The sequence below is a fragment of the Stegostoma tigrinum genome, chromosome 5 (assembly GCF_030684315.1).
Source record: "Stegostoma tigrinum isolate sSteTig4 chromosome 5, sSteTig4.hap1, whole genome shotgun sequence".
NCBI lineage: Eukaryota > Metazoa > Chordata > Chondrichthyes > Orectolobiformes > Stegostomatidae > Stegostoma > Stegostoma tigrinum.
This window is the reverse complement of record NC_081358.1, coordinates 51,642,101-51,885,893: the sequence shown is the minus strand read 5'-3', so window position 1 is coordinate 51,885,893 and position 243,793 is coordinate 51,642,101. Positions and strand designations below refer to the sequence as shown.

Sequence of the window (243,793 nt, the reverse complement as noted above, 5' to 3'; positions counted from 1 at the left end):
CCCATAACATTTACAGGCGAGGAAGGTGCTGCCAGGCACATTTGTTGAGGCTGGTTAACATGGCAATGGGCAGGAGCATCTTGAGTATGTTATTGCAATCATCTATCCATCATTTTTAACCACCCACCAGTTGACTGGGGTGAATTGGCCCTGATAGGTTGTGAATTTTTAATATTCAGATCAGCTCAGAAATTGATATTTCTCTGCGTCCCATGTTTTTGTGCAAACACTGTGGAAACTGAGGCGTGAGACGCTCCCTGGCATGACTGCAGAGATTTAGTTTAATGCCACAGATGATGCTGCAAGTCAACCAAAATATGTTGGCTTAAAAGCTGAGATTTTCTTCATGATTTGTGTCAGAGACATTCTGAGAAGGAAATCGTGTCGCCTGCTAACCCTTGGCTTCTGCACACATTCAGATGAAGAGAAGGACTGGGTACTTAGCAGGGTCTGCATATGGGGCTAAATAACCAGAGCCTGAATCTGATCTCATTTAGATAAGGTCAGACACTGCGTGGTGAGCCCAGGTCAGGGGCCAGTATTTGGACAAGGCTCAGATCAGGACCCAATGGTGGGACAAACCCCACCCCAATCCATGGTGCAACACGGGACTACTTACATAATAAACAGTGGAAGCGGAATGCAACAGACAAATCTAAGCGATCTCACAGCCAAAAGATCAGTGTTCTGCAGTCCTGCCACATCCAGTCATGAATGGTGCAGGACAATTAAATAACTCAGTGGAGGAGGAGGCTCCACAAATATCCCTATCCTCAATGATGGAAGAGCCCAGCACATCAGTGCAAAAAATAAGGCTGAAGCATTTGCAGTAATGTTCAGCCAGAAGTGCGGAGTGAATGATCTATCTTAGCCTCTTCTAATGATACACAGCGTTACAGATACCAGTCTTCAGTCAATTCAATTCACTCCACATGATATCAAGAAATGGCTGGAGACTCTGGATACTGCAAAGGTTACGAGCCATGACAACATTCCGGCAATAGTACTGAAGACTTGTGTTCTAGAATGTGCCACACCACTAGCCAAGCTGTTCTAGTACAGTTCCAACATGGCATCCACCTGACAATGTGGAAAATTTCCCAGATATGTGCTTTACATAACAAGCAGGACAAATCCAACCTGGCCAATTACTCCCCCCTCAGCCTACTGTCGATCATCAGTAAATTGTGGAAGGTGTCATCAACAGTGCCTGCTCAGCAATAACATGCTCAGTGACGCTCAGTTTGGGTTCCGCCAGGGCATCTCAGCTCCTGACCTCATTTACAGTCTTGGTTCAAATATGGACAAAAGAGCTGAATTCCAAAGGTGACGAGAGACTCACTGCACATTACATTGACATAGCTTTTGACCAAGTGTGCATCAAGGAGCTCTAACAAATCTGCAGTGAATAGGCATTTGGGTGGAGTGTAGTTTTGGTGGGTGTGGGGATCATAGTCATACCTGGCACATAGGAAGGTGGTTGTGGTTGTTGGAGGTCAGTCATCTCAGGTTCAGGACATCTCTGCAAGACTTCCTCATGGTAGTATCCTAGACCGAGCCATCTTCTGCTGCTTTATCAATTACCTTCCCTCCAATGTGAGGTGAGATGTGAGAATATTCATTAATGAGTGCACAATGTTCAATGCTGTTTACTACTCTCAAATACTGAAGTAGTCCATGTTCAAATGCAGCAAGAACTGGACAATATCCAGGCTTCAATCACTTAAATGCCAGGCAATAATCATCTCCAACAAAAGAGAATCGAACAATCCCCTAACTAATCTTTTGAAGTTAAAAGGCATTAACTTCATGGAATCTTTTACCGTCAATACCTTGAGAATTACCATTGATCAGAAATTGAACTGCGTCAGCCACATAAACACAGTGGCTACAAGAGCAGGTCAGAGGCTAGGAATCCTATAACTCACCTTCTGACACCCTCAAACCTTGTCCACCATCTAGATGGCACAAGTCAGAAAACCCCATTTGCCTGGATGAGTGTAGCTCCAACAACACTTAAGGAGCTCAAAACCATGCAAGAGTATAAGACCATAAAACACAGGATCAGATGTGGTTCATTCAGTCCATTGAGTCTATGCCACCAAGTGCACTTTTCTTCTTTTCCCTTCAAGCCCTTGTTTCGCTCACTGATTAAAAACCTGTCTTTCCCAGCCTTGAACATACTTACCGTCCCAGACTCAAAAGCCTTCTGTGGTAAGAAATTCCTCAGCATCTCTGTTTTTAAAAAGACAACTGCTTACTCCAAGATTATGCCTTCTGGTTTCAGATTCTTCCACAACAGAAAACAACCTTTCCTCAGATACCCTGTTACATCCCCTGTTTCATAAAAAGAGAGAAAATAAGAGCAGCCATTCAGCTCTTCAAGCCTACTCTACCGTTCAGTGTGATCATGGCTGATCGTCCAACTCAGCAACCTGTTCCCACTTTCTCCCCAATAGTCTTTGATCCTCTTAGCCATCAGAACCGGATCAAACGCCTTCTCGAAAATATTCAATGTTTTATATTCCAGCACTTTTCTGTGCCAGAGGATTTCACAGACTCAGCACACTCTGAATGAAAAAATTCCTCCTCGTCTCAGTCCTAAATGGCTCTACCTATATATTTAGACTACAGCCCCTGATTCTGGACTCCCTGGCCATTGGGAATATTCTTCCTGTGTTTACCATGTCTAGTAATGTTAGAACTTTATATGTTTCTATGAGATTCCCCCCTCATTCTTCTAAACTGCAATGAAAGTAGTCCTAACCGAACCAGTCTCCCTTCACATGATTTCACATCATGCCCTTTGGCCATGATGTGTGAAGAGAAAGAGAATCAGCAGCACAACCTATTTGAGCTCATTGATCAACCTTCAGCTGAGATTCTTCAGGCATCGACACCGCCCGATAAACAAAGAATAACAGCAGGTTCGAATTTAATGCCAGAGAATGACACAATGCAAACTCAAAAAGGGTATTCCAACTTGCCGTCTTCCAGGAAGAATTATCAGTGCCAGTGACAGGGCTAAGTCAGTAGCAATCCTCAAGTTGTATGTTGAGGTCACTGGTAAAATAAATGTAAGAGGTTGAATGAAGACAATAAACTGTATTCACAAATTGAAATGAAGTTATATACTCTTCAATGCAGACGTTTCAGCAGATTGAGAATGAAGTTTTGTATAAACAGATTGAAGATGGGCAGCATACAATTCCAAGTGAACCAATACTGAAATGGGACAACTAATCACAGGTTCAGGAACAGCCAACTTCCACGAAGGGAGTTCAAGAGATTAAAGGTCTCCCTTATGGTGTTATGCAGCAACAACCGGATTCATTAGGGAAGAGTTCCACTGCAAAAGAAATGAAGGATGTTTGGATCGTCAAGGTACAGTAAAATATCAACAACCCTGGTTCAATCAAAACAGCATCCTTAGTGAAAAACATTCAAGAGATAAAAAATCTCCTAGTAAATCACATAGGGTCAAGAAGAAAGAATTAATATTAGTGAGATGCATTATAATTAGCTTTTCTTGCAGTAACACAATTAACTGATAAATAAAGGAATGACAATGCTGCTCATCCTCAAGAGTACACTCTTGCGCAATGTGGGAACTCCAGGGCATTTCCTGTGTCCTGGAAAACATTTGTGCAAGACGTGTTGTCAGCTGGAGGAACTTGATTTCCAAATTTAGGAGCTTGAGCAGCAGTTGGCAACACTGTGATGGAATGAGCACCCATGAGGCTCAGAGCTCGGTGGTAGTATGTTTACAGATATGGGCATTTGCCAAGTGAAGCCCATGTGGCAAAGAAGGAGTGGCTGACCATTATACAATCAAAAGGAACAGGCGAGATGGAAAGCCATTATGGCAGGTGAGTCAATTGTTAGGGGAACAGATGGGTGCTCCTGCAGCAGCAAAAGTGACTCCAGGATGCCAGATTGCTTCTCTAATATCCCTAAGTGACGCAGAGCATCATGACGTTGGAGGTTGCGGTACCAACAGCATGGATAAATACAGGATGATGTCCAGCCATCTGCATTTAGGGAGTTGGGGTAAAAAGTTAGAAAGCAACACTTCAAAAGTAGGAATCTCTGGACTACTTCCAGTGCTGTGCTCAAGTGAGTGTAGGAATAGGAGCATAAGACAAATAAATATGTGGCTGGAAAATTGGTTCTGATTTTGGGGTAGCAAGGTGTGAAGCTGGAGGAACACAGCAGGCTAGGCAGCATCAGAGGTAGCAGGAAAGGCTGATGTTTCAGGCCTGGACCCTTCTTCAGAAATGGTGAAGGGGAAGGGGGCTCTGAAATAAATAGAGATGGGGGAGCGGCGATAGAAGCTGAATAGTGGAGCAGACAGGTGGGAGAGAAGACAGACAGGTCAAGCAGGCAGGGATGAAGCCAGTAAAAGTGAGTGTAGGTAGGAGGTTGGTCTAAACCAGAAACGTCAACTTTTCTGCTCCTCTGATGCTGCTTGGCCTGCTGAGTTCCTCCAGCTCCACATCTTGTTATCTCAGACTCCAGCATCAGTAGTTCCTACTATTTCCGACTTTGGGAGCCTGGGACTGTCTGTGGGTGAGTCAGGAGCTCTGCAAGTCGGACAGGTTGTGTCCTAACAGAGCAGGGATTGAGATTCTTATAGGTCTCTTTCTAGTGCTGCTGGGGATTGTTTAAACTAAATGGCTCAACTTACGGTGGGAAGCCAAGAGTACATTCAGTTGAGACAAAACCAGAAATAAAAATAGAAGGCAGAAAAACTAGTGGATGGATGTGAAAGCAAGGGAAACAAAGTTTAGATAATTAAAAACAAGAGATTTTAAGTGTTCAAAGCTATTTACTTCTCTTCAAGGAGTATAGCAAATAAAGCAGATGAGGTAAGGGCCCAGAGGGAAATATGGTGCTCCTCTATTGTCCCTGTCAAAGTGCATAACCTTGCATTTTCTCACATTATATCTGACTGTCAAGTTTGCCCTCGCGCTTAACCTTGCAATATGCCTCTGCAGACTCTTAGCATTACCCTTACCATTTGCCTTCCCAACCTAATTTTGTGTCAGCTGCAAACTTGGCAATAGCACATTCACTTTCCTCATCCAAGATATTAATATATACTACAATAATACATTAATATATACTGGAGGAACACAGCAGGCTAAGCACTCCACTAGATACAGGTTGCCATTCTGAAAATGGTCCTTGTCCCACATCTCAGTCTTTTAATAGTTAGCCAATCCTTAATCCACACTTACATACTATCATGGGTTCTTATCTTATTAAGTAGTCTAATGTATGGTATCTTATCAAGATAACAAAGTGTGAAGCTGGATGAACACAGCAGGCCAAGCAGCATCTCAGGAGCACAAAAGCTGACCTTTTGGGCCTAGACCCTTCATCAGAGAGCTCTGATGAAGGGTCTAGGCCCGAAACATCAGCTTTTGTGCTCCTGAGATGCTGCTTGGCCTGCTGTGTTCATCCAGCTCCACACTTTGTTATCTTGGATTCTCCAGCATCTGCAGTTCCCAATATCTGTGGTATCTTATCAAATGCCTGCTGAGAATCCAAATATATCACATCAACTGCTTTCCCTTTATCTATTTTGAGTGTTACCTCCTCAAAGAATTTTAATAAATTTGTCAGGCCTGATTTACCCTTCATGAGGCCATGCTGATGTTGCTTGATTATATTACATATTTCAAAACACTCTGCTATCATATCTTTTAACATTTTCCTAAGGATGGATGTTATACTAACTGACTTACTTTTTGTCACCTTCCCTTTTAAAATAAAAGTAGTACATTGACAGTTTTTGAATCATCTGGGACTTCTCTAGAATCTATGGGTTCCTGAAAGAGTTCTTTCTACCAGTGCATCCATTATCTCTATAAGTACTTCCTTGCATACACCCCATCAGCATCAGGAGACCTATTGGTCTTTAACCTCATTAGTTCCCTTTATCTTTTCTGTCGTGATAGTTCCTCTTTTTCTGATCATTGATTGTTTAGTAATTTTGGAATGCTATCAATGTCTTCAATTGTGAACACTGACACAAAGTATTTATTCAAATCCTCTTTTCCTGGTTAACCGGTCCAGTTCTCTAAAGGACCTGTGTTTTCACTTGCTCTCTTCCTTTTAAAGTATTTAAAGAAGCTCTTGCTGTCCATATTGATATTACTTCCAATGTTATCTTCAAAGTTGATCTTCTCCATTTTATTTTTCTCATCTTTTTGAACTTTTCCAACCCTGGTTTACCACTAATCTTTTTAAAATTCAATTTAATACTATTCTTAACTTTGCTGATAAACCATGTCCAAAACTGTCATAGTGACCTATCAATGAAACAAATGCAAGATTGTTATCTTTGCCTTTACCGATGTTTGAAACCATGGTTCCTTCCAAGAATATATAGCACACTGCATCTTCAAAGGGAGACACTGACCTTTGGCATAGTGACCTTGTCTATATAAGATGACACATTTTGCTTGAAGGAAGATTCATTTGTACAGAATGTTTTTGCCCTTCAAACAATGTCTCTGCATTTCATTTTTTTTCCTTCCTATTAAATTTGACAACTTTGCAAGTATATCCAAACTATTTCTCTAGAATCTTTTAAAGAAATTGCTCAATTGCTTCCATTTTAAGATTAATCTGTTTCTAAAATCTTTGATCCCTTGTAAGTGAATGGGTATATTCTATGTTCTTCTGGAGCCTTGACTCTTCCCGTTTCAGTAACTTAATATATTCTATTAATGCTGTGAGTAGGTCTATCTGCGGCTTCAATACTTAGAAGTGACAAGTGGTTTGATTCGTGCTTAGTAACAAAGTAGATTTCTATCTTTATTATTTCCAGCTTTGGAACCAAATCTGGTCTATTGCAAATGATTGTGTTTTTTAAAGAACACAGATAAAAAGTCACATTTTTAAATTATTCATTTTAAATTCTTGGTATCACCAGCATTTTTGATTGAACTTGCATGGGAAATTCTGGAAATCACAGAATGAGGGTGATGTTGGCTAGACAGCATTTGTTTCCCATCCTTGATTGCCCAGAGGGCAATTGAGAGTCAACCATATTGCTATGGGTTTCAGGTCACATGGGATATAAGTAAAGAGAGAGGAAATAGCTGGGGCCTGAACAGATATCTTTGCAGCATCTTTGAACATGGGTGAGGTCCCGGAGGACTGGAGAATTGCTAATGCTGTCTCCTTGTATAAGAAGTGTCGCGAGGATAATCCAGGAAATTATAGACCGGTAAGCCTGGCATCAGTGGTGGGGAAGCTGCGGGAGAAGATACTGAGGGATAGGATCTATTTACAGTTGGAAGAAAATGGTAGGCAGCATGGTTTTGTGTAGGGAAGGTCATGTCTTACCAACTTGATAGAATTCTTTGAGGACGTGACAAAGTTGATAAATGAGGGAAGGGCTGTGGATGTCATATACATGGACTTCAGTAGGGCGCTTGATAAGGTTCCCCATGGTAGGCTGATGGAGAAAGTGAAGTCGCACGAGGTCCAGGGTGTGCTAGCTAGATGGATAGAGAACTGGCTAGGCAACAGGAAATAGAGAATTGTAGTGGAAGGGAGTTTCTCAAAATGGAGAACTGTGGCCACTGGTGTTCCACAGGGATCCGTATTGGAACCACTGTTGTTTGTGATATACCTAAATGATCTGGAGGAAGATATAGATGGCCTGATTAGCAAGTTTGCAGACGACACTAAGATTGGTGGAGTAGCAGGTTGTGAAGGGGACTGTCGGAGAATGCAGCAGAATATAGATAGGTTGGAGAGTTGGGCGGAGAAGTGGCAGATGGAGTTCAATCCAGGCAAATGTGAGGTGATGCATTTTGGAAGATCCAATTCAAGAACGAACTATACAGTAAATGGAAAAGCCCTGGGGAAAATTGATGCGCACAGAGATCTGGGTGTTCAGGTCCATTATACCCTGAATGTGGCAACATAAGACATGCTTTCATTCATCGGACGGGGTATTGAGTACAAGAGTTGGCAGGTCATGCTGCAGTTGTATAGGACTTTGGTTCGGCCACATTTGGAGTACTGTGTGCAGTTCTGGTAGCCACATTACCAAAAGGATATGGATACTTTGGAGACGGTGCAGAGGAGGTTCACCAGAATGTTGTCAGGTATGGAGGGTGCTAGCTATGAAGAGAGATTGAGTAGATTAGGATTATTTACATTAGAAAGACGGAGATTGAGGGGGGACCTGATTGAAGTCTATAAAATCATGAGAGCTGTAGACAGGATGGATAGCAAGAAACTTTTTCCCAAAGTGGGGAACTCAATTACTAGGGGTCACGATTTCAAGGTAAGATGGGAAAAGTTTAAGGGAGGTATGTGTGGAAAGTTCTTTATGCAGAGGGTAGTGGGTGCCTGGAATGTGTTGCGAGCAGAGGTGGTAGAGGCGGGCACAATAGCGTGATTTAAGATATATCCAGACAGATACATGAATGGGCGGGGAGCAGAAGGATACATATCCTTGGAAAATAGGCGACAGGTTTAGATAGAGGATCTGGATTGATGCAGGCTTGGAGGGCCGAAGGGCCTGTTCATGTGCTGTAATTTTCTTTGTTCTTTGTTCTAACTAGGTGGGCTTTTCCTTACAATTGACAATGGTTTCTTGGGTCATCATCAAACTTTTAATTACAAATGTTTCTTTTAATGGGATTCAAATTCGCCCATCAGCTAAGGAGTGATTCAAATGCAGGTTCCTAGAACATTACATGAATCTCCAGGTTAATTGTCTAGCAATAATACCACTAGGCCATTGCTTCCGCTGGACAACTTGCAACTTATTTTATTTTATTCACATTTTAGGATACTTAAAAATGAGAAGCATTTCAGATTGTACAACATTTTAGGTGTTGTTTTAAACGAATATGGAGAAATTTACAGAAACCATCAGCAACAGCCACAAGTTGTAAAGAATCTTTTTACTCAGTTTGTTCAGGGATGGTATAGTATATCTCTGGAGAGGGGGGGACTTGAACCCAGACCTTCTGGCTCAGAAGTAGTGACACTACTACTGCACGCAAAACATTTTTTAAAGCAAAAATATCTTTCAGACTAACGCTTTGCAGATCAATGATCTCATCTATTTTTACCTTTTTTACAACACTTTCCCACCCATTGCATCATTTGAGAACTGGTGATGTGATCTTCAAATTAATAACCCCATACATTAAAAAGAGATCTTTGTTTTTCTGGCAAGCCCACTGATGAATCAGGAATGTGGGAACACTGTCACCTTCAAGTCACAGACCACCCTGACTTGGAAAATGTATTGCCATTGCTTCTGAGTAACTGGATCAAAATTCTGGTCCTTCCTCCCTCAGGGCACTGTAGATATACCTACACATGTTCATTGTACTCATGACTACTTCAAGGAAAATTATGGACAGACTGTAAATGCTCTCCTAGTTGGCAATGCAACATCACAAAAACAAATTAGAAACGAATCAGCAGTCAATGTTGCAATTTTCTCTGGCTGAGAGAACAGAATAATAATGGAGATGGACTGAGTAGGTGCAACTCAGAGTCAGAAGTGTGCGGTAAGATCTCTGTGGGACTATTGTTTTATTTGAAAGATTCTGAGGGTGGTGAGGGTTTGTGGGGTGTGTCCCAGTGACAGGGGAGGAAGGTTCAGATACAAAATGGAGATGAGTCTGACAGTGAAGGAAAGGTGCAGAGGGAAGGAGTGCAGGAGGTTTCAGGTCTGGTGACTGTGTAAGCCAGTTTAATGAGTAATATCTGGCTGTCATATGTTCAAAACTGTCTTTCGAAAGGTTAAAGAGAACATGCAGATGTCATTCAGATCAAGAAGATTCTATTCTTACACCCAGGGTGTGTAATTTACGTTAAACCTTGCATAGATACTGAACACTGGACACATGAATCTCTTCTGTTCAGTTTCACTGCTTCCAATATACCTTACATCCAAAATAAACATTGCCTATTACATGGATGGTAACAGGAATGTTTATCTCACCATTCAATTTATTCAATGACTTAATTTAGCAGGATTCTGTATTTTTGAGAAGGCTTCTTCCAAACCTTTTCCAAGCTTTCGAATTGACCCTGTAAGCTTTGCTTATTCTAGAATGTGACTGAGAATTAGTTTTAGGTCTCAGTTAGAATGAATAAGATAGTTCCTGTCCAAGCAAGTCTGTTACTGCTTATATTATTTACTGATTCTGTAGAATTCTTGCCATGATCCAGTATTGATGATATCAGGGCTTTTCATGCATGTTGTATGGCCTGATTGTCTCACACAGATGTACAGGGCCTTGGTGAAACCACACTTTAAGAGCTTTGTATGCAGTTTTGAGTACTTTATCTGAGTAATGATATTCTGATCATGGAGGGAGTGCAACAAATGTTTTCAAACTGATTCCTGGGATGGCAGGACTGAGCTAATGAGAGTAACAGGATCAGTTAGGTATCATAAATTAATTTTCTTTTCTTTTGGTTCAGTCATAAAAGTAAAATGTAACTGCTGGATCACAATTGCTGGATCAATGCTACCAACTTTCTGCCACTGGAGGGTATGAGCATAATAAGCAATTATACAATGAACATGAAGGCATGCTGGCAATCTGAAATAATTATGGGTGAAGATTTTGAATGTTTATTGATGTGGGGTTTTGAAGAACTGTGTTCTCATAAGAGGCAGCACACAAAACGTTAAGATGAAAAGATGGGAATGCACTCCATTATTCAGTATTTTGTTTTTCCTGCCGTGTATAGTCCACTGATGCCACCTAGTGGTAGAATACAACGGAAACCATCCAAGCGTTACAGGTAACTATTTGTCCAGTTTTAAAATAATTGAGTTGGTGCCAGATCTTTTTTATAAAAAGAAACGCTAATTTAATTGAAGTCATGTGTAATTATCAATATAAGATTTTATATGGTGGTGTGAAACTGTAAATTTATTACCTTTCTTTGTATTGAAAACGGTTTTGCACCCAAAGAACATTGCTCGCTTTTGGGAACTAGGTGGTGGAACATTGTTATCTAATCTTGCTCAGATTCCAAACACCATTGACAGCATCACATTTCTGTTTGTGTGGTTCTGAGGTTAAATATTACTTTAAAACATTAGAAAGCAAAGTTCTGTTTTTATCACAATGTCCTTGTTGCAATCATTGATCCTTGAGTACTGCTGAGAAATCAAGATGTGCTTCTGAGGTTTTCACCTTGCACTCATCAGGATAGAATCAAAAGAATACCAAATATCATAGGAACCAACAATTTATACAATGTGACTAGACAGTGCTGATTGGTTTGCAAGTGGACCCTGGTGATCGATTGACTCTGATTTATGGAGGTATTACCATGGAGAATGCACCATGGGATGGATATTAATTGCCAGATCTTTGTTTAAATTCAAACCTTGCTGTTCGAATATAACTGGCCAAGGCATTGCCATGGGAAAAGTACCAGGGCTACACTCCTTGCAAATGAAAAAGAAGTCCATAAATTGTGCCTGTATCAACCAAACTAAAGCTGGGGAGACAACCATTTTCTTATGCATTCCCTGTGGCAATGTCTTAGAATCAACTTGAATCTAAGCAAAACCTTAGCATCTTTCAGTCAAGGGTTTACTTATAGGGTGGCATGGTGGCTCACAGCACTAGGGACCCAGGTTCAATTCCACCCTTGGGCAACTGTCTGTGTGGAGTTTGCATGTTCTCCTTCTGTCTGTGTGGGGTTGCTCTGGTTTCCTCCCACAGCCCAAAGATGTGCAGGCTAGGTGGATTGTCCATGCTAAATTTCCTGTAGCGTTCAGGGATGTGTAGATTAGGTGGGTGACAGAGGGATGGGTCTGGGTGGGATGCTGTGATGCTTAGTGTGGACTTTGGCTGAAGGGCCTGTTTCCACAATGTAGAGGTTCTATGAAACTAATCAACATCCTGTTTTCATGGATTCTAGGTAATTAAAGATGGAGGACAGGAAAAAGATTTGCTATGAGAGGTGCTCCTTTTTTGAGGTATTTTACTAAGCCAGCTTGGGGCAGTATTTTTAGAGCAGTAAGACTATGCTATTTTTTGGGTCTATTGATTGTTAAGGTACAAAAACGGTCTTTAGTAGAGAGATGTGCTCTTCCTGTTGGCGTTGGAGATTAGGGAAGAATTTTGATGCTACTGATGACTGTCTACAGGAAGTGTGTTTGGATGTGAATCCTATCGCATCACATGATCGGTTGGAGTAGCAGTTAGACGGAATGAGGAATTTACAGGAGCTAGGGGGTGTGATGGATGGAAATTGCAGGAAGGGAGATAAACCAAAGATATTGTCAGGTGAGGTAGGAGAGGGAGGCAGGTCGTGTGGGAATCTCCTGTGACTATCCCCATCTCAAACAAGTACACTGTTTGAGTAAACGTAGGGGGCAATGCCCTCTCAGGGGAACATAGCGCTGACCCAGCCAGGGTTCTGGTACCAAGACTGGCTCTAATGTAATGTAGGGTACACCACATTCCAAGCAATCGATTGTGAGAGGGGACTCTAGTCAGAGGCACAGACAGACATTTCTGCGGCCAACAGTAGTGTGTTGCCTCCCTGAGCCAGGATCAAGGATAACTTGGAGAGAAAAGGAGGATAGAGCAGATGAACGAGTGGCTGAGGAGCTGGTGCAGGGGAGAAGGATTCACATTTTTGGATCATTGGAATCTCTTCTGGGGTAGATGTGACCTGTTCAAGAAGGACGGATTGCACCTGAATTGGAAGTGGACTAATATACTGGCAGGGAGATTTGCTAGAGCTGCTTCAGAGGATTTAAACAAGTAAGGCGGGACCCAGGAAGATCAATCTGAGACCATTGCAGCTGGGAAAAGGAGCAAGTCAAACAGTAGGGGAGGCAGGAACAAAGCAGAAATCAAGTAAGGACTGATATATTAAATGGGATTTATTTCAATGCAAGGGACCAAACAGGTAAGGCAGATGACCCCACGGTATGGTTGGGAAAATGGGACTGGGATATCATAGCAATTACAGAGACATGGCTCAGGAATAGACCGGACTGACAACTTAAGGTTTCAGGGTACAGATGTTATAGCAGGATAGAAATTGGGCCGAGGGACGGCATTTTTGATCAGGGATAACATTACAGCTGTACACAGGGAGGACATTCATGGGAATATGTCCCAGGGAACTTCTTTGGATGGAACTGAGAAATAAGAAAGGGGTGACCTCCCTACTGGGATTGTACTGTAAACCCCCTTGTAGTCAGCAGAAAATTGAGAAACAAGATTGTAAGGAGATCTCAGTTATCTGTAAGAACAGGATGCTTATGGTAGGGGATTTTATCTTTCTAAACATAGACTAGGACTGCCATTGTGTTAAGGGCTTGGATGGAGAGCTTAAGAAAAAGGCGGCATGTGCCAGGTGTAGACAGCAGAGATCGAGTGAATCCCTGGAAGAATATAATGGCAGTAGAAGTATACTTAAAGGGACATGAGATAGCTTTGGCAAATAGGGTTAAAAAGAATCCAGGGATTGGACAAATACATTAAGGGCAAAAAAAAGAGTAAGTAAGGAATGAAGAGGGCCCCTTAAATATCAGCAAGGTGTGTGGAACTGCGGGAGATGGGGGTGATACTAAATGAGTATTTTGTATTAGTGTTTACTGTGGAGTAGGATATGAAAGACAGAATGTCAGGAAACCAATGGCAACATCTTCAAAAATGTCGATATTACAGAGGTGGTGCTGCTGGATGCCTTAAAACACATAAAGATGGATAAATGGGCGGCATGGTGGCTCAGTGGTTAGCACTGCAGCCTCACATCGCCATGGACCCGGGTTCGATTCCAGCCTCGGGTAACTGTCTGTGCGGAGTTTGCACGTTCTCCCTGTGTCTGCGGGTGCTCCGGTTTCCTCCCACGGTCCAAAGATGTGCAGGCTAGGTGGATCAGCTATGCTAAATTGCTTGTAGTGTTCATGGGTGTGTGGGTTATGGGGAATGGGTCAGCGTGGACTTGCTGGGCCGAAGGGCCTGTTTCCACACTGTAGGGAATCTAATGTAATCTAATCAAATGCCCAGGACCTGATCAGGTGTACCCAAAAACTCTGTGGGAAGCGATTGCTGGGCCTCTTGTTGAGATATTTGTATCATGGATAGCCACAGGCGAGCTGCTGGAATACTGGAGGTTGGCTAACATGGTGTCACTATTTGAGAAAGGTGGTAAAGAAAATCCAGGGAACAATCAACTAGTGAAACTTACATCATTACTGGGCAAGCTATTGGAAGAATCCTGAGGGACAGGATTTACATGTATTTCAAAAGGCAAGGACTGATTAGGGATTGTCAGCACAACCTTTTGCGTAATTAAAAGGATTGACGAGGGCAGAGCAGTGCATGTGATCTACATGAACAAGGTTCCTCATGGAAGGCTGATTCCATCACATGGAATATAGGGAGAACTAGCTCAAAAGGTAGAAGACAAGGTGGTGAGGAGAGTTGCTTTTCAGACTGGAGGCCTGTGATCAACGGTGTGCCACAAGGATCAGTGGTAGCTCCACTGTTTTTCATTGTTAAAATAAATGATTTGGATGAGAACATAAGAGGTACAGTTAGTAAATTTGCAGGTGAGTTTGAGGGTGTAGTGGACAACAAAAGGTTACCTCAGAGTATAATAAGATCTTGATTGGCTGGGCCAAAAGGCCGAGGAGTGGCAAATGGAATTGCTTCTGGGGAGTGTTGCTGAATAGAGACCTTGGAGTGCAGGTTCATAGTTACTTGAAATGTAGATAGGATGGTGAAGGAGGAATTTGGTACGCTCGCCTTTATTGGTCAGTGCATTGACTATAAGAGTTGGGAGGTCATGTTGCAGCCGAGAGAACATTGGCCACGATTGGTAATTCTGGTCTCCCTGCTACAAGGAAGGATGTTGCAAAACTTGAAAGGGTTCAGAAAAGATTTACATGGATGTTGCCAGGGTTGGAGGATTTGAACAACAGGGGAGAGGTTGAATAGGCTGGGGCTTTTTTCCCTGGAGAGTTGGACGCTGACAGGTGACCTTATAGAGGTTTATAAAATCGAGATATGAATAGGGTAAATAGAGGTCTTTCCCCCCCCCCCCCCCCCCCAGAGTGGGGAACTACAAAACTCGAGGCTGTAGGTTTAAGGTGAAAGGGGAAACATGTAAAAGGGACCCAAGGGTCAACTTTTTCATGCAAAGAGTGGTGAGTGTATGGATTAAGCTGCCAGAAGTCATCATGGAGCCTGGTACAATTACAACATTTAAACAGCATCTGGATGGGTATATGAATCGTAGGGATTTACAGAGATATGGGACATATGCAGGCAAAGTTGACGAGATTATTTTAGGATATTTGGCCGGCATATACGAGTTGGACCGAAGGGTCTGTTTCTGTGCTGTATATCTCTATACTCTCTATTCATGAGCTTAAAATGAAAGGGAATCTCAGAAACTTATAAAATACAAACAGGATAAATGCAGGAAGGACATTCCCAACGATCAGGGAATCCACAACCAGGGGGTCACAGTTTAAGGATATCGATCAGGCCATTTAAGACCGAAACGTGGAGAAATTTCTTCACCCATAGTGGTGAACCTATGGGATCCTCTGTTGCATAAAAACAGCTGAATGTTTTGGAGGAGAAAATTTATATAGTTTTTGTAGCTAAAGGAATCAAAAGTTGTGGGGAGAAGGCAGGAATGGAGTACTGGGTTAGATGATTAGCTGCAATCATACCAATTAGCATAGCAGGCTTGAAGGGCCAAATGACTTATGCCTGCTCCTATTTCCAAATTTTTTTTTAAAAAAAACAATCAACCCATTCAGACATGTAACTACAAACCTCTGGAGCAGGTCAGACTTGAACCCAGTCCTTCAGGTCTCCCATTTTCTATGGGCAAGTACAAAGCTGCAACGTTTTATCGTTAACAACAATCTGCTCAGAGTACATGCAACCAAACATTGAGCAATGTTTCTCACTATGCATGGACCATTTAAAATGGAAAGAAAAAGTATCATGGATCATGTCAGAAAATGCTTAGCTTAAATGTCATTTTCAAAACTTTGGATGCAGTTCAAAAACACTGCTGCTGTCCAGCCAAAGATCCAGAAGCAGCCTAAGTTATGCTTTAATGTTGGCATACTCCTGCTTCAGCTTAGTCAGGTGGTACACTTTCTCCCTCATTTGACAATTACTGCATTCATGAATAAGCCTTGGATCAGCCACATTCTAAATAAAATTAAATGCAGAAGAAACACGAGATTTTAGCACACAAAGTCCACAAAATCACCTGAAACTGAGCAACCACTTTCCTACTTCAGCATTAACAAGAGAAACTCAACACTGTTTTGGTTGAGTTTCCTGTGAACGCGTGGAAAAGGTCCATCAGCATATGCAGAACAATCCTGCAGCTTGCCCCATCAGTCACTGGCTGTATCTGTGCTTGCTGTGTCATATCGATCTTGTGTTATTGACAATCCTCTACTTCCTCACTCCTCAAAAGGGCCATCACGCCACTGCTGGACAATAATATTTGCTGAGTCATTAGCCACATTGGGAATTCACTCGAGCATCAGACCTTTTGGGTCATTTTAAATACCTTTGGTGTCAGAGGCCTTTACACAGGCAAAAGGATAACTTTGTCCAAGTAATTGCCCCCCCACCACCTCATTTTGGGAAGGCTAACAAACAAAGGGAATACACACAAGAGGGGGAAGAGAAAGAGGGGTTAAGAAAATGAAAGTGATGTTATGTTGGAAATGCAAAAGACACTAGTTAGAATATAGCTGAAGTTGTGTAAAGTTCAGGTCACCACATTTGGGCAATGATGTCTTTCTCATTGAGAGTGCAGGGATTTATAAGAACATTGCCCAGACTTAAAAACCTCAGGTATGAGGAAAAACTGGATGGGCTAGGTTTATTGCATTTAGAAGAGGAGGTCGGAGAGGTGACTTAAACATGGTAAGAAATAATGAGGGGCTTGGATAGGAGTGGACAAATCACTCCAAATCTAAAAGAATTCAGGATGAAAATAAAAGCAACTGTGTCTTTGGGCACAGAGAATTCTGCTATTAGTGTATGGATGATTTTAGATTAGACCTCAGTATTGTTTTAGTATTGCAACGTGTGAAGAGGGGTTGGTCCATTAGTACGCTTTGGTGTTTGGTTAATGCTACCTGGGAGGTACCCGAGACACCATTTTATCGTTCGGAACTCAAAACATGGGTGTACGAAGTAAGGCAACAATCAGCAAATCCCAAAATCTGCATATTTAGATTAACTTTGAATGGACCGAATAACATTTCTGTAAGTGCAAGGTTGGAGATAGGATAAAAACTTCATCTACAAAAGGACAAAACCAATGATGTTGCCATTCTTTTTCTATTACATAAGAGCCATGTATTATTTAAAGATTTTGCAGATACAAGTATAGCAGCATAGAAACCCCACAGCGTGAAAACAGGGTTCACACCGACCCCCCGAGCATCTCACCCACAACTTTTCATTTCCCATGACTAATCCACTTACCCTGCATATCCCTAGATACTATGGGTAATTTAGCATAGCCAATCGACCTAGCCTGCACATTTTTAGACTGTGGGCAGAAACTGAAGCAGCTGGAGGAAACCCTGGCAGAAACAGGAAGAACATGCAAACTCTAGAGCAAACAGGTGCCCGAGGGTGGAATTGAATCTGGGTCCCTGACATGGAGGGGCAACAGTAATAGCCACTGAGCCATTGTGCAGTTTGTGTTCCTATTATGTAGATTACAGAAAAGGTTGGATTACTTCTTTTTTGATTCTCGTAGAGTGCAGAGTGTAGTAAACACTACAACTCTAATAAGATGTTGGCTGTCACAAAGTAGGGGAATAAGTTTTGCAATTCCAAACATACTAATGAAGGAAGCAACAGGAGCATACGGACTGCAGCAAGTACAATGAACGCAAATTTCTTTTATTTTAATACAAAAATGCTTTTTTCCACATGTGCACTGGTTTGCCAACTCTTTGGTACAGTACACTTTGATATTTGGAATCTCAATTTAATAAACCATATTTGTTAAACTGAACACGATTACCCAAACCAAACCAATGATTTTCATGAGCAGTTTGGATAAACAGAAGCATACTGTACAACCTGCTCAATAGCAGGCTCAGTTTTACATTTTGTGACTGAAATTTACTGTGAATACAAACTAAATATTCTTATAAATTAAATGAGAAGATCTATGTACCAATTTTAGATCAGTTTAACAATGGCTTGGCAGAATGAGGGAGAGAATATATTTCACCTCTATTAAAATTAATAAATCATAACATTTAATTTAAAATTTACCCAATGATGAATGGATGAGGCAAATGAAAGGGCTTTTCCCATCAGGTTTAATAGTCACACACAAAATGTAAAGCATTCTCTTGTTTTATTCGGAATTTCCCTACTTCCCTCTATACAAGAACCTTTGATGAAACTTTTGACAAAGGCAGCAGTGAAATTTCAGAAACATTTTTCAGTTCTCCTAGGCCAAATGACCATAATCACAGTGTAACAATACATGATCTGCTGTCATCTTTGGCTGGGGTTAGGCTAACAGGGTACTGACTAGCCAAAGCCTAGGAGGTTACAGTCAAAGCTACTACAGCCTGTGGTTTGGACTTCCAGTTACAAGCCAAATACAGGAATGTTTACCACCACTGAACCTCCAGGTGTGTGACAGCATTACCTTCCATAAATTTTATAGACAAATGAAAAAATTAATCTACAAAACCTGGACCTAGTTATATTATTACACACAATACACACATTTTATTATACTCTACACAAAACCAAAGTTCTTCGTCTTAATGGCTAGTAACAGTTTTTGTTTGAGAATCTGTTTGGAGGAATAAAGCGGGACGTATAGACGCGAGATGCAAGTGTTTGCCGTTGGAAGATGTTGATCATCTGGTGGTCGAATGGTGATTGATGGCATCGGTTGGAAACCTTCCTCGCTGGCAGGCAGCGATGGGCTCGATGTCCAGAAGTACACCTAAAATCCGGAAAGAAAATCTATCACATCTGTCAGCAAATTACTCCCATAAGAAGTCACTCCTCAGTGCTATTATTATCCTATTTACCAAGATTAAATGTACTTTTCCTTGTTAAACTCCACATCAATCTTCCAAACCCAATTAAAAAATCACTTTAGAATCATACCAGATCCTGTCTTTCTGTCATGCTCATCTTCTCCACAATGGACCAGAACCACCGTTTGAACTGCAGCAATTTCTCAGCGTTTTCCCCTGTCACAACAAATGTTAAAACATTATATTCACATCTCTGGGACTAACCTGGAAATACTAACACCATGTCTTAATTGTTTAATGATGCCTCTACTGAAAACTGCTGACCTTAAGGAGTCACAAACAAAGACGTACCAATCTAATTTCTCTGTCAGGGCAGAATATTTTAGCTATCCCGTGGGCCGGGGAGGGAGACGGTGAGGTAAGAGATCTACAATACAACTTACCAGTGAGTTTGACAATGGTGAGTAAGTTATTGGAGGGGGATGTTGAAGATCGGATTTATGTGCATTTGGACTGGCAAGAACTGATTAGGAACGGTCACCATGGATTTGTGCATGGTAATCATGTCTCTCAAACTTGGAGGTTTTTTTTGAGGACGTAATCAAAGACTGATGAGTGCTGACTGGTGTGTTGACTACATGGACTTTGGTAAAGCCTTTGACAAGGTTCCACATCATAGACTAATTCGGTAAGGTGGATCACACAGGAATCAGGGAGAGCTTGCCAACTGGATACAAAATTGGCACAATTGTAAGGGCCAGAGGATTGTGTAGGGCATTTTTCGGACTGGAAGCCTGTGACCATCAGTGTTCTGCTGGGATCAGTGGTGGGTCCGCTTTTGTTGGTGATTTACGTAAACAATTTGGATGAGAATTTAGGAGGCATGGTTTGCACATGATGCTAAAATTGGTGGTACAGTCATCAGTGAAAAAGATCATCCAAGATTACAGAAGGATCCCAGTGGTGCCTGTGCTTTCGGGTGGCACAGTAGGTCAGTGGTTAGCACTGCTGTCTCACAGCACCAGGAACCTGGGTTCGATTCCACCTTCAGGGGACTGCGTGAAGTATGCAAATTCTCCCTGTGTCTGTGTGGGTTTCCTCCAGGAGCTCTGTTTTCCTCCCACAGTCCAAAGATGCTGCAGGTGAGGTGGACTGGCCATGCTAAATTGCCCAGAGTGTTCAGGAATGTGTAGGTTAGGTGGGCTATAAGGTCACAGGTCTGGGTGGGATGCTTCAAGGGTCAGTGTGGCTTTGTTGGACTGAAGGGCCTGTTCCGCACAGCAGTAGGGATTCTATAATCTTGATCAACTGGGCCAATGGGCTGAGGAGTGGCAGATGGGAGTTTAATTTAGATAAATGCAAGGTATTGCATTTTGGTAAAACAAATAAGGGCAGGACTTGTATAGCTAATGGTATGGTCCTGGGTAGTGTTGCCGAACAGAGAGACCTATCCTTTGAAATTTGCACAGGTAGACAAGGTGGTTAAGGCAGCATTTAACATGCTTGCTTTTACTGCTCAGGCCACCGAGTAATGAAGTTGGGATGTCATGTTGAGGTTGTACAGGTCGCCCATGAGGCTACTTCTGGAGTACTGTGTACAATTCTGCTTGCCCTGCTAAAGATATTATTAAATTGTAGAGGGTTCAGAAATGAACTACCAGGATGTTGCTAAGACTGGAAGGTGTGCATTATAAGGACAGGCAGGAACTTTTTCCACTGGAACATAGGAGGTTGAGGGGTGACCTTCTAGAGGTTTTTAAAATCTTGAGGGACATAAATAAGGTGAAAAGTAAAGGTCTTTTTTCCAGGGCGGTGGAGTTCAAACCTATCGGGCACACGTTTAAAGGTGAGAAACAAGTTTAAAAGGGACCTGAGGAGCAGCTTTTTCCACAAACAAGGGTGGTTCGTGTGTGGAATGAACTGCCAGAGTAGGTGGTGGATTCAGGTATAGTTACAACATTTAAAAGACATTTGGTTGGGTAGATGATCAAGAAAGGTGTACAGGGATATGCAGGCAAGTGGGACTAGTGTTGTTCGGGAAGACGGTTGGTATGCATGAGGTGGACTACGTGCCTGTCGGTATGACTCTATGGAGGCACAGCAGTACATGACAGAAAGTGAAGCTGTGCACGCGCGCGTGTGCAGAAGGGAGAAGAGGTGGAGAAGAGAGAAATCTTCCCCTCACCAATCTAATGGTCAGATCCTTCCCATTAGGAAGGAGGAAGAAGTCCAGTTGCTATTTTCTGGCGGGCCAGAAAGCTGTACTAGCAACGGCTTGACCGACTACTGAGGCTTGATGCACCCTTAGGGATGAACAGAAAACACCATTCGTTTACAAAGATTTACTAAATATGAGTTTAGAAAACCTTCTCACTAATTAATGACATTAGAAAGTTTATATGAAATTATAAAAAAGCTTGATTAATTTGCTTCATACAGGATGCATACGAACAAATAAATTAGGAGTAGACGATCTGTCCTCTCAAGGCTGCTCCATCTTTTGGAGAGCTCATGTCTGATCTAACTGTGGCCTCAACTCCACTTTCTGCCTACTCGTCAGTCAATAAAATATCTAATCTGCCTAAAGATTTTCCAATGAATTTACTTCCACTGTCTGGGAATGAAAGTCCCACATACACATGTGCCTGAGTGTAAAAAAAAATTTCATGTGTCTTAAATGGGAGACCCTTTATTAAGATTCCAGTTATATTCGCTTAAGAGAAATCTCCACTGAATCTTACATGTTGCAAAGATCACTTGCCATTCTTCTAAACATCAAGGAATACAAAGTCAATGTGTCCAGCCTTCCTCAAAAGATAATTCCTTCACACAAGCCTTCTTCAAACAGCTTCTACTGCAATTCTGCTTCTCCTTAAATTTGGAGATGAAAACAGTACAAAAGAACACAAGATACTGTCTCACCAAATACCCTATACGGCTGCAGAAAGACATCCACCCTACTTGTGTATTGCATTCTCTTTGCAACAAAAGATATTCCATTTGTCTTCCTAATTTAATTTGCCGTTCTTACAAAAAGTGATGCATGTCCCAGAACATCCAAATCCCTCCGTACCTCAAGTTCTTCAATTCCTCTCCATATGAATAATATGCTGCTTTGAGACTTCCTGCCGAAGTGGACTAGTTCACATTTACCCACATTATATGCTGTCTGCCGACTTGTGTAACCTGGCCAGATCACATTCCAATCTTTGGTCATCAGCAAATACTGCAATCAGAGTTTAGGGCTTGTGGTGCAGTGGTGGTGTTATCTTGGACAAGGAGGGCCTAGTTTCAAGTTCCATCTGCTGCAAAGATGTGTCAGACATGTCTGAACACTGAAAATAGCTACATTCTGTTCCTTCGTCTACATTATTGACAGAGACGGTAAATAGTTGAGGCCCCAGCACATGTCCCTGTGGCACTTCATTCGCTATATTTTACCAACTTAAAAATGGCCCAAGTATGTCCACAGCTTCCGGAGATAGCCAAGACTCTATTCATGACACAGTCACTGTAGTTTAGATGAACTATGTTTGACTTGACTGAAGATTCCGAATTGTCTTGGCAAGGTGGACACAAGAAAAAAATCAGCCTTTGTTGGTGAGTCAAGATTGGGGAAGGTGAAATGTTAAATTTTAGGTTGTTCCTTTCAGTCGGAACTGGGAAATCATTTTTTCCTCTCAGAAGAGGGGCTACTTTGGAACAATGCCTCCACTACCTTCCGAGACAGTCATTATATTTTTGTTGGGCAAAGGAAGCAATTTACGTCTGCCTTAAAATATTTAATGTACAAAAACAGAAATTGCTGGCAAAACTCAGCAGGTCTGGCAGCATTTACAGAAAGAAAACAGAGTTAGCATTTTGAGTCCAGTGACTCTTCATTAGAACTGCTAAGTTTCACCAGCAATTTCTATTCTTGTTTCAGATGCCCAGCAGCCGTAGTTCTTTGTTTGAAAGATATGAAGTGACCTAGAGTAACTGACTTTTGAGTATGAGCAGATCAATGATTTATTGAAGAGTGGAGCAGACTCAAATACGCAAATAGCCTGCTTCTGCTTCTTATGTTTGTATGGTACCCCCCTACACGGTGAGCTCATGTAGAAACTTTTGATATGGCACCTAGTCAAAAATCTGTGTGAAATCAAAAGGATACTACACCCACAAATTCTCCTTTATCCACTTCATACATACTTGCTTAAAAGAACTGCAAAAAAATTAGTCTAACACAATTTCCCTTTCATAAGTCATGCTGACTCTACCTAATTGCAGAGATTTTCTAATGGTTAATTAACATTTTCTCCATTACAGATGTGCAGGTCAGTTGGCTTAGCAGCAAGTTCGTCCTTAGAATGTCACACCTTCTCAATTAATTATTTTCCAATGTGATTATTATTTCCCTCATTGCTACCTTGCTCTCTTGCCTTGATCTTCCTTTAACTTATTAAATCTTCCCTCACGTTTAATTTAAAGCCCTCTCTAAAGCACTGAAAAACAGGACTGATAACGTTGTTAAGTAAGTTTCCTTGCTTGCATTCATTGCTCTGTATAAAAGACTGGTATCCCATTGTTAGAACATTTACCAACATTTCATCATAATTTCCCTACTTGGCACAAAGTAGGCAGTTATTCCTTACCAGACTCATCATTGAAAGATGTGTAACTAATCAACATTTGAACATTCACTTCTCCACATCCATTGACTAAGAGCCTAAAATCTTCTGCTGTCAGATCTTCTAGTGAATTCTTGGGAAGTACATCCAACAGTCCTTTTCGCATTGCCTGTAAATCAAATATCATTACACACTAAACAGAGCAAATCGCTAAAACTGTACAAATAGAAAAAAATCTGAAAACTCATCTATAATTTAACCCAGAAACAGATGGTTTTAGACAGGCCTTTACAGGAGATGGAACTTTGATTTAACAGCTCATTTGTCAACAGATAAGATTCTTGAGTTTGATGTACCCTAACTTATTGGTAAAACATTTACAGTTTCAGAGGGAGAAATTTACAAAGGCAGTTTCCATTTTAGGTGTAGAACAGAGGTGGATAACAGAATGCATGACCTTAAAGTGGAGATAAAATGTGTGTGTGTTGTGGTACAATTACCCCTGCATGTTCTCAAAATCAATTTGCACAAGGAATGGGTGAAAACCAAAAATAAACCACTTTTCTGCAGATTACTTCGTTCCTATTGTCTTTTCATCTACGTAAGCAAAGGACATAAAATTATGCTGTATTCAAGTGCTCAAATGAGAGTTCAGCGGAACCAGGTCATGGGCATATAGCGCTACTCAACTGAAGGGATAGATTGAAGGTAAGTGGTAGAAGAATCTCAACAAAATGAAGGTAGACATTTTCACCCAAAAAGCGGTGGTTGTCTGGGATTCACTACCCAGTTTGGTGGTCAAGGCAGAAACTCTCATACCCACTTAAAAAGGAATGTGGATCTGGACCTGAAGCGCTGCAACCTGCAAGCCTAGTGACCAGATGCTGATAAACTAGCCATCCATTTTAATTCTACATATTTAGCAAATGCAGCCACTATGGGCTGAATGGACTCTCTGCATTTCTACGGTTCAGCATGGACTGAAGTACAGCCTATTTCACGAGTCTTCACAGCAGACAATTGTGAATTACTAATAGTATATTGTACATTAGAGTAAAAAGTGTCAACACATTGGCCTGCTTGTCCTACTGTATTCACTGGAGAAAGCTAAAAGAAATGGGAGCTGTGTTCAGTGAGCACAATACTTGTATTTAATAGCTTGCTGATGGTGAGGATTGTTTCCACATGGTACAGATACAGAAAAATGAAAATGAGTCAGGACAGAAGTTTTCCATCTTTTTAAAAAAAAATTCATTGATGGGATATAGATGGCACTGTCTTTGACCAGATGGTTGTGAACCAATTACCTTAATTTGGTAAACAGGCAAATTGCTATGAGATTGTTAGTCTCTGACAGCAAACTATGTACAAATATAAACAGATCACAGATAACTGTGACAGAAAGTATTGTGATACTGTCAATGCGGTTTTTGAATATTTTGAAGAAATGACTGAACTAATGGATGGCAAGCTGCCATGCACTGGCTAATTAACAAACATGAATACTATGGGATTAGAGGGCAGATTTTGGTTAAAGTTTGGTTGCATGTTTCAGTAGAAAGATGCCATTAATCATAGTAGTTTTGCTTATTCTAACTAACAATTAGGGCAATTACATTCCATAATCTTTATTAAATGACTTGATTGAAACTTTTCATAAAAATAAATTATGCAAAAAATTTTCACTGTCGCCTCAAAATTATATATCAGACTGCCTGTTTATAACTGTTAAAAACCATTGTGTTGCTTTTTTTTGAAAGTGTTAAATCTAGTGCAAAAGAAATTCTTCATTTCTTTAATGTATATTACGTTGACTGCATTCTGCTTCAGTTGTAGGTCCTTCAAAAAGAGTCAGGAGAATTAATTATGGAGAATTGAGAAATGGCAGAGAGACTAAATGATTACTTTTAAATTACTGATACAGGAAATCTCAGAATTAGAGGCTGAAGTGACTAGAGAAAATGAAGGAAAGTATAGTTCTGGTCACCTCAATATAAGAAGGATGTGGAAGCTTTGGAAAGGGTGCAGAGGAGATTTATAGGATGTTGCCTGGTATTGAGGGAAGGTCTTACGAGGAAAGGCTGAGGGACTTGAGGCTGTTTGCATTAGAGAGAAGGTGGTTGAGAGGTGACTTAATTGAAACCTATAAAATAAACAGAGGGTTAGATAGGGTGGATAGGGATAGCCTTTTTCCTAGGATGGTGACAGCGAGCACGAGGGGGCATAGCTTTAAATTGAGGGATGAAAGATATAGGACAGATGTCAGAGGTAGTTTCTTTACTCAGAGTAGTAAGGGAATGGAACGCTTTGCCTGCAACAGTAGTAGATTTGCCAACTTTAGGTACATTTAAGTCGTCATTGGATAAGCATATGGACGTACATGGAATAGTGTAGGTTAGATGGGCTTGAGATCGGTATGACAGGTCGGCACAACGTCAAGGGCCGAAGGGCCTGTACTGTGCTGTAATGTTCTATGTTCTTAAAAAATGTCATGTGGACAGGCAAATAGATATCAAACCTAAAATTAAAGAGTTTTGACAAAACAAATTTGGAGAAGCTATTTACACAAGATATCAGACCATTGTCAATAGCCACCTTCCTACAAGAATGCAACTAATTCCTTATTGATTCCAAAATCTGTCCACCTAACTCTGTATAACCCGTTGTCTAAGGATGATCTCCCATCTGACTCACATCATTTAATTTAATGAATTCTTGTGATATGCCAGTAAATAGGGCTCAGTTGTGTGCCATAAAGAGTGGAGAAAGATATCCTCATAGTCCAGAAATATCTGAAGTTTCACCATCAATCCCATGAGGCTATAACAATATCAAATCTTAGGTGATCTTCCTCGCAGTACTTTATTGCGAACAGAAATACTCAGCTACTTTTCAAGACCTCATCTGAAACACGGTTCAGTTTTGGTCCTCTCAGTTTAGGGAAGGGCTGGGTGCAAATCTCGGTAAAGATTCAAAAGGAAGCTCACGAGATTGAAACCAGGTACTAAGACCTTAGTTAACACAGGTTGAGATCTATGCTTGTCTAGAGTTTGATGCAAACAGATTTAAAATAAATCTTCATAGAACTACAAGCATTCTCTTTTGTCCAAATGATGCAGAGTTAGATGGCTGAGGAAATACCAGATAGCACAAGAAAATCCAAGTTAGATGTCAGAGCGGATATTTTCTTCCCGGAATCATTGACTTATGCAAATATTGCTGGCTTGTGTGGATTTGTTACAACCATTCAAGATCTTTGAACAGTCACTACCATCACAGAATAAAAATTTTGCTGGAATATCTTTCAGATCATTGCAGTCTCCTGGAATGTGTTTGATTGGAGAGGCAAAGTATTCTGTACTCCAATTTACACTATTTAGTACTGTTTAAGCTTTTACATGCATCTTGCAGAGCTTGGTTTGAGTATGGCAGGCAAAAAAATGGAACACTGTGCACATGAGCTACAGCACAACACTACTGTCTGTGTTTCTTGGCCCAGTATTGTCCATTCTTTCTGCACCTCTGTTCAACAGAAGAACAACATTTAAAGTCAGCATATCTACACAAGTTCCTTGCCACTTAAACTAAAGAATAATGCCTTGAGATTGCTTTCAGTCATCAGAAGAAATGCTTCAGTTTTTTGGAAGAGACTTCTTTTGAAAAGCATCAGCTAGGAGATTGTGTAAAGGTGCGGTGAAGGTAGGGGAAGGTGCAGGTAGCCACACTTGACTTTTCCATTCTCACTGCAGTAACTGAAGCCTACACATGACCAAACAATTATGTTGCATCATCTTTTGTTTAAAAAACTGCACCTGTTATAAGTATTGTTCTTATTGACTGCAACCCCAATGGATATCACGTCATTGAGCAAATTCCATTATTAAGAATCCCTAAAACACATTCGGTGCAATAGCAAGTGTTTCCATAGCATCATGGCCAATATACTGTTCATTGTAGTCTCAATAACGACTTCATTCTTTTCAAAGGTAACAAATGTGCATTAGAAATAGAGGGACTCACATGTAGGGGCTGCTCAGCAACCACCAACATTCGATATTCTGCATATTTCCTAACATATTCGTAAACATTCAAAGGAGTGACTGGAATATTGGCTCCACCAGGAACAAGTTCAACCTGTAAAGAAAACAAATCTCTTAAACTGAGCTACAGTTACAGTAAAAAAAAACTAGATAGCTTTTAAGCTAAGGTAATACTGGATTAGAATGCCTTTTTTTCAAACAACTGCTGCATGAAAGTGCAAAATTAGGAAGGGGGCCTCGAACCATTCGAAGCACTGCTTGCACTGAAGTGCCTAACTTTTACTCTTGCACAGGATGGTTGGCTCTTTCACAAATTCTGTAGTCAACAGAAAATATTTAATTTATGTGTCACGTGCCAAGTCATATTTGTCTTGAAATGTTTAGAGCATTCCATAATTCACTACTGTTCCCTCCTGTCGAATACACTGTAGACAGCTCATTTGGATATTGTTAAGCTCAAAGGATGAGAAAAAAACACATCCTTATAGTGTTACTAACTACATAGACTGTAGACTCAGTAAGCAGTGTAAAGGGTGTCACATCATATGATCTTGTCGATTTGACTATTTTGAGTGTGTGATGTGGTCAAAAGGCTTTAACTTGATAATTTTTTTCAATCCTTTTAATTAAACCTTTAGAATTTATTTGCTTAGGATGATTCACAACCCCTATCAAATCGTGATACTGTGCAAAGAAGAATCAAGTTTTTTTTTCAAAAACATCCAAGTAGGTTTATCTTGCACACTATGACAAGGTAACAATGAAGGACAGGAAAGGCAGCATGATGCTCGCATGCGGCAATGAACTTCCTCAGTCTACAGAATCAGAATGTTATGCCATAAGGATGAACCATTTGGATTATCTAGCACACAACTGGTGAACATACAGAGAACATATTCCAATGATGTCTTTACAAAATTGTGCCAAATTAACTGAAAGAGCTTTAAGACAAGATTTTTTTAAAAAGTGACATTTGACAAACTTAATATTTGCATGCAATATTCACAATTGGAATTGCAGCTGGGAGGAAAAAAAGTTTTGTTCTATTCATTTGCTGAAAACCAGAAGTTTACTAAGTCTGAAGAGTCACTGAAAAACCATCATACCTGCCCTCCACCTTCTTCCTTACATAGATCGATAGCAAAAGCTAGGTCCATTGCTGCAAAGACTGCATACGCATCCTGGCTCTGGGAGGCGAGGATGAGTTGGCGTAAACTTTCATACATCACATGATCAAAGAAAGCAAAATCATGCCAATTCACCTGGAAAGTTAAGAAATTATTTCCAAATTAAGTGAAGTCCTATTATATACAAATAGAAAAAGGTCAAACTATGAATTCAACAGAAGCACATTCTTACTTTTCTTCCTAGTAGAATTTTAATAACATGTCTATTTAGGGTTATAGGACAGAGTTCATTTTGTAGTAGACATAGGCCCAATATCCTGAAAAGGGATGCAAGAATATATCAAATGTCATTAAAGTTCAAATTAACAATATCCAACAGGCACAATACATTCACAAATGATGTCACAAAAATGTCATGATTACATTACGCCTGATTTTACCTGCCAATATTACGGAAACAATTGAGACGTGCTTCTGTATTTTTGCCTGGCCTTGGTGAATAGAAGCCTCTCTTTCCAGGCTGATAGAAGAGTGGAGCATTGTCATCACCATCATCTGGCTCATCCAATTCCATATCAACCACACTTCGACTCGAGCCATGTCGTTTTCTAGTGTCCTGCTGCACAGCAATATAAAAAAAACCTACAACTTTTAGAATCATTAATTGTAGCAGGACTAGATTTTTTCTGACCAAACTTTTGCTTTTTCTGAAACAGAACTATAAAATATCACAGTTCAGGAATGTGCAAAGTGTGCACAGACTGTTACTTATTACAGGCAGGCATGTACATGTACGGACAGGCAACTTAGATATTAGAATTTCATGGCACATTCAGACTTGGAACAGTAGACAGTAAGGATATGTTTCAACTATAAACATGTAAAATTCAAAAATTCAAATTAGGGCTGCAAGACTACAAATCAGGGACGCTGTACTCCCTGCTCAGAGTTTAGACCCAGGGAAGGGTGTGTCTCTGGATATGGGATAGACTATTTAGGATTTATAGGACGCAGGAATTTCACACTCAAAAGGGTAGTGAACCTGTGGAATTCTCTCCAAAAGACGGCTGTAGAGGCCATGTCTCAATATATTCAAGAAAGAGACGGATTTTTTTTATTTTAAAGGCAAAAATGTATGCTGCCATTATGTAAAAAGGAAATTGGATTATCAGTGGGCAGAATAAACCTGAAGGGCTTTCAGGGCTAGACTGGGGGAAACAGGACTGTTTGGATTTGTCTGCAAAAGGCCAGCATGAGCTAGATGGACCAAGAAGATTGAATAAAACTGAAAAGACCAGCACTTAAGTGTGTAAGTCAAGAATCTAGTTTGCTGCTCATAGCTGCTGTTATTAGCTATAACAGCATGTAAAAACAAACATGAACACGGAAGTCATACTAAAAATATCACCAGGTAATATTACTCTAAATTATGGACCGCTTTCCTTTATTGCAATCCCATTCCATAATCTCAAATCCAAATGATTAGATTTATTCAAACAGTGCATTATTCTTTTACCTGAGATTTATCTGTTGAATCGAGCAAGCCCAAATCCAATATACTATCAGCACCATTTTCCCTGCAGAAAAATTGAACTCTTTAGTGGGACAGATTTTTAACAGACAAATATGATTAGACAGGATCATAATTTTTTTGGAAGTATTTTACCTTCCATGTGCAATTATGAGTTCCATGGCCTCATCAACTCTTGCTCTCAGTGAGTCTTCACTAGCTAGAAGGAGCAAAAGCTGTGCAGGAGATAATTCTAGTAACATTCCTGTAATTTTACTGGCAAATGCCTGAAATTTTAGAAAAAAAATTAATACAACTTTTAATTCCAAGTTCAAACTTTTTTGCTAAAATAAACCTAAACTTGAATAAGATTCTACAGGTAGAGATTATTTGTATACTTTACAGCATACTTACTGGTTGCATTGCTTGAACCCGCGGATATAATCGTTCTCCAAGTGCTTGTCGATGGGCTGGCAGTGGATCTGGATCATCACTAGGATTTCCTTCTGATGCTGGCCGGAATGGTCTAGTATCTATGGAAAGTTGCCTTCTTGATTCCCTAAAAATTGAAAACAAATACTAACTTTATGCTCTAATTGTTGCTGCATTATATGTGAACAATCAGCCACAGAATCGTTAACATTATTTCTTCAATGCATGATTAACACTAAACTGGAAATCTAGGTGGTGCCATCCTTGACTTTATTTAAATAGTGTGGAAATATATTTAAGCAGCAAAATTAACACCTATGTTTATAATACTGCACATTATTTGTCAGTTCTTTCAAACAAAACTAAGCTGGTAACAGGGTATTAAATTCACCACTTGTCTTTCAGAGTCTACTAATTATTTAGTACAGCAAGAGAAGAACGTGCTAACTTTTTAGTATTTTCTTGATGTTTGTAAGTTCGTTCTACAGTGCTAGCACTTTATTGATTCAGGTGCTTGACAGCAATTCCACAATTAAAATTAATGAAACTGGCCTTTGAAGCAGCACTTTATGCTTAATGTGACAATGTGAAAGCTGATTAAATGTGTTGGCTTTGTGAGAATAAGTCTCAATTTGATATGAATGCATTGGAAGAAAAAACTGAGCCAATTTGATCACTGCAGCACTTGTAACAATATGAAATATCAAAACGGTTCCATACTTTAAATTTTTCAAACTCTGGGCACAGCAACAGAAATGAAGCAGCATAACTGAAAAAATATTTCAGAATAAGCTTGCAATGTTTTACAGATGCAATTCCAGGGAACATATTATTTCACAAAGAAATCTGAAATAACAGATGATCACTTGTCAAATCCAAGCACAATAAACTTCAGGTAGTAGTTCCAAAAATACTGAAGATAGTTTGAAGACAACATCCAGGATATGTTGAAGACACAGGCTGGATAGCAAACAAATTTTTTTTGGTTTAGTTGACAAGGTGACAGCACATAAAAAACTGTCACAAACATTAAGCTGAAACTGGATTTTACTAATCTGGTTTATATCACTGATACAAAATTTTACCTTTGTTAGTTTCCTCAAAGCTGCAATTTGCAGATAAACACAAGAAATCTTCTGTTCATGCACTAAAGTGTTCTATTGATTTAACTGAATTTGAACTGAATCAAAATGTAACTTCACAAAACTGTTTAGGGTAGAACTGTAGGTCATGACATAGTTCTCCTGCCTTCAATCAGAGATACACATCAGAGTAAGACCTGGTTCATTAGGCAAGTTTTTTTTAAAAAAGGACAGAAGGTGGTACAGTATGAAAGTGAATCATGCCTTTTCCCTTTGTGTACACACGAAGGTGTACACATAACTGTAGCTTCATAATAGCTGTTATAACAGTTCACTCACCGATCTCTATCGCGACGAGAACCTGCTCTCATTCCACCACTTCTCCTCATTTCCCTCTCTCTTTCTCTTTCTCGCTCCCTCTCTCTGTTTCTCAACCGTTGCATTAAACCTGAGGCAAAAACGAGTTTAAAAACTTGGAATTTTGGTATTCAATTTTATTAGTTCCATTGAGATAGAGGGAAAACAGCTGGCACCACTGATTGATTTTAAGAAGCAAGACATGGTAAATTTTAATGCTCTGAAAATCTCATAAGGTAATGAATATATTTTGGATCTATTTGTAATATTTAATGATACTTCCAACACGATCAGGACTCATCTCTCTGCATATGTACATACAATCAAGTTATAACAGGATAGGCTTATGTTTAGTATATAAAAAGTACACAAAAGACTAACTCTACGGTTAAAGTAGTACAATAGAAATATATAACTGTTTAGCACATTGCCGAATATTTCATAGAAAATAATACCAATGAACTTGAAAAATAGCCTAGTTATGAGGAAGATCAGCAGCTTGCCATCACATGCTTTAAGAAAAAGACAGCTTCAAAAACAATTCTCTCAAATACACAGATATTTATCCTTTTATTTCCACTCTTTTGCGTTTAGATAATTTGTTCCTTTGATTTAATAATGATGAGTGAGGTTACAGGCTGTGTGACATGGAAAAGACATGCATCCTAGGTTTAATCATGATTACATAAGTCTGCTTGATCTGCAAATAACAGTTTGAAGTTATGTCACTGAATTTATCCTTTATCTTAATTAATTTGAGGTGTTGATGGCTTTAAATACTACTGTTTTGATTCCTTCAGTTTTTTTCAAACAAGTAAACTGGTCAAGATTTAGGAACTGCATGCATAAATTAGTTTCTTGTGGAATATTTAAATATGACATACTGGTTTGTAATCCCTTGCTAGCATTCTGTATACAGTCCAGGTTTGGCAATTTTTCACTAGATAGAAATGCTTGTGCAATTGCAGTGTAAAAACTTCGTGCCACTCCACTGCCCTCGCCCGGCTCATCTTTGAATGTAACCTTCACCCTGTGTACGGTCATTGGAGTTGTAGTGCATCGACGGCCAAAGTGATTATTTAGCTGCCTCATTGTCTGTTGAATCAAGAGGTCACGATCTCGATCAACCTGAAACAACATAGAAATTAAATGTGAACAGCCTTTAGTAAGTCTTCTCATCAACATTTTAAAATGGCTGAGACATGTGAACTTATAGACAGAGCAAATACTTTTCAAATAAAATAACAGCAAGTTGCCATTTTAAAAAAAATAGTAAAATAAAGTACGACTACCTAATGAAGACATTGCAACTAAAACTAGTTTAAGCTATGGGCTGGCTAAACTACATAACCCAGAAGTTTCCAGGTTTAATGCTTATACTATACGAATAAATGATTGTAGCCAGTCAAGATGTGGACATTCTAATTGGTCATAACATTTTGAAGGAAAGAGGAGAACAAACAATCCAGGTCCTCAGCATTGACTGCTACCCATTGTTGGAAAGTGCACACATGGAAACTTGGGTCACATGAAATTAGATCACCTGTAAGGTTCCCGATAATCAAAGAAATCAGTGTCCAGGCTCACGTACGCTAATGTCTACCTGAATATGGACTGAGAGATAAAGTCACCATCATCCCAATGGACCGTAGGGCTGCTCCCTAATCAGACACACACAACTGGTGGCGAGTTTATCCTGAGAGCAACCACACCTCAGGCTAGGGGAAGAGGTTGAGAAGGCAGGAGTTCTGAGGTAACACTGGCCAGGTGAGGAACTGAATCCACACTGTTCGCATCACTCCGCAATGCAAATCAGCCACTCAGTCAACTGAATTGACTGACTCTCATCTCGAGAAAGGGCTACAGAACTACCAGGCCTCATACAAAATTGTCCAGTTTCTTGAGAGTTTTCATAAGAATACAAGTTCAAACAGGACTTATTTTTACTACAACAAAATGCAATTTTGATTTTAAAAACTAAAAATGACAATGTCAGCTACCAAGAAAAAAAATACACTGTCTTGCAAAGCTGAGAATGGGACCAAAGGATGTCTACGCACAAAAGCAATATCTAAGTAATAGCAAACTAACAAATGAAAATTTAAACATTCCCTCTAAGCTGCACTTGCACACATACAGCCGCCCACTGTTCCGTGGCAGTAAGCTGTGGTTCCAGAAGTCACTGATCCCCCTCAAGGCCTCAGAGGCCTGGACAGCCGGAAAGAAAGTTAGAAGGAGCTCTGCTTATACCTCTAAAGTTAGGTCTCTAGACTGAGCATTTCTTAGTTTCTCCATTTCTCGTCGGAATTTCGACTCCTTAACTTCAAACCCACCGAGTTCAGTTAAAATCTGTTGGAAGAAAAGTTCACTCTACATTACTTGAATTGAAATTATGTTCAGCTTGTAAACAAAACCATCATAATAGCCTAGTTTTTTGTTCTGAATGTTGTACATTAAATATCTTTACCGATCCAGGTTCAGCTCCTACATCTTCCATAAACACTCTTCCAAAGAGTTCCAAAGATAGGCGCCAACGTCCCAATAACATGTCATGAGAAACCACCATGCCCATGAAACTACACTGTGGCCTGGTCACAAATGAAAACAAAGAATTAATGATACAGTTCTTAAAAAAAAGCAGTAATAACAAAACATGACAAAATGTATTTAGTACAGTTTTGGACAATTTTTCACTATTTTGAAAGACGATTAGAATTTAATAAAGATACCAAGATTATAAAGAAACGTGAATAGTTACCGAAATGAAGTAAGTGGTGGTCCTTCACTTTCAGTAAGCCCGATCTCAGCCAGTAAACTGCTTTTCAGTTGTGCTGCAAGGTCCTGAGCAGATGGTCCTACTCGTGAATTTTCAGATTCGTCTTCTGGTAAAACTTGCTCATCGGCTACCTTCCTCTGACGATTCTGCATACTCATAACATTCTTCAGGTTAGAGCAGTAAGACATTTTTGTGGGAAGCACCTAAAGAATAGAACCACAACATTCCTGCAGATGAGTAATGCTTAGTTTAAAAATATTTATGCAACTCAGCTCATTTAAATTGGACATGAACTGTTTGTAGTAGTCTTGGTTTTCTAAAGGCAAGTGAAATGTTAGCTTAACTAAAAGCATAAAACAAAAACACTCATGAATTTTCATAGCATGTAGAGGAAAGCTAAGTGCGAAGCAAGTGAATGACGCATTTTACCGTTGACACCGAATACCGTAAGATCAATGCTGTATACCAACTACTTTTTCTGCCTTCAGTTGGCTTAGTCTACAGAACTGGAATTTTCTCCCTAAACCTCTACGGCTCTTTAAGCTCCACTATGATTCTCATCAAAATCGGCTTCCTTGACCAAGCAGTCCTAACATTTTGTTTCAGAGCAATTTGGGAAGCTTTATTACATTGTAGCACCATGTAAAAAAAGTTGCTGTTTTCCTCCACTAGCCTAAAAACAAAGCAAAAGTGCTAGCAAGTCAGGAGAAGAATTTGGTCATACAAAAACTTTTTACTTCCCTGGTGTCTTCTGGAAAGAAATTCCATCGAGATTGAATGTTGCAACAGTATATAACAGTACTGAAGGCATATTAAAACATTCCTACACATAGTCCCATACCATACTTTTAAATGGAAAACACTATCTACACTGATCTTACCTCTAGGCAGTTTCTATCCACAGTTACTTCAGTTATGCCTTTCCCAAGACCTGAAAACGATGAATATAAGCCTTGGCTTGGACGACCAAATAAATCTTCTTTTCTAGCATTGGGCTGAAGAGAGAGAAAGACCCAAAACAATTTAAAACAATTGTCCTTGAAGAATTAGTAAATCACTAATTTAAATCTTCCCTCAAAACTTGAGCACAGAACATAATTTACATGAATAGTCACTGCAACATGATTAACAGTAGGTCTCCTCTCTCATGAGACAGAGCTGACTGGCAGTCGTTTAAACTGAAAGACACCAGACGCTCAAGCAAAAGGAGAGATTGAAAAGGAGAATCCTTCAGTGGTAACCCCAGCTGATTTAGAATTTGATGAATCCACACCATTGGTGTCACTCTGCATCACCAACTAGCCATCCAAGCAACTGAGCTAACTGACGACCCAGTACCACAGTAAGAAACTTACTAATAAAATGCTGGAATAGACCATTCAGTGCTCCTGTGATTACCTGTAAAAGATGAGGTTGGTCTGCTAGGGGAATTGCTTCAGCCAGAGAAACTTCAAATGGATTTGGTGGAATACAGCCAAGGAAGGTCATGGAATCAGAACGCCGAAAGAATGGATGATTTTGACCTGCTTCTGTGGACAGTGTTTCATCATCCTTGTCATGAAGGCCAGAACCTAAATGGGGAAAAAAATCTCATTTTTTGGTCACAGCACACGTGCTGCTATAGCCGCTATGAGCGAACCAAATAGTTCAGTAAAGAAACGCAAGAGAAGTGAACTTGCCTAGCAGGATTTTAAAAACAAACTATGAATAAAGCACCTAAACTGTTCATTAAATTATGCAATTAAAATGACCTAATATTGGTTGTGTAATGTTCCAGTCTCAGTAATTGACATCACTGGTTTCAAAGTGACACGGGACACAAACAGCTGCTGCGTTTAATGCTCAGCACTCCTAGAATTAATCAATCTGGGGTCCTCTGGGTGCACTTATTGTGATCTTACTTTGGGCCAAAACATCTGGGAATAAGTCCCAGCTACCACAGTGTTGTGTCATAACATATCCAAAGACTAATTGATAAATTAATCAATCAATAACCTCATCCTTGTCAATCCAAACACTTATCAAACACAACAAGGTATTTAAACAAAACAGGATTGGTGGTATAGGAAAAATCTCAGTTATAACCATCATAATCAAGCATACTGAGTTGATTTCCAAGTCAGGATCACTGGCGTGTCGATTTTCTGATTAGAACATGAAGTGAATGAATAGAACTGTTGGGTACAGCCCTGTAAATCTAACAGATCTACCTTCCATAAAAGGTGAAGGGAGTAACACTTCCCTTAAACTAAAAAGGCCTAAAGATAGCTTGAAGAAAGGTCTATAAAATTGCAATCATGTTGAACAGAAAACTAGAACAATGCTGAACCAAAAATAATGTTCTAAAGGATCTCCAGGATAAGTAATCAAACTGGATTTTAAAAAGACAATTTATGACAACAGATAAGACCCAAAAACATAACTAACAGGTACGACAGGTTCAATAAATGACTGAAAGCTCATTATGCAGAAAGTAAATAGGGAAACAGGCGGTGTCAATAAAAGATACAACCGAGTGGAATCTAGAAATAATAGTGACTTTATGCAGCTGCCAGTGTGCACTGTAAATAGTACACTTATAGAACAAACAATATAAATGTGCCCAAAACTATTTCTACATTCAGGCATGGAACTGTGCAAATCTAGTGTGTGTCACAACTGGGTGCCAGACAGTTGCCCAAAACTGGATCTTGATTCTCATGCAAATAACAAGGGCAAGGTAGCTATTGGCAACTTTTCCCAGTTTAGATTGACTAATTTGAAGTGGTTTACTTCACTAGCAGCAGCTTTCTTGCAAGCATTGAAGGAGAAAGTGAAAACGGAAGAAAGGAACACAGAGGGGTTTTAGGGGAAATTAGAAATTGTGAAGAGCATTGCAAAGCTCGAGTTACCATGTCAATATTCACTTAAAGTCACATAAAAGGTATTCGGTTGTTACTTGAATTTACAAGGACTGTACACTTCTTGATTGAAAAAGGGAGCCACCCTGCACACCTGTAAAACATCCAAATTTGAGTAGAACAGATTCAGGTGTTCTTTGAACACATTCCATGAAGATGATCTTCATGCTACCCGAGACTTCTCTAAACCAAGCAAGGGGGAAGCTCAATTTCTTTCCCAGGAAATCTACATTTTTTTCATTATGCCATCATTTTTTAAAAGTGCAGAAGCAAAGTTGAGTAATTCTTACTACCGTAATGTATTGCGGAAGTGGAGTCACAGGTAGATAGGATGGACAAGGCAGTGTTGTATATGCTTGCCTATGTTGGCGAGTTGGAGGTCATGTTATGGCTGTACAGGACAATGATTAGGCCACTTCTGGAATACTGCATGCAATTCAGGTCTTCCTGCTGTAGGAAGGATTGTGTGAAATTTGAAAGGCTTCAGGAAAAGATTTAAAGATGTTGCTAGGATTGGAGGGAGAGGCTGAATCAACTGAGACTATTTTCCCTGGAGCGTTGGAGGCTGAGGGGTGGCCTTATGGAGGTTTATAAAATCATGAGGGGCATGGATAGGGTAAATAGACATGGGGTGGGGGGTGGGGGGGGGAAAGAGTCCAAAACTAGATGGCATAGGTTTAGGGAGAGACAGGGGTAGATTTAAAAAAGGGATCTAAAGGGACAACATTTTCCATGCAGAGGGTGGTGCATGTATGGAATGAGCTTCCAGAGGATGAGGAGACTGGTACAATTACAACATTAAATACCCATCCAAAAGCTTTTTTAAACAGCAAGTGGTTAGAGGGATATGGGCCAAATACTGGCAAATGGGATGACATCTATTTAGGATGTCTGGTCAGCATAGATAAGTTGGACCGAAGGGTCTGTTTCTGTACTGTATGTCTCTATGACTAAGTAAATTTTCATACTAATTACCAAAAATCCATAGTAAAAGACATAATTAAATAGTCTGTTCAAGAATGCAGTCGTTAAACACAAAAAGACTCACTCTGATTTGTATCATCATCATTTTCATGCTCCGAATCCTCATTGTCAAGACCCAACTCCAATAACTCTCGAGTCCTACGAAGATTGGCACATTACAGATTTAGTTCCAAAATAAAAAAGTTCGAATCACTTATTTTCTTGTAAAATGAACTCAAAATTAGCATTAACAAGTTAAACATGAGATTCAATTGCTTTTAAAGTAATGACAGATACCGAATGACAGATTTCAAATACTATTCAACCCATGAAGCCAAGCAGAATTAGATTTTATGCTAAACTGCCTCCTACAGTTGGAATCCTCTTTTGGGGAAAAAATGGTAGTGCCCATTTCACCCATAGAATTCCCTCCCCACCTCAGAACTTATTCCAGAAATATTTACGTTAAATACTAAGTAGCTCATCAATTTGCATTAGATTTTGTATTTGTAGTTTAAAACAGCAACACAAGGTGACTGGAGACAGTAGGAACTGCAGATGCTGGAGAATCTGAGATAACAAGGTGTACACAGCTGGATGAACACAGCAGGCAAAGCAACAGAGCAACAGGAAAGCTGGCGTTTGAGGTCTGGACCCTTCTTCAGAAATGGGAAGAAGGGTCTAGACCAAAAACGTCATTTTTCCTTACTCCTCTGATGCTGCTTGGCCTGCTGTGTTCATCCAGCTGTACACCTTGCAATCACAAGGTAACTGGACATGTTTAAGGCATTGTTTATCCATTCCCACCATTTACACTACCTAATTTCAAACACAAATAACATCATCTAGTTCAGAGGAGTACAATTCCATCTCAGAGTAGCAAAGTGACTATTTTCTTATATATGAAGGAAAAGAACTCGATCTCTGCAACAAAAGTTGCATTACGTATGAACACTCAGAAGCATTTAAACTAAATAAGGTAAAATCTTGCAAATAAGTGTCAGTCTTTTTCAAGTCATAAAGCCTAAGAACAGGCCTGTTGGCCCATCATCTCTATGCTGACCAATAAAAGCCAAACTACACTGATCCCATTTACCTGCAGTTGGTCCATCAAGCAGTCTAACCTGGCATTTTAATACTCATCCAGATGTTTCGTAAACATTGCAAAAATACTTGCCTCCACCACCCTCACAGGCAACACATCCCACTTTTCTACGACTCTTTGGGTGAAACAAGGTTTCATCAGATCTGCTCTAAATCACTTAGAGTCCTCACCTTAAACTTATGCCCTCTGACTTAAGACAGGTTGCTGCAGGGAACGGATTCTCACAATCTGCTAATTTTGCTCACCTCAATCAGACACCCCTTTTCAGTCTACTCTGCTTCAAGGAAAACAAATAAGCCAGCCTATCTACTCAATCCTCATAATGGAAACTTTTCATCCTAGACAATGCCCTGGTGAATATCCTCTGCATCCTCTCCAGTGCAATCACATCCTTCTGATCGTGGGGTCACCGGAACTACACACAGTCTCCTATCTATGACTTAAGAGATGTCGTACAAAGTTGTAACAAGATTTCCTTGTGCCAAAATTCTACACTACCTTGTTTATGCGAGCTGACACCTTCAGGGATCTATGAACTGGGAACTAAGGGATCTTGGTGTACCAAGTATTCCTGAAGGACCCACGTATTATCCTTCCCTTATTAAAATATATCACCTTGCATTTATTCAGGATTAAGTTCTACACCAGTGCTCTGTCCAGTTTACCAGCTGACCTGATACCATCCTCATTATAAAGGCAACACTAATTTGTGTCACCTGCAAACTTATTAATTATACCTTATACATTCATATCTAAATCGTTAATGCACATAAATGGCAAAGATCGCAGCACTGAAGCCTGTGGTACATCACTGGTCACAGGCTTCTAAGTACAAGAACAACTCTCCATAACCACCCTCTGTCTCCTATTCATAAGACAATTTTGGATCCCGTTTGCCAACTTGTCTTGGATTCCACTGACTCTTACCTCATGGATCAGCGTTCCATGAGGGGCCTTGTCAAAGTCTCTTACTGAAGGCGACACCAAATTCCCTTCATCAATATATTTAGTCATATTTTCAAAAATTAAATCATTGGGATATATTGCCCTTTAACAAATCTGTGCTGACTATCCCTGATCAACTCCTGCCTTTCCAAGTATTGATTAATCCTGTCCTTCAGATCTTTCCTATAATCTTCCTGACCACTGACATCAGACTAACTATAATTACCCGGCTTATCCCAGCTGCCTTTTAATAAACAAATCACAGGCGGCCAGTGAAGTGTTAAATACATCCAGTCATACAGTACATGTTAATTACTTAGGTAAGCTATCAATTAAACAGTTGCTCAGTTACATACAAGTATCTGAACAATGTGCTTATCAGACATGGGAAAAGATGAACGCTCTGCAGCAAATGTATTAGCTTTATAAATGGTGTTGGGACTTTGAGGAGACAGAGCTAAAGTCAGAAATGTGACATAATTATCACCTAAATAGCTAGAACTTCAAGAACATAAGTAGTTCTACATCTCCCAGGGGAGCACAGTCCAATGTTAGTGACAGCAATCTAGTAGCTGCTATCCTTCACTAGACTCCGTCATCCTTTTCACCATTAGTTCAGTGTGGCTGCAGTACACAGCAAGATGTACTGCCCAAGTCCAACCTCAGCAAACTCCAGTCACAAGGCAAATGAGAGCAACAAGATCAAAAAGGATATGATATTCTACGTTACTAACTCTCAAAGACATTTATACTGTTACCCATTCATCACTGCTGAGTCAAAATGTTGTTTTACTGTACTGCAGTACCATAAGCAGGACTACAAGACAGTCAGTTAATGAGGAGGATTAAGGGTAGACAATGAGAAGGAACTGTTCCATTAATACAATGCAAAACTAATTTTTAAAAGCTGAAAAAAAATACCGTTTTCGATCTAGTTGTGGTGTATCCAATGTTGTCTGCTGGTTCATTGCTTTAATCCAATAAATAAGTGCTTGGAAAACGTATGCTACATGCTTTAATGAGCAAACATCCAACACTGGCAAGACATCAGAATGTTCATCATTATGGGAACGCATGAGAGAAAGGGCATAATTGAGAAAATCACCACGTGCAGACATCATTCCTTGACGAGCATTCAACAAAGTAGCACGTCTGGGAAGATAAAAACATCAGCAAAATTGCAATGAGCTTCAACGTCTAAAATTCATCAACAAGTTAGCTCAGTACAAAACAATCAGACCAAATAAAGCATAAAAGCCTGCCTTTAATAGTGTATTTAATCTAATTATACATAATGAGACTAACTTGCTGTGCTGTAAAATGTCAATTTTAAAATTTTGGTTTTATAAAAACATTCTTCTGGACAGATAACATTGCTTGCTATGCATGTTGATAATACTTTTGCTCTAAGCACTACGGCCCCGTTGAGATAACAATTTCAAAGTTAAATGCATTTAAGAAATCCATTTACGAATATCATGTACTACAATAACTTCAAACTAGGTCCAAATTTGAGCTCCAAAGTGTTATTTCTTTTTGTGTGGCAAATAAAACATTTGGCGGAATATTTATCAAAGTGTGTTTAGAGGCAAATGCATGATGAATGCACATTAACATCACATCATCTCCTCCAACAATGGAATGGACAAGTTTTAAATTGAATCATTAGTACTAATTAGCACTATTTTAGATTTCTGAACATTGTGCAACATCCTCTAACTTATGTTCCAACTTCTCATTCATTCTGCAGGAATGCCTTGTCTGTATATCTGATGTGTCTCAGGGCAAAAATGAAAAAACATTAAGCAATCCAGAGAAGAGCTGGCTAACGCTGAAGTGTAATTATTTAGAAGGTGACATTTTTATTCCACCCTGAAGTAAAGGATGGTCAGAAGTTCTTCGGCAACATGACACCAATGCTCTTTACAATTGGGGGTCAACTGCCTTCTTAACACTTCAAAAAGCTCTAAGCTGAGCCAGGGCTCCCTTTCATCATAGCAATGTCTGTCTTGGTATAGATTTTGAATTACCCAACTAAAGTGTGTGCACAGTACTGTACCAAATCCACCTCAAGCATTTAAAATTTAATGAGATACAAATTTCACAAAAGTTTTACAAAAACCTCTTCATGCAGAAGGGGCAGTGAAGTGCGTTCCTTTTGCATTGTATGGAAGAAACTATGAATAAAATCTTGTGGGCTGGGGAGCATGTTTATAATTTGGTATCCACCGTTGGTAAATCTTTCTCATGGTACCAATGGCAGAATACTTTTGGGTAGCTCCACAGAAACCAGGCCACGAGCCTGAGAAGCTGCCAAAGCAGCCAGAAAACTAGCTCACCTGGGAGATAACACATAACACATAACATTTCCGAGAATGGCATTGCTCTGGATCACACTACCTGAATAAGCTATACTGTAATGACTATTTTGCTTTATGGAATGAGAACACACATTGGCTTTAGCACTACATCTCAACTTAATGACAACACATCATTAAAACAAGATTTCTGAAAATAAAGTTACCTTCTTCCCTCTAGTGTTCGCAAACTGGCTTCTTCACGTGCTGTTAGTCTCTCACGCCTGGCAGAATTTTGAGAAGCATGTAAAGGATGGCTGGGATGACCAGGATCCCCAGCAGAGGATAACGCTGAACCATACCGTAACTGTGCCTCAGTGGAGTCCATGATACTAACCATCCAGTTCCACGTAGGCATCAGCTTTTCCTCCACGTAATTCTGTGGAAATAACCAAAAAAAAACCTTTGACAATTTTCCAATCTGACTCCTTAGCTCCCAGTCTGCAATCTACAATTAGTTCAACTTCCACATTTGAATGCCACCCAATTTGGGGAAGGGGACCAAAGGAGAAACAATAACCCGACCCTTCAGTGCTCAAGAACCTTTAGGATCCATTAAACATGCAGGAGGTGGTCCTCATTCCATCAGCATTTCTCATTTCTTTTGGAATGAATATGTAGGGGCAGGTAGTGAGGCAACTCTACTTCCATGCAGAATTAATTTGAACTCTGAACACAAGTTCAGTTGTTTAAGTAAACGATTGCTAATGATAGCAAAATCAGCACTTCCTCAGATGAAAAGTAAACTTCGGTCTATAATGCAATTACTTCAAAGCTCTTAACAAACTGCTACCACATTGAGATTGCTAAGGCTTGCAATAACATACCTACAGAGGAAAATACGGAAATAAAGTCAAGAGAACATTGATATCAGGTCATATTATTGCAGTAACACTGCAGGAGACTTAAAACAATTTTTATGGCTTGAACAAAAGCAAAAATTCCATCAATGACAATCTGGGCTACCAAATTGCTTTTCAGAAGGCAAAAAATGATTGGTAAGGCTTCAATTGCTATCATGAATGATAGTACTTTTCTTCAGAGATTTGGGGCTTACTGTGGAGACAAGCATGTGCTGGGATACATCAAAATCTTTTAATCATCAGCTTGGAGAACCTTAAAATATTATTTGCTCCTAACTTAAAGAAAACAACACACCGTGAAAGAAAAATGGAGGTTCAATGACTATAAAGTTGAAAAGTTGTGGTAAAGCAGGAGAAATAAATAGCATTTCAGGATAACAGACAAGAGTCGTCGTCTGGAAAAAGAATTTGAATATTTTGAGGTTTTTTCACCTTATGCAGACATTTTAATTCAGAATTTTAAGTACTTATTCCAAACACTCAAACTGAGACACTATAAATTGTGTTTAAACAGCACTTTTGAAACATTCAAACATTTTAAAGGGCTGCACATTTGCATAATTACAAATGAAGGTGAGGCCAAAGAGGAAAATTCTAAGGGTGGATAATAGCTTGGTCAGAGATGGGTTTTAAGAAGCTTAAAAGTCAAGGAGGCTGAGAAGCTGAGCCGCTTAGGACTGCAATTCCTGTGGGAAGGTCCCTGACAACTGTCAGCAGTGCTCTGTAAGAGGAAATCTATGAAGTGTTTATTCCAAAAAAAAAAGGCTCATCTTTCAGCTTGGATAGCTCAACTCTGGAAAAGCAGGAGGCTGAGGACAGAGGTCAGCGTGAAAGCAAGGTGATGAGTTAAAATAAAAAAACCCAGGATCAAACTTGCAGATTGAGTGGTGTTCCATGGTAAAGGTCAAGTCACTACAGTCCGACCTTACCAAAAGGCTGCTCTCTCAGAGAGAGAGAGAGATTTCTAGTGGTGGATTAACATAAGGGATTGAGAAGGACAATCATCCATGTTAACCTCAGCTAGTGCAGGAATTAAATCCACACGATTGGTGTTACTCTGCACCACAAACCGGCCATCCAGCCAAATGAGTTAATCAACTATCTTGGTGTTCCACGAAGCAGTTACCATACCCATGCCTTGTCACCCCAGTGTAAAGAAGATTGCACTGAGGGCGCAATGAATACCAAACTGAAAGTAGTACACACCACTGTTGTTTTACCTGAAAGCAATACTTGGGGTTTCTGGACAGAGCGGGTAGAGGTGGTAAAGGAAAGGGAATAGAGTTTTGGTTAAGGAGAGTTGGGCTGAAGGGCTTATTTCCATACTGTAGGACTGACTATTGGGGGTTGTACTGGGAGAAGTTCCAGTATGTGACCTGCTAATTCTAGTACATTTTTGAAAATAAAGAATAATACACGCGTAGCACTTGCATATAGTGGGATACAGGGAATAGTAGGTTACAGAAATTAGTGGATGCAAACATCCTGCCAACACAATGAAATGGATGAATTCAAGGCAATGAAACCACTGATGTGTTTTTCAGCAAATGGGCTGAAGCAGGATGAGGCAGGATGAGGCAAGTGATGCATCTGAGGAGTACGCAACCAGTCCGTGACAGAAGGCGGACTTGAAAGTTCAGCTCAGAATCAAAAGGACAACTTAGAGAGAGTCTTGGTTTAGAAGAAGTGTTTTTTGGGAATATACCCAATGGGAGGGGTATAGAACTTAGACCAGAAATTGAAGATTGATAACTTTAGCTTTCCCTTGGCTTAGCTGTAAGAAACTGTCAGACTGTATGTCAGATATACAGTTTGACAAGAAAAATGGCGTTGAAAGAGTTACGCAGTGGAGAGTTAAAGTTGGTTGTTGGCAATATACACAGTCACATATAAACCAACTCAATATCATGGGAAGTAATTATATGAGAAATAGGAGGTTGGGATGAAAAATAGACCCTGGAGATAACAGAACAACTGCATAAGTAATGTGATGTGGACGCCGACAATGAAAAGGTACTGTTAGCTGCATAATAGATAAACACTAGAAGTATGGGTGATGTTAATGGCTACAGTGGATGAGACATATTACTACAGTCAGTGAAAGAAAATGTTGGCAATTTTGAGTAGGGTGCAGAAAGTTGGTAACTCAATTGGAACAAGCCAAACACGAGAAATGGGCATGCTAACAATTGGGGGAGGAGTCAAACATTTGTAGCTTGACAGAAAAGTTATGAAAGTTGTTTGGAATGAAAGGGAAAACAACAGATAGGAATTTTAGCTAGCATGGGAGTAAGGAAGAGAATCTGGCATCACGGATGAGATGCACACTCAATTTGCATTGACTGAAGTTATGAGAGGCAGCCGAGTGCGAGTGAGAATGAAATTACATACAGCGCTGCCTCTCGTGACTTTCCATTCCATCAGTCAAAGCAAAGTGAAGAACAGGGTTGAAAGTCGTCAAACACAAACCCAGGAGGACTGAACTTAAACCAAAAGCAAATATTATCATGAATCTGAAGCAAACGAGGGAAATACTGGATCATCAGTGGGTGCCTGAAGACAAGCAATTATAAATTGGGGTTATAAAGAGATTTCTCAAAACACCATCACTGAAAGTTTGAAAAAGGACACTACAAATGCTTCTACTTCTATTTAGTTAGCATTTAACAGTACCAACCTGCAAGTTCATGGCATCTTGGTATGTTATTTTCAATGCAGCTGGTATCTGAGAGTACACTAAGTGGTTGTACTTTGGAATTAAACCCATGAGGTCAGAGATCTGCCGTATGACAATACTATAGGCTCGTGCCAGGCTGCTTGCCGATGTGAGGTAACTGCTGGAATTGCTTGCTTCCAGAGCTGCTGCTGCCGCTGCTGCACTAGTACTGATGGTAGCACTGCGTCGCAAGGTTGAAGGGTCAATATAAATTAAACCTGCCGAACCCCCTGGAAAAGTAAACAGGTGATCAGATCACTGTTCTTTAAGATGTTGCCAATAAAATTCATACATCATGCACAATTATCCACATTCGCTTGAACTCCTCAAACATAAATTAACGAAAGAATGACAGCCAGCTTACAATTAGGATGGACCACATTTTCTGGCATGCATTTGGATCCCAATTTTGAGATCATATAGGGATCTCCAGTCCACATAGGTCATCAAGGTGTCCAGCAGAGGCTCCCAGGAAAGGAGTTTCTAGTTAGGCGCATGTGCATTTGCTGTTCTTTTTAAGAGAAGATGTTTCCTAAGGCAACAAGCCTAAGGAAAAACCAACGAATGGTTATCAGCCCGATAAGGACAGATGGGCACTGTTGAAGTAGGGAATATGATTGCGAGGATACTCCAACATGGAAGAGCTCTTGGCCATTTTCTGAAAATTTGAGAATTGAGAGTAGTGCCCAGCAATTAAGTCAGCCCTAGCATTGTGCACTGACACTGCGACAGACTTCAAATTTCTTTACTGGGCATTCGGTGAGCAGCTAGAGCAATATCACCATGCTGCTCAAACTGATCACATGAAAAGATTATGACACAGCCCCAAACAATAACAATGCAGTGTGAAATCAGATTTTACATCGGTCAAAATGCATTGATCGAAATTAAAAATTGGGACACGAGGTGAAGGCAGAAGCCAAAATGTTCCAAAAAGTCTTACCAATACCCTTCTACAATTTTCTGGCTGTACACAAAGTAGTGCTTTCTGCTAATTCTATTGTCGATCAAATTTTAAGGCATACTACCATTAAGGACACTAAATTGAATAACGTGTAATTTTTTTAAAGGGGCTCTTGAGCAGTTAAGTGATGCAGGAAAGTTGGAATTCCCACTTATTTCAATGATTGCTGGATCTTGAAGAGGTCAAAACACAGCCGACACTGGAGCTCAAAGTAGCAAGCCACAACTCTGGAATTTCAGTACTAAAACATGAACACTCAGCACCCCAAAGGTGAAGTCAGTAGAAGATAATAGCAAACATGTACGGCTCATCAACCCCACACCCTCAATCTGCCAACTCAAGAGCTTGACCGCTTGCATTTAGGTATTTTTTTAGCTCAACAGGTAATTTTCTATTAAGACTCACCTGCAGGAGTGCTAGTGCTAGATGGAGTTGTATTAGTTGACCTTTGGTTCTGGGTACTGCGTACAGCCCATTGCATAGAGCGTGGCGCCTGAGCAGCACTGTTTGCATGAGAACTGCTGCTAGTTCTCTCCAAAGGCTCATCCTGCAAAAATGTATCCTGTTCTTCATCATCACTCTGGCTGCTGCTACTGTCAGAATCACTGGAGTCATTGGATTGAGAGTCATCCTCTGAGAAAAAGGCTGGAACGCTGCTAGCACCTTAATAATCAGGCAAGTTATCAGGTTAGAAAGACAAGTAACCACGCTGTTAAGTTCAGACAGACAAAAAAGTCTTCTTTGTATTTTGGTAAAGTAGTGAGGACATTCACGTGAAACAGGTACTTTCAAGTTACTGCAATTTAGGATTAAAAAGTGATGTTAATAACAAAGGCTGAGAGAAATATACACTGATTAAGTATGTTTCTGTATTTAACTGTGATCATTACAAAACATATATACACACATTTTCATTAAAATATTGCATTATAAACCTGAGGCAATAAATACACTTCTTACAAATAAGCTTGTTTGAATAAAACTTTGAAGAATAATTAGCAATTACTGCTCTAAGTGGCTTATTTACAAAGCAGGAGCTGATTATGGTTTTGAATTTAACAACAACAGAATTGTAACTAAATCACCTGCTTCAGATCCTGCGGTAGCTGCAGTGACAACACTCCTGCGTCCACTGGCATTGTCCTGATTGCTATGGTTGCTTTCACTGTCACTTTCAGTCTCTGCTGCTGCCAAGAGATCAAGTTCCATATCACTCCCTAAAATGAGTCAAAACAAAATTTCTCAATGCAAATCATTAATGAACCACAACAAAGTTATGACCTTAGGCTGAATTTCAGCCATCTTAAACAACCCTCACAACTGTACTGATTGCACACACCAATATCTCAACATGAATATGAGCTGAAAATAAATCAATAATCTTGGATGAACAGGAAAGAATCTCTCATGCAAAACAAAATTCCCAAAACAAATGTCTAAGCAGGGTTCACTTGATGCTCCTTCCGCAAAGTTTGTATATAATTTGTATTTGAAAAGGCTGCTTTTGGTGACTCCCAAGAGTAGGTGCAGGAAAAAAAAATGTTTAACTGTTTTTAAATTAAAAGTTAATGAACACAAATATGGAAATAATTGAGTGCAAGTATATTTGGCACATGTAAAAAAATTGTCAAGCAAAATAGATTTTAAATTTTTACTGAGCAAAAATCAGCTTATTATTGCCCATGATGAAAAAGTCAGAGGTGAGCATGCGCAGCTGGAAATGCACAGCACTAAGTGATACCAAGGTATTTCTAAACGATAGAACACAAACACACGTTCCATACCATCGTCATCATGCTCATCATGTTGCCCTTCAGCTTCAGTATTTTCTTCACCATGCTCTTCTTGCTCATCATGATGGTCATCTTCTCCAGCTACTCCTTCAACGACCTCAACCTTGAACACGGTAGAAAACAAATTCTGAAAAACATGGCAATGCTAAAATTTTGCAGTTCAGTCAGTCAAGGGGCCACAAAGTCATCAGGATTCTTTGAGAAGACATGCACTCTAGAAATGCAAGTTATGTTTTCACCACTTCCCAGAGTTTTTCACGGCACTCAATTTAAACTTAATACAGTCATCAAGAAAACCCGTTGCTTTTGAAGCTATTGATTACTGTAGTGTCGCAGCATACTTAAGCCATTAGCACATCCAGATATGTGAAACAATGATTTTGATTGTGTGTTTTAGGTACTAAGTGGTGATTTTCATACACAGAAACCACTGTCTGTTTTGAATGTGTATACACAAGGTAATTTCTACTAAAATTAACAGACAGAACTTCAAAGTGTACCTTGAAGCCAGGAATTAACAAAAAACCTTATTGTTCTGAAAGATAACCCAAATTGAGGCTATTAAATAGTAACAAGTGCAGGTCTTGTTAGAATTTAAAGAGCAAAACTATTAATAAGAAATTCAGTACATAAATAAAGGTCAAGAATTTTACATTTCTCCGATTTCAAATTTTGCAAGTCATCACAAGAATTTCTAATAAGTTGTCTTTACTACTTGTCATTGCTGTCACTTCGCACAAGCTTTTTCACTTCTGACATCACTTCAAACACTGAAGCAGTAAGTCTTAACTCACCTTGTTATAACTTTGACCTTTTACTCCCCCCTTATCAATTAGTTTTCTAATCCATGATATAGGATAAGGCTTCCCCTCTTAAATACATCTAAAAAGAAACATTTCTGAACTAAACAGATTTCCAATGAAGAATGAATTCTCAACTTTCAATTTGAAAACACTAATTCAGATCATTTCCAAAAATTACTTACAATTGTTAGTGAGCTTGAAAACAGAAATGAAAAGGATATTCCAGGCTTTAAAAGGTGATTTAAAAAAATTAATGGGATGAGCCCATTCCTAATTGCCTAGGGCACAGTTAGGACTCAGCAATGTTGCTGTGGGTCTGAAGTCACATGTAGCCAGGCTACGTAAGGATGGCAGGTTCCTTCCCTAAAGTACATCAATGAACCAGATGGCTTTTGTCTGACAATCAATGACAGATTCATGGTCATGATTAGACTCCTAACTCCATATTTTTTATTGAAGTCAAATCCCACCATCTGCCATGGGAGGATATGAATCCAGGCCCCTAGAATATGACCTGGATCTCTAGATGAATCGTCCAACAATAATGCAACAAAGCCATTGCCATCCCATTCTCCCCTCCCACCACCCCCCAACCCCACCAACTATGCTTCTTCAGAATTTTAAGATTTAAGATAAGCACAGTTACAATGCTCACAATCACTAATCATAACTAGAATTCTTTGAGGAAGTAACAAGCATGGTCGACCAAGGAGAACCAATGGATGCTATCTACCTGAACTTCAAGACGACTTTTGATAAGATGCCACACAGGAAGCTGCTTGTAAGATAAGGGCTCATGGTGTTAAGAGGCAAGGTGCTATCATGGATAGCAGACTGGCTGTCTGGCAGAAAGCTGGGATAAAAGGGTCTTCCTCAGGATGGTACCTGGTGATAAGTGGTGTTCCACAAGGGTTAGTGTTGGAGCCACAACTTTTCACTTTGTACATTAATGATTTGATAAAGGAAGTGTGGGCATTCTGGCTAGGTTTGCAGACAATACAAAGATAGGTGGAGGGATAGGTAGTATTAAGGTGGTGGGGAGGCTGCAGCAGGTTTTGGGCAGGTTAGGAAAGTTGGCAAAGAAGCGACAGACAGAGTACAACATGGGAAAGTGAAAGGTCATGCACTTCGGGAAGAATAAAAGCAGACTATTTTCTAAATGGGGAGAAAATCCTGAAGTCTGAAGCGTAAAGAGACCTGGGAGCTCTAGTCCAGGATTCTTTCAATGTACACTTGCAGGTTGAGTCAGTAATCAGGAAGGCAAATGCAATATTGGCATTTATCTTGAGAGGACCTGAATATAGAAAGCAGGGATGTACTTCTGAGGCATTATAAGGCTCTGGTCAGGCCACATTTGGAGTACTCTGCGCAGTTTTGGGCCCCATGCCTCAGGATGGATATCCTGGCCCTAGGGTGGGTTCAGAAGAGGTTCACAAGAATGGTCCCAGGAATGGAAAGCTTAACATGTGATAAACATTTGAGGACTCTGGGTCTATACTCGATGGAGTTTAGAAGGCTGAGGGGGGGGATCTAATTGAAACTTACAGAATACTGAATGGCCTGGACAGAGTGGATGTTGGGAAGTTGCTTCTATTGGTAGGAGCGACTAGGACCCAAATGCACAGCCTTAGAGTAAAGGTAAGACCTTTTAGAATGGAGATAAGGAGAAATGTCTTCAGCCAATGTATAACTGCAGTTCTAATCACGTACGGATAGGTTAAAAGCACCTCCGCAAACTGAGGCAAGACTAACTACCATCACCCTGGCCTAAACGAAGTCTACATCAAAAATGCTTCAAGTCTGTGTCCGCAGAATCAGTGATTTATATTTGTGGAGTTATGTGCATTTCTCCATGCTTGTTTTGGAGATTCAAAAAAATAATAGGTCAGAAAAAACAAAGGAACAGAAAAGATGCTGAAAATAAAAACTGCAACATCTTGAAGTATTTGATTTTTGAGGGAGAAGAATCTATAGTAAACGATGTACCAAACAGACTTACCTCTTCCACATCTGCTGTCACAATATCATCTTGCTCTTCATCTCTGCCGCGAACAGGTTGCGACTGGCTAATGTGTCGCTGCTGAGGATTACGAATGATGTATGAAGACTGAGACTGGCTGGAGCTGCAAAAGACGATGGATTACTAGAACACAGTTTGGCTGCAAAATTAATGGCTCAAGTCAGCATAAAATGACAGTTGTACAGTTACCTGGTAGACTGATCAGATGACTGCCTTGGAGGAAGTGGCTCAACTGAGAACAGCTCTTCACTGCCTTGCATAGCATCTAGACTGGTGCTTGCCAATGTAAAGGGAGCTGTTGGGCGTGCAATGCCCATTCTAACCGGAACAATAAGTGATTCAGCTACATTACAGAGTTCCTCTACAGCATAGGGTAGGAGAGCTTGGAATACCCGCTTACATTTGCCAATTGGTTGAGGTACAAAATTGCTATAAAAGAATGAGAAACAACTGTTAACGCAGACTTACTAGGTGCTATAAACATGTTGTAAACTTGGGTGTAAAGGAACTTAACATATTTATATTTTCTCAGAATTATGTAAGCAAACATCACAATTTTAGATTAGGTTCCCTAGTGTGGAAACAGGCCCTTTGGCCCAACAAGACCACACGCCCCCCTGAAGCGTCCCACCCAGACCTATTCCCCTATAACCTACACATCTGATGACAGTTGAAACTGTTAGTTAACAAAACATTTTGTAGTAAATCTGATGAAATCTAAACAGGCTAGGGAAAGGAAACAGATCCTTAAGTTTGGCAGATGTAATGTTTTTATCTGAACTGCATGTTTAACTAGACAAAACTTCCAAGCATATTTTTAAGAGTAAATCAGAAGATGCATCTTATAGCAAGTAATTATACATTGAAAAGGTTGTCACTATTTCTGTAGTGAAACAATTTCTTACTTTTTTTTCTTTGATGAAGCCATTTCGACACTAAGTATGACAAATACTCTTGCTACTGAGCGTAGAAATCTCATGGTGACGGTGATGGCTTCTTCTCGGCGTCCTGGAGTATATTTGTTCTGTAGCTCCTTCACCAGTGTTCCAAGCAAAGTATCCAAAAGCTTCAAAATATTTTTTTAAAGGTTAAATACATTACAATGCTTGCACACACTTTTGATAGCATTTGAAAGTATTATGAAGGAAATGCAAGAAAGCAGATTTGTCTGAAGGGTGACATTAAGCAGAATTTGATACAGAAAAGGAGCTTGCATCACTACATTAGAAAACCTGACAATAAAATTTCCCAATGTCAAAAATATAGTGCTCAAATATACTTGTATAACAGTGAAGGTGCAACAGTCCAACTAGACCAGAGAGCTGCTGCTCTCATTTCAGGGCGAAAACTGATGGTGGTTTTAACTAGAGGGTTACCCTGATTCAAGCAAGGAGAGAAAGTGCAAAGGAAAGCCCTTCAAGATAACCTCAGCTGCTTTGGGAATTGAGCTCATGCTGATGTCACTCTGCATTACAAATCAAATCATCCAGCCAATGGAACTAACTGGACACACATCTTATATAACTATATTCCACATACTGCCCGATAAACATCTGACACAAGGCTAATTGAATGTGTCATTAAATACTATTGCATTGTTGCTTTGAATTTAATTAAGCTACAAGATATTGAATTGCTAGTTAACTGCCTTGTGGTAAAACATCAACTCGCTGTTAGCCCTTTGAGGACATGCTTACCAAAATGTCAGCTGTACACTTCACAATAAGACAATGCGTGAAGCAGTCTAGACGAATTGTGCCACTTTGCTGAGAAAGGTACACCTGCTCTTCTGGTAGGAGATGAGCTATCCGACTGCTTGCACTAAGCCTAAAAATAGCAAAAGAAAATTCAGTTTCTTTGTTTTCACGTGGTTTAAATGCATTAAAAATATCTTGTGTGCATGTACTTACGGGTCCTTGCTTTCCTGTGATCCAAACATTATCATAGATTTCAATGCATTCCAGTCCTGAAGGACACGCTCCAAAGCCAACTGAGCAAATCTTGGAGGCTCTAAATCATGATCAGGCATATCAGAATCTGTGAAGGAGTACAGCAAAAGTAATCAGTTTTACACTGCTTTTTCATGCATTTCTGCTAGAGACCTAATAATATCCAAAGACAATAACTACTCTTACTGTGTACTCCAGAAATGTGGCAAACCAATACAAGAGCAGTGATTTAGACAGTCAAAGTTTGACCTGGTTGCAGGTTTCAAATTTCACACAAATTGTAAGTGTAGAAGAACTTCAATTTGTTGCACAACTCTCACCGCAACTAGTCATTCAAAGTAATCAAATACCAAAATTTATTTTAAATGATAGCTTCAAACTACATTTGAGAAAGTTACTTTTAATTTGTTTTAGGTATCAAATTTATGCTGAACCCTTCCCGGTGCACATTATAAACATATAGTTAGAGATGAGAAACCTCAGCAAAACAATTCCACATCTAAAAGTAATCTCTAAAGACTCTCCTTTGCAGTTTCTCCTCTTGCATGTCAATTGCAGGATTCTTTTCTGCTCTCACTATTCTAAAGCTTAATTGTTCACATACTAATAATTCAAAACAAAAATGTAACAGGAAAATACATAACTAATGCTTCAGAAGACAGCTAAAAGTTCATGTTGAATCATTTTTATTTAAATTACAAATAATCAGGCAGTTGGTGGGGGGGGGGGGGGGGGACGTGACGCGAAGGAGTAGAGGGGAGAGAAAGAAAGAAATTTTGCAGGCTTTGAGTCTCTGACTGCAATGCATTTAAGTATATAAGCTAACTGCAGATGGCCTAATTTGAAGACTGTCGCTAGGCAGCCCTTTCTAAACTCAAAGACTCCTGATGTCACCGCAATGCATCCACCTTATTTCTCTGAAAACTAAGTCTTGTACAGTCAAAGCATACAACACATAAATCCCACCTATTGTACAGGGTGCAGAGAAAACCAAGTACTTTTCAGCTATATAGCAGTTTCCATCCTCCATTTTCCAATATATAGTCCAAAAGGAAGTCATCTGGTCCTTGACATAGAAGGACAGCTTAGGCTGCAAGAGTTCTTCCCCGCCAACTCACTACCCTCTAACCTCTCAAAAAAAAAGACACCCCTTCCGCAACATTTCTGTTCTGTATTTTCCCATCCTACTTTATGCTTATATGTTGACACAGTAAGCATTAGATTTGCATCCAAGTTCTAAATGGCACCTAGAAATAACATCCATGAAGAATTAAGGCCACAATATGTTTTCTATTTTACATGCAGTACAAGCAGCTCTCAAAGCAAAATGAAATGGGACATTAACTTCGCTGATTCTCAAAGTGGTCTACAAATTGTACAAACCTTCAACATTTGCAGTCTTGCGGTTTCTATCCTCTCTTATTCGAGGAGGCCGATATTGGCAGTGCTCCACAGTTTGCCTAGCAACTGTTTGAACTAAAAAGAGCAACAGATGCTCACCCCTGAAAAGAATTCACAATTAGATAAAAATTTGTGAAATGTAAAAGGGACACAGATACAACACAGCAGCAATCTTTCAGCAACTTGGAAAAGCTAATAATTAAGTAATGCTGCGACAGTATTCGTAAAAGGAAGGATCAGTAAAATTAGTTGCACTTTTGATGTTTTCAATCAAAATTTAGGATATCTTTATTCCTTGAGATCACTCCTCCACTAAACTGAAATTTAATCCCACATTTGTGCAGACAGCACACAATTTGTGTGCGTTTAAAGAACTAGAGGAGTTAAATTTATCGCTCAAGTCAGCTTCTTGTAATTATGTGCCCTTCAGCTTGGTATCAATCATACTGCACAAGTATTTAATTGGGACTAGAATTTTAAGAATTACTCAAGTACAAGCAGCATCATTCAAATGGACTAATGACTCCAACAGGTCAAAAGTCTCAATTTTGTGATGGGAACTACAGTAAAGTTTGCATTATCTGGCACCTCAAAAACTGGAACGCTCCACCAACTGACATCCGATATCTACCACTCAATATGAACTCATTGCCACTGATGTGTTCACAGTGGGCTCACATAAGTGGTCTTTAATCTGTTGCCAGGCTACAAAATGCAATGTCTCCCACAAAACCCACTTGTAGTCACTTGAACCCATGTTTAACATAAGCATTAAAAATTTACAGTGGTGCTCAATCCCTCACAAAGAACATCAGTGAAAAATCAAGGGCCAGGTCAAAACAAGCTTAGATCTTCACTGGAACACTCCATCATTATGACAACTGTGTCAAGTATTTGGCAGGAATACTTCGTCACAGGACAACAGCATTTGGAAATAGATTTTAAAATTAAAGCAGCAAGTGTTGAAGTTACTATTAAACAAAGTAATGTTTTTATTCTGCAACTGTAAAACAATTCACTGCAAACAATTTCCCCTACCCACCCCCAAAGCTATATTATTAACTGCTAGCTAAACTGCCTTTTTAAAAATATTTACTGGGACCACCTGATCCTGCACACAACAGGAGTGATTTCCCGTAGAAGCAGTGCCAGTTAAGCATCAAAACACATTCTTCCTAAGGCATACAAAATAGCGCCTGGCTGCTGCTGTCTCGTGCCTTGCCTAATGCAATAGCTTTTAAAGGAAATAGAGCTAGGCATCTTTAGAAGTACACCAACATTCTTGTCATGAGGATTATTTTTCAACAAATCAAATGATCCTTTCAAGCTTCATGGTTCCAGAGGTCATTCAAAACAAAAACATTAGACAAGCTCATCACATACAATTCTTAAAGAAGCTGGAGTCAAAGGTGATTTTATCAGAAAGACACAGTCTTAACTCTAGGTCTCAGCTAATCGACACAGACACGCACTAAGTAAGTTGTAGCTTCCAACTTTTAATTAATTTCAATATAAAGATAATCTTGATCTATTTAAGTAATTCAATTACATAAGTTAGTGCCAACACTAAAGTAGTTCAGCTGCACAAATTCTACTGCTTAATACAAAATTATGCAAAGCAAACGTAATAAATTCATTCATCACTAATAATAATGAATTCCCCCACCTGGTTTAGATCAAGTTGTATAGTTTCATCACGAAATACTCACCTGCTATTTGGCAGTGTGACGAGATTGGTTGTAGTAAGGAGCCTGTAGAGCAAATCAAGACGAGCAGACTTCTGTCCAGCAATCAATGTTTTGCATTTACATTTTTCCCAGCAGTCACAATATGCTGTAGGGGATGTCCTTTTTAGCCTGGAGGTGGAGTTCCACATGCACAAAATTTTATATTAGCCTTCTGAATCTTGGAAAAGCACTGAACTGATTGTATAAATGATCAACGTGAAGAAGTTGTTTAGCCAGATCTACAGATGCTACAAACAAAGACAAACTTCACACTAACATAGAAAGAAAACTGAAGTATTATTAGGCTTCACCACCAGATAATAAATAAACATGTATTCACGATTTCATACATGGCAAAATGTTATTCTTAGCCATATCTTAGTGTGAAAATTGCAAGTCACCTCAAAATTGGGGAAGATGGCAATGAAATAGTAATGCCACCATGTTACCAACAGCGTTTCATGTGTACATATATTTAAAGAGACATGGTTGACTGCATATTAATAAATCTGGAATCAAAGCTAGTATTAGCAATGGTGACCATGAAACAGTACATTATCAGACAGATCTGTTTGGTTCAATAATGTCCTTGAGTGAAAGGAAGTCTATAGGGCCTGGCCTGCATGAGACTCCAGACCTACAGCTATATGTCCAACTCTTAAACACTAACTAGGATTTATAAGCAGGCCACTCAGTTTAAGTGTAATTAGGGATTGGAACAAATGCTGACCTTTCTTGGCTTGTGGGCATAGCCAGCAAGAATAAATAAGTGGTTCATGAGTCTTGTAAGTAGCTGGTTACCCAGCATTTCTAGGAAGCACATGGCAACAAATTGCTCCCAGCTCAAATTGTTGGTAGAATATTAAGAGGGCAATAAAGCTTAAAACACAACTAATTGGTGTCTCTACATAAATTCACATTAAGAGAATCAGAATTTCTAGAATGTGGAAAGAGGCCATTTGGAGCATCAAGCCTGCAATGACACTCCAAAGAGCATCCCATCCAGACCTAAAACCTCACCCCACTCCTGCAATCCCACATTTACTATGGCTGATCCACATTACCTGCACATCTTTCACAACAGTTATTGATGAGTTTTTTTTTAAAAAGCACAAGGACTGAGACAATATTCATCCCATTCAAAACCGTACAGTTACTCACTTGCAGTCATGTCCTTTGTGACATACTCTTGCACACTCAGTACAGCAGCACAGAGACTCCAGTAATCCACACGTCCGGCATTCGAAAATATCCTAGCCAAAATTTAGCACAAAGTTTCAGTTTGGACATTGATACTAAGTGAAATTAAAAGAGTACTTAAACTCAGGGCCACTTTACAAGACAAGGGCAGGTAAAGATTGTACAGACACAATAGCTTGCCTGAATAGATGATTTCCAGCAGGAAAGAGTGTCCAAGACTTATTATGGATACATAACATTAATGGCAGCAAGCAAGAGCAGGGCACAGCGAGCAAGAAAGAGACAGCAAGAGAGATGTTTTGTGTATGGGGTTCGAATTAATGAGGAAAGACAAAAAACTGTGACCATAAAAATGAGTAGTACAGAAGATTTGACAACATTTGATTAAACAATGCCCAGTATATAGGTATATCCAAGACCTGATTGATCGTCAAAGCCACGTGAATTCTTATTTTGTTTGAAGTTTAGCTGTTCTGAATACCTGGTTAATATGTTCTGCTCCAGTCCATGTAAAACTACACGTATCATTGCAGCACAAAACATACAATGGAGAGTCATCAGGATTAGTACCAGGTGGACAAATCATGCTCATGAATACATCCTCTTCCTTTTCACCTGAGACATCACCTGAAGAGAAGAAAACCACAAGGCATTCATCAGAATCACTCAGGTCAGGAAGCTTATGTGACTAGAGAAAGGGGAACAAAACAAAAGGACTTTCCAACATTTGAGTCTTGGAGTCTGCAAATTTAAACAGCACAAGGCCAAACCTTTGAGTTGTGACTCTGAGCAACCAAAATCAACCCTGGAATAGTCAGGAGAGTTTTTAAAAAGAACAAAGCAGTTTAAGCAATAACATGGCAGCTGACATTGGCTACATAATTTATCTTGTTCTCCCTTTACCATGAGATAAACAGTTAAGCAGGATACCCATGAAAATAGAAATTGCTGGAGAAACTTAGCAGGTTTGGCAGCAACTATGGAGAGAAAACACAATTAACATTTTAGATCCAGTGACACCTCATCTCAACAACTTGTAATTTGTCACAATTTGACTAGTTTCCAGGTTTCCACCATTTATCTGCACACCACTTTGAGTGGTACTCAGGACTGAAAAGAAGATAAAAAATTCAATTAAGGCATTCACCAAGAAAGACAGGTACACCAACACTTTGGAGCACTTTGCAGAATAAAACTTTGATATGATTACAATTGTTTCTGAAGTGAAGCAAGCCTGGTTTATTACTGGACTTGCTCAGGTGGACTCAGTTGCACGCATGAAACAAGCCCCACAGGTTTTGCTATGCTTTTAAATGTTAAGAGTAGATTTAACTGGTTCACAAAAAAGAATAACTCCAGCAGCTAAAACTTTTGATGGAAAAAAGGACCAAGGCTTCTGGCTCTCTTTTTCAGGTAGTCTTAAAGCACACTTCAAAATATAGAGTACTCAGAAAACCCACGACTATCTGAAAATATTTTGAAGTGTATGCGAAGTCATGACTTATTTAAATTAATTCCAAATCCATACAAAACTAACCAACTGCTGCAATATTGGCATGTATTTGGATTTGCCTTGAGCTTTTATTTCTGAGTGCAGCACTTCTGTAAAGTACAAAGAAACATGACAGGCCAAAGTAGCACAAGAGGTCTTTAAACATAAAACCTTAGAAACAATTCCAATTCACACTGGAGATTTCCTCTTCAGAAAAAAGCCTCTTCTTCTAAGTAAAGACATAGAAAACAAAGATCACCAAGTCTCAGTCTGATCTCAGGTCACCAGTCGAAGTTTGTGGCTTAAAGCATGACATGGAGCAGGGCTAACTCGAGGAAGGTCAATATTGGTGACTTGCTCAAGCTTTGTTGAGTACAAATGAACATCAGAACATTTGCACAGAGCCAAGCCTCAAAATGTCAAAAAGAAATGCATACAAACCATTCTGAACTGAGCAGAAAACTTGAAGACAAATTCATTCAAAAACCAGTTCACAATTCTACACTTGCTCAAAATGCGTAAGCAGATTACCTTTGGCTATTTTCTGAGCAGTTTCTAGAATTGTAATCGCAGCGGGATAAGCTCTTCCGCCAACAGCCAACATAAAAGGCGTCATTCCTCTTGCATCCCTAAATATGCAGTATGAAGTTAAACAAGACAGTTTATGATCGGAGGTTTGCAATTTAAAACAAAAAATATACTTGGTACAAAAATGCATATAAAATTTAAATTTCTACTACTTGCAAACAAATGTTTTACTTTAAAAACAGTGGTAATTAGTTACTTGAAGGAAAGGGCAGAGGGGGGAAATTGTCTTATGACTACTATCTTGCCTTGCTGATAAATGTACTTGTCAACATGGGGTGAGTTTACAAATGGACTTTTGACACTTCTCCATATCCTCTGTCCTCCACTATCTTTTCCATTCAACAGTGTATGGGTAGGAATTCAAAACTACAGCTAGTTATGGAAATAATGTATCCAGAAGCTACATAAATTTTAAAAAATCGTTCACACATATGAAGTCAAAATAACTGTAAAGGACTTTCAGGTTATATACAAACTTATGAACTGGGAGCAAGAAGCAGCCCCTCTGTTCCATCACTCAATATGATGATGATGATGATTAATCCAGTTATTCCACATTCTCACTTACCTGCGATACTCTTGCACTGTCACGCTCATCAAGAATCTACCTACCTAGGGCTCAAAAATATTCAAGGACTTCATTTCCACCACATTTTAAAGACAAGAGTTCCAAAGGCCACAACGTTCCAAAATGTTCTGTTCCGTCTTAGATGGGTGACTAATTTTTCCCAAATGCAACCCTTAGTTCTAGATTCTCCCTTAAGAGGAATCATTCCTTCCACATTCAGCCTGTCAAGACCACCCAGGATCTGATGTTTCATTCAAGTCACCTCTTGCCCTTCTAAACTCAGTTACAAGCCTCGATTGTCTTCCCTTCCTCAAGACAACCAGACCGTTCTAGTCTATTCATCTAATAACCTTTGCTAATGCACTTCCAATGCGTTTAGGTAATATCCTAACAATGAAAGCAACACTAGTTATTACACAGTAAGCCAGAAACCAATGCCCTGCATTCTGAAGCATCAATGGATTGCCATTTTTAGATTACATTCGAAGCTTTGAATGTCTGCTAATGTCTGTTTCCAGAAGACTGGAATAAATGATGCAACTCTCAAGCTGGGAACAGGAAATATTCACGATTTTGCACACGTATACTACAGGGCAGAATAAAGATATAACTATATCAAGCTAGGAATTTCTCGTGACAAAAAAACATATTCCATGACATTCTGCAAACAGATTTGGAAAGATTTACACAAGCTTGCATAAAAAACTGAAGTGCAATGCTTCTTCACAAAAATGTTTTTTGAATGCAATAGTTTTGAGAGAAAAAAGGCTATTACTATATAAACTCATTATCTGTTCCTAAACTGCTCTGTCATAAACTCTCATATTATGCAAGAATGAAGCTTCAAATTTGACCAAAACCTAACATAACCGTTTATAAAATTACAGAAAATATGATCAGCTAGTTTGTTTCATTGTATCCATGTACAATATACACTTCACACTAAACTTTAGTTTTGATACCATTGACTATCACACATCATTTTTGTGGTCTCAGGTAATTCTCAAATGTTTTTTTTTATTAATATCAGACAAATCTTATTGCAATATAAATAATCCATTACTTACTTGGCTGAAAGCAATTCTCGAAGGTAAGGTCGAAGTACTACACTTTCACAAAGTAATTTTAAGATCAGATGTGCATTAGCTTTTCTATCCTTTGACTCTACTACAGGTGGTTCAGAAGAAGGACCTAAAGTGGAAAATATAAAATTGCTTCAAGTTTAAAACAGAGAAAGGCGTGCTTCGTATCAGATTTTTCTCATCTTACATAGTTTATTGCAATTATTCACCAATACAAATGCAATCTTACATTGAAGCAAAATTTCAATTCACCTTGGCTTGCTTAAATCTTTCTAATGGATAAAGTAGTATACTTTCAAGAAACAAAACTACGACTTTGAAGTACTGGGTCTGACGGGTGGAAAAAAATGTAAATTGTACAAATGCAACAAATTCCCAATCTCAGTAATGCTGTTAAAAGAAAAAAAACCCACGAACAGCAGTCACATTTTCCACAGCAATGCAGTAACCCCAAGATTACTCTTTAGCTCCCTGCAGCAATCTGAACAAGAGCTTCCTCATGCATGGACCAAGGGACCTGAAACAGCATGTTGGAAAATAAAGTGCTATATAGAGGAATATATTAATTTTTAAAATATTTACAAATATAATTAAGATATAAAAAGGAAAAAAAAGATCATTCAGTCCAAGAGGTCTATACCCATGATTATGCTCCACATGAACTGTAAGCAATATATAATAAAATTCAGATTGTTTGCTTTTGGAATATTTGGAAACATAGAAAATAGGAGCTGGAGCAGTCCATTCATTACGACTACCCAACTCAACAGCTTGTTCCTGCTTTTCCCCCATACCCTTTAATGCTAAGTGCCATATCCAACTCCTCCTCTATATTATACAATGTTTTGACCTCAACTGCATTCTGTGATAGTGAATGTCATAGCGCCTCCACTTTGGATGAAGAAATTCCTTCTCATCTCAGTCCTAAACGGTTTATCTTGTATCCTTAGATTGTGATATTCCCGATGGCAGGATCATTTCTGTAACTACCCTGTCTCATCCGGTTATTGAATTTTACAGGTTTGTATGAGACTCCCTCATTCTTTTGAACTCCAGGTGAAAATAATCCTAACTGATTCAATCTCCCCTCACGTCAGCTCCACCATCCCAGGTATTCGTCTGGTAAATCTTCACCGCACTCCTTCCATATTGCAACAAGTTCCATTTCCAGATAACAATATTAAAACTGCATATAATATTCCAGATGTGGCTCACCAAGACTGCAGCAAGATATCCCTATCCCTATTCCTGTATCCTCTTGCTAAGGGCACATACCATTTGACTTCTGCATAGACCAATTGCTACATTTAGCTATGAAGACATTTGGATCTCACTGCACACTTCCCTCTCTGTTGAGAGATAATAATCTGCCCTCCTGTTTTTGCTACCCAAGTGGATAGCTTCATACTGGCATAAAGCATCTACCATTCATTTTCCTACTTATTAAGCTTGTCCAAAGCACATTTAAGTATCTCTGCTTCCTCAACTCACCCTGCCATCCAGCTGGGGAGCTCTGCAAAGTTGAAAATATATTTACTGCCTTCATCCAAATCATTAATATACATTGCAAAATCTGGGCACTGATTCCCAGAAGTCCTTGCTTGCCATTCTGAAAATGACCTATTTATTCCATTTTCATCTGCTAACTAGTTTGCTATCTAGTTTTCTAACTATCTCAATACAGAACCCCCAGTCCCATGAGCTTTAATTTTACACAATCTCTTTGCAGGACTATCCTGAAAGCCTTTTAAATGCCCAAGTAAACCAGTCCATTGGCTCCATCAAACTCTATAATCTAGATCTTGAAAGAATTTCAGTAGATATGTCAAGCTCGATTGCCCTTTTGCAAGCCCAAGCTGACTCTGTCCAATTCTATTTCCAAACGCTCAGCCATTATTATTTTGTAATGAACTCTAGTATTATCCACCACTACCAATGTCGGGCTGGCTGGTCGATAATTCCTGGTTAACTGCTGTCTTATAATTCCACAAATTTGCTGTTTTCCTCTTCCATTTGGAATTTTAATATCGCTTTCTATTCATATTTCGTTTCTGAAGTAAATCCATGTTGGTTTAGTGCTCACATTCTGACTTCTAAATTAGTAACTTCAGATTACAGAAACATGCCTCATTTTACTTTTACACTACAATTCTACTTGTCCAAAGTAATATCATAGTTTACATCAGCCACTTCATTTGCTTTTAATCCTATAATTTAAAAGTTCAGGTTTATATAACCAATGGCTATAAATGCTTAAACAAAAAAAAACTTGCGGAACATTTGCCTTTAAATATGGAAGACAATGGGACATTGCTCCCATATAAACTGGCAGCCAAAATGACTCAATTAAAGCACAGAAAGGAGCAAAGAGGAGAATTAGGTCATCTCCATTCTGAAAGCACACAGCAGTGAGGACGTACTGGGGTAATTCTGTTAATATAATTGGGCCTGTTTTATCACTTAATGGTTGTGTTATTTTCCCCTTTCTTTACAAGTGGCAGAAAAAAACCACTATGGCCTAGATTGAAAGGATGTATAAATTATATCAAGACGTCAGCAAAACGCATTCTAAACCGACATGTAAAATTGTTCATCAGATCCTTTTACTTTGAAAGATTAGTTGAATAGTTGACTTTTATATTTGACTAAAGGTCTAAACACAAATTAAGTTTCATGAAAAATACAGAACTTTGTATAGGCCACAATAATTCTCTGCAGTAAATGGAAAGCTCAGAACCTTAAGCTATTCCTGGATTGCAAACATAAACAAATCAAATAATCAATGTTTCAAGAAACTAGAATAAAAACTAATGACATATTATATAAATAATGAAATTAAACAATGGTCTCACAGCCTGTATGGAGGGTGAATTTATAGACCTCCAGGAAAACTTAAAAAGTGAGCTCAAAAATGGGAGACCATAAATTAATATTTAAGACTCGGCAATTTTTAAATGAATAAATACAAAAGCAAAATTTAATTTAAGAATATAACAAAGGGGAACTTTGCTCTCCAAAAACAACTTGTTTTTAAGAGGAGGGAGGCAAAACGGAAATTGGCATGAGGGAAAAAAGGAACCTGATGCAAAATATTTGTTCCACCTACCTCTTAAGGAAATTTAGCAAAGCCTTAAAATTAGATAGGTAAAACTACTACAAATTAAGACTGAATTCTATATAAGCAAGAAATCATTTTTCTTGTAAATAGGAGCTATTAATGTTTAGGAAGTAAAACGTCATTTCTGCATTTAAAAACAGCACACTGGATGTAGCAAGCTGAATAGCAAAACATGAAGCAAATTTAGTGGCTTGTGATTTCTACAAAAATACTTGTCAGCCATCATAACGCTTTGATATTTGTTTTCACAGCCTAATAAAGTGGCAAGAAATGTTATAGTGTACATCGACAGAAAGAGATAATGAGACACCTCGCAGGCATCTCAAAGTTAACCATGGTTTGTGAATACATAGTTTTGTAATGTGCTGAAACAAGAAAGCAATTACATTGTCCTATTAATTTGGTTGGTGACAAAGACAGAAACTGATGCAGCCAGCAATCCTTCCTAGCTCTGATGACTAATGAAACGTGTGAACCATTTCAACCAAGAGGTTCACACACACACTATTCCCCAATTAGTGCCAAGAGTTATGCCATCTCAGCCAGTCCAGTAGAAGTGTGAAAGGTATCAGAGAGACTGGAAATCATGGAGAGCATTTAGGTATTCTGAAAAGTCCAATCATTTCTTCCAATGTGAACGATTGGCTGAGGGGGTGGGGGGAGGGGGACAGCGAGCGCGAGCTGGGTGGGGGGATGGGGGGAGAGCGTGTTTAATATGGCCTTCCGGATATAAGCATTACAACACATTAGAAATAAACATTTTGAAATTAATATGAAAGTAACAAAATAACCTGTTATGGGTAACACATCAAAAGACAGGCATATAATTGAAGTTATTTTTAATCGACACCCATTCTCCAACATTATGTCTCCATTCAGAAAGATTTGTTGTCCCAGGAAAAGTGGCAATAAGGAGAAGGATATTATAAGCTTAGTGTATTTTACACATGATTTCTCCTCGTGAATACTATTTATTGAGATTTGCTAGAAACATGACAGGTCAAGTTAGTTAGGAACAGGATTAGTTTTGACAAAATTTTCCCCATGATCACAAGAAAAAAAGTGATGACATAAGGTAACTAACTCCAGCAGGAATCAAAACTTTGAAGACACGGTGAAGAAAGTTTTATAGAAATGGAAATCCTACCTGGAATGGTGGATGTGCTTGGTCCTTGTCCAGTACCAGATGCTGCTGTGGTAAGAGATCCCACAGCAGGAGCCAGGATAAAATCAATATCACCATCTTTCAATAAACAGAATAGCAAATGATCATCTTTAGATCAAAACAATCCTCTGCCAAGGACACTTTATAACTTTCAGAACTGTGGGGATACCAAAATGTTTCACTAAATAACTGCATTCTGCTCAAAGTACCTTTTTGTGCAAAGATCTCTTCACTGCCAAAAATAAACAAACTTGTTTCTGATGCTTCTAGCATACTTCAAACTGCACCGAAAACGACTGATTGGAGGTATCACTGATTTCAGATGAAATATTAAAATCTATGGTCTCTTGTAAGTTTAACTTTTATTGGACATTAATAGAAAGAACTCATTTCCAAAACAGGTGATTTGACTCTAAAATTTAGATATAACAATGAGAGAACAAAGGATCCAGTTTCATTATTTCAAGGTATTTATAGTTAAAATTTTTGGATTTAAATAATTAGACATCAACCGTGCCTTGCTCTACAGTTTATTTTCCTCACTCTGAAAAAGTATCATTTTCATTGTTCCCAATGTAGTCGTTCAGCAAATAATGAAGTCGATTTCCAACCTAGTTTCAGAAAAGCACGATGAACTGACACGCTCATGTATGCTTCACTCTCTGTATCAAATCAAATTAAATTTGAAAAGTTGCAAGTCAATATACACATGCTGTAACAGCCCAAATACGATATTTCATGTTGTGAATCAATTAAAATCATGCTATTTGTAGGGAGCTGTGCAACAAAAAAATGTATTAGATTGCTCTGATGGCTTCTTGGTAACCAAGTACATAGCAGCATTGACAGACAATGGAATTAAGGAAGCAGCAGTTTTAAAACATCAAGAATATATTTGCTTGGGTGTTGTGAAAAGCATTATTGAATATAATTTGACACTGACAAGCTATCAAGACAAGTTGTGAAGCAGCATCACACAGGAAGAGAACAGGAAAGCAGAGAGTGCATGGAAAGGAGGAGGAAGAGGAGGAGAAAGCAAGAAAGTGAAAGAGAGAAAGCATGGGAGCACGAGTGGCATTGCTTTAAGTTAGTCAGAACAATACATCTAGAGCATTTTAAAGGCCAAGCTCTCGAGTTTCAGTAGTAATTAGTGGCGATCACAAAGCATCATCAAGCAAATACTGAACAAATTGCACTGTTTGTGCTACAGGAGGACAACAATTACAGTCATTGCTGTCAACTTTTCTAGTCAAAAACATGTGACAAATGGGTGGGCAAGGGTGTCACTGGTTGCTACATCAGATTGCAGTTAATCTCATGTACTTTCTGCTAGCCCCAATGAAAAACTCCAACTTTGAAGAAGTCTCAGTAGCTTGCCCAATCTCTCGCTGTATCCATGCTTGTCAGTGTGGGGTTCAAGATCAATCATTTTTTACTGATCACGTCCACTGTGCTAGAACAAACTAACAAAAATAAAACAAGTGCTTCCCATCCTAAGAAAATCTGCATTACAGCTTGTGAATGCAAAACTGTAGATTTGTTTGTTTTCCAATTTGGCAAACACCTCCAGGGTTCTCTTTTCTGATGCTGGAGTGCTTCTTTGCTGAGTGACTGAGGCAGCTTAGTCTAAGGCCGAAATCATTCCCAATGAAGAAGCCCAATCCTGCAGCTAAAATACTCAAGACAACTTTTCTACTTTCCAAGTAATTAGGTCTGGAAGTTCAAATGTTACTAAGTAACGGTCCCTCTGACTGCATAATCAATCCTTTAAATTATCCATTTATTCTAGCGAAACAGAAGAATTAGTTTTTCTCTCACATAACCACTCGTGTATTTTGTGTCCATTTTGGCAACCTCCGATATACAGTCAGGAATTGAATCAAGTAAAATTAATGCCAGGGCATGGGAATGAGAGCCTCAGTGAAGGGTATTTCTGGATCTTTGCCTGGCTCTTTTATACCATTGAGAAACATTCTGAAATGTAAACAAGTTGCTTCCCGGAGTACAGCACGTGTTACCTTAAAATGTGCTAGCAATTGTCCTGAAATTTTTAAACAGTGACTGGAAAATTTCACAAAAACTCCAGCAAATTGTAGCATTAGCTTTCTAAACTTTTAACAGCAATGGTCGGTTAACTCCAAATGGTGCTACTATCTTGAATGAACACAACATAAAATTCCACTGTTCATTGATTTAGACTATCTTCTGAACAACCTCAGTCATGACATGCTCTGAAGTTAGCCAATATTTCTGCTTCAAACCAACATTAAGAAAAAACAATTTTTGTACTACAGATGACAAGGTGTAGAGCAGGATGAACACAGCAGGCCGAGCAGGAAGGCTGACATTTCAGGCTTAGACCCTTCTTCAGAAAATCAGAAAATTTTTGTGCTATTTGTGGGATTGCAAATTGGTTGCTGTTTCCTTCACTACAACTCTACAAACTATTCAAAGTGCTTTAAGGTGTTTGGATTTCATGAAAGGCACCATACAAATCCAAGACTAATTCTTATTCAGATGTTTCTAACTTACTCTAAGTACAAGAACACTGGTTACAATATCAAGCTCAAAATGGGCATTCACACCAATCTTTGACAACTCTATAGCTGAGCACACGATCTTATAGTGAAAGGGGAAAATAGACATTTTCACTCCTCAGTTTGGGCAAGTATTTTCTTTTCTCCATGCACAATCTACACGAATGCTGCCCTTGTCAGAGGCAGATATCTGTCTCTGTAATTGTAAACATAATAATATCTATGAAATGAAATTTTGTTTCATTGCATCCAAAAAACAAAGCTTGTGATGAAATTATTCTTCAAACTTCACATACTGATGCTAAAACCTAAAGCAGGATAAAGGTTTCAGCTAGTCATTTTAGAGTAACATCAGGAATCATTCTAACCTGGATCAATTGCAGGTGGATCTGGTGCCCAGCTAAGTGGGGCAATAGGAGGAGAGACTGGATCCTGATGGTCACTGGATGAAGCACCAGACTCATGACGGCCCAAGCCTGCTGCTCGCAGGGAGCGCCTCATCATCTCACGCAATCTTAAACTGGAAGGAAAGTGCAAGACTCATTACTTACTTGGGGCTCAAAGAAAAAAACTTTTATCTTCTAGTATAATCCAACAAGTTGGTTACAATTATTAGCAAGTGATGCTAGCTTTTTCGGTTACATTAAAAATTAAACAAGTTGTATCAAATGCAATTTTAAATCAGAGAATATATGGACTGCAATTCCAAGGAAGTTGAAATCACGTTAGTTTCTCTTGCAGCAATGTCCTACATACTTATCGGTTTAATGACCAGACCATGGCAGTTCAGCTACTTACACACTCGACATTTTGAAATACAGCTCAAGTACCACCTTTCTATGAGCTAATATTAAACCATCCAATTTGAAGTGCATCATGAAGTGCCAAATTTAAAAGAAAGTAGAATTTACACTTTTAGAATCAATCAACAGCTACTTTTTAACCGTCCTACTCCCAAGAAATAACTGATAAGAACAGGCACAATCTTTCTTCTTACCCCAGGTTCTTCCTCCCACCCCAAATACAAAAAAAAAATCAGTGCTCTAGCTTCCAAAGATACCCACTTATAGGTAGGTAGGTCGATCATATTTGTACGTACCTACGACTGCTAGATGGTCCAGTCCTGTTACCACTGCTATTACTTGACACAACTGAAATTGCATTTGCAATGGCCTCGACTGCTGATAACCTCTCTGCGAATGTATTCCTCTCAGAGCGCTCTGCTTCTGTGGGACAGAAATACTTAAGTCACTAGGTCTCAGTAACAAAGCTACAAAATAAACTGTATTCAAATTACAAGATAAAAACTGAAAGAACTGTGGATGCCATAAATAAGAAAAACAAAAACAGAAGCTGCTGGAAAAGCTGCACAGGTGTGGCAGCACCTGTGGAGAGAAATCAGTTAACATTTTGGATCCAGTGATCTTTCCTCAGAGCTGATGGTAGCTACGAAAGTATCAATCTATATTTAGAAGCTGTATATCACTATCTTCCGTATATAAACCAACATTTCCTAGCAACCGACAGTTCAATGAAAGGGTCACTTGATCCGAAATGTTAACTGATTTACTCCACAGATGCTGCCAGACCTGCTGAGCTGTTCCAACAATTTCTGTTTTTGTTTCAAATTACAAGACTCAACACTGACCTGAAATAGAGTTCACTTTCGAATTTACCTCATTCACCAAGCTCAATTTCTTGATACAACTAGGTAAAGCAATTAACTGAGAAGTGAACTTTTCATGAAATTTATTTGCTAGTAAGAAACTGTTCAAAAGCATCTCCCCTTCATTTCAACTTTCTTCCATTCAAGGAGACAGAATGATCCAAAGGTCTTTCAACATACTCAGATAAACTTCCCAGGAGAAACTACAGAATTCTGGACACGCTGTCATCATTTTTGAAATGCACATATAAATTGGCCCTTCACTGGGACTAATAGATTACCAGCGTAATGATCTGGAGAAAGCAGCTTGAATCTTGTCATGACATAAGCTGAAGTTAAAGTTCAACATAAACTGGAATTAAAGTTAGTTTAATGGCAAACATGTGACCACTGATATAAAAACCCCAGATTCACTGATGTCCTTTAGGGAACAAAATCTGCCACTTTTACTTGGCCTGGCATAGACGTGATGCTAGACCTACTGCAATGTGACTGACTCGTAACAGCCCTCTGAAATGATTGTAGCAAGCCGTTAAATCAAAAGGCAATTGTGGATGGGCGGGAACTGTTGGTCACAATTAGCAAATGTCACAGAAAACTTTAAAATTGTGCTAGTAATTAATGTAGTTTTTTCAAAAAAAAAATCAGCATTTGCTAATAAGTAAAGACTTAGGCCATCAGGTCAGACAGAACTACACAGCCAAAGTGTCAATGTTTGTTTAATTACTTCAGTTTTTAAAAGATCAAAATGTTATTCTGAAACAAAGTTTAAAAACTGATGCCCAAAAACTGCATCATCCCCAATCTCTCGACAGCCTTCCCTAATTCATTTGATAGACATTTTTGCTTTGTGTGCTGAGAGCTTCAGAAAAAAGGTCTGTCCTTGCTACACTGGATTTCACCACTGATTAACTGGATACATCCTAACACCGAATCAATATAACTGCCAATATCAGCAACCTAAAATGGATCATAAACTAAGATGAGCAAGATTTATAAACCTGTGCGCACTCCATAAGTCTCCATGAATACAGAACTCAGACAATGTCCTATGTTAGGTAAAAAATTACATTTCAACATTTTATTAGGACACCTTACTAAAATTTAGATGTAAAGTGTCTTTACCCTTTTGTAAGTTATGAATACACAGGGATAATAAAATTGTTAAGTGGACTTCAGCAAACAATGGCCCAAAAATTCCAAATGGGGAGCGTTTCAGGGCAGTAAGTGAGACTAAAGTTGCTCATCAGCATCCCACTGTCAGAATGCCCCAGAAATTTTCTTGATGCAATTATCTGCTTCCGGAACCCTCCAAAAAAATGTCCAAAAATGAGATTTCAGAGAGTTTTAGTGTATGCAAGCTGAACAATTACCTAGGAGACAAACTGCTGCACTTAAACTTCAGCACAAATTGTCTCAACTCCACCGGATCTGCCCCTCCCATCCCTGACAACCCCCACCCTTAACTCTACTTCACCCAGACTCCACACACCTCACCTCTCCCTTAACCACCTCCTCCTATCACCAAACTTGCCTTCTCAGCAGTTTTCAAAAGTGGCCAGAAGGCCTAAAAATAAAATTATTTGATGCTTAAAAAAAGTATGATTTCCACAACAACCTGTTCTAGGCCACATCAGAAGACACTGCTCCTGTCTAGGAAATTTATGGGAGAATGCAACTGATGTTAACTGCCTATTTGTGGGCCCAATCAGTTTCAGAAACAGGATATCATACCCTGGTCAGAAGAGCTGGGCTATCTCTAGGCAAAGAGATAGTAAGAGCTGCCAATGCTGGAGTCAGACATAACACAGAGTGGAGCTGGAGGGGCACAGCAGGCCAGGCAGCATCAGAGCAAGAAAGTTGACGTTTCAGGTCAGAAGGGTCTTGACCCGAAACGTCAACCCTTCCGCTCCTCTGATGCCGCCTGGCCTGCTGTGCTCCTCCAGCTCCATACTTTGGTCACCTGCAGGCAAAAACCAGATTTGCTATAATAGCATAACTGCTTATGAGACAGACACCCAATTTACTTTTCAACAAGTTGTGAACTCCAAAGAGCAACTGTACAGATTCTGGAAAACCAAGATATTTTGTGAAAATTTAAAACTAGTTCAACCATCTAATTTAAAATTGGTTGAATGGGAAGTGAGCCAACATCACTTTCAGACAAAGTCAAGAACTCATTCTGGGCTAAATCAGTCTGAGATGCACTAATTGAGCAGGATGCGAACCTCTATTCATCACAAAATATATTGTACTATTTGACTTGCTTTGACTAGCATGCTCTTAGAGATCACAATCTGAGTCACACTGTTGCTGGCTGTTTTATTTTACGCATTCCGTTTCAGGTCTAACACAATACAAAGTTTAGCACGAATAGTAGATATAGATGAATTATAATTCATTAGATTTGCAAACAGTATGGTCAGAGTATTCTCAAGTCTTTGTGCACATTTAAAGTGTCAGTCATTGCTATTATTAGTTACTAAGATTCAGATTTTTTAAATTATTAGTCTCAACGTAGTCACTTATTAAAAAGAAGTGCATGGTAAGAAACTCATCGGACTTTGGATGCGAAGGTACTTTGCAAAAGTGTAAATGTTGATTTGAGGTAAACTTTTCTGATTCAATTATTACTAAAGACGCTAATTGTTACATCATATGAACATATTCTGATTAAATAAAAGGAATTATCGATTATGAACAAAGTGAAATTTGAGTCCCATGTGATCCATCTAGCAGTAATCATTCACCACAATTGAGATATTCCAAATCATGAATTTGAAGTTACAAGGGTGTTATGCTGAGAGTGTCATGCTAAATTCACCTTGAAATTTATCTTGTTGCACTCTTGAATTTCTTAAAGCTTGTTTCCATTAAGTGCATTAAATAACGTCCCAACCGCAGTGAAGTATTTTTGAAATAAAAATCAACCCTAGGATCAAACTCTCAAATTCTTGGGCAAAAAGGTTTCTGAACACTGACGTATATGCCAGAGTGTTTGACTAGGTGGTGTTGGAAGCTGGATGCCAAACTGCATGGCATAACACATACTCTTAAAACATGTACAAGACCCATATGCTGAACGGTAAAGAGGAAGAGGAGATAAGAAGCCAAAACTAAAATTTTCTCATCCTGATAGCTGAAAGGCAAAAAGCTGCAATCCCCACAATCAACTGCAATCAAAGTATATGGGTCAAATTTTGATTTTCTATTCATTAAGCAAAATATTTGGAAAGATCTTTTTTCTAGAAATACAGGAAATGTTAGAGAAGCAAATACAGAAGTAGCTATATTGTTCCCATATCCTTCAGGGTGGTGTTTACTACATCTGGGGATGTAAAATAGTCATCTTAATCTGCATTTTTATTTGAAGAGGCTGGGCAGGCACTAAACAAACCAATTTCTGGAGCACTTACTATAGCAGAGAGCAGAGAATATTTATGAAACTTTCAGTTTTATATTCACACAAAAAGCAGCTTTCCTCCAAAAGGAAGCCATGGCTTTAGCTCACCTTCTTCCTCTTTTGTCTCTTTATTGCTTGTAGGGAAACAAACAGACACACAGGCATGTAAGACATTACGATTGCCATCACATCGATTGCTGAGGAATGTATTTAGTACTTGTGGTGTTTGTTCAAGCAAAACAGCCTGTTCAAGATTCATCAAGTACTGCCTGGAAGCTTCATAATCACATCGCAGTATGTGCTGCATTAATGCTTGTTTCTGTAGAATGGGATAAACAAGAGAGATATTAATTACATGAGGCAACTGTGCACAAAATAGTACATGAACATTCCTGGTATGCAAGTGTCATGCACACAACCAAATTGCCTTGGCCTTTCATACAACTGTACAAAGACCTCAGTTTGAAAAACTCTGCACTAGAAGAAGATTAATAAAGAAGGGATTCCAAAGTGTTTGAATACATTGGAAACACTACTTCTGTTTTCTTTACTCTTTCATGGAATGTTAGATCACTTGAGTTGCCCATTCGAACCGCCCTAGGTAGCTTGTTGGGCCATTGCAGAGGGCAGTTGAGAGTCAAGCACACTGATGTAAATTTGAAGATATGTGAAGACCAGACCAAATAAGGATGGCGAATTTCTTTGCCCAAATGAATTAGAGAAATAGATAGGTTCATGGTCACCGTTACCAAGACTAGCTTTCAATTCCAGATTTTATTAACTGAATTTAAATGTCACCAATTGCCATGGTGGGATTTGAATCCATATTCTCAGAGCATGGGTATCTGAATTAAACATGAACTTTCCAGATTGCAATGTTATAACGCAGTTACCAAAGAGTGAAATAAAAGGACAAACAGGAAAAAAAAGCTTAACATATTGCACATTTTCAAACCTACGAACTTTGCAATAATATGCTAAGTAAATGCCTTGACATTTGGTAAAAATATTCCATTAAATGGTTCAGTAATTCTAAGTAAAAGGTTTATTGAAATAGCTTTGTCAGAATTAACAGTTCCACAAAAATTTTATTTAAGAGCTACTTCAGTGAATGTTGACTGCTTCAGCATGAGACAAGCACTCTTAAATGCCTAACGATCACATACAAACACACAAAATAGGAACAATTGTAGATCATTCAGTCTCTTGAGCTTGCTCCACCCCCTAACAAGGCCATGACTGGATCAAACTCCCCACAGTCCCATCCATCTCCAATCGTACTGGATTCCCTCGTTACTATATGTATCCCCAACTCTTCATATTATATAGAGGTCCCTGATTTATGAACATTCAACTTATGAATACAATCCATAGAGATAAATTAATATTAATTTTAAAGATCCAACATACGATCATTTCCTCATACTTGATGAAAAGCCATTTTATATTGTTCCACATGTTGTTCCTACTTGTGTACAAATCAACTCATGAAATGGAATCAAGAATAGAGCTGTTGCAACCTGAAAACTGCCTGTATAAGGCTCTCCCTTTTCCACAGATGCTCCTCCTTCAAAAAACACCAAATTGGTCAAACATTATACCCCTTTGACCATGATATGCTGATACTTTGCTTACCTCCTTATGTAGATTTATCATCTCTTTATGACCAGTTCAAAAACCTCGTGTATGATAGGCATCAAATTAACTGGCCTATATAGTTTCCTGTATTAGGCAAATATAACCAGCTCTCTAATCAGTTCCAAAATGTGCTGCTCTAAGAAACTATTCCAACAGCATTCTACAAACTCAATTACCAATCTGAATTTTATGCACCCAATTGGCATGCAGCTCCAGTAATCATCCGGAGGTTGAAACCTTTGGAGTTTTTCCTAATTGAGGGCCCAGTTCCTCATATTCCACGCGGAAACTTTTTTAGTTCTAACCTACATCACCGGTGCTTTACATGGATCACGATGACTAGATTCTATCCCGGCCACTGCCAAGTTCCTTTCCAGGTCTGAGCAGAAATGTTCCAATCCCTTGCACTGACAGGCAACATTGCTGCCTGGACTCTTGCTCTTTATGGCAGAAAATGAGGTCATTCTCCTTCACTAAATTGTCAGCAACTGCTGGTACATTTGTTGTTGCTCTCCCCACTTGAATGGATTCCTTTATGACGACACCATGATCAATTTTTATATCCATCGTGCAGTTCTGTCTCATCCAAGCAAGTTGAGAACACCTCATACCAAATGGAAATTGCCAGACTGAATCTTGCCCACCGGACCCCCTTAATTGCCTTGCATAGGCACACCAATTCAGGAGACCCCATATTTTGTGGTGCAGCTGTCTCCTGCTACAGAGAATCCAGGTAACCTCCTTCAATCCTGATGCATTAGTGTGTAGTTTAGCTTCCAGCTCAAAATCTGAGTGGAATTTGCTCAGAAACTTGTTATCCCTGAATCTCGCGGGTATCCAAGAGCTCCTACGTTGCAGCCGTGACATCACCTGAACTGCCATCATTAATAAGTTTTAAATCATACATTATTCACTTGTCTTTCATCTACTTTCTTAACTTTACCACCATTGTGTACAAAGTTACAAGTTGGGAACGGAAAAGACCTGAATCCCTTCCCTCTACAACAGCACATAGAACATTCATCTTGATAGATTAGAGTTTGTAAGTGCCAATCCTTAATGCTAGTTTTAAAATTCAATAATGACGCTTTATAACTTAGTTTTATGCAGCATTATATTTAAGAATTTTGATTTGCTGGAATGATCAAGGTAAATACTATTTCAAAACAAAACATTCCCCAAAAGGCCTCAGATGAATTTTAAGGAAGGTGGTTTCTAAACTGGAAGAAATTTTCTGTATTTATATTTATTAGAAATACTTCAGCACTCTGCAAACTAGTCTCTTATGTCCAACTCCAGCAAAACAGTGTTACATGCATTTTAACTATGACCAAATCACACTCATTAATCTTGCTATGCATTGACAAAATGGGCTTCCATCCAGCAACGGCCTTGTTTTAAAAATTCTCATGCTAGCTTTCAAATCCCTTTACAACCTCATCTCTTACCAGCACTATAATTTGCTGATTCCAGTTCTGGACTCATGCATTTTATTTATTTTCAAAAACAACAAACGACCATACCTTTAGGTAGCATTTTTAGGCCTGCAACCTTCCTCTGTGCATTGCTTTAACCTTTAGATTAATCTTTTTTAAAAAACCTTAATTTTTCAAATTTTTGGCTATTTGTCCAACTAATTCTGAGGTTCAACATCAGATTTTACATAAACTGCCCAGCATACAGTCACCACTTGGGGCAGATGGGCTGATACTGTAGCTACAGCCCCAAGTTTTGGTCTCCACCACAAATGAAAACAAGACCCTACATAAATTTAAATAACTCAATGTTCTAGTTGTCTCTTTTCCAGAGAAAAGGGTTTTATTCTGTTCAGCCTTTCTTAAAGAGTAAATTCTCTCAGTTCTGGTATCAAATGTTATGAATCCTCTTTGCACAATGGTGATCAAAACTGTACATAATGCTCCAAGCCTGGATCCTCAAAAGGTTATCTACACAAGTATACATTAATTCTATCCCATTACCGATGATGCCAGTGTTCCCACCCACTGTACCACATCCCCTATTCCACTCAAATGCTTGGATTTGTCATGCTCATCTTTTCAAAAGTAGGGTCATCACATGCTGCTGGCACATGAAGTCTCCAACCGCAAAATTAAGACAAAACTTAAATCAATTCAAATTAAATTTGAGTTTACCTTTTGAATGCAGACGCGGTTTTAAATGTTCACCTCAATGTATATTGATAATTGAAAATGAAGTACCTAAAAATAATTTCATGAGTATAGCTTTATTGGTTGTGCTTGTATGTAGAGGCTGACTGTTAGTGACTGTTGCTGTTGTTCACCACTTATCAAAATCTTGATGAGGCTGTCGGGGTTGTACAGGGAAATTGTGCAAGCTACATCAGGTGGGAGTGTGCAAGTTCAGGTTCAATTGTGTCCATGTTAGACCTGTTTCTGGCAGATCTCACTTTAATGTGGAAGGACCCAAAATTGTACAAACAGGTAGCACTAGCATCAGGCACATACATCACATGAAATTACAAGATTGGGGCTGCTGAGTAGAATTATCAAACAGCTTGGATCGTTGGGATCATGAGACCAGTGCTACAAAGGTAGCTAGATACGGAACTGCATCACTGGGATGCAAGACTATTTTTAAATAAATGTCTGTTTCGTCTTCATGAATAAAGTGTGGAGGCTAGGGTGCTTTTCTTCTGGAGAAGAAATGAAGTGATTTGAGTGACCTCTTGGGGTCTAGTGAAGGGGCTGGATTCATTCCATATGAATAGATAACTTGATTAGCAAAATTATGTTTCAGCATATAATATTTCAATCTTTAACAGAATTGTTTAAAGTGACCAAATCACATTTTAATGGGCTAGTATAGCTATGGTTCACTGCAACGTTCATTCAACCAGCTATTACATAAAGTATAATACATTCATCTAAAATAATTTGGTGTTTTATTGATTAATAATCGGTATATTAATAAAAACATAGCAATGAATCCCAAAACATGTATAATACAAATGTAGATATTTTAAACTTTATTATGTTCATTACGCTGACCAACATACCTCTACAGTCATTACGATGACAGCTGCTTTTTTCTTAATGGATGAATTTGCAGGAAGATTTGTCAAAGAATGGATCCCCATTCCAAGACTAGTAATTGGCGGGAGATCTAACCAGTCAGGATCACGGATTCCACCCATACAATCTTTAGCCATGGGGTATATCGTGCCATTTCCATCACGAAGGATAATTGGAGATTCCTGAAGGTCCAAAAACATGCAGTCAGAAAAAAGCATGTTCAAATACGCTATACTTATGATCTACACAAATTTCACATTATAGCTGATTCAGATAGATTCCACATTACAAATTCCAGATCTAATATGCACATGGATTAGAAATTTAAAGCAAAATCTTTTGTCATATTAGGTAAGAAAGACTGACCTACTCACATGAAATCTATCTACATGAAATCAAGCAGAATCTTTACTGCAAATTTTAGCTGAACGAGAGAGTACGGCAACGGTTCGGGCAATTAAATATTTTCATTCAATCAAAGCACGGTGTTAAATATAAATACCAGTCAAAGATTAAAAACCTCAGCACAAAGTCACCCACATCTCTTTATTCACATTTTTGGGCCCACTTTTCTGAATATTGTATATCAGTAATGTTGTCAATCTACATTTGCCATTCAATGTTGCCACATTAATAGTCTTGAAACACCAGATGATTTTAAGTAGGCTTGAAATGTAAACCTAAATACTAAAATTACACATTTCATCCCTCAATTCAAACCAAATGAGGTGCAAGTTAAAGTAAAAGAAAGTGAATTAAGACAGATATTTAATTATCATAAAATATCAGGTATCCTACTACAGATTGTCAATAGGAGATATACATCGAGTCAGTTTTTGACTTTCAGCCTCTACATGTGAGTAAGAGGAGATATGTAGATCAATGAGCATAGCATTCTTGGCAGCAAACGTTTGGATGCAAATGTTGAAAAAAGGCTGAGGATGACAGGCAGACCACAACAGCAACGAAAGCTGGAGAAAGGGGTGGACATGGAAGGAATGTGGAAGGAAACAACCTTTATGATGGAGAGCATATAGAGTCAGAAACTTAATCTGGGTCAACTGGAACCCAGCAAGTGAGGACAATCTAGATCAGTCTTACAGTGGCCAAGGACTGAAATGGAATTGTTGAACAAAGTGGTAGGGTCAAAAGGAAAAACACAGGAGTTCTCCCAGTGTTCAAGGAAAATGCACTCTTCCCAAAACTCAACTTTCGATCAATCACCTAACAGAAGTGTCAAGAGAAGCTTGATGATGTAGAACTGAGTGATGTCATTTAGAACGGTTTCAAAAGACAGCTTATGAAGAATCATCTAACCACCTTCACCCTTTCAATGAGGGCATGTCAACTTAAAGTAATACAAGCTCTGTAGGTACTATCTGAGCCAGTTGTACAGCACATCTGAACTGATCATCTTTAAAATCAAACAACATACTGGCAGTTTCAAATTGTTATCAGAGAAATTCACATAATTGGTTGGCGTGTTTTTACTGTACAAGTGGATTGTTTAAGAATAGTTCCTCCATCAGGGATGACAACCTAGATGATTCATTCCATCAAAATGTCAGCTCATTTAGCAAAGATTTGCTCTCATTGCAACATCTTAAAGTATTATAAATGCTGGCTTTCTATTATTCTGTGCACATTAACTATATAGACTTTACAGTTTGTGTGCCAATGGATCTGTAGGTGACACAGACAAGTGAACACAAGATTGTAAATTTTCAGATTTTAAAACCTATTCCATTGTCCCGCTGAATTAGTGTAGCTCTACCAAAACTAACTGGTAAAACTATTGCAGCAATTGGTTAATTCCCAAAACCCCAAAGCACTGACGACCACCACTTCCTGTCCCCGAGGAATATGATAAAATATTACCCACTTGCCTGGATGAGTACAGCTTTACTCTGTGAAGGTTAACACCTTCTAGGACAGAACAATGCTTGACTGGCACTCCATTCACAACCGTATGATTCACACTCTCCACCAGGAGCACATTATAGCTGCAGCATGTCCATTTAGAAGATGTATCGCAGAAAATCACCAAAACTTCAACAGCACCTCCTAAAACTCTACCGCAATCTCTAGTTACCTTGAGTTACACTTATTGTAACAAACTCGAGGGTCTACCTATCCTCCGCATGCAGATCATTCAAACTTCTGCTGCAAGTGATTCATTTTGCACCAAGTCCTATTTACCCATCATCTTGTTTGTTATGCACACTGGCTCCTAATTAAGCAACATCTTGAAAATTTCCCACTCCCACTTTCAAAGCACTCCAAATTCTTACCCATTCATTGCTCTAATCTTTGTCAATCCCACATTTGAGAGATGCACTCATTTATTTCCGGTTTCAGTATCACTGAAAAGTGCCCTATCATTGGTGGCATTGCCTTTAGCTGCCTAATCCTGAAGCTCTAGAATTTTCTTTCTACATCTGTCAGACTTTCTAGCAGCATGGAAAAAGGCCCTTCAGCACATTATGTCTGTACCAGTCAAAAATCTAGTGCATTCTAAACCCTTTTTAGAATAGCGAGTTGAGAAGATTTGTAGCTCAGGTTGAGGTTCTGGATGTGAGTTTGCTCACTGAGCTGGAAGGTTAGTTTTCAGACGTTTCGTCACCATTCTAGGTAACATCATCGGTGAGCCTCCGACGAAGCGCTGGTGTTGTGTCCCGCTTTCTATTTATCTGGTTAGGTTTCCTTGGGTTGGTGATGTCATTTCCTGTTCTTTTTCTCAGAGGATGGTAGATTGGCTCCAAATCAATGTGTTTGTTGATGGAATTCCAGTTGGAATGCCATGCTTCTAGGAATTCCTAGAAGCATGGCATTCCAACCGGAATTCCATCAACAAACACATTGATTTGGAGCCAATCTACCATCCTCTGAGAAAAAGAACAGGAAATGACATCACCAACCCAAGGAAACCTAACCAGATAAATAGAAAGCGGGACACAACACCAGCGCTTCGTCGGAGGCTCACCGATGATGTTACCTAGAATGGTGACGAAACGTCTGAAAACTAACCTTCCAGCTCAGTGAGCAAACTCACATCCAGAACCCTTTTTAGAATATTTGATCTGTAGCCTTACAAACAATCGTGTTTCATGTACTCATTAAGTAGTTTTTAATGTCTCGATTCCTTCCTTCTACCATCCTTTTGGGTAAGAGGTTCCAGGTCTCACCTTCCTCACAAGAAAAGGTTTTCCCTCAAATACCCTCTAAATCCCGGCTTAATACCTTAAAACGTGGCCCTGCTTATTGATTCTATTAAGTGTAAAAGTCGATCAGAACTTCATACACTTCAATCAGGTGTAGCCTCAGCATTCTTTGCTCTAAGGAAAATAATCGCAAATCTCTCTAGTGTGTTCATAGCTGAATCCCTCTAGCCCAAGCAATATCCCGGTGAATCTCTTCTACGCCTCCTCTAATGGAATCACATTCTTCCTATAGTATGGTGACCAGAACAGCACTTAATATCCCAAGTGAGACTAAACAAGTATTAGACACTGCTCCATCACAACCATGATTTCTGAAGAAGGGTCTCAACCCAAAACATCAGCTTTCCTGCTCGGCCTGTGTTCATCCAGCTCTACACCTTGTTGTCTCAGGATTCTCCAGCATCGACAGTTCCTATCGTCTCTCTCCATCATAACCTCCTTGTTCTTCTACTTAATGACAACTGATAAAGCCAAGTATCATTTATGCCTTCATAACTACACTAATTCCTTCTCCTGCTGCAGTCAAGGATCTAAGGACATGCACACCAACCTTCCTTTGATCTTCTCTACCAGCTCGGGTCCTACCATTCAACGGGTACTGCATTACCTTGTTAGTTAATGTTCTCAAAATGCATCAGCTCTCACTTTTCAGGATTAAAATTTCATTTGCCAATATTCAACCCATCTGACCAGCTCATCAATACTGTTCTAAGGCTTTCGCCCTTACTATTTACCACACCAATTTTCATGTCATCTGCAAACTTACACACCATACCTCCTACATTCGTGCCTAGATCATTAACATACATTACAAACAGCAAGTAGCCCAGCACCAAATCCTGTGGTATGGCTACCAGTCACAAAAACCACTCGACTGTCAAACTCTGCCTCTTGCTACAAACAGAATTTGGGATTCAATTTGCAAACTTCCCCAGACCTCTTAGTTACTTAAACAGTTTCCATGCAAGACCTCATATGGCTTGTTCGACCAGTAACAACTACCAGCCTAACTATGATCATATGATCAGAATATATGAAGAGATAGAAATTTAAAACAGTACATACCTGCCCAGCTGTATAAATTGCCACATCGCGCTCATTCTGGCCAAGAAAAGCAACACTGTTTGTAGGAAAGTTGTGTTCCTGCTCAGCCTTTCCTGTAGCTAGGTCGAAGATACAGTAGCGGACCCAGCTACCTGTCTTCAGCACAGTATGAACACCTGATAGTGTAGTTATAATAGACATTAATAGGTAATCATCTATTAAGCAAACTAAAAATGGGTCTAAATTACAGGTATGATCTTAAGTTTTTCTTATATTTTGATTGTAAACTTCTATTAAACCACCAAGAAACAAATTTTAAAACAACTGGCCAAGTTATTGTACAAGCTTGCACATAATGTATATGCCTACTTCACCAAGGTACCGGAAGGCATTTCAAAGCTGTGGCAGAAACCACTCCTTTTGGAGGGGGAGAAAGAAGAAATCTGTTTAACTATTCCTGCTGGGAAATATGTTAACCACGCTGGAAAAGAGACAACAGCAGGTAATGCCATTTGTGACTGAATTGTCAAAGTTCTCTGCAGGCCTGAAACCGAAGTTTTTCTCATGTCTTCCAAGTAATCAAATGTTACATTCCAATGCACACACTGCATGCCACAGATGAACAGCACAGAAACAGACCCTTCGGTCCAACTCGTCCATGCTGACCAGATATCCTAGATTTATTTAGTCCTATTTGCCAGCATTCAGCCTATATCCTTCTAAACCCTTCCTGTTCAACCATTTAAAATGTTGTAATTGCGCCAGCTTCCACCACTTCCACTGGTATCTCATTCCACACACACACACACCATTCTCTGCCTGAAAAAGTTGCCCCTTGGGTCCTTCTTACATCTTTTCCCTTTCACTTTAAACCTGTGCCCTCTAGTTTTGGATTACCCCACCTTGGGGAAAAGACCTTCACTATGTTCTCTATTGATGCCCTTATGATTTTATATTTTTCTACAAGGTCATCCCTCAGCCTCCACACTCCAGGGAAAATAGTCCCAGGCTGTTCAGCCTCTCACTATAATTCAAACCATCCAACACTGGCAACAACATTGTAAATCTTTTCTGAACCCTTTCAAGTTTCACAACATCCTTCCTATAGCAGGAAGGCCAGAACTGTACACAGTATTCCAAAAAATGGCCTAACCAACGTCCTGTACAGCATCAAAATGACCTCCCAACTCCTATACTTAATGCACTGACCACTAAAAAGGAAAGCATACCAGACACCCTCTTCACTATCCTATCTACCTGCGACTCCATTTTTGAGGGACTAAACCTGCAATTCAAGGTCTTTGTTCAGCAACACTTCCCACAACCTTACCATTTCGTTTATAAATCCTGCTCTGAGTTGCCTTTCCAAAATACAGCACACCTCACATTTATCTAAATTAAACTCTAACTGACACTGCTCAGCCCATTGGGCCACCTGACAAATCCCGCTGTACCGAGGTAAGTTTCTTTGCTGTCCGACATGCTCTAATTTTGGTGTCATCTTCAAACTTATTAACCATACCAACCATGTTGTTAGTTTCCTCAAAGTTTAGGGGACAAATCTGTCAAGAAAACTCCAATTCTCACACATGAAGGCTTACCCAAAGGGACAACTATGCAAAAGTATTTGCTAATGCTTATCCTAGTATCCCAATCGTTACTCAGATCCCTGCAGATCAGAGACTTAAATGCTGATTGTCCGGGTCTACGTAGTTCAGTACCACTATGTATTCTTATGCTTTCTATAAGTTTTCTCGGTAAGCCATCCTTGCGCAAGAAGAAATGAGATGCAGGAGTTCAAAATTACATGGGCTGAATAGACATTACACTGACAGAAGCACCAAGAACCAGAGGTCACGCAATTATGATGCATGGTATAAGAACCAAAGAGAACATCAAAAAAATACTTCATGTATGGTTAGGATCTGGAACACACTGCAAGACAGCATGGTGAAGGCCTTCAAAATAAACTTAAGTAATTGTCTAAGAAGAAGAAATTAGCAGTGAAATGCAGAATAGGAGAGGGATGGGCAAACAGAAGGAAGAGAGAGACTTTGTTTTGCAGACAGCTGATACAGACATAATGGCCTCTTTCTATATTGTAACCATTTTATGATAGGTTAAACATTATGCAATTCAAAACACATTTTCAAATGAATTGTGAAAAGTTTAAATGTCATTGTCAAGTGTCTAACTCTTTTTACAGCAATTAGATCAAGATTCTTTTGGACCTTGCATGCTTAATGCAGAACTAGTCCCACTTCTATCAGGAGGCAATATTAAGTCAGGAGACTTTAGAAATCACACAAACAGCATTAGCAAATGAATATGGGTTGAAGTTACAGGATTTGTAGATTGCAACATACCAACAATATACTTGAACATTTGCTTCATGTGATTGTAGACAGTGAAATTGTTCACTTCTGCAGAAAAAACCATAGATAAACAATTTAGAGAACAAAAGGTGTACTTACCCTTAGAATCCACATTCACTGCAAGGATTTCTGCCTTGTCTGGAATAGTAAGCTTTTTAGGGGTGCGCTGGAAGCAGTCTGGAATTTTTGGTGTCCCGCCTGTTTTCACAACCTAAGTCGGAGAGAAAGATGATATGATTAAATCAACATGTTGAAAGAAGTTCCGCTGAAGTTCAAGTTCCAATAACCTCACGAAAACAATATAATTTTGCGCACATACTTTACAACCCCCCCTTTTCCCCCCTTCAGAAAATATTCCACAACTCTGCATAATATATCCATCATTATAAGTGGAAGGAAAAAAAAGTAGTGTTGACCACCCACAACACACCCTGAAGGTGCCCAGAGGAAATATGAGCAATACCAGCATGAAGTGAGCACTGGAGTGGGAGAAGAAGTAGGCCAAAGATGTAATGAGATTCAAGGAAGGAGAAAAGAATTCATAGAATAAAAGAGACAGTGGAAAGAAAAACAACATATGGGAGTCAAGAGGGATGAACAGTTTAATAGGCACTTCAAAGTATAGAAGATATTTGCCAGATTAAGCAGTTAAGCAGACAAGAAATTTAATGAATAGTAACAACGATAATGATACAATGGAGGGGGAAGAATGCAATAAGTCCCTAGATCCGTTTCACCTGCGGACTGCATTTGGTCCTACTGCTCGTCTGCACTGCCATAGAAAATCAGCTAGTTCAAAATTATACTTTAAAATGACATTAAAAAACTTACCCAAAGATAATGGAAGATGGCGGAGATTGAGTACAAATCCAACCAACTACAGTGCAAACTTACAGCATCACAATGCAACAAAACCAAAAAAAAATTGAACTTTGAAAGGAATGGCATTCCAAATGAATGCTATGTGGCACAGACTTAACTTTTAAGTAGAGTGAAGCTTTATTAATGGAAGATTCAAAAAGCTAAATGATAGCAAGTTGTTAAATAAACAGGCCATTAAAAAAACTCATTAGCCAGCAGCAGAAGTTGTCATTGGGTTGCCTTTCAGAGGACAAAAAACAAAGATTAACTCAAGTTTTCAAGAGAATAATTAAAACGTTGCAAAGAGATGCTATAAGAATTGTTAGCAGAGGTTGCTTTTCAGAGAGTCAAAATAGTCAAAAACTGGAGATAGGCAAATCACTGGGATCTAGATAGTCACACTTCAAGACCTTAAAAGAAACTAGGAAGGAGTAGCAGATGCATAATCTGTTTTTCAGAAATCCATAGAAACGAAACTTTGGTCAGAATACTGAAAGGTAGTGATGTAGCTTATTTTTCAGCAGTGAAATGAGATTACATTGACAGGAAGTTACATAGTTCAGTTATTGATAAACACATGGCACACAAAGCTCATGGCAAAACAACTGTTAAGATTGTTCAATACGGACTTCTAAAATACAGATCATGTTTGACCACCTGTGAAATTCTTGGACGAAAAACAGAGGAATAGTTAGATGTGAGTAGAAACACAAGGTTGCAGCTAGATGAACAAACATAGTCAATGGACAGGAAGCAAAGAGTAGTGTAAATGGAAGTTTCCTGGACTGAAAAGATCTGGTTCATAATTCTGGTGTGTGATTTTATGTGACAAGATACAGCTGTTTTTATTAATATCAAAGGAGGACCTAATCTGGATTTTGCTTGTGATATGAAGTATCCTAAGTGGTGATGGGGGATTTTGAAAGTTTGTAGATGAGCTTAAATAAATTAACATGGTTAGATGGCAGGTACCGTTCCATATATTGCTGATGACAGACAGAAAACAAAAATGCGCACTGAACGATAACATTTTAAGCAGACTAAAAAGATCAACTTTGAACTCAGATATACAGATCATCAATGACAGTGTCATGTAAAGGCTAATGCAATTTGCAGCTTTACAACCAGAACGTAAAAGCAAAACCTGAGTTAAAGCCATAACTGTAGAATGAAGTACAAATTGCAACATATTTTTAAAGCGTCATAAAAGCAATGGGGGAAAAAAACTGCATTGCAAATTCACTAATACATTTCTTGAGATCAGAGATTATGATAACAGAACAACTTTTTTTAAAGATGTTTTCCACCACAGATCCAAATAGTAACATAAGGGATAACTTAAACAAAACCAATTGTTAGACTGCTAAAATATGGCAGTAACATGGCAGCTCTGATTTCAAAAAACAAAAAAATTCATCTACAGTCAGGAAAAAGTCTTCAGAAAGGGCGGTTAGAATTTGCATTTCTCTGACAGTCCTCTTATTCTTGTCAAAGGAAATCAGCTGGATGTTTGAGTGTGCAGTGTACAATTTAGAAGAGCTGCCTAGTGTGGTCTAAAGTAGTATTCCATCGTTAATGATCAAATGGACTGTTTCTCTACTGGCATATTTAATATGTCATATTGGGGCCTGTTTTGATCAATTAGTGTAAATGAATGTTAAACTTCTGAGACAGGTGAAAGCTTCACAAGAAAAGCAAATGTGCTTATACAACTAAAACTGCATGCCATCAACCAATTTATAATTATTGACAGCTCCAGGTGCCTACGTGGACAAATACAGAAACCACAACATTGGGATCAGATAATATTGTACAAGTGAGACTTTAAAACCATGCTGACGTCAAACTGAGGAACAAAAATTTGAGTGCCTACAAGGTGCCAAAAAAGGTAGCTCAATGCATTTATAGCCTTTGCCAAGTGTGAGTAAGAGATGGGAACAAGTCTGCGAGCAAATGACAGTCTAGTGCCGGGACACATTTCATGGTTGCCAGAGTGAAGATTGTGTTGCAGAAGGTGGCTGCAAGAGGCATTATCCTGTCATTCTGCAATCTGATCCTCAAGTTAAGGATATAGTATGACCAGAAGCTGCAACAAGCTAATGCTATTGCTTGTTGTCCCAACTCTTGGCTGCACAGTCACTGAAGATAACCCAGCAGATAGTGCCGTTTTAAATCTGGCAAACAAATTTCCTTCTGGCTTTGCCACGTATTTAACGCCTGAAAATATGCTTGGCAGATATTCTAATCATTTTAGAATGCCTCTTTCCAAGTACCTTTAAACACATGACAATGCGATTGGGCTGCTTCTAAAAAACTATTTTACATTACAGGTAGTCAAAACATTAACATGTGAATAGTACCATTGGTTTGGGTATCCCAGTTTCTTATGGAAATAGGAGCCACCACATGCACTAATTATCTGCCAAAGCAAGGTCTAATCACCTCTGTCTGCAGATTCGGGTGTGAGGGTACTGCTGGGTGGGCACAGAACACCTCACGTGCAGTCTGACCTGGTTGGCATCCTTCCGTTGGTCCTCGTTTTCCAAACACGTTAGATAGGGAGGATTCCCACTGGAGAACCCATTGGTACCAATAATAGTGCTGGGAGCAAAACAAAAAATACTCTAATTGTCACAAAGGCTCAAGATTTCCTAATTGCTATCAGAAAAGAAATAAAAACCGGTGCAGAGATGACTTTAAATTGTTGAAATTTTTAAAGTTACTGGTCATACACAGGTCAGCACTCAACGGCCCTACATGCCCACTAAATAGAAGCAGAACTTGTGCTTAGTGCTGACCTAGTTTGATAGCAAGAAAACTCCATAAAAAGGTGCAATAACAACCAGAACATGTGCCATAATGGGTTAAGAACCCACATAATAGGCACCAATTCCTCTTCCATGATATAACGTTTTGTTCAAAAGAATCTCAAAGGATCCTCCGTACAGTGAAAATCTCTGTTCAAGCTAATTGGTTTGTTGAAATTTTTTTGCACAAGTTTCAATCCAAAATTCAATCAAAACACATTTTTATTCATAATTTAAAACTTAAACCTATGTTTATACTAAATTTATTTAGTATTTGAAAAACTTTGTTTTTCATTGGAGAGGAGGAAAGGGAAGATCGAACTGTGTTTGTTAAATAAATTAACAAAGTTCTGCTTTGTGTAGGTCTTCAGAATGAAACTTCTCATTGCTTAAAACAACTCAAATTAGGAGCTGTTAATTTATGGGAGAGGACTAAAATCTAAAGCGATAAGAACTAACCTTGTTGGCAAATTAAGAGTTGAAAAACATGGGCTTGAAATGAGAAAGACCAAAAATGCTAGACTGACTTTAAAAAGATAACATGAAGGTCAATAGTTAATCTATTCCAGTCTAGTATTAAATTTGTCTTTTTTGGGGAGCGTTAAAGTGAAAGTCAACATTAGGAATGCAGACAGCTGACGCTCTGACACTCAACTGGCAGATTCACACAATGATCATTTTGCACTGAGGTATACAGATGAGGAAGGTGAGTTGGTTCCATCAAGCAATGACAGATGTGAAACGCTACAACTGCATTAGCACAAGAACTTTCTGACAAAGGACTGGGGAGTCTGAGGAGGAGTTGAAGAGGCAAAGTGCCCAAATTTGATCCACATGAACAAGTTAACATATTTGGCTCCGCTGTGATTTCTGCCACTGGTAATGTCATCTAGACCCGTTTGAAGAACAGACATTTAAGCAAGCTATCAAAGTCTTTATGTCTGATTCCTTCTGCTTGGCTCAACTAATATGAGTTATTTATTTTATCAAAATCAAAACAGAGAAAATTACATCCAGCATTTAAAACACCTGAAGCCAAGGTTCTTAACATCAGCAGTTGTTCAGACAATGCTGTAAAAGGAAGACCATGAATCCAAGCTATTAATTTACACTCAGTTCCCACTTTTCCAGTAATTCCACACATAAATGAGTTAGAGACATTTAAAAATTGTTTTTAAGAATGCTTACTTGAAGTTCATCAATTCGAAGCAGCCTACAATCTTGCAGAAGAAAAGTTGGATCAGCATCTGTACTAGTACAGTTCTGATTACTGACGCTGCTAGAAGTCCCAGGAAATTTCACAGCAACATAAGCACCATCCACTTTCAATACCTTTTGGAGAAATTAAAGTGCATTTTGTTGACAAACACTGGTGGAATTGTGATCAGCATAATGAAGGGTCAGATCTTGCTGGAAAAAATAGTCATGTTGAGACCATACACTATTATTGATATACAAAAATCAACTAGCAGTTGAAAGGGATGCACGAACTGCAGATTTCCAAACAAGCTGGTCGATTTATGCTGCTATTCTGTTTACTGCGCACAAATGGCATCTCAACACGAGCGTATTTTTTTCTCTTTTAAAACTTGTTGGTTTGCACATTAATTGTCCATTAAACCCGATGACTGAGCATAGTTTCACTTTAACGATGCGATGACTTTTTTTCTAGAAAACGCAACTGTGATCAATCCCTGTGATCCAATTTGAAATGTTTAATCTCATTTTAACATTAGGTACAGCGCTACATTTTTGTTATATGGTTCTTGAATACAATGTCAGTGTCTCTACCATTGAGCCAGGAGACCTGGGTTCAAGACCATCTGGCTCCAAAAGCATGCAAGAACATCTTTAGCAGGTCGATTAAAAATGCCTACATTTTAGTTATATTTCCTGTTTTTCCTTCCATCTATTCCTGCACCTGATTTGACATTAACTTACCACTCCTTTCACAATTCATAAACGTCACAGCAGCCTTTTACAAAGGCTTTCCACCTAACCAGCACTGACTTAAATTTCCAGCAAGTTTCATTTTGTGTGCGTTGAGTGCACACAAAATATGCAACTATAGCAAGATCCGGCCCAAAAGACTGAAAGGTTATTCATAAGTATTGAAATCCCAAGTGAAATACCATATCTTACCCCAAACGAAGATTTTATTGTATTGACAATATTTAAGTTATGCTTCAGTAACAGTAGGATGGCAGCTCTACCAAAACATGATGCACTTGTTCACTGCTCAGACTCGGGTGCTAGATTCTTAGCGTTATATTTCTTGCTTGGCTTCAAATTACTTGCCAAATGGCTTCCTAAGCCTAATTTTACACTATGAAGGAAAACAGATCAATGTGTTCAATCAAGCTTTTTATGTCTAGCAGGCTGTGTTCCACTGATACTTCAAGAATTAAAAGTGGTGCACAAACCATGACAATAAATATAGTTTTATATGTTAATAGCAATATAATTGTGTACAGCCATCAGATAGGAACAACTGATATTAACTGGCTTTCACTGTAAACATTTGGAAGGCAACATATTTATTGAATAAATCTAAATCAACTTTTGTAATCTACATACAGCACTTTGCCAAACAAGTTGTTATCTTGCTGCTTGAGTCACAATGTACATTTTTGTATAAATGGTTTTACAGGTGAAGATACCTCACTCACATTTGATGTACTTAATTTAAGAGAATTCAGTTAACTTGAATATTCAGTATTGTTGCAACACTAAATATCTGTTAAGTTCCATACCTTCCCCACTGGCACGTTTTTAACATCTTCAACAAATACCACTTCTCGAAGCGGCCATTGCTCTTCATTTACTTTCTCTTCCTCTTTAGGTGCTGGAGTGGAACGTCTGCGCTCTGTATTAAGAGAAAGAATTAACCAATCATACCTCAAGAATTAAAGGTAATACAACCAATCAAATATAGCTCATTAGTGCTAAACAGAGAAACACTATAAACAAAAATAGCAGCTAAAATTAACACGGAGTGTGGAGCTGGAGGAGCACAACAGGCCAGGCAGCATCTAAGGAACAGGAAAATTGATGTTTTAGGTCAGGACCCTTCTTCCTGACCCGAAATGTCAGCTTTCCTGCTCCTCGAATGCTGCCTGGCCTGCTGTGCTCCTCCAGCTCCAACTGTTATCTCTGACACCAGCATCAGCAGTTTTTAAGCAGGTAAAATTGTTGTATCTTAAAGCAGAAGTCAACTATCCCATTCTGCCCATGCCAACTTTTTTTGTGGTGGTGGTGGGGGGGGGGGGGGGGGGGGGGGGAGAGAAGAGAGAGACACTAACGATTAGGTCACTCCCCTACTCTTTGCCCAGATATAGTCTTGTAGGATTGTTCTTTGTAAACACTTAGCAGATAACTTTTCACAAAATTACTACCAAATCTACTGCTACCATTCTTTCAGGGAATGCATTCATAACTGATCACTTGAAAGTAGGTAAATTACACAGAACATTTTCGTGGCAATACTTACTGTAAGGTAGTGATGCACTACTAGCAATAGACGATGCATCACTGCATGTGGATGCTGGAGATGGTGGTGGCCCCATCTCAGTCTTTACAGATTCTTGTTTACTCTCAGTCCTATACCAGAAAAATGACATTAACTACATATTTCAAAACAATGATGCAGGTTATTTCACTATGAAATTATACTACCTAACTAATTTTCAGTAGTTTATTCTAATATGGGCAAGTAAAAATCAAACTTGAAGCATTCAAAATAAACCAAGCTCTTTATTAAAAAAAACTTTCCAGTCTTAATTCAATCACCACTGATGATTATGGTTATTCAAAAGGCTGTTACTTTCCTTCATACAAAGATGCGCTTAATATTCTATATTGACACCTAGAATGACACTGTGCAGGTTGATTTACGCTTCAAAAGCAAATTTAAGATAATCATACAATTTTAAAATCACTAAATAACAAACATTTACTTCAATAAACACCTTCAAGCAGAGAAATAATGCACCAATTCTTGCATCTTTGGTTCCCTGGAAATTAGATAGCAACTTCCACTGATTGTGTATGCATTCAAGTAAGAAAATCTGGATGCTGATGTGCAAAGCATGCTGCTCCAGGTCCTTGTGAAAAAAAATTTCAGCATCTGATTCAAGCATTTTGAATAAAGACAGCTTGGTGTACTTACCAGATATATGTTTGCACTAAGTCAATGGAAAGAGAAATTCTTTCCACTACAAGTATCTTTTTCAAGGAATAAATGGCCTTTTTTAAAATGACTGCTTATAACAAAGCCCTATAACCTTGAAGTATAACTTTTACAGTGCAGAGTCTAACTTTATGTATATTACTGAACACAATCTTTATTCTATTTCTCAATTCAATCTTTCCCCTCCCTTTTCACTTTCTGTATGGTGACATTAAATTTAGTACTATAGAACATATGGCATATAATTCTTGGTTTGGACTCTTATACGGCAAATGATTCTGCAATCTGACTAGTTATAGAGTTATACAGTTGCTTTCCTTGGTGTCTCAAATTCCAGCTACACAGTTTCTTATACAAGCTCTATCTTTACCATAAAACTTCACAGATAGTTAATGGACCAGTATAAATGAATGAGTGGCTCTGATCATTCTCCACAGAGCAAAATTTGGCTTCAAGAGATCATTTTTCAGATATAATGCAATCTAATAGTTGACACTAAGTGCCACTAAACCTGACGCAATTTTGCCCATCAAGCATGGAACACAGTAGGATTCTAGGCTTTTAAATTTTTTTTAATCCAGCATCAGGAAGATGGAAGCAATTACGAAAGAAAACTTACAACCCCTGAAGAAGCGGAACAAAAATCTAAAAAAAGGACCATGGTCCAATACTATTTTGAGGAATAAATATTTCATTTTAAAGTATTCAGCCTGCACTTCAGATTAATCTTTCATCTGAAGTATGCTACCTTTGATTTCAAAAAAGTATTTCCTCTATACAGTGGTGAAGTACTGTAGTGATTATACATTCAAATGCCAGTGCAAAAAAAAGCTTGAAAGCAAGATTCCTACTTGCTGAACAAAGCTGGAGAATTAAAAAGTGTAGGATTAGTAATTAAATCTGTCATTCTGAAAGCTTTCAAAATACTGTAGCAGATAACTAACAAACTTTCTGGGCTTACAAATCACTTTAGCAAGACATTTGCTTATGCTTTAGATTAATGAGTGGGTCGTGACAACAAATGACATTTAATACTTCAAAACCATGAAGAATTAAACAAGTAATTATTTTCATCCAATTAACACGGTATACATGCAATTGTGGTTCAACCTACATTAGGATGTGATATACACAGGAGGAGAATCAAGTACACAACATGTATCCAGGTTGAGACATTTCAAGTGCATATAAAAAGGTACTTACTTATTTTCAGTGCTTTTGGACAATTTTTCTAAGTTCTTCAAACTTTCTGGTGATCTCAGCTGGAATCGACAGCTGTCATTCATATTCCAAACTGACTCCATCAAGACACCAACCTTTGGAATACCAGCACTAATGGAAAAGGCTACTGCTCCAGCATGGTAAAGTGGATTATTTCTCAAACACACCTATTAAAATAAAATTATCTTTCTCAAGTTAGTAGTTTAGAAACAACCAACTGATTTAAGTTATTCAGTTTGTGTTTAAAACTGAAAACATCCCCTCAACATGAAGGCAATCAAATCATCTGCATAAAAGCACAGCCAAGTGTCTTTGAGGTAACATCCCTTCCCTCCTTTCCGCAGTATGACCACTTTATTTAGTCTGTGCACTTACAAAGTTAAATAAAAAAGGAACAAAGTATCACATTACATCAATCTAGTTTGAGGTTTAGACTAAGGTTTTAGAGTTTTAAGAAAACAAACTCCTTACCTGCGTTCCAACAGTGATATTGGGCATCGATGTCATGCCTGCATTGGACTTTGGTTTTTTGTTTTTGGCTCTTGCTTTCTCGAGCATCTTTTTCCGTTGGCTGAAAGGCACTACTCCCCTAAAGAAGGGGAAAAGGTCAGTTGATTCAGCAAGTCTGGACAAAGGTAGTTCCTATTACACCTAAACTACCTAAAAACTGGAGCTGAAGCATGCATTTTAAATATGCATGGAATAGCAAATATCATAAAAGACTTCATTTACAACAATAAATCAAATGATTAAATTTTACCCTTGTAGGGGAAGGCAGAGGGCAAGAGTCAGGTGGTGTCTAGCTGGCAGGCTATCCAGAGATGAGAAATGTTCTCAGTCACATCCCAACAAGTACTGTTAGTGAATTATTAGTCACAATGTAAGAGAACAGGACATGGTTTAATTCCATAAAATTTAAATTAATTCCCTGGGAAGTACAGGACTTGAAAATTGTGAAGAAGAAACATGAAGTCAAAGCTTTTCATCCTGTAGCAATCAAGACTGCAATACAAGAAAATCAAACATAACTAGGACTCTAAAAAGAATCATACACAGACTAGTTTGACATCAATTTCAAAAACAAATCAAAAAGTTTCTTGAAAGAGTAGTGAAATGTTAGATGTTGTAAAAACACAAAGTTGATCAACAGCAGGCTACTTGGCACTTCAAGCCCGCTCCATTAATCAATAAGTTAATGCCTTTTCTAACTACAGTCTAAACTACATTTTCCTGCCTGACTTGCAAAACTCTCAACTCCCCTGTAAGTCACACATTTGCCCAAGTCAGCCTAGAATATGTTCAGTGATTCGGTCCACACTACTCTCTGGGGCGGAGCACAGCATTCCTAAGATTAATCAACCCTTTGGGGAAATAAATTGCTAATCTTCAATCTTCAAATGGGAGATGCTGTGGTGTGAAGCTGTAGCCCTTAGTTCTAGATTCTCAAAGAAAAACATCATCCCAGAGTTTACCCAATCACTTCAGAATCCTGTTTCCTTCAACAAGATAACCTCTCATTCTTCCAAATCCAATGTGTTTAGATTTAATTACCAAGGAATTGATCTACTGAATATTGTCTTAACCACCTGCAAAGTATATGCATCCATTCTTAAATAAGGCCAAAAAAAAGTTCATGGCATTCCAATACAATATCACCTTATATGGCTGTAGCAAAGTTCTCTACTTTTAGATCTGATCTCCTTGCTGATTCCATATGTTTTGCTACTTACTCAGCAGCACGTGGACACAAAGCTTTGTTCAAATATATATTTTGCCCATGTTAAAAAAAAGGCAGGCTTTTGAAGCAGGTAAATATTAGATCAAATCTGCTGAAGTATAGTTCACAGGGCAGCAGCCTTAAGCTTTGAAAGGCAATTGGATGTAACAGGGATCAGTTCACACAATTTACAGCACAGAAACAGGCCACAGTCCCACAAGACCCTCCCAACCACTTAACTTAACCTGGTTAAAGATCACAGGAGACACAAAAACCTGTTGCCATGGAAACAAGAGGCAAGTCGATGCCCATGCTACAAAGAGATAGAATTTCCTTGATCAATAATTTGTCAACTGTAGAAGTCCAACCGCATAATTTTGTCAAAACCGAGCAAAGTTTCTATGCACTACTCAGTTGCTGGAGTTAGATGCACTTTGATGCGAAACATTTCTAGAATTAGAATAACAGAGACCACTGAAGATGGCCGTTCAGTTCCCCAAATCTGCAAGTCACCACGTGCTACTGCCAATCCACCATCTAATATGACAACATCGTATTAAGATGGAATAGCAGATATGCTGCTGGATCAAACTTAAAATTGTTGAGTTTGCAATACAGATAATAATTGTGCCCTGCTAAAAAATACAAGATATTGGAGAAGAATGTTAAAGATTGGAGGAAATGTTCTTTACAACTTAGGCAGCTCCATAACAATAAAATGTGCAAAGATTGGAATATTTAGCACGTGGTTATAATTAAATAAATGCAAGAATAAACACTGCAAAAATAGACTCATGTTCCTCTCTGATATATCTCAATTTCTGCCTTGAAACAGGAAAATTTGGAGTTGCAGATTTCAAAGCCAGTCCTGGCCAGTGTGAGAGAGATTTTGAAGAGAACCAATTTCAGCTATGATAGAAGACTAAAGATATCTCAGTATCTCTCATCACAGCATGACAGACCCATGGTATTTCAAACGTTTGTAATGAAATATCAAAAGGAATGGATACAGAAAGGCGTGTATTAAGAACAGGAATAAGACTCCCATGAATTCTGATAGGCCTGTCAAATGGGGAGCAAAACTGTAGGGAAAACAGTGTTTTTGAAGTCACTGGTCACGAAATCAGCATATTCACAACTGCATGCTTGCACAGTGTCTTAAAGCTAAAGTCAGTGGTGATAACCAAGCGAAAAGCTATCCCAAAGTAGATCAGGGAAGGTGTAGACACCCACAAATGCCAAAACAGAGGGAGCTCCAGGATTTTGAGCCACTGACACTGAAGGAATGGCGTGTAGATAGTACACACTCCTGCTACTGAGCAGTGGTGGAGGGAGTGGATGTCATGCCAAATCAAGCTCATTACTGTGTTAAGAACAGCATCAAGCTTCGAGAGTTGTTGGAGCTGCACTCATTCAGGCAAATGGGGAGCATTCCAAAACAATCCATACTTGTGCCTTGTGGACGGTGCACAGACTTTGGGGTATCAGGAGATAAGTTAATCACCTCAGTATTCTTAGTCTCTGATCTGCTCTTGTAGCCACAGTACCTGATTGTTGATTCCAGCCAGAGTTTCTGATCAACGGTAACACCCAGTAGGGGAACTGAATGATGGCAATAAAATAATGATAAGGGGGTTGCTGTTAGATTGTCTCTTATTGGAGGAGATGGTCATTATTTGACATGTGTGTGACATGAATGTTATTTATCATTTTTTAATCTAAGCCTGGATAATGGCCACGTCTTGTTGCACTTAAACATAGACTGCTTCAGTATCTGAGTCATGAACGGTGCTGAACCTAACACAATCAGTAAACATCTCCACCCTTGATCTTATGATGTAGGGAAGGTCATTGAAGTAGTAGCTGAAGATGGTTAGACTTAGGATAATATCTGCTGGAATTCCTAGGATAGTAAGTCCAAAAGGGGAGGAACATAGATAGATTGGGCAAAAAAAAGCAACAGGTCTGAGAATCAGGAACACTCAGATTCCAGTAAAGAGACACACTGATTGGGGGGGGGGGGGTTGTAGAGAGCTGGTGGTATCCAGCGTATGAGCCATCAACCTTAGCAAAGCTGATAAGCAGAGCACATGTATGCTATTTACTTGGCCCTTACAAAGCTTTCTCAGTAAGATCCCACATAAGAGATTAGCTTGCAAAATTAATAAGTATATGGGACTGGGGGTTGTGTACTAACATGCTTAGAAAACTGGTTGCAATCAGGAAATGAAGAGCAGTAATAAACGAGTCTTTTTCAGAGTGGTAAGCTGTGACTAACAAGGTAACAGTGATCAGCACTGGACCAAAGCAATTCACAAACTGTATTTATGACTTAGATGAGGAAACGTGCATATCATATCTCCAGATATGCAAATGACAACGCTTTATGGGGGCATGTGTACAGTGGAGAGGATACAGGAAAGTTTGAGAGATTTGAACAAATTAAGCGAGCAAGCAAATGCATAGTATGTGATGTATAATGCGTGATAAATAGGAGGTTGTTCACATTGGTCGCAAAAACAGAGAAATCATTATCTGACTGGGAGAGGGGAGGCATGACAAGACTTGCTCATCCCTGTACACCGATGAATCATTGAAAGTAAACATGCATGCGATGAAGATGGCCAACAGTATGCTGGCAAGAGAATGTCAGGCTGCAACTGTACAGGGCATTGATAAGACCACACCTAGGAGTATTGGAGTCCAGATCTGCACACTTGTCTGAAGGAGGACGTTCTGGCTATACAGGGAGTATCAGACCAAATGTTTGGGATGGTGGGACTGACATATAGGAACAGACTGGATCAGTTAGGAATAGTCTCAAAATTTCGAGGAATGGAGGGCCACACGGCAAGAGTGTGAGAAAGACCATAGAAACCTATCAAAGTCTTATGGGATTAGACAGGTTAGACCTTTTTGGACTGGAGAAGGGGGAGGAGGAATTTATTCACCCAGAAATTGGCGAGCCACTGATATTCCCTGCCACAGGAAATTGCCAAGGCCAAAAGACAGAAAACTTTCAAGAAAGATGTACAAACAACATTTTGGCCGCAAGAAATCCAAGGATACAGGGAGAAAGTGGGAGCAGAATAAAGCTGAATGATCAGCTATGATCATACTGTATGGCAGGGCAGGTCTGAAGGGCTAGATGGCCTATTTCTGCTCTTATACTCTATGCTTGCATGTTTCTAAAACAAGAAATCTTGGATCACCATTGTACGTATGGGACAACAGATTATTTGTTCAATGATATTGTTCATGACATAGTAATTGATGTTGATTATTCATATGACTATGCAATTTGTGAAGCAGACTGGAATGAATTCTTCAGTTCTGAAGCTGAGAAAAACTCTTAACGATATATTCATTGCAGTTTGTGCTATTCAAGAATATTCTTTTCTGTACTATGATCAAACCAAAAAAATTGTATACTACTGCCTTTTATTAATTTGATAAGTTGGAATTATTTGGGTTGAGGGGAACAATCTCCGATCTGGCCACTATAATCAGCTGATTTACCTCCAGAAAACAGGGTGGGAGACTACGAAAGCGGGTCCATTCCAATCACAAAATACTGCTATGTCCTTAAATATCTGTTCAACATTGTGTTTTTTTTAAAACCCAAAAGAGTAAAACTAGTGTCCAATTTGAGGAAAGTGGGGAATAAAATTTTAAGCTCTGTCAGTTTTCTTTGCTTTAAAATTGTGTTATTTGTATTTAATAATTTGAATAAACTGACAAGTTAAGGGATGGGAGTCAAGGGAAATTGCAACGAAAGCCACAGTCAGATCACTCAATCTTACTGAATGGTGATGCAGGCTTGGTTAAGTGAAAACCACCTTCTACTGGTGCTGCCTTTTGGAAAAGCAAATCAGGGTAGGATGGTGCTGAACAAAGGGACCCCGGAGTGCAGGTTCTCAGCTCCTTGAAAGTGGAATTACAGGCAGGTAGGATAGTAAAGACAATGTCTGGTATCTTGCCTTTATTGATCAGCGTACTGACCATAGGAGTTGGGAAGTAATGTTGCGGCTGTACAGAAGATTAGTTAGGCCACTTTTGGAATACTGCATTCAATTCTGCTCTCCCTGTTATAGGAAGCATGCTGTGAAACTTGAAAAGGGTTTAGGAAAGATTTATGTGGATGTTGCCAGGGTGGAGGGTTCGATCTATGGGGAGAGGCTGAATAGGCTGGGGCTATTCTCCCTGGAGCATCGGAGACTGATAGGTGACCTTAAAAGGTTTATAAAATCATGAGGGGTGAGATAGGGTGAATAGCTGAGGTCTTGTCCCCTGGGGTGGGGAGTCCACAATGAAAGGACATAGCTTTCAAGTGGGGGGGGAGAGAAGAGATATATGAAAGTGACCTACGGGGCAACTTTTTCACACAAAAGGGCGGTGGGTATATGGAATGAGCTGCCAGAGGAAGTGGTGGAGGCTGATACAACTACGATATTTAAAAGGCATCTGGATGGGTATATGAATAGGAACAGTTTGGGGGATATAGGCCAAATATTGGCAAACGGGGTGAGATTAAATTTAGAATATCTCGTCGGCACGGACAAGTTGGACCAAAGGGTCTGTTTCTGCTTCCATGCTGTACAATTCTGACTCTATGAAATCAATAGTTCTGATGAAACGAAAAAGAAACTAACTGAACCTGCACAAGAGCTCAAAAGAATGAACACAGCAAAAATTAAGTCACTGGTAGGGACTGTTGTAATTCCTGCCATGTTAGAATTTTTAAAAAAAGCGAAGTGCATGAAATGTGGTGAGAACAACAATGACCCAGGCTTCTAAATGGTCTAACATCTGAAAACAACAGTACAGGTGGTTTTGCTACCATGCATGTTTCGTTAATGCGAATTGGCTGTGATGCGACTGATGAATAGTGAACACTGATCACTGATTGGAGAACACAAACTTTCTGCTGTGCAAGTACAGCAATTTTCTTATAATGCGATTTTCTATGGCACGAGGTCACACAAGAATGCAACTATCACATTATAAGAGAAATATCTGTACCTAGAATGGTTAACTGAAGCATTATCTGCAGAGTTGTCTGAACATTAACATCCTTAATCAAGTTTATAGCAATTTTACATGAGCAAAATATTAATCCTCTCCTGAATTTCTCACATCATGTTTCACTAAGCTTTTTTTTTAAAAAGTAAAAGAAAAGCACATAGCACTTAAACATTTAGACAAAATGAATGCCAAATTCAAAGCAGAAAAACCTGATAAGTTGCACTGTAGTGTTTAAATGGCTAACCAAAACCTAATGTACGTACTCTGCCAACATGAGATTTTAAAAATACATTTAACACTTACCACCAATACAGGCTACTTTCCAGTTGGACACAAGTATAAAGGGCACAACAGTGCAAAGACATTATCTTTTCTCCTTGCAACTCTGGAAAAATTTGTGCACTGTGTTCCAGTTTAGAAGCTACAGAACATAAAGTCTCATCTACCCATGTGGCAACCTAAAACGAGAAGAATGAGCAACTGAGAAATTAACAGCCTCCCATGCCATTTAAAACTGCCACATTTGGGACACCTACACAATGCCGTCCATTCCCCATTGTTTCTTTTTAATACAATTTGATATTTCATTTGGTTGTAAAGAACTTGGAGTATCACTGAGGAAAAAAAAAGTCAGTCATTTTGTTGAAAAACTTCAATCCATTCGTCAGGACATTTCGCAAAAATAAAAATTCAAGAAAAAAACATTTATACTGTATGCATGGAGGATTCTGATTGGTCAGCAAATAGATTCTGACTGGTGGAGATATTGCCATTATCAGGAAATCTGGGTACTGTTTAATTCCAGGCATTTAAAGCAGACAGGTAAACCCTGATTGGTCAGGCACTGCCTTAAGCTGCCAGCTATTTTGGTTAGGTGAATAACTGGATTAATTACACTCCTCTCTCAACTTCAAAATGATACGTCAACTAAGATAAATCAGTGGTAATTTATGATGGCCGAAAATGATCTCAGTTCAAAGAGCACAACTGAAATACTACAAAATCTCAATATACAGAACAGCTAAGATCAATTATTTAAAACCAGGCCTGTGTACAAGATCATTTGGAAGATAAGTGCCCAGAAAGAGAGACACACATCTGGAGACCGTCTGAAACAAACATCTAATTTTAATCAAAGTCCGCACCTTACAATTTAATTATACTTACTTTGCTGTTTTCTGTTGTAACTGTAGCTCTAATACTATTGGCAGCCAGAAGGACAATTTTCTCATTGGTTAAATTTAGTTGTGTGGTTCGAGGATGATGCACAGAGGGATTCTTTAGGGCAAGATGATTTTAAAATTCAGTTAGCACAGAAACAGTATACAACTATGCATAAATCAGGGTGAAGCAAAAGTAAAGTATTTATACCTGTGCATTCCTGTAAGGTTCAGATTCATTCCACTTCCATTGATACAATTCACCTTTGTTGCTTACAGCTATAAGCTCTGAGAACAGAGCACCGATAGCTACAAATTTGGTACCATCCTGGGGAAAAAAAAATTGGATTTGAACAATTTTAATTCTCAGACTTGCTTCAAATGTTCTACAGAACCCACTATTCTAGTAAGATCTGAACTAGTTATTGTGGCACAAACCTATACTTGCTTGATAGAAGTCAAAACTAAAAGCTGCTACAAACTTTAGAGGAAGAGTTATAGATTCTATTGCAGATATAATTCTAATGAAGGCTGGTATCATTAATAAAATTAACTCAGGCACATATTAGACAATATTGAATTTTTCCCCTGAAATTTATGGACCATACCAGAGATCCAAAACATTTTTAAAGCAAAAGAAGTTTGGTTTCCCATTCTCTACAGACAAAGAAATGAGGGTGCTGTAACCATAGCAAAAATGGATCTGCATTCTACGCTGTCAATCGTATCAGTGCCTTTGACCACTCAATTCCACTAGAACAAAACCACAATTTATTTCCCACCTCAAATTAGAACAAGGAACAGTCGGACTCAAAAACTGATTTAATTGTTTGCCATGATCTTTCCAATTTTATTATACTAAAAATAAGTTGGCATTTTATGCTACTGACTTGATCACTCAAACTGAATAAACAGACTTGCACACTTCTGTCATTTCCGGCAACTTAAATTGTGCAGTATAATTTAGATACAGACCAGCTGGAATGAAATTTATATACATACTAAATTATGCTGAGAAGTTTCTACAACTTTAGCTTTCTGTCAACTGTAATGTGATGGAAATGCAAGGAAAGCTTAAAAACATTGGCAGGAAAATTACTTCATTGACAGCTGAATGTCAGACAGTTCAAATCTATGCTTGCATGCTCTACTAGAGGATGACACCAAGCTAGTAGTATCACTCAAACTGCCAGCCATGTTTCAAATTAGTAAATGTAGTATATTAGACTTACAGCTACCACACTTAATAGAATCAACTTCTTTGTTCAGACAAATCTCTTATGGTCAGATTGTTCATAGGCTTATTAAAAATATTACTGAATCACAGCACCACTTCCAAAACCTACTAGTAAGCTTCAGTCACATCAATTTTTTTTAATAAACTCACCCGATCAGGCCACCACTGCAACTCTTCTCCCAAGGAGACAGGGCTTTGAACCGGAAGGCTTTTCTTATCCAAGCTTGATTCACCTTCTCTGCTTGTGGAGCCTCGTTCATTATCAAATGAGGAACCATCAAGCCATCTCCTTTCACGTAAACGTAAAACTGACTCACGTTCACGCAACAGATCGGAGTCTCTCTCTAAGGGAAGAAGGAGAACTGGTATGCAATGGGGTCACACCAGTGGAATAAAAATAAGCCAATCTCTAGGAAAACCCTCCACAGTACAACTAAAAGCAGTGTTACACAAAACGAGTGCGTAACAACTCTGCACTATGCCGAATTGAATATAACAAGGACTACCACTGAAGGGACAGTCACTTCTGATTTATATTCACCCTGATTGTTCTCTCTCCCAAAATAAATTTTATGCTCACCCAAACTACCTACCATTCCACATCAATAGAACATTGCTTGTTAGGATAATGTCAATGTCTACTTGTAAATGACTGCTAGAAGACGGTCAAAAACACAAGGTGAAAGTTGTCCAGTTACACACACTTCTTGGAAGGAAGGCCTTCAATTCCACTCACACTCTCCCTCCTTTCTATTTTCGACACAAGTGCTTAACTTTTAAACTTTGAATGCAAGGTTACACAATTGAATGCCAAAATGAAAAATTTAATATTTTTTAAAATATTCACAAAGCATTGCACTCTCTTGCAGCTTGAACATTTCACACAAACTACATATTTGATTTTCCCATCTGATGGCACCATTTAATTTGGATCAATTATTGTCATGTGGTCCATTACTTTCTTCATCAAGGAAACAGCATCTTCTACTTTGGAACCATATCTCTCAAATATGTACCTGCACATTTTAAATTGAAATGTACAATATTTTTCAGCCCTGCAACTCTACATTTGAGTTGAAATGAAGACAAAACCAAACAATGTTTCATGGTAGCTCATATGTCATTGCATGGATTGCAATAAAGGTTTGATTTATAAATGCATACAACTAACAATACTTTAAATTTCAAAGCTGTACAAATGATCTAAATATATGAAACCTTTCCTTCCTGCACCTTGGCAAAATCATGAACGCATCATTTTTAAAATGGTTAGAACAACTGAGGTATAAACTGTTACAATACTAAGAATTTAATTTTGACCCGACTTGGGGCTCCACCTGTAATTTAGGGTAAAATTAGGAACTGATCTGACCTGTTCTGAAGTCTGCCTGACAGCAGCCTTGAATCAAGGGCCTATGAACTGCCAGAGAAAGGTTTAATTTATTTTGCTGAGAAGGTGCAAGGTGGTAACAGTAGTTCGAACGGAAGTCTTAGTCTCAGCAAAATGTTGAGAACATCGTACTTAAAGAATTGAGCTTTAAAAACTGTTCATTTAAATCCATGACAAAAAAAAATTTAGGCGCTGGAAATCTCAAGGATAGCTAATTTGCCATTTCTATCTGAATTCAAGACCCATGGGATTCCTGTTGCTTTTTTTGGTGGGGGTGAGAGGTGGAAAGAAAGGATTTCATAATATATCCTTCAAATTCTCAAGACAGTTAGTCTTCCAGAATCCAGCAGAGACTGTGCAGCTAGAGGTTAGAGGTCCGAGTGTAGGAATGTGGGTAAGAGCTCACACTCAGATGGAGAAGTTCAAATTTGTGACTGCAGAGTCTTTGTTAGAGGGAGAAGCACCAGCAAAAAGACATTTGCTTTTGCAGACAGTCCTGGATTTACATAGTACTGGGCTGAGAAAGAAACATGAAGTAAATCCTCAGTAGCCAAGAATCATTTTGACTGGTTCCAGGAGAAATGAAAGTCTATTCAAAGGACAGTATACCATATACAGGAAATATAACCAAACCACATCTATGCTCCAAATAAAAGCAAAAGTTATGCATTTTAAAAGTACAAGTTGCCTACAAAAAAATTCTCATTGTCTTCTTCGCACAGTAAAACATGAAATCTTGTCACATCATTCTTTCATAATGACTGGAAGCTTCAATTGTTATTTTAAAAATTGGCAGTTTCTACATGGGCCAGGTGACCTATACAGAAGAATACAGGTGCTCAGATTTTAGTATACCAATATGATCAAAGATTATTTTCTTAACCCAATTACACAAACAGCTTGTACATTTAAAAGAGCAGCACAATGCCGACTTAGAACATTAAAATGTGCTAGATTCTTTAATTCATAATTTTCCTCCCCCTTAATTTCTACTTTCAAGACAAAGAATGCTATTTGTCCTGATAGAAGGCTTAATGGGCTTCAGTCAGAATACAGAATACAGTTTTGGTTGTCTCACAATGGAGTGATACCAACATGTTATTGAAACTATGGAGGTGTGTGCTGAATTAATTCCCAGCTTAAATCATCTTAGTTATCAATGCAGCCAAAATGAGCTGAGACTCTACCTTTTAGAGGAGCAGAGGTGTAGGGAGATCTGATCAAATTGGATGAATGAACGACTGTCTGAGTTCACAGTTTGTTCCAACTTAACTTTATGTGGAGAAGGAGAAGAAAACTGGGTCACAACTGGAAGTCACACGAACTGAGATGACATGAATCGGCTGTTTCCAAAGACTAATATACATCAATTTGTACATGATGCTGTCACTAAATTCCTTCATACAAAATCTGGACTGGTTTCGGGATGGGGCAGAGATCAACTCCACTGCATAGTTTAACTTGGTTAATCTCCTATTCTAGTTTCAATTGCATGGGAGACAAGGGGCAACAGTGAAGAATTTCCCAGTTTTGGGAACACTACTCACAAAATTGCCTGAGTTTTTCATTCCTTTCTGGAATGTATAAGATTGGTATAACAATATTCTTTGAATGGACCTGAAATACCATTTTCCTGTTCGTTTACTTTCCATCTCTTCTCTTAAGAAATTCCAAGCTTTGTAAGCCTTTAACATAAATACCAAGTAATGTTAAACCAAACCTAGTAAAGAATGCAGACCAACTGATGATCAGTTGCAGTTAAAGACCCAAGTAAATCTAAGCACTAGGTAAAAAAACACTAAAAATTTGGATCTTTTAGCAATGTCAGGTGGAATGCTCAAACCATGAAAAGAAATTAGTGGGAAGGGTAATTCACTCAAGTCTTAAGATTTTAAGGAAAAACACAGATGGAGTTGTAAATTCAAAGTTTTCAGCTATTGTTGATAGTTGTTATTGAAATGTACCCAGTTACTCAGCTGTCCCACAACATAACTATAAAAGTAGTAATGCCCAAATTTATTCACTACTCTTACCATCAGGAGCAAAGTGCAATTAATTTTTGAAGGTGCAGGATAAGAAGAAAACACCTAGAAAGATATAGAAAAGCTTGTAAAATTATCTTGGCTTCAAAATACCTCTTGATGAGCCTAGTCTGGAGAGAGAAGAGCGGCGGAAGGAAGGATAACCAAAATAGCTGATATCTTCAGAAAACATAGCATCAGCATCTATGATGACACTCGGATGTGCAGAATGGATATCTGCATCCAATAATGACATAAGATCCTCTGAGAAAGGAACACAGCAATGTCAATAGTACAAAACTAATACAAAATAAATTTGTTCACAATAAAAATAAAATGAGGAGCATTTGTTCCTTTAACAATAGAGAAAAAACTAAGACTGGAAATCATGAATGGAACATAAAAGGCCTTTGTGACATTCTCCATGGAAGGATGCGCAATATCCTGTACAATTCCAGGACAATGCCATCTCAAATGGTTAAGTATTTCTCACAAAATTACAAGGTGCCCATCTATAGAATGAGTTAAGCATATTTGTGAAAGAGGGAAATGATATCTGAAAGCCTGCAGTTATCCTAAGAATGAGTGAAAGACAGCATTGACAAACAGATATTTTGTCAGTCAAGCTACATATTATGATCTGGAGGTGGGATGTGGCGTGAGGGAATGGGGAGTTTGGGATGCCAGGAATCCAATTTAAAAAGCTTTTTATAAGACATGGGTATGTACCTCCCATGTGAATCTTAAGTTTCTTCATACACGCGTAGGAGACCTACAAACAACAAAATCTGGACATGGTCCAGCAGTATACTCCTATTTTGTTATTTCTTAAAACGCCAAGAGGTCTGTTAGAATCAAAGTAACCTGAACCTGAAACCCGAGCATCAAGCTCACAAACCTCCAGGCAAATATGATTCACTTGCTGTATCATCACCGTCATCTCCGTCTTCATCATCACGGCTCAGTAGATTGTTCACGGCAAGATTGACATCCAAATTAGTCCTTTGTAGTTCCCGAATAATAACACTTCTAGACTTGCCTTGCAATACAACTTGTGCCTGACGACAAGATAAAAGGATGAAATTAACATGCTAAGAATTCAGTTTAAAATGAAAATCTGAGATGCAGTTAAAAACAATTTAAGATTCTAAAATGAAAGTTTAAAAAATTCTGAACATAGTTGTGGCAAGATAACAGTTTACTAAAGACAGACATAAGCAAAATCCAAGGTGCTGCAAATCTGAGATAGAGTGAAAATGCTCAACAGCTCTCATCTACGCTTCTCGAATGCTGTTGTTTTGTGCACCAATTACAACTGTCTCACCACTGACAGCCATGTATTCATTTGCCCGGTCCATGTTTTAGAATTCCTTTCCTGTGCCTTTTCCAACACAACCTTGCTTTCATCCTTTAACATGCACCATTGGTGCTATCGCTTTGCCAAAGCTTGAGGTTATCTGACCCAATACATCCCTTGTTTTATAATGCTCATGTGAAGAATCTCTGGATATTTCATTACTTTTAGATGTGCTATATAAGCAGAAGTTGTTGAAATACTTAGGTGCTCAGGAAGCATCTGTGGAAAAACAATCACTGTTTTAGGTAAACAATCAAATATGAATTACGTCTAGCTGCATGTTCACTGCCTGACCAGAGTATTCCCTGCACTTTTCAGCTTAATATCTGAAACAAGAACTGCCACTTCAGTTGCTCACTAAAACAGAAAACATTACGTGGAGATGAAAAATTAGGAGGATTGAGTCCATGTATCAAAATTTATCCTTAGTCATTTTAAGGATTCATGTCCTGAATTGCTATATGTAACAGCACCAAGAAACAAGTCTCCGATCAGACATCCAACCATTCCTTTAAGCTTGTCAATAAAGTTTATTCTTTGTGAAAATGCTGAAATATAAGCATCATCACTAGCAAAGCCAGCATCGACAGGCTACCCATAGATGTCTCAAAATTTTGCCTTGGCCAGTTCAATGTGGCCCATTCCAGGGAGTCCCCATGCAGACTTCTGGAACAGTTGTCAGTCTCTTCCTCTCTCTGACTATGGAGAGGAAGCTCATGACCGCCCATGACTGCCTTTATGCTGGATAAAGGTGATAGCAATTTACAAATCAGTGCTGACTTCCAGCAAAAAGCTATGCTAATTATTACAGCCCAAGCACGGAGTAAGCTTCAGATAACTTTCAGACTGTACCTATTAAGTGGGAAAGATCCATATAAAGGCAAACAAAATTAGCATTGCAGGGCTTAGAACAAGGTGAGCTAGAGATCAGTGGAAATGTAGTGTCTTCCTCACATTCAACCAGAGATCCAACTTCTCTTAGTTGATGTTTCAGCCTCTGAAAACAGCAGCAGTTAAGTTACCCTTCAGCATCTTTGAAGCAGGTGCTTAAGTGGAAGATTGAGCAATTTATTTCTACAGCATACACACTAAGTATGTCACTTCCACTTTATACAAGGATAGACAGATTGACACAGAATACACATTAATGTTTTCCATCATACCCAAGCTTTTCTTTTATTAAATACTTTAAACTCATTGCCATTGAGTGTATGTCACAATGATAATGCATATTTGATTTTGCTTACAGTACATGGGTTTTGTAGGAAAAGGAAATGTCATGTTCTGTGGACACATCTGGAATAGCTTCTCCAAAAGAGGGCATTGAAAGCTCACTGTAGATATTTTAAAAAGTCACAACTGGTAATAACTGCTTCAAATGCTGCATGTTCTATTCAGGCTGTTTTTGACCAGACGTGGCAAGTTCTTGTTTGGTCTGGTTCATTTGGAAGAAGCCTAAGAACTAGTTGCTCTCTTTTTTTCTAAAAAGAAAACCCATTTGTTTAGTCCAGAATGAAAACTATATATTTGAAAGAGTGATTGGAAGTACATACTTCCGGAGAAATCTGACAGTAATGCAAAACTTTAGAGCACCTGTGCATGATTTACTGATGCACCTACACGTGCCAGAACATCACTGCAATAGACTGTGGAACATCCCACCCTCGATCCTTCTCCCTTCAAAAATAAAAGGCAAAAAAGGTTTTGTTTTCAGAAAAATCAATCATGGTGGCAAATTTGGATTTTTGCTTTTATAATAAACAAATAAATATGTTTAAGAAATCTGACTGATTAAAGTAACAAAATCAAACCTGGTGTGGAACACATCTTTACCTCATCATCCGGTAATTTGCAAAGGTTTTTACTTTATTTTGTGACCTGTGGAGTGCTGGGGTGGGAGCAATGTGCACTCCTTCAGCCACAGTCTTCATGGAAACCCTGAGGCACTGTATTATAATCTTGATTGAATTCTGAAGGTGATCAACGTAAACAGTTTCCAGAAGGCTCCAAGGAATATTCACTTATTTCCTCTCACGAAACATTCAACAATTCTTTAACTAAATATAAAACTAGAGAGCCTAAAACTCAAAACAGCTTCCAAACCTGCAGCCTGCTTCCCCATTTCCTTTCCTTGATTGAATAAATCCAACATTCAACAAGTCACCAGTCCTTCAGTAATGTTTTCTAGAATTACAGAATCCCTAGCGTGTGGAAAGGACACTCAGCCCATTGAGTCCACCACACCCGCCACCCTGCAATTAACTCTGCATTTCAGTAGACTAATTTACCCAACCTGCACATCTTTGGGCCCTGAGGGGAAACTGCAGCACCCAGAGGAACCCCATGCAGACTTGGAGAATGTATAAAATCCACACACCACAAAGGCTGGAATCAAACACAGGTCCCTGGTGCTATGAGGCAGCAGTGCTAATACCGAGCCACTGTCCCACCACGACATCTGCAGGGCTCTTCCACCAATAATTAACCTGCAATTATCTTTCCATAGACAAGCATGTTTTTTCGCTCTCTCCTCCTTTGCCGCTCAAACGCCAATTTCAAGCATGTTGGCATTCCAACAACTGCAAAGTAACTTTTAGATATCCATTGGTCAATTACACAGTATAAAATGGTATCATTAAAGGCTACAGATTTCTTTAAAAAGATGAATTACGTATTGCATGTAGATTGCAGTTAAGTCAATGACAAAAACACTTAACAGTCATAAGTATATATCAAGTGCTACATCTTTGACCCTTACTAGGATCACAGGGTCAATCTCTAAAAATAATTGTTACTTACCCAATTCAAGTGCCTAGTACTTAGCATATTTGCATCACAACTTCATCACTTGTTGACAACATCCAAACCCAACTATTCAAGGAATGACGTAATCAATTTATATACGCAATACACACAAAATGCATGTAAAATGCTAAACCCAAGTAGGAAATAAATTAAAATTATTTTGTGTCACATTTTGACTTTGTGATTCAAATCTAACCATGAAACTGTATTAGTATAAAGCTGTCATAGTCTTACCAAACCAAAGGGTTGCTCTCTCATTAGTGAGAAAACCGGTGGCGGTTTAATCGGAGGGTGACCGCTCCGCAGGCAAGGGAAGAGGTTAAGGAGAGTCCTTTTTAGTAACCCCAGCCAGTGCAGGAATTGGACCCATGCTGTTGGCATCACTCTGCATTACAAACCAGCCATCCAGCCAATTGAAGTAACTGACCCACGAGCTACAATTAGAAAGGTACTGCTAATCTTTTCAACCATATTCATCTCCTGTGGAATTTAATACTTAATTTGCCAATAGCTCAAATCCATGATCACTGACATTCCCTCTTAGCTGCATCGATCAACAGCAATTTGGACAGTACTGTCCAGTACACTAATTAGGCCAAACTCTAAAAAAAGAAGACATTGTTCAAAACAATGGGATGAATTTTCCTTTCCAGGGCAATACTATCACTTTACCTGTGAGATAAGTTCCTCTGGAATGACCGACGCTGGTATAACTGGTTGTGGCTGGCTTCCCAGAAGTCCAGATCCTCGATCCCGTCCAGTGCGTATTACTCTAGTCTGCCTCCTTGAATCCCTTGCTCCTGTGGATGATCTTCCAGAAGCTCCACCACTCACTCCAGAACTCCAACGGCTCCTAAGTGAATAATTCATGGAGAATGAATTGGCTTAAATTAGTTTCACTGAAATTAAAAATGGAGTGAATGCGAAGATTCATACAAGAAACCTGTAAATACCATGAGAGATGACCAAGTATGAATCACCTTCAGAGCTTCTCCATGAGTACTTTAGGCATAATAATTCACTCATAAGCTTCATAGCATTTAAACAGCAATAAGAAGAGTTAAAGAAATGCATCAGCCAACTGCAGCTTCAAAAAAGTGCTTTAAATAGCCTAGACAAATGAACTGCAAATATGAAATTCAAACATGCATTAAATAATGGGGAACTCTGGTTAAACTCTGCGAAATAATTGTCAGCCAACATTGACAATGAAAATTCCAAAGGCAAAATAATACAGCTTTAAGGTTGGCTGCAGTCAGAGGGAGGGAAACAATCAAATGCTTCCCCCCACCTCCCAAGCAATTTGACTAAGTGTGCATTTCAGCAAGATGGGAAGTGGGAAGGAATCATGGCCATCTGATTGGCAGGTAAATTAGCCCCAGATCTTTGGTAAAGATTTGTTTGACTATTTTTAAGAAAGAATTGTGGTTGTGGTTCAGTTAGAAAAATATTCAGGTGCTTAGCCATGGAGATGGCCAGTGATTCTACAGTAATGAGAAAATGTGTACAGTAACCAGCTGTCTGAATCTGCATTATATGTATCAGATGATACCCAATGATACTTCACAAAACTCCCAAACTATTTTGTCTTTGCACGTGTACTGTTAGTTATATTCTCATGATCCCAGGATTTTCTACTGTTCAAAACTACAGTATGTTTTAAGCAATTGAAATTTTCACGCTGGTACACCATTGACAAGTATACCCATTATTTTATAGACATGTTAAATACCATTTCACAGATCATTTACAAGTTTCACAGTTGGAATTGTTAATGGATGCACAGTAAACATTTCAAGTCATCTGCTTCCAGATGAATAGAAAACATTTGTTGTTCTGCAAAACTTAAGGCATGTGACAGTGTTAGAAAAGCAATCACCAAGATCCCCATTCATGAATTCAAACGAATATGCCTGTGCAAATACCACTTAGTTGTCACTACACCCAAATGAATTGTTGACAAGTAACTGGTAATGTACACTAGTAACATTTAGCAGCAGAAAGCCCATACACAAGGGAAAAACCAAGCGTCCCATTTTAGCTGCAAGGAATGATAAGTCACATTCCTGAATGCATCAATGACATGCGCTATAAATAACAGCTAAAATTTACAGCAAGCAGTTTTCAAAAACAATTTTAACCACCCTAGTAGTGCGTTTTTTTTGGCAGAAGGGTTGACTTATAGGTCATGGTGACCTGGAACCCTGCCAAAACTTACCCAAGGGGGTTGCCTGCCAGTCTGCCCAGAGTATCAGAACCAGACAGAAACCATGGGGAATCACTACTCCTGCCTGGCCTGGAAGTCCTTCCTGTGCCTGAACCACTGCTCAACTTTGAACTGGAAACAAAGATGGGAGATGGGTTACAACACAGGTATCCCAAGCCTTGCAGCTCAGGGACTTTACATTTGCTGTAACTGGTCAATGACCAGCCAGAGCAACACCCTTGGGCAATTTTTAGCACTGCAATGTTTACACTAATTTTTAAAAACTTATTTCATGGCTCACAGCCACGAGTAGTAAAAAATTTTAACACATGAAAACAATTGCAGCCTTTGCATTGAATAGCTTTTGTTTCTTTCCAGCTCAGAGAAATGTTATAAACTAAAATCAGCTAAAATCACGGTAAGCTTAAGCTTAGCTGGACAGAATGAAATATAAAAATTAACTCTAAATTTAATTCAAATGCCTGTTCATACAAAATGATATTCATTGTCATCAACTGTTTCATCATCATGGTTACATTTTTCTAATGGCACTATGGCCTTAGAAATCTTGATTCATTGCGAACGTCTTTAAAAATGTAATGATTTTAGTTTACTTTTGAAGACAGAAATCCATCTTTAGAAAAGGCAATCTTCAAAAAGCAAGCATAAATACTATTTTGATTATGCTTCATTTTCATAGATCAGCAGAAATCAAAACCTAATCTGGTTCAAAGTTTTTGGAGCGCAGTGGTATTGCCAGTATTTTGTGGTTACAGCTCTGACAAAAGATCCATCTACTACTTCAACATTTTTAAAAGTAAAAAGATAGCTACACATGTTGTGATAAATCTTGGCTGACGTTCAAAGGGGATATAATTGCTGCAACATCCAGTGGAAAATTTAGCCAGATGGTACAATATCTTTCATGAAATAAATTTAGTCAAAATATCATCTAATTTAGTTCTGTAACAATTATGACAAAAATAACTCAAAGCTGACCAGCAAGATTTTATTAAATCAAGACAGACAGAAGTCACAAGTTCAGACTCTTATAGCCAGATTATCCTTCATCTGGTCAATTAAACAAAAAAATATAATGCTCAACTGGAAACTTTTGTAAAGAAAATGCCTCCACAATTTGTCTCTCTTCAGTGTTATACCCATATAAAAAGTTATTCATATCACCAAAAATGTCAGCACTGAATTTGCACACAAAGAGTTAGATATTCACATACATGCCTTTGAAAAAAACACTAAACCACAAATTGAGTATAATCGCAGAACTACTTACCCTTCACTAGTATCTGGTTTTCCTAGTTCCAATCTGTCTGGTTGAACAGCAAAGCTAATTCTGCAGATGCGACCATCCTGGTATGTTTAAGCAGTCAGGGAGGCAAAACAAAACGTATACAGCATGAAAAACAATTAGTTATGTATATTTCAAAAATGCATAAGTCTATACGCAGTGTCAATATGTAACTAAAGCTAAAATTAATTGGTGAATAATGGCGAAAATGGATAAATGATTAGTGTATTTGGTAAAATAATTACAAACTACTTATTCATTCACAAGTTACAGGCTTTGTATGCTGGACCAACATTAATTGGCTCTCCCTAGTTATCCTTGAGGGGGTAGTGGTGAACCACTGGAGTTCATTTAGTGTCTGCGCAGCCAAACTGCACCACCCACCAACCTCCAGATCCAACGCATCATCTGCCGACACCTCTGCCATCTGATCCCACCAAAAACATTTTTCCCTCCCCACCCTAGTCTGCTTTCTGGAGGGACCACTCTGTCCGTGACTCCCTTGTCCAGGCCACACTCCCCTCCAACCGCAGGAAGTGCTACACCTGCCCCCATACCTCCTCCCTCACCCCCATCCCAGGCCCCAAGACAACTTTCAACATCAAGCAGATGTTCACATGCACATCTGCCAATGTGGTATACTGCATCCGCTGTACCCATTGTGGCCTCCTTTACTTCGGGGGAAACCAAGCAGAGGCTTGGGGACCACTTTTCAGAACACTCCCCCTCCCATTCCTTAGACGACACGTCCATCCTGGGCCTTCTGCAGTGCCACCCGAAGGTTGCAGGAACAACTCATTCTGCTTGGGATCCCTGCAGTCCAATGGTATCAATGTGGATTTCACAAGCTTCAAAAACTCCCCTCCCCCTACTGCATCCCAAAACCAGCCCTGCTTGTCACCACCGCCCTAACCTGTTCTTCCTCGCACCTCCCCCCTCTTCCCACCTCAAGCCACATCCCCATTTCGTTCCTACCAACCTCATCCCACCCCCTTGACCAGTCCGTCTTCCCCGGACTGACTATCCCCTCACCACCTACACTCACCTGTACAGGCTCCATCCCTGCCCCTTTAACTTGTCTGTCTCCTCTCCACCTTTGATCAGCCTCCCCCCTCTCCCTATTTATTTTAGAACCCTCTCCCCCTCCCCCATTTCTGATGAAGGGTCTAGGCCCGAAACGTCAGCTTTTGTGCTCTTCAGATGCTGCTTGGCCTGCTGTGTTCATCCAGCTCCACACTTTGTTATCTCGGATTCTCCAGCAGTTCCTATTATCTCTGCTGTTAGGATTCTGACTCAGCAGCAGTGAAGGAACTGCAATATATTTCCAGGGCAGGAAGGTGAGTAGAGAAAGTTAAGATCCAATTGAATGTATGTGGCACATGAAATTCAGTGATGTTAGTATTAATGGCATCAATCTAGCAACATCAGCAGTTCAAAACCAGATGACCTTGCCTGAAACATGTAGACTATAAAATGACTGCACTAGACAACTATGTTTACCGAACACAAAGCCCTTTATAAATAAACCTTGTTTCAGGACATACTCTTTTAGCCAAACACCGGACTATTTGTAAGTTTATTATTTAAAACATCAATAGTCCAAAAAGTAAATTGGGTTACTGCAGTATTAACCATCCACTGGTGCTATCAGAATCATTTTACTAAGACAGGGCAGGGAAGTGAAACATATTGTAAACACTGCACCTTATAATCCAACACACAATATTGACCTGCTCATTTTGCTCAAACATCTTCTGGACCAAGTGAAACACTCAATTTAAGAACTCAAGTTGCCATGAATTCTTTCCCACTAGGAATTAAATGGAAGATCATGTACACTCAACTTATGTTCACTGATTAAAAGTTTCAGAATTTGCAGATGTCTGGACAGGTTGGAGGTGGAGATGTTTCCACTAGCACAGGAGTCTCAGACCCGAGGGTACAGCATCAAAGCAAAGGGATGAGGAGGAATTAGAGGTGGTTAATCTTGAGCACATTACCACAGAAGGCTGTTGAGGCTTGAGTGTACTTAAGATTGAGACAAATTGTTTCTTGATTGGCCAGGAGGCTCAAGGGAAAATGGGGTTTAAAAACACCATCAGCCACAATCAAATGGTGGAGTAGACTTGCTGGGCTGCATGGTCTAACACAGCTCCTTTATCTTATGGTCTTCTAGTCTTCACCGCTATATGGTCTGGTTTTACTGCTATTTACAGTCAAAATTAGCAAAAAAGTGGCCCAGCTGAACCCAGAGTGAAATAGCAACGTAGTAGGACGAATTGTTCCGTACAACATCCTGAGTCTCTGCTTGAGATGATTACACAACCAGAAGCTTCTCGGCACTGGAGAAAGGATATTTTGAGGATTTTTATAATACGCATTTAAAAAGAACATACACAGTCAGATATCCTATACTGGACTACATTGGACCATATACTGTTAAGACAGAAGGCGTTATAAAAATAATGGAAAATCTATTCAGTTATGGTGAACTCACAATGACAAATCACAAAAAGTAGTTCAGAGTTCAATTTCTCTCTAGGCTACATGGTAAACAACTGCCTCGTCTCTATAGTATGGTATTTATTTTGATCTTACTACTAAGACACAGCAAGCATTACAATCTATTATTTCAATGTAAATATTTCTCTGTATCTTTCTGATACAAGATGGAAAACAGTGCAACAATTGGAAGTATGACAAAGCCATTAAATATGGCCAACACAACTTTTCAGATATGAAAGAATACATTGATTTGGTCTGAGAATGATGTCTCCAAGACCAAATTTTAAGGTGTTTGGAAGAAATTTCCAGGCCAACAGAAAATCGAAGCTTACCTATCACCTTCTGATGTCCCAAGTGCAAAATAAAATCACCTCACGATTTCTAGAACAAAATTAATTCCATTCCCTTATGAAATACTCTTCTGGAATCAGACTCAGCACTTATCTGGATCAGTGAAAATCCACAGCTCATCAAGAATAGGATCAGTAAACAAGATTTCAATAAAAATATTCTAAGCTCAGCTCTGCCTATCGAACAGCCATAATGCACATATTCAACAGTGAAAAGGACCAAACAAGATAACCAGTTGTATTCTTCGTTGAATCATTTCAGCCTAGTATCAGGAATGCTATAACACCTGCCTCTTGAAGTAGATAGGGAGAAACCACAGGGAAGTGCATATGAATAGAAGTTGAAAGACAATGGGTTTGAGTCAAGATCTGATCGCCATCTAGAGAATCAATTTGCTGACACACAGCATAGATTCACATGAAGAAACATTCGTCGAAAGGGCATCAGGGTGGGGATCACCCAAGAACCAGCAACCCAAGACATCTACACCTTTTGGGAAAACAGGATATTTTACAATTCCTGTCGCAAATAGTTTATAAAAGCGATTTCTTTATGAAATAAAAACTACTGATCTCTGGATTGCGCTCACTTTCTGTCACTTCAATAGATGGCTATTTTAAATGATTAGTTACCTCAGTAAATCATAACTAAAAACTGTCTATCACCTACCTTCAATCTATATTAAGGACTTGGGGAGAATGTGCAAACTCCACACAGTCACCTGAGGGTGGAACTAAACCTGGGTCCCTGGCACTGTGAGACTGCAGTATTAACCACTGAGCTACCATGCCATCCTGAAAATACTCTCTTTACCCTAACTCTGCCTTCCATTAGCTAGTAAGTGGGAAATTGCATATTACTTAATGGCTAAAGATTTCAGAGCTCCAAGATTGGGGGACCTGGGGTCTCTACTGAATGTTCATATTCCCTGTAAATCCAAATCTTGTTGATTGCATCTTTCACCTAGGAAAACACAAAAATAGGTCCTTCACTGTAAATACCTACTAGCAGAATTATATTCATGTGTTCTCCTGCCTCTTGAAGAGGGACTGAAATTCACTAAAGCTGAGCAGTATTTATAAAAGCAAAAAAACTTATACTTTTATGCAAAAATAAATCAATATTTAGTTTATACAGCAAGATTCATTGATCTCTTGCTAGTCCTGGTGCCATTCTAACTCATTCAGAAGCCAACCTCTTAATACAGCAAACTGTTTATTAACTGCATCACTGGGACCAGAAGTGTGCCAGTTGAACAACAGATCCACAAAAATCAATGTTTACACTAAGTGATGGAATTGTAATACGGGGGCATACATATCCACGTTATACTTAAATTACAGCAAAAATCACTTAAATAGTGCAACTTTGCCTTAAATAAAAGAAAACTTACCAGCAGAGAGCCTTCTCACTTCACCTTCAACTGACTACTCAGATCGTGATAATACAATATACTTCCAGTTGAGGTATATAATTTTCACCAGTTAATCAAAAGTGCCAGCGCATAAAAGTGCCCATTAAAACAACTGTACTAGATTTGTTTTCAGATGGCATGACAAATCTCTGCATTCACCCTTGCCCACACCCAATTTCCAACAATAGAAAACAACAAAAATGATGTCAATCCTTTAAACATTAAATGTACTATCCATTCCAAACCTAACTTTCATTGCAAAGTAAAGCAGACCCTCAAGTTGGTCCGACAGAAAGAGCACACAGCTGTTAGCTCAGTTGGAGCTTCATGCTATGCCACTGCTGCCTCAATTAATGCCCCCAGCATTTTAGCCCTCAGCCCCAATTGAGATCCTGAACGCACTTCAGGAAGCCCTGCTCTACAGATTATATTGATACTCATTTAATTTATCCACTGTACCTCCAGATACAGGCTCTCAGTCAGAAACTGTTTTAGTTATGTACCGACATTGGCAAAGCTGGCCTACTGAAAAAGTTCCACCACTGACCTTAGCACAACAAATTTTCTCATTACACATTTGTCATGTGACACACTCCATGGCAAAGCAAATCAGAATAATTAACAATGAAAATAAACACTGCTCAAGTTACATAACATGTATCATCACTCTGCTGAGTCAAAATTCTCCCTCCTATTTACAATGTTGGTTCATGGTCTACATCCTCTCTTTCCAGTCCCTAGAAGTACTAATAACTCCTAACTTTGCTTCCTGTTTCACTCAAATTCAAGCCATCAAAATACACAAGGAATATACAAAAGCCACAGGACAATGTAGACAAGAACCCAGAAAATTGAACCCTAATATTAAAGGGCCAATGTAAATAGGTAGACTACAGATGATTCAAATAAAAACAGTATGCAAGATATGAAATAGTATGGAAGATTAAGAAATAATAAAGGGACATAACACACATGAAATTTGCAGTAGCGTAATCAGCAAAGAATCAATCAGGAGAGTCACTATACATCTGAAACCTGACAAGGTACTTATTTTCTGATGAAGGGTCTAGACCCGAAACGTCAGCTTTTATGCTCCTAAGGTGCTGCTTGGCCTGCTGTGTTCATCCAGCCCCGCACTTTTTTTTAAAAATCAAAGTACTTTTGAATGTTTCTGCCAAGGGACAGCATATGACAAGAACTGATGAGGCTAAGCACACTGGGAGGTATTTTGTTGGCAGTGCAGTGAATGCTAAAAAATTCCAATCATACAAGATCTGTTGACACCAATAGTTAAAAGGTCCAGATACAGCTGCATTTTGCTCACAATTTAGGTTTAGTCCAGTAAGATTTGTCTAAATACATGGTATGAACTAGCTGTGGCTCCTAGCAAACTCTTTGTTGAAACAATCAACCATCTGATTTTTGTTTTGGAAAACTCTTTCACAGAATGAGGGTGTCACAGGCTAGCATTTATTGCCATCCCTAATTGCCTAGAGGTCACTTGAGAGTCAACCACATTGCTGTGGGTCTGGAGTCACATGGAGGCCAGACCACGTAAGGATGGCAGTTCCCTTCCCTCAAAGACATTAGTGAACAGATGAGCTTTTTCCAACAATCAATAGATTCAAGGTCATCATTAGACTTTAAAATTTTTCTTCTTTTAATTGGATTCAAATTCCACCATCTACCATCGTGGGATTGGAACTCAGGACCCCAGAGCATTACATGGGTGTTTGGATTGACAGTCCAGCGATAATACCATTAGGCCACTGCATCCCCTTAGTTTATGGTCTTAGCTCTTGTTGTGCAACATAAACAACATGCTATAAACAGTGATAAAGCTAAAAGAACTGGTTGATTAAGACAATAATTATGATTTTCACACTTTAAAAAAGGATGTCACAAAATTAAACTCCCAAACCACAGAAAAAAAACAAAGCTCATCTTAAAAAGAAATTTATTACACTGCATATAAGCTGCTCAAAACATTTCCCTTTATACCAAGTTATGACTGAAGATGGACCTTACTTGATTTTCCTGGTTATTGCAAACAAATTTCATTTTTAGTGACATTTGACAATAGACGTATCACTTTTATACTTGATTCTTTACCCCTTTGAAGGATACACTATAAAGTTTAAAAATGAAGGCTGAATTACAAGACATGACTGTAAATAGCTATTATTGATTTAATCATTTAATAAACAATTTTAATAAACATACACTACCTCTAGGAGAAACGCTGCATGGTTTGGTCCCACCACACACTGCTTAATTGTGGCCTGCTCCAAAACATTCAGAGGCGGGTGACTGGAAAGAAATTACAAAGTCACTCAAGATGTAAAATGCTGTACAAAATGTTTAAAATTTGTTGTTCTCATTTCCCAAGCCTATATGGACAATGTTTCTCAGTCAAGATGGAGACCTAGCCCCAAACCTCAAATTTTGCTTCATGCTTAGAACGCCTACACACCCAAAAGTAAATCTCCTGTCCTTAAGCCGAGTACCTGGCTTTAGAAGGCAGCCTTGAACACTTGCACTGAAAACTGAAAAATCCTAAGTGCAGATTTTTTTTCACAATTTTACGTTGGATTTCAAACGCATTATTCCTAAATGTGTAATTTAAACTGCTAACTGCTGTGACCCAAATTCATTTATCCAGATTTAGCATGCAAACTAACAAACATCCATAATGCAGCAGCTCTCTTTTTATTCTTGCATAAGGATATGGCAAGGTCAGCATCTGTTGTCCATCTTCAATTGCTTGGCAGGCCATTTCACAGGAGACTTGAGTCAAACACATGGCTGTGGCTATGGATAACATTTGGGCCTGACCAGGTAAAGGTTAGTCATGAACCAAAACAACAACAGTTTCACGAACGCTATTACTGAGACAAGCTTCCAGATTAATTTAGGGATAGTAAGAACTGCTGATGCTGGAGACTGGGATAACAGTGTGGAGCTGGAGGTACACAGACGTTTCATTTTGGGTCCCGACTCCAAATATCAGTTTTCCTGCTTCTCTGATGTTGCGTGGCCTGCTGTGTTCCTCCAGCTCCACACTGTTATTCCAGATTAATTTGTTGAATTTAAATTCCACCAGCCACCATGATGGAATTTGAACCTATGTTTCCAGAACATTATATTAGGTTTCTGGATTAGGAGTTCAGTGACATTAGTCCTGTGTCATTATCAGTTGTGAAATTTTAGTAAGCCACTACAAATTATCTGCATAGTGAAAACAGTTAACATTTTAAGTTCAGGGGCCTTGAGGCATTGTACTTCCAACTTACACTACCCAGGTTGAGCACCGCAGTAGGTTCAAGACAGAAATGTTAGCCAGGGAATATAGTAGCGTGTTGAAGTAGAAGGCAACTTGAAGTCCAGGGTCATTTTTGCAGATGGGCAGTAGGTATTCCACAGTTGTCTAGTCTGTGCTTGGTTTCCCCATTGTAGAGGAGACCACATCGTGAGCAGTAATCACTGTTAGACAAGATGGAGTGAACTGCAGGTAAATTATTGCTTCAACTGGAAGACGTGTCTTCAGCCTTAGATAGTGAACAGGGAGGGCATAAGTGAAGGCTGACCTTCCGTAGTTAGACAAGAATGTGCCATGGGTGTGGGAAGGTGTTAGGAGTAGAAAAGGGATGGATCATTCGGTTCTGGAGGGAACACTCCCCACTGACAAGGGAGGTCAATTGATTCTGTCTGGTGGGGGCATACTATTGGAGGTGGCAGAACTAATCGCTTATGATCCTTCCAGATGAAGCAATTTACCTGCACTTCACACAATCAACCTTGTTGACGGTCTTCATTGTGAACAATGGTCTGCCCTACACCACGAGACGAAACACAAATGCATTCCATTTGCAGAAAGTGACCCCATGCTTCTAGTTGCCTGCCATTCAACACCACCCTCTTCCCAATTCAACGTGTCTTAAGCCTGCTGTACTGCTTGAGCGAAATTCAGTCCAAATTGAAAGAATAGCACCTAACTTTCACTTGAGGGCCCTGCAGCCTTCAGAAGTCAATATTAAGTTCACGTACTTTAGAACCCAAAAACCTCCTTCCACATCCTTTACCCATCTCCAACACCAGGCTCTATCAATGAAATGGGCTGCTTTCAACACAGCCAACCTATTTTCATCTATTTACAGTCCTCATTATCAGCTTTTTCACCTGACATGCTTTCATCCCTATGTCTCCCCAACTGTTGTTGGTTCTCTTTCTCTGGGTTCCATCTCTGCCCCACATGCCCATTATCTTCAACATATATACCACCCTTTCCTGGCTTTTATCAGCTGCAAAAGGAGGGTCACTGGATTCTGCTTTGTCTCTACAGGTGCTGCAGCCCCGAGTTTTTCCAGCAATTTGTTTTTGTTTCAGATTTCCAGCCTCTGCAGTTCTTTGTTTTATTACACTAACAATTAGGTTTCATTTCAAGTATCATAGGATATTAGGGCACAGAAGCAAATTGCTTTAGCTTTAATGCAGCACTCTACAATACATTTTGGCACAAACGGAAGAAGTCTGTACAAATAAATCATTACAAATAGGGAAGATGATGGTAGAGGTAATGTCACTGGTCTAATAATTCAGTGGGCCAACCTATTGCTCTACGGACATAGGCTCAAATCTCACCATGGCAGTAACAGGAATTTAAATTGAATTCATAAATCTATAATATAATGCCAGTCTGAGTAATGTTAGCATGAACCTATCAATTTTTACTCTGCTAAAGGGGGAGCAGATGGTTAATGGATGAGTACTCAATAAGTGATTACCATTACAAACCTTAGGAAATAGAATAAGTGTTAATAGCAGTTGGTGGCAAGGTTAATAAGATATAAGTAAATAAAGTTGAATAAAGTAATTAGTTCAATTCATAAAACACATGAAATGCACCAAAACAGCCTGCGTATCACAGGTGCAGTATTCAGAGGGTTCCTGGATACCAGCTTGGTCCTGAGCAAAGAAGTGCTTGCAGCAAATATCTGAAGTATGAGCTGGAGGTTGAACTAAAGATACTAAGGCATCAGGGATGGATAAAGTTACCTGGATTCTTTGTGCAAACGTAAAATTAAGCTGCAGAGTTTGGGAACATAAGTAAACTAACCATAGCACCATATTACTGCACAATCTTGAGTGGCTTCCTGTAAGGAGCAATGTCAAGGTAGTAGAAAAACAGTACAAAAGGGAGATTGCTGTTGTTCTCCACAAAGAATGCTAACCTGACAATTATGTTGCTTGCCACTCATCAGGGGTGGGATCATCTGCACTGGGCTAGAGAGGACCTAGTCATTATGGTCCAAATGGATACCAATGATATATGCAGAACAAACAAAAAGATTCTACATAGTCAGTATGAGAAGCTAGGGACCAAAGTAGGCAAGTATTATAAACCATTGTTAATTATCACAAAAACCCATCCAGTTCACTAATTTCCTTTAGGGAAAGAACTACCACATTACCCAGTCTGGCCTGCATATGACTCCAGATGCACTGTAACATGGTCGACTCTTCACTGCCTTCTGGGTAACTAGGAATGGAGCCAACAGCTATGTCCCATGAACAAATGAAAAACCTCAAAAGGTCATAAACTCTACTAAGTACTGAGCTACATGCAAACTGACACAGGGCAAATCAGGCAAGACAGATAAATGAGGCTCAGAGACAAGAGCGGGAGAAGCAGAATTTGTTTTATCAGGACTCCTGCGACATGAACCATGCTAGGGCTATTATCAATTCGTGATTAGGGAATTAAGCAGGACATGTAAATCAATACTTTTTTGGGGTGGGGAGGTGCAAGTGATCAAATTGGGAAGATATGGTAAACCAAACACCAGAGATCAAAGATAGAATGTAATACAGGAAATGACAAACAATGAGACTCGGAGGGATTTACAGTACGAATCCAAGAGTCAACCAACAAATAAGACCAGAATTTACAGGCAAATTGGATGAAAGTAAAAGACACTGCATCTACATGCACTCAGCAGTCAAAACAAACAGAGTGCAAATAGAAGCGAGTACTTATGATCTGGTTGCTATTACACTGACATGGCTGCAGAATGTCTTGGAGTGGAACCTGAATCTTGACGGTTACAGGGCTTATAAGGAATGACAGCAATGCAGAATAAGATGGAGTAGCTGCACTGTTAGTTAATGATGGTATTTATACTATAGAAAGAGGGATAACAAGCTCAGGAAAACAAGATCAGGTAGAAATAAGGAATGATAAAGGCAAGTCGTGGGAACAGTATGCAGACAACCCTTGCAGAAACTACATGAGCGTATGAAATAAAGTCAGAAATAACGACAGCTTGACAGAAAGGCACAGGAATAATCATTGGAGATGATAGACTATGCATCAGATGGGCAAACACAGCCGAGATGTAGAAATTTCTGGGACAGTTTCTCAGAACAGCATGTTCTGCAGCTAACCATAAAGCAGACCATACTAGATCTTGCACTGTGCCATGTAAAAGGGCTAATCAATTATCTCAGTGAAGTCACTCCTAGGGAGCAGGAACCTAACATGATTACATTTTACATTCAGCATGAGGAAAAGCAGTGTAGTTCTGAAAGATTTGTTGAAATTTAAGAACTATAACGCAGAGCTAGCTGAGATGAATTGGCAAGTTAAAGACTAGGTCAATAAAGATGCAGTGACAGACATTCAAGGTAATAATTGAGAATATACAGAATAAATTCATTCCAAGTAGGCAAAGTTTCAAATGTTAGGCCAACCATTCATAGGTAACTTGAAATACTAAGCATAGCATGAAACTTAGAGAAGCAGGTCAAACAGCACTGGTCACTGGCCTTAAAATACAACTGTTTTCTCTCCAAAGCTGCTGCCAGACAAGCCGAGTTTCTTCAGCCATTTGTTTTTGTGAAGGAATACTCCCCGCTTGCCCAAACATTGCGCCATGCACTCATTGCCCCACCCCCCATTTTCATTTTTCCCACCTCAGGTCCTCAATCTCCCTCGCAGTTGTGTCTATGCATTCCCCCTTCTGCTACTTCACTCTGCCCATGCTGTCTCCCACAATTCCCACGCATCCTCACTCCCCAATATCATGCATCTCCAACCCCTCATACTCTGTACCCTTCTTCACTGATGCACATTCTCATGCATCTTCTATCCCCAGTGCCAACCTCCCTTCCTCCCCACCCCTCCCCCAAAATCTTGCTTCACCTCCCCCTTGGCACTGGGCCTTATAAACTGCCATGTGGTTGGCAGAGGGACATAGGCTAGTATGGATGATCTGAACTGCAACAACAGTATCAGGGACATGCAGTATCATGAGCTGACCCTGATGAGCACACTCATCAGCTGTATGTTATTTTACTATCTTCCACTGAGGCAGTGCCTACCTCTATACTGTTATTTCCAATTGCAGCAATCCTAAATCTAGCTCACACCTGCGCTACGCTACACCACCAAGCCCCAAAAATATCAGGGTAGTTTCTCCCAAATAAGTTACAAGTAGATATGGTCATGAATGGATTTGAAACCAAAATAAGAACTGTAAATTCCTGGCGTTGGTAGACGAGGAGACTACATTTAGATGAATAGGGCTTGGTAAGAACTGGGCAATGACTAAGAGTTTGGATGAGCTTAAGTCGATGGAGCATATGAAAGCATGGAGGACAGCATATGAATACTGCAGAAGGAAGAAATAAAAGCAGGAACAAGTGTTGCATAAGTGCATGTGGACAATCTTTGTGATGGAGCAAACATGGCATTAGAAAATCAGGTCGGGATCCAACAGGATGCTGGGGTGGCAAGTGGGCTCAGGAAAAGGAATTGAATTTCAGTAGACATGAACACTGCAGCAGCAATTTTGGACTTCACAACATTCATTTGAAAGAAATTAAGATTAATCCAGGACTGAAGATGAAACTAGTAATTCTAAGCTCTAGACTAATGTGCTGGAGGCCATGGCAGCTACTGAAACTGGACTCAAAAAAATCTACAATAAAGAGTTCGCCAAATGGTGACCTTGCAAATACTATAATAAAAATCCATCCAGTTCACCAATTTCCTTTTGTCATGACTCAAGACCCACAGCAATTTAGCTGACTCTCAAACTTACCTCCAGGCAATAAATGGTGTTCATAAATAAATTTAAGAGTTTGCAGGGCAGATTGGAAGTCATAGCTGACTATGAGGTCATTCACTGGGGGGTTGCTAACCTGGGCTTATCAGGCTGACCAATTTAACCAGGAGATTAGATTCTGCTTAGTTCAGGCAAGTGACTGAGCTGGCTGGCCACAGCTAGTGTACTACGCTCAAGTAAATAAAGGGTGACTTGGTGACAGGATACCAACCTCTGAGCAGTTGTTTCAGTGGTGAGGGGAGAAAATAAAATGCCTGAAGAACATTCACTTGCAGTCATCTTGGAGTTAGGGTAAGCATTTCTGGCATCATGCTTCTATTTGAGAAGCTTGACTCCTTGGGCCCTGCTGTCGAGGACTAGGCCCAGTATGTGGAAAGAATGCAATATCTTTTCCAGGCAAATGACACTGAGGTCGTCGAAAAGAACGAGTAATCCTTCTGACAGCTTACGGACCCACTGTTCAGAGTTATAAGGGGCCTATTTTTCCCCAGAGGCATCAGACACTAAAAGCTTTGAAGAGATGACAGGAGTTATTCAAGGAAAATTATGACCACAAACCTCTAATTCTGAGACACCACTGGTTTTATTCACCTGTTAGAGAACCTGGGGGAGTCCCAGTGTGAATTTTTGACGAGGTTAAGACGACTGGCAGTGGCATGTGATTTTGGGACAACATTGAATGTAATGCTGAAACACCATTTGGTGTGAGATTAAGGACGTAACCATTCAGAAGCACCTATTAGTTCAAGCCCAACTGGACTTCAAACAGGTGCTACAACTGGCATCACCATTAGAAAATGCAGCAAGTGGAGCATGGGGGCTACAGGGCATCCCAATCGAAGTGAACTCCCTCGCCTCTCCAACTTAGCTTGAGGAACACCACTCAAGTGCAGTGTCTGTCGCAGAGCCTCACAGAGCATATCTTGAGTACAGGGACCGCAGGACAGCCAAAGCCAAGCTTTGCCCAAGCCGCCAAAACATTCTTCAGAATCTGCGAGCCACTGTAGTTACTGACAGTATGCAGACTCAAGTCAAAGGAATCCTACAAGGTCTGACTTGAGAAAGAAAACTTGTAGGCCAGTACCCAGGAGTGCACACACCCTAGACAGACCCCCTAGAAACAGGTTGGAACAAAATAGGGCATTCAAATCAGAAACAATTAAAATTTAGTGTTTAGTGAAATGGTCACGCAGTTTGCTGGCGCAGCTGTAACTGTGGGTGCAGAATCGGACTTTAACAAGATTCACTTTGGGACTCCAACCCTTAAGTTTGCACAAGCCCTCTGTGAGACTGAATGTCTGCACTGGTTCCCCAGTGTATAGAGGATACGACTTTGGTTCCAGTCTTCCACAAGAAGCAGTTGGTGCAGTTACCACTGATTGCGGCTCTTGCCTGAGCCTACTGGGGCAGAACTGGTTGAGAAAGATTCATCTGGATTGCCTCAACACTTTTCAATTGCAAAATGGCTACTTCAGCCAAGTCCTAGTGATATACCTAAGCCACTTTACATGTTAACCAGAAGGTAATTCCGAAATTTCGCAAGGCCTGCCTGATGTATGGGTAGAAATCAGGAGGATAGAGTGCAAAGGAATCAATCCAGTGCAGTTTGCAGAGTGGGCAGCACCAGTCATTCCAAATGTGAAGCCTGACAGCTCAGTTGTCTTTTCTGGGGCTTTTAAGTAAACTGTCAACTGATTTTTGCAGCTGGATAAATACATGATCCCTCAGAGAACCTGTATGCATAGTTGGTGGGGGAGGAGTTATTGCTCACAAAACTGAACATAAGTCATGCCTACCTGCAACTGGATGAGGTGTCCCAGATGGGTTTATTTGAAAATACAAGACTCATTTGAACTATCATCTGCCTGCACCCTTTGTCAGCAGACCATGGAGTACATTTTAGAAGAGCTACTCCAGGTAGCCATTTATCTGGAAATGTTCTCGGCACCTTAGAAGGGAAAAATGTGCGTTGCAGTCAATAAAACCAGAACACACCCGCTGAAAGCAAGGGTGATTAAAAGGAGCCCCAGCTCCTTCGTCCATGTCAGAGCTTGAGTCTTTCCTTGAGCTGATGAATTAAAGAAAATTCATACCGAACCTGGCCTCCAATAGGGGACCCTTACACCTACTATTGATAAAGGATCAGCCTTGGAAATGATCATGTAGCCAAGTATCCGCCTTCAGGCAAGTGAAAAAGCACCTATCATCTAAGGTATTAGGCCACTACAATCCGAAGTGAAAGATAATGCTGATATGTGATGCCTCCTCATACAACAGAGGTAGTGTTGATTCAACAGAGGCCCTGTGGAGAGCAACACCCAATATCAGATGGCAACAACCACAGCCCAGGAACCAAGTGCAAACATGCGCAGATAGAGAAGGTTTGGCAGTCATCTTTGGTGTCAGGAAGTTCCACCAGGATCTTTGACAAATTCCCATTCATATCATAACAGATCATAAACACCTGCTACTGAAAGAAGTCAAGGCAGTGCCACCCATAGTTTCCAAAAAGAATTCAGCATTGAGCCCTTATGCTCAGCACATAAGTACAAGTTAGAACACCAGGAAGCAAAGTGGTTAATGCAGATGCCTTGAGCCACCTCTGACCAGCAGATACTCTACTGGTAGTGCCTCCCTGGTAGAGTCTGTTTTGGTTTTGAACTTTCCTGGACACTTTTCCAGTCACCGGTGACAATATCTATCTGACTGTGGACAAAAAGACAGTGTCTTCGCAAAACTAAAACAGCTGGTGGGAATGGGAGAAACCGAAGGGTCATCGCAACTTAGTGAGACCAGATCATCGTAGAGGATGGCATATTATCACAGGGAGCAAGGGTGATTGTCCCAAGAAAAGGTTGCCACCGCCACGCGCTACCTTTAAGAGAGGGGGGAAATTTTAATTTGGGGACAAAATTCATGGCGCAACCATGAAAATGGCCCTGTATGGGTACAAGACGAGGTTGATGTGAGGTTAGTTCCCATCACTTCAAGTTCAGAGAGGCTATACATAACCTGAACAATCACCTAACAGTGGTTACCTCACAAACAGGGCAGGAGCAAAGCATACCTGGCCCATCAGAATGGCCAGATGGCCGGTTAGAAACCATAGGTTCTACACCTCCATCTAGCATCAAACAAACCTCAGTCCAAGATAGATGCAGTCTTGATACCATTACTACGGTAAGACAAGGAAGAAACTCAAAAGCTCCAGAAACAAGAGGTGGGCTACAGTCCAGTACAAGCCATGTCAGAGTGCGAATCAGAGGAACTGGATTTGGGAAGAAAACAAAGGAGGAGCTACAAGCCAAAGACCTGGCCAATATCCCCAGATGGAGGGGGGGGGGTGGAGGAGACAGTGATTGGAAATGAGTTGACCACGACGTCATTGATTGGCCCAGGTTAACAGTCCCAAACACGAAAGTCCTGCTGACCAATATAAGCAGGAGATTTCCCCTTCACTTTTGCTTTCACATATGCATTGTTCCCACAGGGCCTTGCTGGTCACTGGTTCTTTGTCCAAATTAGGTGTTTTTCTTGGTGGTGGAATACTCAAAATTATCTATGCAACTGGTGCCTTTACAAAAACAAAGATTAGCATCTCCTTAGCAGAGGGTGGCATGCCGATGGGCCAATGGCCACTTTAACTATTTAAGTATACTTTACTTTCTTGCTGCTTTCTGGGAGATCAAATCCATCACCTCACACTTTTGAATTAGAATCAACAAGAAGATGCCACACACAAAAAAAGTATAAGCAGGAGATTAAAATTTCCTCGGTTCAGATGACCAACTCTCAGCTCGTTGGCTGGATGCAGCCAGTGTACTGTACAGAAGTAGACAAAAGAGTGACTTAGTAATGGGATACCGGCCTCTGTGCAGTTATTTCAGAAACTTTACGCAAAGTCCAATTTTTTTTTAAATGGCAAAGGTCAGTGTGTTGATAAGAAATAAGAGAAGGCAAAAGATAGGTCCTCATGAGTTTCCAGAGGTGGGAGTTTGGAATTGTTTATGAAGCTCAACACCCATGGAAAGCTTTAATGTATCAACTACAGTGAAAACAGGACAAAAGCTCTAGGAGGATGAAAATGGGGAGTTTAAAATTAGTTATTTGCAAATAACTCGTTTTGGAGTTGTGACAAGTTATAGATTTGGGGTTTTTGGATAACTTTGGAAATTACATTACAAGAGCGGTGACATGACGCAGCTCGAGAGCAGGCGTCACAGGAGGGCTTCTGAAGTGGTTGGGGTAATGATGGCAGATTTGAATGACAGAAAAGGAGTTCGGAGGAAGGAATGTATTCTAAACATGGTGTGTTAGATCAAATACACTGTACGTACAAAAGAAAGTACCCCATCTTCTCTCAACATTTCTAACAAAAAGCAATTTCAGAATTTTAAATGTTAAGCATTGCCTACTTGACTGGTAACGTAACTTCAATGTCGAATGTTCAAAACAAATGGTGAAGACTTTATTATTCTCAAGCTGCAAATAATAAGTGTCATGCAGCATGGAAACAGGCCCTTTTGCTCATAACATCCACGCTGACCAGGTTTCCTAAACTGAACTAGTCTCATCTACTTGCATTCAGCCAATTTCCCTTGAAACCTTTCCTATTCATGTACTTGTCCAAAAGGCTTTTAAATGTTGTAATTGTACCCACGCAATCACTTCCTCTGGTAATTCATTCCATAAAAGCTTGCCTTGCGAAAACGTTGGCCCACATCACAAATCTTTCTCCTCTCAATTTAAACCTATGCTCTCTAGTTTAGGACTCCCCTAACCTGGGAAAAAGACATAGGTAAGGTGACTAACCAATACTCCATCTGATTCTAATCAACCTCTACAAAGGTCATCCCTCAGTCTATGCTTCAGGGAGCCTCTCAACAACTCAAACCTTCCAGTCTCGATAACATTGTTGTAATTTTTTCATGCCTTTTCCAACTCAACTGCATGGCAACCAGAACTGTACACGGTAATCCAAATCTGGCTTTACCAAGGTCTTGTTACAGCTGTAACATGATGTCCCCCCTCTTGTACTCAATACTCTGACTGATGAAGACAGCCAAATGCTGCATTCACCACTGTCTACCTATGACATTAGGTAAGCAACTATGTATGTGCACCTCTTGGTCTCTCGACTCTACTCTCACCGAAGACGTACCATTAATTGTGCAAGTTCTGCCCTGATTTCTCTTACTGCAAACTTACTAACCATGCCTGATATTATCTAATCCAATGATAAAACAGTGGATCCAGCACTGATCCTTGTGTCACTCCACTGGTCATGGGCTGCCAATCTGAATAACAACAGTCTACCACCTCCCTGTCACTGACTGTCGAGCCAATTTTGTATCCAATTGGCTAGCTCTTCCTGGTTCACATTAGACTGCTTAGTAAGGTTAGATCTATCAGGGGAAACCATTAGCTGAAGCGCTACAGTAGTGTCAGTGAACTAGGAATTTAATGGCACAAGTTACATGCATGCATGTGTAGAGGGGGAGAGTCACAACACAGCAGGTGGTGGCATTAAAAGCTACCCACGACAAGACATTCCACTCCCGCACATCCCAGATGTCCAAGTTCTTTAAGGACCGCAACTTTCCCCCCACGGTTATTGAGAACGCCCTTGACCGCGTCTCCCGCATCTCCCGCGACACATCCCTCACACCCCGCCCCCGCCACAACCGCCCCAAGAGGATCCCCCTCGTTCTCACACACCACCCTACCAATCTCCGGATACAACGCATTATCCTCCGACACTTCCGCCATTTACAATCCGACCCCACCGCCCAAGACATTTTTCCATCCCCTCTCCTGTCTGCTTTCCGGAGAGACCACTCTCTCCGTGACTCCCTTGTTCGCTCCACACTGCCCTCCAACCCCACCACACCCGGCACCTTCCCCTGCAACCGCAGGAAATGCTACACTTGTCCCCACACCTCCTCCCTCACCCCCATCCCAGGCCCCAAGATGACATTCCACATTAAGCAGAGGTTCACCTGCACATCTGCCAATGTGGTATACTGCATCCACTGTACCCGGTGCGGCTTCCTCTACATTGGGGAAACCAAGCGGAGGCTTGGGGACCGCTTTGCAGAACACCTCCGCTCAGTTCGCAACAAACAACTGCACCTCCCAGTCGCTAACCATTTCCACTCCCCCTCCCATTCTCTTGATGACATGTCCATCATGGGCCTCCTGCACTGCCACAATGATGCCACCCGAAGGTTGCAGGAACAGCAACTCATATTCCGCCTGGGAACCCTGCAGCCATATGGTATCAATGTGGACTTCACCAGTTTCAAAATCTCCCCTTCCCCCACTGCATCCCCAAACCAGCCCAGTTCATCCCCTCCCCCCACTGCACCACACAACCAGCCCAGCTCTTCCCCCCCACCCACTGCATCCCAAAACCAGTCCAACCTGTCTCTGCCTCCCTAACCGGTTCTTCCTCTCACCCATCCCTTCCTCCCACCCCAAGCCACACCCCCAGCTACCTACTAACCTCATCCCACCTCCTTGACCTGTCCGTCTTCCCTGGACTGACCTATCCCCTCCCTACCTCCCCACCTACACCCTCTCCACCTATCTTCTTTACTCTCCATCTTCGGTCCGCCTCCCCCTCTCTCCCTATTTATCCCAGTTCCCTCCCCCCATCCCCCTCTCTGATGAAGGGTCTAGGCCCGAAACGTCAGCTTTTGTGCTCCTGAGATGCTGCTTGGCCTGCTGTGTTCATCCAGCCTCACATTTTATTATCTCAGTACTGGTGAGTGTTTTTAATGACAATACTTGATGGCTTTAATCTGGTTCATTAATGCCTTTCAGAGAAGGAGCTATGTTGCCCTCACATGACTCGCGACACACAGTAACATGTTTGGCTCAACTCCCCTCAAATGATCTAACAAGCCATTTGGTTGCATTAAATTGCTAACGACATCTGGTATTGACCACAGAAATGGAAACAGCAACAGCAATGATGACCTTGCATTGTTATCCTCACCAAGAATCGAGGTTTACGCAAAAAACATGAGCGCTGCTCTAAAGAATAGACTAGCAACAGAACAATCACAGTTCAATGAATCATACTGGAGTCCTAAACACCACCATCACCACCCTTGGGATTATCCCACTGAGGGGGGAGGGAGTTGCCTTGATAATTGTTAACATCAACTCTTCAGAGGAAGAAAACCTTCAGCTGACTGCCACCTATCAAGTATTGCTCAGCTGATCAACTAGTACCCAAAATGTTGAATGCCAACTGAGGATGGCCTGGCACATTGTCCCCCTACTGGGGGACATTGAAGTCAAATCATTGAAAGTGGTTCAGCAGTTCCACTACTAACCAAGTCCTAAAGGACACAGCTGCTAGACTGGATCTGCGGCAGGTACTGAGGGAACAACCTGTTGCAGGTTCATCGTAAAGTCCTTGTAGGAGGTGAAATCCCATCTTCAAACTGAGGATAACCTCCATTGGGTGGCAACAAAGATAAATTTTGAATATTTTGAGTAGTTAAAAAACAGGGCATCTATGAGACCTAGTGGCTATCAAAAACAGCAAAATTATATTCAGCGACAATGTAAACTTACAGACTGGCACTTCCTCCACTCCACCATTACCACCAAATCAGGAGATCAACCCCAGTTCAATGAAGGGTGCAGGAGAGCATGCCAGAAGCAGCAGGCATACCTAAAAATGAAGTGCCAACCTGGTGAAGTTACAACACAGGATTGCTTGCATGTCAAAAAGCAGAAACAGTATGTGACAAACAGAGCTAAGCAATTTCACACCTGATGGATAAAAATCTGATCTTCAGTCCTGCAATATCGTGTCGAAAATGGTGCAGAGCTAAAAACTAACTGGAGAAGGCTCCACATATATCCCCATTCTCAATGGCAGAGGAGTCCAACAAATCAGCGCAATAGAAAAAGCTGAAGCATTTGTCAAAATCTTCAGATGCGAGCAACAGACGAATGATCAGATCTTCTTGAAGTCTTGGCATCAGAAACAGTCTTCAGTCAATTTTATTTAAATACACATCAATAAATGACTGAATGTATCAGATATTGCAATAGCTTCGAAGACATGTGCCCAGAATTTGCTACTCCCCTAAACAATCTATTTTAGTCCTGTTATAACAACGGCATCTACCAAGCAATTTGGAAACCTGACCGATTATGTACCATCCAAAAAGCATGATAAATTCATCCCAGTCAATTAGCACTCTATTAGTCTACAATTAAAGCAATGGGTCATCAACAGTGCTATAAAGTGATATTTAAAATGCAGTAACCTGCTCACCAACACTGTCTGATTAATGCCAAGGCCAATTTAACAAATGTTAACTGATGATTGTGCAACGTTCAGCACCAATCATAACTTTTCAGATATTGAAACAATTAGTGTTCATGTGCAGCAAGATCAGGACATAATCCAGACTCAAGTTAAGTGGTAAGTAAAGCTCACACCACAAAAGCACTGGGCAATGACCATCTCAAACAAGAGAGAATTGAACTAGTTCATGAGATTCTCAACCATCAATAATCTGGTATTACCACTGATCTGAAACTAAACTGAAATAACTACAGGTCAAAGGCTAGGAATTCTGCCATCCTCCCTCAAAGCCTATCCACCATCTACAAAGCAAGAGTCAGCAGTGTGAACAAACATTCTCCACTCCCTTGGGTATGCATAGTTTCAACAACTTAGGGCAGCACAGTGGCTAGCACAGGTGCCTCACAGGGCTAGGGGCCCAGGTTTGATTCCAGCTTTGGCGACTGTCTGTGCGGAGTATGTACATTCTCAGTGTCTGTGTCAGTTTCCCCCGGGTTCCTCCCCCAGTCCAGGGATGTGCAGGCTTGGTGGGAAATGCTGGATTACAGGTAGGGGAGATGAATCTGGTTGTAACGCTCTTTCAAGGGTCAGTGTGGACTCAATGGACTGAATGGCATGCTTTCACAATATAGGGATTCTTTACTTAGCTCCAAACCATACAAAACAAAGCATGTTTGATTAACACCTTATCCAGCAAATTATGAAGCACTGCACCCCCGTCACCATCAGCATGTCCCACCTACAAGACACACTGTAGCAATTCATGTATCAGAGATAATGGGGACTGCAGATGCTGGAGAATCCAAGATAACAGAAGTGTGGAGCTCAGGATGCTGCTTGGCCTGCTGTGTTCATCCAGCTCCACACTTTGTTATCAGCTATTCATGTATGTTCCTTTGCCAACACCATTCAAACCAACAATTTCCATCACGCGGAAAACTAAGGGCAGCAAACATTTGGAAGTATCACCAGCTTCAAGCCCCCTCCAACAAAACAGCTCCATTTTGCAACTTGAGTGTCCTTTTTCCACTGTTACAGTCAAAATTCATGAACTCCCTTACTAATGGCATTGTGGGCGTACTCATCACATGAACATAGTGATTCATGGAGGCACACGTGGATAATCTGAGATGAGCAAGAAATGCTAGGCTACAAGTGACCCCCACCCCTCAAACATAAAAATGTGTTACCAATTAGCTGCAGGAACCAAACGAGCAGAGTTACAGAGATTGAGCAGGGTACTGGGCCTGCATAAAGACTTCAGAGCAGAGGTAGGCCACTTGGGCAATAAGTCTACTCTGCAGTTCAATGAGTTCTGATAATCTTTAAAGTTCATTTTTCTGCCTTTACCACATAGATCATTTCATTGTTTATTAAAATTTTGTCTCAGCCTTGAATATATTTAACCACCCAGAGTTCGACAGATTGAACACCCTCAAAAAAATTCCTCATGCTTCTTAAATGGGCAACTCCTTACTGAGGTTATGCCCCTTAGTCCTAGGTTCTCCAAGAGGGGGAATGATACGCTCTCTGCGTCTCTGTTCAACATGAGGAAATTCTGAAGAGAATACGGGCTAAAAAAAAACTACATGGGTCAAATGGAGGAAGCATGGGAAAATTTAAAGTGTCCATTTCAGCAAGTAGGGTAATCCTAAGGGGACTGAATAAAAGTTGGTGGTTATACTTCAGTTACACATGGCAATAATGACACATCTAGCATACTACGCACTGTATTGGTCTCCTCGCAGGTTCACTACACTATTACTTCAAATGGGCAGAGCGTCTTATGAAGAAAGGTTAGATGTGCTAGGTTTGTATCCACTGCAGTAAATGACAAATTGATTGAGACAAAAAATCTGAGGGCTCTTGACATAGTACACATGGAGATGTTTCCTCTTGTGGGAGCATTTAGAACATGGGACCTGTGGCACTGAATACAACTAGGGATCAAGGCATTGTAACTGAGAGCAAGGCAGCTAGGATGGAGCTGTATATAATGTTATGTCATTGCTGCAGTGCAGTGCGCAGTTCTGACCAACACACGAAAGATCCAGCTGCACTAGTGAGGGTACGGAAGAGATTCACAAGGATCAGGTGTTGTCTAGGCTACAGCAATTCAGCAACAAAGGCTGGGGATGTTTACCTTAACAGCAGAGAAGGCTTGCAGGTTAGGGGAGGGGATGTGACTGAAGTGTTCAAAGCTCATAAGGCTACAGACTTTGATCCCTTGTTCAGGTGTGAAGAACCAAGGGGCACTCAAGGCAAGAAGCAGGAGGTTTACAGAAAGGAAATTTTCATCCAGATGGTTGTGGACATGTAGAACTCATTGACAAAAGAAAGGGATCACAGGCTAGACCTGTCAAGACATTTAAGAACTTTAAGATAAGCAGTAGAAATACCATACCATGAGGTTACAGGCCAAGTGTCGGAAAATAAGAACAAAAGATCAATCTTTCCATGTTGTAAAGGGTATATGACAATTATGAAATAAGAGATCGCACATTTAAAACAAAGATGAGAACAAATTCTGTGTTCAGTGCCTTTGGAACTCTCTTCCTTCGAAGACATTGGAAGAACAGTCCATTGTTCTTTGAAGACAGAGTAAATAGATTTTTAATAAAAGTAATAATAGGTAGTTGGGTATAGACAAGAATGTTGAGAAACCAGCTCAACCGAGACCTGAGATAACACGGTATAAAGCTGGATGAACACAGCTGGCCACGCAACAGGGGAGCAGGAAAGCTGATGTTTCGGGTCGAGACCCTTCTTCCGAACAGAGGATCTTATATGGCAGAACAGGGTCAGGGAGCCCACAGTCCTAATTAAACTAACTCCAGTGTTCATTTGCAAGTGCAACTTCGAAGTTTGATTTTCAGAATCATCGTGACAAGGCTTCAAAGCCTTTAAATGTAAAAACTTCTGCTGCAGTCTTAATTATCAGCTGTTTGCCATCGGAGCAGAATGCCTGTGTACATATTCCAATGTCAATATCGGTTGCCAGATTTTTGTAACTTATTCCCTGCTTGGCAAAAACACATCATGCTTATCTACCAATACCTGTAAAATGCAAAAGAAATCCAAATGTCTCCCAATGAATTCACTTAGAATAAAACAAGCTACATGGAGTCACTAGTGATCCCCATGACAGTGTTATGCAAAATAACACCTTCCTTTGCTTTTGCACAGATTCAACTCAGTAATGGCAGCAAGACTCAACTTTTCACCTTAAATTATGTTACATGAGCAAATATGATGAAAAATATTTGAAATTCACAGCACTCTTGGAACTCAGCATTAAAAAGGCCAATGGAGAAGTTTCACTGAGCCTGACCAATCCCAGCCTAAGAAAACAAGTGCAGGTTATGCTGCAGCTACAGGTTTAGATATTCCAGTAAGAGAATGCTATCAAATTCTGAAAGGCAATAAAACTATAGCTGCCCTACTACCTGTCCACATTCACTCCAATTTAGCTTCAGGTTTATTTTACTTGCAGATGGTACACCTTTTCAAGCTCTACCAGAAATATACCCCGTGCTAACAAAGTGCATGGCAAATATAGAATAAAGTAACACACAAGCCAATTTTAGCAAACAATGTAGCGTTTGGTCCCAGAATGACAACGTTAAGTCCCATAAACTCCTATCAGTTGAGGAAACATGGTCAAATTACCATGCAATATAAACAAAATTTAGGTGGACTTTCAACAGCTTTTCAGATACCAAGAAACATCTAATTTTAACAACTGTGCTGTGAAGTAGGAAGATAAAAACATGAGAATTAGGAAGTGCAAGAATAGGCCATTTAGCCCTTCAAACCCACTCACCATTCAATATGATTATGGGTGGTCTAGTTATCTGAACTCCTCATATGTTTCACTAAACATAAACCCATAACTCCTTTAACTATCAAAAATCTATCCAACTTGGCCCTGATGAAATCTAACAACGCAACTGTCATCCCTTTGGAGGAAAAGAATTCTGCACTCTAATGATGTCCCTGAGGATAAATCGGTCTTAAATAGGAAGCTTAAGCGCTGATATATAGAAATTCTCAGGTGTAATTTTTCATTTTAGGAACACTGGAATTCCAATTTCCAGCAACATGTCAGAAGTGTACAATAGATTAGATTAGATTCCCTACAGTGTGGAAACAGGCCCGTTGGCCCAACAAGTCCACGCTGCCCCTTAAAGAATCCCACCCAGACCCATCCCCCATAACCCACTCACCCCTGAACACTATGGGCAATTTAGCATGGCCAATCCACCTAGCCTGCACATCTTTGGACTGTGGGAGGGAACCCACACAGACATGGGGAGAATATGCAAACTCCACACAGTCGCCCGAGGCTGAAATCAAACCCGGGTCCCTGGCGCTGTGAGGCTACAGTGCTAACCACTTTACTCAAGGGGCTTGGCTATTGCAAGCTGGGCCAGCACTGATTGCCTGTCCCTAGCTGCCCTCAAGAAGAAGGTAGCAAGTTGCCTGTTTCAAGCACTACAGCCAATGTTGATATTGCAACATTCGCTTTACATTTCTTAGTAGTGGATTCAGCTGCATCTTAAACCTCTAATTTAAAGGTCGGTCTACTGGTTCACTTTTAAAAAATGAACCACAAAGAACAAAGAGCAAGTGTCTGAGAAGGCTGGTTCCACCCTGTTTACTGTAAATTGACCAATATGATACAAGTAGATGCTCCGGGCTCATCAGAATCTCAAACTGGTAAATGCATTCGAGCCACTAAAAAAAACATTGATCACTGGCCATATCACTAAATTACACTTGTCAGGAGCAGCATTTGCAGTAGGTTTGATCAGTCTCAGATCATGCCAAAGCATTTTACACCTAAATTTCTGCGGAGTGGTAATGTATAGAATCAAAATTGCAATTTCTCACAGCAATGGCTTCAGAGAAATTAAATTACATGGAATTATTAAAGACACCAAATTAAATCATTAAACCAGGCATACTTGATACTAGCAGAATACCTTCTTTGAATAGTGCCATGGGATCTTTAACACCTACCTAATACTGGCAGACAGTCCTCTGTTCACAGAAGAGCCACAGTCCACAAAGCACAACAGGCATCCTTCGCAATGAGAGATAATTGGTTAAGTATTGCTTGAGTGCAACCATTGCACAAGCGTGGGGCAAAGCAAGGTGGCAGTGCCAAAACAGTAGAGTTGAACTCACACTGATGGCTTTATTCTCCACCACATCCTAGGCATCTAGCCAGCTGAGCTAAATTGTTTAACAATCATGTCACCAAAACTGTAGCATTGTTTCAATAGTGCATTTAGTGTCAACCTTGTCTTTATATTCACGTCCTGGCAACTCTCTTAAATAGAGATGTTTGAAAATCAGAGCTAAGATTTGTCAACCTTTGAGCTAAGCTGGACTGGGCAAAGCCTGACTTGGTAAGACAGAGGGAAGGCTAGAAATCAAATTCGACCAATGACAAAAGCATAGAGTTTTACAGTTTCTATGCCTAACTTTGCTACAATGAACTTTTATATAAACACTAAAGTTGCATCTTTCAATTAATCGTGACTGAATTTAAAGGAATTTCCTTGGTTGACATTAAAGAAAAATTCACAAGATTCTAAAATGACCAATTAGCAACGTAACTCTACTACAGTGCAGTGCACTCATTGAGACAATGGTCACGCATAAATCAATCTAAATGCAAAGAAGATTGTCAAATCCAAGCCTGTTTACAAAAACACAAGATGGACATATCATTCAAGTGTTGACAGATTAAAATAAAATCAGAGTTAGCAATATTCAGCCTGCATTTAATCTGGATGGATACCATGCAGACAACAGCTCACTGACTGGAATAGAAAGCAATGCATAATTCCTCCCTACAGTTCCAATATTTGGCACACAGCCTAAATTAATTCTGGAAAATTAACAATTTAGGTCCAATGCTAACATTTCAAATGACAACTTTCTAACTTTCACTGGGAAAACACACTCAATTAAACTTAATTCTACATATCCAATGTGACGGGTGCTTAAGTATGGGCCAGGTTAAAATCAGTCGTCAAGTCAAAGATATAAACCTACAAATCATAAGCAGAACAGTATCATAACAAAACAAAATTGAAGTTAAATATTTCCAATACCTGCTTAGATTGAATTTGTTGAGTTTTTCAGATACTTCCCGTAATCTGCAAAGATATAAGCTTGGTTAAGTACTACATTGGTAAAATATATTTGCCATCCTGCTCCAAAAAGTATAATTTATAAATTACAAACTAATAAAATATTGCATGTTTTTTAATCATAAAATATTGTAAAGCACTTAATTTGCCTTGTACTTTTGAAGGTGGATCCAATATAATTACAACACAAAATCATTTCAGTGTTCAGTGTATTGTTGGTTTAAAATTTATCCATTGATGAAAACAAAGTTTAACTTTGAATAAATTGCTGCTACTTAAAATAAATCAATCAGCAACATACAAAGTACATATATCTTTATGCCAGGATACTCTGGGAATAAGAGTACTTAGTCACTTACCTTTACAACTGTCATTTAAACTCTAACGCAGACTCTCAGTAGTGAGATGAGGCTCTCAGCCAAACCATTGAAACTCTTTCTAACGCTCATCAGCCTACAAGCTGCAAAGAAGGCTGTTCCAGATTTGATCCAATACACTGTTTCAGCCATTTTGTGGCACAGTGGGAGTGAACCTATCCCTGGATCAGGACATCAGGGTTCAAATCCCACCTGCTCGGGAGGTGTATAACAACATCTCTGAACAGGTTAATTAGGAAAAACAGGTACAATACATTGTTTGACCCTCATCATTTCCCTGCAAAAATGACAAGTTTACATATATTTTGTTGCTGGCATATAATGCAAATGTGAGCATACTGTAACATTCCACATCTTACACCTTACTAAGAATTATCCACCCGATCTATCTGCTTCTCAGCCCATGTCTAACTAGTCATTGGACATGAGGAAAGACATTAACACACTGCTGCCTCCCAAATCCATTCCCATCTTCCTCATAACTCACCTTGAACCACCCCAATTTGAATTCATTAACAATGGCTGTCTCTGCATTCTCATACTTCTGTTGCCCAGTGTCTGCAACCACCTATCTTCGTCTAACACATTCCCAGCCACTCCCAAAAATAGTTAGTTGAAACCGACATTACCACTTTTACGTTCATCTCAGTAGTGCCAATTTACTTGTCTGACTACCCTTCCATAAAGTGCCTTGGCCTGTTTACTATAGTGCAATAACATACAAGCCTACTGAAAAACACCCATTGTCATTTCCAGAGCTGAAAGCTATAACTAGATCTGTATTGAATCTTGTACAAGTAATGACTACAAGCATGGCTTGGAAGCATTTCACAAATAAGCGGTTAATGAAAATAAGCGGCATACAGTGAACAGCTAACACTTGAGCTTAATCACATGGTTGAAAAAATCCTCATTAACTACTCCACATTGTGCAGTCTAAGAATCAAATTCTTTTCAATGCTGTTACTAATAGGTACATAACTTCCACCATTAATACTCAACTTCTAAGCCTTCACAGTCACTTGGCCAAGAGCAAACAAGATTTGCCGGAAGTCAACACAAGTCCCGATTGCACAAAATCTGCAAAGTACCCCTGTTTCAGCCTGGACTCAAGTGAAAAGATCAACATTGTAGTTAACAATCCCATGTGAAGCATTCATACGATCTATTCCTCAACTGGTGCATATCAACTTAAAATTAATAATTCAATGTTTTGTAATTAGAAATATGGCACAGTTGAATTTTTGTTCTTACTGCCCAGATGATAGCTGGAATATTGTGAACAGATCTAGGCCATGATCTAAAGCAAGACATTGGAAGGTGTCCAGAAAGGTTCACTAGGCTGGTAGCACGTACAGAGGAACTGTCCGTGAGGGGAGGTTGAGTAGATTGGGCCTGTATATATTGGAATTTCAAAGAATGACAGGGAAACTCAATGAAAAATATAAAAGGTTCATTTCAGTATATTTAAGACTGACATAGATTCCCCTGCTTGACTAAAAATCTAGGGTTATGAGGAAAAGACAAGCAAGTGGAGATGAGGATTATCAGATCAGCAGTGATCTCACCAAATGCAAAGCAAACTCGGACGGAATGGCCTACTTTTACTCCTACAATTTGTGGTAAAATAATGCTTTCTCACCATTTCAGAAGGGAACAAATTAAAATTGGAAACTGGTAATGTGCTAATTGGACAAAAAAAATACATTATAGCAGGCAACCCATGCAATCAAAGGCAAATTATAGAACATAGAACAGTACAGGCCCTTCAGCCCACGACGCTGTGCTGAACTTTTACCCTAATCCTAAGGTCTATCTAACCTCCACCCCTACCTTATACAATCATCCATATGCCTATCTAATGGCCCCTGAAACGCCCCTAACTAGGCTGGCTCCACTACCCTCTCCGGCAATGCGTTCCACACCCCGACCACTCTGAGTAAAGAACTTACCTCTGACCTACTGCATAAACAGCCAAAATAGTAAACATTCTTTATCATTCTAAATTATTTTACAATGAGACCAATCAAATTTGCATTCTCTTTGCTGATAATTTGCTAAAGGTGGAGATAATTTAACCTAGTAAAACTTGCTTGCTTTATGTACTGAAGCAAGCAAACAAATAATTCCGATCAAGTGCTCCATTTGTATACCATTCCACTGCCCTCCCGCCAACACCACGGCCTCAAGAAAATAATTCTCACTAGCCTCATTTGTGTAAACAGAGCTTGCAAGAAAACAATGTAAAATTCTCAGAACAGCATGTTAAATGTTTGGATGCAAACCTGAGTGCAGTCAAATCATAGAGTTTTGTGCATGACCAGTCATTCATCTCAGCTTATTTTACTTGTGTAAAGTTTAATTTAGTGTAAAATTCTTAGTATGGATGAGCTAATTTAAGTCTCCAATCGAGGAGGAAAGAGAAACTCTAGAAATATTTCCACTTCATAAAAACTATTCACTGTTTCACTATATTTTCTTACTCCTTTGTTCAAACATTACAAAATTATTATACTGTGCAATACAGTTGAGCTAATTGAAGTGCGAATCATAACCATTTTGGAGAAAACTTGTTTTTTGGGGGCAGCCACTGCTGAGTAGATACTTTAGAAATCTTCTAAAAATGGAACACAAGGAAATTTACTGTGTAGGAGTGTGAAACTGTCTAAAACATTAAGACCAATAATTTTGTGAACTCTAGTATATAAGTCAGCCCCTAACAGAAACCACCCTTTTAAAACAAAATTCTGCCTTTTAATTCCACACAAGAACTCTTGCTATACCATTCAGGTAGCTTTAAACAAACAAATAAAATTGTTAAATTTACTACATTTGGTACAAAATCAAGTTCTATGATCATTTACATCAAAAAGTACAGATTGTAAATACATACCAAGCGTTATCCAGTGAGGAGGAGAGAAGACAAGCAGCTGTTTAGGTGCAGAACTCCTGACAAGAATTGGTCAATGAACAAGTTATCTCGAAATAAATAGAGAAGGGAGTAGAACAGAATAAATATGCAGAAATACTAACCAGAAGTGATAAAGTAATGTATAACAGAGGACCAAGAGAAAGTGGCAGGATAGATATATAGAGTTAGCTGAATGACATGAAACAGTAACAATGAATGACTTTTTTGGATAAGAAGCTACAAGAAGGTATGAGTCACATTAGGACCACTGCTTTTGTTGATTCATTTTAACTGAATTATTGGTATACAGTGCACAGCTTCAAACTTTGAAACTATAGAGAACCGTGAGACTTTAAGGAAACATGAGCCAGTGAAATAAGTAGTCAAGTGACAGCCTAATTTAATGCCGAGAAGTGTAATGTAATCATCTTTGGGTTGGAGAACACAGGTAATATAAAACAAAGGCTACTACTTGAACAGGACATGGATTGTACACACAGTATGGAAGGTAACGGGGCAGGACGTCTATGTCGTTAAAAAGGGAGACAAGACCCTTGGCTTTACAAAATACTTAATAAAATACTGGTTTGGACTCAATTGAAGAACTGTAATTCAAGGCGCCACACTGCTGAAACAACAATGACTGCTTTAGAAAGGGTTCAGAAAAGATTTAGGGGAACTATTCAAAGGATGAGGGGCTTCAGTCAAGTCAGATTGAGGACAAAGTGCATGCTTTCGTAAGAGGCAACTTGATAGAGGTGCTCAATATCACGACAGAGTAAATAAAAGCGCTTTCCTTTGGCAGAAGGTTAAGGAACCAGAGATCAAAGATTTAAATATAATAGAAAAAGAATCAGTGACATGAGGAAAACATTTTCTTTAAATAGTGACTTTACATAGCAAGTTTTTAGGATCTAGAAAGGATGTTGAATGCACAGAGAATATGGTAGAGACAGGTTCAAAGGTTTTTCAAAAAGGAATGAAAAACCAACTGGCTAGAAAATTTGCAGCGCTACATAGAAAGGGTAGGGAAATTAGATTACTAAATTCTTCTTACAGAAAACCAAAAAGGGCTCAAGTCAAACAAACAATCTCCTTACATGCTGTATCTGTTCTATGATTCTACAAAGTAATATTACACATCTGACTAATATTTCTCCAAATTAAACAAAGTAGTTTAATTTGAACCTGCAGCTTCATTCAGGTCTTTATGGATAGAGCTACTTATACAAGTTAGACAGTTTGAATCTTATGAGCAGGTACGAAAGTTCATATGTTTGGAATGAATTAACTGACATAAGTCATTGTCACTGGGTCCAAAATAAAATTCCACTTCCTTAATCTCCAAACTTTTCAAAATAGCTTTGCTCACTATCTCAAGTGAGATTCTCTGGGTTAGAAGCACCAATCACCAGACAGCTCAAAGAAATATTCTGAGTGTAAAAGAAAACGCTCCATCCACAAGCCAGTAATGCTCCTCACTAGAAGCATGTCAGCTTCAGACTGCCTTGGATATGAAAAGTACCACACAATAAAACTGAGTACACATGAATTTCTGCCCTTTCAAAAATGTTTAGTTTAACTAACACTCGATGTTCCCTATTTGCCTACAAAAATTACAAATTTCTAACAATATTTTGCATAATCCACTGGCATAAGGCTAATTTCAGTAGGACCACCTGATACAAACAGAAAAATGAGCTGCAACATTCAGCTGGAATTACATTACATTTTAACATTATCAAATTCAGAATTCACAATAGCCAAGGATGTAAATGAAATTTCTCATTGATGTACATTAATATCAACCAAGGATCAACACTTCTGAGATTCAAAGGGTATTGTTAGTTAGTGGGAAACAAAAGTTGAGCAAAGACAGCGATGATTGTATTCAATGATAAAGCAAGCATGAGAAACCAAGTATCTACCCTTGCTCCTGCTTCTTATGCACTAAGCTTGGGGGAACAGGATAGGTCAGACCAAAGTGACCAGTCAATACGCATATATAAATAGCAAACTAGATTAATCAGCATACCAATCAATTTTTCTAATGAATGCGGAACATAACTCATTTAGATTGACTAGGACAAAATGAATAAGCATAACTGATCAGAAAAGGTAAACACAATCATTCCAACGTGTCTTATAGCAAGGGTGTTAAGTAAGCGGCTTTCCAACAATCAATTTTTTGGTTTTATGTTCACAACTTGCCTATTTAATACACTTTCAGGTTCAATCTTGAACAGTATTAATACAGCCAGGTACAAAATTCATTTTTCAATAGTACAAATACAACCAGGTCTAAAAAGCCAATGATAAACTAGGTGAGCAAGTGACAGAACGCCTACTCCAGTAAGACAATACAATTGACTACTAGAACTACACATTAAATGTGTGGATCTTGATAGCACTAATTTGCAATGAAGGAACAATTCTTCTAACCAAACACCACAAAAAGGAGAACACTGAGCAGAAGTACAAGAAATTAACAGCACAAGATGCAAGCTTTCAGCAAGCACTAGTGGAGTGAGTAAATAGCAACATTTACTATTTAGCAAATAGTCAGCAAATAGTGTGGAAGAAAATGGGAATGAAGTACAGTAGCTCAATCTTCTTTCACTGATAGAAAAGAACCAAACAGACCAACGGTCAGGCAATGCAGAACACTCGCTTGTTTTTCCTGGAACAGTGGAGCAAATCCATGGAGATTTCAAAAAGATAAATTTTGAAGGCAACAAGAAATTGACAAATTGTCACTGGCATGATCCGCCAACACATGCGCCTCAATAAACAGAATGGGGAAACTAATCACGGAAACTGAATGAGTTGGTAGTTTCTGTAGTCTGCAGCTCAATCACAAAGTGCATGACAAAAGTCTGAGCTTTGATTTAATTAAAACACAAGGTAAGGTTTCAGTTGAGATGGTTTCTCATGCTTCAAAAACAAGCAGCCTAATCTTGGACTGGATATGATAGTGAAAGCTCCACTAAAGACTGCAAGATTTTATAGCTGAGAGTCCAAGAGAGGCAGGAACTGCAGAACGGCAGGGAACTTCAGACTGAGACATAAACCCAATAATATGTTGTGGAAAATGAAGGGGAAGAAAAAAATCAGATTCAAATCATAAGATCATACAACACAGGAACAGGAGGAGGCCATTCAACTGCTTGACCCTTGCCCGTCTTCCATAACCTCAGCCTCCCTTATCAATTTAGCTCACCCTAGCATGAGAACAAACTACTCAACGTTGTCTAATAAGACAACCATTTATTCTCAAGAATCAGCTTAGTGAATGCTGGGGCAATTATGTTATCCCTAAAGCTAGGAGACCTAACTGAGCTTGATGTAAAAAAAAATGCAGATGCTTGAAAATCAGGATCAAAAACTGAGAAATTGCAGGAAAATCTTAGCAGGTTTGGCAGCATCTGTGGAGAGAAATCAGAATTAGCATTTTGGGTCCAGTGACCTTTCTCTTAAGAGTCACTGGACCTGAAATGCTAATTCTGATTTCTCTCCACAGATGTTGCCAGATCTGCTGAGATTCTCCAGCAATTTCTCAGTTTTTGATCCTGAGCTTGGTGTCATAAGTGGGGAGAAAGGATAACGACAATAGTCAAATATAGAGTAGAGTAAATACCAACAGGTGACATATGGAATTATCAGCATACATCTGGAAATAAGCTAATGCTCAGGGTGATAGCCAAATACAACACCTTAACTACAGTAGGTCATGCTTTGGGGTAAACCATGGTCACCAGATGGAAGTCAGATGTGACTACCGGTGTATTTTAAAATATGCTATACGGCTTTATCTTAAGTGCCTTCTAAAGCACATATCTAACAATCACATAAAATGACTTTTCTTCATTACATGCATTTTCTTGCTGACTTTTGAAATGTGTAGTTGTCCTGCTATTGCCACAAGAGGATTTTTTTCATAAAAGTTTGCTTGATTGCAATGTAGTTTATGAAAAATTTAAATTGACTCATTAAAATGAGCTAATTCTGTACTATTTTGTGTCACATAAAACAATGCTTTATAGGTTAAAACTGTGGCAGTTTTAATTAAAGTAGATGATGGAAAGGTATTGTGCATAACCATGAATAATCATTAGACTATCTTTTCAATCCAATTAATTTTGCAATGTGTTAAAACCTACTTGGACTGCACTACAGTAAAAGGTTCCATTTTCTTCCCGGAATCCTTTCCCTCACATGGTAACAATCCCACTGTGTTTTTCCAAGTGCAATTGATGATTTGATGCCAAGTCTGTTAACCATGCAAGGCCTTCTCTACATAGAATGAAATGGAAAAACCTCAACCTCAAAAGCTAGAAGCACCAAGACCAATTGTGGTGTAACGATCTGAAGTTCTATTTTGAGACAAAACAAGTATGACAAAACAGTTATAAAACACCACAATCAGACTAACTAAAAGAACTTTATAGCTTTAGAGTCAGATTCTTTTTAAAAGATTTAAACAAATCTACTGTGGAAAAACAATGTTGAATAGCTGAACTGTTAAAAGAAATACTTAAGCCATTTCAAAAGCTATATACTTAAGGTGGCTCCAACGGAACATGAATACTGAATTTACCAAAATTGCACATTATATACAAGACATAATGATCCCCTACAAAATTCATACTGAACACCTCTCAAGATTAGTTTTTAATCCAGAGTACGTTTAGAATGAAGATGTGGTCATACAGAGATCACTTCAGGCCCAAATTCATAGCGCACAACATAAGTAGCAATTGAAGGCAAACTAATTTTACAGAATGCATGTCATAGTGGTGACGTTAATTATACATAGCAATATTAACAGCGCTAAAAATATTTTTGCCTAAAACGATGCAATTTGCTTTCTAGTTAAGAAAATTTAAATTTCTTTCACCCTCCTGTAAAATGTTAATATTTCAAAGGCCGGGAACCGGTAGTGAAAATATACCCGATTAGTGTGATGGGCGCACCCGGATGATCAAATCAGAGAGCCGGTATTGCCGGCTCCATAACCAACAACGGGAAAGGGAGGTAGGGCAACAATCGTTGTGCAAATGACGCATCGGCCTGCACAACACCGTGTCTCAGTTGCCAAACTCCCAAAATATTGCACGAACATGTGCTTCACGTATTAATTCAGAACAAAATAGAATATCTTTATAAAGCACCAACTTCTCTCGTCCCATGTCCGGGGGAGACGAGAATGACAAATCAGTCTTGACGGCGGGTACCAAGCTTCGCCCCTCTCCTGAACACTGATCATGGATGTAGATTTTTTTAAAGAAAAAGGTAAGAATCTTTCGTGCTTGGGCCTCAAATTATTTGGGAGATAAAATGCCTCGTTCTCCTGAAACAAGCTGCCCTCATCCACCCCTACTACCACATCCCAGCAGTTCAAAGGTGGCGACAATTCTCTTCACCACCCCCGCCCTGCCCCCAACCATTCCCTTCTTGCTGATCCCACTCTCAGCCGCATTGTCCCGGCAACTTTTCCGCCAGAACCGCCCCTCGTTCTGCCAAGAGAAGGGCCACCTCCGCGGAAACATCGACCTAGCACCCATTTCCTCTCATTACGTTTACCTAATGTTCCCAAACCAGCACCTCTCGCCACCACCGTCGACCCCCCCCCCCAAAAAAAAAAGCCTCGGGCCTAGACCAACCAATGTTCCGGAAGGTGAACCGACACCAAATCCCAAACATTGGTGCTCACCTATCATTGAGCTGATCCTCGGTGCCTGGTAACGGGTGAACCACAAAGTGGATAGACGTCATGGTGGGACTGAGATTGAGGAAAGCAAATCGGCCGAACCCGCGCCGCGGAGCAAACCCAGACAGATAGCGAGGGGGAGGGGATGGAAAATCAAATAAATAAAACTCCGATTGAGCAATTCCTTCGATCTCCTTTTTTTTAAAAAAACGAGAAAAAATCCTTAAGCGTTTGGAAACGGACGGCTTGTTGTGTTTTCTTTCCTTGACACCCGCCACTTCAGCGAGGAGTAGCAGCTGCAACAACCTCCATCACCATCATCGCCGCCATCTTACTGTTGATACACCCGCACGATCAAAGCCGCTCCGCGATTGGTCGCGCCCGCACGGCCGGCCGGCGGATGGAACCAACCCTCCGATTGGCCGTCAGCGTTGGACAGCGACAGACAGCGATTGGGCCTGGATCAGGTGACGAGTGGCCTGGGCACGTGATCGCGGGTCAGCCGGAGGCCATTGTTAGGCGGCGGGCACGTGACAGAGGGAGGACCCTGCTCAAGGCCAAGCCCAAATAAGTTGAACATTGCCCTTCTTATGTAAATAGGATTTATTCCCTTCCCCCAACCATGAATACTGGATCCCATAGGATCCTACTGGATCCTCCTGATCCCACCCTCATTGTGGATATAGGACGCGTTTCCCCCTCACCATAAATATAGGATTTATCCCCCCTCACAATAAGTAGAGAAAACATTCTCTCACCCTGCCCTTGCCATTGATATGAGTGTAAAAGTCATTTTCGCTGACCATATCCTGACCAAGGGTATAAGTCTCATTCCCATGCCTCCCTCAGCATAGATTTCAGACATATTCCACCACCCTCACCAATGATTTCAGATTTATTCCCCACCTCCTCAACATGGATGTAGACTCATTCCCCATATCTTCACCGTGGATATAGGACTTCTCCTCCATCTCCTCACCATAGAAACAGGACTCATCCTACCCAAAACTCACTGTGAATATAGGACACATCCAGCTCCAATATAGAAGAATACAGCATAAAAGAGGCCATACAGCCGATCAAGTCTGTACAATCAAAAAATGCTATCTACATCACAGAATAAGATTCATCCCTCCCAATACTATTCTCACTATGGATATAGGGCTTATTTCCTCTCCCACCCTACCACCACAATGGATATAAGATTCATCCTCATGACCCTGTCCTCACCATGGATGTATGACCCAACCCCCTCAATATGAATAAAGGACAAACTGGTTCCCTTCCAATTCCACCCATGCCCTCACTTTAGAATTTAGAATTGTACATTACAGATGAGGCCCTTTGGTCTGTCAAGTCTGCATTACCAAAAATATGCTACTACCTACACCAGGGACACAAGACTCATTCCCCTGATCCTTCCTCAATATGTATATAGGACACAGTCCCCTCACCATGGACACATGACTCATCCTTCTGATTCTGCTCTCACCATGAGAAAGAAATTCCCAAAAACCCACCACCCTCTACCTCCAGCTAGCCCGATTCTTGATCTCACCATAGAAATAGAACTCTTTGCAATCCTATCCTCACTATGGATGTAGGACGAATTTCCACCCCTCCCCATTCTTACCCTCAACATGGATACAGAACTCATTTCTGACCTCTGTCACCCACCCAATGCCTGGTTGTCCACAACATCAAATACTAACCAATATAACTACCAAGAATAGCCCAAGACATGAGTGACCTCTCGCAGTGAAAGACCTTGTAGGAACCAAATCTTCGGAGGCATTCAAGTGTAGCTGCTCTGTTATTTGATTAGATCATGATCAATCTGATTGTGGTCTCCATTTCTCTTCCCTGTACCAGTCCCCTCTCCTCCTCATACCCTTATTAACTCCTTCATCAATCAAAAATCCATCTACTGTGTGGCTACACACAAAGCTGTCTTCTTTAAATGGGAGAGACAAAATGCTGACTGAGTGGTTACCATGTGGAATATCACAGCTCAGTCCACAAGCTTGAACATAACAAATTGGTTGCATTCCTTTTTAATACATTATCTTGCTATTTCTGTTCATATTTCCATTCTATGGCTCCTCAGTGTTCCAGGAAGACCAATGCTAGCCGGGAGGAACAGCACCTTATTGTCAGCAACTTTAAACCATGAACTCTGTTCTCCATTTTGATATTTTCCCCACACTGCCTGTATCCTGTTTTCATGTTTTGCTTGGAGTCAAAGTCACATGGTTCAATGAAACAGAAAGAGGCCCTTTGGTCCATCATGTCTGTGCTGGTTAACAAACACTACTTACTCTTATCCCATTTTCCAGTGCTTGGTCCATAGCCTTGTAGACCCAAAACGTCAGCTTTCCTACTCCTCTGATGCTGCCTGGCCTGCTGCGTTCATCCAGCTCCACAGCTTGTTATCTCAGACTCCAGCATCGGCAGTTCCTGCTATCTCTAAATAGTTATAAACTGTTTTGATGGTACTGATTGGGCTTTATTCTGCTAATTACATCCTCTCTAGATCAATATTTTCTTTCTTCACTATCACCATTGCTTTTGCTCACTAATCTCAGTCATCCTCCAACCTGTCCCTGATCTTCCCTTTTGTTCAAATTGGCCTCCCCTTTTATTCAACAGCATAAAAGCTAAATTTCCATCTCTCTTCAGCGCAAAGAATCAGGTGGATGGGAGACATTGACTCTGTTTGTCTATCCATGACGCTGTCTGACCAACGGAGATTTTTAAACACATTCTGTTTTTATTTTAAAAAATCTAATCTGCCTTTAAAATATACAGCAAGCCTGAGTCCATTGCTTTCTGGAGAAAGGAATTTCACAGACCAATGACTTGCAGATACAAAAGAAAAACTCCTTGATCCTATCATAAATGGTTGATTACTTATGTTTAAACTGTGTCTCCTATTTCTAGTCCCTTTCACAAGGGGAAATACTCTCTCAATATCAACTTTGTTGAGGCCCTGCAGGACCTATGTTGCCATACAATCATCTCTTATTCTTCTAAACTCCAAAGTACACAGGACCGACCTGCCAAATGTTTCCCCATAAGACAACTCCTTCAGTCTAGGAATTAATCGAGTGAAGCTTCACTGAACTGCTTCTAATACACATACATGCTTTCAACATACAACACTCCAAATGTGGAATCACAATGCCATATGCAAATATGGCAAAACTTCACTATTTTTATACACCATTATCCCTGCAATAAATTACAACATTCCATTTGCCTTCTAATTAATTGCTGTTCCTAGATTTAGACCTTTAGTGCTTGCTTTACGAGGACACTTGGATGTCTCCATGCTTCAGAATTCTTAACTGTCTCTCCGTTTTAAAAATAATGTACCACTGGTTTTTCAAAATTTTCCGATTGTCATCTTTTGTCTGTAAATAGGATTCAATTAAGAAGGATCAGAAGGAATATTGTACCATGGTCACAGAGGATGTAATTCATGGCTTTGATAAGAGTTGTTTCAGTGCCATGCAGAAAGTATATGAAGCAGAAAATAACACCAGTACATGGGAGAGAGCTGCAACATTGTAATCTAATCAAGGACTATCTTGCTGTCATGATTTCTTCATTCCTATCATCAAATCCCTGGGTCTGACTGAAATACTTCCCTGACATTTCTGAAGAGTCTCGACCCGAAATGTCAAACTTTCCTGCTCCTCTGATGCTGCTTGGCCTGCTGTGTTCATCCAGCTTCACACCGTGTTATCTGAGATTCTCCAGCATCGGCAGTTCCTACTATCTCTGTAACAATTTTAGGATACAACTTTCTTTGGGATAATCATTAATTAAAATTTAATTGCTCCTAGGTTGCTGCAGAGTGTCAATCAGCTACATGTTAGACCATAAGAAATAGGATCAGGAGAAGCCCATTCAGTTGCTCAAGCCTGCCATTCAAAGGGATCATGGCAGATCACATCACTTGCCTGCCTCTTCCCTTGATTCCCTCACTGATCAAAAATTCAACCAATCAATTAATTAATTATCTATCTATATCTGTATCTCTCTCTCTCTCTCTCTCTCTATCTATCTATCTCTTAAATATACATAAAGACTCTGCCTCCACGGTTCTTTGTGACAAGGAGTTCCAAAGACTCACAACCTTCTTAAAGAAGAAATTCCTCATTATATCCAGGAAAGGGAATAATTGCTTTGGGCTTCACTTTGGTGCCCCTTTATGCTGAGACTATGCCGTCTAGTTCTAGACTTGCCCATGAGGGGAAATATCCTCTCAGCATTTTTCCTGACATGCCCCTTAAAAATCTTGTATGTTTTGCTGAGACAACATCTCATTCTTCTAATCTCCAATGGGTAGAGTCCCAACTTGTTTAGCCTTTGCTTATAAGACAATCCCTCCATATCAGGAATTGTCGTAGTGAACCTTCTCTGATCTTCCTTCAATGGAACAATACATTTCCTTAGATAAAGGGACCAAAATTGCACACAGTACTCCACATGTGGGTCTCACCGGCATATTGTACAATTGCAGTAAGACTTCCCCACCCTTGTAATACAAACCCCTTGAAATATGGGCCAACATTTCATTAGCATGCCTGAATACCTGCTGCAGCTGGGTGTTAGTTGTCTGTGTTTCATGCACAAGTATCCCCAAGTTCTTTAATAATGCGGTTTTCTGCAGCTTTTCTCCATTTAAATATTACAGTTCTTTTGTTCTGTCCAAAATGAACAACTTCATATTTTCTCACATCATACTTGTTGACTTACTTAACCCATCAATATCCCCTTTGCAACTTGCCCTTCCATCCATTTTTATGTCTTCTGCAAATTTGGAGAAAGTATACTTGCTTCCTTTATCCAAGTCATTAATATATATTACAGATGTGGTCTCAGATCTGAATCCCTTGGAACCCCACTGGCTACTAGTTGCCAACCTGAAAAAGAACCCCAATCCCACTTGCTGTTTCGTGCCCATTAGCAAATTCCCTTTCCACATGAATACACTGTCCTTAATTAACAGTGATTTTTACAAAATATTATTAACATTTTGTCATGAAATCTACAAGACATATATTGAAGTATGGATAAAAAGAAAAGTTCAAGTATCAGAAAGCCGAAGTAAAGAAAGCCAAGCTGTTTGTGTTCACTGGCTATATACTTCTTGAAATGAAGTATCAAGAGCCACATATACAAGTATAACAGAAAATAGGCTATTCAGCCTCTGTCTCCATTTATCCATCACAGAAACAAAATGTTTGAATCCTTTTTAACCATATAAGTCCTTGTTCTCTTTAAAAAGTATTCCTTTATCCACATATCCAAGTTAATTGCAAACACTGACATTGTTTCTGCCACAACCATTGATCCGGGATGTGAATTTCAGAGCCTCATTATTCACTCATTTCTACTGGATGCTGTTCATTTTAAATGTTCATCCAAGTACTTTTTAAAAGGTTATGAGGCTTCCTGCTTAACTTCCCTATCAGGCAGTGCATTCAGTCTTTTAATAATCTGTAGACTTCTAATCAAATATTTCTTGTTTAGAAGTTTCCACAAACTATAGGCCTTACACTGAGGTAGCTTGTTCCCTTAACTGCTCCAAATAATCTCCTTTTCTTGGAGAAACTATACTTGCATCCGACTTCAGTCAGATCTCCTTCAAACTGCCCCAAAGGTTTTTCGGTCTCCAGATTTTTTTTCAAAATAAAATCAACGCTTGATTATTCTAAACCAAAAAGCAAGCTAATGTCTTTGAATGTTTTCACTCCATGTTGTAAAGCCCCATAATATAAACACATTCCCATTAAAACTACCAGAGACTCTGCAGTAACCTGCTTTGACACACACCAATCCCAAATCACGGCTCTGGGAAGACTGACCCAATGAATTTTCAAACCCCTACACAAAAATAAAGTAACACCCATATGCCACACACTTTTCATCACAATACACTGACTGAAGAATTAAGGTTTCTTATCGGTTCATTGTTAGTCTTCTGAGTTCTAGGTTTCTGCGTTCTATATATCTTGACATGAAGTCTACAACCATATAATGACAGAATGATACAGCACAGATGAAGTTCCTTCAGCACCTCGTGCATGTGTTAGTTTTTTTCTCCATTATGTTTTACAATTAGATTATTCTCCTGCATGTTCCTCAGAGCCCTGTGCTTTTCTTCTGCTTCAAATATTTGTCTGAAGTCATTTTGAACATAACTGAATTTGGTTCTACCACTCTTTCTTGCCATTCATTTTAAAATTATTTACTACAGTAAAAAACATTTCCCTGCTCTCGCCCTAATTACCTTATAATTTTGTCTTTTGGTTACTGGCCATTCTGCAATTCGTAAATTTATTAAAATAAGTCTAATAAAATTAAGAAATTCCAGGTCTGACCATTTCTGTATAGCACTGAGCAAACCTTCTTCCAGTTAGAATACTATTAGGTTGTTGTCTTTTTTAATCAAAATGCATTACCTCACACTTACATTAAATTCCAGCTGCCAGTTTTGAAGAAATCTCTTACTTCCATTTCATCAATAATATTTTGCGACATCCTTTGGTCTTAAGAAGAGTTAATTATACCAACTGCTTTTACAACATCAGCATATTTGGCCACTATACCCTGAATGCCTGTATTCAAATTTTTACTGTAATGTGAAAGGAGAGGGCTCCAAACTGAACACTGAGGGACAGTAATACCTACCACAATCACTCTGAAAAACCATACTGTACTCTACTGTTTTTCAAACCAATTTCTAGTCTAACTTTCTATCCTCCTTCTTCAAATAATGCCAGAAACCCTATTTGGTAGTCTTGACAGTTTAGCAATCTTGGCCTGATCTCTGAATGTAACAACACTTTCCTATTTGAGCATGCCACAATCAATTGACAAGACGATCTCCCATAACAGAGACCTGTCACCGTTGGTTGTGCTACTATGGAACATCAAATACTAAGCCAATTGAATTGTGGAAAATCAAATGACAGTTGCCGTAGAAATGATCTCAAACCCATTCTTAACTAAGCAGCCAAAGCTGTAAATACTGAGAGCAAGCATATGGAACAGAGAAATTGAGGAGAAAAATCACTTGAAAGAGACAATAAAGTTGCAATATCAGTTCATGACGCTTAAAGTATATGCATGACATTTCTCTCTCTACTCTTTGGGTGTTTAATTTATGTTAAGTTGATTTATTTTAAAAGAGTTAACACTTCTGATAAACTACTGAAGAGGAATTTCAGACAAATGAATTTAGGATTCATTCTTTAGTTTCCACCGCATAATTTTAGGGCAGAATGATGCATAGCTTACCAAAAAGAAAGTGCCCGTTAGAAATTTTAGGAATGGGAAAAGGAGATATTCCCTTTTGCCCCACTCCTTTCACTTATTGCCAATACCATCATCCTCTCATATTCTTCAATCCTAGTGTATATCAAAAAGATAAGATAAGTATTTAGGATTATCTTTTAACTGTGACAATTTTTGTACTTTACGATATGATTTAAACTTTTAAGTGCGTTGCTGCCTTTGATCCACTGTGTGGGTGAAAAACAACAATGAACAATTTTAAACAAGAAATTCGTTTGAAAAGCAGTAGAGTGCAGTTTTTCAGAGTGATTGGAAGCAAGTATTAGAGTTCCTCAGTGATCATTGTGTAATGCCCAGAGGGCAGGAGGAGAGAGAGGGAAATCTTGTATTTTTTTAAACAATATTATCTTATCTTCTTTCGAACGGACAGTTTGTTGGACTGAGGCCGGTGCTACCACTGATTACATGATACCAGTTGACTACCATTTCAGGAACGTTCTTATCAACAATAATCAGAGTTCAAAAGCTTTTAGCGTCCTCCTAGGTCTTATAGTTTATCGCCTTCCTGGAGCATTTATAGACATTTCAGCCAAGCCAACATAAAGGAATAGTAGATGAGATGTCTATCTCAGCCTGTTCAGAACAAAACTCCATCAAAGTCTATCATCGCATGATTTGGTGCGAATGACTTCACAGTTGTCTGTCATAAAACACAACAGATTTTGGCAAACACATCAAAACCCATGTTATTAGCTAAGGTGGCTCAGTAGTTAGAACTGCTGCCTCATAGCACCAGAGACCCAGCTTTGATTCCACCCTCAACTGTCTGTGTGGAGTCTGCACATTCTCCCCATGTTTGTGAGGGTTTCCTCAGGGTGCTCTGGTTTCCTCACACTGTCCAAAGATGTGCAGTTTAGGTTGGCTGACCATGAGAAATGTGGGGTTACGGAGATGGAGTGGTGGAGGGTGGATCTTGTTATGATGCACTTCTCAGGGTTGATGTAGACTTGATGAGCTAAATGGCCTGCTTCCATATGGTAAGGATTCTAAGTGGTAATGTCAAAATCCCTATTCACATTACTGAAACTAACGGATTGGGCAGCACAGTGGCACAGTGGTTAGCACTGCTGCCTCACAGTGCCAGGGACATGGGTTCAATTCCACCCTCAGGTGACTGTGTAGAGTTTGCACATTCTCCTTGCGTCTGCATGGATTTCTTCCAGGTACTCCATTTCCTCCCACAATCCAAACATGTGCAGGTTAGGTGGATTGGCCATGCTAAATCGCCCGTAGTGTTCAGGGATGTGTACATTAGGTGGGTTATGGGGAATGGGTCTGGGTGGGATGCTCCGAGGGTCAGTGTTTGTTGGACCAAAGGGCCTGTTTCCATACTGTAGGGATTCTATGATTGTTTGAGTTACCTTTAATTATACAGCTTTTGATCACTTTTATCAGTTCTGCTTGCAACACTAGAAGAGTAAGCAGCTCCAGGCTTAGTTAACATCTGCCTCTGATCTTAATATCTTTAAAAAAAAAATCAATTTCTGGAAATAATTCTAATTTTTTTTGGAAGTGAATCAATTTCCAGATTACAACTATTGAAGTTTCAACTATAATTCAATGGCATTGGATTTTCTGCCTAAAGAATTTCTGTGTTTAAATAATTGAAGGTACTTCCATTGAACATTGATTTAATGGAATGAAATCAAGAGTGCTGGATAAATCAGCAGGCTGGCAACATGTTTGTCTTTTACTCTCATTATTTTCCAGGCCTCTTCAGTTCCAAATAAGAATCTTTAGACTCAAGATGTTAACTCCATTTCACTGTCCACACATGCTGCCAAATCTGTTGAGTTTCTCCAGTATTTTCTGTTTTTTAGAATTTAGAATTTAGAATCCCTACAGTGTGGAAACATGCCCTTCGGCCCAACAAGTCCACAGCGACCCTTGGAGCACCCCACCCAGACCCATCTCCCTATAACCCACACAGCCCTGAACACTATGGACAATTTAGCATGGCCAATCCACCTAACCTGCACATCTTTGGACTTTTTATTTCAGATATTCGGCATCAGCAGGTATTTTGCTTTTAATTGACTTAATGGACTATTTCATTCCCATGGACGTTTTGTCAGAACTAGAAGAAATCAAAGATATAGCAGGTTTAACAATTGCAGACTCAGTCAAAGTGGTGAGCAGCGCAAGAACAAAAGGCAAGATTTGAGACACAAAATGAAAGGCATAAAATAGATTAAGTGACCGGATGGCAGCAGGCAAAAACAATTGGTAATATCAAAAGTAACACAGCCTCCAGGCAAAGTAATGATTTGCTTGTACATCTTTCAATCGAGTACATTGTGTTTATTGCTCACAATACTGTCTCTTCTATACTGAGAACTTCAAAACTGACCAGCTGATATGACCCCAGTCTTCCAGTCTCTTATCATTTTAGTTCCCTAGCATGCTCCACTATGACCCCTCTGCCCTCCCACTCCAGGCTTAGGAAACAGCACTTGCTTCAATTAAGCATTTTATAACCTTCTTTATTCAACATGGCATTCACAAATTTCAGATCATAAACACAGTCTCCATTTTTCTGAGCATTGGCTTTTGGTAATGATTCTACTGTTTAATTCACACCTTTTGGAGTCCCATCTTGTGCTTCCTTACTTGCATCATTACCATCTTCTTTTTGCTTTGCATCATCATTGTTCTAAATTGTTAGTCCTCAATTTTTGCAATGTAGAAAGCCTCTACATTGTGACAAAAATGGCCTCAGAGGCTGGTAGCCAGAACACTATACTTATATTTTGTGGGATGAGGGAATGGAGGATGCTAGGAATGGGTCTAAGCAGCAGTCTACAAGAAAATCTTCACCTCTGAGGTAGTAAGAGGCACAAGGGAAAACAGAATGTGCTAGGGAAAAACAAAAAGAGTAGAAGTTAGCCATACTGGGAAGAGACCAAGATCTTAGAGAAAAAAATATGTGGGAACATTGAGAGCTCCAAAAGTAGAGGTAGAATTCCTGGAGAGAAAGAGGAGAAAACTTTCTAGTGAAGGTGTAAACCACAAACTGAGAACAAGAGAAGGTGAAGGGAGCACTTGCTCTTTAAACTGAACATTGCTACCGTCGTGTGCAGTAAGGCATAGGAAATCAGTTTATACCCAGATCATAGAATCAGAGAGCTGGAGAAGACTGAGGGCACAAAAATACAAACTTAGAAGATTCAAGAACAAGTCCAACAGATGAATAAAGTTACAAGACTTTTAAGGGCTTTATGAAGATCAGGATTTAAACTATGAATGTGGAAAGAGGGTTTATGAGGGCCACAGCCAAAGAACTACATTGAAGAAACTTAGCAAGGTGGCCAGTGTTGAATTTTAGACCACAAAATGAGGGAAAATATTCATTTTTCCTGGAAATAACTGGGAGTGCCTTTTGAAGGTGGAAAATCACCATTTTGATCATGAGCAATCTCCTGTACAACAATACAGTATTACTATTCAACATAGTTTAAAGCCCGGAAGAGATAAAGTAATGCAGTTTTTCTCATGCAATGTCCCAAACCCGTCTCATTAACTACCTGCCCAGCCCCTGTGACCAAATTCATGGGCCCTAGGCACATCCATAACACACCCATAGGGGCACCTCTCCTCTCATCCAATGTTAATCTGATTTTCCCACATGCCATAGGCAGAAGGGTGCCACATTACTGGGATATCCTGGAATCATTGGCATAATATTTAAAAAAGCCATTGTGTACCTGGCCAAGCACCATCTGACCAGCAGAGCTAAGCTGCATGATTCCAGATATCCAATCTTGGCAGAAAGGCAAAGTTGGCACTCTGCTTTTTGAACAGGGACTTGGAGGCCCTGGTGGATGGGATAACCCAAAGGAGGGCCATTCTATGGGAAGAGGATGGCCAGAGGATGCAACAACACCAAATCCTGCATGTTTTGTCCAAGATCACCACCACAGTCGGTGAGTCACCAGGATCTAGAAAAATGCCCAATAGCACAGCAAGATGGTAAACAGTTTTCTCCACTTCACCAGAATAAGTGCCACCATCTGTCTCTGCTTGATACACTCATTCTGACTCTGCTACTGCATCCACCTCCCATCAAGAGTCACACTCTCCCAGTCTCACTACTGACCTCAATACCTTCCTTCACTTGCTCCCATTCATCCCAACTCCTCCCACCCTACCAACCCTGTATGGCTTCTGTGCTGCCTACTCCCTCAGGACACCTTCCTCGACCCACATCAGCACTAATAGCTATGACACTCATTTTCATCTCACTCAGTCCCTCCCTTGCTCTAGTCCATAAAATAAACATAATAGGGCTGAAAAGGGGAGGACAGATCAGTATCAGCTCTGTGGAATAACAGAGCCTTTCAGAATTATTCTGAATTGGAACTATGATTGTTCCTTCACCGTAATTGGGTCAAAATCCTGGAATTACCTCCCCATCAGTACTTTGGGAGGCCCTACATGTCAAAGACTGCAACAGTTTAAGAGGGAAATTCACCATTCCCTTCTCCAGGCAATTAAAATCAACAATAATGTTGGCTCAGCTAGCCACATCCGTACCCATAAGTAGATTGAAAAACAACATAGGAATTCTCCCATGAGAAAAGAAAGTCACATCTCTAGACTGTAGACCATTTCCAGAAATTGTGTAGAATGGGGCACAGATTCAATGCAGCAAAAAGCCAAAAGTTTACCCTTCCAGGAGTGTCATCATACCTTTTGCTCAGACACTGTGGATGAAGGAGTTAGAGTTTATAAAAATGAAACTACTTGGTCCAAAGAAACAACTCCCTAGATTAAACATGTTGTACAAGTAGTACTGAAAAACAAGCAGTGTGCAATTGTTGAACAATGGTTTATGATACAGAATTAACAAGCTTCACTGTGCAAACTGCACACAATATCTTAGCCTTAACTTGCTGGCAATGGCACAAATAATTCAAGTAGACCCTCAAAATCAACTGATTCAGAAGCAATTTCCATCATCAATTGACCAGGTCAAGGTGCAGGTGGTATAATATTGCACAGGGCTCCCTAAACTCATGGCTACAATGAGAAAAGAAGATAGGATCTATTAAAGTTATCCATGCTGGTATAAGAGACTATACTATCAAACTATCAACAGAAAGAAAGTTACAGATTTTTGGATATGTGTTCAATTCTTACCATTACTAAATAACGCATCGATAATTACCTCTCAAAACAGAAAGGTCATTATCAGTGATAGAAAATAACACTGACTGAGCAGCAATCCTTGAATAATACAAATCAGTTCATAAAAATGTAGTTCACCAGAAAGACAACTACAACGGGTGAATGAAGTCAAACTACCTATCAACCAGGAGTAATAAAGAACTCACCTCTATCAAAGTATCAGCAGATTTGGAGTAAAGATTTGCTTGAACAAAATGGAGATGCACTGCAATTGACTCCAAGGAAGCTAGACTAATGTTCGCGGATTGAGGACATGGTCAGAAGGAAGAAATTGCCTGATCTGAAAATCCAGGATACTGCAAAAATAAAACCTGTTCATATCAAAAAGCAGAGATAATGGGAACTGCAGATGCTGGAGAATCCAAGATAATAAAATGTGAGGATGGATGAACACAGCAGGCCAAGCAGCATCTCAGGAGCACAAAAGCTGACGTTTCGGGCCTAGACCCTTCATCAGAGAGGGGGATGGGTTGAGGGTTCTGGAATAAATAGGGAGAGAGGGGGAGGCGGACCAAAGATGGAGAGAGAAGAAGATAGGTGGAGAGAGTATAGGTGGGGAGGTAGGGAGGGGATAGGTCAGTCCAGGGAAGACAGACAGGTCAAGGAGGTGGGATGAGGTTAGTAGGTAGATGGGGGTGCGGCTTGGGGTGGGAGGAAGGGATGGGTGAGAGGAAGAACAGGTTAGGGAGGCAGAGACAGGTTGGACTGGTTTTGGGATGCAGTGGGTGGAGGGGAAGAGCTGGGCTGGTTGTGTGGTGCAGTGGGGGGAGGGGACGAACTGGGCTGGTTTTGGGATGCGGTGGGGGAAGGGGAGATTTTGAAACTGGTGAAGTCCACATTGATACCATTAGGCTGCAGGGTTCCCAGGCGGAATATGAGTTGCTGTTCCTGCAACCTTCGGGTGGCGTCATTGTGGCACTGCAGGAGGCCCATGATGGACATGTCATCTAAAGAATGGGAGGGGGAGTGGAAATGGTTTGCGACTGGGAGGTGCAGTTGTTTGTTGCGAACTGAGCGGAGGTGTTCTGCAAAGCGGTCTCCAAGCCTCCGCTTGGTTTCCCCAATGTAGAGGAAGCCACACCGGGTACAGTGGATGCAGTATACCACATTGGCAGATGTGCAGGTGAACCTCTGCTTAATGTGGAATGTCATCTTGGGGCCTGGGATAGGGGTGAGGGAGGAGGTGTGGGGACAAGTGTAGCATTTCCTGCGGTTGCAGGGGAAGGTGCCGGGTGTGGTGGGGTTGGGGGGCAGTGTGGAGCGAACAAGGGAGTCATGGAGAGAGTGGTCTCTCTGGAAAGCAGACAGAGTTGGGGATGGAAAAATGTCTTGGGTGGTGGGGTCGGATTGTAGATGGCGGAAGTGTCGGATGATGATGCCTTGTATCCGGCGGTTGGTGGGGTGGTGTGTGAGAACGAGGGGGATCCTCTTTGGGTGGTTGTGGCGGGGGTGGGGTGTGAGGGATGTGTTGCGGGAAATACGGGAGACGCGGTCAAGGGTGTTCTCGGTCACTGTGGGGGGAAGGTTGCGGTCCTTGAAGAACTTGGACATCTGGGATGTGCGGGGGTGGAATGTCTTATTGTGGGAGCAGATGCGGCGGAGGCGGAGGAATTGGGAATAGGGGATGGAATTTTTGCGGGAGGGTGGATGGGAGGAGGTGTATTCTAGGTAGCTGTGGGAGTCGGTGGGCTTGAAATGGACATCAGTTACAAGCTGGTTGCCTGAGATGGAGACTGAGAGGTCCAATTGCTTTGTCCAGAAATCCAATGTGCTGCGAGGACTAAAATTCTTGTTGTTTTGATGGAGCAGCCATACTTCATGATGGACATGGATGCAGTTAGAGGGCAACCAGATGATGTTATGAGGCAACTACCTGAGTTAACTGGAAAAATGCTCCTGCAAAGGTAATTCAAGAGATTAAAGGCCCTCTGTGCAAGGCCATAGACCAATTACCAGGCTTAACAGGATTGACATCAACTGTAAAGGAAATGTGAAAGATCCTCCAGTGGAGAAATGATTCACAAATCATTCAAGGTCAAGATCAAAATTAAGGTCAACAGTCTTCAAGCAGAAGAACTAACAATATTCCAAATCTGAAGAGAATGTGTTCTGGCAGAATGATGAAACTTTCAGTCTAACTGTAGTTGTGAAGTATGAGACTCGAGTAGTGATGGGGTAATGGCAAATTTAAAAATAGTCATGTACCTGAATGTACTATTATTAACTTTGTGGAAATAGAAAAATGAAGTGAGGGAGATTTAACATCAGACTATAATTCTGAAAGAGTTAACATTGTTGACAACAATATACAACTTTAAATGTAACTTATATTTTGTGCTTTGTGTGTTAAGAGGGAGGCTTGATCAGCTATTTTTAGAGTTTAATCTGTGAGTGAGGCTGTGGTAATGATAAGGCTGGAAATATGTTTTGTTCACATATATTTTAATGAGGTTTTACAAAATTGACTTGAGATATTGGTGGTTGTGGTTAATTGTTAAGTGCAGTAGAAAAAAAAAATTCTGTTGCCTGACAATGGGATCCAGCAACACAGAAGGACAAAACAGTCCAGAAAGTCACTGCGATAATAAAGTGTGAAGCTGGATGAACACAGCAGGCCAAGCAGCATCTCAGGAGCACAAAAGCTGACGTTTCGGGCCTAGACCCTTCATCAGAGAGGGGGATAGGGTGAGTGTTCTGGAATAAATAGGGAGAGAGGGGGAGGCGGACCGAAGATGGAGAGAAAAGAAGATAGGTGGAGAGGAGAGTATAGGTGAGGAGGTGGGGAGGGGATAGGTCAGTCCAGGGAAGACGGACAGGTCAAGGAGGTGGGATGAGGTTAGTAGGTAGGAAATGGAGGTGCGGCTTGGGGTGGGAGGAAGGGATGGGTGAGAGGAAGAACAGGTTAGGGAGGCAGAGACAGGTTGGACTGGTTTTGGGATGCAGTGTGTGGAGGGGAAGAGCTGGGCTGGTTGTGTGGTGCAGTGGGGGGAGGGGACGAACCAGTCGGTGGGCTTGAAATGGACATCAGTTTCTAGCTGGTTTCCTGAGATGGAGACTGTGAGGTCCAGGAAGGTAACGGATGTGTTGGAGATGGCCCAGGTGAACTTGAGGTTGGGGTGGAAGGTGTTGGTGAAGTGGATGAACTGTTCGAGCTCCTCTTGCTTCTTGTTAATACTGTCAAATGGTTTATCCTCTACTACTAATAATTAGATAGGACCTTAGACTCAGCATGAAATGAAGGATCGGTGGGAGCAAACTAGCCCATCCATAAGCCACCAGTGGTTGGTCCCCAGAGCCCAATAACCACAGATACAGCACAGTGGTTCACTGGTTAGCACTACTGCCAGGGACCCGGGCTCAATTCCTCCATTGGGTGACTGTCTGTGTGGAGTTTGCACATTCTCCCCATGTCTGCGTGCTCTGGTTTCCTCCCACAGTCCAAAGATGTGTGAGTTAGGTGGATTGGCCATGCTAAATTATCTGTAGTGTCCAGGAGATTGTAAGTTAGTTGGGTTAAACATGGGAAATGCTGGGTTGTGGGGTGGGTCCAGGTGGGATGCTCTTCGGAGGGGCAGCGTGGACTTGGTGGCCCAAGTAGCCTGTTTCCACACTGTAGGGATTGTATGATCTCTTGCTTTGTCTGGCTTTAATGAGGGACCATGGACTGGAGTTTTCAAAATCAGAGTACTGAGGTACAGAAAGACTTTATTTTTCACCACAAGTGCTGCTTGACCTGTCAGCTTCCAGCATTTTCTGTTTTGGTTTGTTTCTTAGGCTGATTGATTATATGCACCGTTCCTAAAATGTAACAATTAATTATTTCATCAAAAGCAAATTTCAACTTACCCACCAAAATATTGGAAAATCATGCGGTAATTTTTATTCCCAGTTGATTGCCCTCTCATGGTCGTGAAATTTGGGTCTTTTCTTTCCCTCACTGGGATTTGCCACCAAAAGATTTCTCAGGCCTCTGTCCATTGTTAACATCTTCCAGGCCTGAACAACGCCTGTGTCCAAAGACACAGAGGTTATACATACAAAATTTAGCTTATAATTTTACATTTATTTTGTTTAAAATACCTTAAAAAAGTTGTTAGCTATCTGAATAGTGGACAGATTTGATGGGGTCTACATAAGCTGATGCTGACTACAGCGATAATGGGAACTGCAGATGCTGGAGAATCCAAGATGTTAAAATGTGAGGCTGGATGAACACAGCAGGCCCAGCAGCATCTCAGGAGCACAAAAGCTGACGTTTCGGGCCTAGACCCTTCATCATTGACTACAGCAATGATTTGCTTGAGCTAGCTTCTGCTGTGGTGGGGCGTATACTCAAAAGAAATAGGAGCAGTAGTAGACTATCTAAACTTTTTTTTGTCACTTTTATAAATTTGAAAGAGAGAGAAAGTAGGAGAGTGAGGTAGAAGGAAAGATAGTCAGTTCTCAATGAATGTCCTACAATTCAACTAGCTAAGACAGAAACACTGGGACAGTTAGACACTATCGCCTCATATTTATAGATTGGACAATGGGAAGATCTTGTAATACTATTGAAATAGTATAAGGTAAACTGTAGAGATGCTTCTGGATGCACTACATTAGCTACATATGCTGTGGATGCAGGACAGTCAGGACTAATAAAACAATAAGTTTGTCGGTTGTGCCCAGAAAATAAGCTCAGCCAGAAACGGAGATTCACTACACACTGGAGAACCATTTGATTGAACCAAGTCAAAGGAGCTGGAGTTAGCCAATAGTGTTGGTTCCTAAACCAAATGGATCAACTAGACTTTGAGTAAATTACAGAAAGCAGTCAGAAAGACAGATTTGATGGTTCGAAGACTGCATTGATAGGGTGGCTATATTTCACTCCACACCAATATTGATCTCTTGAAGGAGTACAGGAAAGTTCCATTAACACACATTGAATAAGTTATACCAATGTCAATTGATGCTGCTTGACTTCAAGATCACTCCAGCTACATTCCAGCGACATAGTACTTCAAACTGTAACTGTGCTTCATGGCTGTGTAGTTTATTTGGATGATGTTGCAGTTTGCAATGGCACTTGGGAAGAACATATAAGACAAGTCAAATGCCTGCATAAATAATTGTGGCTGGTTGGTTTTGTGATGAATTTAACCAAAAATCACTTTGCAAGAGAGTAACTTAGGACACGTTGCTGGACAAGGACCTCGGTTGGCAAAGACAACAAAAGTGAAGGCTTTAACAGAACTCCAGGGCTCTAAAACTAAATAAGAAATCATGAGATTTCAGGAAAGTGTGGAGCTTTTTAAACTAGAAATTTGTGTACAATTTAGGTATGATAGTTGTATTATTTACATATCAGCCAACAGAATACCAAGCAACCTTTGTGAAACTGAAGGCAATCTTATTAAATTTTCCAGGGTTGGCCTCCCCTGAATTTTCCAGACTTTTCCAAATGGTGATTGATACTAGTGATTTGGAGGTGGGTACCATCTTGTTACAGAATTGGGAGAAACTAAACCAATACCAGAAGAAATGTTCTACCATAGAAAGAGATTTTGGACTTGTTGCTTTTTCTTCAACACTTTGAAGTATATATCCAAAATGGAAATGAGGAAATGCGAATTTACACAGATCTTAATCCACTGGGGTTCATTGAAAAGTTTAAAAATCAAGAATGCAAGATTGTTCAGATGGAATCTTTTGTTACAATCATTTAATGTAAAGATTATTCATAGTAATGGAAAAAATGCTGTAATTACAGATGTATTGTCCTGAATTTGAGTGTTAGAATACATTAAAGGTTTAAGAAACTGCAAGAATGTGTAAGCTGATATAAAAGGGAAGAAGGAATGACTCGATGCAAGTCTTGTGTTTTGTTGTTTGTGGATTACATCGTTAGTATTGAAACACAATTTTGAAATAGTCTTTCATTTTCTTTAGAGCGTGGAGGCATATAAAAAACATGTCTTTTTACTTTAAGAATAGTAGGAACTGCAGATGCTGGAGAATCCGAGATAACAAGGTGTAGAGCTGGATGAACACTGCAGGCCAAGGAGCATCAGAGGAGCTGGAAGGCTGACGTTTCAGGCCTCGACCCTTCTTCAGAAATGGGGGAGAGGAAGGGGGTTCTGAAATAAATAGGGAGAGAGGGAGAGGGAGATCGAAAATTTTTAGAGGAGAAGATAGGTGGAGAGGAGACAGACAGGTCAAAGAGGCGGGGATGGAACCTCCTGCAGTGCACAACGATGCTACCCGAAGGTTACAGGAACAGCACCTCATATGCCACTTGGGAACCCTGCAGCCCAAAGGTATCAATGTGGACAAAATTTTGCCTCCCCCACCGCATCCCAAAACCAGCCCAGCTCGTTTTCGCCTCCCTAACCATTCCTCTCACCTCAAGCCCCACCCCGTCTCCTACCCACTAACCTCATCCTGCCTCCTTGACCTGTCCATCCTCCCTGGGCCGACCTATCCCCTCCCTAACTCCCCACCTACATTCACCTTTACTGGCTCCAACCTCGCCTCTTTGACCTGTCTGTCTCCTCTCCACCTCTCTTCTCCTTTATCCATCTTCTACGCGCCTCCCGCTCTCTCCCTATTTATTTCAGAATCCCCTTCCCCTCCCCCATTTCTGAAGAAAGGTCTAGGCCTGAAACATCAGTATTCCTGCTCCTCTGATGCTACTTGTCCTGCTCTGTTCATCCAGCTCTACACCTTGTTATCTCTTTTTACTTTAGTATGTTTTAATATTGTGGACTGAAGAGGGAGATCTGTTGTTTTAAAAAGAGTGTTTCAAAAGATTGCTGCGTAATTTGTATAACTAATAGCCTGATGTCCTGATTAGCATTCTGTAAATAAATGCTTGTACAAGAAGTAATTGAAGTGCTTACAGATGAATTGGAACCGATGAATTCTGTGTACAGAGGCAGCTGGAGTGGAAACAAAGTTGATTGGTCTATAGACTTGTGACAAGTATTTGATAATGAAGTCATTTTGCCTGCCAACAACCATGCAAATAGTTCTCAGGTAAATTAACTGCTTGGTCTGAGAACAAAACAGGGGGAAGTGTTTGGGGCTCCATTAGCACAGAAGCTATTTCTCTTTTCACTGCAGTCAAAGCCTATTTTAAGCCCAAAAGCCCTCAAGAACATCAGTTCATCTTTCCTTCAGCAGTACTTGTATGCTCTGACCTTTACTGGGCAACTTAGAGACCTTATGTAAGTGAACTAATCTCTTTGTGACTGTTGCAAACCAATGGAAACACCTGAAGAAAGAAGACTGAACAGCAATGTTTTGGTTGGTATAGGAATCATAAGGGTCACCTCAGCAATCTGTGAATATGAATCACTGAATTTTCTTCCAGTTTTTCTTTGCCTATAGCCTATTTTCTCTGTCTGTGCATATATGTAAGGGAGAATTTATAAGGGAATTTGTATCATAATTTGTAATGCTACATGCTGACAGTTTATAACTGTTTACTTGTGGATACAGTCTAATTATTTGTGCTAAATAGTAATTCTTCTTAAATACAGAAACCCAATCCATGCATTCTGTCAGTCTGGGTCTGGAAATGAAGTGAGTTGGGAAATGGTGTACTTAGTTTAAAATCTTTAACTTTTGTGATGACTTCAGGAATAATGAGGCTTGATTTCCAGCATGCTATTCCCACAAGTCAGAATGTTAGAATGAAATAAATCGCCAAACTGATAGTTGTTGGCTGTGGCTCTGAAGTCTTAACTTTCCAATACCCTATCAACATCAAGACTGTCAAGTCCCTTAAGAATTTTTATTCTTCAATTAGATTACCTCTTATTCTTCTAAATTCTGGAGAATAAAGGCCTAAGCCTACTCAATCTCTCCTCGTAGACAAATTCTCTTAGCCTACAAATTAGATGAACCAAATTCTGTTGTTGTCCCTCAAAGGCAGATAGATCCTGCTATGTACAAAAGGACAAAATCTGTTAACAGTGACCAAGGTGCAGTCCCACCTAAGCTTTATATAATTGTGGTAACTTGTAATAAAGATAATTCATTAAAAGAGGAGGCTTAAAAGATCGTAGTATATGTTGTATGTAGTAAATACATCTGTAGTAGTACGTCTGTATGTAGTAAATAAGTAGTATTTGTTGAAAAAAGCAGAAACTAGCCAGAAATGTATTAGCAAATTGTAAAAGCTTTCACAAATATATTTAAAGTCAAAGAGAAAGCTAAATTAAACAGTGTGGCCTTAGAAGCAATGGTAGGATAAATTATGAGGAAAATGAGGAGCTTGGTAGGAATATTTTAAACAAATATTTTCTGTCTATTGCTACAGTAGAAAACAGAAGTTGCATACCAGATATAGAGGGTAACCTAAGGGCTAAAATGAGTGAGGAAATTAAAGATGTGACGATCAAAAAATAGAAATTGTGCAAAGAAATCTTACTGGACTAAAATCCAACAAATCCCAGGACCTTTGGGATTACATCCTGGGGCTGGAAAGGAGATATTTGCAGAGATAGATGTGCTGGCTATGATTTTCCAAAATTCCCCAGATTCTGGAATAGTTCCAGTAGACTGGAAGCTAGCAAATGTGATTCTGTTATTCAAGAAAGGAGAGAGAGGTGACACGGAACTGCAGGTCTGTTAGCCTGACAGTCATTGAGAACAGATTGAATATTATTAAGGGAGTCTGCTTTTAGAAAATCATAATACAATCAGGTAAATTGAAACAGTTACATGAAAGAGAATTCCTGTTTGAACAATTTGTTAGAGTTTTAGGTTTTAACTGGCAACATAGATGAAGATCAGTCAGTAAGATGTAGTATAAGTTAAGGTTTAGTGGAAGTGACAGTCCAGTGATATTATCACTCAACTGTTAATCTAGATACTCAGGTAATGTTCTGGGCACTGGGATATGAATCCCTCCATGGCAGATGGTGAATTTTGAATTCAATAAAAATCCAGAATTAAGAGTCTAATGATGACATGAATCTGTTGTTGAATATTGGAAAAGCCCATTTAGTTCACTAATGTTATTTAGGGAGGGAACTTTCCATCTTTACCTGGCCTGGTCTACATGTGACTCCAAATCTACAGCAATATGGTTGATTCTTAACTGGCCTCTGGACAATTAGGGATGGGCAATAAATGCTGCCTAGCCAGTGACACCCTCATCTTATGAATGAATTTTTAAAAAGTAGATTTCCAAAAGGCATTCAATAAGTTGCCACATAAAACTTTTATAAGTATCCATAGAGTTGAGCTAATTTGGTATGGGTAGGGGATGAGTTAATAGACAAGAAGCAAACTCCTTAAGAATCAGTGCTGCACCCTGAATAATTTAAAAAATATTCACTGTCTTACTAGACCAAAGGGTTGCTCTCATTAGACAGGCATTACGGGTGGTGCTTTAACCTGAGGGTCTCCATGCTAGGGAACAGGAGGGGAGGTTGAGAAGGAAACCCTTTCATGGGAACCTCAGCCGGTGCAGGAATTAAACTCAAGCTATTGGCGTCACTCTGCATCACAAACCAGCCATCCAGCCAACTGAGCTAACTGATCTCCAAAAGTCCGTAAGAGTTTACAATCTACAGTAATGACTTAAGCACAGAAAGAATAGTATGCTCAAATTTGCTGCTGATACAAAGCTAGGAAAAATAATTTGAGGAGAAAGCAGGGGCTACGAAGAGATATTGACAGGTTAAGTGGGTGAGTAACAACATGACAGATATGGGAAAGTTCTGTTTGGCTGCATGAACAGAGAAGTAGAATATTTTTGAAAATGTGAAAAGCTTACAAATATTGATGCCTGGAGTGAATTGCATGTGCTCTGACAAGAAAAGCAAAAATTTAATATGCAAGTACAACAAGCAGCTGGGAAAGCAAGTGTTTAGTGGAGTCCAACTGCTACATTCAGTGTCTCGATAGCAGATTGCCCAGAATTTCTGCTCAGAGGAGACAAAGCTGACCACATGAAATTATACAAATGACAACCAATTAGATATTTCAACTAATCACATTCCTAACCATTAATTGGGCAATTAGAGGTAGAGGCAGGATTGGTCCCACTCCTCTGGTCTCACCTCCAATAGGAAAATCCCATCGGACGAAATCATTTAATATCTCTTCCATTTCCTTATTCCCCCCATTATAATCTCGGTTTATAATGAACCCACGTTTATTCCAGCTAATCTTTTTCTCTTTACAAATCCATGGAAACTTTTACAAATTACAGATTTGACTTTAATAGTGGTTGATGTTAACTCTGTTGCACTCTTCTCTTTCAGATTCTTGATTATCCCTTGTTGAATTCTAAAATCTTCCCAATCCGGTTTACTGTTCTTTTAGCAACATTATACACACCTTCTATAAATTTAATGTTGTTTCTAACCTCTTAATAATAATAACAATAACAATGACTCGACCACTTTCCCCTGTTGCTTTTAATTTTTTAAGTAAATGCATAGTCGTTGCAGATTATGAGTTAATTCTTTAAATGTTTGTCATCGCTCACCTTCCTTATATTTTCATGTAGTTTCCCTATCTACCTTGAGCCTAGTATCCTTCATACCTGCAAGATTTTCTTTGATCAGATTTAAGTTGATGATTGCTGACTGAACTAATTCAATCATATGCTAATGACAAATATTCAATTGTATTATGATTACACTTCCCCAGAGCCCCTTTACCAGAACATTATTAGCTAACTCTACCTCATTGTGCAATATTAGATCTAAAATAATTTCCCAGTTGGTTCTTTGACAAATACATCTACAAAAATTATCTTATATATGTTCCAGACATGTGTCCACCATATTATTCGTGAAAACTTGATTTCCCAGACTATGAGGTACACAGTATAATACTTGCGCAGTTTTAGGTTTTTAATTTTTTGTTTGCTCACAAAGCTGTCATAAGTGTAAACTGGTAACAGCAGCGAGGGAAGTGGAGCATGTGGAATCTTGGTGAACAGTGGGACAAACTAACGGGGCATTTCATTAACTAGAAAGCAAAATTAACAGTGAAATGATGGAGAAGATGGGTGAATTCAATCTTTCATTCATGCTTTTGTTACTTTGAAGCTTGATTATTTCAGTGCACACCCAAATTTTTTGTGTACTGCATGTGTCAATTATTGAAACTGAATTTTACCCCTGATTTTACTATCTATAAATCTGAGATCATCCAAAATTCTGATGCCCAAATCTTAACTCACAACATGTCCCATTTCCCTATTACTCGTTTGCTTCACTCACTTACATCGGATCCCAATGAAGCAGCGGCTTGATTTAAAAATTTTTATTCATTTTTCAAATCAGTTTATGACGTTTCCCCTCCCTACCCCTGCAAGCTCTGCAACTCTTTAAGATATCTGTGCTCGTCTAATTCAGGACTCCTATCCTCAGTTTCAGTTGCACCACCATTGGTGATCCTGCCTTCAGTTACCTAGGCCCCAGTCTTCGGTAAATCCTCGCTTCACCCCTGTCTCTTTAGATGTTTCCGAAAACCCCTTTTCTTTAAAACAAACTAACTTGATATTGCCTTAGTGGATTTGGTCTCAAGATTCATTTTACAATGCTCCAGTGAATCACTTTAGAATATTTCATCATATTAAAGGTGCTATACAAATATAAATTGTTGTCACCAAATCAGATATAGAAAGATAAATATAGAGGAATACAAATATTTGATTTAAAAAACAAGACACAAAAAAAAAGAACAAGTAATATTTACACTGACATTGCAAGTCTCCAGCCCTTTGGCACCATCCTTGCACTGAAGGAGGATTGGAACATAATGGCCATTGCCTCTATAATTCTACACCACCACCAGCATCTTTAGATATATCACAGCTAAAGATGATGACTTGTCAATTTTAAGTATAGCCAATCTGTCTATGAATTATTAGTGCATCCAATGTCTGAACTACCTCCTGTTTCACTGTAAACATCTTCCTTCTTAGTAAACAGGTGCAAAGCACTATTTTGCATCTCAACTATGACCTCCAGCTCAATGCAGTGCTCTCATTTTTGGTCCCTAAGTGGCCTCATCATACCTTACTTACATGCCTACAAGAATCTTTCAGATACCATTTTAAATTGATGTGCTATTCTCTTGTCATTTTCTCACTTTGCTTCTTATATTTCCCTTTCTTATTTCTCCTTTGAGCTTTGTGTGTTTAGCTGTACATTATCAATCTGTCACAAAGATAAATTTTCTGCTGGTTTTCACTCTCTCTGTTATCCAGAGAGTTCTGAAACTGACTGCCCTATCTTTCCTCTTCATGGAAATACACCTTAATTGTATTTGAACCATTTGTTCTTTAGAGTCAGTCCATTGATCCATTACAGAGTTGCCTTACAGTCTTTGACACCAGTTTACGTGGAAGAGATCTCTCTCATCCCATTGAAATTGACTGCCCTCCAGTTAAATATTTTTGCTCTAGTTCGCTCCTTGTCCCTTTCCATGGCTAACCTAAACTTTATGTTACTGTTATCGCTGTTCCCTAAATGCTCCCTAACTTCCTATTCATTCATGGGATGAGGGCATCACTGGCTAGTCAGCATTGATTGCCGAGCCCTAATTGCCCAGAGGGCAGTTAAGAGCCGACCACATTGCTGTTGGTCTGGAGTCACATTTAGGCCAGACCAGGTAAGGATTGCAAATTTCCTTCCCTGAAGGGCATTAGTGAACAGATGGGTTTTTCCTGATAATCAACAATAGATTCATGGTTATCATTGGATTCTTAATTCCAGATATTTATTGCATTTAAATTCCATCATCTGCTATGGCAGGATTCAAAGCCAGGTCCCGAGGATGTTATCTGGGTCTCTGAATTAACATTCCAGTGATAATACCACTAGGCCATTGCATCCCCATGTGGTCTGTGTAATCCATGTGACCTACTTCATTCAGATAGCTGATCCAGTGATGACACCTTTTTCTCATTGGGTCAGAAATATAGAAATCTGTAAAATTCTTGAACACACAAGCCTATTCTCCCCCCTTTGTTCTGTATATTAGGATTATTAAAGTCCCCCTACTCTTATAGCACCTGTTTAATTTCTTTGCAAACTTGCACCTATCTATATCTTCCCTACTAACTGATCAGTTCCCTCTGCCACTTTTGCCACTTCCATTATCCCATCAGGCCAAATGTGCTAAGATTTCCCCGAACCAGCTACGAATTTAAATCTTTCTCTAATTTCAATTTCTTTTCAGTCTCATTCGCTCTTCAACATTTGTCTGAGACCAGATTCCTTAAGCCAAGCCTTGCTGACTGCCCACTTTCCCTTCCTGGGTCCCATGTTAGTTGTTGCTGTCAGCTCATTGATCTCTGCAAGTCCTGTCTTAATTTCCTTCAAGTCATTGTTTCTACTAGAAAAGAAACAACCCTTGACTACTGTATCCTGGTAAAGGTCGCACTATCTCTAATCTTCTTTTCCTTCCAACGGATTGTGTAATGTGTTTTCATTTCACTAATTATGCTTGCCTCCCAGGCTCTCCATGCTTTAATCTCTCCAAACGGAATTTTCCTTGTCACATTTCAAAACAGCTCCTATCAAAATCCAAAATGACAGGCCTCATGACCATAATGAGGTAAATACATTTAATCTTGTCTCTGATGCAATTGATCACCTCTTCCTCCTCTACCTTTGTCCAGCGGGGTAGGACTGCACTCACCTGCTTCCATTCACACTTAACCAGTTAGAGACAAAGAATCACCTCCAATGGCTTCTCTTCCTACTCTTACACAATTATCACTGGTGTCAACCAATGTCTTATCTTTGGCCCCCTTCAATTCCTTACCTATATCTGCTTCTTGGCAACATCACCCAAAAAACATGTCAGTTTTCACACATTGGCTGACAACACTAACTGTACCTCACCATCACTTTCGACTTGTCCATTATCTCTGAATCAGACCACTTGTTTGACATCCACTACCTCCCACAACTAAATATTGAGAAGAGGAAAGCCATGTCTTTGGGGTCCACCACAATGCCCACGTCCTAATCACTGATACCATCCTTCTCCCTGGCAAGTTGTTGTAGCCATTTGCAACCTTCGTGTCATATTGCTACCTGATTATATATGATCAGCAACATCAATAAGATCACTTGTTTCCATCTATAACCTGACCTGAATCAGACCATCCCAACTCATTCGTTAGAAACATAGAAAATAGGGTTAGGAGATGGCTATTCAGCCCATTGAGCCTACATGGCCATTTAACATGATCATGCCTGCTCCTCTGCGTCAATACCATACTCCTGCTCTCTCCCCATATTCCTTGATGCCTTTATCTTCAAAAAAGCAATATTTTTTCCTCAAACATATTCAGTGAATTGGCCTCCACAGCCTTCTCTGGTAGAGAATTTCACAAGTTCACCACTCTGAGTGAATTAGTTTCTCCTCAACTCACTCTGAATTGGCCTGCCCTGTATCCTGAGACCATGACACTTGCTCTTTTGTCTTATTTCCAAAAAGATTCTTCTGATTCATCTGAACTCAAATGAATATAGTCCCAGTTGACTCAAATCTCTCCTCATATGATATAAGTGCCAGCCCCAGGAATCACTTGCTACAAGTAGATCTTAGTAAGGAGACTCCAAAACTGCACATCATATTCCCGGTGTGGTCTCACTAAGGCCCAGTACAGCTCCAATAAGACTTTCTTGCTCCTGTACTCAAACCTATTTGCAATGAAGACCGAAACACCATTTGCTTTTCTAACTGCTTGCTGAGCCTTTATGCTTGCTTTCAGTGTCCAGAACACAGCACCCAGGAGCTCTTGTACATCAAAATTTCCAAATCTATCACCATTTAAATATTATTTTTACAGTTTGTTTTTCCTACCAAAGTGAATAACTTTATACTTTTCCATGTTACACTGTATCTGTCCAGTGACTCAACTTGATCAAGTCACATTGAAGACTATTTACATCCTCCTCACCACTCACAATTCATCTACTTTTGTCTCATTAGCAAACTTGGAAATATTACATTTAATCCCCTCATCCAAATTGCTGATAAAAACTATGAATAGCTGAGGCCACAAGCACCCCCACAGTCACTAACTTTCACTCTGAAAGTAGATCCACATGTATTATTCCCATGTTCATCCATTAACCAATGCTCAATCTGTGCCAGTACATTACCACAATTTCATTTGATTTTGCCCAGTGAAAAAACTTATGAATGACCTCATCAATTTGAAAATTGAAATAAACCACATCCACTGGTAATCGCTTATCTATTTTTATAAGTTATGTCCTTAAAAATCTCCAGTAGGTTTGCCAAACTGGATTTACCTTTATAACTCCATACAGACTTTGCGTAATCCTGTTGGCACTTTCCAAGTGTCCTACTTTTACATTCTTCAAAATAGGCTCCAACATTTTCCTCCTTATTGACGTTAGGTTAACTGGCCTATGATCCCTGGTTTCCTCCCGCTTGTTTTACAGTTGCCACCTTCCAAAATGCTGGAACTGCTCCAGAATTTATAGAATTTTGGAAGATGTCAATCTACGTATTTAATATTTCTACGGCACATCTTTTGGTCCCTAGGGACATGGATTATGAAAGCACAAGGATTTTTCAGCTTTCAGTCCCATTAATTTCTCTGACACTTTCTTAAGCTCATAAAAAAATTTCTTTAATTCCTCACTCTCGAAAGATCGTTGCTTCCCTAGTGCTTCCAGGAATTGTGTGTCTTCTAAGACAGAACTGAAGTAGTTGTTTGAGATAACAAGGTGTAGAGCTGGATGAACACAGCAGGCCAAGCAGCATCAGAGGAGCAGGAAAGCTGACATTTCGGACCTAGGGTCTAGGCCCAAAACGTCAGCCTTCCTGCTCCTCTGATGCTGCTTGGCCTGCTGTGTTCATCCAGCTCTACACCTTGTTATCTCAGATTCTCCAGCATCTGCAGTTCCTACTATCTCTAAAGTAATTGTTTAATCGCTCTGCCATTTTCTTAAACTCCATGATCAAATCTCATGTCTCAGATTATAATGAAGCTACATTTATCAGCATTTAACTTTTTCTTTGTATACACTGACAGATACCTTTACAGTTCACTTTTAGTTTACTTGCAAATTTCCTTTCATACTTTATTTTCCCCACTTAAAATCAACCTCTTAAGCCTCGTTTGCTGAATTCTAAATTGCTCTCCATCCTCAGGCTTGCACCTCTTCTTAGCAGCTTTCTAACTCCTCTTTGAATTTAATATTATCTTTGACTTCTTTTGTCAGCCATGGTTGGACCACATTTTTTATTGTGCTCATTGTCTAACAGCAATGTCTGACTGTTGCAATGCTTGCATTTTTTGATCCTTAAATATTAGTCTTTGCCTATCCACTCTTATGCCTTTTAATGAAAAGACTCCATCTATCACAGCTAACTCACCTTCCATAGCTTTATATTTTGCTTTGTTTAGATTAAGAACCCTAGTTTCAGATTAAACCTCATTTTCTAACCCAAGATTCTATGATGTTACTTTCATGTTTTCCTGAAGGATCTCACACAACAAGATTAATTAATCCTATTGCATTGCACAAAACCAAATCTAACACGGCCTTACCTTCCTTTGTTCCTCAATATGCAGGGCTGAAAAACAGCTATGCAGACTGTCGGGATTTATCCACCATGGTATTATTGCTAATGTGGTTTGCCCAGAGTATACTCAGACGAAAGGCACTGACAGTTACAGTTGTAGCCTGCAGCATCTCCAATTCTTGTGTAATATCGTACTTTACCTTACTGCCACTATTTAATGGCCTGCCAACATCTCCGACTAACATTTTCTACCATTGCTTCTTAGCTTCAATCAAACAGATTTTACATCTAAAAAAAACCAAAAGAATTGTGAATGTTGTAAATCAGGAACAAAAGCAAAGTCACTGGAAAAGCTCAGCAGGTCTGGCAGCATCTATGAAGAACAAAACAGAGTGACCGTTTCGTGGGCAGTGACCCTTCCTCAGAACTCTAGATTCTACATCGAGATTTTTCTGTAACAATATTCTTTCCCAGTATTGCACCAATTCCATCTTTTGCCAACAATGTTACCCCACCAATTTCTTTGTTCTTCTTAGAGATCAGATGCCATTGGAAGTTCAGTTCCCAGCCTTGGTCACCTTGCAGTCATGTTGCGATTATAGCAAATCGTATTGTATCCATTTATATCTAGTTACCTTATTTATGCATCTACCTTATCGCGAATGCTCCAATTATTCAGATATAATAGCTTTAGTCTTGTCTTTTTAAAATATTACACTTTTTGTACCTTGACCCCATTTGCTGCTAGCCTTTATTTCCCTTTTCCTACTTTTATACGTTGCAATTTAAACCTTTCCCCACAATACTACTTAACTGAACCCTTCCTCACATCCCTAAGATATTGGTTCTGGACTTGCTACAGTGCAACCGTCCACTTTGTACAGATGCCATCTTCCCTCGAATTGTTCCAAATGCCTCAAAAATCTAAATACCTCTGTTTTACTCCATTCCTCCAGCTATACATTCAACTGATCCCTTCTCCTATTTTTGATCTTGCTAATGCATGGCACTGAGAATAATCCTGAGATTGCTACCTTTGAGAACCCTGTTCTTTTTAAAATTTATTTCTGAACGCCTCATCTTCTGGTTGCAAGACCCCATCCTCTTCGTACTTATGTCATTGGTACTGACACAGACCACAACCCCTGGTACTCCTTACCCTTCAAAGTATCCTGCATTCACCCAAAGATGTACTTAACCCTGGCAACAGGGAGGCAACATACCACTTGGTTGTCATACTGCAGCAGCTGAAACATCTGTTCATTCCCCTTACAACAGAATTGCTTATCGCAATCACTCTCTTACTCTTTCCTTCCATCTCCATTCCTGAATGTGTCATGCAATCGAATCACTTGTGGTGCCACCGACATGGCTCTCATTGCATTCTCCTGAGGAACTATCTTCCCCAGCAGTATCTAAAATAGAAAATATATAAGAGGGGAGGAAGGTTCCAGGGGAAACCTACACCAGCTGCTTGGTTCTGTTACTCTGACAGTCACCCAACCTGTTTCAGCCTGCGCATTCTTCACCTGCCATGTGACCACCTCATTCTCCAGGCTAACCACAAAGATCTCAGTGCAGATACTCAGTGTCTCCAGCCACCATTCCAAATCTGAAACATGGGCTTCGTTAACTGTAGTGGGAGACACTTCTTGTACACTTGGTCACACTGACAGTGGAATTGTCCCTAACCATACTATATGAGAGAAACAATCCACCTGGCCAAACTGCATGCCGTAACAAACCCATAAAGTTACTCTATTTACATTTATTTTCTCTAGATTAGAGAATACTAAATATATACCAGGTACCTTACATTATTTTTTATATTTTAAACTCTCCAAATCTATAGACCAACTTTCACTTCAGCACAATCCCTCTTCCGTACCTACACTGGCCCTAAACCCCATCTCTTCCTCATTGATGACTGTATCAGTGCCACCTCGTGCTCCCACGAGGAGCTCGAACAGTTCATCCACTTCACCAACACCTGCCACCCCAACCTTAAGTTCACCTGGACCATCTCTAATACCTCCCTCTCCTTGCTGGACCTCTCAATCTCCATCTCCGGCAACACCTAGAAACTGATATCCATTTCAAGCCTATTGATTCCCACTGCTATCTAGAATACACCTCCTCCCACACACCTTTCTGCAAAAAAGCAATCAGACCCCACCACCAAAGACATTTTTCCCTCCCCACTCTTATCTGCTTTCCAGAGGGACTACTCTCTCTGCGACTCCCTTGTCCGCTCCACATTCCCCTCCAGCCCCACCAAACCTGGCACTTTTCCCTGCAACCGCAGGAAGTGCTACATCTGCCCTACACCTCCCTCCTCACCCCCATCCCAGGCCCCAAGAAGACTATCCACATCAAGCAGATGTTCACCTGCACATCTGCTAATGTGGTATACTGCATCCACTGTTCCCATGTGGCCTCCTCTACATTGGGGAAACCATGTGGAAGCTTGGGGACAGATTTCCAGAACACCTACGCTCGGCTCACACTAAACAACTGCACCTCCCAGTTGCGAACCATTTCAACTCCCCTTGTCATTGCGCAGATGACATGTCCATTCTGGGCCTCCTGCAGTGCCACAACGATGCCACCCGAAGGTTGCAGGAACAGCGCCTCATATTCCACTTGGGAACCCTGCAGCCCAATGGTATCAATGTGGACTTCACAAGATTCAAAATCTCCCCTCCCCCTACTGCACCCCAAAACCAGCCCAGCTCGTCCCCGCCTCCCTAACCTATCCTTCCTCCCACCTATCTCCTCCTCCCACCTCAAGCCACACTGCAATCTCCGTCCTACTAGCGTCTTCCTGTCCCCCTTAATCTGTACATCCTCCATGGACTGACCTATCCACTCCCTACCTTCCCACCTACACTCACCTTTACTGGCTCCATCCCTGCCTCTTTGACCTGTCTGTCTCGTCTCCAGCTATCTTCTCCTCTATCCATCTTCTATCCCCTCCCCCTGTCTCCTTATTTATTTCAGAATTCCCTTCCCCTCCCCATTTCTGAAAAAGAGTCTTGGCCCAACACGTCAGCCTTCCTGCTCCTCTGATGCTGCTTGGCCTGTTGTGTTCATCCAGCTTCTTGTTATCTCAGATTCTCCAGCATCTGCAGATCCTACTATCTCTGAAACTACTTGATGAGCTTATGGTTTTTTTTTGTGAAGACAATTTTCAAATTTCACAGCTCTCATGCAGCTGTTCATCTCCTGGTCTCCTTGAGGCTGAGTGTGAGAGGTTAGAGGATCCCTTCACTCACTGTATTTCCACTCCTTGACCAGAGCAATTACCCTCTCTTATTCTAACTCTGGGAGCATGGCAACTCTCCGAAACCAGTTATTTAGGTTACTTAGATAATAAAATGTGAGGCTGGATGAACACAGCAGGCCCAGCAGCATCTCAGGAGCACAGGTTACTTACTTTGATGGTATCACCTGCTCTACAATAGAGGCTTGATTTGTTTGATTGATACTGCTCCCAAGTCTTTAAGAGAATTTGGACTTAAAACAGCAAATTTAAATAAAACACAAAATTACAGACAAGCAGCTCTAGATGATATTCAAGATTAAACTTTAACATTTAAAATTTTAACTTTGCCTTCATAATTCATATTGTTTGCAATCTGTATTAGACCTGAGATTGAGACAAACAAGGTGTAGAGCTGGATGAACACAGCAGGCCAAGCAGCATCAGAGGAGCAGGAAAGCTGACGTTTCTTGTTAATGCTTCCAAGAGAACGACAGATCGGCAAATGTCTTGTCAGTGTGACCAATCTTTCAAGAACAAAATGCAAGCCTGGATATTTAACTGTTCTCTTTGTTTTAATGTTATCAACCTTTCCTCTTTATTTTTAACCAGTTCCAGTTTGTGAGCGGGATTGGCTCTAACATTTGCTGAGGCCTACCCTCCTGTTTACTGACATGTGCACACTCAAACCACTGATTGGCAGTTTCAAGGTCACTCCAATGCCCTGTCTTTGGGGTTTGTAATTTGGATAATCCTCAATTATTATTTTAGCTGTTTGGATGAAAATCTATTTAAGACTGTCATCAAAACTGAAAAAAAGCCTTTTATTATGCATGCGACTTTGTATAGTTAAATTCCTAGATAACAGTCTTCTTCAGATTGCTCTTGTTATGGTGATTGACTCATTTGTTTGAGCAACTGTATTCCAAAATGTTCTCCTGTCTTGGTGCATTTTAAATGCTGCGAAAACCGTAGGCATTTTTGAAAATAAAAGTGCTGGTAATACTGTGAATAATAGCCCATCATTTGTCAATAATTGTCTGTGTTCCAGAAACAAAACAGGGGGCCATACAAGCAAGATTCCAATTTGCTATAACAAACAGAAAGCCTTGCATGTACCTAATGCCTTCCACAGCCTCAAGAGTGTTCATAAGTGGATTATAGTCTGAATCCTTCTATATCACAATTGCTGGTGCAGGATAATGTTACGTCCACATCCACACCGGTGAATAAATTCCTCTCTTTTCACTCCTGAGGATGGTATAAGAATGACTGAATTTTTTAAAAGATGCACTTTCTTCAATTTAGTACCTACCAATGTGAAGAACACTACGAAGAACAAGCCGGGTGAATCTATTGAGTCGGGAAGTAAAGAGTTTGTTTTAGTTTGAAAACTCACTTAGTTAAAAGCGTAAATATGTATTAAAAGGTAAAACCCTTCTGAAACTCATGACATACAGACGCACACTGGCTTGCAAGCAAGCAGAACAAGTTATGGGTTAGGGAAGGTGAAATTTGAAAGATAAACTCCAGAAAAGGAAAAGAAGCATGTTGTCCTTCAGTGGTTCTGGAATTCCAGTGGGTTGTGATCAATGCATCCTGCTTATTTTTCTGGACATGTGCTTTTTTTTAAATAAACAGTTATCCTTCCTTTTCTGGAGTGGATTCTATCCCTCTGGAGCGCCTTCTATTTTTAAACTCTGTTATTTCTGTAATATATTTCAACTTGTAACAGAAGTAGGTTCCAGTTTGAAACAAAAAAAACAATGACAGAAATGCCCTCTACGCCCCTTTAACTTTTCTGTCCCTCTCCACCTATCTTCTCCTCTGTCCATCTTCTATCTGCCTCCCCCCTCTCCCTATTTATTTCAGAACCCTCTCCCCCTCCCCGTTTTCTGATGAAGGGTCTAGGCCCGAAATGTCAGCTTTTGTGCTCCTGAGATGCTGCTTGGCCTGCTGTGTTCATCCAGCTTCACACTTTGTTATCTTGGATTCTCCAGCATCTGCAGTTCCCATTATCACTGCCCTCTATTGCACCCTGATGACCTCCTTTGTGTTACCCCTACTGTAACAAGCAGACAGGTTTTTAATGGTGAGTTTTCAGTCACCTGCCAACTGGCTATTGGCATTCAATAGCAGCAATCTGTCTGATCAAAGGAGTCAAATCTCTTAAGTTGCCATTGAAGCAGACTATTTATGTACAATGGTTTTGTGTAGGTATCCTTTTGTCTTTAGCCATTCCTGAAGATGATATATCAGTGTCTTACTGACAGTTTCAACTATCTTAAGGCAACTCAATTCTTCTGTTTCTCTTCTATGCATTGTAATGAGCTCAGGCTCTTTCTGCAGCCATTTCAAACATAGAGATCTGGCCCAATTAAAGGAGTTTTCTTTCCAGTCAAGTATGAAACCAGTACACGGAATTAAAGATTACATATCACAACTTCATGAAGGTAAGATACAGCCAAAACATGTAAAGCAAAGGACCCGCAGACAAACATGAAATAAATACTCAGCCTGTCTCGTTCACGGATATTGGCTAAAGGACAAATTTTGGCCAGGGCACTAGGGAGACCCTCCCCTGTTCTTCATTGAAACATCTGAGATAAAAGGCAGAGAGTGGTTTAATAGCTCCTTCAAAGGCAGTACATCCAGTAGCGTAGAATCCTCGCAGTATTGCAGAATTCCCTGTCTAGATTTTATGCTGATGCCTATGGAGAGGAGCAGGAAGAAACAACTACTTGTGGCTCAGGGTGAGAATCACAGTTAACCATTAACTCTACAAGGCTACTGGTAAAGACCAGTTTCATTCCAAGGTAATAAAGTGTGAAGCTGGATGAACACAGCAGGCCAAGCAGCATCTCAGGAGCACAAAAGCTGACGTTTCGGGCCTAAGACCCTTCATCAGAGAGGGGGATGGGGTGAGGGTTCTGGAATAAATAGTGAGAGGGGGGAGGCGGACCAAAGATGGAGAGAAAAGAAGATAGGTAGAGAGGAGAGTATAGGTGAGGAGGTAGGGAGGGGGTAGGTCAGTCCAGAGAAGACGGACAGGTCAAAGAGGTGGGATGAGATTAGTAGGTAGGAAATGGAGGTGCGGCTTGGGGTGGGAGGAAAGGATGGGAACCGAGCGGAGGTGTTCTGCAAAGCGGACCCCAAGCCTCCGCTTGGTTTCTCCAATGTAGAGGAAGCCACACCGGGTACAATGGATACAGTATACCACATTGGCAGATTGGGGGTGGGACCGCTTTGCAGAATACCTCCGCTCGGTTCGCAATAGACAACTGCACCTCCCAGTTGCAAACCATTTCAACTTCCCCTCCCATTCTTTAGATGACGTGTCCATTATGGGCCTCCTGCAGTGCCACAATGATGACACCCGAAGGTTGCAGGAACAGCAACTCATATTCCGCTTGGGAACCCTGCAGCCCAATGGTATCAACGTGGACTTCACCAGCTTCAAAATCTCCCCTTCCCCCAACCGCATCCCAAAACCAGCCCAGTTCATCCCCTGCCCCCACTGCATCACACAACCAGCCCAGCTCATCCCCTCCACCCACTGCATCCCAAAACCAGCCCAGCCTGTCTCTGCCTCCCTAACCTGTTCTTCCTCTCACCCATCCCTTCCTCCCACCCCAAGCCACACCTCCATTTCCTACCTACTAACCTCATCCCACCTCCTTGACCTGTCCGTCTTCCCTGGACTGACCTATCCCCTCCCTACCTCCCCACCTATACTCTCCTCTCCACCTATCTTCCTTTCTCTCCATCTTAGGTCCGCCTCCCCCTCTCTCCCTATTTATTCCAGAACCCTCACCCCATCCCCCTCTCTGATGAAGGGTCCAGGCCCGAAACGTCAGCTTTTGTGCTCCTGAGATGCTGCTTGGCCTGCTGTGTTCATCCAGCTTCACACTTTATTATCTTGGATTCTCCAGCATCTGCAGTTCCCATTATCTCTCATTCCAAGGTATTTTACAATGCTTTAGTACCTTTTATTCAAAAATTTTAAGAACCTCGAGAGGGCCTCAGCCAAAGCTTCTCATCATCTATTGTTTCCTTCATTTTCTAACATTTATTATACCTGTCTTTTATTTTATTTCATAAAACAAAAGACAGGGATAATAAATTGCTCCACTTTCTTATTAGTTGTTTCCATTATTTCTCTATATTCCTCATGGATACATGGATTAGTAGGCTGCAGCATAAAGAATATTGCTGCAGTGTGTGACTACTGATGAGGTCTCCTAAACTAAGAAGCACAAATAAAGCTCCCATATTCCATCACTAGGCCTCCATTTTTATCCTTCGGATGTCCTGTTTATTTGTAGTCCATTTCCTGGTTCAGATTATTTCTTATTTCTCTTGCAACCCACAGGAATTTGCTGACTTCAATACCTACTTCACTTTACTTTCAGTTAGCTTGAAGTTATTATCAGATTTCACACAACAGCCATTCCTAACTCATTATATCATTTAAGAAATTTGTATTTTTTAAAATATTTGCTTTAAACTCTGTTACTGATAAGTTTAAGCTTTTCTTGTAAGACATGCATTATACTCATCATTTGAGTTTTAAGCTGGCACATGACGTATCAATTTTGCATTGGGATGGTCAACATGAGGAAGTTTTAAGCTTTCTGGGTATGTCCTGTATAAACTGTGTCTATCAAGTGCCTGATGCGTGTAAAAGGACCCCTTTTCAGAAATTAGTTCTGATGAATGGGAAGGCGTCAGGCCTTCTGGTGTCTTGTCATCTGATGATCATTTTTTAAAGTATTTCCTTTTGAAACATTGCGTTATAATGTAAGTTTGCAAACATGTGCTCCTGATTTGACAGGAGTTGGAAGTGAACACTTCCACACCCCATGGCAGATCCACAATACCCCCATCCAAACTTCCTCATGGTTCACTCCAACCGCAAACTCCACAGTTTGTGTGAGAGTCACAGCAGCAATGTAAGAGGACCTGAAACTGGTGTCTCCATTTTGGTCAGAAGGATGGTCAGTGCTGGGCAGCCTGTCCCAACACTATAAGAGACTAGAACACCGATGTCTACCAATATTCAGCCCTCCTGCTTTGACTCTGCACTCTCTCTGCAGCACTAAGTCTAGATTTTTACTTAATCACGTTTACAAGAATATGTAATGTCATCCCTTTGAACTTCTTCCTGGAAACACTTCTGTTATTTCATTCTTGAAAGACCTTTTCTAAACGTTACTCTAGCTAACACAATCATTTTTCTAATCTACATAGCTTATCACATTTCAATAAATCTAGCTCTAAATTTTACCACGTTAGACATCTTAATATTATGATCACTTGTACCCAACTGTTTCCTTGCCTCCAGGGTTCAAATTATCGCAGCTAGTTTTATACACTAGCCTGGCTTCCTGTTGTCTCATTTATATGTAGCCATTCATTTGCTATAATTGGTTTTTATTTTAGCTTTGAAGGTGAATCCTGTTGTGACCACCAGAATACAGGATTATTGAAGCTACTCGTTATCATTATCCAAATTAGCGAGTTTTGAGAAGATTTGTAGCTCAGGTTGAGGTTCTGGATGTGAGTTTGCTCGCTGAACTAAAGGTTAGTTTTCAGACGTTTCATCACCATTCTAGGTAACATCATCAGTGAGCCTCCGACGAAGCGCTGGTGTTATGTCCCGCTTTCTATTTATCTGGTTAGGTTTCCTTGGGTTGGTGATGTCATTTCCTGTGTTGGTGATGTCATTTCCTGTTCTTTTTCTCAGGGGATGGTAGATTGGCTCCAAATCAATGTGTTTGTTGATGGAGATCCGGTTGGAATGCCATGCTTCTAGGAATTCTCGTGCGTGTCTCTGTTTGGCTTGTCCTAGGATAGATGTGTTGTCCCAATCAAAGTGGTGTCCTTCCTTATCTGTATGTAAGGATATGAGTGATAGTGGGTCATGTCGTCTTGTGGCTAGTTGATGTTCGTGTATCCTGGTGGCTAGTTTTCTGCCAGTTTGTCCAAAGTAGTGTTTGTCACAGTTCTTGCAAGGTATTTTGTAGATGACATTCGTTTTATTTGTTGTCTGTATAGGGTCTTTTAAGTTCATTAGCTGCTCTTTTAGTGTGTTGGTGGGTTTGTGGGCTACCCTGATGCCAAGGGGTCCGAGTAGTCTGGCAGTCATTTCGGAAATGTCTTTGATGTAGGGGAGAGTGGTTATGGTTTCTGAGCCCGTTTTGTCTGTTTGTTTGGGTTTGTTGCTGAGAAATCGGCAGACTGTGTTCATAGGGTACCCATTCTTTTTGAATACGCTGTATAGGTGATTTTCCTCTGCTCTGCATAGTTCCTTTGTGCTGCAGTGTGTGGTGTCTCGTTGGAATAATGTTCTAATGCAGCTTCGTTTGTGGGTGTTGGGATGGTTACTCCTGTAGTTCAGTATTTGGTCCGTATGTGTTGTTTTCCTGTAGACGCTGGTTTGAAGTTCCCCATTGGCTGTTCGCTCTACTGTGACATCTAGGAAGTGGGACATAACACCAGTGCTTTGTCGGAGGCTCACTGATGATGTTACCTAGAATGGTGACAAAACATCTGAAAACTAACCTTCCAGCTCAGCGAGCAAACTCACATCCATTATCCAAATTTTCCTCGAGATTAGATTTCATCCCCACACACCAATAAATGTTGCAGGTCACTTAATATAGACATGCTTCTCAGGTTTGCCTTCCCATTCTAATATTGTCCTGATTGCTGCACACTGTCATATGCCTGTATCAAGCATTTAAGGAAATCACCATCACATGATATCTCACTGTTTGCAGTTGTTTATAGCTTTCTTTTATATTCCCCTTTCTCTGCCCTGCCTAATAGCTCATTCACTGATTATATCAAGTTGGAGATTATTTCTTCTATAGTCTGAGAGTTTGCTTGATTCCACTCTACAGATAAGGCCTACCAGAGCTAAAGGCAATATCATTACTAAAAACATAGAAGGTAGGAGCAGGAGCAGAGCATTTGACCCCTCAAGCCTGCCCCACCATTCAATATGATGAGGGACAATCATTGATCTCAGTGTCCTAATACTGCTTACCCTTTTATATTCCTTGATCCCTTTAGTCATCAAGATATATAAACTTTCTTCTTGAAAATACCTAATATTTTGGCCTCAACCATGTTCTGTGGCGTGAATTCCACTTGCTTACCACTCTCTGGGTGAAGAAATATCTCCTGATCTCCGTCCTAAAATGTTTATCACTTCTCCTTAAACTATGGCCCCGGTTCTGATTTTCCCACCATCGGGAACATTCTTCCAGCATCTAACCTGTCTAATCTTGTTAGAATTTCATAGGCAATGAGAACTATCTCAATTTTCTAAACACCAGTGAATACAATCCTAATCAACTCAATCTCTTGTCGTATATGAAGTATAGGTAAGTGGATAGGGACGTAGAAGAGGCCAGAGTTGAAAGGACACCGAATCATGGTGGGCTGGAAGAGGTTGTTGAGCTAAGATGAGACAAGGTCATAGAGGGAACACAAGAATCAACATTTGAAAACTAAGGCCTTGCTGTATGGGAAGCCAATCTAGGCCAACAAGGTCAGGCTGACGGATGAATGGAAGTTGGTATGAGCCAGAATGTGGGCGATAGAGGATTTTGGATCAGCTGAAATTTACAGAGTAAGGGATGAGAGATAATTCATGAGGACAGCTGAATAGTCAAAACCTGGATGTGACAAAAGTATGGTTTTGACAAAAGAAGGCTTTGGCAGCAGATAAGTAGAGGCAGGGGAGTCTGGCTGAGAGAAGCTGGTAGACAGCCTGAACTTTTCTCCAATTGATGAATACTATTGAGTTCAATGTTCTCTGATATTCAATATCTTCTTCCTCATTACGTTACAGTCTTTCACAACCTACAAATTTCAGATCACAACATTAGTCCTTGTTTCTATCAATAACCCTGCTTATCCCATTCACACTTCTCCAGACCAATCTTGCGTTTCATTACTTATCCCATTAACAACCTTTTTCCTTACATCATTATCTCTTTCATAATTTATAACCTCTCCTGCTTTCCACCTTACCACAGAAATTTCCTCTTGGTCTTAGCCTAGCTGTTCTTTGCTCTGTACTTATCTAAAACCTGTCACATCTCCTCAAACTTTTGCCGGTTCTGTTGAAAGGCCATGAACCTGAAATACTATTTCTCTTTTTCTCTGAACAAATATTTCTAAACTTCTGAGTATTTCCAGAATTTTCTGTTTATATTTCAGATTTCCAACATCTTCAATATTTTGCCTTTGTTTTATTGTTTTTACCATTCTACTGATCCATATTTTGTTGTATTATTTAGACTCTGTACAAAACTAACATGAAAATAAATCTGACTGGCTAGTGTTGCATGGAGTCAAGTCCCTCTCATCTGAGATAACAAGGTGTAGAGCTGGATGAACACAGCAGGTTAAGCAGCATCTTAGGAACAGGAAGGCTGACGTTTCGGGCCTAGACCCTTCATCATTTTAGCTGTTCTATGTAGTTCTGCCTGTCCCTTAATGAGAAGTGCTCATTTCTGACCTCCTTGACTCAGGGCCTGTATTTTACAGGATGGTCCCAGTTCCCAAACCACTTCACTCACTCACCAGCTAAAACATCATTTGCAATCTCATTGGCTGCCCTTTAGCAACTTAACATTGGGATAAGCATTAACTGCTGTAGGAGGAAACTTCTGTCCCTTCCTAATCAGCAAGTCCCACATTAGACACCCACTAGCCAATCGGATGTCTAGCAGCTCAGTTGTCCCAGCAGCGCCATCTGGCTATGACTGGAAGTGCAGGCAATTTCACCCAACAGAGGGGCTCAGATTGGTCTGAGGTCTGGCATCTCAGGAATTGCCTGAGGTCCAAGTTCAAGCGATGGGAGTGAGGATGATGAAGAATTAAAGGGAGGGAATAGCCATGGGTGCGTGAGTCTCCGATAGGGACAGGAAAGGAGGTCCACCAATTGCCAACCAGCACATGCAATTGAAGCAGCTGGGCTTCCTTCATGGGATTGGGCTTACCCCTGCTAAGGGTTAACTACTGAAATGAGGCCTTTAGGGAGCTATTAGTTAGCCATTTAAGGGCTTCAAATGTTCCCACATCGAATATGCCAAATGATGCCTGCCCTAAGCTCTGTAAGAGTTCAGACAAGTTGGGAGGCCATAGAAATAACACCTGCTGGATTTTACACAATGTCCTGCTTTTAAATCCCAGTCAGGGAGATAAAATTCATAAGTTGCTGGAAAAGCTCATCAGGTCTGGGAGCATCTGTGAAGAAAAATCAGAATGAATGTTTTGGGTCTGCTGACCCTTCCTCTGTTCTGAAACGTTAACTCTGATTCTTTTCCTCACAGATGCTGCCAGATCTGCTGAGTTTTTTTAGCAACTTCTATTTTTGTTCCTGATTTATAGCATCTGCGCTTCTTTCAGTTTTATTAAGATAAAATTTAGCCTTGAGTGTTGAAGGTCCTAACTGCAAGTAGCGACCAGTGTTGTTAGGAATGAGTGCTACATGTTAGATAACAAAGTGTGGAGCTGGATGAACACAGCAGGCCAAGCAGCATCTTAGGAGCGCAAAAGCTGACGTTTCGGGCCTAGACTCTTCATCAGAAAAGGAGGATGGGGAGAGGGTTCTGAAATAAATAGGGAGAGAGGGGGAGGCAGACCGAAGATGGATTACAAGAGAGTTGCAGTAGGAGAGAGATCCCCTGAGGTTGGTCCCGCAGGAGGAGGGTAACTTCTTCAGGTTAGGCATCCCCAGAAGAGGCTTCGCAGTGAGGTTAAAATTGTGATCAGAGATAATGGGAACTGCAGATGCTGGAGAATCCGAGATAACAAAGTGTCGAGCTGGATGAACACAGCAGACCAAGCAGCATCTTAGGAACAAAAGCTGATGTTTCTGGCCTAGACCCTTCATCAGAAAAGGGGGATGGGGACAGGGTTCTGAAATAAATAGGGAGAGAGGGGGAGGCGGGCCAAAGCTGGATATTAATTTTAACCTCACTGCGAAGCCTCTTCCAGGGATGCCTAACCTGAAGAAGTTACCCTCCTCCCTCTGGACCAACCTCAGGGGATCTCTCTCCCACTGCAACTATACTCTCCTCTTCATCTATCTTCTCCTCCATCCATCTTTGGTCCGCCTCCCCCTCTCTCCCTATTTATTTCAGAACCCTCTCCCCAACCCCTTTTCTGATGAAGGGTCTAGGCCCGAAATGTCAGCTTTTGTGCTCCTAAGATGCTGCTTGGCCTGCTGTGTTCATCCAGCTCCACACTTTGTTATCTCCACAAACATTGTATTCTATTCTAAGTTAATAGAGTGATCCAGGATCACTTCGACTTAGACTGGGAGGGGCAGCACCCAACCCCTATGCATCTCACCAAAGGCATCTCGACAAGAAACTTGTGGACACTGCCCTCTAAGATTTTCAGGCACCTTGAATCCACAAATGTCAGCTTGGGATCAGCAGGAAGCATGTCTTGCCCGAGTCAGAAAGTTCTGAGTTCAGGTCCCAGTTCAGGACTTGTGACCTAAAGTCCTGTGCAGAACTGAGGGGGGTCTGCACTGTCAGAGACGTCGTCTTTAGGATAGAACAACTAACATCAGCTTTTGTGCTCCTGAGATGTTGCTTGGCCTGCTGTGTTCATCCAGCTCCACACTTTGTTATCTTAAAGCCTCATCTGCTTGCTCAAGTGGTTGTAAAAGATTGTCTGGCATTATTTCAAAGAATAACAGAGGAATGTGTTCTGGCCAATATTTAGGCTTCAATCAACATCACAGAAATAGATTGTCTGGTCAGCATTGCGTCACTTCTTTTGGGAGTGTACTGTGTGCTTACTGCCTGCTGTGCTGTCTGCATGACAACAGTGACTACCCTTCAGAAAGTATCTCACTGGCTGTGAGACATCTGGTGGTCATGAGAAGTGCTCTACTAGTGCAAGTCTTTCTTTCTCTTCTACTGTTTGATTTTTTCTCACAACTCAGATAGGTTTGAAAAATCAACGGCTAGATGTGAATGGTTATCTGCTAGTGATATTAAGAAGAGCAAAAAATCTTATCCACAGTCATTAAATAGTTAGGATTTTATGATTGTCTATTCAATACCAATTGTACAAAAAATTCTCTAAACATTTGACACAGTACCGTGCTTTTCAAAATCTTTTACGATAGCTCAATTTTAAAAATCGTTATAAAACTTTGCAAGATCAATCAATTATGTCAGAAATGAATGAGAGCTCTCATTTAACCTCCTTATGGCAACCCCCTGTTCCCTGGCTTATTTTTGCCAATTTCTTCTAATTTTTGTTTGTGATTATGTACTTTTCTTAGCATATGAATTGTTTAACAGATTACTCTGTATAATTCTTAAGACAGCATAATAATGTAAAAAAAATAGACCCACCACAACAGATGCTTCTATTTAGGTGTCTATTGAGCAGGCACTGTGTATCTGAGAGATCAAGACTGTGCATAACCTTAATAACACAGGTCATCTCTATCAATCACACGTCACTTATATTAGATTTCTACCCAAATGTGATATCCATTCACCCCTTTATTTACCAAGAATCTATCCACCTCTGTATTAATAGTATTGAAAGACTCTGCTTCTACTGTCTTTAATTGAGTTTCAAACACTTATAAGCCAGGGGGTGGGGGGAGGGAAATCCTCTTATCTCTTTCTTAAATCAATAACTCCTCATTTTTAGACAATAATTCTCAGTTCTAAAACAACAAGGGAGAATGTCAAAAGGAATAGAGTAGTATATGATAGCCATTACAAAAAGATGCTTAAATGCAACTAAGGGAGGGCCAGAATATTCAAACATATTTGAAATTTCAGACAGGTCATTGAAATATTCAAAGTAGAAATAGGCAGAGTTTTGGTTGATAAAGGAGTCAAAGTCATAGGGACAGAAAAGAGAATGGAGTTAAAATAACCTTCACTTTAATCATGATTATATTACATTGTGGAGCATGAAATGCCAACACATGCTCTTATTTTTATGATCATCTTTCTGCTGTCACCATGATGCTGATTTTCAAAAAAAATCATACACAGATTGTGAGTATCACCACCAAGCACAGTATTTATTTCCCATTGCTAATTGCCTTTGAGAAGGTGATAGTGTACTGCCTTCTTGATGCATTGCAGTCATGTAATGTGGTGCACAATGCTATTACAGAGAGATTTCTGTGGGTTCTTAATCAAGCGACAGTAAATTAACAGTGAGATAGTTTCAAGTCAGGATGGCATAGAACTTTAACAGGAAATTGTAGGTGGTATTGTTTCCATGTATTTGCTGCCCTTGTCCTTTGAGTTGGTAGGGGCCGCAGATCTAGAAGTTGCTGTCAAAGGAGATTTGTTAAGTTGCTGTGGTCTGCCTTGTAAATGGTAGACACTGTTATCACTATACATAAGTACATGTCATGTCTCAAAATTAATCACATATTATTGAAATGATAATGAGAAGCCTACCATTGTCACCATAGTGCAGTAACCAATAGGTTAAAAAACAATAACAGGTCATTCAGCCCATGAAGTTTGTTTCACCATTCAATGAGATGATGGCTGATCACATAATTTCTAACCCTGTTTTTGTGTTTTTCCCCTATAGCTCCTTGATTCTCTTACTGATTAAAAATTGATCCTCTCAGTCTTGAATATTCTTAGTGACTCAGCTTGACTGTACTCTGCGGTAAAGAATTCCACAGATTCACTAACTTCTGAGAGAAGAAATTCCTCCTCTTCTGCCTTAAATGGGTGACCCCCTCAGTCTGGAATTATGCCCTCTAGTTCTAGACCCCACAGTTGGAAACATTCTCACTGAATCTATCCTTACAAGACACCTAAGAATCCTGTCCAGTACCAGTCACGATTGGGCATAGAACAGTTTTTCCGCCGCCTTTGCCTCCACGCCTACTTCTTCAACCGGGAGCCTAACCCTTCCTCCACTGACCCCTTCACCCGCTTCCAACACAAGTCCTCCTCCTGGACACCACCCCCAGGCCTCCTACCTTCCCTCGACCTCTTCATCTCTAACTGCCGTCGAGACATTAACCGCCTCCACCTCTCCACCCCTCTCACCCACTCCAACCTCTCCCCCGCAGAACGGGCAGCCCTCCGCTCCCTCCGCTCCAACCCCAACCTCACCATCAAACCCGCAGACAAGGGTGGTGCAGTGGTAGTATGGCGCACTGACCTCTACATCGCCGAGGCCAGACGCCAACTCTCCGACACCACCTCCTACCGCCCCCTCGATCATGATCCCACACCCAAGCACCAAACCATCATCTCCAACACCATTCATGACCTCATCACCTCAGGGGACCTCCCACCTACAGCCTCCAACCTCATTGTTCCCCAACCCCGCACGGCCCGTTTCTATCTCCTTCCCAAAATCCACAAACCTGCCTGCCCTGGTCGACCCATCGTCTCAGCCTGCTCCTGCCCCAACGAACTCATCTCCACCTATCTGGACTCCATTTTCTCCCCTTTGGTCCAGGAACTCCCTACCTACGTCCGTGACACCACCCACGCCCTCCACCTCCTCCAGGACTTCCAATTCCCTGGCCCCCAACACCTCATTTTCACCATGGACATCCAGTCCCTATACACCTGCATTCCGCATGCAGATGGCCTCAAGGCCCTCCGCTTCTTCCTGTCCCGCAGGCCCAACCAGTCCCCCTCCACCGACACCCTCATCCACCTAGCTGAACTCGTCCTCACCCTCAACAACTTCTCTTTTGACTCCTCCCACTTCCTACAGACTAAGGGGGTGGCCATGGGCACCCGCATGGGCCCCAGCTATGCCTGCCTCTTTGTAGGTTACGTGGAACAGTCCCTCTTCTGCACCTACACTGGCCCCAAACCCGACCTCTACCTCCTTTACATTGATGACTGTATCGGCGCTGCCTCTTGCTCCCCAGAGGAGCTCGAACAGTTCATCCACTTCACCAACACCTTCCACCCCAACCTTCAGTTCACCTGGGCCATCTCCAGCACATCCCTCACCTTCCTGGATCTCTCAGTCTCCATCTCAGGCAACCAGCTTGTAACTGATGTCCATTTCAAGCCCACCGACTCCCACAGCTACCGAGAATACATCTCCTCCCACCCACCCTCCTGCAAAAATTCCATCCCCATTCCCAATTCCTCCGCCTGCGCCGCATCTGGTCCCACGATGAGGAATTCCACTCCCGCACATCCCAGATGTCCAAGTTCTTCAAGGACCGCAACTTTCCCCCCACAGTGGTCGAGAACACCCTTGACCATGTCTCCCGCATTTCCCGTAACACATCCCTTACTCCCCGCCCCCGCCACAACTGCCCAAAGAGGATCCCCCTCGTTCTCACACACCACCCCACCAACCTCCAGATACAACGCATCATCCTCCGACACTTCCGCCATCTACAATCCGACCCCACCACCCAAGACATTTTTCCATCCCCACCCCTGTCTGCTTTCCGGAGAGACCACTCTCTCCATGACTCCCTTGTTCTCTCCACACTGCCCTCCAACCCCACCACACCCGGCACCTTCCCCTGCAACCGCAGGAAATGCTACACTTGCCCCCACACCTCCTCCCTCACCCCTATCCCAGGCCCCAAGATGACTTTCCACATTAAGCAGAGGTTCACCTGCACATCTGCCAATGTGGTATACTGCATCCACTGTACCCGGTGTGGCTTCCTCTACATTGGGGAAACCAAGCGGAGGCTTGGGGACCGCTTTGCAGAACACCGCCGCTCGGTTCGCAATAAACAACTGCACCTCCCAGTCGCAAACCATTTCCACTCCCCCTCCCATTCTTTAGATGACATGTCCATCATGGGCCTCCTGCAGTGCCACAATGATGCCACCCGAAGGTTGCAGGAACAGCACCTCATATTCCACTTGGGAACCCTGCAGCCCAATGATATCAATGTGGACTTCACCAGCTTCAAAATCTCCCCTTCCCCCAACGCATCCCAAAACCAGCCCAGTTCGTCCCCTCCCCCCACTGCACCACACAACCAGCACAGCTCTTCCCCTCCACCCACTGCATCCCAAAACCAGTCCAACCTGTCTCTGCCTCCCTAACCTGTTCTTCCTTTCACCCATCCCTTCCTCCCACCCCAAGCCGCACCTCCATCTCCTACCTACTAACCTCATCCCACCTCCTTGACCTGTCCGTTTTCCCTGGACTGACCTATCCTCTCTCTACCTATCTTCTTTTCTCTCCATCTTCGGTCCGCCTCCTCCTCTCTCCCTATTTATTCCAGAACCCTCACCCCATCCCCCTCTCTGATGAAGGGTCTAGGCCCGAAACGTCAGCTTTTGTGCTCCTGAGATGCTGCTTGGCCTACTGTGTTCATCCAGCCTCACATTTTATTACCTAAGAATCCTATATGTTTTATTGTGATGCTTAATGAATTCTTAGACAAACACTTCAACCATAATCTGATAAATTTGGCATGCCTTCAGTAGATTCAATGACACCAATTCTTCTTCTTAGTTTTAGTCCAAGCTGCTCTCACCAAATGGGGAGGGATGCCCACATGAGTCCCTGCCAGGAGACATATTCAGTCTTGATAAACTGTTCAGGTTTATTACATTTTACTTAATAGTAAGTTACATTGCATTTGAAATACGTGATAGTCTCTTGTGAGACATCAGACTCAGCATAAGAGTTACACCATAACTTAGGAAAAACTGGACAGCTTGATCACAACTTATCAGTGGACCTTATCTTATGATGTCATCAATCCTGTCTTAGACAACATATACTAGAACACAAACTTTCTGAATGGAGAATCTAACCAAACGAGGCATGATTAAGTCATGAAATAATGTATTTTTTTTTAAAATTACGTTTCATTCTGATTTTAATTAATTTCATTTTAGTTGTAGAATTGTAGGAACAGTTTACACATTTTTATTTTCTGTTTTCCCTGGGAGCAGATTCCAGTGGTAATGAATGAATTGTTTACATAAGCAGTGTGATTGGCTTTTACAAGATTACTTATTCTTTGACAGTTGCACAATTAGGCAAGTTAAGACTGTACAACTTAACCTTACAAGTGTCCAATTAGTCTTAAGCAGCAAGAAACATGTGAGGTGCAAAAAGACAGGACTGTACATAAATTAGCACCAAGGGAATAATTAAACCAATAAATAGGTCAAAGTTATCCTGACAAGTTCTTATGTTGGAATATCAGCATATTTAAGAAAATGAATTAATTAGGTCCAGTGTAGATATATTATTAATTGAATTTATAAATAAGTCTATCTTCTGTCAAATTCTTGAGATTCCTAATTAAATATTTGTAAGCCATCCAGTTGTTGACAACATATGAACAAATGTAAATGAGTCTAAATGTAAGTAAATTAGCAGTGATGAAAATGCAACAACTTTACGATCTAAATTACAGATCGCTAAACAGTATTTGGGCCAGACTTTCACTCCTGAGCTAGATTTTTCAAGTCAGTAAAGTTCCCAACTCAATAGACTTGCATCAGTTTGAAGGTACGTTGAATTTTCTTTTTGAGGGGGCACAGACTCAGGCCAATCGAGCTGAAAGCAGATCAGCCACAGAAGACAAGGTAGGACAGTTAGAAGGCAATCTTCACTATATGAGATTTCATCCCAGTTGTTTTAAAATTTATTATGCCCCCTCGTCTTCATCGTTCATACCCCTTCATCACTCCAAGCCCAGAATCCCCATGCTCATTCACAATGTTACCCTCCAAGACTTCCATGCCATCTCTGTGTCAACATGCCCAGTACACACCCAAATATGCATATGACCATACAAATTAGGAGCAGGAGGAGACCATTTGGTTACTCAAGCTTGCTCTGACTTTCAATAAGATCTTGACTGATCAGATTGCTTCACCTCCACATTGTCACAGTTGTGTTTCTTTTGACACTTACAATTCTATATAAATATCACATATTTGCAATGTGTGCTAGTATTCTCAGCTCACCTGCACCAGTGTACCTCAGGACAAGATGAGAATGGCTCATCCATGACCCGTTTGCCCTTGTCAAAGAAACTTTAACTGCTCATCTCAGACTGAACCCAGGCACCCATGGGGTACAAATGGAAGGAAAAAAACACTAAATATCCCTGTATGTTGATGGCACATAGAAAACAGGACCTAGAGTAGACGATTCAGCTCTTCAGGCCTGCTCCAACATTGAATATGAACATGGATTAGATTAGATTAGATTCCCTATAGCGTAGAAACGGGCCCTTCGGCCCAACATGTCCACACCGCCCATCTAACTCAGTACCCTGTTCCACTTTCTCCCCATACTCTATGGTCTCTTTAGGTCTAATCTATATCTAACTCCTTCTTGAAAGCATTCAATGTTTGGGCCTCAAGTGCATTCTGTGGCAGAGAACTTCACAACTTCACACTCCGAGTGAAGAAATTTCTCCTCATCTCAGTCTTAAATTCCTACCCTTATACCCTTAGACACAGTGTTATAATTTAACTGATCTAATAACATCATTGCTAGTTTCTTTTGAAGTAGCTCACGTTACTAAAAAATATTAAGTAATAAAAAAAACCCTGTTGTTATTGTCCACAAAAGTAAACACATAGCCTGCAACAGAAGTTTAACAGCACTGAAACAAGGTAACCTCAAGCTGTACGCTTAGTCTAAATGAGAACATAGAACATAGAACTGAACTTGAACAGGTCTTTCAGCCCATGATATTGTGCCGAATGTGATGCCAAATTAAACTAATCCTTTCTGTTTGCCCATGGTCCATATGCCTCCATTCCTTGCATATTCATTTGCTTATGTAAAAACCCCTTAACTCCCCAATCGTATCTGCCTCCACCACTATCACAGGCAGTGTGTTCCAGGCACCTACTCACACTCAGTGTAAAAAGCCTTGCTCCTCACATCTCCTTTGAACTTTCCTCCTCTTATCTTATATGCAAGACCTCTTGTATGAGATATTTTAATTCTGGGAATAACATTCCGACTGTCAACCTGCTCTATGCCTCTCATAATTTTATAAACTTCTATCAGGTCTCATCTGACCCTCCGCTGCTCCAGAGAAAACAACATTAATGTGTCCAGCATCTTGTTATAGTTCATACCCTCTAATCCAGGCACCCTGGTAAGCCTCTTCTTCACTCTCTCCAAAGCTTCACATCCTTTCTGTAATGTGGCAACCAGAACTGAATGCAATACTCTGAATTATTTGACTGCCTTCTGGTTCCATGCCTTTGTCCTTCCATTTCTTCTCAGAAACCCATTCTAGAACAATTAACTGCGCTAGGAAATTAACTCCTCAAACAGCAGCGCTGCCTCTGCAGGGGCTGTCAGGTGATTGCCCCTGCCTAGTTTTCAGCTGCTGACACTACACAGCAAACTGTCTGCCTTTCTGTACATATTTATGTATTGAACCTTTACAACAATGTGAAATTTGCAGTGAAATAAAAGATGCACAAAAAACTGCGACAACTGAGTCTAAGTTGTCCCAGGAAGATTTAACAGACCAAGTTGGCATAATTGGGCCATTGCTAGTTAAAACAGCACAATTTTGAAATTAAGGAATGATAAAATTGAAATTAAGGCAGAAAATAAGACCAACAAAATATCAAAGGATAAATGATTAACATAGAATCCTATTATCATACTTTATAGAAGGGATCCTTCGGCCCATCAAGTTTGCACTGCCAAAAGTACATTACTACCTACACTAGTCCCTCTTTCCCACACTCGGCCTGTAGCCTTGAATGTTGTCACATTTCATCCTTACACTTTTTAAAGGTTGTGAGATTTCCTGCCTCAACTATCCTCCCAGGCAGTGGACTTCAGATTTCCACCACCCTGTGGGTGATAATGTTTCTCCTCAAAACCCCTCTAAGCCTCCTGCCTGTCACTTTAAAATTATGTCCCTTTGTTATTGACCCTTTGAATAAAGGGAACAGCTGCTTTCTATTGTCCTTATTCATGCCCCTCATAACCTCTGCCTGGTCCTCTCTCAACCTTCTCCACTCCAAAGAAAACAACCTGAGCTTATCTGGACAAAAACCAAACGAACTACGGATACTGTAAATCAGGAACAAAAACAAAAGTTGCTGGAAAAGCTCAGCAGGTCTGGCAGTATCTGTGGAGAGAAAATCAGAGTTAACATTTCAGGTCCGGTGACCCTTCCTCAGATCTCTGTTTTTGTTCCGAGCTTATCTAGCCTCTCTTCATAGCTAAAATGCTCCATCTTAGCCAACATTCTGGTGAAACTCCTCTGCTCTCCCTCCAATGAAATCATATCGTTCCTATAGTGCAGTGACCAGGACTGCACACAGTACTCCTGCTACAGCCTTACCAACATTCTGTACAGCTCCAATATAACCTTGCTCTTATAATCCATGTCATGAGTGATAAAGGCTCGTGTCCCTTATGCCTTTTTAACCACCCTATTAACCTGTCATGTCACCTTCAGGCATCTGTGGATAAGCACCCCAATCTACCTCTATTCATCTGAACTTCCTAGTGTCTTGCTATTCATTGACTACTCCCTTGTCATGTTCCTTCTTCCAAAGGGCATCACCATAAATATTTGGTGAGAACAAACTTAAACAAATCTATCAGGAGAAGGGCACAAGGAAGCCATGTGATTGAAAATTATTTTCTACTTTTGTGCTTGAAGTTTGAATTTATAAAAAACAGGAAGCTTGAAAAAATCCAACCTAATGAAGATCATGGAACTATGGTCAATTGTCATTAAAATCTGCCTGGCTCACTGATGTCATTTAGGGAAAGAAATCTGTCATCCTTACCTAGTCTGGCCTACATGAGATTCCAGACCCACAGTGTTGTGGTTGATCATTAACTATCTTCTAATATTGCCTAGAAAGCCAGTCAGTCCAAGTGGCAATTAGGATCAGACAATAAATGCTGGTCCATCCAGTGTCACCCACATCCCATGAATGAATAAGTTTTCCATCAGCATATTTAAGAAAATTTTATCCAAATACTAATTCTTCACTGTTGTGGTATAATGTGATGGTTCTGAAAAGGTTCATGTTGGAGACTGCATTATGCTCCACCCAATCTGATGACATCATACAGCCTAAGAAAATCAAAAAGGAAATGTGAAGCTTGATAAGGAAATGGGAAACAGATAAGGAATTGGGAAACCAATTCATACCTTGTGGGTCAGGCATGTGATTGTTAGACTTTGATAATCTTAGCAATTATATTTAACTAGCTCAATGTAACTCAAGCCTATTGCTATCATGCAATAAACACCAAGCTCTTGCACTTTTTGGCTAAATGTCAATTTCTTCAAATTTCAGGGAGGTCTTCTCTCTATTGGGCCTGGTGAAATTTCTCCCCAAATCTTACCAAACTCATTCCATTGATTACCTACTCACCCCTGTCTGATTCCAGCCTCATCTTAGCACTCACCACTCCTGGCGCAGCTCACCATTCACCAAATATTCACATTCTTAAAACTCCAATGTGCACCAGAATGAATGCTGGCATTCCAAAATTGCCCTGCTTGGTAACAGCAGTCATCTGTGTGTCAAACTTTGACTCAGAAAAAAGAAGATTAAGAAGCAGCTATTTGTGCTAAGCGATATGATTCCCCATTATGCAGAAGCACAGCATATTTATTATTTTAGGTTGTTAGCCAAAGACCATTTATAATGCTTGAGTTAAGGAAATCTGACTATAATCAGGGCTTTGAATGTTCACCTCCTGTGAAATACTTACCAAGTCATATCTGCTCGATGTTTACCCTGGCTTATCTTGGAAGTGTTTTTTACTCTCTTTGTTCTGTCCTAAACACAGGGCAATCAGGTGGCAGGCTGAGAGTTTGCTGGAAGGAAGGAAGGTACTGGGCCTGAAGAAAATGGAAAGTGACGCTCCAGGTTACACAGCTGACACAGAAGTCTGCTATGTGAAAAATGCAGAACAATTAACTTTCTAAATTTGGAATTCAAAAGTGCCTCCTGAGGTTGAAAATATTATGAGCTAAATTCAGCTGATGTTGTAAGCTAATGATCACTGTTGCTGATGATAGTGGGAAAACACTAAATCACATTCTTTTATCAATTGTTTTAATGGGGGCATGAATGAGGTTATTTTAACTGTGTGAATTTACCTTTTAAAATAACAGACATGGAAATGTTACGTGAAAATGTTAAGCAATATGGCCAAGAATACCTCTGGTTTTATATGTGTGAATTTTAGTGTTTTGTAATGAGTTGGTGGCCAGCACACATCCAATCTTGATTAGCACTGCACAACCTTCTAAGGCTCCTGTGTAGACTCATGTGCATTTTGTGTGGCAGCACATTCTACACTTGAGAGGAACATGAGCAGATCAATTGGAAATTATAAAGTAAGTCAGCAGTGGAGTCTTTGTGCTTTGGTTAACTCCACCTGAAACAAAGAGGTGTTCATTGAGCGTGAAGTTTTTTTTTCAAAAAGCAGCTTACTCAGGATGCAGTCATGTTGAAGATATCAAGGAAAAAATCCAACACAATCCACAGACTATTGTGATTTGCGTTGAACAGTTAGCTACATTTGATTTGGAGATTTAGTCTGTCCAATGCTGTCGAGTCAGGTGTTAGAAGAACATCAAGTGACAGGGTCCTTGAAATTACATATGATATTCGTATGATACACTTCTCTAGTTATCATAACATTACTCAGGAGAATGACAAATTTCCCTGTTGTGTCAATTGCACTGATCAGTGTAGTCTCTCTGAATCAACTACCTTGACAATAATGGTCAATAGCATTGCAAAGCTAAGAATACTGACATAAGTATCAGTGAATAACTCAAACCCCAGGTACAAAAGATTTATTTTGTGTGAAACAGCCAGAAATCCCAAAGAACAGAAAACTGAATGTTGCCTAGCTGCTAGTGAAGTAACAATTTTGGGAACTTGAAAATAATTCACGTAACAGAAGAGGAACTGCTGGAGGTTTTGTAAAATGTGAAGGTGGATAAATCTCCAGGACCTGATCTAATGTCTCAAGGACATTGTGGTGAGTTCAGGAGGAAATTGCAGAAAAATCTCCCCTAGGAGAAATATTTGTATTATCCATCACTACGGGTGAGGTGCTGGAGGACTGAGAATGGTTCACGTTGTGCCTTTGTTTAAGGAGGAATGTAAGGATAAGTCCGGGAATTACAGACCTTTGAACCTGACTTCGGTGGTGGGTAAGTTGTTGGAAGTGATTCTGAAAGAGAGGATTTATGTGCGTTTGGAGAAGCAAGGAATGATTAGGAATAGTCAGCATAGTTTTGTACGAAGGAAATCATGTCTCACAAACTTGATTGAGTTTTTTGAGGAAGTAACCAAGAAGATTGATGAGGGTAGACATTGTTTATTTGGACTTTAGTAAAGCCTTTGACGATGTTGCACATGGTAGATTAATTAGCAAAGCAAGATCACACGAGATTCCGGCTGAGCTTGCCAAATGGATACAACATTGGCTTAATGGTATGAGACAGAGAGTGATGGTGAAGGGTTGTTTTTTAGACTGGAGGACTGTGACCAACAGTGTTCCACAGGGATCGGTGCTGTATCCATTTTTGTTTGTCATTTATATAAATGATTTGCATGAGAATATAAAAGGCATGGTTAGTAAGTTTACAGATGAGGCAAAAAGTGTTCGGGTATTGGACTGTGAAGAAGGTTGTCTAAGAATACAAGGAGATCTAGATTAACAACGAGGAAAAAGAACAAAGAAAATTACAGCACAGGAACAGCCCTTTGGCCCTCCAAGCCTGCACCAATATGCTGCGCATTGCAACTAAAACTCCCCAACCCTTCCGATGACCATATCGCTCTATTCGCATCCTATTCATATATTTATCAAGAGGCCCTTTAAGAGTCACTACAGTACCTGCTTCCAGAAGTGCCAAGTGAACGATCCATCTCGGCCTCCACCACTGGTCCCCAGCATCACAGATGCCAGTCTTCAGCCAATTTGATTTGCTCTACGTGGGGCCTGAGAACATTCCAGCTACTGTACTGAAGACTTGTGCTACAGAACTTGTTCATGCCATGCTAAGCTGTTCCAGCACAAAACTGGCATCACAAGAAAAAAAAAGGGTGGTGGGTGCCTGGAACTCACTACCAGGGGAGGTAGTGGAAGCAGGTTCTATTTGGACATTTATTCTAAATATTGATCACTCTTTGCATGAAGACAATATCTTGGTGTCTGTCTTAAAGGTGACCATCTATAGTCTGTACCTGTATCCAATTCATTCCATTCTTGCAATTTAATTTAAAATAATATTCTGGTTTCAATTTCTGCATTCCCTTTAACAATCTTATATGTATACCTCCGTAATTTTCGATTTGATTTGATTGATTTATTTATTATTGTTACATACACTGAGATACAGGGAAAAGTGTTGTTTTGTGTGCTCTACAGGCAGATCGTACTATGCAAAGTGCTGAATACTGAGTTAGAGCCATAGAGATGGTGTAGAAAGGGGCATATCAACATTAACATTTGAAAGGTCCATTCAAAAGTCTGATAACAGCACATCTCTGATGATCCCTTTCCCAGATAGATTGCCCACATTTCTCCAATCCTCTTCTGCACTCATATTCTTCATGCCAAGGGTCAGTGTCATTATTTTTCTGTTCTCTTCAGTTCTCTGCGCTGCCTCCACTGAAAGATTGTGCCTTATTTCATGGGGCCCAGAACTGTCTGAACCATTCATGGTGCAACTCGGCCAGCATTTAACAATTGGCTCCTCAGACATCTTCCACTTGCACTTCAGCCTCAGCAAAGTAGCCTTCAGAAATCAAAATTTGATGGGTTCCTGCAAGCGTACCCAAGGAAGGCCAATTCAGCAAAGTGCTACTTGAGACATTCAGTTCAAAGACACTACTTGCCAAACTAGCTTTGAGTTTGTTTGGGCTGGTGCCCTCTGCTGGAAGTTGTTTGTCTAACATCCGAGCTGAATTCAAATCTGGACATTGTTAATAGCCAATAGCAGCAGATGTATTACAAACCAATTTGATGAACAAGAATTGCAGAGGTGAAAAACTCTTTTTGTGGCAGAAAGCCTAGAAAGCCAACCCTGTTGGCTCTCAATTGGAGTATCTCTCATTTAAAGACATTCATAGAGCACATACAATCCATACAGTGTGGAAACATGCTTTGGTCCAACAAGTCCACACCGACCCTCAAAGCATCCCACCCAGACCCATCCCCCTATAACCTACCTTGTCTACACATTCCTGGACACTATGGGCAATTTAACATGGCTAATCCACCTAACCTACACATCTTTGGATTGTGGGAGGGAACCGGAGCACGCGGAGGAAACCCATGCAGACAGGGCGAGAATGTGTAATCTCCACACAGACAGTTGCCCGAGGGTGGAAACAAACTCGGGTTCCTGGCACTGTGAGATAATGCCTGACCAAGGGGCCAGACTTCAGGAAGTGATAGTGTTTGAGAGCTGGGGGGTGGGGGGGGGGGGTGTGGTCCCGGCTAACAGTCCGAGGAAAGGGGTTCAAATCCCACCATTTCAGCTGGTTCAATTCAAATACAATTAATAAAAATGTAGAATTGCAAGTTAGTCTCTATAAACGGTGGCCACAAAACAATCTCAGATTGTGGTAAAAATCCATCTAATCCTTACTTGGTCTGGCCTACTCTTGACTTTAGATTCATAGCGGTGTAGTTAATTGTGAAATGTGAAATGGCCTAGAAATAGCTCAGTTCAAAGCTAATTGTGGGCTACAAATGCTGGCATTGCCCGCAAAACTCACTTTCCATGGATGTTTACAAAAAATCTCTCCTGCTGCCTCAGCAGCCTGAAATGTGACTCCCACACAACCTTTACCTACCTGGTCCCTGGTGGATGCATTGCAGGCAATTACCATGGCACTAACTGGCAACAGAGGGCATTGATCAAATCTCAAGGGTATGGTTCGACTCCCTGGGGCCCTATATTGCATTGAAGGCCCAAGGCTGGCCAGATATGTGCCTGATGGACATGAACTTTGGGCAGCCCTTCGCAAAGACAATGGGAACTCCTGATATTTTGTCATTCAGTGAATGAAACTCCCACTGCCAATTTAAAACCCTAGCCCAAACATTCAAACTGAAAAATCTTTAACTAGAACATTAAACTTTTTTTCTCTCTCTGCTCTTTGTTTAACATGTGTGAGTCTGAGTCTGTAAAACACATTAATGGAGGACTGAGTCTGGTCAATCAGACATGATTAACTCTCAACAGTCTTTGATAAAAGCAGGAATTTGGAGATTATGTACCTCAGTTATACTTAATTAGATCAAATCTGTCTTTGAATAAAAGCAAAGCACTTTCAAGGATGTAAAGAAAACACCATTATCTCAGAGCTTTAGTTAAATATAGGATTTAAAAAATCCGATTTAAAAAGTAATTTTCTCGGTAAGTGAGTTACTTTTCAAATTGCAGTCTTCTTTATTCTTAAATGCGTCGCTTGCTCTTACAAGTTGCAACATCTGTCTCAACCTGCTTTAAAGGCTTGCAGCAGCACTGGCTGGAGTTTTCATTCGGCACCACATGAACATCCTGACTCAGTTGACTCCATAGGAACTGCCTGGGAAACTGAAGATAATTTGGGCAATTCTCCCAAGCTCTGAAAAAACCCCTTAGACTTGGAGAATTTACACTCACTTAAGATTAATAGTTACCCAGGAAGTGTTAGAGGATTACAAATTTCCTTTAACGCTTGGGTAACTATTAAAATGACAAACTGTCCCCAAATTTGACTCACCATTGACCCCTCTGAAGACATTCACCTCCGATTTCACGATCTCTTCTTCCACAGGTATTTAGGGATGAGCAATAAACATTGCCTTCGTCAGCGATGCCCATATTAGGTGACCAATGTTAAAACAAAATGATTTTAGCACTTTTTAATTCTTGTTGGTGCCTTACCTCTTGAACCAAAATCATTGCAGCAAATCACACAAACTACAACCAACAGATTTAACCACCGACTCATAAGAAAAAAAACACACCTTCAGGAGAAACAGTAAAATAAAGGGTCGATCCAAATAAAAATAGGTAATGAGAAGAACAAAGTCACAGGGTGTGGATAAGGATTCAATTTCTTTTAGTTCGCCCTGAACATTGTTGAGCAACATCCCAACACAAAATTTATTTTTAAGGTACCAAAAAGCATTGCATTTTATAAACCGAGGGAAAAATACAAAATAGTAGAAATCTGCGCTAAAGAAATGAATATTTGAGAAGAACAACTTTGCCTTTAATAACTCCAGCAGCTGAGAAGTGTAGTATAATTGGATTACTGTGTTCAGTAGTAGATCCAGATCTAAGATGGTGGGTGGAGCAAGACTCCCTGACTGGAGCTCCTCTGCTCTGTTCGTTTCTTTTCTTCTTTTCTCTCTCTTTTCTCTTTTGTGTTTTTTCCTTTCTTTCTTCTCAGCGATGTCCCGAACGCCCAGACTCAGTGGACTTGCAGTCTCAGCCACAGTGCGGACTTGGACTCCCGGACTCAGCGCAGACTGGGCATGGTGATCTCCCAGGCCAAAGTGATGACCTCTTATTGGCCCAGTATGGCAGTCTCTCGGTGGCCTGGTGTGGTGTTCTTTCGGTCTAGCATGGCCTCAGCGTGGAGTTCCGGCCTCGAGATGATTCCAAAGTGGTCTCTCAGCCATGAGAACTTTGATATGAAGACTGGCGCAGTTTGGATCAAGGCTTGGTGTGGACTAGGGGCTGGGTGCCAGAGTGGACTGGATTGGAGGGACTGTCATTCTGAACTTTTTATTTCTTTGTTTTTCAATTTAATTCATAAGCTCTGTAATGCTGGACTTTTTATTTCCTTATTTTGCTAACTTTCTGCCCTAAGAATTTGTACTGAAGAATCCGTAGTCAGGTACCTTTGTGTCTAAGATGTAAGTGGCAACTTGTAAACTTTTCACTGTGCTTGTGTGGGCACGTATGACCATAAAGCTGATTCTAATTCTAGTAAACCATACTGTCAGCAAAAGGACAGATCATAGTAACTGGGACCTAAGTTTGTTCCAGAGTTGTCCCTGAATCCAGCATTGTGCTTAATAAAGGTTGTTGTTGTTCACTAAGGTAGATAGAGACTACGTGTTATCAATAAACCAGACATGTTCATACGATAAGATGGCAGTGGTTCACAAGCCCTTTATTAGGACTTCCAATTACTTTCAAAAGCAGCTGAACATTTGAAGCAGTCAGTCAGCCAGCCAGCACAAATTCTCAGGGAACCACTGAGCAATAAAGAGATTTTAGAGTCGGTGACATTGGAGGAACAGGAAAGTCGACATTTTGGCTTTATAACCTTCATCTGGGGAGGGAGAAGGGAGCTGCGAAATAAATAGAGGGAGGAGGGATGGGGCTCAGGGAAGGTGGGTGGGATGGTGATAAGTGGAAGCCTCTTCCAAGGATGCCCACTTTGAAGATGTTATCCTCCTCCCCCGGAAAGGCTTCAGTGGGTCTCTCTCCCACTGCAACCCCCTGGTGATCTCCACTGCCCTGAAGCTCTCCGACCACATCCTGAAACAAACCTGTTACTACAGCCACGTCTCCTTTCCCAGTACTAGCCTACACAACTGGCCCGAACCCCATGGGCTCCAAGAAAATCCAGCCCATCCCAATTTGGACTGAACTGCGAAAACCATTATGTACAGTACATCCAGAGCCTCCAGAAATGGTTTTCTCTGAAGATCCTCAGCTCCACACTCACAGCCATACGCTGACATCTTCTCTCACTACAAACAAGCCCTACCCCAGCTCAGAGCCTCTCTCTCCCAGACCTGCAAAGGACCTGTACTGTTTTTGATTCTTCACAGGGTCCACACCCTCAACCAATGCTTTTTCTCCACCCAAGTGGCATCAAGGATTCTAAGTATGCCAAAGTCACTCATACTTACCTTACAACACAGGCCTCTTCCACTACCCTAGTCCCCAACCTGATCCACGACCTCCTCCTTAATTCGCTCAGCGCCAGTAACCATGCTGTCACCTCAGCTTCTCCCTGTCACTTCTGCAGATGTCGAAAACACTGCTTCCACCACTGACATGGACCACATTGCTTCCGCTAATGCTGCTGACCACATCACTACTCTTACTTCCACCCATGTGACCATTCCCATACACGCACCTGCCCCTGAGACTGTCTCCACCCCCACCCCCAGCTCCAGCCCCAAGCCCTTCCAGCTTTTCACCATAATCCCCCAGACCCCCCTCTCACTGAGGACAAACGGTGAGTCCTGAGCAAAGGACTCACCGTCGTTTCCCTGTGCCCACATACCAACAAATTCTGTACACATCTGGATGCCGCCTCCACGCCTATCTCTCTGCAGACCCCTTCTCCCACCTTCAACAAACCCCATTTCCCTGAACAGCAACCCACAGCTTCCTACCTTCCCTCGACATCTTCATCTCCAACTGCTGTTGCAACATCAATGAATCTCTCCACCCCGCTCACCAACTCCAACCTCTCCCCAACAGCATGTGAGGCCTTCCACTCCAACCCTAGCCTCACCATCAAACCTGCGGACAGGGAAGGCGCAGTTGTAGTATGGCGCACTGACCTTTACATCGCTGAGGCCAGGTGCCAACTCTCTGACACCTCCTCCTGCTTTCCTATCAATTATGGCCCTACCCTGATCACTAAACCATCATCTCCCAGGCCATCCATAACCTTATCACCTCAGGAGACTTCCCACCTTCACCTTCCCCAACCCCGCACCATCCATTTCTATCTCCTTCCCAAAATCCACAAACCTGACTGCCCCGGCCAACCCACAGTTTCTGCCTGCTCCCGCCCCCCGGGACTTATCTCCGCTTGCCCCGACTCTGTCTTTTCCCCCCGGTCTAGAAACTCTCTCCCTATATCTAGGACACCATTCATGCCCTCCACCTCCTCCAAGGCTTTCAATTCCCTGGCCTCCCCAACACCTGATCTTCACTGTGGGCATCCAATCCATGTACACTTGCATTCCCTACATGAATAGCCTAAAAGCCCTTCGCCTTTTCCTCTCCCACAGGCTCAACCAATCCCCCTCCACTGACACCCTCACCCGCCTAACGGAACTTGTGCTTACCTCAAAAACTTTTCCTTTAACTCCTCCCACTTCCTATGAACTAAAAGGAATGGCTTCTTCGTAGGATACACGGAACAGTTCCACTTCCGCTGTTACACTGGCTCTAACCCCCACCACTTCCTCTGCTATATATATGTCTGTATTGGCGCTGCCTCATATTCCCATGAGGAGCTTGAACAGTTCATCAATTTTTCTAACTCCTTTCACCTCAACCCTCAAATTCACCTGGACTACCTCCGATAGCTCCCTCCCCTTCCTGGACCACTCTGTCTCCATCTCTGATGACCGTCTTAGCACCGACATCTATTTCAAACTCACCGACTCCCGTAGCTACCTAGACTACACCTCCACCCACCCACCCTCCTTCAAGAATGTGATGCTGTACTCCCAATTCCTCCACCTCCGCCGCATCTGCTCCCAAGATGAAGTGCTCCACTCCCACACATCCCAGATGTCTTCTTACTTTGAGGACTGCAACCTACCATCTCTGTTGATCCACAATGCTCTCAATTGCATCTCTTGCATTTCCCGCACTTCTGCCCTCATACCCCACTCCACCCAACAAAAATAAAGACAGAGTCCTCCTTGTCTCCATCCCACAAACCTTTGCATCCAGCCTATCATCCCCCATCACTTCTGATGCCCACAATCTAACCCCACCACCAAAGAGCTATTTCCCTCCCTATCCCTGTCTGCCTTTTATAGGGACCGCTCTCTCCATGATTCCCTCATCCACTTCATACTCCCCACCAACCCCACCACACCCAGCACTTTTCACTGTAACCTCAGGAGGGTCTACACTTGCCCTACACTTCCCACCTCACTTTTTATCCAAGGCCCAAGACAAACTTTCCATATCCGATAGCGGTTCACCTGTACATCCTCTGATCTAGTCTACTGTATCCGTTGCTCCCAATGCGGCCTCCTCTATATTGGTGAGACCAAGGTTAGACTTTGTGACCAATTTGCAGAGAATCTGCGCTCTGTATGCTATAATCAACAATACCTTCTGGTCGCCAACCATTTTAACTCCCCTTCCCAATCTCTGGATGCAATGTCCATCCTAGGCCTCCTCCAGTGGCACAATGACCCTGCAAACCGGAGAAGCAACACCTCATATTCTCCCTTGGGAACCCACAGCCCAATGGCCTAAATATAGAATTCACCAGTTTCAAAATCTCCCCACCCCTGGCCTCATCCCATATCCAATCCTCCTCTAGTTCCCACTTCCTTGACCAAAACAGTCTGACCTGGATAAGTAGTCCAAAACAGATCACAAGAGTCTGCGAGTGTCTGAGGATTTGAGATCGCTAAAGATCAAGATAAAATTTTCTTGGAGGTGTATGACAGAGCCACTGCTGGATTTCTGATAACCTGGTTTTTCAAACGCACAAGATGAATTCTAGTTTGCTAATATCTTCATTATCCATAGTATCCATTTTCTTTCAAGATCTCAGAGTCTCATTATCCAGCATAAGTGTGCGACCTGCATAAATTCAAATAAACACTAAGGCATTAGACTTTGACTGACTGCAACTACTTCAATACAGGAAGATTTATTGTCAGTCCACAGGGAATTGATTAGAGAAAGAAATACTAACTTACAACTGAAACAAAAATGACAGGAAATATCCACAGGTCATGTACAGAGACAGCCATGCTTCTTGAGAATTTGGCAATAGAAAGATGCTTTGATGATGAATAATGACTTTTCATTGAAATATTCAAAACCTAAAGTTCCATATGAATCTCTAACAAGAACACTCTGCCGTAATCAACAAATGGTGAACTTAGATCTGCAAAACAAACTTTTGAAAAAATGGAGCAATTTAGTATAAGCCTGCAGAAGACTACCCATGAAAAGCAAGCCTTCACTTATCAAAGGTACAACCCACAGACTGACCGTGATCCTTTGAAGAAGTAATTGGAAAAAAGGAAGGAAAATGCAAGATTTACACTCTCAAATCAACCGAGTCTACCACACTACATTAAGAAATGTTGGGAGATGGCAGACCTGCTATTGTCAAGTGTTCCATCAAGTTGACAGATCAGAGTATTGCAGAAGAGCTTCTTAGGGGGCCCATTCCTAATAAAGGAAACTTAGAAGGCCCACTTTTATCAGGTACTGATTAAGGAATCCCCAAGGATCCAATTTCTTGGTAAACAGTAGAAATAGTGACAGTGTGACTTCAATTTTCTCAGTGTCCCAAGAACTTGGTCCTTCAGTTGAACTATGTGAGAAGTTGAGTTGTTCTTTACTTGTACAGCTGTGAAGTGTCCCAGGGGAACTTCTTTTTCTAAGGTAGCTGTTGCCATCTCACCCCACCCACCATTGTGCAATGCAGAACAGAAGAGAATCTCATCCCGGGTCTATAACCGTTTAGATTAGATGAGATTACCTACAGTGCGGGAACAGGCCCTTCGGCCCAACAAGTCCACACCGCCCCTTGAAGCATACCACCCAGACCCATCCCCCTATAACCCACACACCCCTGAACACTATGGGCAATTTAGCATGGCCAATCCACCTAGCCTGCACATCTTTGGACTGTGGGAGGAAACCGGAGCACCCGGAGGAAACCCACACAGACATGGGGAGAATATGCAAACTCCGCACAGATAGTCGCCCGAGGCTGGAATTGAACCTGGGTCCCTGGCGCTGTGAGGCTGCAGTGCTAACCACTAACCCACTGTGCCGTTCTCTTTACTGTTTTTTGATACTCCAAGTTTTGAAGATTTACTTCTTGGAAGATTCTTTGAATTTCTTCCACTACTTTTTTACTCAGACCATTGTCAGCGCCACAGCTCAGCTAATGTCAAAGGCTGGAATCAGATTCTGCTGAAGTTTGTTCCCTTCCAAAGACAACAGCATCTCATTCTTCCTCAAAAAGTGTCAAGAATATTGTTGACAATTGATGCCTTAGCAGGGAAATCTCCTTAAGGAGGCAAATGGGGCTAAGAGGAAAATATTATTGGTTAAAGTTAAAGATTCAAAGGAAAATGTTAATGGTCGAATGTTAGTGGCTCAAAAACATTGAATGAAAGATTTGTGAGACGTGGGGTAATTTTGGTATAATGGGGTAATAAATACTATGATCATTTGATCAGTGAGATCAAATTACATGAAACTGAGACCAGAGAGTGTCGGGTTCCAGAAATGCCCTCTCTTGTATATGGTGTTAATAAGATTGTAATAAAGATTGTTGATTTTTACCGCCGCAGGAGTGAACTACCTTCTATTACTAATCCAGACCATGTAGTAGACCTCCAATAAACAGATTATCTCCTACCATCACCTCAGCTTTGGGGAATTGCAGTACTCCACATAGTTTGACCCTAAACGGACAGTTCATTATACTGTGCTACGTCGAAGGGGAACAGGACACTGTTCCACATTTCAGGGGCTGGCTGACTGATCATCCATGCCACACAATGAGGTAGAGATCTGACAAAAATCTCTGCTTTATGCCATCCCTCTCCAAACCATCACAACATCCATGTCCATTCATTTTAATCAACTACCCACTTCAGAATCACTGGAACCAGAAAATGTTTCTGAACAAAAAGAAAGTTGCTGGAAAAGCTCAGCAGGTCTGGCAGCATCAGTAAAGGAGAAAACAGAGTTAATGTTTCAGGCCTAGTGACCCTTCCTCAGAATTAGAAAATGTTTATTTTTGATGCTTCTCTTTAAGTACTACTTTTAAAACAGAGACTTGAGTTTCCGCAGCTTTTCGAGATCCTATGGCTCTTCACACACAATGAATTGCTTTGAAATAGCATGCGGCAGACATGTTGATTGTTCAGCAAGAACAATGAGTTAGGGCTTTCTGTTTGGCTGTATATTTCATGCTCCTGAGCTGAAACTGCTCAAGAATGGAGTGAGGGAACAGAGTTCAAGCTACACTGCACCATCTGTTTTTTTCCTCGTCTTTTTCCTATCATTTTTCCAGTCTCCACTCCCACCAGCTCACCCTCAATTTATAAAGGAACGTGAACTTAAAATAACAGAAATGGTTGCATCGGTATCTAGAGGGATGCACTGATGTGGTTTTAATGTTGCAAGATTAGCAATCCAGAAACCCAGGCTAATTGACGTGGACAATCAGAGCTAGTGCTCGGAGAACATAGGTTCCAATCCACCAGGACCGTCAAAAATTACATTAAGAATTTGTAATTAAACACTGGTCGCAGTTAAAACCTGGTGAAAGAAACCTACCATTCTCGGGTGGCCAACATGTGACTCCAGCTCCACAGCAATGCGAAACAAAAACTGAGGAAACTCCAGATGCTGTAAATCAGGAACAAAATTTCTTCACAGCTGCTGCAAGACCTACTGAGTTCTTCCAGTTACTCCTGTTTTTGTTCCACAATAATGCGGTTGACATTGAATTCTCTTCTGAAATGGCCTAGTAAGAAATTCTGTTCAGCTGCAATTGATGATCGCCTATAAATGCTGGCTTCCGTGGTGAAGCTCATATCCCATTAAAGAAAGCATCAAGTTAAAATAAGCAAACGTGAGCACACAGATATATTGAAGATAGTTTCATACTGACTATTGCTGAGACAAGCTTTCAACTCCAGATTTACTTACATTTTTAAACTCATTGATCCAGCTGCTGTGGTTGTAGAGTCATAGAAACGTACAGCATGGAAGCAGACCCTTCAGCCCAACTTGTCTATGCTGACCAGATATCCTCAATTAATCCAGTTCCATTTGCCAGCATTTAGTCCATATCCCTCTAAACCCTATCTATTCCACATACCCATACAGATGCCTCTGAAATGTTCTAATTATTCCAGACTCCACCAAATCCTCTGGAAGTTCATTCCATACACACACCACCATCTGCATAAAAAAGTTGCCCCTTGGGTTCCTTTTAAAAGCTTTCCCCTCTCACCTTAACCTTATGGCCTCTGGTTTTGGAATCTCCTACCCTGGGAAAAATACTTTTGTCTGTTCAACATCATTTGAACACAGGGTATTGAACAGGGCCTCTAACAGTCTAATGAAATTACCGCTATGCCATTGTGCCCTCCTGATACCAACTCCTATTTCTCATATTTTGCAAGTGACAAAATCAGCTCAATTTGTCAATTATCATGTAGTTCAATGCCACACTAGGGGCTTGGGCTCAAGACAGACTATTCCAGGACAAGTTGAAGCCCAGGACTATCTTCTGGCTTAGACTTGAAAGTAATGTTATTTATTACACATTAATACAAAATACATTGTAATCAGGCTCTGACTTATAGTTACAGGAGGTAAAGACTAATCTATTTTCTTCATGCGTTCAATTCTGTGAGCTCCCTGTATTTCTTTCAGACAGCAGAAACCTCTGGGCAGTCAGGTCAAGTTTTCTGAAAGATTGTTCTAACTCCGCCCACTTCATAATATTTATATTCAGTGCTGTGCAGTTCTGTCACTTCATTGCAAGGTTGCTTTGGGCCTTATTGTCCATACACAACAATTTGAGAGCCTGAATGAGGATCTCGCAATTTCACACCGGCGACACAGTCGTTGAGTTGAAAGTGGCTTGAATTGGGTGCATTGGATCTCAAACTGGGAAAAAAAAATTGCTCAAGCACAACTCACTGGTGTTTCAAATTCCTCAAAAACTTTGTGCTAATTGAATCACAAAGTAGACTTCTTCTGCCACGCCTTGGTCTGATCTGTGTTGTTCTGGCAAGAAAAATGCAAGTTTTTTCAGCTTTCCTTCGCATTTCCTCAGCTAGGCTACATCGTGTGAAAATATGCTGCATTGTACCAAATAGCCTCAATCACCTTACTATAACGTGGAGCTTTGTATTGTATTTAGTACCCGGACCCAGGGTTTATATCAACTTAGCATTGTCTCTTGGATTCTACATCCTGTAGGTCTAGAAATAAACTTTGAATTCCAATGGCCATTTTTAAATAAAAAGCTGAATTGATGAGTAATTTGAACTTGCTGCCCATGTATTTGACCACTTGGTGGCACCAGCCACCTAGAAAACATATCAGTAAACAATCAGCCATAATGAACAACACCCACTTTGAAGATATTTAGATACACTTTGGATGTCTATCCCAGCCTAGTCCTGGTAGGTCAATAGGGCAATGTCTGGCTGGTGCTGATTTAGCTGATCTCAGGAAGGGTTGTGCTGACGGAGCAGGGGAAAGAGCTGCTGTTATTCTTGCCTTGAAGCAATCCTGGCACAGAACCTTGCCCATTGGGAGAGCCTGCCCTGCCTATCTGCCTCATCAGGATTTTCCCAGTATAAAATGGTACAGCTAGGGCCCCATGGATAAGTCCCTGTGCCTAATCCTATGAAGGCTCACTGTACATGCCAAGATAAGGTGGGGCTTGCTCAAAATGGACCGCACACTTGAGTAATCCATCAACACAGAGTCGGCTGTGAAGAATAGCCACATGTGTGAGGCTCTGAAAAATCCTATGATTCAGTAACCCACATGACGCGTAATTTGATATTCCTCCCATTGCACTTATTTCACTTATGGATGCAAAATTTCGGTATTTTACTGAATGTAGTTGTCAAACTGCAGCACTATGCAGTGCAATGCACTGACGACACAAGTGCTTCCAAAAATGAACTGTCATTCTTTGTCAATACCTCAGCAGAGCTGAATTCTCCAGTAGCAATCTTCGCAGACTTAAAACTTTTTTTTGTTTTGCATGGGGTGTTGCCGGAAGTGCAAGTTGATAACGAGAACCGAGCATCTGGTCAAAAAGCTGCGCCTCTCCTTCACCAGTGTGGGATTGAGAAGATGCGAGGTGCTCCATGTTAATGAGCTCAATGTTAAGGAAGGAACAGAAAAAGAAATGAAATGAGGGAGAGGTGAAAGAACAAAATCAAACGAGGGTTAGCCGACAGAGAATAGAAAATAAAAAGTTTGAATATTGACATTGTTTGGACTTCATTAAAAGTTTTACTGTGAAAAAAGCATCATCTGTACACACTAAAGTGACAGGTAGCTAGAACATCCCATAGCTGTTGCTTATACAAACATGTTGATTCTTTAACATGAGGTGGTTCATCAAATAAAATTGTCATGTACAGTGTGAATGCCTCCACTCTCTCATCAAACATTGGCAACAAACTGTTCCCCATTAGCACCCCAATTAACATTCCAATTTTCTGTTTCCTCACCCAGCTACGTCCCACTTCATGATTCGGCGCAACATCAAGGGCCGAAGGGCCTGTACTGCGTTGTAATGTTCTATGTTCATCTTCCAATGGAACTATGCCATCCTGACTGTAATTGTTGCTCTGAACTGTTTTCACTGAGGACAAGTACATTTCACATTTCTACTGACACCGTAGGTCTGAACATTCCATTATGATTGGCAACTTGCCAATCACAGAAAAACTTGTACATCAGTTATTAGACAATTACAAATTCTTCTCAATCCTGGTCTTAGATTAACCATCCCTTCCAACGATTCCAGCCTCTAAGGGTCCTAACCTCAATGCATCTTAATCATGCCCAATATCTTTTTTGACTGTAACATGTTGAGTGTGAGTTAGTTATCCAATTCCTCAAACACAAACTTCACCTAAACACACTTCAACAGCCCCAAAGTGAGCAATGAAATAAGCCCATTTCTTAAAAAAAGGGGAAAGTGTAACAAGTTCCAACATACCATTTCCCTTTCGCCATGCCAATCTGCAGATATAAAATTTGTGTTGACATGACAGGCAGCACGGTATTCTGTGGAAGGAATGGTGTACTGGTATTACTTCACTGTCGTTGGATAAAAATCCTGAACCCCCTCCACTGGCATTGTGGGTCTGCCTGCAGAACTTGGACTACAATTGTTCAAGAAAGCAGCTCACTACCACCTTCTTAAGGGTAATGAAAAATGGAAAAAACAGCCTGGTCCAAACTACAATGCTCACATCCTGGGAATGAATTCAAAAGCATAACTGAGCTGCATTTCTGGTGCTGTGTTCTGAATATCCTTCTCTCTGCAAAGCAAAGGAAAATAAATACATTTTGGCAGAGATTGCTGTTCTCTTTTGGGCTCCTTCATATAATCATACAGCATGAAAATAGACCCTTTGTTCAACCAGTCTTCACTGACCAGGTTCCCAAACTAAGCTAACCCCATTTGGCCGTGCTTGGCCCATATTCCTCCAAACCTTTTCTATTCATGTACTTATCCAAATGTCTTTTAAACATTGTAACTCAACCTGCATCCAATAATCTTCTGGCAGTTTGTGCCACACAAAAACTACTCTTTCTGTAAAAAAGTTACCCCACACATCTTTTTTTAAAATTTTTCTCCTCTCACTTAAAGATATGGCCCCCTGGTTTTGAACTCCCCCCACTATAAAGGTGAATGACAAGGGTCTTTTCCCTATCTAGAACCCTCATGGTTTTATAAGCCTGCGTAAGATAGCCCCTCAACTACCTATACGCTCCAGTGACAAAGGTCACAGCCCTTTGAGTCCATTTTTATATCTTGAACCCTCTAATCCTGGAACACCCTGGTAAGTCTTTTCTAAACCCTCTCCAGTTTAAGAATATCCTTCCTGTAACAGGGCAACAAGTTATTAATTAGTGCTCCAGTTCAGGCCTCGTCAACATCCTGTACAACCGCAACATGACATCCCAACTCCTTTACTCAAAATTCATCTCTTTCTCCAGCCCCATTCAGCCCAGTATTGCCACTGATCCTGATCCTGATCCTTCTTGTATAATGCACTGGGGGAATCCACTAATTGCCACAAAAACAACACAAGGGGCATTTCCAAACTGGAGTTATACTGTCTGGTTAAAAAAAAAGTTCACCATTGGCAACAGATTGATCTAGATGGGCCAGTGCTGCTGAATATACCACGATGTGTTACGGATACAGGTGTAGTAGTAACCCTTTTCATTAATAAAACGTTCTGTAAATTGGAGACAAAGACTATATTTCTCATGTGCAATAGAAAATTTATTGCTTTGATTATTTAACAAGTATGTAAACAAAGTTTATGAAAGAAAAATTCTTGTAGTTAAATCATAGAAAAGGTGCACCATTAAGTAAATACTCTTAAAGCAAGTTACAATTAAGCTTTCAGGTTCTTTACTTTGCTCGATAAAAAGGATTGTAGTTAACTGAATGAGATGTTGTCCTCACAGAGGGGACATTCCATTCAAGACAATGCCACTGTAAATGGAGAAATAAGACATACAATTATATTCTGTAATGCAGAATACAGGAAAATACTGATGCACATATACACATTTGCATCACAATCTGCAAACTGTGAACAAAGGAGGTAATGTGCAATTCCTCCATGTATTGGTTCAGTAACAAAATTCCTAAGTAGTTACTATTAATGGTTTGAAATAAATAATACCATAAGTGTGTACAATTTTCTGAAGGCGTACAGTGGTAAGATTTATTATAAAGTCTAGCAATAGCCTCATCCCAGTTTGTGGAAAGATCCTATGACAAACTTCCACCTTTTCTCTGAAAGAGGGAGAGTTGCAAAAATTTAACTTCCTGTTTTTGTAAATTTAGCAGTCCCGTTCAAAAAGAAATTAAGCTCAAAAATAACAGTATTCACTTTCATAAGCCTTATAAATCCATACATCTGCTGAGAAATCTTTATGCTCCATCTCACCATTTCCAGTAATCAGAGGAACTGGAGCTGAAATTTATTGGGGCATGTGCAGAATGCTGGTAGCATTGCTTCAGCCTGTTCTGGGTCCCATCCAATATACCTGCCTCCCAAACAATGGACTGGGCACATAACAGGTGGCTGATGTGATCCTGCCTTGTCGGTGCTCATCCTGGAGACATAATTCTACTGCAAAATCAGTGGCAGAGGTAACTACATCATCATTGTGTTCATTCTTGCTGGTCTCTGCTGCTTTCTACCAGACACCACAGTTCCTATTATTTTTTCCTCTCACCAACATGGATCGTGATCAGTGCTGTATGTAACATACTAGCTCTTTACAGGTCCTTACATCCGATTGTGGGCATGTTATCAGGCTGATACAGTAACCAGTTGATGCTACTGTCCACTCGCACGCTCTACTCACTGGGACTGAAGCTTGTTTGAGGTGCCAATGAGCTGACAAGCAACTAACTGCTCCTTGCAATCATGCACAGCAACAGAAAGGAACAGCTTTGACATCTCAAGCCAGTTGATAGGCTTGTAAACAGAGAACCCTCTCTATACTTCCCATTTCTCTCAGCTGTGCTGTCACATAAGCTAAAACAAGCACTGTTTTCTCTGGGTGCAGCAGGTCACTGGTTTCTGATTGTGTTACATACTGTCCATACTAGTTCCCTGTATGGCTGTGACCTCAGTTCAGCACATTCTGCTCATGGTCATACAGAAATCATTCATAGTACACATAATCTTGCCACTCGTGTTCCCTTAAACATCTTGCAGAAGTGAGTTACTTTTCCAATGAAGGAAGTGTTTTTTTGAGGTTGTCAGCATAATGTAGTCAGTGAGGCTGCACAGTTTCAGGAGCAGGGGCTGGTGAGGCACCGTCACTCAGTTTGCTCACTTCCATCTTCCAGTTTGGGAGTTTCTTAGCAGAAAGATGCCGGCGTGCGTGTTTAGTCAGGTGATCACTCCTCATAAAGCGACGCTCACACATTGGGCACACAAACTTCTTCTCGCCTGTGTGGGTCCTGCGATGTCGCGATAACTCATCGGAGCGAGCGAACCTCCTGTCACAGTCTTCCCAATTACAACTGAAGGGCTTTTCACCTGTAAATGGGACACAAAGCCATAGATCCATTCGTTTTTTTTGGAAGGAAACACAGAAATGCACGACTTGAGTTAATCAAGTGTGGATATTTTATTCAAAAAATAATTTTGTCATATTTATGTCCCAAACAAATGAAAATATTCCCTTCAAATATGCAGATGCCAATGAGACTGTGTATTATCACTTCAGATCTAGTTTGGAGCTACCCATAATTGTTGCGGGATATCAATAAGAAGCAGTTGAACTAAACAGAAATCAACACATTTGCTCCAAATGCACTGACAAAACTGCAAAAGGTGCAGCAATCATGTTCCACTCCTCACAGCTACCACACAATAGGTACAAAGCTTCCTCAGTTATAATTGGTGTGTGAATTAGAGCAATGGGCTGCATGCTGTTATGCCTTTCTCTGACCACATTATCCCCGCAAAATCTTGGAAACTCAATAAATCTGAACTTAACCTACAGGGTAAGAAAATCTAACACCAAAGAGTCCCAATGCACAAATACTGTACCTGTGTGTGTTCTCATGTGCGCCTTCAGATGAGAGCTTTTGAAGTAGGTTTTCCCACAGCCTGGGTGATCACAGACGTGACTCCGGTGTCGAGAAACATCGACCTGAGCAACAACTGTCTGGACAGGTGGCATGATGCCAGGGGCTGGTGCAATAGGAGAAAGCCTGGTGCCATTCAGGCTACTGACCGGTGGTTTTGTATACTTGAGTGTAGGCTGTGGTACCACAAACATTAGGGCACCTTTGGAAACTGGGGCTCCCATGAAGACAACAGGTGGGCTCACAGTTGGGTGCTTTGTGGCAGGGCTATTTGTACTGATAGGCAGCACTTGGCAGATGATGGGCATTGATGGCATACTGGAGGAAATTGAAGAAGACATTAATGTTGAAGCTTGCTGATTCCGAGTTATGACAGGAGACTGGGAACTCGAAAACAGAACTTGCCCCAACAATGGGGTGCAATTCACAGTCTGTGTTAAATATTTTCTTTCATTTTTCACCATTAGCCGTCTATTGGTTTCACTGAATGATGGCACTGAAGAACTTAGTTCATGTGATGCACAATTGTTCAATCCACTGCTATAATTTTCCAATCTTTTCTCTTCAACTCTGCTCACTGGAGATGTCCCATATTTTGATTCTTGATCAGCAGAACTCTGGGTCAGCCGAACTGGGCAAGAATGATTCGTACAGGCTAAAACATCGGCAGTGTGACGAATCACACTTGTAGCTTGGGACCGTTGTCTTGTAGATACAGTTACTGTTTTTGCACTGTGCGAGATCATTGGCAGTGCTGCTTCAGTGACCCTGGTAGTTTGCCTGGATAAAGGGAGTTCCACTTTAGGCAATACAGTGGAAGGGACTGGCATTGCAGGATGGACTATTTGAGGTGCCTCAAAATTAGGTGGACTGTATGGTGGAGTTAGACACTAAAACAGGAAAGAGAGAAAGTGTTAGGATGCGCGCATTCTTTAAAACAAATTGAAAAGCTGCTGTGGCAGATAAAACAGATATTTAAAAATAGAACACCAGCTTTCAATGCGGTACTGAACAAATTCTACATGGCCAGCAATGCCACTTTTCAGGCAAGATTTTAAACAATTGGCATGGCCCATTTGTAAAGATGCATGGTGCCATTCAAGGAAGAGTCAGCGCCATGACCTGGTCTCACATCTAATAAGCACGTCTCAACCAATATTACAGATATTAACATCTCATTGGACGATCTTTGTGGGAGCTTGCTGTGCATAATATTTGTTTCCACACACAGTGAAATTACCCAACAACATATCACTGGTAGTGAAACTTCCTCAAAACTCTCTTTCATTGATTGCTAGTCTTTCAGGCCCTTGCTTTATCCTTGTCCTTTGCCAAAGGGCATGCTGGAGTAGAGTTCTGCAGGAGCAAGCTGCCTTCTGACACCTTCACCATGTAGCAACTTCCACCCACTGGCTTAAATGGTCCAACTGAACTGCAAAGGCACCATGGTCAGGCCTGATATTCTGTTGTAACCTCTTGCAGCAGAGTTTAGGGCATAAGTTGGTCAATGACCCACAGCCACTGCATTGGGGCATGAAGGACAGTTTTAATTCAAACTTTGCTATAGTCTTGGTCAAGGTCAGACAGAGCACCACAGATGAAGCTCACCTAGGTCTTCTCTGGGTTTGAGTGCTCACTCCATCACATTCTGTATCTACTCAGTGAGGCATTGGTGAAAGCCATTCTTCACTGTCTCCAGTTAAAAGTTGCCTTCGTTGCCAAATCCTCATTGTTATAAACACTTTTGATAGATACTCACAAACAGAGGAAATGTGTGGAGATCTCTAGAACTGGGCTGTAAACTATCTTCAGCTTCCTCAGATACATCAGATGCTGGGGTCAGCGGTCGCATCTCAGTATAACATTTGGAATCGGATTTCCAGCTGCAGCTCATTGACATGAGAGCTTCAACTGCCTCAATGTCACCTTGTTGTGTTCTTCTGCCACAGGAGTGCTCATAGACCTCAGAAGGTGCTGGACCAATCTCCATTATTTCCACTTATTGAGGGAAACAAAAGAACACGAGAACACCGGTTAGTTTATAAGTCATAATCTGATCTATCAAACTATGTCATTCTTCTCCTCAAACTCCAGTAACACAAAGTAGGTTACTAAAATGTCAAGATTTTAGTGATTTATGTCACTTTCTCTCGGCTATCAGAAAATCTTAACCAGTGATCCTTTCCTCTCTATCCATCACCAGGTTCATCCCTAGTACCCATTTCCTGCTACCTCCACCCCACCCTATTATCTTTCCTTGCAACAACACTCACATAAATTTTAATGGGACCCCTGACAAAGGTGACATACTTTTTCATAAAAAAAAATCCATCACCACAACTCATTCTACTCAGAATCATATAGACTGGTTTAACACTGCAGGGATTCTATTTGCCCCATTAGGTCCATACCATCCCTGTGAAAAGCATCCCACCCAGACCCGGCACCCTACCCTGCCCCTGTAACCTTGCATTTCCCATGGATAATCCACCCAACATACACATCCCTGAACATTATGGACACAGCCAATCCACCTGAACTGCACTTCATTGGACTCAAAAATATTGGCTACCATCTCCTTTCTTTGCAATTAGCACCCTATCTTAAACCTTCCTTTCCTCTCCACAGTCCTCATAATTCTCAGCTTTGCAATGAATTGGTACGAATTTTGTTGCTTGAGCCACACCCAACTCTCAGCTCCAATCTGACTTGTTCACAGCCACCAAAAGATTATTTGTGAGGTTGTGACTTGCATTGAGTTATCGCTACTGCAATCTCAGTTCAAAACAATTCACTTCTATTCTCCCTCTGTAGAATCACTGTCATGTGTTCCCATTCCTAACTGTTACAATTTGGCCAGCATATCTCTACATACAGCTCCTTGCTCCACCCCAGGCTGTCACATGCAGTTTCATCATGGTTTGTTCTTACTGCTCCCTTTTTATCTACTTAACACGTTGCACCCTAACTACATAAACCAGACAGATAGCCAATATTGAACTATTAACAAGTTAACCTCTCCATAGCCACACACCCCCTCCCCCACAAATCTGTATCAAACTACTTGACATCAAATTGTGGATGAGACAGATATTCCTCCATTCAAACTTTAGAGAGACCAAAACCACATAAGGGAAACCTGTAAGCGTGCAGGAGGGAGTTTCCTGGATAGAGTCAGGAAACCATGTAATTTATTTCCTGGATTAGTAGTAGAGGCAGATATGATGCCAACATTCGTAGTTGAAAGAACTAAAAACAAACAAACAAAAAAAATAGAATTGAAAGTGTCTTCAGCTGATGCTGAGTTTAATAAAGGCTACTTGCTCGCATAGAAGGTAAGCATCGACAGACTGCTTGGCTTGAATTACTTTCTTTTTCGGTATTGAAGTTTCTAAGCATTAGTCATTTCTCATCAATAGCTTCATACACATTACAAGTTTCACTCCTTCTTTCTTGTTTTTGAGATGGAGCGTCCCACCGTGCCTTTGCAACCTTTTCTGGGTCTTGCTCAGGTCCTGGTGTCCTCATCCTATTACCACCCGAGGTCGTCTTCTCCTTATTCTTGTCAAGACCCCTGCCTTTGTTACTGCTGTTCTCACCTTAATAAACATCCCAAAAAAAAGAAAATGTCTACTTGAATATGCTCTTGGGCATTTCTTAATCAATCATTCTCTTTTTGGTTTGTGTCCATTTTGCCTCTGTTGTCTAAATACTTCTGCATTTATAAGACCATAAGACATAGGAGTCGAAGTAAGGCCATTCGGCCCATCAAGTCTATTCCGCCATTTAAACTTCACTTCCCTGTACTCTCCCCGTAGCCCTTGATTCCTCGTGAGATCAAGAATTTGTCGATCTCTGCCTTGAAGGCATCCAATGTCCCGGCCTCCACTGCACTCCGTGGCAATGAATTCCACAAGCCCACCACTCTCTGGCTGACGAAATGTCGTCTTATTTCAGTTTTAAATTTGCCCCCTCTAATTTTAAGGCTATGCCCACGGGTCCTAGTCTCCCCACCTAATGGAAACAACTTCCTGGCGTCCACCCCTTCTAAGCCATACATTCTCTTGTAAGTTTCTATTAAATCTCCCCTCAACCTGCTAAACTCTAACGAGTACAATCCCAGGATCTTTAGCCGTTCATTACACGTTATACCTACCATTCCAGGGCTAGTGTGTCCTTCCTGAGGTGTGGGGCCCAAAATTGGACACAGTATTCTAAATGGGGCCTAACTAGAGCCCCATTTAGAGCCTCAGCTTTCTACAACCATTCTACAGGAAAACTAACACTTGCCAGTGGAATCATTAAAAAGGATCTTCTTGTCTGTTATCCAGAGGTCAAATTGCATCCGGTACCATCAAGAACGTTGTCAAAGCTCAGTTCACTTTTAGGTCACCTTGACAATAATTTTTCCTGCCACAACATCCCAGTTGTCTAAATAACACTGAATAAAGAGACATGTGATCAAAGCTTTTCATCTTGTACTCATTTCGACAGATGGATATTCAATTTCAGTGCCAGTGTGATACTAGGTACAACGGCCGTATTAACCTAATTGCTAATCATATCAACCAGCACATGCTTTAGCTTGTTCATAATTGGCACAGTAGTGACAGTTGTGAAGGCACTCTGTACTTGCAAGACTCTGATCATGATGTCCAATGTTGGGTGTGAACCTGCAATTAAACAGAACTCGCTGAACAATTCAAATATGCCAAGAATTACAGATCAGACATGGTGAGCTAAAGGACCTGTTCTTGTGTTGTGCTGTTCTATGTTGTATGCACACTGATAATCAATTTGAGATGATCAGCCAGGCTTGTAACATGGCTCATTGGCACTTGTTACAAGTAACATGCATTGACAAGCAAGGACTCATCCTCTGCAGGGGAAAAGTAACCTATGGAAGCAGTTTCCCATTTTTTGGATTAATCAGATGGGTGGTGGCAATGGTTCCCAGGTGAATTCTCCATGGCAACACCTCAACTAGAGTTGACTTGCCAACCAGACAGCACCCTTTCCTCCTGCAGTATGAACTGTTGCTCCCTTTGAAATTAAACATTCTCGCATCTGTCCTGACAACAAAAACAAAAATTTTTGACAGCATGTCTCTTTTTCTGCAAACAAGAATCCAATTTATAACTCTCCTATTGGGCACTTAGTGGGCACGATCAACTTGCAAAGTTTTTGAATTTTGGAAAGATATAAAAGCAAGTAACAGCTATAATACTTGTACAAAACAAAACGATTTTCAGTTCTATGACTTTGCACGAGGCGAGCAGAAACAAAGTACTATTAAGTAATCTGGTCTTAATGGTGAGGTATAAAGGAGCCCAGGGTTTGCAGAGGTAATCGAGTTCCTCATCTGAAGACTTCACACTGTCATTTTTGCATAATTTAAATTTAGGTTATTTATGATTCGACACTAAAATGTCACAGCAGTTTGGGATACACATTCGGTTGGAGCTTAGCAGTTTTTCCACGTTGTACACGTGGAGGACTGAGATAGAGGGGCAGCAGGATTTTCTTCAGGACCACTGACAGCAGCACGGGATTACATGATAACAAATTTTTTGGACATAATGGGACAAAAGATTGGCAAAATGTGACATGAGAACAACAGGAAATGCACGCAAATGTAAGAATATGCAGTAACTACGTTAATGATAAAGCAGACATATGACTAGACAACATCTGAAGTGTCTGATTTCCAGTTTAAGTCCTGCATATACTGCATTTTGAGATACAAGCGCGAATCAGCAAATCCACAAATATAGAACTCACACTCCCCTATTTCCATTAAAACTCAAACACAAACTAAACTGAAATGTTTTGCTTAAAAATAGATCAATGACAATTTTGAATTTGATATTCTAGGTATTGTGCACATTCCACGGTTGAGACCAAACAGCTAATTTTAAGTTTAAACAAAAACTTAAGTTATTCATGGTTTCATCCTTAAATTTCAAGACAATGGGGTTGCTTTCTCTAAAAACTTAAACCTTGCTCAGTTGAAAGCCAGTGAGCAATGATCAGTACATAAACCAATTGAGTACCTATGCAATGCTCAGTCTGGCCAAATTCATCAGTGACAATTCTGTTAGCAGTGCCTTTGACTGATCTGCTCCTGCTCTTTGGATTTAGCACGCTTCTGGGATGGCTCCCTCCAAGGCTTCACATGAAGGGAAGAACAAGTCCAGCTCTTCAATTCAATTAGCATGTTGTTTTCTCAGGAAATTCCTCCAACACTTTAAACTAAAAGTCCCTGAAGCAAGAATCCAATGGCAGGAAGTGACTTATCATCCTTTAAAGGCAGTACTGGGGTACTGCCTTTAAAGTACTTGCCAGTGCCTGGCAAGCCCAAACAACACACAAAGCAACCAATAAGCTGATTTCAGCAAAATCCCTGAAATCATAAATTTAGTGAAAGGATACAGGTAAACTAACTGCACTTAAACAAAATAGTATCAGAGATAATGGGAACTGCAGATGCTGGAGACTTCCAAGATAATAAAATGTGAGGCTGGATGAACACAGCAGGCCAAGCAGCATCTCAGGAGCACAAAAGCTGACGTTTCGGGCCTAGACCCTTCATCAGAGAGGGGGATGGGGAGAGGGAACTGGAATAAATAGGGAGAGAGGGGGAGGCGGACCGAAGATGGAGAGTAAAGAAGATAGGTGGGGAGGTAGGGAGGGGATAGGTCAGTCCAGGGAAGACGGACAGGTCAAGGAGGTGGGATGAGGTTAGTAGGTAGCTGGGGGTGCGGCTTGGGGTGGGAGGAAGGGATGGGTGAGAGGAAGAACAGGTTAGGGAGGCGGAGACAGGTTGGACTGGTTTTGGGATGCAGTGGGTGGGGGGGGGAAGAGCTGGGCTGGTTGTGTGGTGCAGTGGGGGGAGGGGACAAACTGGGCTGGTTTAGGGATGCAGTAGGGGAAGGGGAGATTTTGAAACTGGTGAAGTCCACATTGATACCATATGGCTGCAGGGTTCCCAGGCGGAATATGAGTTGCTGTTCCTGCAACCTTCGGGTGGCATCATTGTGGCAGTGCAGGAGGCCCATGATGGACATGTCATCTAGAGAATGGGAGGGGGAGTGGAAATGGTTTGCGACTGGGAGGTGCAGTTGTTTGTTGCGAACTGAGCGGAGGTGTTCTGCAAAGCGGTCCCCAAGCCTCCGCTTGGTTTCCCCAATGTAGAGGAAGCCGCACCGGGTACAGTGGATGCAGTATACCACATTGGCAGATGTGCAGGTGAACCTCTGCTTAATGTGGAATGTCATCTTGGGGCCTGGGATGGGGGTGAGGGAGGAGGTGTGGGGACAAGTGTAGCATTTCCTGCGGTTGCAGGGGAAGTTGCCGGGTGTGGTGGGGTTGGAGGGCAGTGTGGAGCAAACAAGGGAGTCACGGAGAGAGTGGTCTCTCCGGAAAGCTGACAGGGGAGGGGATGGAAAAATGTCTTGGGTGGTGGGGTCGGATTGTAAATGGCGGAAGTGTCGGAGGATAATGCGTTGTATCCGGAGGTTGGTAGGGTGGTGTGTGAGAACGAGGGGGATCCTCTTGGGGCGGTTGTGGCGGGGGCGGGGTGTGAGGCATGTGTTGCGGGAAATACGGGAGACGCGGTCAAGGGCGTCCTCGATCACTGTGGGGGGAAAGTTGCGGTCCTTAAAGAACTTGGACATCTGGGATGTGCGGGAGTGGAATGTCTTATCGTGGGAGCAGATGCGGCGGATGCGGGAGTGGAATGTCTTATCGTGGGAGCAGATGCGGCGGATCCCGCGACCTTCTCCAGAGGAATTATGGAGAAAACAACAATTGTTGGCCTCTATCAGCAATGCTCACATTTCAAATACAGAAGGCATGTTGGCTTTTTTAAAAATTCTGAAGCCTTCAAAGGTTTATTTTAAATTTATTACAAAGATGCAATTACCTAGGCCTACTCAATATTGACTTATAACTCAGAATTCGAGTTAGGTGCCAATGAAGTATTAGTCAATCACATATTACCATTACTTATAACAATCACTTGCATTCATCCCACAGTAATCACACAAAATACACTGCAATGCACTTTATATGGATGGTGGAAGTAGTAAAATAAATAGGGAGTTGAATCAGAGAAGACTGAACAACAGGGGAGGAGCAAATACTGCAGAAGGTTAGAGAGTTAGAGTAGGGAAACAGAAATGGAAATTAACAGAAGATTTTTACATTGGTTTCCCAGCAAATCAAAAGCCAGTGTAGATTGAAGAAAGGGTTATGACAATGGACAGAATAGATGTATGGGTGACAGCAGCATACTGATAACATCACTCGATTAGGAATCCAAAGGACCAGGCCGTGTGCACGGGGTTAAGGATGGCAGCTGATGGAATTTGTATTCAGTAAAATATGGAACTGAAAGCTAGTCTCAGTAATGGTAACCATGGCAACCATCAATTGAATAACTGCAACTTGTTAATGTCATGTAGAGAAGGAAATCTGTCATCCTTACCTCCGCAGTCTATACGTGACTGCAGACCCACACCTACATTGACAGCCCTCTGGTTTCTGAAGCCATCTCAGTCAGGTCAAGGACAATTAAGAATGAGCAACTAATGTTGCCCTTGCCAGTTACATCCACGAACAGGCGAGAATAAAAAGACAGTGTGCACAGAGAAAGTACAGGATCAGTTTCTGACAAGTTGAATGTTTACAGGTGAGCAAGGTATATATTTGGGAAAATTGGTCTAGAGGTTCGGGGAAGTACGGACATGAGTTTTAAGAGCAGGATGATTGAGGCAAGTGCAGTTTGAAGAAGTAGAAATAAGGGGTGTTGGTGGCAAATAACATGTGGGTTTGAAGATGAGCTCTTGATCAAACATGAAATCAAGGCTTTCCATGCTCTGGTTGGAATGGCTGGGGAGGAGAATAAGTGAGCAACAAGGAGCCTATGTTTATGACCAGGGCTTAAAACAATGATTTCAGTCCTCCCAGGGCTAGCTGCAGGAAACTATGACTCACTCAGGAGCCAATATCAGACAGAAACTCAGCATAGAGGTGATATAAGACTGAGCTAAGTGACAGAACGGTACAATGTCATTGGGATACACATAGAAACTGAATGTGTGTCTGTGAACGATGTCAGAGGGACAGGACAGGAGGAGCAGGGCCAAGGATGGATTCTTACATGAGTTCAAGAATGATAAGGGGATCAGTACAGATACAATTACTCAAAATACAGTGTTTTTATTCAAATAGACAAGAATAATGCTATTTAAATGCAGTTTAATGGAACCTGGCCAACTGTGTCAAACAATACAGGTCAATGAGTACAGGGAGGAATAAACTACGACAGTGAGTGACAGAATAACAACTTTCATGAAATGTTTAAATTATTAAACATGTAAAAAGTTTAAAATCATCACATTCTCCATATTAACAAAAAAACACTGATGGGTCCTTGCTTAGATGCCAAGATTCCTGTGACCCTAAATAATTCGCACATCTTACCTATACATCAAATAATCAACAACAGAAAAATACAACACACTGGTAATCTGAAATGTAAACAGTAAGTGCTGGAGGAATTTAGCAGGTCTGATAAAATCTGTAGAGAGCAGAAGGGTTGACGTTTTGGATCCAGTATGATTCCACTCTTCCCACATGCCGAGCTTATACAGCACCTTTTACTTTTAGAAGCTGAATAACGTCTGTCACAATCATACCTGCTGTCCATTGTTTCGTTTACAACGTAAGAAATAAGCAAGTACTGGAGTTTCAGTCCCATCGGCTCTTGTATACCGGGCGTCCTTAAGTATGTTACCTCTGCACATGAATTCAGGGTGATTTTGACTGGAGCTTGGGTCTTTGTCAGACATTATCTGTGGCGTGCAATTCCTAGTAGAAAAAGGAAGACCATCACCCCCACCCAGACACACGCCACACAACGTGCGCTTTCTCTGCCGACACCTCTCTGAGGTGCAATCCCGCCTTCCAGTGAGTGGATTGGAGCAGGCTCTCTCCATGTGAAGGCTGCATGCTGAGCCGCTGCGCGAACTTGAACCAGTCACCGCAGCGACCTTTCCCCCAGTTTCCAAACAAGCTCCAGCGTATACACACACACACACACACTCCGCCAACCCGGCAAACAGGCAGAGGCTGCAGAAAACTGGCAGTCGCGTCAGACCAAATGAACAAAAAGCTGAAAGCAAGACAGCGCTTACAGGGACAAGTCGATAAACAAAATGGGGACAGTAAACTTCCACTCTTCCAGTTGTAGTGACATTCTGTAGCGAACACAAAAACATTTTCAATCAACACTGAGGGCTGGGCGGGGGAGAGAGGAGGAATGAAATTTTACAGTAATATTTCACGGACAGAAGACCCTCCCGCTCAGAGGAACAATTACTGACAATCAATTCGGTTCTGTGCTTTGATATGTATCATTTGTTCACCAAATGCAGACAAGATTCTACAATATTTCCTTTAGCCAGTCACATAATAGGAATTGACTGTGCTGATTGAATTAGTTCCTGTAAAAAAAAGGTGGCAAGTGGAAAAGGCTTCAAGAAGTAATATAGACATTATTTTCAAAGTAAAGAATGAATACAGTGATGTCAATAAGTTCATTTACACATAATGGATTAAGCAGGAGGGACACTTTGTCAGTGACTGCTCTCAAAAAGCAACGCAATAAAACTAACAATTACTCACTCTAGGCTTTCAGCAACGAAACGCATAAATTGAGTACAGATACACAAAGGAAACGGAGCTCCGCTACACTGTAACCACTCTGCAGTTATTGCTGGCCATCCACTCCAGCCCAGTCCCGCCCCTCGCTTCATTCAGGTGGAGAGTCCGCCGAGGGCGGTGCTGAGACCGAGCACCGACCAGTCAGGCACAAAGGTGTGTGCGACGCCGGCGAATGGGCAGCCAGGGGCTGCGTGATCAGCGGCTGGTGGCTGGCATGATGGAGCTCTGGCTGCAGCGTGGAGCCCCCGCCCAGGGAGCCCGGGCTCTGTCAGCAAGGCGACAGCGATTCCCCTGCAACATCCTGCCTTTTCCTTAGTCACGCACTCACACTGACCGCACTCTGCATGACTCATCAGTCACGATGAAAGTAACAATGTACATGTACTTTTAGAAAAACTCAATTCTGGAGCCTAATGGACATTTAGAAGTGCAGGGATATCTGATCAGAACTTGACGTTATTTGTTACTATTATGTTCTCTTGCATTTGATTGGGGGAGCGAGACAACAAAATGTGAAGCTTGCTAACAGATTAATATGTTAAAAAAACACAGGCACAGAGGAAAGTGCTTTACTGGGAAAGGGAGTCGTCACGTAGAACGCCTCACAGTTTGACACTGTATGGCCAAAACAAACCGCACTAATTGTTAATCATGGATTCCACATGCAGTGTTTATTTAATTTGGATGTTCACAATCGCAATTAGGTGTGTCAAGATTAGGCATAGAAAAGTAAAGAAAACAAATTGGAGTGGAATTAGTTTAATGGAAAAAGAACTGAATCACATAGTGGTTTACCCACTGCAATGCCTATTATGCATAACTCGAAAAAGTCGAAAGATTGACTTGGGAATAGTGTTTTCCAGCAGAGTTGCTGATACATGGAAATACTTCCAGTTTAAGTAATTCACATAATTAAAAAGCTAGGGGGTTCAAAAAGTGGTTCAAAGTTAATAACTGTAGAGTCAGATGATTATAAAACTGATGGGGACTTGCTCATAATTTAGCTCGTTTTGTGTTGACATTGTCTGGGCACAAATATACAATTATTTTGTCAGTGATCAAAAACTTGAGCTTTGGTCAAATCATGTTGGGTTACCAGTAAAATAAAACAAAAAAACTATGGATGCTAGAGGTCTAAAAATCAAAAAAACTGAAATTGCTAGAGAAATTCAGCAGGTCTGGCAGCATCTGTGAAAACAGAGTTAACATTTCGTGGGCACTAACTCAAAATGTTAACTCTGTTTTCACAGATGCTACCAGACTTGATGAGTTTCTACAGCATTTTATGTTTTTGTGTGTGTTGGCTCACCACGTCTGATGAATAGCTAGCAAGACCAGGTAGAAATGCATGTGAATGTTGGCTGATAACTGAATCCGGCTTCCTGTAATGCTGTTAAATTGATACCCAACACATAATGTTATGGTTCTTGTAATTTTAGAACAGGCAGTGAGGATTCTTTTGGAATACATTGAAGAGGGAAAGTAAAGGAATTGTAAGGAAATGATGAAAAGGACAACAGCATTGGGATCATATTGTGAAGGTGAGTCAATGAACCAACAGAATGTCACTGGAAGTATTTTAAAAGTAAGATGAATGCTGTGAAGCTACATTGGATGGTGAGAGCATTTCCAAAGAGGTGGAGTAGACAACGATAAGGGACTGACCTGCAGAATGCTATGTGATTAAGATGAGAGATAGGAGAGGGAAAAGAGAACAATTGCTTTTCACTGACTGAGAACAGACTAGATGAGGATGAGAAGAAAAGACAAGACAAGAGCAAATGTAGTCAAAGAGGTAATTGAGGGTGGGGGTTCTTCTGGCATTTTGTTCATTAAATCATAGGAAATAGGAGCAGAAGCAGGCCATTTGGCCCTTCAAGCCTTCTCCACCATTCAATATGTTCATGGCTGATTATCCAACTCAGTGACATGATTCCACTTTCTTTCCACAACCTTTGATCCCTTTAGCCCTAAGATTTATATCTAACTCCTTATTGTAATGTTTATATCTAACTCCTTCTTGATGTTTTGTCCTCAACTACTTTCTGCAACAAAGAATGCCAAAGGCTCATCACTCTTTGTGTGAAGAAATTTCTCATAATGTCAGTCCTAAATGGCGTACCACTGTATCCTTAGACAGTGACCTCTGGTTCTAGACCCATGGTCATCAAAAACATCTCTCCTGCCTTTACTAGGTTAGAATTCTATAGGTTTTTATGGGATTCCCCCTCATTCTTCTAAACTCCAACAAATATAGTCCTAATGGATCCAATTCCTTTTCATACTTCAGTTGTCCTATCCCAGGAATCATTGTAGTAAACCTTAGTTTCACTCCCTCCGTAGGAAGAACATCCTTCCTCAAATAAGGAGACTAAAACTACTGCACACAATACTCCAAGTGTTGGCTCACCAGGGCCCTGTATAATTGCATCAAGACATCCCTGCTCCTGTACTTAAATCCCCTCGCTATGAAGGCCAACATACTATTTTTCTTCTTCAGCACCTGCTGCACCCACGTGCTTACTTTCAGAGACTGGTGTGTTCGGACATCCATGTCTCATTGCACATCCTCCTTTCCCAGTCTATTGCCATTCAAATAATAATCTGCCTGTTTTTTGTTACGGAAGTGATGTATATCCACATTATTTGCCGCTTGTATGCCCACTCACTCAACTTGTTCAAATCACATTGATGCATCTCTGCACCCTCCCACCCAGCTTTGTGCCATTTGCAAACTTGGAGATACTGATATTGCATTTAGTTCCCTTGTCTAAATCATTAATGTGTATTGGAAATAGCTTGTGTCCAAGCACTGATCCCTGTGGTACCCCACCATTCACTGGCTGCCACTCGGAAAATGACCTGTTTATTCCTACTCATTGTTTCATGTCTACAAACCAGTTCATGTTAGTATCCGTGTTAGTACACTATCCTGTTAGTACACTCCCCCCAGTTTCATGTACTTTAAGTTTATGTACTGACCTCTTACATGAGACCTCATGGAAAGCTTTCTGGAAGGCTAAGTAAACCATTTCCACTGGCACTCCCTGATCAATTCTACTAGTTACATCCTTGAAGAATTCCAGTGCATTTGTCAAGCATGAGTTCCATTTCATAAATCCATGCTGACTGTCCTCAATCCTGGCACTGTTTTCCAAGTACTCTGCAATTATATCGTTTCTAATGTCCTCTAAAATTTTCCCTACAACTGATGTCAGGCAAATCTGTCTATAATTTCCTGCTATCTCTCTACCTCTCTGTTTCTGCCTTTATTAAATACAAGGTTACATTAACCAACCTTCAATCCATAGCAGCCATACCAAAGTCTATAGAATTTTGGAAGGTGACCACAAATGCATCCAATATTTCTAGGGTCACTTCCTTAAGTACTCTGGGATGTAGATAATTTGGACCTAGAGATTTATTGGCCTTTAGTCTGATTAATTTCCTCAATACCATTTCTCTGCTAGTACCGGTTTTCTTCGGTTTCTCCCTCTCACTAGTCGCTGCATTCCGCAACATTTTTGGAACATTGTTTGTGTCCTTCTTTGTGAAGATAGAGTAAAATTTCTTTTTAATTGGCCTGTCATTTCTTTGTTCCCCATTATATGGTTCCCTATTTCTGAATATAAATGACCTACATGTGTCTTCACTACTCTTTTTGTCTTCACAAACTTATAAAGGCTTTTACAAACAGCTAGTGTGGTTACCGTAAGCTTACTGTCATATTCCCTTTCCCCCCCTTAATTAATTCCTTTGTTCTTATTTGCTGAAATCCAAACTGCTCCCAATCCTCAAGTCTGCTTCTTTTTTGGACCAATTTGTTCACCCAATCATTGAATCCAATATTATTCTTAATTTTCACTTGTTTCCCATGCCTGAGCCACCTTTCCTGCTTTGTTTTTGTGCCAGACAAGAACGAACAATCATTGAAGTGTACTTGTTAATTGTTTACCATTGTCTATCTAACATTATTACTCTAAGTAACATTCCCCAGCTTGTACCTCATTCAGTCGTGGTTTCTTTATTTAGATTCAGGACCCTTTTGACCATTTGTCTTTGAGTGGCAGAGAGATCTTTTTGTGGACGCCATTCCCAGATGACTGGACAGGTTGAAGTCAATTCTGGAATCAGTGTACACCTGAAAAGAGTTTTAATTTGGGGATGATTGATGTTGTTAATTCCATATGATTTACATTCTGTTGTCTATAATCTATATGAGATTTTCTTTTAAAAATTCACTCATATTTCATGTATTTGTTTATTTTATATTAATGTCTTATATGTATTGTGTGATAAATGTGTGTTTTGTTCTGTTTCTTATTTTCTATGTACTTAGAAGAGGGGTAATTTTTGGCATAGTGTTTCAAAAGTCCAGGCTATTGAATGTCATTTAACGTCTAATACTGAAAACAGAGAATAGAATGAAACAGTAAGTAAAAACAAAAGACAAACCAGGAAAGGGACATTTGGGACTGAAAAAGTAATTATTCTCCTGAGAAAAAGAACAGTGAAAACCAAATGAAAAGGGGGCACGTGGTCAGAAGAAGCCAGAGTGGCTGACTAACCATTTCTGAAGTCAAGTAAAATGTGAACTCAAATGTTTCGGTAAATAAGGGACATTTAATAGTCAACAGTCAGAGTTTAGATGATTGTGGAAGCACTCGGAAAAGCCTTTGTAGTTATTATAGAGACAGAAATTGTTAAAGGTTGCATTGAGCTTTTCAAGGATAGATTCTAAAGGACTCAATAGGCATGATGGCAATATTAAGTGGCACTTTGCGTCACTCTTCACATCTAAGAACAATGTTTAACTATTAAAATTGAACACATTTAATAATAGTTAGTAGTAATAAATCAATGGACATATTGTTTGAGAAAGAATTGATAATTTGAAAATCAATGGTAGCTGGTTGGCACTTGCCTGAGAATCATTGCGAAGATGGGACATGTGCTGTACTAGTCCGTAGTTATATTTTTAGCAGCTCAAATTCATGACAGTACATTAACAGACATTGTCTAGTTAGACTTCCAAAAAGCTTTTAATAAGGGACTACACCAGAAGCTTTTTACAAGACTGGTGAAGAAGGTGAAGAAAGAAAGATCGCTGAACTTTCTGTTCTTGTTATCTCTAAAGGAACATCAGCAATATTATGAAGTGATAGATTGAAAAAGTTACTGGGATGCATTCAGCGATAATTGATAATAAGACAGGACATACTATTTTGCCCTTGTACAAGAATTTAGTCAGGTCTCAGATGAAATAGGTTCAATTTTGGTCTCCTCACATGGTGGATGCTTCTGGGGCTCTGGAATAAGTGCAGATGAAGCTTACTGGATTCATTCATAGTATAAAGCAACTTAGTTTTCAAGATAGCTTAAAGGAGCTCAGACTCTACACTTCAGACAAGCATAGTCTAAGGATGGAGGACTCATAGCACAGTAGTTGGCATCACTGCATCCAGTATCTATCTGTCACACAATAAGAGTGAGAAAGCTCCTGGCCATCATGCTTGATGCAGAATCAAGCTACAGCCTCTGATGACGGGCTAGTGATCTGTTCCAGATAAAACTGGTGATGGAAACAGCTATAGATGTGCTTTGTCTGCCTCTTGAGTCATTCCCTCCACCAACGACGCTCAGTAGCAGCAATGTTGTACCATCTATAAGAGGCACTGCAGAACTTCATCAGGTCTCCTAGCACTTCCAAATCCACGGCCAACATCACTTACAGTGTCAAGATTGGCAGATATGGGAAAACCACCACCTGTGAGTGATACTTTGCATCAGTCTTCACACCTAAGGACAATGTTTAACTATTAGCATGAACAGATTAAATAATAAAGTTAACAATAATAAACAGATGGACATATTATTTTGGAAAGAATTGATAATTTGAAAATCGATGATATCTGGTTGGCTCTTGCCCGAGAATATTTGAGGAGGTGGGACAGAGCTATGCCAGTCATTAGTTGTATTTTTAACAGCTTAAATACACATCAGTACATCAACGGACATTCTTTATTCGGACTTCCAGAAAGCTTTTGATTAGGGACTTATCAAAGTGCCCCTCTAGGCCTTCACTATCCTGACTGGGAAATGTATTGCTATTCCTCTGGTGTCGCTGGGCCAGAATCCTGGAATTCTCCCTAATGGCATTGTGGGTAGCCTTACAGCACATGGATTGCAACAATTCACGAAGGCAGCTCACCAGCATCTTTTCAAATAGGGACAGACAATAAATACTGGCCCAATCAGTGAAGCTTCTGTTCCATGATGAATTAAAAAGAAACACAGGCACAAAAATGTCTAGGCTAAATTTGTTATTAGTTTAAAAAGAGCAGCATGTTTTCAGCAACATATCATGCTCTAAGAATCCCAACAGAGACGGAATATTAAACCTTTGTACCCTCAGATCACATGCTCTGAAAAGTGATGACAGAATGAGGCTCTTTCTTAAAGGTAAACTGAAATATTGGTCTTGAAGCATAATACAATAAGGAGGACAAAGGGTCAGAACTGTGAGTGATATAATACCAAATCTAGGTTAGATGTAGAGAGATGAAAGAGTGGATTTCTGAACAGACAGCCATCTGACTGACAGGTCATGAAACTCCTTCAAGGGGGAACTGGTCCAGTTTCTGCCTAAGGCAAGTAGATATTACAGGGAATTCAGAGCCAGAGAGATATCTTTGATGTGTCTTGACCAGTTAAAGGAAATTTTCCAGATTCTTTTCTTTTGGTTGGCTTGGATTTTTGATCTGCCTTTCTGTCTCTCCCAAGAGGTCACATGGATTAGCATAGCGGGGAGAGTGTTAATACTGTGATTCACAAGGCATCATAATAGTGTGGTACAGGATAGTGGACCATTGCTCATCTCATTGCCTGTTTCAAATGCAGAAGAATAGCATTGAGAGGAATACAACATGGCCTCAAAGAATATGCTTTCCTTTCATTTGGCTGGAAAAGAAGAAGAAAGTGGTATACATATGGTAGGATTCATAAATAGTTTTAGTTGTGACATGCAACATTAATATATCATTAGTCATGCGTGTTCCAAATAAGCCTCCAAGTTGGTTGCTGTCCACAAGTCCTGGACGCCCAGTGAGATGCAAGCCTGAATGGTTGAACTTCTCAGCTGTGCCTACACAATTTAATCTTCCCATTTTCCTACAAAACAAATGTTGCTGCATATCAAATCTATTAAATATGTGTGAAATACTTTGCAACTTTTACAAGAGATGTATAAAATGCTTGCTGTGCGGAAGGCTGCCAGATTTCCTGACAGGAGACATTGATTTGTTGAAGCTTCTGTATTTAAAGGAACCCCATGGAGTGACAGAATGGAAACTTCCGACAAGTACCACGTGACAGTTAGCAATGGGAATGGTGCAACTCGAGGAGTTTCTTACATATTCCATTTATCACATTCATAACTCGCTTCTTGTAGAAAGAATACCAGGGAGAGGCAAAGAACCCAGAATTGGCCATCCTGTCATAGCCACCCTGACTATTATCTTGGTAAAAAAATATACAGCTAAGCAGAGTCATAGAATGTGCAGTGTCAGATTATTGCTAAGCCATTTTGCAAACAACAGTCAATGTTGTGACTTAGGTGTCAGCAGCAGCTGAGTTAGCAATAATGAGACACTGCACATTCTGTGACTCTGCTTACATGTATTTTCTTTTGACCTAGAAAGTCGCCAGGATGGCTATGACAGGATTCTTGATCAGTGGGGGAAATCGCAGATTGTGGAGAAAGGACAGGCAAGTGGACATGAGGAGTGTTGGATCAGCCATGATCTGATTGAGTGGTGTAACTCGCACAAGAGGACAAATGGCCTACACCTGTTCCCATTTCTTAGTGTCTTATGGGCTTAACAATGGTGGCAGTTCCTCCATACATAGTTTAAATATTTGCCATTGCCTATCCACTGTCATCCCTTTAAATAACATTTGCCAAATTATCATAGGCTGAACTGTGCAACTGAATTTCTGTGGAGAATACGATGCGTGGAAATGTACAGGGAAGTGTACATCACTTTCTCTATTTTGGAGTATAAGTTATATACAAAAAGAAAATAGTCGTTAGGATTGGCACTGTTTTACTCAAAGTTTAAAACATGAAACCTCTCCCTCCTACAAGCCAAAGTCCCTGCTTGCTTCAGGAAGACCACCACCATCCCAGTCCCAATGAAAGCACATGCAATGTGCCTTAATAACTGTCACTCAGTGGCTCTGACCTCTGTAATTGTGAAGTACTTCAAGAGGCTGGTTATAGTCCACTTCAACTCAGCCTGCCTTGATCCCCTGCAATTTGCTTACGGTACAATGACGTCATTTCCCTCAACCTGCACTCATCCCTGGAACACCTGAACAATATGGACACATATGTCAGACTCCTACTCATCAACTACAGCTCCACCTTCAACATCATTAATCCCCCCAGGCTGATCTCAGTCCCCTCCAGAGTAGATCTTGGCACTGCCCTCTGTAACTGGATCCTTAGCTTCCTTGACGTACAGACCACAATCAGTAAAGATAGGTATCTACACCTCCCCCATGATAACCCTCAACACTGGAGAGCCCCAAGGATGCATTCTCAGCCCCCTACTGTACTCCCTATACACCCATGACTATGTAGCAAAATTCCAAACAAGCGCTGCCTACATGTTTGCTGACAACGCCACTGTGGTAGGATGAAAATCAAACTACAAAGAGTGTGAATACAGAAAAGAGATAGAGTGCTTGGTGTCACGGTGCAATGATAACAACTTCTCTCTCAATGTCGGCAAAACAAAAGAACTGGTCATTAACTTCTGCAAGAAAGGAGGAGAACACGCTCCCATCTACATCAATAGAGCCGAGGTTGAGAGGACATAGAACATAGAACATAGAACATAGAACAGTACAGCACAGTACAGGTCCTTCGGCCCACGATGTTGTGCTGAACTTTTACCCTAATCCTAAAGTCTATCTAACCTCCACCCCTCTTATACTATCATCCATATGCCTATCTAATAGCTGCTTAAATGCCCCTAATGAGGCTGACCCCACTATCTTCTCCGGCAATGCATTCCACACCATGACCACTCTCTGAGTAAAGAACCTACATCTGATGCCTCCCCCATAGCTACCTCCACTCACTTTAAAACTATGCCCCCTCGTAATAGATACCTCCACCCTAGGAAAAAGTCTCGGGCTGTCCACTCTATCTATACCTCTGAGCATTTTGTACACCACTACCAAGTCATCTCTCATCCTTCATCATTCGAAAAAGAAAAGCCCTAGCTCTCTCAACCTTACCTCGTAAGACCTTCCCTCCATTCCAGGCAACATCTGGTAAATCTCTTCTGCACCTTTTCCAACGCTTCCACATCTTTCCTGTAATGAGGTGACCAGAACTGGACACAATACTCCAGATGTGGCCAAACCAGGCTTTTGTATAGCTGGAGCATAACTTAATGGCTGTTGAACTCAAACCGTCTATTATTGAAAGCTAACACACCATACGCCTTCCTAACAACCCT

At 40.4% G+C, this 243,793-nt stretch overlaps 2 protein-coding genes across 11 annotated transcripts; both read right to left on the bottom strand.

Annotated features, from left to right (window-relative positions):
• Window positions 1–17,918: 17,918 nt before the first annotated feature.
• On the bottom strand, window positions 17,919–151,180 carry ubr5 (ubiquitin protein ligase E3 component n-recognin 5). Of its 8 annotated transcripts, none has more exons than XM_048528892.2 (60): window positions 150,834–151,180; window positions 141,794–141,838; window positions 121,439–121,520; window positions 114,926–115,002; window positions 113,647–113,766; window positions 112,101–112,281; window positions 108,165–108,324; window positions 107,381–107,530; window positions 104,006–104,217; window positions 102,830–102,946; window positions 102,626–102,736; window positions 101,762–101,916; window positions 95,188–95,305; window positions 94,699–94,883; window positions 92,797–92,906; window positions 92,060–92,172; window positions 90,495–90,638; window positions 88,942–89,100; window positions 85,738–85,849; window positions 83,285–83,439; window positions 78,983–79,180; window positions 74,416–74,626; window positions 70,338–70,464; window positions 69,607–69,758; window positions 66,684–66,779; window positions 62,404–62,527; window positions 60,712–60,809; window positions 59,170–59,315; window positions 58,650–58,741; window positions 57,471–57,617; window positions 55,744–55,862; window positions 54,322–54,448; window positions 54,109–54,238; window positions 53,317–53,477; window positions 52,601–52,840; window positions 52,391–52,514; window positions 49,580–49,715; window positions 48,881–49,012; window positions 48,201–48,458; window positions 46,793–47,061; window positions 43,420–43,631; window positions 41,817–42,047; window positions 38,931–39,004; window positions 36,381–36,553; window positions 35,864–35,977; window positions 34,965–35,185; window positions 34,674–34,794; window positions 34,457–34,555; window positions 33,091–33,334; window positions 32,189–32,297; window positions 30,750–30,894; window positions 30,492–30,622; window positions 30,342–30,402; window positions 29,266–29,444; window positions 29,058–29,142; window positions 28,805–28,960; window positions 27,679–27,792; window positions 23,683–23,827; window positions 19,179–19,264; window positions 17,919–19,011 (listed from the first exon to the last, which is right to left on the bottom strand). In XM_048528892.2, the coding sequence occupies exons 1-60, from the start codon at window positions 150,893–150,895 to the stop codon at window positions 18,799–18,801; spliced, it is 8,568 nt and encodes a 2,855-aa protein (XP_048384849.1). In that variant the 5' UTR covers window positions 150,896–151,180; the 3' UTR covers window positions 17,919–18,798. The 8 variants fall into 8 exon arrangements, with proteins under 8 accessions (XP_048384849.1, XP_048384853.1, XP_048384850.1 ...); XM_048528896.2 differs by having other exon boundaries at window positions 49,580–49,691; XM_048528893.2 differs by having other exon boundaries at window positions 70,338–70,461.
• A 70,052-nt stretch (window positions 151,181–221,232) lies between these two features.
• Window positions 221,233–234,337, bottom strand: LOC125452009 (Krueppel-like factor 10). Of its 3 annotated transcripts, XM_048529879.2 has the most exons (5): window positions 234,225–234,320; window positions 233,237–233,408; window positions 225,295–225,533; window positions 223,498–224,425; window positions 221,233–222,981 (listed from the first exon to the last, which is right to left on the bottom strand). In XM_048529879.2, exons 3-5 carry the CDS (start codon window positions 225,523–225,525, stop codon window positions 222,713–222,715), a joined length of 1,428 nt encoding a protein of 475 aa, XP_048385836.1. In that variant the 5' UTR covers window positions 225,526–225,533; window positions 233,237–233,408; window positions 234,225–234,320; the 3' UTR covers window positions 221,233–222,712. The 3 variants fall into 3 exon arrangements, with proteins under 3 accessions (XP_048385836.1, XP_048385835.1, XP_048385837.1); XM_048529878.2 differs by lacking the exon at window positions 233,237–233,408 and having other exon boundaries at window positions 234,225–234,337; XM_048529880.2 differs by lacking the exons at window positions 233,237–233,408; window positions 234,225–234,320 and adding an exon at window positions 232,024–233,230.
• Between the last annotated feature and the right edge of the window lie 9,456 nt (window positions 234,338–243,793).

Coding starts and splice junctions, on each gene's coding strand:
- ubr5 (XM_048528892.2), bottom strand. CDS start 150,895: ATGACGTCTATCCACTTTGTGGTTCACCCGTTACCAGGCACCGAGGAT. Junction 113,767..114,925: donor AAACCAGATACTAGTGAAGG/GTAAGTAGTTCT, acceptor CTTTGTTTCCAG/TTCAAAGTTGAGCAGTGGTT. Junction 94,884..95,187: donor ATATCACTGTTGGAACGCAG/GTAAGGAGTTTG, acceptor TTATTTTAATAG/GTGTGTTTGAGAAATAATCC.
- LOC125452009 (XM_048529878.2), bottom strand. Junction 224,426..225,294: donor TCCACACATTTCCTCTGTTT/GTGAGTATCTAT, acceptor TTCCTGTTTTAG/TGTCTAACTCCACCATACAG. Junction 222,982..223,497: donor GCACATGAGAACACACACAG/GTACAGTATTTG, acceptor TCCCATTTACAG/GTGAAAAGCCCTTCAGTTGT.